The 288,358-nt window shown below is 35.0% G+C and overlaps 15 protein-coding genes and 1 non-coding gene across 35 annotated transcripts; 11 read left to right on the top strand and 5 right to left on the bottom strand.

Moving 5' to 3' along the window:
• Nucleotides 1-1,407: 1,407 nt before the first annotated feature.
• Nucleotides 1,408-6,069, bottom strand: LOC128214395 (rRNA-processing protein UTP23 homolog). 2 transcript variants are annotated; one of them, XM_052920837.1, is made up of 4 exons: nucleotides 5,899-6,069; nucleotides 4,774-5,006; nucleotides 3,889-4,028; nucleotides 1,408-2,361 (listed from the first exon to the last, which is right to left on the bottom strand). In XM_052920837.1, the coding sequence occupies exons 2-4, from the start codon at nucleotides 4,988-4,990 to the stop codon at nucleotides 1,993-1,995; spliced, it is 726 nt and encodes a 241-aa protein (XP_052776797.1). In that variant the 5' UTR covers nucleotides 4,991-5,006; nucleotides 5,899-6,069; the 3' UTR covers nucleotides 1,408-1,992. The 2 variants fall into 2 exon arrangements, with proteins under 2 accessions (XP_052776797.1, XP_052776798.1); XM_052920838.1 differs by lacking the exon at nucleotides 5,899-6,069 and adding an exon at nucleotides 5,678-5,854.
• Nucleotides 6,070-9,592: 3,523 nt separating this feature from the next.
• On the top strand, nucleotides 9,593-18,589 carry LOC128214393 (eukaryotic translation initiation factor 3 subunit H-like). Its single transcript, XM_052920835.1, has 8 exons — nucleotides 9,593-9,677; nucleotides 10,430-10,586; nucleotides 10,939-11,106; nucleotides 13,636-13,748; nucleotides 14,459-14,601; nucleotides 16,514-16,649; nucleotides 17,586-17,660; nucleotides 18,342-18,589. The coding sequence occupies exons 1-8, from the start codon at nucleotides 9,621-9,623 to the stop codon at nucleotides 18,492-18,494; spliced, it is 1,002 nt and encodes a 333-aa protein (XP_052776795.1). The 5' UTR covers nucleotides 9,593-9,620; the 3' UTR covers nucleotides 18,495-18,589.
• A 10,753-nt stretch (nucleotides 18,590-29,342) lies between these two features.
• LOC128214397 (SPRY domain-containing SOCS box protein 3-like) lies at nucleotides 29,343-33,557 on the top strand. Its single transcript, XM_052920839.1, has one exon. It carries the CDS (start codon nucleotides 29,701-29,703, stop codon nucleotides 30,394-30,396), a length of 696 nt encoding a protein of 231 aa, XP_052776799.1. The 5' UTR covers nucleotides 29,343-29,700; the 3' UTR covers nucleotides 30,397-33,557.
• Nucleotides 33,558-47,821: 14,264 nt separating this feature from the next.
• LOC128214384 (microtubule-associated protein RP/EB family member 1-like) lies at nucleotides 47,822-90,533 on the bottom strand. Of its 15 annotated transcripts, none has more exons than XM_052920820.1 (8): nucleotides 90,457-90,533; nucleotides 61,683-61,816; nucleotides 60,765-60,803; nucleotides 59,862-59,968; nucleotides 54,466-54,688; nucleotides 52,944-53,104; nucleotides 52,284-52,439; nucleotides 47,822-50,827 (listed from the first exon to the last, which is right to left on the bottom strand). In XM_052920820.1, the coding sequence occupies exons 2-8, from the start codon at nucleotides 61,801-61,803 to the stop codon at nucleotides 50,777-50,779; spliced, it is 858 nt and encodes a 285-aa protein (XP_052776780.1). In that variant the 5' UTR covers nucleotides 61,804-61,816; nucleotides 90,457-90,533; the 3' UTR covers nucleotides 47,822-50,776. The 15 variants fall into 15 exon arrangements, with proteins under 15 accessions (XP_052776780.1, XP_052776782.1, XP_052776771.1 ...); XM_052920822.1 differs by having other exon boundaries at nucleotides 61,683-61,813; nucleotides 90,457-90,520; XM_052920811.1 differs by lacking the exon at nucleotides 90,457-90,533 and adding an exon at nucleotides 77,311-77,515.
• LOC128214382 (uncharacterized) lies at nucleotides 69,397-72,623 on the top strand. The gene is made up of 3 exons (XM_052920809.1): nucleotides 69,397-69,849; nucleotides 70,691-70,854; nucleotides 71,227-72,623. The coding sequence occupies exons 1-3, from the start codon at nucleotides 69,439-69,441 to the stop codon at nucleotides 72,374-72,376; spliced, it is 1,725 nt and encodes a 574-aa protein (XP_052776769.1). The 5' UTR covers nucleotides 69,397-69,438; the 3' UTR covers nucleotides 72,377-72,623.
• Nucleotides 90,534-92,073: 1,540 nt separating the features above from the next.
• On the top strand, nucleotides 92,074-100,705 carry LOC128214398 (proteasome subunit beta type-2-like). The gene is made up of 6 exons (XM_052920840.1): nucleotides 92,074-92,243; nucleotides 94,726-94,848; nucleotides 96,024-96,094; nucleotides 96,657-96,819; nucleotides 97,602-97,651; nucleotides 100,355-100,705. Exons 1-6 carry the CDS (start codon nucleotides 92,153-92,155, stop codon nucleotides 100,448-100,450), a joined length of 594 nt encoding a protein of 197 aa, XP_052776800.1. The 5' UTR covers nucleotides 92,074-92,152; the 3' UTR covers nucleotides 100,451-100,705.
• Nucleotides 100,706-100,708: 3 nt separating this feature from the next.
• Nucleotides 100,709-127,402, bottom strand: LOC128214380 (protein zyg-11 homolog B-like). Its single transcript, XM_052920807.1, has 13 exons — nucleotides 127,300-127,402; nucleotides 121,482-122,413; nucleotides 119,341-119,452; nucleotides 117,298-117,438; nucleotides 116,849-117,025; nucleotides 114,237-114,401; nucleotides 113,316-113,457; nucleotides 110,489-110,622; nucleotides 109,862-109,929; nucleotides 109,373-109,502; nucleotides 108,530-108,582; nucleotides 106,747-106,844; nucleotides 100,709-106,125 (listed from the first exon to the last, which is right to left on the bottom strand). The coding sequence occupies exons 2-13, from the start codon at nucleotides 122,390-122,392 to the stop codon at nucleotides 105,965-105,967; spliced, it is 2,292 nt and encodes a 763-aa protein (XP_052776767.1). The 5' UTR covers nucleotides 122,393-122,413; nucleotides 127,300-127,402; the 3' UTR covers nucleotides 100,709-105,964.
• A 2,596-nt stretch (nucleotides 127,403-129,998) lies between these two features.
• LOC128215272 (E3 ubiquitin-protein ligase TRIM56-like) lies at nucleotides 129,999-133,094 on the top strand. The gene is made up of 2 exons (XM_052921978.1): nucleotides 129,999-130,029; nucleotides 131,137-133,094. The coding sequence occupies exon 2, from the start codon at nucleotides 131,142-131,144 to the stop codon at nucleotides 133,092-133,094; it is 1,953 nt and encodes a 650-aa protein (XP_052777938.1). The 5' UTR covers nucleotides 129,999-130,029; nucleotides 131,137-131,141.
• Nucleotides 133,095-141,980: 8,886 nt separating this feature from the next.
• On the top strand, nucleotides 141,981-144,708 carry LOC128215271 (uncharacterized). The gene is made up of 3 exons (XM_052921977.1): nucleotides 141,981-142,110; nucleotides 142,893-143,023; nucleotides 143,599-144,708. The coding sequence occupies exons 1-3, from the start codon at nucleotides 141,981-141,983 to the stop codon at nucleotides 144,706-144,708; spliced, it is 1,371 nt and encodes a 456-aa protein (XP_052777937.1).
• A 12,464-nt stretch (nucleotides 144,709-157,172) lies between these two features.
• On the top strand, nucleotides 157,173-166,252 carry LOC128213507 (uncharacterized). 2 transcript variants are annotated; one of them, XM_052919268.1, is made up of 9 exons: nucleotides 157,175-157,389; nucleotides 160,065-160,121; nucleotides 161,475-161,667; nucleotides 162,029-162,130; nucleotides 162,755-162,859; nucleotides 163,222-163,364; nucleotides 164,430-164,583; nucleotides 165,039-165,194; nucleotides 165,469-166,252. In XM_052919268.1, exons 1-9 carry the CDS (start codon nucleotides 157,285-157,287, stop codon nucleotides 165,546-165,548), a joined length of 1,095 nt encoding a protein of 364 aa, XP_052775228.1. In that variant the 5' UTR covers nucleotides 157,175-157,284; the 3' UTR covers nucleotides 165,549-166,252. The 2 variants fall into 2 exon arrangements, with proteins under 2 accessions (XP_052775229.1, XP_052775228.1); XM_052919269.1 differs by lacking the exon at nucleotides 160,065-160,121 and having other exon boundaries at nucleotides 157,173-157,389.
• Nucleotides 166,253-173,231: 6,979 nt separating this feature from the next.
• On the top strand, nucleotides 173,232-188,200 carry LOC128213509 (uncharacterized). 4 transcript variants are annotated; one of them, XM_052919272.1, is made up of 8 exons: nucleotides 173,232-173,470; nucleotides 181,570-181,718; nucleotides 182,131-182,232; nucleotides 182,475-182,594; nucleotides 182,788-182,957; nucleotides 183,292-183,436; nucleotides 184,257-184,403; nucleotides 184,869-188,200. In XM_052919272.1, the coding sequence occupies exons 1-8, from the start codon at nucleotides 173,421-173,423 to the stop codon at nucleotides 184,949-184,951; spliced, it is 966 nt and encodes a 321-aa protein (XP_052775232.1). In that variant the 5' UTR covers nucleotides 173,232-173,420; the 3' UTR covers nucleotides 184,952-188,200. The 4 variants fall into 4 exon arrangements, with proteins under 4 accessions (XP_052775232.1, XP_052775234.1, XP_052775235.1 ...); XM_052919274.1 differs by having other exon boundaries at nucleotides 173,233-173,433; XM_052919275.1 differs by lacking the exon at nucleotides 173,232-173,470 and adding an exon at nucleotides 177,583-177,888 and having other exon boundaries at nucleotides 181,517-181,718.
• Nucleotides 188,201-197,458: 9,258 nt separating this feature from the next.
• Nucleotides 197,459-205,162, top strand: LOC128213508 (uncharacterized). The gene is made up of 9 exons (XM_052919271.1): nucleotides 197,459-197,685; nucleotides 198,800-198,850; nucleotides 200,464-200,662; nucleotides 200,853-200,954; nucleotides 201,252-201,356; nucleotides 201,791-201,933; nucleotides 203,026-203,179; nucleotides 203,593-203,742; nucleotides 204,023-205,162. The coding sequence occupies exons 1-9, from the start codon at nucleotides 197,581-197,583 to the stop codon at nucleotides 204,100-204,102; spliced, it is 1,089 nt and encodes a 362-aa protein (XP_052775231.1). The 5' UTR covers nucleotides 197,459-197,580; the 3' UTR covers nucleotides 204,103-205,162.
• Nucleotides 205,163-221,528: 16,366 nt separating this feature from the next.
• Nucleotides 221,529-221,605, bottom strand: Trnan-guu (transfer RNA asparagine (anticodon GUU)). The gene has a single exon. It is a non-coding gene; the product is annotated as a tRNA-Asn (tRNA).
• A 21,696-nt stretch (nucleotides 221,606-243,301) lies between these two features.
• LOC128215270 (uncharacterized protein K02A2.6-like) lies at nucleotides 243,302-246,826 on the bottom strand. Its single transcript, XM_052921976.1, has one exon. It carries the CDS (start codon nucleotides 246,824-246,826, stop codon nucleotides 243,302-243,304), a length of 3,525 nt encoding a protein of 1,174 aa, XP_052777936.1.
• Nucleotides 246,827-247,206: 380 nt separating this feature from the next.
• On the top strand, nucleotides 247,207-287,125 carry LOC128214031 (neurogenic locus notch homolog protein 1-like). Its single transcript, XM_052920246.1, has 18 exons — nucleotides 247,207-247,341; nucleotides 269,816-270,014; nucleotides 270,577-270,675; nucleotides 271,048-271,143; nucleotides 272,409-272,548; nucleotides 273,756-273,909; nucleotides 274,714-274,782; nucleotides 275,514-275,612; nucleotides 275,982-276,077; nucleotides 277,523-277,662; nucleotides 278,861-279,014; nucleotides 279,828-279,896; nucleotides 280,629-280,727; nucleotides 281,100-281,195; nucleotides 282,643-282,788; nucleotides 283,994-284,147; nucleotides 284,957-285,028; nucleotides 286,323-287,125. The coding sequence occupies exons 1-18, from the start codon at nucleotides 247,237-247,239 to the stop codon at nucleotides 286,424-286,426; spliced, it is 2,091 nt and encodes a 696-aa protein (XP_052776206.1). The 5' UTR covers nucleotides 247,207-247,236; the 3' UTR covers nucleotides 286,427-287,125.
• LOC128214030 (uncharacterized) lies at nucleotides 253,078-262,467 on the top strand. The gene is made up of 3 exons (XM_052920245.1): nucleotides 253,078-253,228; nucleotides 257,754-257,824; nucleotides 258,050-262,467. The coding sequence occupies exon 3, from the start codon at nucleotides 258,060-258,062 to the stop codon at nucleotides 262,224-262,226; it is 4,167 nt and encodes a 1,388-aa protein (XP_052776205.1). The 5' UTR covers nucleotides 253,078-253,228; nucleotides 257,754-257,824; nucleotides 258,050-258,059; the 3' UTR covers nucleotides 262,227-262,467.
• Nucleotides 287,126-288,358: the final 1,233 nt, after the last annotated feature.

Below are 288,358 nucleotides of genomic sequence, written 5' to 3'. Positions count from 1 at the left end.
TGAGAATATGGCTAACTAATTGATAAAACTGGCTGCTTTTGCTGTTTATGCTCATTACGCAACATGTTTGGCATTAAACTGCACGCCCCATGTTGATGCCCATTTCTCCAGTGCTTTCAAGTCCTCCTGGAAGTTGTATGATATGGATGCTCCTATAGAGAACGCAGTCTTCAGCGAACAGGCAGAGAGTTGCCTTGACACAATCAGGAAGGTTACTAAAATGACAGAGGACGGCTAGAGGTCCGATAACTGTGCCTTGTGGAACTCCAGAGTCAACAGTGACTGGTTCAAATAATTTTCTATCAACAACAATCCTCATTGTTCTGTTGGTCAGAAAGTTTCGTAGCCATCGATACTGTAGAGCTTCATCTTATATAGTAAGCTGTCATGCGATACTGTATCGAAGGCCTGTGATAAGACTAGTATAATCATATCCAGAAAAAAATATCAAAAATAGTAGCAGAGTAATAACTCAATAACACTACAGCCAAAGTCATGGTTTTTGTGCACTGCACTATTACACAATAAGATCTATCTATATACGACATTTGAAGTCAATACTTTAAAGACTTTTCTGTGCACTGCACTTCTCCTCAATGAGATCTTTTTGTATACAAGTTTGAAGTCAATACCTCAAAGCATATGCAAAACGTCCTCTACCAACAGGAAAAGTCATAACAACACAAACTAATGATCCAGCGCCTAGCTATGCTAGATTAGGAGAAGTTGGCCCATATAAGTATATGCTAGTATTTAGATGCTTTATAGTATGAACACTTTTTTATATTTAAGACAATGTATCATATTTTTAGACTTTTGCTGTATATCAATACACGTCATGTTACCATAGGCCAAAGAAGTTATCCTTATCTTCGGTAGTGTTTTAATGTATAACACATATTGGACAACTCCAAGGTATGTTAAGATTACATAGTGGTGCAACTTCTCTTGAAATCCTGATGATTCAAACCAAATGACTTGACTTTTGAGCTACCAATCAATATAAATTAAAATATATATATACTTAAAGGTATCGTTCACAGATTTTGTCAGTAAAGATTTTTCAAACTTTTTTTAAATAACGTTGATATACAAATTTACCAGCAACTGACAGTATCTGATACTCATTGTCATTAGAACAGAATTTTGTAAATCAAAACCTAAAATCATTCTTTTTTTTCAATAGCAGAACTATTGCTTTATAGGCAAACAGACCATTTCCTGTCATATTTTTAAATAATTATTAACAATAGATCTCTCACATTTCACGTAATCTTATTTTGTTCTACATCTGAACCTATAAACTGTAAACAAGTTCCTTAAAGGCAAGGTTCAAATCATGATGATGATGTAAAGCAGACAGCGGGCCATCATAATACCTTGCACTGAGCGGAAATATAACCACTGTTAAGATATAAAGCTTGTTATTTTACACTTATACATTCATACATGTACAATTCCTCCATATGCTTAACATTATTTTATCATTTTTAATAACAACGATATGGTGATAACATAAAAAAAGTTTCATCTATTTCAACATTTTATAATAGTCATCATCAACATACAAAATGAAAGTCAATTGGAAAGAATGTAGTGATATGAGCAACCGCATTCGGAACACCTCGGCCATTTTCCATCAAAAACAACCTAAGATGTATATGGACAGTTTACTATGTCAAGAATCTTTCCATTTAACTATGCTGCAAATATATCGCGTAGTTATTTTAATTTAGCAGTTAAACTTAATGCCTTCACTCTTCAAGTCTTGGGAATCTTAATTATTTATGCAATAAACACCTCACGGGCAATCAGTTTAAACTCAGTAATACAATATACATTACAATTAATACTATTAATTAAAATTTTACATCTTCAACTGATGTACCAGCATACATCTGAGGTTGTTTTCGATGGAAAATGGCCAAGGGGTTCTGATTAGAGCAACAGATCACAAAAACATGACAAAACGGAAACTAAATTTATCTTTCACTAGACAGAATCTAAACTTTCTAGAGTCACTTTTGTTTTTTTAACTTTCTTTTTCTGTTTTTTCTTCTTTTTTAATTCATTCATTTCTTCAGCAGTTCTTTTCTTTTTCTTTTTACAAGCCAACGGATTTATTCCTTTTGTTTTCTTTTTCTTCTTTACAACACTTTCCTCCACTTCTCCAAATGTTTCCCGTTTCAACTCCTTTATTCTCTCCATAGCGTATTCGGAAGGAGCTAGGTTTTTGTCAAGTTTATCATGAGCAACAGTTTTAGACATTTCTGCTGGGGACTGCAGCAATATGGTGTTAAAGGCAATAAACAACAATGGAACACCGGATTTTGCTCGGATCTTTTCTGTGAATTCTGAATCCTGAAATTTATAAATGTATGTTAAAACATTACCATGATGTTGGTTGTCATTTAACCATTCAATTACCCAATAAAGATAGTACAATTTGTCAAAGAATAATAACACTTGGCTGTACAATCCAGTGATAACTTTAACCACCTCTTTCAAACAGTCTCCAATGAGTGAGGAGGCGGATCAAGGTTCCCATTTTCGTAATGTTAATTGTTATTTAAATCTTTTCAAATGATATGCAATTAAAATCAAACATTTCAATGATGACCTTTGTTCAGTACACTGAGAATGACAGATTAGCAAATCATATAATATAAGTATCTATCATGTGTTTCCGGTACAGATAGAAAAATCCGACCTCAGGGTACGCGCGTACCGAGTTACCTGTCATGCAACGTGCCTGAGGGTCGGATTTTTCAATCCGGACCGAAAAAAATATGATTGATGTTTTTTCTTGCATATATATCTTAATTGATCAATTTGTAGAAAAAATGACAATGAAAACGAACGTTTGTACAACTACTCCAAAAAGCGTGTGCGACGTTGTTTACTGACGTCATAGAGGCAGTAATTTTAAATAACTAAAAATAGCATGTTTTTTTCTATTATTTGTTTTCAATTTTAATTAAAAGTCTTGCAAACATATATATTTGATTGGGCTTTATTGAAATGGCATAATATATTTTTCATAAATCATACAATATATGAAATAAGAAATGGCGCCTTGTTGCGCGTAACTCATCTTACATGGGGTATGTAAGATGGGTTTTTCCTGCACTGGTCACATGACCGGAAACACACGTCCGGTATGCAAGAAAAACCAAAGAATTTTACCACAGGAAAATACAGAAATTCACTACAATCAACAAGCTAACTCTTAGCACAGGGGCTGTTATCTTAAAGCATCCTAAGTACTTTCTTAACTTTGAAAAAAAAAATTATCATCATAATGGTTTTCAGTAATTATTAAGCTTTTATATCATATGAACAATGAGATATTCAAATTAGGACAGTGACTCTAATAAGTTAGGAATTACTTGGGCTGCTTTATGAAATATAAACTACAGTAAAAGTACAAGATAACCTCTCAGCATTTGTAAATCAAAGCCCAAAATCATTCAATTTTCAATAGTGTTATGAACACTTCCGTTAAAAAAAGCATTTTTGAAATTGGACCAGAAGTTTCAAGTTTGAGCAGAAATATGTGTGCCATTTTGAACACCATAAATGCCCTGATCTGGCCTTGTCGGCTCAAATGACCTTTAAGTGTCACCTTGAACTTTAAGTTCAAAGCAGGAATACAAGCTGCTGTATATTTCTTTGAAATTTGATAAAAAAATTAATATAGTTGAATATTAAACTTAAATCAGATATAAATTCACACAATAGTCAAGTACCAACAGAGAGTACAATTAATATCGTATGCTGAGCATTGAGGGCATAAAAAATACTTTATTTCAATAGCCAATGGCAATTATGGCTTATGGTAGTCTTACCATAAAAAGTAGCAACAAAACTAAACCATTGAACATTTACCTGGGTAGCAATGAAGAACTTGTGTTTGTTTCTTCTCATCACGGCTGCTATACAGTGGGTGGCAGGACGGGGTGGATCATGACAACACCGAAATACCTCAAACTGCTGTAGAACCTTCAGAGGCCCATATAGGAGCGTACCTGAAAAACAGGTAGATATGTGCAATCATAACAAATTAATGAGTATTACGACATCGAAATACATCAAGACTGCTATAATACCTATAGTGGGCCCATACAGGAACGTTCATGTACCTAAAAAAAGAGTTTTGCAGGGTTCTCAATAGGTTTCAGTTGAACCGTGTTAAATAGTAAAGAAACCGAAACAGCTACTACTTATTCTACTTAAAATTCCTTTATTTTTCCATATTTCTGTGGACTGTGTTTGTTCTCATTTGTGTCTCTAAGACACTTGTCTTTAAGGCTTTGACCTTTGACCCTTGTTGCATTTAAGAAAACCACCTCTATTTTCTGGCTGCCTTACTTGTTTTATTTGTTTTATTATTTATTCATCAAAGTTAAAAAAAAAAATCATCAATAAGTTACTGAGTTAATTGTATCTCTCTTTATCAGAATGGTCAACTTATTTAAATAAAATAATGTTAAAACAAATTGAATACTCCTAATAAAAAATACATTATATATATTTACTGCAGTTTGTACATTTGTTGTTTACTTCAACTGCTAACAGATATAAAATGACCCATTTTTCAATCTTTTAACACAGAAAAAATAGTTATAATATTTGTTTTGGTATATTTTTGTCTCTCTACACAATAAATACTTCCAAAAATGGTATAAGGTCACCAGGCTTCCAAGGCAGACATATTTGTTCATCGTATACCTCAAAATGACACATTTGATCTCAAAACCCTTTACACTGTACCTAACGCTTCACACTCAGCAAGCACACATCCTGTGGTGTAGTATTTCACTTCAGCATCCAAGTACTTTGGTAACTGGTCTCTGATGTTGATTTTAAACGATAGTGCCGCCTTGCAAAATGTTCCATCAATCAGAACACTGTATGGGGGGTGGTAGTTGAAAAAGTTCTTGTAAAAAAGTAAACTTTTCTTCCTATTCTTCTGTCGTTTTCCTTTCATGGTTAACTAGATATATCTGAAAACATAAAAGGTAAATGTTAGTCAGGTCACATCTTGTTCTTTTAAATAATATTTACCACTCTTATTGTGAATTAAAACCAACATATAAAAAATAAGCCGGTCTTAATTTACATAAAGAATCTCTAATAAAATTATTTATCTGACCATCAAGTGTGACAGTGACACTTTGGACAACACCCCGTTGTCCAGTTAGAGCAGTGGTTAGCGCATTCGCTTCTCTCCAAAGCAGGTTTGATTCCCAGCCTGAGCACTATGAGTTTGGTTTGTGGTCACCAAGCTGGATAAGTTCCGGGGGATGTTGGACACTTCATACCACTTTAATATCATTCCACTTCAATACCGTACCATTCTTGGAGACATCCTTCCACATATATGCACTATATAAGGGTTTTCAAAGGCAATATGTAGGTGCTAACATGGTCGTTAAAGGAGACAATTAGGATACTTGTGGAAAAGAATGGTGTAAAAAACAGTTCTAATGAATATGGTTCATATTGTCCATCTATTATTTGAAGTAACAAATAAAATAATATTTCATGTCATTCCAAGTTTTTGTTTTACACTAAAAAAAACATTAAAACAATTACTGAAAAAACAAACATTGTTCAGAATCAAAGGAACATGATACAACTTGAACTTTTCTAGTGTTCAAAACTAGAATCATACCAGTATATCTTGTATTTATATCTACTGCTGTATGGTTTTGTATATGTCACAGGCAGCAGTTACGTTGACAGGACCCGACCTATGGCCACCCCCCTCTAAAAAAAATTTACTAAAAAAAAAAATTTAAGACAAAAAATGATTGGATTATGATCATTTATCATAAAAACATAATTATCAACCAAAAACTCCACTAGAAAGGAGTGTATGTATGTAACACTCACTTTCAACAATAAAATCAGACGAATTTGGTTAACACTTCTTTCTCTTGATTTTTAATTAAAGACTCCAAATTCAAATAATTCAGCAAATATCACTTGTCAAGTAATCTAGTGTTACGTGAACGTGAAAAAAATAATAATCAAAAAGCAACTTCTTTCATGGGCGCTGCCATATTGTTGACTGGTTTAAAAGGATAAATACAACTATTAGTTAGATTAATAATGGCTCGGTATCATATTGATAATGGCTTGGAATAAATTTTCCTCTAGTCTCCCGATTTTAAACATTGCCATTAACAATGTATTGCGGGTTTTTTTTAGTTTTCGTTTATTTTATAAGAAAAGACTAGAAGTATGTTTATAATATTAATTTGCAGTAATAGATATCAGACTTGTGGGGTGTTTTTTTTTTAATTCTGCTTCAATATGTACAGTGTAGTGCCAGTTTACGCGTAATGACACCTAGTGTGCGCGCTAGTGTCTCTTCTGTAAACTTGATGTGCTCAAGCTTTTGGGTGCGGACCACAATTAATAGTTTTCATAAGGTTCCAATATTCCACTGTTTTCTCCAAAAAAATAAAAAGATTTGTACAGTGATTAATCTTGCACGAGGCTCTATCATAAGTGATAGTTTATTTTACTTTCTGGTACACCTGTGATGACGATCTAATGGAATGTTGGGGACACAATGTTTTGTAGGAGATTGCATCCACTTGTGTCTGTGAAAAAGAAAAAAAAATGCAGACAGGCCGACACCAGAGAACAAAATCAGCGCAGGGTGAGAAATCTGTTTTTCGCCAAAGTCGGGGCTACGAATGGATTTCTCCTCCACAGACGGAAATCCATAAGTTTAAGTATTTCGTTTAATTTAAATTGCAATGTCAACTAATTCGGTGTCTATGTTATAGGCGTATTGCAATATATGTTTACCAAAATATAAAGTCGGTGTTGTCAATGTGTTGGATGCATTGTCAATGTTGTTGTTTTTAAACTATGGTGCTCTTTACGGGTTTCTGAAATAACGACATTTTATTGTTACATGTAGATGAAGGCCTTGTCGAGGGAACTATAAAAAGGGTGCTGCATACGTTTAATTAATACTCCGTTTATGTGAGGAATATAGCATACATACAAAAAGAAAACTCTGTATATGTTCTCCTTAAAGACGCACGGGATACGCATTAAAAGAGACCAATCAGTTCGAGAAAAACTTCCTGTCTTATTTTTAATTAAGTCAATTAAGCCAGTTTTTCGTTTATGAAAGTGTAAATTTTTCATTTTCAGTTGGCGCAATTGTTCCTGCAAGAAGGCTTCCTGCAGAAGGACCTGATGGTCAACGGTGCCAGACTTCTGATCTTCGCCAACCATAACCAGCTGAAACTCCTGGGACTTGCCAAGACCTGGTATGTGGATGCCACCTTCAAGGATACCTTCGAACAGCATTCGGCATACACGCGTTCCTGAAGAAAGATGGCGATACGAAGCAGGTGCCACTGGTGTTCCTCTTCATGTCACGCCGCCGGAAGAAGGACTACAAGAAGATCCTTAAGGTATGTAAAATCATTTATAGTCAGTCAATACTAGTCTCGTTAAGCATTTGTATACTGCTATAACTATATCAGTATATTTTCAATACCTAAAGTTAAATACATTTTATTTCCAGAAAGTTAACATATGCTAGCCTCTACTCCCGCCGTAAAATCCCTCGTCCTTGACTTCGAGGCTGCATGCAGTCTGGAAGGCTATTCGTAGCGTTTTTCCAGATGCGAAGGTGGCGGGATGCGCCTTCCTTTGCACACAGGTTGTGTTGGAAAGAGTACAAATAATTTATTTCATGTCCACATAGTATGAGCAAAATACATTCTTAAAGAATTTTGCTTTTACAAAACTATTTAATTCAGACATGTTTTTGAGGGACACACTAGATAGTTTGAGGTCTCCTCGCCCTACCTCTCCTACCAGCACGACACATTCCAGAGGCTTTCCAGGCATTGAACAAGGGTGCAGGTGAAAACACAATACTAGAGAGCCTTTTCAACTGCGTTCGTTCCACGTGGATAACAGGTACAATGTGGGTGCCTGCATGATGACTTGTATGTCTATGGACAGCCAGTCAGAACAAACAACGACTGCGAATGTATGTATGCTTATAATCATTATAATGTGAACTTTTGTTAAGTCAGTGCTTCATAATAACATGTATACACTTCTTTACTAGTATCTATATCTGTATCATATCTTTCTAGGTTGGAATAGGCGCTTAAAGGGTTAGGGCAGCCTCCTGTCTACCTTTCTACGTGCTAGTGGAACTACTACAGAAGGAGGCACGCTATGTTGTAACCTATTCACCGCTGGTTAGCGACAAGAAACTGAAGATGACACAGAGGAAACGTACAAAATACATGAGCGGAAAGATATTTGAGAAGTGGGCGCTTTATAGCGAAGGTGGGTGGTCAACTGATAAGCTGTTGAAGGAGCTTGCGGGAGTGTACGGAAAATAGTGTGACTTTGTGATTTGGTGTTGAACATTTGTTGTTGCTGTTGTTGTTGTTGTTTTCATTTTCGTGCTTACGTTAAGTTATGTAAATATTTGTGTTATTTTGAATACGAGTATATATTTATTTCTCATTGATATATATGTTTGTTGTAATTGTAAATTCAATAAAATCGTCATGTCAAACGTATCAAAGAAAATTAAACATGTGACACCACAAACAACTTCACACGTCATGATTATTTAAACCCGCCCGACTATTCAAATTAAAGTTGCACCCGTGATTAGCACCTCACTAAAAATCTACTAATGAGATCAAAACTGAGAAGCCTTAAGACTCGTATTAGATTCATTTATTTCCATATATATGTAAACTAATTCAGTCTTTCTTCATTCCATTACTGTTTTTCATATGAACAAATAACTTCAAATACAAATCAAATATAGGGTCCGAAATGACTGTATGTAGAGTACGAAATGACCAAAAATCGGAGGGTAAGAAATTGTCAGTGTATCAAATGACTATAAACCAGACGTACTTGCCCGGAAGCACCCCATAGTGAAAGACGCACTATTCCTAGGGGACTCCTTAGCGAAAGACCAATTTATTTTGGTACGCCTTACATCACATGTTTTCCAACAAGTGGACCAATCCTTCTGCATATTTATCTTAATCAGGAATATCGATCATAAAAGGTAATTATTGTTCTGTATGTACGGGATTTTTCTGTTGAAGCTGCACAGTATATGTTTCATCCATATAACAAGTCATATTGGGATCTATATATTACAGTCATTCGTTGTTTTTTTTTTTGGGGGGGGGGCATTTGGAGCGAACATTAATATTTGGGCTGCTTAATGAAACGTCGGGGCTTATTGAAAGGTGCCCCCTCGAATATTTGAATATTTTTTTCAACTTTTCTAATAATTTAATATATAAATCCAGTCCATTTTGCAATATTGGTATCATGTATTGAAATTAATATTAAAATAATTGGATTAAAATCCACACTAATAAGATACCTTGCCAATACCTGATCAAATATTTTGCAGACATATCATTTCAATCGTTCTGTGATGGTGTGTTTTGTATTTAAAATTTACACGATAACATGGTTTTTTGGTTCAATCAAAAATCATTGTCAACATCTAGATTGACAAAAAATAATTTCTATAGTGGTTTGTAACCGACTAATTGCAAGTGCATACCAGTCTTGTTATTTCCGGCAAAATGGCGTCAAAACGCACGTTCGACTCACCGGTGAAATATGTTCAAATTGATGGTCTTGTATGTTTCTTTTGTTTATGTTTTGCAGTTGTCATGTTAAAATGTTCGTATTTGAAAATTATGCTTCATTTCGTCTCGCACAGTTTTATCTCCCGAACAAGTTTACTTTTGCCATCTGTCATCCGATTTGGGTGTCCGAAACATTGGTATATTTATGATCACCTTTTATTGATCTTTCGTCTAAACTTAACATGTCTAGGCCTAAATTTATTACATAAACCATTTTTTTTATCGACAGCAATTTTATCGAGGGTTATTAAAGACCAGGATTGAGAACTTTTTAACTGAATTTATACTGTTGTAATGTTTGTATTTACATTTTCATTAAACCCCCTGAAGGAATGGAATATAAATAAAGTTAGAAACAAGTTTAAAAGGTCACTAAGCCACTTTACCATGCTTTTGGCCTTTATCTGTCATACTCAAACAGACCCCCAGCTTAGGCTTAATAAATAGTACAGGTTAACCAACAATACAGGTCTGTCAAAAAGAAGCTGACCCTACTGTATTTAAAGTTTGTTAGTTATTTTTTTCTTTGTGAATGATGTGTGTGTTTGATTTCATGTGTTGTTTTAAAAGCTTTATACTAATAAATACTGATATACTGGCTTAAATGCCATTACCCAAAATGATGACATTAAAATGAATGAAATATAATTAAAAGACACAATATATTTTAAGCCTTATTAAGAATATGTACAATAGCACATGATATGACATGGACTCATAGCCTTGTTACCCTGTGTTGGCAGGTTGTGTTGAAGATCATCAAGCACTGTCAAGAGGAGGGCACAGCAGGACAGGAGCTAGTCCAGGGGGTTCTATTGGGCCTTGTGGTTGACAACAGGCTCGAGATCACAAACTGCTTCCCCTTCCCTAGACACAACGATGATGAGGACTTTGATGAAGGTATGTAGAATGAATTTAACCTGATTGATTTATTGGAATGACCCAAAATGCTTTTTAATTAGGTTAATAAACTTCAGAAAATCACATGTTGTTTCAAAGCATGATGTAACTTGTATCAATCTTGTGTTATGGAAGCTGGAGTGCCTAAATAAAACAAAAGTTTATTCATGCAATTCATTATTGGGAGAAGCTTGTGCATCTACCTAAGGGAAGCTAGCTTTACTTGATCAATATCCATGTCTAAATTCCTGTCTTACTAAATGCAATCGCAAGAACTTTATGACATCGGTGATATTTCATTCATGCTATTTGTGTTACATGATCTTGATACGCTCCTTTCCTTTTCTTACAGTTCAGTACCAGATGGAGATGATGCGTAATCTCAGGAAGGTGAACATCGACCATCTGCATGTGGGATGGTATCAGAGCACATACTTTGGAGGTTTCATCAACCGAGCTCTCCTCGACTCACAGTACAACTATCAGCACTCCATAGAGGAATCTGTGGTTCTCATATACGGTGAGTACCAGATGACTTTTCATTTGAATTTCATATGAATATTAATCAGTCATTGAAATTGGACTTTTCAGTTTTGATTTAATAAGCTAGAATTTTTATACTCAGTTTGGCACCTTTTTGTGTCGCCTGAAAAGACAACATCTAGGGGTTACTTTTGTCGGCGGCGGCGGCGTCCGCGTCCCATTTTCGCTTGTCCGGTGTATATCTCCTAAACTATTAGTGGTATCAACTTGAAACTTCATATGTACATAGATCTAATTGAGGGCAGGTGCAGGGCTTGACGCTTATTCTAATACTTGGTTGCCCTTCGGGCAACCACCTAGCCATTTTCACTTGCCCGAATGGATTTTTTACTTGCCCAATTTTTGGGGGCTCATTTTGTTGTTATACTTCACATCAAAACCCATTTCCAGATTCAACCTGCACATCAGGGCTTGCTGTATTTGAAATAAATCAGTTGTCATGAAATTTGTAACTAATAGCACATACATCCAAATTATTAAGGATGAAATAAATCTGAATTATAAGAACCAACAGTCAACCTCTTATTATCTTAGCCTTGTAATCTTACATTTATTTTGAAGTAAATTACAATTTATCGCAATGTAAAGTGAAATCGTAAAGTTCCAAAAACCGAGCATCCGAAAATTGGAGCAGTCCGAAAAATAGCCAAAATGACCATTCTCGCTGTGTCTGAGTCCAGGAAAATTGTTTCGCCAAGACTCAACCCAGCGTCGTTTTCGTTTCTTTTCATAGCTGGTCTTTTTCTCGGATGACTTAGCCTTTTTTCGTTTGAAACATTAAAAAAACTTGACAGCGTCGACTGTCAAAACATCATTTGACGATTTGTGTACGTTGTGAGGGCATTAACTGGAATGCTAGCTATATGGATTTGGTGCAGCTCACGCGATTGGCCAACGGATCTAGACGGAATTACTCGAGCTCTATCGGAAAATATTCGGCAGTCTTCGCCATCGTAGTTTGAATGAAAATGTCAGAGGAGCTCCGTTTGACCCGATTTTTCGAGTCAACAACCAATGAGTGCATTAGTTTCGGTTTGATAAATACTCTCCAAGAAGGAGATTACGGACTACTATTTTTTACCAGAAAAGTCGCCACTATGACGAGTTTTTTTTTGTTACTGCCCGATCGGGCAGGTAGATTCTAAAAACTACTGCCCGCCTGCAAAAATTACTTGCCCCGGGCAATCGGGCAGTGGTTAATGTCGAGCCCTGAAGTGCAGTGCACAAGAACTGTTGCTCTTGCTTCCATAATTTTTAGAGTTGTTGCCCTTTGTTATTTTTCATGCTTAAAGTTTTGTCCGGGGCATATCTTGTACAATATAAGAGTTATCAACTTGAAACTTCATATGTAGATAGATCTCATGGAGGGCAAGTGCAGTGCACAATAACAGTAACTCTTGCTTTCTTAGTTTTAAAGTTATTGCCCTTTGTTAATTTTCATGCTTAAAGTTTTGTCCGGGGCATATCTTGAAGAATATAAGAGGTATCAACTTGAAACTTCATAGCTAGATAGATCTCATTGAGGGCAAGTGCAGTGCACAATAACAGTAACTCTTGCTTTCTTAGTTTTAAAGTTATTGCCCTTTGTTAATTTTCATGCTTAAAGTTTTGTCCGGGGCATATCTTGAAGAATATAAGAGGTATTAACTTGAAACTTCATAGCTAGATAGATCTCATTGAGGGCAAGTGCAGTGCACAATAACAGTAACTCTTGCTTTCTTAGTTTTAAAGTTATTGCCCTTTGTTAATTTTCATGCTTAAAGTTTTGTCCGTGGCATATCTTGAAGAATATAAGAGGTATCAACTTGAAACTTCATAGCTAGATAGATCTCATTGAGGGCAAGTGCAGTGCACAAGAACCGTTACTCTTGCTGCCATATTTTTAGAGTTATTGCCCTTTGTTAATTTTCTTGCTTAAGTTTTGTCCGTGACATATCTCGTAAACTATAGGAGGTTCCAACCTGAAACTTATTCTGTAGGTATATCTGATTGAGGGTTCAAATGCCACCTACACTTGAAAGTTAAATGGCAACATCATTGTCTATAAATGAATAAAATGCCAATCTAACAGCTATAATGTCGACAGTAAATAATTCGTCAGGCGACACATCCGACTCGCGGAGTTCTAGTTTTCAACAAGCGCTGCTAAAAAAATCAGAACTTTGAGCAAGGCCAGAAATCATTGTAGCAGTACAGGGCTTGGAGCTTCAGCTTTTGCTTAATTTGTACACTGTTTATACACTTGATTTTGTTGCTTGTTCTTATTGTTGGTTCTAAAACATCAAATAATTTATAGAACATGCAGATGTGTTATACACAGAAACAATGTGATCATATTCGAAATATGTTGATTTGCAGGATAGAGGTCTTTAAAGGTTTCAGTTTAAAAGCAGATTAAAAAGTTATATGTATAATATTTTAGAAATTGCACAATTTATTTAAACTGTATACCATACTTTTACTACATTGTACAACCATATATTGAGCGTTGTATTTCTCCACGCAGATCCCTTAAAGACCACCCAGGGTTACCTGTCATTGAAGGCGTACAGACTGACTCCGGAGATGATGAAGTTCTATGGCAGTCGGGACCAAGATTTCTCCCCGGAAGCCATTAAGGTGAGTCAGCCGTCAGGGCTATACTTCCAAAACCATGACATATATATTTTTCACAGTTTTGATATTCCTAATGTCAGAATCTTTCAGAAACAAATTAGCTAATCTGACCAGACATTTGCAGAAAGTTTGAGTAAACGATAATGAAGAAATATGCAATGAGCATATTTGTTATCTTTCCAGAACATTTTAAATGTGCAGTAACTATTGAGGCATAAATAACCCATATAATTTAGTATTTACTGATAGTTTCATTGATAACAGTTTGAAGATATGTTTATTTCTGTTTGTCTTCTATTTTCCTGCAATACCTTTGTAATGGCTGCGACAAGATACTGGTTTACTGATATTTACTTGTAAAAGATATTGAGCTGTAGAATATCAATGTTATTATACTGATACATTGCAGTAAGCTTTTTGAGGGTTAAAAGTTTGTAAGTGAAAAAGTTGATCGAAAAGTTACTAGGAATTATATGTAAAGTTGGGACATGAAGAAGCCCAGCTCATTCTGTATTTATTTAATGATTCATGTCTGAAAAATATATATTTTATGATGATCGGGCATGAATAATTTGTCCTCAATGAAGTTATAACAATATATTATAATTTTGATAATACAGGCTCTGGTCTGCATATTGCATTATATAACAATGTTGCATACTGTTTCAGCCATAATTTCGATGGCATGTTTTTAATTTATCTTTCTCCAACAGGCCGCAGGTATGAGCTATGAGAAAATGTTCATGGAGATCCCTGTCCACATCAAAAACTCTCACCTCGTAAACAGCCTTCTGTGTGAGATTGATGACAAACTCGTCGACGAAGAGTCCTCAGACTTCCTAGACCTCGGAACCAGGTATTCATACTTGTAGAAACATTCAGTGTTGATTATTTGTGCCTTAAATTTATAGCTCTTAAAAAGCTGATGAAAATAGTGAGAGGCATCAAGGATGTCTGCCTCTCAGCTAAGATGTTGTTTGTTCAACCCCTGACACAGGTACATTTTCTTTGCCATTTTAAATTGACACTAGAACTGGTTTCTACCCACAAAACAGATTTGAGAGTAGTTCATATCAACATAATATGAGCTTGAAGCTGTCTTCACACAATCAAGTTAAAATAAACTAGTATAACTTCAATGGTGCCTTATTTGGAAGCCATTTAAGTTATAAATATGAAACTTGGTACACATTTCACCTATACTTATAAGTACACGTGTTACAAGTCTCATAACTCAGGCTTAAATATTTTTCAATTGAGATTATTTTTTTCCAATTTCTTTTGTATCCATGATCATTGAGACAATTTCATCAATTTATAAGACACAAATAAAAGGAAATCTGAATCGCATATGTTCAAAATACCATCAGCAGTTTGCAAGTGCTTTACGTCGTACAAAACCCAAAAACACTTCGCAGGATCACATGAAACTTTGTACATATCCAGTGACAATATCCTCATGAGCAACATGGCCTATTCTGTCCTTGTTCCGATGAAATAAACAGACGAGTGTTAGTATCTGCTTGCCATGTTCTTGTTATGAATATTAATTATCATATTGTTTGGTTAATGACAGCTCACTGTTTGAAAAAAAATGCGGCCATTGATGGAAATTCGGTTAATACTTTCCATATTTTTAGCTCGACTATTCGAAGAATAGGTGGGCTATACTACTCGCGTCGGCGTCTGGTTAATGTTTTAGGGCAAGTTGGGATTTTCGCAAGTCCAATACCCTACATTCAATTGACTTAATACTTCACACAGTTGTTCAGGGCCATCACATGATGAGGTTAGATAACTCCATATTATTCTTAACACAGATAATGGCCCCTGATTGACTATGGAACTTAGGTTAAAGTTTTAGGGCAGGTTAAAGTTTTAGGGCAAGTTGGGATTTAACTTAAAACTCCAATACCATTCATTCAATTGACTTAATACTTCACACAGATGTTCAGAGCCATCACATAATGTGGTTAGTAACTCCATATTATCTTTTATACAAATTATGGCCCCTGATTGACTATTGAACTTAGGTGAAAGTTTTAGGGCAGGTTGGGATATTGTTTAATAACTTCTATACCCTTCATTCAATTGATTAATACTTCACACAATTGTTCAGGACCATCAGCCAATGAGGTTACATAACTCCATATCCTTAATACAAGTTATGGCCACTGATTGACTTAGGTAAAAGTTTTAGGCAAGTAAAAGTTAAGGGCAAGTTGGGATTTTAATAAAAAAAACTTCTATACCATTCATTAAATGCACTTAATAAAATTCAAAATTATTTACAACCATCTTACAACAAGAAACATAACTCTGTTTTAAGCCTAAATACAAATTATGGCCCTTGAATTTATTATTATTTTTTATTATTTCCTTTGAAAGGCATATTTGTATATTCTTAACCACATTTTCATAATGGAAAATCAAGTTATTTGAATGACTTGCGTCATTGTTTGGGCGGGCTGGTGGGAGGGCAGCATCAAAGTCACCTTATGTATCGAATAATTTTAGTTAGGTTTGACATAAAGAGACCAAACTTGGTATTATTACATCGTTATTGTATTCTAAGTCAAAGCGGCGTAGTCGAGTGCGCTGTCTTACGACGGCTCTTGTATGATCGGCTTGTGACCAAAAATTACAATTTCTGCAGCTAGGTTGTGGAGAAAAATCTGTGCTTGATGATGGAAAGCATCAATGGTGTTATGCTCCATTTTCTGTATTTTATGATCAGTTTGTGATGAATATTTGTCATTTTTTTACAGCTCCATGCTGGAGAAGAATCTTAAGCTGTTGATGGAAAGCGTAGATGAGGTCGCCATGGACGCCAACAAATATGTCAACTTCCAGAGGCAGCTCCAGAAACAGAAAGTCATGATACAGCAGTATCAAGCCAAGAGGGTCAGTTTGAGTTTTACGGGTTTTTGTGTCGCTTACAAAGCCTGGCAGAGACATAGGGTTGCCTTTGAGCGGCATTGTACGGGTCCTTGTCACACTTTTGTTTTATATAAATAACTTTTAAAGGCCATGATCTACATTGGTCAATCCTGTTTTGCACATAAGTCTGACGTGGCTAATAGATGACTGCTATTGATTTTGGGATCTAAAGTCAAGTCATAATGACCTTTACTAGGCGGCTCCCAAAAAAGTGACACATCCAATACGCGGAATTTTAGTTTTAAATGTAGCTTGCATTTCTTCATGCGATTTATGGACATAGAAGGGCACATACAGGAATTGGTTCATATAAGATCAACTTCATTTATGCGTGATGACTGTAAATCTTTTAGGATTGCTTCGATTTTTTGTGTGCCCATGCTGTTTGAACGCAGGCAGGTGTGTTAGCAAATGAAGCTCTCACTGTTCATACAATATTTATATCAAATTTTCTCTATACACTAGATTAGGTGAAAAAAGATATATATAAATGTGAACCCCCGCCTCAATGATTTTATTAGGTTTTTTTTGTGGTTAAGGGATTGTTGCAGGTGCCTTTTGATTGAGTAAAGCCTGTAGCCAGTTACAGTCTATTTCTCTGGCTTAGAGGAAGGAGTGTTAGCCCTTTTAAGGGGACAGGGATTTGCTTTTTAAATTGTATTAAGGCTTCAGAGTGAAAATTCAAAAGTTTATTCAAAATTGCAAACCAATTTTATTTCAAAAGTGGAAAGCTATCTGTTAAGGAAACAAGCCTTGTTTGTCCAGGGTTATCATGTGACTAGTAAATATCTCGATTGTTTCCTAAACTTTATAGTTCCATCGCCATCAAATCAATTAGTCAAAAATGATTGTTTTGCTGATATGATCTTTAGATTGCAATGTTTTATTTATTTATTCCAGACATCAGAAAATCAATTGCGCATTGCCAGGGGAGAGAAACCATTACCTGATGAGGACATCAACAAGATATTCAAGGTAGAGTTACTGTTCTTGTCTTAAAAGTTTATGCAGATTTTTTAGGATTAAGGCTTTCCGGTTGGTTATAAAGATGTTTTCATAATGAAGACTTTGTGAATAAGGGATTATTAAATTCTTCAGAGAAAGTTTTTGAGGCCAGCTTCTTGCTTTAAGCTATCTAATACGCCGATAAAAGTGGCAGTTTATTGAGCCTTTGGCCATGGCAGATATGCTAAATTTGGATGCCTGCAGCCAATTGTATAAAACTATAAGTTGTCCACAGGTTATCTTCTGCTAGTAGACTCATTAAAAGGATTTGATTGGTGAGGAGTAATTATTGGTGAATCAATCAATGAACATTTTTGGATAATTGGCCAAACAGAAAACTCGAAGGATAGTGCTTGTTGATAACTATGTCAATTTACAAACAGAAAATGATTTTGTTCTTAATTCAACTATAATTGGACTGATAAACAATTTTCAATTTATATTTATATTAATGTGCGATGATTCGCAATTTGAACATATTCAAAGATGTTGCGTTCATCAGAATATATTCGTAATTCAGTAAAGGCAGTTCATTTATGGATTGTAAGTGTAGGTGGAAGTATTTGTTAGTTTGGTGATTTGCACGTCATCACTTAACCTCAGCAGCCTATGTTATGACTTATTGTTATGATCTATATTATCGCTATTCAGCCTCTGCAAACACCTGCTCGTCTTGACAATCTCCTCATTACGGGCCAGATAGACAACTACAGTCAACAGATCGGGGAATTCGCCGCTCAGAGTTTCGGCAAACTGTTTCTGGCTGAGAGTTTACAAGAACAGAACCCAGGACCATCTACTTGATTCGGTGTTTCGGGATAGGGGGTGTGACTTTAGTGCTGGCGTATAACTATAATTAAATCATGTGAAAAAGTGAAAATAAAACATCTTTAAAAATGTGTAAATGTTTTTATTCCCTTGTAGATATTTGTATTTTAATATGATGATCATAAGGCCCCTATTTCTTGTAATATCTTTAAGTGCTACAGGCGTCCACTTGTATTATACTTTGTTTAATCAAATTGTTGCCTTGAATTTGATTTTTAATAACCATTACATGGTTTATTATGATTATCTTAAAAACAACTACCTTTAAAAGTCTTAGGACTGTTTTTAACAGGAAAAATTACTAAATTCATACTAAACGAAAGATACTTAGCTTAGCTTGATCTTGTTAAGGGATTGAGATTTTTTGAGAAATTGTGTCCTGATTATGTTAAGCTGTTCATAATTTAAATTCTGTGAGACTCATTTAAATGGACATGGTCAGTAGCCATGGTATGCAAATCTGCATATCGTCGACACTACACAAGTATGTAATGAAATAGTGCTATTGTGTATTGGGGTAGTCCTACCGGTGCTCGTGATAATGACTACCGGTTCTTGGGGTAGTCCGATGGTAATGGCTTGACTGTTAGTCTGTTGAATACAAATGATTTAAAGCAGTTGTTTTCATTGTCAGCCTTCAAACCACATAGGTTTGTATTCCAGCTGTAACCAAATACAGTGATGTCTGTAATACAATTATTTTTATACCCCCGACAAATGAAGTTTGAAGGGGGTATATTGGAGTCACTCTGAGCAGGGATGTGATTTGTCCGTCGGCGGATTCGCGGAATTCCGCGGATCTAATGGCCCCAGGGACCCCCCCCCCCCCCCCCCCCCCTCAAAAAAAAAAATGTACATAACCATAACTTTATTTTTGCTTATTACTGAGTTATTGCCCTTTGTTGCTTTTTTTTCCGGATAATAACTTGAAAAGTACTGGATGGAATTCATTGGAACTTCATACAATGGTAAAGCACAATGAGAGGAAGTGCAGTGTTCATGAACTTTAACTCTACTTTAGCTTATTACTGAGTTATTGCCCTTTATTTGTTTTTTTTGCTGTCAATTTTTCCAGACATTAACTTGCAAACTACTTGATGGAATTTATTAAAACTAAATACAAAGGTAAAGCACAATGAAAGGAAGTGCAGTGTACAAGAACCATAACTCTATTTCAGCTAATTACAGAGTTACTGCCCTTTTGTTACTTTATTCTCGTCCGGGGCATATCTTGAAAATTATTGGATGGAATTTAATAAAACTTCATAAAGTGATAGATCATAATGAGAGGGAGTGCAGTGTACAGGCACTGCAATTCTATTTCAGCTAATTACAGAGTTACTGCCCTTTGTTACTTTTTCTTGTCCGGAGCATAACTTGAAAACTATTGAATGGAATTTAATAAAACTTCATACAGTGATAGATCATAATGAGAGGTACTGCAGTGTACAGGAACCGCAATTCTATTTCAGCTAATTACAGAGTTACTGCCCTTTGTTAATTTTCATGTCCGGAGCATAACTTGAAAACTATTCGATGGAATTTAATAAATCTTCATACAGTGATAGATCATAATGAGAGGAAGTGTAGTGTACAGGAACTGCAATTCTATTTCTGCCAATTACAGAGTTATTGCCTTGGTTACTTTTTTCTTGTCCGGAGCATAACTTGAAAACTACAGGATGGAATGTAATAAAACTTTATACAATGGTACAGCACAATGAGAATGAGTTCAGTGTACATGAATCACTACACTATTTTAGCAAATTACAGATTTATTGCCTTTTTCTGTGTTTTTTTTTTGTCAAACTTTTGTCCGGACAGTAACTTGAAAACTACTTGATGGAATAGCATAAAACTTCATACAATGATAAATCATAATGAGAGGCGGCGTTCTTGGGTATTAATCACCTTCAGTGATAGCTCTAGTTGTATCAGACATCACAAGGAAAATAATACCTGAAATCTCTAATATTTCTAAAAAGTTTTCGAAGCAGAAAATAAAATATTTTTAAGAACTGAAAATACTGTAGTAACACTAATAGTCATTTAATAGGGTTTGACACTTTTGGGACAGATTTGGGACCATGAGAGTTGGTTGGACTCCTTGTTCAGGAAAAAGAAGAAAGGAATCAATGCTATTTAGGATTTCTGTCGAGACGGTTGCAGTGAGGGTGAGCGAGACGTAATTGTCACAATGGCGGTTTCGTGTATATGCGTGCGTCCCGACTGACCTATATCTTGGTTGTATCTGATGCCATGCATTTAAGGATTTTCAAAAAACTTTCCATTAAGGTTCACCATGATGAGGCCAAGGTCTGTACCTCAAAGGTTGAAATGATGCTTGTTCAGGCTGTATCTTGACCATCCATAATAGGGTTTTCAAACTTGCAACCATGATGAGGTGGCATGTCGCGCATAAGACCAATGTCTGTACCCCAAAGATCAAGGTCACACTTCGAGGTTAGATGTCTAATTGAGTACTGTTGATAGGACTATTCTGGACTGAGCCTTATCTGGCCTGTTTCTTTACCATGCATTATAAGACTTTCGAAAATCTTTACATGGAGGTTCACCATTAGGTACATGCATTAATAAACACCCTGTAATTCTGTGTTGCAATTGCATCAAAGAGTGTTATGTCTGTGTCAAAGCTCTTTCAACAGGCTCGACATGTCACAATTTGGCGTCTAGTTAAGTATTCTTGTGAGTTACTGATAAGGAAAAAACTGTTTTGAAGCTAATCACCCTTAAATACTTCTCTTTTTCCCTTCACAATGAAAATTTAGTTCACTCGCTTGACTCCTTCATTTTGTCTCCAACTCTGGGCAAAAAAGAGTCTTGCATTGTTTTATTAGCGTGTATGCTTTTCATAGAAAGAAATCAAGGTATTGAAATAGCCCTGGTCCCAATTTCACAAAAAGACTGAAGTCAAATCTCAGTCTCCACTCATTTTACTAATAAAGGCAAAGTATGATTCAAAATCTTGCATGTTTTTGCTCTTTTTTTAAATAACATATTTTTTCATAGAATGTGTTGATAAAAACATTTGTCAATATTTCGAAGAAAACTAATTCTATAGCGAAAAAATATTTTAGAAATTTGTAAAAAAGGGAACGTTTGAACTCAAATGACAATATTTGCTGTAAAAATAATTGTTCTTTAGAAAATTGACCAAGGATTTTAATCAAAATATTTTATGAGAGAATGGGCTTTAAAAAGTGCAAAATCAAACATTTTAATAACTTATGTTGTAATGTGGTAAAAATGAGTTGAGATTGTGATTTGACTAAAGTATTTTTGTGATATTGAGGCCATGTGTGTGTATATTGTGCTGATAATTGAACCTTTATTAACCATACTAACAACTTGGGTTACATGAATATTGGAACAAACAGTTACACATGCATTGAAAATAAACAAATTAGGAGTTTCATTACACTGGTTAAATAATTGTTGAGATGTCACTGTGTCTTTTGATTAAATGAAAAAAAAAAATCCGAGAATTTTCATCGTCCTGCAATACTGTTTTAGCAACATATGAAATGTATTGTGCTTAAACTTTGAATAGATGTCAATGTACAGTTTGAGAAGGACCACATGATGTATGCCCTTTATTGAAAATAATTCAATTGTGTCAACTTATTATTTATAAATGTGAATTATGTGGAATCTTTGCTCGTCTGTTTTTCAAAGAGAAAAGGCATTTACGTAGTCTCGATACGTCCTTGTCGGCGGTGTTGTTCTCATGCAAAAACTTATCATGGCCAAAACTGGATAACTGATCTTAAAGATATTCAGGGGCGGCTGGGGCGGATCCAGAATTTTACATTAGAGGGGGCGAAATTTAGGGGCGTAACCTTTTTACTTGCGCCTCTTCCACAGGCCGAATTTTATTTGGTGTTCGGAGCGGGGACTTGTGAGTACTCACCAAAGACACTTTCAATAATTTATAGTCTGAAATGCAGCATTTTGGGCGTATGTTATTACTTTTTTCTCCTGTATAGAAATAAAAAGGAATCTTGGGCGATTAGGAGAAGGGGGGGGGGGGGGCGGGTGCCCCATCCTGGATCCGCTAGTGATATTCAATTGGTTCTAATATTGTGAGAGACAGTATGCACTGCCCATAAGCCATTTTTTTGACTGAAAAACAAAAGTGCTGGCGTTCGTTCGCTCAGCAGCTTTTCTAATTCATCTGCTTTTGTTAGCTAATATTTTAACGCGACCATTTGATATTTGTTGACCACACTGGCACCGGATTTGCAAACACTTTGTGTTGTCTGTAATAATCTCTGAGAATAGTACAAAAGACAGTACTTAAAGCAGATTTATGAAAAAAAAATCCATAATTTTTCACATTTTTGGCATCGTAATTTTTAATTTGGAATTATAAGATTTTTTAATTTAAAAAAAAAAAATATGAGTGAAAATCCGGTGTCAGTGGCCCACAACTGGTATACTTGGTTAACCTATGTTTCTGATATCATCTGATATCATGCTCAAGATAATACGTTTTAAATGAACCACCTTTTTATTGATTTAAGCATATCAATTTGCAGTTTCATTCCTGTTAGTTTAATAGTGTTGACAAAGACACCCTCATCTATAAATGAATCCTTGTTGTGGGTACTGCGGTTTATTTTAACATTTAAAGCTGCACTCTCACAGATTTACCGTTTTTACAACTTTTTTATTTTTGTCTCGGAAAGAGCAAATTTTTGCGTAAATATCTGCAAACCAATGATAAAAGATTGTTGACCAAAGATCAGAGCGCAGATTTGCATATTTCGGTTCGAAAATCAATGTTGTATGGCTTAAACCGTTACTAACGGTTTAAGAAAAATAATAAAACATGAATTTTTGAACTTAAATATAAAATTCTGCGATCTAATTTTTTGTTAGCAGTCTTATATCACTGGTTTCCATGGATTTTCGCAAAAAATGGCTCATTCCAAGACATAAAAATAAAAAAGTTGTTAAAACGTTCAATCTGTGAGAGTGCAGCTTTTAGAATATGGACAAAGACACCCTCATCTATAAATGAATCCTTTTTTGTGGGTACTGCGGTTTATTTTAACCATTATTGTCTGATGCTAGTATCATTCAGCTACTGTGAATTTCGTCAAATCTGCCATTAAATACCCTTGTTAGACACTGTGACAGCGATAACAAATGTACTTATAGTTTTTAACTTTTAAGTATTAAAATTCGAATAACATAAATAGGCGTTATCCGTGGCTTAGGTACAAAATTATATCCTTGTTTTAAAATGTCTTATGCTTTCAAGAACCCGGTTGTTGACAATGCAATTACAAATCCAGGAACTATCAATTCAGTTTTTGTTTTGTTTAAAATATTAAGACAAGATAAAGAAACTCGGGTGAGTCACAACTCCTGTTCCCGAGTGTGTATTGAAGAAACAATGGCATCTGGCTTCTATCTGATAACCGATGTGACAGCCAATTCTGCCATGTTTGAACATCGAGGATTACGGGCCGATTTGTTTGGGCTGTAGATACGGAAGCTGTCGCCATGTATAACAGCCTTGCCAAGGCCAAGTAAAAGTAGTATTTGGTTTATTAGACGCTTTGTGCGTCATCCTCAAAGCATGGCAGACACATCGGGATGGCCTTGTCCGGCTTCGTCGGCGATGTCACACTTCCGTTTCCGGTCGATACATTTTTGAAATTATATCTTGAAGTGTTTAAATTGTGTATGAAAATTGGTCACGGTCATAGTAGATGACCCCCTGTTGGTTTTGGTGTCAGCTATCCTATTCATAAATCATCTGAAGTCATTTCATAACTTAAGTCATTTTCTTAAGTTTTCTATCTCTATAATGATATTAGATAATAGCCTAATAATTTCTGAATTCCTTTTCTGCCATTGCCTTCATTGAAATTCAAACATTTTATGTTAAAAACACTTATATTTTTCTGTAAATTTGATTTGGAATAGTTTAAGAAATTGGCTAAGACAAGACAAGATGTTTCATGAATATCGGCCCAGGTGTGTGTATATATTAAGTTTGTTCAATCTCATACTCGGGCGATTATGAATAATGAGTAGTACACCTCGTCACGTAATAGGTATATGTTGAACTATTATGTAATGACTTGAGAGTAAGTCTTATTCAAAGTGCATGTACTTGTCTGTAGTGTATTTTCTGCGACAAACGACTCCCTTCAGGAACATTGTCATCTTCTTTTGACAGCGGTAAGGAAAGTAGCCCTATGGACAGGACAGGGTCCGTCCCAGCAAATCACAAGTGCTTGATGCGGCACCGTTCTCTCTTGTATACATATTGTGGGGTCAGTATGTCAAACGCCAATGTCATGGTGACCTTTGCGCTCCTGGTGCCAAACGGTACATCGGAGTCGCGGAATTCTTCTTTTAAATAGAGATGCGCGTGTGTGTTTTATTCAGCTCCAAATAATTATTATTTTCAGACTGACGCCATTTAAGTATTTTTAAAATACATGCAAAAATGACGCATTTAAAGATATTGATCTAGTCAATACTTAGTACTTAGTATATATGCAACAATAAGTACTGCGAAAATTGATGTGATTTGTCACCAAAAAGAAATAAAAAAGTTTCCAAAAACCTTGAAAAAGTTTCCAAAATCCTTATGGCTCCCCAAAAGTAAAAAAAAAAAAAACTTTGAAGTAGAGAAAAAGATTGCAGCGATGACTGAGAAGCTAAAGATATTTGTTTTGGCCTTAGGAGATTTGCTGATAACCACATGTGCTAGGATTTAATTTTCGATTCCAAGAATGAGTTTTAACTGAAGCTGACACAAAATCAATACATATGCACATCAGATGGTAGGCGGACCACAAGTACTGAACAATTTTGAGAAAAAATTAATTGCAGTTATATTAATAATCTTTGATTGCCGAGGGAAAAGTTTTCCAGCAAACGGATAGTAATTTTCTCTGACATTTGATCAATAGCTGAGGATCCAACGATATTAAAAAGAGTCTTTTCGATAAATTAAATGAATGTGGCGTTTGTTGTGACATTATCGATATCCATATCATTTAAGGTTATTGATGAATTCATAAAAATGTCTTAAATTGCATCGCTTGTGTGTCAACCTTTTTAGCATCCAAAATTGCCAAAGCGTATTTTTTTAGTCGGTAAAATTTTACAGACAATTTCCTTCAGAAATCATTTGATAATTATTTGGTCTTTTTCAAAGATATTTTTACAGTCATGATTTTGAAAAGTTTATAATAGGAATGGTTTGCCATTGCCAAAGTATTTTTTCAAAAGCGCAGTTTCTATGGAATTTAGAGGAAAATCAGCTGTCAAGCGATATTTTCCAAATTTATGAACCCGAAAATTTTCACTTAAATAAATTCGATTAATTTCTGCAAATTAAACATTGAATCGTCTCAAAGGTTTATGTATGATTTACTAACATGAAAAATAAATAAGCCGAATACACTATCCGCGGACAAAAGATCGTCAGGATCCTTTATACCAAACAAAGGTTCTCCGATAATACTCGGCACGCGACAACGCGTGAACCAGAGAGGGGGTTTGAATAAAGACAGATGTCCCGTTATAATATAGCCCAATGTAAATAGATTGGAGGCCACACGTCTACTTAACAAATACGAATAACCGTATAATAAAGGTGTTACGATTTCGGCGATTGTAAAGAAAGTGTTTACAAGTCACCTGCTTCAATTGTGAAATTATATTGGTCCATGTATAAACTTTCACATAATCATTGAACGCGTTTGTGTATTGTCCGCAAACATTGTGAAACGCTGATAATGTTATTTAACAACAAAGATGATTGACAGTGATGAAGTTTGAGCGATGGACAAAGCAAAAGTATCCCCTGTTTTGACAAGTTTTCCACACTGAGTTCGCCTGCCAACGGCCTATGGTGTCCGTGTTACACGCGACCTTGTGATACGGCACACGTTTTGCGTACGTCCATTGGAAGTGACATCGCTTCATATATTGCGCTGGATGTCTCGATTTCAGTGATACTACGAACCATCAGAACAAAGCTTAGCTGTGGACAAAGGCATCATGAGAAGTCTGTCAAAAAAGAGATGGCAGGCCGGGCGTTTTAAAAATGATTTTAATCTTCAAAATAGTCCGGTTATGTTAAGCATACGGACGGTTTTAATAAAAAAAAAATAAGATTTTAAAAATAAATAATAATGCACGGCTACATAGCTTTTCGAATGAAAAAAAATAGTCCCCCGCTCTGCCATGCTATTATTTATTTTTTCAAGAGATACACGAAAATATGTTCCTGTATTACAGATGTAGAACAGAGCGGTATCATTTATTCATCATTTTCAACATTAAAAAATATTAATGAAAGGACAATGGTTTGAACATGCGCTACTGTCGGCGACATTTGTTGACTTCAAAGGCCGGAGGGTATAACTTACTAAATTCAATTTCGGCTCATTATGACAACCGCTGCAGTAATTTTTAGTGCAGTGTGACCATATTTGTACGCTTCTTGCCCGCGCCAGCTGTCGCTATAACAACATTTTGGCTGCAGTAATATAAATTATCGCTTTCATCTGATACCGTAAATAACATGAAAGTAACGGTAAAAATGACCGAAACTTGATCCTTTTGATGATTTTTGAATTGCGTGTAAATGAACTAGATCGGCCCCTTTCTTGGGCAGCAAAAATTACATAAATGTGACGAAATCATAACGGAACCTGCAAATTGCATTTTAGGCACGCGATACTTTAATTATACCAATAAGCACCGACTATATACGACAGATGGTACGCTTATGTGTATTGAAACCCTAATGTCGTTATAATAAAAATGATAATAATACATTGATGACCTGTTGAAAATGTGTATTCTAATCAATGATGACTTTTAATATTTTAAACGTCTTTTTGAACTATGAATGAGCAAATTTATGTTCTTTGTAAAAAGTGAGCACAATTATTCTATTAGGGCGTTCTGCAAATCGTAGTATCATTTATAACATGCGATCAGAATAATGGTTCATCGATAACAAGCATGTTATCGACAGATGGAAAATAATCAATCAGTGAATAATCTACTGATAATCTGCAAATTCGTACATTATTATCATCTGCAGGCGCTATAATCGCACCGATTATCCGCTCATCAAACATGCAGAGTCCGAAAATCAAATAGGTTTTGTTTATTCTACGGAAAATGACATCACCATGGCCCTTCAATATGCAGGACCTTCCGTTAACTTGTATCCCGTGTCACATCTATGACAGGCAAACATGTATATCCGCTTCTCTCACCCCTTGTGCCAAATGTATGCCCCTAAAACAAAACTGGTCCCGGATTAACTGACATTAGGGCTTCATATCCTTAATTGGCTCCTCTGTTTCACAGTTTCAAGGTCCGCTTCCGCATAATGTGATGACACGGGTTATTTTGTTAAATTCAGTAACCACCCATTTCGTTTTAAGGTTCTTTGTCTTGCCTTATCTGTTTGTAAATAAAGTCTTTATCAAAATGAAGTACAGGACAAAAAATAACTATCTCTACTTTGCTCAAAGTTCTTTACATGCACACTGTTAACGTGTGCTTCAGTATGTTAAAAACTTGGGGAGACGGAAAAAATCAACCCGCCATTTTTGGCGTATATAACTATTACAGACCACCCCCACTTGACGATAGTTGTTTAACATAATTATTTACTAACATAAGTTGTAATCTATTTAATTGTATTACATATTAAATCATTACATTTATCTTATAATGTTTGACTGCTTTAATATCACTACAATGAAACAATTAATACAGCATATCGTATATAATTAAAAAAAATGAATACTAATACTTCATGTACAACATCTTGAATACATATCAGAAAAAAACGCCGCAAAAGATAAATAAAAACATGCTGATTTTACTCACCTGCGCACGCTAAAATGTTGTGCTGTGTGTGTTCGAGTCCGAGCGGTAATTTCGTTCTACAGTCCAGTGTTGTGCTTTATTGCTTTTCTCAATGAAAATGTCCAGAACCCTTAGGAATTTTACTTCATGAAAAGATATGGGTCTGTTGTGTCTGAGAGCTTTTTTTCAGATTCAGTTCACGATATTTGAACATTTGCATTTCGGAAGATGATTTCCTCTAGAAGAGCTATCTAGATACATCATTAACATTTGGAAGCGATCTATGCAAGATCAGTTAATTAGTTCAGGGTGGTTTGTTTTAATTGCTTCCATGCATTCGCAGAGTTTAGTTCTACCCTTCTGTCTTTATTTTTCCAGAATCAATATGCCAATACAATTTATTTCTGGCATCTTATGCCGAAGCTCTCATATATATTTTGACGTTTCCAAGTTAAAGCATTATTGAAACATGTTTAAATATACTGATAATTTGTAAATGCTGTTTTCTTATGTTATGATTTTGTTGTGGTTCCATTTTTGTTTTGTTCTTGAAACTGTTATGGAAATGCTAATTTACATTAAAAATAAATCCATAAACCTCGGCTCTGTTTTATGAGAAATGATGATAAAATATTTGATTCAAAAACTTTCGGTACCAGCTGTTCCCCTTAAGCCACGCCTACCGTCAAACAAATACACCCCTACTATCGATGATTGGCAGGTGAACGCGCAGGGCACGCGACCGGCTCGCGACTGCGATTATTGGTTGTTAGTTCATTACGGTTCATTTGGTTCCCGTCATCAGCAATGTATTTAGCGAAGAGATTTACTGCGCATAGAACATCTGTGACATTGGGAACCAGCGAACCATTGTGCGAGAACCGTTATAAACCCGTTGGAAATCCGTTTCATATGTCACATTTAGAAAACCGCTGCAGAGGCTGTTTAACTCTATCATAAAAGTTATAATAATTTTGGCTTAACCATATCAGCTTTTGTATACAAACTCTTACAGACAATTAGCTGAGAAATATTTGCACTAGCATTAGCATATATGGATTTTCGCAGTAATTATTAATGAGCTCTGAAGCTTTCGAGCTGATATGAATCATTCATATCAGTAGCCGGTATACCAGAGTGGTAGAGCGTGCGGGAAATATTGACTTGGAATCAGTGTGTGTTTGAACAGGGAAGCAGAATGAGATTGGAGTTGCTCTGAAAATCTGCGAATCGATACATTGACGTTTTTTCGGAAGTGTCATCCTTTGTGGGCAGAAAGCATTGAGCGTTCGTCGCCATGGTGCAGTGTCATTCGGAGTTGGCAGCCCTTATGCTGCAAGGATGCGAAGACTACTGGGCTTGGAGCCGAAAGGAGAAATCCCACGAGGTAAAACTGGTCGGGAAGCGACGTGAGACGGCTCATTTCCATCCGAAGTGGTCTAATGGAACGGCCGGAGTGCGAGGAACGCGGTGTCTGAATTATGGAACCCATTACTGGGAAATCCGTGTTTCGCAGAGGTTGTTCGGTACCAGCATGATGTTCGGCGTCGGGACCAAGGATGCTTGTCTTCATATGGATTCGTTTGTGAACATGATCGGCGAAAATGATCAGAGTTGGGGCATTTCACATAAAGGCATAGCCTGGCATAACGGAAAAGGGCGGAATTTCACGAAGCCGTTTCGTGAAAACGAATCTACGACATTGGGGGTCCTCTTCGATTGGCAGAAAGGAACATTGTCGTATTTCAAGGATGGGGAATCGTTAGGGGTCGCGTTTACGGGCCTCAACTTGGTGAACCAAGAACTGTATCCTATAGTGTGTTCCACGGCAGCAAAAACGGAAATGACATTGTGCCGCCGACGGCGGATGTACCACAGCCTCCAAGACCGCTGCCGGGCCGCCATCGTCGCCAAACTAAAGGAAGAGAGACACGTAGACGCCCTTCCCATTCCGAACCGGATGAGATGTTTTCTGAAGGAAACTATGGCGTAGTTAAAAATTGTGTGAATGTGAATTAGTCATTGTTTCAAAATGGTGCAATTTATTTAACTGACTGACGATGGTGTGTCAGAGATCTAGTCTTTCATGATTGTAACATTTATTTTGTATTATTTGATTGTATTTGTCTTTGCTTATTTGTCTACTTTGGTTTTTCATACTAATGTGCTATATTATTTCAAATGGTTGGTTACGTAGAATTTTATAAGTTTTTGTCACAATATAAGTTTCATAAGCTTTTTTTCGATAGAGGTCGTTTTTTGTGTGTGTTTTCAAATTAATCATCAAAATAGTAAAATAAATAGTAATGTCATATATATTTATTATTATAGTATTCAACTTCAAAGGAAATGACGTTAATGAAAAACTTTTCTGAAAGGAACGTTTGACGTCAATTTTAAATTTTCAAAAAGCTAATTATCAAAATAAACCGTGAGAACAGCAGTTTTAACGGCTCGCGTTTGAAATTCCACACATCAGCTGTTTTCTTTGTTTCTTTATGTGAAAATTCTCTAAAACCGTTGCCTAGTAATTCAGATCAATACCCTGCTTCTGGGGTTTCAGCTGTCGTCTGCGGCTACTGATCAATACAAAATGTCGTCTGCCCATTAAAGGCGATCGTCTGCTACTGGGTGCGATATTGATTAAGCCGTGCCATCTGGCATGAAATATCATCTTTTATTCTTTTTTTCGAAACAATGAATTTTCCCTATCATTTTTATTCAACTTTTCATAATCATTATAATTATTTAAATAAGACATATTTTGAAATGTTTTGTACTGATTTCATTCTTGTTAAAATACGGTTTTCATGATAAAATTATTACACAGCTCATACGAAAGCTATAAATACCTTGGTGGTATAAATTCTTCTTTGAGAACTCTTTGAATGCATTCTTATGTTTATTTCTGTTAGTTTTACCTGTAAATGTTTAAACCCCTCTCACATACATGTATATAGTTCTAACTTGTAAACGCGTATGATGATACGGATAGAGCGAAGTCTGTTCATCAGAACAACATCTTCCGTCCGTAGGATGAGAATTCTAGTCAATCTGTAAATATTTCTGTATATATTGCCATGGAAACGCATGTAGTTTAGTAGTGTATAAATGTAATATAAGACAGACGAGGTGCTATTTTTGATTCGATTTCATGTAAATAACTTAACAAATTTCTTTGAATTGACGTGGATGTATATAACACACACCCTAATCAGTCTTATCTTCGGAATTTCAGGTTTTCGTGCAAGAGTTTAAACTATTTTTAGAGTAACTTATAACTTACTGCACACAACGTTGAATTTTTACTTATTTTCTGTTAAAAAAACTCACGAAAAGTAAAATCATGTACATTTTTCAAACAAAACGTTAAATTTTGAAATTACCTGCTTAAAAAGGCCAAGAAAAAATATATATTAATGAAATCAAAATTTTAGTATGAATTCATAATTTTCAGCACATACAATGTGCTTAACCGAATGTTTTTTATGTAAATAGCTTTAACTGCATACATGTATATATTTGAATCATGTTATTTATTAATGTATTTATTCTGTAGCGTAGTAGTATAGTCAGAATCTCGGTCGGAACCGTGCAATATTAGAACCAACTGAATTACCATGGTTACCATGTATGTAATTTCAGCCAGCGTTCTTGTACATAGTATGTTTTTTTCCTCAAATTATTGAATATTATATGTGTATTACCTTTTTGAAAATATAGATGCTCAATTTGTTCGTGTTTTTCTCCTTGGTCGTTTTATTACGTTATGTTTATAAATGTACTTACATTTAAATCTTAAAATGTTCTTAAACCATGTATATTCATCTTTATACAATGTCATCCATGTACTTTCTTAGATATTATATAGATATCTAATAAGTATTGGTACAAATTAATTAGCATCTTTACTTATTTTCATAATTATTTGAATACATTTTTTTTCTCAGTCATATCTTTCTGTATTTCATCTTATTTTCAATCTTTCTATATGTTTTAATTGTTCTTTTATTGAAATATTGGTGTTGTTAAATATAAGAAAATGTTCGTAACATGACGTTTGTCATGACAGTGAGGAGGAAATGAGTCTCAGAAATGTAGTATAAATCAATAAATGTTGTTTGTAGTAGAATTTAGATAATATTTTTCTTTGATAATAACTGAAAACATATTTGTATCTTTGCTTAACAACTTGAGAGAACGAACATCGATATTTCAGGATTGATTTTTTTTCTTCTTTTTTTCTATTTTTTCATTCTTATTCATCAGAAGTTTGGCAATGATAAATCTAAATTTATATTTATCATAGCATCATCGCATTAGTGTACGAAAAAGATTTTGGAAAAACAACAATTTTTATGATAGTATTTTGGCTGGTAAATGACGGCATTATGAAATCGAAATTTCACAGAACCCAAAACTTTGATTATGTCTTAAAACAATTATAGCGTTCAGACAGTGTTCATACATGTTATATCTGAAAGATTTTTTTTATACATTTTAATACACTTAAAATAATCATAGACCAGTATATTGGAACATGTATGTCAATTCACGGACAGGAATCCAGGAGCTTTATATATTATAGTTAAATCGTGCAATGTAATATTATATAATAAAAAAATATATTCCCTAACTAGATTAGCAATTTTCACGGACACTGAAATCCAATCTGTACATAAAACATAACTATCGATTTATTTTATCACTTGTATTCATTATTATTTAAACAAACTTTATAATATATTAACATATGAAATATGTACACTTTCAACATATATTTAGATATATTTTGTTTAGTCGTCTATAACAGGAAAAGGGCCTTCATTGAAAAATGTCTTACTTTGAATACTTACTGTATACCCCCATAATTGTCAATTTTAATTTTGATAACCCAAAATCAAAATGTCTCTTGGGAGCAATGGTCAGTCAAAACTTGTTGTCTTCACAGCTTTTAAATATATGGCTTAAATCATTGTGGTTTATGTCATTTTCAGTCAATGTTGTTAACTATTCGTGTATATGCTATTTATAATATTTATTATAATTTATTGTTGGAAATGAAACTGAAAGTTTGATAGCGAGCAATTTGAACAAAATGTATTTTTAAACTATTGTGTTCTCTGTATACATGACTTGCCAAACAAAGCGGTAATAAAAATCTACATGAAATACTGTTTTCTTGTGTTTTATTGTCCGCCATAGCATTAAAGCTGCACTTTCACAGATTGACACTTATGACATTTTTTTTACTCATAATCACCTGATTTTTGCATCTACGCCTTTAATTTAGTCATATAAGATGACTCACAATTTATCAGATCTCAATTGTTTGGGAAACTGCTGAAAAATTAGTTTTTCGTAAGTGCGTTAGTAATGCTTTATCCATTATGATAAAATATCAATTTTCGAACGTAAAAGTGTAAATCTGCGATCTGATCTTCTGTCAGAAGTCTTATATCACTGGTTTCCAGACATTTACGACAAAATTGGCTCCATTTAAGATAAAAATAAAAAAAGTTGCCAAATGGCCAATCTGTGAGAGTGCAGCTTTAAATACCAATCATAATTGCCTTGTGGAACATGGTAAACATCACTCTGTAAGGCTCAGTTTTACAAACGCTTTGGTTCAGACTAAAAAAGGCAAAAAATTGCGAAAAACAACACATTAAACGTCATTCGTTTTACAAAGTATATGCATGTGTGTTGATGAAACATATTATGGTGAAATATACAGCAATTTTCACCATCCATTCACTGCACTCAAGACTTGAAACCGCCCGGCACGGGTTGAATTCACAAATGTCATTAATTCACTGCACTCAAGACTTGAAACCGCCCGGCACGGGTTGAATTCACAAATGTCTTGAGTCGGTATTTGAAACTTAAAAAGCGAATTTTAAAAAGTTTCGAAGCATCTTTAATATACTTCTATTGGTCAAAACTGTGTAAATTACTGTAAAAGGTGCACTCTCACAGATGGGCAGTTTTTACTAAATTGTATTAGTTTTTGTCTCGGAATCAGCTGATTTCGGTATCAATGCCTTCAATTCAGTCATAAAAGATGATTCACAATAGAACAAGTCTTAATTGTTTTGAAAAATGCCGAAAAACTCTTTTTTTCTGAAAGCGTAAGTAACGCCTTTAGCGACAAATATCAATTTTCGAATGTTAATATGAAAAATTGCGATATGATCTTTTGTTAGCAGTCTGATATCATTGGTTTCAGATATTTACGCAAAAATAGCCCATTCCAAGACAAAGAATAAAAAAAGATGTCCAAACGGTCAATCTGTGAGAGTGCAGCTTTAAATGTATGCAGCAATGTTACCCATTATTATCTAACAACCAAATAGCAATTTTACGATGAAATATTAAAAGATGTGTAATTTAGAGTGTTTAGTAGTAAACTCAGATCCAAGACGTTCGTGAATTCGGGCCCTAGAACCTAGTCTCGAAATCAGCTGATTTTGGTATCAATGCCTTCAATTCAGTCATAAAAGATGATTCACAATAGAACAAGTCTCAATTGTTTTGAAAAATGCCGAAAAACTCTTTTTTTTCTGAAAGCGTAAGTAACGCCTTAATATCAATTTTCGAATGTTAACATGAAAAATTGCGATATGATCTTTAGTTAGCAGTCTGATATCATTGGTTTCAGATATTTACGCCAAAATAGCCCATTCCAAGACAAAGAATAAAAAAAGATGTCAAAACGGTCAATCTGTGAGAGTGCAGCTTTAAATTTATGCAGCAATGTTACCCATTATTATCTTAATAACCAAATAGCAATTTAACGATGAAATATTAAAAGATGTGTAATTTAGAGTGTTTAGTAGTAAACTCAGATCCAAGACGTTCGTGAATTCGGGCCCTAGAACTATTGTCTAATTTGAGAGGCCCTGAAAACATGCCCTAGATGGAACTCGATAACTATTAACTAACTATTGTAATTTCTTGTCAAAATGATAATTTAGAAACATCGCTCCGTCTGTTGCCAGAATGAGCTTGGAAAATGGTTTTCATAATTACCACATGTTGCAAAACAAATACAGCAAAATAATGCAAACGACGTTTAAAAACGCTTTATTAAGTCATTTGTAGCAAAATATATGTATGTATGTATGTGCACAATAGTTATGATATATTTGATATAATATAGAGAAAATTCAGGAACACTAGCTAATAAATTGCTTGAAAATACTTCTTGACAATCTTGACGAGTCCGAAATAAGTATATATGTATAGATATAAAATGAGTCCATACATATCAGGACCGGCATATAAAGTTATACATGTATGGATAAAAACATCCGGACGGTTTTAGAAGCGAGTATAATCATCCGTGGACGAATTTGTACCACATTTTGCACATATTTCCACCCTGAATCTGCGTATATTTATATTAGGTTGTATCGTCTTAAATTACAAACAATCAAACCGTTACTCGAGTTTTTAGTTCGGTCCCGTGCGTTTTCGAGTTATCGCCGGTCGACTACAATGACATACACTGACGTCAGTTTGAGGGGATACGGGAATTAGGCCGGGAACATAGGATGTACAATGCCTGGTCCATAATGAAGTCCTCCCATCGGATATCTCTAAAATATAAGTAAAATGCTATCAACCTAAGGAGCGGGAGGTCAATTGTTTGAGCTCCTGACGGTGTTGATTCTGATATTGTCGATTGCTGACCTTAAAGTTTGTTAATTGAATGGCGCCGATTAGCTCACTGCCAGGCGCCGCTCGGCATATCAGATAACACCCGGGAGAAAAAACTGTTAATTGAGGTGTCTCATAAGTACAGCGAGCTTGCTCTTAATTGAGAAAAAAAATAACTAGAAAAATGTCATTTCAGAGTTAAAACACTCATTCAATCTAATTAAAATCCAACCCTAATACAAATTGAAATTCGGGTCGTTCGAAACATCGGTTCCCTCGAGGTTTTGGTTCGGTCACCCCCGCGTCCTCGAGCGTTCGCAGTTTTTACTGTACATGCTTTGGAAAGTATGATCGTTAGCTTAAGTCAGATATTGTACACTCATTAAGACACTATTATATACCATAGTGATATTATTATAGATTTCAGTACTGTCGACGACTTTGCAAGATTTCAAACACTCTTTCGTCATAAACTGAAATACTGAATATATGGCAATTGAATGTAAGCATTCGTCCCTCGAATTAAAAAAAAAAACACACAGCAACATGCAAGTGGGAGTCAAAACGGAAACCTGTTTGTAACATCGCGGTCTCGTCATTTGCCACCTAAAATCTCCACTTTTTTGTATATGGATTTTGAGGGTTACTAAATAAATTGAACAAAAACCAAAATTCTAGTATTTTCAATGATTAAGAAATCTCGCATAACCAAGACGGCAGTGTCCCTTTAAAGCTGCACTCCAACGTTCAATCTGTGAGAGTCCAGCTTTCATTTAGCATTTCGTATGTCAACGCTGGCCTTATGATTTTTGTCGAACAAGGGACATAACTGTACAATCATTAGACATGTTTAACACGTTTCTAATCCCCTTAAACGTTCGTTTAAAAACCTCAAACTGGGAATTCTGTTATCACTCATGGCTGGTATTCAATATTGGTCTTAATTGGTTCTAGAACGATGTAACTAATCGGATTACTTGTTCTAAATAACTGACCAATAGGGTGAATGAAGTCAATGATGTATGACTATAAAATTTTCTTCAATTGAATATTGAATACCACCCCTGGCTTCAATTTCTCGAAAGTTCTTAAACTTTACAAGCTTAAGCTTATTTCAGTAAATTGATTATTTAAACATGAGTTTGTCATGCTTATGATAAAGTTAGTTTTCTTTTTAAATCCCAAAATCCAAATCCAAATTATACCAAACCAAAAATAGTGAGTTAATGCAACAGTCAATTGTAAATACGCCCCCCCCCCCCCCCAAGTCCGGGTGTATACCGGGATAGCCGGGGAAATGGGCCGTGTTTTTACCTTTCAGGTGGCCCCGCAGTGCTGAGTGAATGCGGTCCCTGGGTGCGGGGGCGCTTGGCGGGGATTTTACCATCTGTTCGTTTACCCGGGGTTGGCTGGTCCCCGCTATTCCCCGGACCTGGGGTGGGGCGTGGTTACAATTGACTGGTGCATAAGCTTAATACTGTTCAAATGAATTTAAGATGTGTCTTGAGATATCCCGGATGTTGTCTACCTACCCTTGTTTCTGCGTGTCCGCATCCATTATAAATTTTGTAAACACATGGGCATGCATCTCCAGGGAGTCCGATTCCATTTCAACGCCCACAACACTGAAATCAAGCATATCGTTCATATACTTAGGAAAATACTTTAATTAACAAACTGTTTTGAACACATATACTAGTAGTTGAACTGAAAAGCTCGTTTCCAGAGCATTGCAAAGTCAACGCTATATTTGAACGTGCTACCGCTTAAACATACATTCATTTATTGATGCAACACATTTGAAAATTTCTTATGCGAGCGGCTTTAAACGCTTTCAAGTAATTATTGCATACGTACTTCACCATGAAATTGCAAAAAGACCTCTCACCATGACCTTGCAATGCGACCTTTCACAATAACCCTGCAATACGACCTTTCCCGACGACCTTGAAATACGACCTCTCACCATGACTTTGCGAAACGATCTCTCACCATGACCTTGCAATACGACTAATCACAATGACCTTGCAATACGACCTCTCACCATGACCTTGCAATACGACTAATCGCAATGACCTTGAAATACGACCTCTCACAATACGACCTCGAAATACGACATCTCACCATGACCCTGCAGTATGACCTCTCACAATACGACCTCTCACCGTGACCTTGCAATACGACCTCTCACCATGACCGTACAATACGACCTCTCACCATGACCTTGCAATACGACCTCGCACCAAAACCTTACAATACGACCTCTCAACATGATCTCGCAATACGACCTTTCACCATGACTTTGCAATACGACTAATCACAATGACCTTGCAATACGACCTCTCACCATGACCTTGCAATACGACCTTTCACCATGACCTTGCAAGGTTTATGATATACCACAAGGGCATAGTGTTGCTTTAAATGTTCAGCCGGCTGATTTCTATGTGGGGTCGGGGCATATCCATTTCAACTACATCGATGGAGGTGCATGTTGGCGTATATTTCCCACAGGTAAATACATTAAAATGTTCGCCGATTTTTTAACATTCTAATTTTTAAGATAGAACATTTATAGGTGTGGGTTTTTATGCTTTCGATTTTTCGAAAAGAAAGTGTAGGCTGTTGCCTGCATGGGCTATAGCAAGCTACGCCCCTGCAGTCCTAACACACATCGTTTAACTGGCAAACGATATAGACCTTATTTACAATATGCCATTAAATACATAAACTAATGTAAGCGGCATTGATCTGTATCAACGGTATGTCTAAAACCCAAAGAGCTTTCGAAATCATACCTGTTTTACGGGCTTCTTCGAAATGATCCAGGCGTATTGACACTGTACAGGGTATTCCCAAAACATGCGTACAAACTGTTTCATTATTTGTAGTTGAACGACGCTTTATTAATTTATACATGTAACTAAAATGCTAGCCTTGCTGTCATACAAGATCCGATCAGGCAAGTAATAATTCCTTACTTTGCTTGCTTGAACGGACTTCGTCTTATTGTTTAAACATGGTTTCATAGGAGGCTTTGGCCATTTTTAGGACTCGCACAAAATAAGAACAACTTACAATAAGAATAATATGTAATCATACCTTCTTCTGCGGGCCCCTTCGAACTGTTTAAACCAGCTTTTATATGCAGCCTTGACCTCGTATTCCTTGATTCGTCCGTCCCCGTCGATATCCATGAGGTTAAACGTGGCCTTCGCCGCGTATAGCTCCTTCTGCGAGAGCATGGCGACTAACACTGACTGAAAGGGTTTAAGAACATTAAGAGATGTGTGTATAGTGTATACACAATAAGAATTCTCTGGGTATAAGCCCCTCCCCAACCCCGTATTGAATTATTTTTCATTTTCAAAATTGAGTCGGGTGTAAAAAATAACATTGGAATTTTTTAGAGACTGTGCAACGAGTAACAGAAATTTGAGTTTCTACATACCGCTTACAACCTGTTTGAATACCGAGTACCTAATGTCTGAAGTATTGCTAGTATACATTTACGATACCGAGTACCTAATGTCTGAAGTATTGCTAGTATACATTTACGATACCGAGTACCTAATATCTGAAGTATTGCTAGTATACATTTACGATACCGAGTACCTAATGTCTGAAACATTGCTGGTATACATTTACAATACCGAGTACCTAATGTCTGAAGTATTGCTAGTATACATTTACGATACCGAGTACCTAATGTCTGAAGTATTGCTAGTATACATTTGCGATACCGAGTACCTAATGTCTGAAGTATTGCTAGTATACATTTGCGATACCGAGTACCTACTGTCTGAAGTATTGCTAGTATACATTTGCGATACCGAGTACCTAATGTCTGAAGTATTGCTAGTATACATTTACGATACCGAGTACCTAATGTCTGAAGTATTGCTAGTATACATTTACGATACCGAGTACCTAATGTCTGAAGTATTGCTAGAATACATTTACGATACAGAGTACCTAATGTCTGAAGTATTGCTAGAATACATTTACGATACCGAGTACCTAATGTCTGAAGTATTGCTAGTATACATTTACGATACCGAGTACCTAATGTCTGAAGTATTGCTAGTATACATTTACGATACCGAGTACCTAATGTCTGAAGTATTGCTAGTATACATCTACGATACCGAGTACCTAATGTCTGAAGTATTGCTAGTATACATCTACGAAAGGTTTAAACAATGTACCCGCCGTACTTCAATCCGTCAAAGGACAATCGTCATTTCTGCAATAATTTCACTTTATCGAGCTACTTTAAACGAACAACATTGCCATAAAATATAGTAAACTAGTTTTTTTTCGTTTATTGACAGAATCGTAGTTGATTGAAAAAAAAGAGTATTGTTGGCCATGTTTATAAATCAGTCGAAGCTCTTCCCCCGCCCCCAACTCCACCCAAATTCCCCTCCTCCCCAATTCCCTGTTTACTAGTATGGTTACCTTATCTTTCTGTGCTAGGTAAAACTTGGTTTCGTTATTGACGAACTCCCACCAGTCAAGTTTCCCGTCGCCATCTTGGTCCATTAGCGAAAGCTCCCGAGTGAGTCGTGCCTTCTCTGCCGGAAGTAAATCTCCACGCCGATTGGTCAACGAGTGTCGCCGTGCACTGTGTCGTAAAAATTCAGCCAATGATATTTGCGCATCTGAAAAAGACAGCACTTTCTTCACTTCTTTCTTAAATAAATCAACAACTTTAGCTTACACATTTGTGATATCCCTTTTAACCTGTCATGTTTTATTTTTAAGGCAAATTAAAAAGTTCTTTGTTTCCACTGTTTCTCACATTTTTTTGAAATTTTGTTTGTTTCTCACAAAAATGAGGTAGGTAGGCATGACTTTTATTTGAGAACCGGGATTCTGTACAAAACCGACCTATGTCAGGGTATATCACTGTAGTAAAACAGATTTAAAAAATGGTCAAATTTTAACACTGTAGTAAAAAAGATTTTAAAAATGGTCACATTTTAACATGTTCAAACAAAAATGGCCAATTTTTAGGAAACAAAAACACACTATGGCAAAAAAACAACAGTGTAGGAGCGGGAGGAAAAAAGGGTCAGTCGGGTAAGTTGAAACTATGTTTTGTTTACGCCCGTTAGTACTCAAATTTGCACTGCAACGGCCCAAATTTCTCACAGATTCTTCAGCGTAACGCACTTAAGTATCTAAATTAAATATAAGTTTGTAAACAAAAAGTTTATCTTCTTTATCTCAAATATCACTTCCCTTAAAAGCATCTAAACTCTTAAAAATAGATTATTACACAATTTATACCTAAGAAAAAATGTAATGAGCTTGGTCCTGTTATAAGGGACATATGATATTTCGAGAAATTGGGGCCCGTTTGCGTTCGCAGGTACCAACCACAAACTTTGATATGATGAAAACTTAAGCCTAGTTTCTCTGCAGCAAGAACGTTTGCAGATCATGTTGCAGGTTACTTATACCCACACACAAACGTGAAGATTTAATAGCTTTTAAATAATGAAAGTGATGATAACCATGATTGAAGTCGATCCTTTCAAAGTCATCCGTCATCATCTTGACTTCGTCCGTCGTCAACAGAAGAGAAATATTGGCCTAAAAGAGGTAACATATTCTTGCAAACAATATATTTATATGTATATTCATAAATAGCGCTTTGTACTATCTATATAATATATAATAATTTTTTGATTATTAAAAAAAGATTTGAGTTGAAAAATCCGGTGTCAGTGTAATACCAATATTAAAGATTGTGCACACAGAGGTACAATGAAGTTGATACATTATACATAGAACAAAAGTAGTCTTACACAGTAAGGACAACTCCAGCCGATGTTCGAGTGGGCTCTGTCGATGTTATATTTGTCCGTCCGTGTGAGGTCTCCGCAAGCCTCCAGACACTCTCTGTGAAACACGCGGTCACAGACGCGGCACGGGTAAGCCTCGTGCTCGTGGAACACCGCGAATGTGGACAGGCAAATGGCGCACTTGCAGCCTGCTGGTACCTCGTACTGGCAGAAAAATGTTTTAATATATATATATATATATATTTATAATTATATATATAAGCTAAGTTCATACGTGTTATCTTGCCCATGTGTAGGGACTTACCAGTTTTACATTCTAAAATAAAACGGTACACATATGAATTGGATTGAGACCGTTTTAAATTATTCTTTCTTAAAAATATACCCCAAGAAAATGCACTTTCACAAGACCCATGGGTTGGGACATAGGGCGGGTGGTATAAAGGTTGGACGAACGCTTGGCGTGCCGGTCCATAGTAGAGAGTGCCTTGGTTGTCTATATAGGACGCTTCGATAAGGGCACAAACTGAAATTGTCGATTGCGTTCCGGTACTCATTAGTAGGTACGAGCTTGATATATGTAAGGAGTTCCCGGAAGCGCGGTAGGAAGGGATGTAGGGAGGCCGGTAAACAGGGGTTTTGACTCACGCTCAGCGTGTCGGTACTCGGGAAATACCTAATACTAGTACCTTTTTGTATGTATGGAGTTTCGGAAAGGCTACTATGACAGGGCCGGATGTTGGCACAAAGGGCTGCCGATCTCGGCAATCGTTCATTTACATTGTATATGCATGGAACTCAGGAAAGGGGCACTTTAGCAGAGTCAAGGGCGGGGAAGGTTGGGCGGCCGATGATGAAGTTCGACGGACGATCGGCGCTCATGTTTACAGTAATACGTACCTTGGTATATGTAGGGAGCTCTGGAAAGGGTACTATGACAGGGCCGGCAGATGGGGATTGAGGGCGGCCGGTGTAAAGGTTTGCAGGCCGCTCGTTGCTCCGGTACTCTTCCAAGGCGCAGTTTAACTCCTCAGCATCCTCCTTCCGTTGTTGCTTCATTCGTGTCATGAATCTAAAAATTGTTCAATTAAATGAAGAATAGCTTATTTATGGAGCCTTTAATCAACTATCTATGTGATTATTTTTCTTATAAACTATATATGTTGTGTCTGCCATATGATTCATTTTGTCATAATTCTCTTTCTCTGCCCCCGGCCATCGCGACCCCAGAATTTGCCTTATAAATTGCAGCTTATTTCTGTTATCACATATTTTTCTTTCAAATACTTTGCATAGGAAACTGACTGTTGTCCTTTTATTTGAAATTCGATAAAGATAACATGAGCTTTGACATTTACTTGTGCATATTTCTTTAATAAATCTGTCTGGAGAAAATAAACACGATATGTATTGTTGCATCAGCACATCCGTTTCCGTTGACTTTCCCTAGAGGTTTTACTATATTAAGTTTTGTACAAATTGAACACGAAAGGACATTTTAGCAAAGTAATATCAGTGTTTCTTTCTTGGATATTTTCAAAATGCGAAGGGCGGGATCGCGATGGCACTTACAGGATTCCATTTAAATTCACCATGTTCTCTGCATCTGACAGCACCAGTGCCGAATGACTTTACAATAAAGAGCACCCTTATTCATTAAGCATCTAAGTAAAAGTTTAAAATTAGTGGAACATATATTTTTAAGTGGAATTTAAAGTAAAATAGTAACTTGAATGTTTTTACATACAAAATATTAAGAAAACAATCAAAAATAATAAAGGCATATGAATAAATTTGGTAAAAAATGGACGGTATTTTTTATGAAGCATTCGAGATTTTCTGACTTTTCATTTCTAAACCCTAAAGACAAAAGCGCATTATTCTAGGACACATATCTCTTATTTGTTTACATCATGATACACTTATAATGTTATATCAGGAGTTCATTCACTTTCGCCAGGAACTTACTCGATTAGGACATCTCTTTGATCCGATTTTCCATGCAGACAGTGGTTGAAGAAGCCCATCACTTTCACTTTTGTCTTTGTGCCGTGCCATCTGGACCTCGCACTCTCCTGACGTCTCATCGCACTGTCTGCTGACGTCAATCTTCGATTTCCGATGCCTATATTCCGTGACGTCATAGTCTTGGACATTTTGATATTGTTTCCGGTTTCCGGTTTCGATTCCGGATATTGTTTAGTATTGTCGGATGTTTTAGCGCAGCAATCCAGTCAATATTCTGACTTGTGATTTTTAAAATAATTCCGCCAGTCTTACTTAAAATCCGAATAAAAAAATGCACAAATATTGCACGGTTTTGCGATATAAACACTTTCCAACTATGAATTGCAATGATGTTTCTTAAAAAAGATCTTTAATAAATATACTTTAACGATTTTACAAATACGATTCAAGCTTGTTTTCTTTTAACTCCGTTGTTTTCTTTTAACTCCGTTGTTTTCAGAAAACATTGATTTAACTTCAAACATAATGGATAATGTTGTTTCTTACATTCTAGTATATTAGGCTAATCCCACCCAAAGTATCGTAATGACCTTATGCGGACAATATGAGATTATCTCAATATTTAAGTAGGCTTACAGGATTTGATTAATACGTGTCGTGTTGACCCATTAAATATTTCTTTAATTCTCATTAGTTCTTATTATTGAATACTTATTATTGAAATACTTTTAATTTTGATATGATGAGGTAGTATTACATAAAGAGTAAGACGTCCCGTTGAATAGAGATATTTTTAACTAGGATTCTTAATTAATACAGCAGTCGTCAATGATATTGAGTAGCTAAGTAAAATAAGTGTACATTTCATGAGAGTCGAATTATATTTAAAGAAGAGGTATCGGGGGAGTAAAGATCCCCTTCCACCCACCCCAACCGTACAGCGTATACTATCTTTATTTAAAACATTGAAAAATGTGTTGAATCAAAGTACTGAGAGTACGGCAGGGGAGAGTTGGCAATTTGACACTGTACTTTGTCATGTAGCCAGATTTACATGTGTCCATGGTATAGAGAATAAAATAAGCGCTAATGAAATGCCAATGGATTTATATGGTGCTGATTTTCTATCGATTAAATAACAGATTTAGTCTAGTTTTTAAAACGAGAATTATAATATCACAGATCAATTTTCGTCCTTTTTAAATATGGTGATGGGGAAAAACGAATATATATAGTGAACAGTATGTGTTAAAGTATTATAGATATACAGAGAGTGTATTAAAAGGTGAACAAATACACCATTCAAAGGTCATGAAACAGACAATTACAACTTTATTAAATTTAACAAAGGCCAAATTCCCAAGAATAGTTCATAAAACCCGCACATCGGATGCACGGTTTACAATGTAAGAATTATTTGCATTTAACTACGCTGCAAGTTAATCGCGTAGTGATTTATATAAAGGAGTTAAACCTAAGGACTTAACTATTGTGAATCTAAATTAATAATGCAATAATACACTTCACTGGCAATCAATTTGGAGTTAGTTATACAAAGCACACGTTAAAAACTACAATGAATTATAACTAAGTTGAAAGATACGAACTATTTCTACTGATATACCGGCATACATCCGAGGTGGGTTTCGATGGAAAATGACCAAGATGTTCCGAATGTGACTGTTCCAGGCAGGGAGCCCGACATTTCTTAATCAAAATAGTTTATGTGTGCTCTGTTGTACGTTGTGTGTACATAGTATTTCGCTCGTCCAGCGTCTGTGTCCAAGTCTTCTCAGCTGCAGTCAGACTGTTGTCAACAATTGAGTACCCTATAGCATTCACTTGGGAGACTCTGGTACTATTACAGTCAAACTGCCCCCATAAACGCCCCACCATCTAACAATGAATGAAATCATATGGTTAGAAAGTTTGAAAAATCACGTGCATGATTCGGGATCATGGGTGAACGTTTGTTAAGGAATATGGTGACGTTTTTACTTTTATGTTTATTTAAATCATTCCAGACAACACATTTTTTAATTTTATTCATTTTTGTTAGCTACGATTGGTTTAGTCTGGGAGTATGATGAATTATTGGTCCCAAGTACATGTATAGTACAGTACCACACTGACCGTTTGAACTGCTACACGATTTCTGAAAACACACAAACACTGATGACTACCGTCCCAAAAATATTCCTGGATCAAACTGCACTCTTCCACGATAACAAGAGAATTCGTTCCAAATCGAACTCGTACCACTACGAAGTCAAACCACATTCGTAGAAGTCGACCCATATATGTGTCATAATAGTAAAATTTCTTAATGATTATGAAATGCTTGCAATCTGTTACCTTTGCAAGATGTTGTCTTTGTTCTATTTGCAATGCTCCACAAACAAATCTTTTTGTACACTGTCTGGTATCCTTCCCTACCAAGGGCCGTTTAAACCTTCCTTACTGTAGCCGATACCTGGCTCCTATCCCAAAGCCAAGACCATCAGTGATATATTTACTGATTTATTGATATTTTACTCCATTTGTAAAACTTAATTGTCAAAAAAAATTCAAAACGTTCTCGGAGAATTTTACCCCCAAAACTTCATTGAGTTGATATCCTCTGTCAGATATGGCAACGTAGGTGACATAAAAATCATGTGACATAGTTTCAAACTAATCGAGGCAAATACTGATAAAGTTTCTTTAAAGATGTAAGATAACAGATTTACCTTTTGGACATCTTTATTTTTGTCTTGGAATGAGCCAATTTTTGCGTAAATATCTGCAAATCAGTGAATAAAGACTGCTGACAAAAGATCAGATCAGATCGCAGATTTTCCTAGTTCAGTTCGAAAATTAATGTTTAATGGCTAAAAGCGTCACTAACAGTTTAAGATAAATGCATAAAACATCAATTTTGAACTTGAATATAAAAATCTGCGATCTTATTTTTTGTCAGCAGTCTTATATCCTTGGTTTCCATTCATTTTCGCATAAATTGGCTCGTTTCAAGAAAAAAAAGGTTGACAAAATGCTCAATCGGTGAGAGTGCAGCTTTAAAAATGTAGGAGATATATTGCCCTTTTTTCGCAAATTTTCTTTAACAGTTGACCTATTGACCCACTTTTTAAGTCTAGCTAGATAACATAAAAAAGGAAATTCTGACCAATCAATACCAATGATCAAAGTTTAACAAATAAATATCGATGCTTGGTTTCTGACAAGATTGTTTTTTAAATTTGACCTAGTTTCTGACCTTAAGCAACCAAGGTGCAACTAGTTATTGATGTTATCAAAGAAAACATTCTAACCAAGTTTGATAAATTGACTGGACATATTGCCCTTAGTATGCTCCCAACACGTTTCCCCAATATTTAACCTACTGACCTTGTTTTGACACCAGATGACCGAGTTTCATATTAATCCTAGAGTTTAGCGAGGAAAACAGTCTGATCTAGTTTCATGAATATTGGACCAGAAATAATGTTTGTAGAGTATCCCAAACAAATATAACTACAAAGATTTGACCTAGTTTTTACACCACATGACAGTTTCAAATTAATCAATGAGTTGATCATGTAAACGTTCAGATAAGGTTGGACCAAATATAATGTCTCTAGTTTGTTGAAAAAATATTCTCAAGATTTGACCTAGTGACCTATTTTTTATCCTATGTGATCCACATTTACAAGCAGTCAAGATTTAATGAAGGGGGACATTCTGGCACAAGTAAAATATTATATGACTAATCCGTAGCACGATATGGCTCCAGACATAAAAAAATGTGATGGATGGACTGACCTATCGACAGAAAACCAAATCAATATCCCCTCCCGAAACATTAAATTTGTCGGGAGATACGCCCCCCCCACACACACACACAATAAGGGCTAGGGTGTCTTTCCCTTAACTGCTTAAAAGGCCCTGTGATATGAAAACAGTTCAGTTGTCGAAGGGGAAAATAAGACAAAGATCAAAGATTTCTGCCAATGTATTATAATCACAATAACATGAAACTTTCTGGTAACAAATAAATATAAACTGATGGTTTCTTCATATGGAAGTGCAAGGTATGACAGACATTAGAACTTAGGGTTGAGAATTAAGCAAGAACTTGCCCAAGAACACAATTATATAATGACAATAATGACTAAGGCTGAATGGCTATTAAGACATATTGAAATTAATGGCATTTATTGCTGTGTGCACTACCATTTCTTGTGTGCACAATTTCTTGTGTAATCTAGGATTAAATTTGAATAGGCAACAGTAAAAAAATCAAATCAATCATGGTTTCATTCCATAAATTCATTTATTAGTTCAGCACACAGCCATAAGTGTTAGAAAATTGAACAAAAAAATCACTATTGAGTTAGTAACACAGATTATAAATAATCTGTAAATACCATGTTCAAAACAAACAAAATGGTCGCCCAAAATGAATCTCTAAGAATTCATTGGACATTTTCATTGAAATTCAAAATTACATTGCTGAGATCACAGAAGATAATCCTGAAACTCACTTGCACCAAAAATATCATCATCAATATTAACAAAAAAGATCCAATTTTTATAATATTATACACAAAATTAATTTGTCTGAACGGTATTTGTGTAATAACATGGATAAGCGTATTATTATTATGAACTATTTAAAACTTGTCTCAATAAACGTGTCTTTTTGCGAAGTTTATGATGGCATGTGGATACAGATATTACAAAACACAAAGTACAAGAAAAAAATCAGAAATATTGACTTAAAGATACGACGTTTATTCCATTTAAACATTAACGCACCCGAAAAAGGCGCTTTCATATTGAACCGTGCCCCTTCTGAAGTTTTTTAAAACTTGTTGCTGGGGTGGGTTGTATGTTTTAAATGAAACATCCATGAGAAAGAAAAAAACGTTGCAATAGTGAAATTCAACAGAAAAACTATCTCATAGTCTATTATGTACAATACGACACTACTCGACACATTAGCACTATTGAGCTTACAAGTTCGATATAAACCAAAGAGACATCGCTAAGATAACTCTACCAGTACACAAGTGGTGGGCAAGGGTGCCCAAATGACACATATTTACATCTAAAGATTTGCTAACCTTTGTTTAATTCTTCACATGAATGTTTACACCCAGAGACCATCGGCAGCATTTCAAAGGATACAAATAAAATTGCTATCATGGTATCATAGTTTCAAGAAACGCTTCTGACGTCAAGTTTTAATGCGATGAAAGTTGCATTTCACTGACTTCGGCATCCAATGTGCATATCAAATAACCCTTCTTGGATATTGGTAGAATTTGTTTGACATGTAAGAATTTACCAGTTTTGTTTGTATGACATAAAATATTATATTGTTAGGAATACTTATCCAAAGAAAACACCATTCTTACTAAAGGTTTACAAATCATGTAACATTAATTTTAATATTGAAACAAAAGATTTGTCTGTTACCCACTGTTATAACTATTTAGCCATAACTTGTTTGGTGATAATATTATTTCAACAAAACAAGTAAAAGACACAAGTAAACATTTTAATCATACCCTTGAAACGCTATGTACAAAAGTCAGTGTATGATATGATACAATGGTAACATGGTAGCCTATATAGCAAACAATGAATGGTTTGTGTACAAAATTGCATGCAGAAACAAAAAAATATCTGTCAAAATCTACGACATCAGGCATAAGAAGGCATCTATGTAATAGGCCTATAAAGATAGCTAATTTCTTTTTTTCTCTCTAGAAAACAAAAACAGACTAAAAATAATCTTTTTAATTGACAATTTTGAATTTTTGCAAATCGTGAAATCTGCTACATTTTTTTTCTCTTATGAATCTCCTAATGCATGTTGTTTTTTTTCTTTTCTTTTTTTAAATACCTTAGGCCGAAATTCTACACAAATAATCTAAACAGAAAATGTCAAGTAATCAGGTTTGAAATTATGCAGTGTACAAGTACCTAACATAATTAAGTTACCGCTAAAAATCAGATTTTCTTGCAAGAATTCATAGCTAGATATTCCTAAAATCAGAAACTAGGGCCCTTGCCCAAAATTGAGCGTAGAATACCCCATTGTAAAGCAAAATAAAGTTATTTTCAGAGATAAATGTAACTCTAATATAAACGGTTTTAAACTTGTGCCTTTTTGCGCAAGGTTATGCAAGCTTTACTTTCTGCATAACAAGAATAATTGTTATCAGATCATATCCTCCAAAACTGATTACTGATTATGCAAAAACGAAAAATAGCACAAAATTCAATTATAAAATCTTTAAATATCCCTACCATTTTACATCAAACATAATTATATGTGATGGTTACATGTATATTTATAATCATTTGCAATACTTTCAACATTGCGGTAGCAAAATAATAATATAATTTAGCATTATGGTTGTCACAAACATTAAACAATGAGACAAAATTTATTATAACTAAACGTGTTTTGAACGAGTTCGTTAAAGTTGAAACAACAGTCCGACATTTATAATCTGTTACATACCAATGAATATACATGTATGTTGCAATTTTGTAGTACAGAACGATAGAAAATATGATCTTGCACTTCATATAATTTGTTCCTAAAAGCACTTACATCAAAGTCATCCGCTTTCAGCTCATTAATAACTCATTTGATCTCCTTTGACCCAATTTTGAGGTAGGCATATCTACCAGTATGTTACATCTTTATACACATTGAAATTTTGGTTAATTTATTCTTACAAAAGTAAAATCTTTATTTAGAATGTATTCTTCTATCATTGAAAGCACACACTGTGACTGTTGTAGGTGAAAAGATTGAAATGCCGCAAAATGGTGACGAAACTATCCAGGTCTGCTGACGTGTGAACTATACATGTAGATTAAAAAGATATCAGATTGGCGGACAGACAGTTTCTAGGAAGAGAAGGGGGCGGGCTAATACTCTTCGTCTTCGTTCCCATCTTCTTCGGGTGGGGCAAATCCATCCTGAAATAACAGGAAAACCAATGTTTGTTCAGAAATAAATACTTTGAAATAGTTTGAGCACATTTCTTTGGAAGGATTTTTCTTTTTATTTAATACCCCATCTGAGGGTAACTTCCTCAATAACCTTAGACACATTATGATTATCAATTTCATGTACAGTCAAACTTGGTTGAACAGTCACCTGCTCACTTACTCAATGAGTACCGGTTATCATGTTTATAACACATTGGCAAGTGTTTTGATCAGAATTGACTCGATTAATGAAGATGCTTGAATAAACATTATTAATTACAAAGTTAACAATAAATACCGACAAAGAACGCCGGTTATTATGAATTCACAGTTTGCATTGTCACTAGAAGGTATGATATGAGTTACGCTTTGTATTAATTTCCATATTAATTTTCAAAATGCAAGGATTTATATTTCTATGAACTGAATATTTACAATGCATTGTGCATGATATTGTTTTTAGTTGTGATTATGGCTGACAGTAGAACGAATTGTGTGTTTGACTCTAAAAGAATGTGAAATCATTAGAAAACGGTCCAAGTGCAAGAAATGTTGCCAAGGAATTTAACTGTGGATGGACACATGCTTGATATTATAATGTCGGCACAAGATTTGTTCATGCACTTAGATTACAGTCTGGAGTTAAGCAAACGAAAATGATGGATTAAGCGAATGTGTTAATGTACCGTAGTTGTGTGGATTGATTTTTGGTGTTGTTTTTTTTATGCTATGTATGAACATTATTGACTGCATTATATTGATACTTTTTGGAAGTTATTTATCTACATTTGAATTTCAACTTCACTATTGCTAATGGTACAAACAAAGTTTAAGTGGCAGAAATTTCCAACCTGGATTAAGTGGCAACCTGTCTTAAGCAGCCACTTGGACCTTTTCCCAAAGGTGGCCACTTAATACAGGTTTGACTGTACAATGTAATCTAATAAAATATCATAAAGCCAGAGAACTACTTTTTAAGATCTCATTGCCGCCTTAATCTGCACTAGCATTTAACAAGCCAGAGAACTACTTTTTCAGATCCTAATTGCCATATTAATCTGCCCTAGCATTTGACAAGCCAGAGAACTACTTTTTCAGATCCTCGTCAGCGCCTTAATCTGCACTAGCATTTAACAAGCCAGAGAACTACTTTTTCAGATCCTCGTCGGCGCCTTAATCTGCACTAGCATTTAACAAGCCAGAGAACTACTTTTTCAGATCCTCGTCGGCGCCTTAATCTGCCCTAGCATTTGACAAGCCAGAGAACTACTTTTTCAGATCCTCGTCAGCGCCTTAATCTGCACTAACATTTAACAAGCCAGAGAACTACCTTTACAGATTCTCATCAGCGCTTTAATCTGCCCTAGCATTTGACAAGGACTCAGCCTTGATAACCGAATGGTTGAGGATTGCAAAATCTGCAGCACCAAAATTTCAAACTTACTGTCCCTACCTCAGTCTGATAGAGTATCTCCATTATGCGTTTATTGGAGGAGGAGCCCTCATCCTCCTGGCAGATGATCTCAATGTCTCGGAGCTTGCCAAAGTAGAAATCTCGCTCCTTCTCCAAACCCTCCACAGTGAACCGCAGGTCACTTAACTGAAGAAAAATATATAAGTCACTGCATAAACTTTTCTGTTTTGAAATGATTGTGAAACATTTACCTAAGAACACATGTAAATAAACTACGGTCTTGTTCAGTGGGGAAAACAAGAGTGCTGAGGAAACCCAACTGATCACCTTAGTGAACACAATATTGATGATAAATCATGGCAGTTCCGAGAAGTTTGCTGAATTTTATTATTGAAATTAACAAAGATCAATGCAATGTACATTGACTGTAGAAAATTGGTGTATTTCATCAAACGTTACATCAAGTTTTCTGGTATACATGACAACACACATATGTGTAAAGATAAACACTGGATAAGTAATACTTAAATTAGAGAGCGGACATAAAGGTGTGCTGCCTCGGGATAACATTATACCTAAATGCTTCGAAGGCGACATAAAAACAATTTCATTAGGCTGCAATATATACATATATGCTGATCACTACGAATAAAAATTCCCTATCAATATCTGCTTAAAGTAAGTTTTTACCTGAGCCTCTAAAGCCAGTACTTTGGCACTATCGCCCGCCGCTCCCGTGTGGTGACTGGCTCCTGCTGCATGGTGATTGGCTGCTGGGGCCGCACGAGGGGCAGTCGTCTTCGCGGGGGCTGCTCTTCGCTCGGTGGTTGTTGTTTTACTGCTTGCCGTCACTTGGGGAAAAAAATGTAAAGTTGCTGTCAGCTTGCTAGTATAAAGGGAATGATGAAGTGAATAATGAACTATGATTGATGAAAATTAATAATTCAATTGACATCTTAAAACAGCAACATCTTCAAATTAAAACCATTTTTGATTGTTTTGGGTTAATATTATAGTCATCCAAGGGCATACAAGTTCTTTTAATAGAATAATTTTCCGATACAAAAACCTTAGAGAGTATAGAAGTCAAAACTCATTGCGTGAAAGTGAAACACGATTTAAAAAGGTTAAAACAATTTGCATTCCTTTCTTGTACCTCAAGGCTTTTTTTTTTCAAATGGACTTTCAGTCCTGTCTAACTTCATAAGGCTAAGACTTAAGTATTACAAATAATTTATCAAAAATCACAAACATTTCTGTTGATCTGACTTAAACTCTTTCAACTATAGGCTGAAGTATTCCTCTTTTAGCCATATTGGTGAAAGCACACATTTATTATTCTTCTTGCTCATACTTGACGTTGTAAGGGTATTTATGTACAAAAGAAAGCAGAAAAATGAACTTCAGAATGTTTACAACAGCACCGTAAAAAATTTGGCGATTTCCAAAGTGGGGTGAAATATTTTGTGCTCATTCTGCTGCTGTAAAGATGGTTGAACCATTTGAACTCAAAACGTTAAAAATATTCATAAAGTAGGTGTTTTTATTGACTTTATGCTGAAATTAAATAATTTTTTAAAAAAATATGATTTTTCTACACACAACACAAAACCTTGCCCTATCTAATTCACTTCTATTCTTCTAAAAAACAATTGAGCCCCCTCAACCCAACCCTACACCCACAACACAACAACAACAACATGATTTCACAGTATATCACACACAATTTTTAAACTTTATCCTATAATTTCAAATTCACTAGTATGGTTGAAAAATGGACCAACCCCACCAACTGAGTGCCATCTGTCACAAAATAAGCCCATCTATTTTTAGGACATCTAGTTAGGTGAAAATTGGTTGTACATAATCCAGATTTACAGAGCTGACACTGTAACTAAAGAAAATTTCAATAATTAAAGGGCGATATCTCGAGAGGGAGACTCAAAAGATATGGCTGGTTTTCAAACTTGTCCGAGATATTATGCCCATATACATTCAGACCATATTTGATGATAATTGGACAAAAAGTTAGTGAACAGACAATTTAAGGGATGCTGCAGAATAAATTTTATACATCCCGTTCAATGATTTCATAGTATACAATACCTAAACTTCATAATATCCAATTCACTTGAATGGTCAAAAATTAAGACCATACCCCTCATAAATCACAGTTTACAATATAAACTTCTGCCCTATACACCAAATTTACTTGTATGGCCGCTACCTCTAGCAGGGGACTGTTTTGGTGCCGATATCTGTGTACGGGGCTTCGCGCCTGGTTTTCCTGCTCCCCCGAGTGGCTGTCCATCCCGAGCTGAAACTGCGTCGTATTCTTGACCTTGGTAATTCGCGTCAAAAAACTTTTTAAACCACTGAACAAATTCAAAATTGTCCTGAAACTTTCCTTTCACCAATCTTTCTACTGGTATAACCTGAAATGGATGTTTATTGTGTCGTTAGTTAGACATGATGTACAATTTATAACAACACAGTTTTGGTATATAATGGAATAGCAATGCCAGCCAAAGACAACGCTTGTTTGTTGTTTTGTTTTTATTCTAAACACGGCATGTTTGTTGTTTTGTTTTTATTCTAAACACGGCATGTTTGTTGTTTTGTTTTTATTCTAAACACAGCATTACTGGCCACTTATTGAAGTCAGAGTTAGGAGTATTGCTGTACATGTGCGTATATTCTTTGGCAACTGTGTACCAAGTTTCATTTGAATATCTTGACCGCTTTTCACGTAATCATCTATGTATGTCAATTTGATAGTTTTCGCACAATGACATGGATAACCAAGCTACTTGCTCAAGATGAGTAGAATACACTTTCGATCCCCGCATATGGAGGCCAATACTTGGTAATTTCTCAGGTAATCAGGAGGCACATTAACGAAAAGGCATTATGGGCCTTTCTACACACTAGTGTAACGACACTGTAAACAATGTGTACTAAATATCATGCAAATAGATTAAGTTATTTTTTAATTATTGCCCAGGTTAAAGTTTTTGCATGACAATGAAGCCAAAGACACAAAGGCTATGATGATGGCAGATTATTTTTTTAATAACAGAACCATAAATGTACTTTGCTTAACCAAAATTAAAAGAGTAACACTGCGAAATAATAATTGAATTTGAAAATGAACAAACATTACAATACACAATCATTCAGTTTAAATAGTAAACGTTTGTTGACTTTTTTAAAGGCAGCTATTAAAGGGACACAATAAGGATGATGCAAATATTTTTCTACAGTTTTGTACAGATAAAAAAATATTAGCCATTATAAATATTTTTTTTCATTTAATTAATAACTACATTGCCAATATTTCCCAATTAAAAAAGCAACAAAATATCGCTAATATTTTTTATATCTGTATACAGAAATCAAATACTTCTGTTTTGTTTTGATCATCGAAGCCAAAACAGTTAAACCCGATAATAGTGCATTATATCTTCTTTTGTTTGCATCAACCTATTTTATGGGCCTTTACAGCCAGTGCTGTGAACAATGGCACACATGTGAATATAAATGTGCAGTAGGTTTCAGGGTGAATATGTAAACTGTTTCTTTACTTTCTGTCAAGATTTTTTGCATTATAACACCAAGACTAGGACAGTACCTTGACTTTTTTTAGAAAACATAAGTGAACACCATTTTCTCCATAGTGTAACAGATTTTCTACAGGAAGCAAGCCATCAAGCAAAACCAGAATAACTTTTGAATTAGATATCCAATGTTTAAATAAGATTTTTGTTCTATCAGTGCCATTGGCCGTAATGCTAAATTTGATGCCTGCTCACCCCAAATAATTATGGTATCATTTTAAAGGTTTTTTTTTTTACTGATTACATATATGTAAAATGACATTATTGATTCAGTTAATGCAGTATGCGTTCCTCGTTTCAACTGAAATTAATATGAAATTACCATTTTGGCAAAAAAACTTTGTGATATTTTTTTTGTGGTATATTATTTAGAGAAATATTCTACCATTCATGACACCAATAAAAGATGTGGGGTCAACAAGCATCAACAGTTCACAACTGTACATATGATACAAGTACCTGAAATTAAACCTTTCAAAATTAAAATTTAAATGTATAAAAATGATTCATATCATTCAACTGACCCTTGTGAATTCACTATGTCATACTTGATAACGAGCTACTGTAACACCAATACCATGCATACACATATAAATAGAGAAATACATGTCTTGGACCATCATCGAATACCTCTCTATGCAATTAGGCTGATTCTTCATTAATAGTAAGATATTCCACATTTCAAAATATCTTTTGATGCATAGAAAAAAGGCTGTGGAGACTGCCTTAGAAATTTAAACAACTTAATCATCAATTGATGTATTATGAAAGATAGCACCGCTGCAGCATACTGTTCGATGACAAATTTGGATTTTAAGATTTATGGATTTGAACAATTTAAAGCCAGCCCTGTGGGCTCTGCTATTATATATGCCGGTGTCGTTGTTACCGATGATGGTCTTGAAAATAGCATAACTTAAGGTTGGGCGTCTGTTTCGGGGCCCCATTTCCAATCAAATTTCGAAATCCCCCCCCCCCCCTTAAATAGAAAACAACATGCATGCAAGCCCCCCTCTTAAGGACACAGGCACCCATTCCCTAAGACCCCAAACATGCCAGAAGATGAAACAGACATTCACATAGGATGTTAAATTTCTGATCATTATTTACTAAATTCGGTATAAATCAGACGTAGCAAGTTTTCATCAATTTTAGAACACAACGTCACTATGTAGCGTGCACATTTTCAATGCTTCTTATTTTTGATCTCACATCAAAAAATATATAATCACGTAATTAACCTTAACGCCGTCATTTATGATAAAAAAAAATAAAACGAGTTTAAGAAGACCTAAATAGAAAGCCTTTGGCGAGCTGTATAATGTTTCTGTAACAAGTTCTGTAAATGGCAACTAATGTAAGGTTCATTTATCACATGACAAAATTCATTGCCAAAAATGAAGATTTTATTTATATTTTTTTAAAGAAAATATGAAAACAGTTGCATTTCAACGAACGGCATGTTATAAACCATTACGTCTACATGCATTGATGACATCAAAATAAGATGGGGTGGGGAGTTAATTGTCATTCCAATGAGGTTAAACCCATCAAGAACACGAAACACCAAAATTGACACACATAAGCCTGAACTGATCGACACTTAATTCAAAGGCAGATATCCCTGTTGTAAGAGGTAGTTACATTCAATACATGTAGAACAGTCTCATGAATTAGCTGTATTTCATCCATCATTGATATCAATAATTGAGGCCCTTGAAGTTGATTTGTCCATGGGGTCGTATTCAATATTCAACTTAGATTGAACTTAAAATTATGATTAGAAACAAAGTGTTTTGATTGGCCTGTATATTTAGCTGAATGGAATCACTAAGATTAAGGTTTAGATCAATACTGAATACTGGCCCAGATACCCTTTTATTTTTCAATGGACACAGCTTGGAGTGCAAGTTTATTTAATTTAGTCTAGATATTATCATTGCTTAAAGTGTGCTGCAATAAGAATCATGGAACTTGTGCATCTTACAGCAAAAAAAATGTATATAAAGTTTTCATGAGACATAGAAGAAAAAACAACCTCAGGGATACTTCCCTTTAAAGCAGCATCCCCCCCCCCCCTTCAAAACAAAAAAATGCACCAATGAAGCAAAACCCTAAATCAATAAAGCAGCATAGTAACATGTATTTCAATATCAACAAAAGAAGCGACAACACATGAAAACCCTAACAAAACTGCAACACAAAATATATATCAAGGCATGAGTGGCACGCTCGGACGAAAGGTCTCGACGTCTCCACTTACCCTGTCGACACTCAATTTCCCGAACGAGGACTGCAGGAACTTGAAATTCTGTATGTATTCATGTTCTAAATTTGTGTTGTATTTCACTTTTTTAAGTAGGATGGCGCCTGAAGAGACCAATATGAAAGAAAAGGGAACAATGTTAAAACGATAACTCAGAATTATTTCGAAAGTATCACAGGAAACTTCTATTAACTCTAAACAAGGAACTGCTATTGCGGTGACTGTAAATAAAAGGTTCTGGGTTAGTATGCATGCGTTTGGAGGAAGGAATACTATTGTAATTATGTAGTTGAAAATGTATTTAACATACATGTGCAAGAGTAAAAAATCCAGAAAAATAAATATAGCTGTTAATACTAACTGAGTGATTTAAGTTTGTACCAGCCCCAAAGAAAATCCCTTGAGAAATGGTTTTTAGCCAAGTAGAAGATTAAATAAATGATTAAATTATACCAGACAGGAATGCTATATTCATTGAATTATTTTTTTAAATAAAATAGAGAAAATTGGGCAAGTGTGTGAAATCTGCATTTCCAGGAAATAAAAAAAAGAAAGATTTTTCTAAGTAAGATTTTTCTATTCCTTCTTCCAAAGTCTGGTTAGTAAGCAAGGAAATTGCACTTGAATGTTGTAACTATGCCCTACAGCGACGCTTTCTAAACTACAACATTCACAGCTAAAAACAGTGAGCATGTGTATACAGCAATAGAAATAGTTTAGCAGTGATTGAAATTAGCCAAAGCCCGCATGCCCTGAAGAGCTGAAACTTTTCGGGCTTGTTCAGAATCAGAATTTCACAAAGCAGGGCTCGTTATAATATTGCGTATTGATCAAAACTTATTCATTTCGATGACTGGTCGAGTGTAGGTTTGTATTATATTTGAGGATTTGTATAAGATTAAGATTATACTTAAGTATATACTGTAAAATCACATGCTGTATTTCACATGCAGGATGCTAGCAAGATGAGATTTCCTGTAAGATATTTATAATTTATAGATCCTAACAAGAGCTACACAAATTAGTATAGATTTTAAATTGAAAATCAATTTTCATATTTTTTTCTTTCAAATCATGCCATTTTAAGTCCATTATATGGACATTTCTTTCCCGAAATAGAATTTCAAATGTTAATATTTCACCAAAATACCTTACGATCCCCTACCCATATTGAGAGACAACAACTGAATTTCCGAACTTGTTCTTAAAATGTATACCCATGGATGGTATCCCATGGACATTTCAAATCTGAAAACCATTCTTTTAAATGAGTTCACTGTGGCTTTCAAATTAATCAAGCACTGTGAAAAGCTTGGTAATTATTCTTATCCTACTAGCATCCAGTGGCCCATTTCATTCAAGAATCTTAGTTGTATTAAACTTAAAAAATCTTAAATCTTTAAGTACATCACAGACTGTAACATGTTGTTTTTTCATTTCCAAGACTTTGTTTTTCAGTTTTGATAAAGGCAAATACCATTCAAATAAATACATAATTAATACTACTAAGAAAATTCCACTTGACATAGATCATTGAAGAAATGGGCCAAATATTAATATATTTGCTGTAAGGAATGTGAATATTGTGATTAGTGGGCAAATACATTAAATAACAAGTTGTCTCCCTTGGTTCAGCAAAACTCATAGGATTGCTCTCCCTTTGGATGACCACTTCAGACCTCCCAGACTGGAGAGTATTCACACAGGAGTTGTCTCCCTTCTCACCTTGTCTACCCCCATTTTGTTGAAGGCCCCCTGCAGCACCTTGAAATTCTGAATGGACTCATGCTCGAGTTTTGTCGTGATTTTTACTCTTTTAAGAACAAGACACCCTGGAAATCAAACTCTGTATTAGCATACAAAGCAGTTATTTCGGCTAAATGCAATAGTGTCATAATAATTCACGTTCTGAATATGATGTTATGTAACAAGTATTGTTCATTTTTGCTTTTTTTTTTTTTAATTCATTAAATCTTTGTTTTTAATTGTTAAGGAAAAGCAAAAATAAACAATAACTTTCTAAGTGTTGGTGCAAATGTCTCTAAACTAGTCAGCGTGCATGCGTGAAATGACTGAAAAACCCACTTTATAAAAAAAAAAAAAGACTCAATGGAAATGTGGCCTTTAATAAGATATATTTAGAATCTCTCCGCATCCCACTGGCAGAGACATCAGCGCAAACACTAAGTACACACAGAGAATTTCTACACTACAACAGTATTGCATTGAACCACACAATTTGCAAAAAGAAATAGTAAACAGATGTGATACTTTCTATATAATAATATATAATTTTAAGCAATTACAGTTATCAAGCATATAATCTCTTTTACAACAAATGCATCATAATATCAACAACATTTTATTCAAAAATACAACATTTTGTCATTGGAATAGTTATGATTATCATTATTACATAAGAAACAAATAATTATTCCAATTTTTATAAAAATACCTAATATGGAGGAAAATTTATTATTATACTAGAAATACATAATTTGAAATAAAAACAATGTTTTAGTTCTATTTGTTTTTTGTTTTTTTCATTATTTAGAACAAAAAGTCAAGGTGGATAGAAATCAAACTGTTTCTCATTGCCACCAATTTTTCTTGTATGGTTCTACTTACCTGGAAATAACATGTCCATAAACTGACAATAGGCTGCTCCTGCAAAGTAAATTGACATCGATTGATTTCTAACACAATAAAACTTGAGATGAAGCTCAGACAGGGAAAGGTGACTAATGTGCAGGAACATTTTACCCTGTGATCATTCTTAGATCGTATTAAAACAACATGACTGTTAATTTCTGGATAAAATCTTAAATCATTTCATAGGGCAAAACTTAGTCCTTCGATTCTAGTTTGTCCAGTTAGCGCACTCGCTTAACACCAATGTGACCCAGGTTCGATTCTCGGCCTGGGAGCATGTGAGTTTGGTTGGTATTCACAAAGCCAGACAAGTGGGTTTTCTCCCGGTCCTCCATTTTCCCCCACAACACAAGACCACACTCTCGCTCAACATCATGCCAAATAGAGTGACTCAGCATAAGTTAACAAAACTTTCTTCACAATTGTTGTAAAATAAATAAAGTTTAAACTTAGCAGTAATACACATTCTAATAATTTTACATTTTGTTTTGTGGTTTACTTTTCTTCGGTTTTGTAATTGTTGATTCACTACTTGCATGGACTTTGCTATAATCCGCATGTATATATTTCTAATGCACAGTTTCATGCATTATGTGCAGTGTGAGTATCCATTTAACCTGTGCAAAACTTGATTTTTTTATAGAAATATTTCCCAAAAAAGTTAACTGATGTTAGGGGAGAGTCGTCTAATTTTATAGGTGTCCACCACCTGCCCCAGAGAACATCAGTATTCCCACCTTATGAGGGCAAAAAGACACATTACTAGTTTCCCTCACAGAAACGGACACCACAATTGAGCTTAAAATTAATTAGTTGTTTCAAACCAACTTTCTTATCACCTCTTGTACAATAAAAGATATGAATATACCCAAACATAACAGTAAGTCTGCAAACCTGTGCATAATTCTTCTATCTTGCTATACGAGGTCTGTAGGGAGTCGTTGACCCATGTGAGAATATCGTGTCGACTAAGGTTGTCTTGTGTACAACTCGTACTGTACACGTTCACCGCCATACCGTTAACTCTACTGAAACATATACAAATAAGTTATAACACATTAAACACTCTATGAATTATAAACATTTAGGAATTTGAAGAACCTGATTAAGAACATGTACAAAATACATCAGGAAAGGCTTGTTAACATGAACCATGTGATCATTCTTAGATCGTAATGTAAAACAACATGATCAAAATTTCTGTCCAAGATTTTAATCATTTCACATGGTTATAACAAAATTGTGACAATATCAAGCAGGGATAATTCTAGTAAGCCATTTCCGCGATATCTCGCATAAAAACAGGGTTCGAATTTAGACTCGCATACTCGCAAAATGCGAGCGGCATTTGCAAATTGCGAGTGACTTTTATTCAAGCTCGCAAAATTTGTGAGTGTTTTTTTTCTAGACCACAAAATGTTAAAAGGAAAGTAGAATAAACATTAACTTTGCTACAAAGTCGAGTGTAAACAATCTATAAATGGCATCACTACCAGTTAAGAGACAACAATATGGAGTCACGCTCTAGTAAGTTTTCAAAAATAGAACAAATACGGAAAAGGCCGAGTTTTATCTCGAATCTTTCCGGGGATGCTCCGAGGTGTGCATAATACAAAGTGAAAACAATTGAGTTGACATGACGTAATCACCAAGCTCAATCATTGGCTAAATTTAGCGCTTTCGCGAACTCTCGTAAAACCCTATCAACCTTTGAATATATCCGCTCAACTGTCAAAGTGAATAAACTTCCGATATATTTTATAGTCCAAAGCATCCATGCTACATTTACTGTTGCTTTTATTTATTCTAAATTTATACTGTTATTGTTTTTAATACTTACAAACTTAATCAGTTAATGAAATCTGTAGCGTTCTCGCCGAATGGGAATTACCCGATGGCGAGGGTAAATATAACCCCCTCAAAGTGAACAATGTCAAATTATTGGACAGCTTTGTTATCAAAAAGCGGCCAGCATCCGATGAGTCATCTGTACCCCCTCCCCACCCCCCCACCCCCCCAAAAAAGAAAAGAATAAGCCAACTACAATTTATAGTAGTTGAGTCACTCAAGATGGATCCTTTTAATATTCATAATATGTCTTAGTTGTAAATATCTACTTTAATTAGACAATATTATAAGGGAATAAAGAAAATAATAAAATTGCAAGTTGATTTTTCATTTTGCGAGTTGCCTCAAAAAGCACTCGCAAAATTTTGCGAGTGCTCCTCAAAGTTAAATTCGAACCCTGAAAAATCGCTCAAATCGCATCAAAATCACTTAAATGCGAGACATTCTCGCGCTTGATCGCAGTTTGTGTATTTTGTGCCTTTTCCATTTTGTTGTTTTACAAAATAAAGCATCGTAGTCGCAGATAGCTTCGTGTTTATATTTATTGAATTACTCACGAATTGCCTTCCCTACATTGAATGCATTTGTCTTATTGAATGTTTTGATCGATATCGTCCACGCACTAAGTCTTGTTTTCAAGCGTTTTTGTGACCCGGAATAATTTTGTTTACGCGGGTTACAAGTTCTGCATTTTAAATGCGTCTACAATATCGGAAGCGTCAAAATGTCTAATCAGATAACGTTGTTTGCATTCCTTGAAAAAAGCCTCTGGACCAAAATAAAATACCAGGTTCAGATGAAAACAACAATGGAAAGCCTTTATCTCCCAAAAAAGTCAATGCACCTTTCAGCAAAAATTGCTTAATCCTATTTTTTGCTCAAATATAAGGAGTATGAATGTTCATGCTGTCTGAACTGTTAACAAGTGTTTCCTTCTAGTCAAACAAGTGTATATATTATATCTATATACCTATATCTTGTAAATTTGTAAATATATTGATATTCATGAAACAAGTTACTGTTATGCATTGTTTTATAACTGCGTTATCCATGTATTATAAAAAATCTCACTGAAATTAAAATTCTCTCACCAATTTTGGATAAATGGGAGCAATTCTCTCATTGAAAATCTGACATAGATTTATCCCTGATCAAGTAAATAATAGAAAGAAATTCCTCTTTTCATTTACATCATAGTGATTAAAACAATCACAACACAGCAAGCCAAAGAATGGTAAAAATACTTTCAAGCTTGTTTAGAATTGCGATTATAAAAAATCTGGCTTGTTAAAATTTCTTGGCCAAGTACACCCAGTACCAAGGCCAATATCTGGTGGTGTTTAAAAAAGGTCTAATTTCTGGAACTAAGTCAATACAAATCAGCAAATGCTATTCCAATTTCATGCATTGTTTGATGCCAGTTTGATACAAATTTATTCCCCCCCCCCCCCCACCCCCTCCTCCTCTAAACATCAGATACAGGATGGCACCCACCTGCAGATATTTCATGGTAGTTTATAAACAAACCATCATTTCCAGACTATAAAGAGGCCTCACTTGATCTCTATCATACATGACATTACATTCTGTATTGCTCACAAGTTAACATCCATACATTACTCTAAGAATTAACTGCTTAATCAATTGAAAGCTAATCCAACATAAACATATCCCATATGCAAATGATTAATCCCAACAATGACCGAGAATATTGAACCACCATTAACACAGTTGCCACTGGCCTCTAAAACAGCTCTCTAAGGGATCGAAAACCACCCAAAACATGACATTTCACAGAAATATTCACATATGTTTTGGATATACAATGTTTTTTATTTTTATTTATATCTTTCAGAAGAAAAACTAACACGAACCATGAGATCATTCTTAGATCGTATTGTAAAACAACATGATAAAAATTTCTGTTCAAGATTTTAATCACTTCACATGGTTATAACGAAATTGTGATGATATCAAATAAATAATAGAAAGAGATTACTCTTTTAATTGAAATAAGTGATTGAAGAAATCACAAGCCATCAAGCCAAAGAATCAGGCTTGTTTACATTTCTAAAGCCAAGTACACCCAGTAATAAGGTCAACATTTGGTTGTGTTCATTAAAAAGTCTAATTTCTGGAACTAAGTCAATACAAATATCTAATTGCTAATCAAATTCAATGCCATTGTTCAATGTCAGTTTGATACAAATTTATCCACCATCTTTCTAAACACCAGATACAGGATGGCACCCACCTGCAGATATTTCATGGTAGTTTATAAACAAACCATCATTTCCAGACTATAAAGAGGCCTCACTTAATCTCTATCATACATGACATAACATTCTGTATTGTCCACAAGTTTACATCCATACATAACTCTAAGAATTAACTGCTTAATCAATTGAAAGGTAATCCAACTTAAATATATCCAATATGCAAATGAATAATCCAAACAATGACCGAGAATATTGAACCACCATTAACACAGTTGCCACTGGCCTCTAAAACAGCTCTCTAGGGATCGAAATCCACCCAAAAACATAACATTTCACTATACACATTTATAACCAAACATTGCTATGACAAAAATCTTATAATTATGTCTGAATTGAACTTTTTGTGGACATTTATCCCCCCACCCCTCCATAATATAATACTTATTCATGAACAATTCAGTGGTCAAAATTTTCACAAGCCCTGCACTGGTAAAATGCCTTCCGGGCTTGCTCAAATTCTGAATTTTATATAGCGGGGCTTGTTAAAAATATGCTAAACAATAGTATATAATAAGAATTCGGGCTTGTACATCCAAAAGTCTAATTTGGATGACTGAAACATGCATTAATATACGTTCAATAAAACACAAATACATTTGATATCTTTATCAATCATAAACATACCTTATTTCTTAATTAGCTAATTCCACTCAAATGAATTCTTACACAGATTTTTCATCACAGTTAACTTATTTCAGAACAACACCTCTTGTCTGGTATACATGCTAAAAACAAAACTTCCTGAATATATACACACATTCATTGAAAAGCTGGGAGTAATTATTAATCTTACATAGCTGCACGAACGATATCATCTAACTGCTCTTCTCTTTTCTGAGATATATTCGGCCAGAACATATTTTTTTTTAAAGAATTCAAGAACTTGGAATCTACATAACTTCAAGCTATTAAGATAAAAATAATACTACAAACACTGAAAACAAGAATTTCCAGATCACAAAAAAACAATGTATAAAAACTAGAATTATTTACAAGTATGTCAAACCAGTAATTGCTTGATTTAGAGTGCCAAATTACAACTCCAGCATTTCTGCAATTATCCTTTCAAGTAGCCAGATATCCAGATTTCAAACAGTTATAAAAACATCCAGAAGCTAATTATTACATCCAAAACATTAATGAGGAACTTCACCAATATTCTGAGCAACTTAATCACAACATAGAATAAATCCCATCCTGAAATCCAGTGATTAATTTCATTCCTTGGTTAAAACAGGAGTTCCAGTGATCATTCTTAGATAGTAAATGAGCAACATTGTGTTACTTCTGCCAAAGTTTTTAATCTTTTCAAAGGAACTCATTGGTAAGAATAATAATGACAATCTTACTCAACTCATGAATATACAAGTTTTGACATTCAAAGAGCTCTGCACTAGATAGCAAGCATAAAAGTGTGCATTTCATTTTGTCTGAAAAATAAATCTTCTTTCATTACAACTCAATCTTACTTACTGCTGTTACTGGTGAATATAAGTGTTTTAACATTCAAAACTGCACTAGGAAGCAGGCACAAAATAGTGCATTTCATTTTGTCGGAAAAATAAGTCTATTTTCATTACAACTCACATAATCTTACTCACTCATAAATATGAGTGTTTAACATTCAAAATTGCACTAGAAAGCAGGCGTAAAAGTGTGCATATCGTTTGTTTTCAGAAAAATAAATCTCTTGTTCATTACAATTCAGAGTTGCACTGAGAAGCAAGCATGAAAGAGTGCATTTCAATTAGTCAGAAAAATGAATCAGTGTTTATTACAACTCACACAAATTTCATATCATTAATATTCAATAATTATAAACATAACTGCTTTCTCAACAGCTGAACAAAATCCACTTAAATGAACACTTATGAGATGATAACAACATAGAATTCCTCATAACAACACCTTTTGCATGAGGATCTAATCTTTATGATAATGAAACTTTTCCTGAAGAAATTCTAGGTATAAATCCATTCATTGAAAAGCTGAGAGTCATTATAAATCCAGCATAGCTGTGGTGAATGATGTCTCATACTGCTCTATTATTTCCTGTAAAAACAAGAAATATAAAAAGAAATCAAGAACCATGATCCTACATGTATGTAAAGACTTAAACATTATATACATTAAATATTACAAACAATATACTAAAAACAAAACAACACTCTGTGTCACACAAGTCACTTCAGAAAAACTTGAATCATAAGTACAGTCTCTAACACAACTTACCAATATTGTCTTGTTTAAGTATTATTAAACTAATAAAAACACATGAATTCAATCTCCAGCATTTCTGCAATAAATCTTTCAAGTAGCCAGATATCCAGATTTTTAACAGTTATAAAAACATCCAGAAGCTAATAATTCCATCCAAAACATTAATGATGAACTTCACCAATATTCTGAGCAACTTAATCACAACATAGAACAAATCCCATCCTAAAATCCAGTGATTAATTTCATTCCTTGGTTAAAACAGGAGTTCCAGTGATCATTCTTAGATCGTAAATGAGCAACATTGTGTTACTTCTGCCAAAGTTTTAAATCATTTCAAAGGAACTCATTGGTAAGAATGATAATGACAATCTTACTCAACTCATGAAAACAAGGTATTTTTTACATTCAAAGAGCTTCACACACCACAGAAGCAAGCATAAAAGGGTGCATTTCATTTTGTCTGAAAAATAAATCTATTTTCATTACAACTCACATAATCTTACTCATTCATGAATGTAAGTGTTTTAACATTCAAAGCTGCACTAGAAAGCAGGCATAAAAGAGTGCACATTTCATTTTGTCGGAAAAATAAATCTATTTTTAAAACAACTCACATAATCTTACTCACTTGTGAATATAAGTGTTTTCATATACAAAGCTGCACTAGAAAGCAAGTATAAAAGTGCAAATTTTGTAGAAAAAATAAATCTATACTCATTACAACTTAAATAATTTCGTAATGAGATGATACCAACATAAAATTACTCACATCAACACCTCTTCCATAAGAGTCTAATCTTTGCAAATTGCTATAAAAAAAACCTCTTCCTGAAGAAATTCTAGGTATGTTTAAACCATTTCATTGAAAAGCTGAGAGTCATTGTTAATCCAACAAAGCTGTGGTAAATGATGTTATCTAACTTCTCTTCTATCTTCAGAAACAACAGGAAATATTAAAAGAAATCAAGAACCTTGAACCTACATGTTTGTACAGACTAAACATATACATAAATTATTACAAACAACACCAGAAACAAAACAACACTCTGTGTCACACAAATCACTTCAGAAAAACTTGAATCTATGTCTGTAACACAACTTACCAATAATGATCTTTTTTAATTTAACTAATTAAAACACAAACTCAAACTCCAGCATTTCTGCAATAAAACTTAAACCAGCTATCCAGGTTTCCAATAGATTTGAAAACATGATGAACTTCACCAATATTCTGAGCAACTTAATCACAACATAGAATAAATCCCATCCTAAAATCCAGTGATTAATTTCATTCCTTGGTTAAAACAGGAGTTCCAGTGATCATTCTTAGATCGTAAATGAGCAACATTGAGTTCTTCTGCCAAAGTTTTAAATCATTTCACAGTAACTCACTGATAATAATGATAATGACAATCCTACTCACTCCGAAGGATAAGTGTTTTAACATCCAAAGCTGCACCAGGAAGCAAGCATAAAAGATCACATTTCATATTGTCAGAAATATAAATCTACACAGTGAAATTACCAAGCACTTATCTGCATTGAAATTTTCAAACTTTGTAATAATGTAAAGCATGCAGGATCTCATTCAATTTGTCAGAAAAAGAATCTCAACAAAATACCAAGTACCTGTGTGTGTTCTAATTTAAATTTAACTATGTTACAATGTAATGCATTTAAGAGCACATTTATTTTGTCAGAAAATAAGCATATATCAAATACTTCTCTGCCTTCAATTTAAGGCATGTTTAAGTGAAAATACCACAACAGGTGAAAAATGTCCAAGTCAATATCAAAATTAAATATTTACCTTTTACATTTCATTTCTACTGAATGCTAACAATATTAGCTACGAAGACCTATTGAGTACCATTTGAGTAGTAAAACTTGTATTGAAAAAATGCTCATATCAGGTGTTTGAACTATAAATTTGATTTATTGTATTGTAAAATTGTAGTATAATGCAATTTCAATTGTTACTTACACCAATGGGCATTATTCCAATTAAATGTAGAAAACATTCTATATTATAAATATGGGACAAAAGGGTGAATTTATAACACAAAATAAAGTAAACCAGACCTAAAGAGCGAAATGCTCTATAGGGAATTAAGCATGGCATCAAAATGAGTATTTAAATTATACTATCATCAATTATTCAAAATGTGCTGCCTTTTTTCTTATGCTGATCTAGAGCTAATGCCAATAGGCCTAATCCAAAACTAGGTTGTCTCCCTTGGCAAATCATCGGTAACGTCCCCTGATTATGACTAATTCTACTTCCGGGGACTCATAAAACGAAAATGGCGGACGACGACAGGATAGCAAATGCGTGTAGAAATGACACATTAGACCGTTGTAAAGTTGATGAATTGAAAAAGTATTTGCGCAGTGTTGGACAGTATGTATCGGGAAATAAATCTGAATTAATCGATCGAGTGAAGGGAGCATATAAACTGGGACTTGGGAATGTTTATGATTTACAAGAATCGGATCGATCTGCATTCCTGAGGAGAGAAAATGAACGGTTGCAGACTCCAATAGGGGGGAAGATGACTCATCCATCGTGTATCGACAGTTGGAGTGATGATGTGTCATTGATTCCGGATATGACTGAGAAGGACATTTATAATTATTTCGTGTACAAGCTGAACACAAAACGTCAGTTGAAGTCAAAGGTCATGTACGAGGATGGGCACATACACCGCGTCCAGGTAAATATTCAGAAGACATGAAGAAACTTAGTTAGTTAAATAAATAAATTACATCATATTGAATGGAAATCTAAAAAAACCCTGTACCTCTTATATATAGTTATGCTAGCTTTGGTAATACTGGCAAATGTCACACAAGTGAATATTAGGGTAAAAATAGAAAAGTAATGCAAGTAATATGAGTTTACGGTCTTCGTGGTTAAATAAACTCAGATAACAGTGTCTGCCAATGGTTTTCATGTCCAACAATAAATTTATTAATATTCTTACTTCAGTAAATTTTCCCATGAAAGTATTGGTATTTTAAATTGGTAAATTTGCCGTTAAAATACAGTGTGTTGAAGATGTTTAAAGAATTTGATAATAAATTAAACCTAATTGCGAAAAATGTATGTGTTCTTATTTTTTAAAGCTGCACTCTCACAGATGTTCTGTTTTTACAACTTTTTTATTTTTTGTCTTGGAAAGAGCAAATTGTTGCATGAATATCTGTAAACCAATGATAAAAGATTGTTGACAAAAGAACAGATCGCAGGGTTTCATATTTCCATTTGAAAATGCATGTTTTATGGCTTAAACCGTACTAACGGTTTCAGAAAAATGCATAAAACATCAATTTTTTAACTGAAATATAAAAATCTGTGACCTAATTTTTGTCAGCAGTCTTATGTAACTGGTTTCCATGCTTTTTCGCAAAAATTGGCTTGTTCCAAGACAAAAATTAAAACAGCTGCCTAAATGTTCAATCTGTGGGAGTGCAACTTTAAAAAAATTGTGGCATTAATAATAACAGTGTTTTTATATTCTAGCTTTGATTATTGTTTTAATAATTGTTCTTCAGGTTAACAACCCAGATGAAAACGAGAGTCACTGCTTCGTTAGATGCAAGGCGATTCCTTCAATGCCTTCAACAAACCAGAAACAGTGTCCTGACTATGATGTATGGGTGATGCTTTCAAAGATGACTGGTTGCATAAATTCTGCTGAATGCAGTTGCACTGCAGGGTATGTTCAATTTTCTACTTGTAAAACATAACATGATATTCATATTTTGGTTAGATATATTATAATTAAAACTGAGAAAATATAATAGTTTTCCAAAATCTGCAGGCTGGGAAATGGAAGAAGTTTACACCCCGCATTCCGGGAACATCCTAGGTAAAGCCTTTTCCAGCTATTTTCAGCCCAAAAACAAATCCACCGCCTTCACTCGGCTCTGTGTTGCAACCTAGAAGGTAAAAACACCACCCATTTTCCCCACTGTCCCAGGTTTTCCCCTGGAGCTTGGTGGCTGTGATTACAAATGGCTGGTGCATTACCTAACAGTGATTTATTTCCAAGTAAATTTTCTATCAGACTACATTTTCTATGTTTCAGGGAAGGCGAAGGCTGCAACCACATAGCTGCCCTCCTGTATGGCATTGCAGACATAACAGAGAAGAAGAAAGATGGTAAACTTGCACCAACATCAGTGAAATGTAAATGGAACAATCCTAGGAAACGGAAATTAACCCCCAAAAAGTCTCAGGACCTTACATTTCAAAAGGTGATTCATGGGAAGCAAAGTGTAAATAAAAAGCTGTCCGTGCCAGTTTTCAATATACAGAAGCCAGTTGATGTGGACAAGTTTAAGGACAAACTTCTTGGCATGGGTGCAAATGCTGGGTGGCTGAAGAACTTCGAAGTGAAAACTGACTCCATCTTTATTCCCAAACTGAACGAAATTAATTTCAACTTTAGTGATAGTGTAAACCTTAAAGACCCAAAACAAACTGATTTCTTTAATTCATACTTTAAATCAATGCAGATCACAGAAGTTGATTGCATGACAATTGAGTGTCTAACGAGAAGCCAAGGCCAGTCCGATTTGTGGGCACTAGCAAGGGAGGAGAGATTGACGGCATCAAACTTTGGGCGCATATGCAAACAAAAAAACACAACGGAACCAGATTCTGTTCTAAAAGACCTGCTAAAGTACAGGACATTTGATACCATATACACAAAGTATGGACGTAACCATGAGAGTGTGGCGAGGAGAACATATGAAAAAACTATGAGAAAATCCCATCCAGGATTAAGTGTCAAGAAATGCGGCCTGCTTGTGACACCAGAGTTTCCTCATCTTGGTGCCAGTCCAGATGGATTTGTAAACTGTACGCATTGCGAGAACCATAATGGCCTGTTAGAAATTAAGTGTCCAGCATCAAACAACTGGAAAATGAAAGTTCCGGAAGAATGTGCCATTGACCCAAAATTCTTTTGCCGTTTAGGTGCCGATGGAAAATTATTACTGAAAAGGACCCATAATTACTACTACCAGGTTCAGGGACAACTTGGGATTAGTGGCCGAAAGTGGTGTGATTTTGTCGTTTGGACATGCATGGGTATATCAGTGGAAAGGATCTATGCGGATAGTGACTTTTTCAAGGACAACATGTTGCCATTCTTGAATGACTTTTATGTGAAAGCTTTGCTTCCAGAAATGTTCACTTGCCGTGTAAAACGAGGGTTAAAATTGTTCACTTAAAAATGAGGCCACATTCTCCGACTTATTCATAATGTTCATCTGCAGAAAAAAATGTATTTTACTAGTTAGTAATTAGTTTATCTGCAAAAAATATGTTTTTCAATAAGATTAATTTAACTATTTAGTAAAAATGGCATTTTTATAATCAGTTATGTGAAATTGAATCTATTGGTACATTCTCTAGACGCACTTTTTGTTATTATTTCATTGGTACATGTATGTTTGCCTACACATTAAATATTTCTGAAGGAAACTGTATTTTATTTTTTGAATGATATGCTGACAGAAGAGCAGTAATAGCAAGTAAATACTAGGAAAGCTATTTGTGTTGACAGCTTAACTCATTCGATCACAAGCTAGAACACATAACTTTCACAGAAACAAATCCTGAATTTTACTTCATAGGTATGTCAACTGCTCACAAACAATCCTTTTAAAGTGACTCGCTCATGGTTTATAAAATGCACTTTTTTTAATTACAAAAAATTGTGGAAAATCATAAGGAGTGTTAAAACAAAAATACCAAAAGCTGGAACCCTTCAGCAAATGTTGATATTTGCTCAAATATCATCTTTGAAGACCACAATTTTCATAAGCGTTTTTATAATGTGATTGAAAATTAATTTCGACTGTGGTGTTGCATGATTGGTTAATTGACATTATCACGTGATGTTATCAATGTATCCATAACAGGTCAACATACCCAACACTTGTTAAAGTCCCGGTGGCCATGTGGACTAGCCGGCTGTTTTCTATATTTTTTCTTGACTTGACCAGCTTTACCAAAATACTTTTTTCGATTTCATAGAGTAAAATAATGATAAAATAAGTGTTTTCAGATGCATTACCGGGAAACTAATTTTTGGTCCAAAGACATGAGCGTGTCACTTTAATGCTCACATAATGAACACATATGACCTTTTGTGTGAAATAGCTCAACTATTTACCACCATGTGCACTGCTCTACAACAGCAATGATTGGATAATTGCGAAAATGAAATGACACAGACTGGAAGTCGACATTTTATTACTTAGAACAACTTCAATCGTTACAAACAAAAGCAATTATACAATGATGAATAAATGCATACATGGTTTAGTTCATATAACTTAAAATGTTCAAAAACTCTTTTGCTACTATACTTAATTATACTAAACTATAATTGCTGTCAATCAACAGCAGTATTAGTAGTTTTTAATATATACTACTCAAACTCTTCAAACTGTCATATACTTTGTATTTATTTGAAAATTAAACCCCCCAACTTAAGAAAATAGGTGGGGATAAGTCATTTCATGTTTTTTTTGCTAAATCCCCCCTCCTGGAGTAGACACTGATTCTGAGGCAAAAGTTCAGGTTATGATGCACAATAAGAATTACACATGTATTACAGAACGGTCAATGGGGTACAAGAGGGGGCTGTAGGTTTGTCAACTTCGCACACAATTTCCACACTTTCGAAGCACGAGATGACATTGTGATAGGCATCACACCTTGGACAATTCTGAAGTTTTTTATGCGCTCCATTTGTCTTTCAACGTGGATCCTAGCATTAGCAATATCCCTTGTTTGCTGAACTTCACGTTTTGAGAATTTAGAGTGTCCACGTTTAAAGGGTGGTATGACCAGCTTTATTCCTTTTGGTGTGGTGAGGTCAGAAATGATAAATCCTTTATCTGCCATTATAGAATCACCTTCTTCACACAAGTCAATTATCCCACTGTTGTTGGTTATCTTTTTGTCACTTATCGATCCAACCCACAAATCTGATACAAATGTTACATGCCCTGAAGGACTGATCCCTACTAAAGATTTCCAAGTAATATGGGATTTATAGTCGCTGTACATCAAAGATTTTAACTGCAGCGAACTCGGTGTTTCAGTTTTGATTTCGGTGCAGTCAATAATAACCCTAGTGTCTGGAAACTTGTCTCGGAAAAGTTTTGGCATGTTAAATTTTACAGCTGACTTCGATGGCCACATAATCAAAAAATCTAATTTCATATCTAGATAGTCAATCCACTTATTCAACAATCTGCTGCAGGCTGCCTGTGAAATGCAAAATCTAGCTGCTAAATCAGCCACTAATAGACCTAACCTTAATCTCATTAGTACCATGAAAAATTCATCAATAAGTCGTAGAGCCCTAGGTCGACCACCACTTGACTTCCTACATCGAGTTTGAGGTTTTTCCTGCATATCGCCCATTTCGTCAAATAAAGCATTAAACAATCCTTTGTTTGGTATTCCAGTGTAGAAGTTCAGTTTGGACGGATTGTCCATGACATCCTCATACACTAGAGTAGGAAGCATTGCCTGCACTCCAATACCTCTCTGCTCACATGTATCAGTTTGGGTACTAATACTTCGAAATGTTTGAACCGATTCTGTCTGTGTACCAATCGTCATCGTCGGTATACAGGTCTGTGTTTCAATCATCCTGAAACGAAATTAGTTTTAATTTATTCAATTTTCAAAACTATTTATTTTTTTGGGTGGGGGTTTGCAAGTTTTCAACATCAACAACTTTGGTATTTAAAAAGCGTTTGCAGACATTACAATAATCATGCAGATGTTTAACATCCAGTTTAAATATCAACAAGTCAAATGACGAACAAATGTATGCTATATTAACGTATACATTTTTTAATACACTTCATTTCCTCTTTAAATTATGTATTTCACCATTGAAAGTTGAAATTACAACTATCAAGCACAGCAATCCTTGTGTTTGATACAATTTACCCTTAATCATGTCTACCCATTTATAATCAATTGGCTGTACCTGATTGCACTTGGTGCTGGAACCGGTTCACATGTGTAGTCATGGAAATTTAGGGAAACATCAAGGTTGGATTTGTGGGATTCTTGTATGAAAGACGTCTCAGCATCATCACCGTTCTGATGATCCCCTACTTCTGTTGCTGGCATTTGAAGATCTTCAGGAGTCTCTGATTCTGATTCCAAACGTGTAGCAATGAAAGGCTTGCCTTGAAAGTTTACGTCACCATCGTATGTGTCTGGTTCTTGTTCATTCTCATCAAGCGCCTGAATAACATAATGCACTCAATTCAAAGACAAATTTATGAAACATATCAGATGAAATTTTGATCAATAATTATACCCATATAGAACAGAAACAAGTTTATTCAACACATATGAGGACGAAATGTTCAGTCTGAACATGTATGGGCTCCAAATTTTATCAAAATTATCTGTTATAATATATGAGTTAAAAGATGGGGTGGGGAACTATTATAATTTTATGTAACAAAGATAAGTTGTTCTCCATCTGTCACTCCATATTTAACATAAAAGTACTGCTCTTATTGAACATACACAGTTTCATATAATGTCAACAAGACACTTTAACAATAGTTACTTACTGAGCTTAGAAATATTTTGTCAGTCCCTGACGCAGTCGGAAATCTAGATGGAAGGGTATGGAGCATGGACGGACCCGCACGATCAACAAAATGTTCACTGCATAACAGTTTGTTTTCATTCCACTGAAAACTTTTCATCACAGTCTTACATCGTTGTATCCAGACTCGTTTAACACGTTTATTCTTTGGGAAACGATGAAGGGAGACCGTTCTACCATCGATAACTTTGCCACGAAAAGTTCCCTTACAAACACAGCAATATTTCAAAGATTTCCTCTTCGTTTCCATCGTTCATCGGTTTATTTAACTAGCTATTACTGTAAACACGGAAGTAAATATGAGATTTTAGTCCTCGGAAGTGAAATTACTTTTCGCGCATGCGCATAACGACCAATAACGATAACTCATCAAGGGAGACTACCTAGTTTTGGATAAGGCCTATTGAGCGTGTAAAACGTCAAAAACATAAAAAATTAAACATCAACTTTGATCAATGGAAGACTATATTTCTTTACCATTATTACTACATGTTAATTGTTCACACTTCTCTCAACATATTTCTTTACCCTTCCATTTTTCACCCCCCCCCCTTCACCTCAAAACCCTTTAAGTTCATACACTAATAATTCAGACAAACATGTTTAATTTCAAAATTAATTTATTTGCGTATTTGGGCCATTTTTTGAAGGTACTCAGACGATGATCATTGATTGTTTTCAGATCATATGGTATTTTCTAAGCAGCCTAGTAGCAAACATGGTAACACGCTGCTTCTAAGTACATATTTTTTTACCCTTCTTACTACATGTTTCTTCATCCTTCTCACCACATATTTCTTTATCACAGAAAACACTTCCAACAAGTCACTGCTTTATTTAAATTTTAAATGGTAGAATTGAGGTTTTGACAATTTGGTAAACGCTGTATTTCTACTCTTGCACACTGTGGTCACAAATTGGCTCAGAGAGAGCACATAGAGAGCTGATTTTTTACCTTCTGTACCCTTTGCATAGGAGTGTTTCTAGGATAAAGAATGACATGATGGCTCAAAAGCTTGAGCAAAACACTCTTTGGTTTGTATAATTATTGTTTCTTTTCATAAACTATCCGTCAAGTCAGGGACAAACACACAGACTGTTTCAGTAAAAGCAAAATATTTCACAGAGTCAGTACCAAAAGCTTTATTTCACAAGTGGCTGCACCATGAGTAAACTGTTAACTCCTCATATTCACAAAATATATTTCAATCTTACACAGAAAGTTTTCATTCCTGCATACATTCCGTTAAAAATGATATTTATGTGACATTTATTTGGAAAAATGCATAAAATCTGAGCTTAATGACGTCATAGGATTTTTTCTTCCCGGCACGGTGCTCATTTACATTCATTTCTCTCATTGAAATAGCTAAAATGTTATAAATCATATAATATATTGATAATTTCACTGTTTTAAAGAATGAGTTCATCAGATATAATCCACCATCATTTTTCAATCAACCACTAGAAAGTATGAAATAATGTAAAGAATCTCCACAAACGACTTACGCTGGCAGACAAAGATGAACATTTCTGTATGAATGATACGGACACATGTACGATCTTGTCACCAATGAGTTACGAGCTACACTCCATAACTCCATCGCTCTCTGTCGCTGACGAACTCGTTGTTTTTCAGTGGAACCCGCTTTCCACATTGCAAAACACACAGACTTATGTTAACACACAAAAACGGAAATCAATGTTATCTTATTTATATTTCTTATATAAGTATTTTATCCCAGGAATGCGTCTTATTGGATATGGTGGTGTCGACCATGTAAAATTGTACATTTAATGACACATTCCAAGTCACAATGCAACATCTGGTAAGTTAAAACATCAATACCAAACGGGCGCTAAGTCTAATATGCTGGATGATATAATTACAAACGGTACATCAGCATGTTTGAAGCATAATTATATCAATAAAGTTTTACAGTACATCATGAATATTATAATTTGGCCTTCAGTTTCATTATACTTGATATATAACTATCTGATTGGCTGTCAGTTTCATTATCCTTGATATGACTATCTGATAATTTCCATTATGTTACAAATACAAAAAATATAATGTATAATATACCATATAATGTAACAAATTCTTTCTAAAAATTGTCCCCTGATTTTTTTTTTATTTCTTTGAAAGTTGGGGACATTAATCACAATACCAATTTTTCATTGATCTCAATAGTATATATATTACAAAGATTACTTTTAAAATAAATTAGAAACAAGTAAGAGATTGGACAATTAAGCTGCAGCAACATAGCCATTCATTGACTGAAGATATTGCCATGCCAGTTTATCACTCTTTTTTTTTTTAAAGTTGGGCACCAAAATCTATAGGGTTCTATACTGACCATGACCAATGTTTTTACCAAGTTTGAAAACTCTATACCAAGTCATTCAAAAGTTATTGATCGGAAATAAAAGTATGACACAGACATCGTAGGACAATGCAATTCCCTTTTGTCTACAAAGCTCTGCAGGCAACACAATAAAAATCACGTCCACGGTTGATAGGCGGGATTGAAAAATTAATATAGGTAAACTTTTCCACAGCATGAAAACTTGCCCCGAGGGAAGACTGACACCTTGGAAGAAACTAATGGCAAAATATTGAGCTCAAAATCTTTTTTGGCGAGATGGTAAAATGTATACATTTATGTGCAAGTAAAAATCCAGGTCTTTTAAAGCAATTCCCATGAGTCAGAGATTTTAACCCCTTCCAAATCGGAATGTTTTTAAATTCTCAATTCTGAAATTTTCATTCCCAATTTAATAATTTAGCCATAAACTTTATTTATGATGGTGAATATATATATATATATCCCTAAATGTCTAGAAAAAAACATGAAATCAGTATTTACGTCATGCCAATTTGGTGTGCTGGTGTCAACATCCTATCAAAAGTTGAGCAATCTTCAATGGCTAGAGACCTGCCAAATCGAGGGAGCAGGGTTTTACAGAGAAAATTGGAACAGGCTTGGCCTTTTATTATTGGAATTTAACACGTAATTTAACGCTTTTTTAATGAGAAATTTAACATGTCAGCTTTAAGCTCAATTATTCAAATACTGGAAAACTGGCATACATTTAGACAGAAAAACAACAATAACTGTGTATTAAATCAGCTCATACAAACATACTATTTATTCATTACCTGCTACAGCAGGTGAAAAAACTCTGTTGATGTTAAACGATTGGACCATGACAAAAGTAATAGAGACTGGATTTTTTTGTTCATCAGCACAATCAAAAGCCTTTTCTTTTGCTGTCTTGATTTATCCTTCATTTTTTTGGCCAACATGTTTGTCCAAAATAAGATACACAGAAACAATCTACATCGACAATCATATCAGAAATGAAACTTTTTGTACCGGCACGACCAGAAAACATTTATTTCAATAACATTATCCGAAGCTCTGCTAACACGGTTATAAATCTTTATTCCAATTGCTTAAATTCACCAAGGATCATCATTTTTAATGCGTCATTTGTATGTTCCTACAGGGATCCCCCTTCCCATTGTTAAAGGGGGAAACATACTCCAGCACCCACCTCTGAATGCACCCTTTTAGGATTTCCTGATATATGCTTCGGACTACTTGATCCTAAAGAGACACTCTCATGTTTTTTAACTAAATTTTTTTTTCCATGGGTATGCATCTGAAAACACAAACATTAAAATTATTTTACTCTTGAATACTAAAATTGCAGAAAAAGCTGCATTAAATTTATTAAACAAGAGCTGTCACAGTATGTGACGAATGCCCCCGAATGTGACATTGACCTACGAACAAAGTCAGTACATGAAAAGTTGATCTTGCCTTTACGTGTCAAATACATATGGCAAGTTATTTTAAATTGCCTCTGAACATAAAAAAATACCACCCATACTTGACAACCTACACTGTTATGTCCTTATATTCAGAATTCCCTTGTGAATAAACACTTAGTGTATCTTTCACCTTAGAGATAGGGACATGGGTCTTGCACACGACACGTCGTCTTCATATGTGGAACACATGTAGCAAGTTATTTTAAAATCTGTACATACAAGAGAAAGTTACAGCCCGGACACGACAATCTATACCCTATGTCCTTGTATGCAGCACTCCATTGTGAATAAACACTAAGTGTGACCTTGACCTTTGAGGTAGGGACACAGGCCTTGCACGCGACACGTCGTCTTGGTATGTGGAACACATTTGGCAATTTATTTTAAAATCTGTCCATACAAGGGAAAGTTACAGCCTGGACACGACAACCTATACTCTATGTCCTTATATGCAGCACTCCATTGTGAATAAACACTAAGTGTGACCTTGACCTTTGAGGTAGGGACACGGGTCTTGCACGCCACACGTCGTCTTGGTATGTGGAACACATGTGGCAAGTTATTTTAAAATCTGTCCATACAAGAGAAAGTTACAGCCCGGACACGACAACCTATACTCTATGTCCTAATATGCAGCACTCCATTGTGAACAAACACCAAGTGTGACCTTGACCTTAGAGGTAGGAACATGGGTCTTGCACGTGACACGTCGTCTTGGTATGTGGAACACATGTGGCAAGTTATTTTAAAATCTGTCCATACAAGAGAAAGTTACAGCCCGGACACGACAACCTATACTCTATGTCCTAATATGCAGCACTCCATTGTGAACAAACACAAAGTGTGACCTTGACCTTTGAGGTAGGAACACGGGTCTTGCACGCGACACGTCGTCTTGGTATGTGGAACAAATGTGGCAAGTTATTTTAAAATCTGTTAATACAAGAGAAAGTTACAGCCCGGACACGACAACCTATACTCTATGTCCTTATATGCAGCACTCCATTGTGAACAAACACTAAGTGTGACCTTGACCTTTGAGGTAGGGACACGGGTCTTGCACACGACACGTCGTCTTGGTATGTGGAACACATGTGGCAAGTTATTTTAAAATCTGTCCAAACAAGGGAAAGTTACAGCCCGGACACGACAACCTATACTCTATGTCCTTATATGCAGCACTCCATTGTGAATAAACACTAAGTGTGACCTTGACCTTTGAGGTAGGGACACGGGTCTTGCACGCGACATGTTGTCTTGGTATGTGGAACACATGTGGCAAGTTATTTTAAAATCTGTCCATACAAGGGAAAGTTATAGCCCGGACACGACCACCTATACTCTATGTCCTTATATGCAGCACTCCATTGTGAATAAAAAAAAACTAAGTGTGACATTGACCTTTGAGGTAGGGACACAGTCTTGCACGCCACACGTCGTCTTGGTATGTGGAACACATGTGGCAAGTTATTTTAAAATCCGTCCATACAAGGGAAAGTTACAGAGCCGGCCGGCCGGACGGACGGACAGATGGACGGACGGTGCGATTTTAATATGCCCACCTTCGGGGGCATAAAAATATTTTGTTTTTTGGGGGTTGCGAAACCAGTCAAGAAAAAATTAGATAACAGATGTCTTAACCACTAGGTCACAAGAACTTATACTGCAGCTGATGAATATTCTGACCTTTTAAGAATACATTAACATAACATCACATTCTGATCAGTGTGCGAAATTAACGGTATCCCGATCGCCTGAGGCAATAAAAAAATTAAAATGTATTTTCACCTACCCTTTGTGCATTCAGGTGAATCCTGTTATGACTTATCACAGACCTATAAACCATGGATTGGAAACTGCCCAATATCAGTGAAACGATAAGAAATAATAATTTACTCACAATCCTTATTGCGCTAGGCAATACCGGGAAATTCCTCCAGTTCTTCGATCAGCGATAATCAGTGATCTCCATTTATTTTGGTCAGCATTGCTGATTATGAGGACCAACAAGTTGCACATATAATTATCAATTAATATGTTTGTAATTATTTTTTATTATTGATTAGATTAATTTAAACCAATTTATGAATTAAGAAATTTTTAATAGGTCCAATTATTGATCAATTAACTTCTTTAATCATTGTACAGTGCTGAAATAGTGGGTTCGTCTTCAAACGGAGATTTCGATTATCATTTTTGCACTTAGGCCTTACTAAGCTCATTGAATTGAATCAATAACTTTGCTTATTAATCAATTTTAGTTGGATTATTATCGACTCAGATGAACGTCACTCGAATATTTTAATTGTAACAAATAATATTATTTGTGCTTTTCATGTAAGTATATATTCGGTCGTTGTCTAGCATGAGGCCAAACAAAAAAAAAATTGTTTGTTTAGGGTAACCTTCCCAAAATTTCTAGGTAAGGTAGGTAGGGATTTTTTTTTTCAAAATCTGTCATAAGTTCAGAGTGTTTTCTTGCATAGGCAGTCTTTCCTACATTACTGTCATTGCCCGACTTTGTTTTATCATATAAACAATAATTCTGATTAAAATTAGCATTTATCCGCCCTTCGTAACTCTCTATTCGCTAACGAATATTTTTTTTGATCAGAAACGGAAAAAAATAGTTAGGGTCGGCGCATTTTTATAGGTAAGGTCGGGTTACCCGAAACGGACATTTTTTTTTTTAGGCCTGAGTGAATATTTTACAGATGGTTGGTTGCAATCTATTACTTTTAGAAAACTTTAAATTATCAAGGGTCAAACACTTTCGAAGAAACCACAAACAAGAATCATGAAACCTGACCATGATATATCTCTTCTGGCCATGTAATAATGATTTAATCAAATACCGTTTACGGTGCTTTTAGCATAAAAATTGTCACAAAGACATTAAATTGCTGGAGAATGGATAAATATTTAAGACTTATGAACAAAATGATATACATAGATGTATTTATTACAGTGCATTAAAAATCACATAATCACCCAAGCTCTAGAGTCCAGTTAACAAACACAACATTTCATATACAATATGCATACAGTGCATCATGTTACAATATGACAGACATTCATCATTAGTTAGATTACTCAATTGGTTGATTTTAAACATTTGTTAAATTAACAAATGTAACAAGAGGGCCAAATGGCCCTGAATCGCTCACCTGTCATATATTGCACATTGGTTTGATAAGAAATCTGGATGGTTCAAAGTAGTTAAGGTTTTTTTAGAAGTCTGGGTCATTTTTTTACCCCAATGCCAAAGTTTGGACAATAAAGGTCCACTTAATGATGTATTATGCCAAATAGCTCTAGTCCTTCTGAATTTGGAGAGAATTTTTTTTAATGCTTCTATTATATACAAATATTGAAAACCTAAGCCTATGAACACGGGGCGTGGCCAATTTTGACCCCAGGGCTAAAGTTTGAACAATCTTAATAGTGGTCCAACAGTCTGTACGAAAGTTCGTCGGACCTCGGCTCCCGCCGGTAATAAATGACGAGGTCCGACAATCGCAGCTATTTTGCAGGCCCGCGTGTCCGGCAATAATTTGTGGGGCAAAATGATTAAATAAATATGTGTTAATCGTGTATCATGTGAATATTATTAACTAACCTATGTTTACTTGATAAAACCAACTTAATCGGGGCGTTTATCGACCCGAGCTCCACGGGTTTTGACGCACAGAAATCGTAAATGACCCGAAAATGATATCATAAATGTGTATTAATAATCATTTAAAAGGAGCCACAAGGCATGATCTAAATGCCTTTTAAATCAATTAAAGTCAAGAGCAATTAACACCCGAAGTGACAACTGATTATCGATCTGGAATCTGAAGGTTTCCATGTCAATTAGCAGCACTCAAACTCAATGACGTGTTAACTCCGCCCATTATGCAAATTAACGGATACCTTTCCGGAAAAAAAAAAATGCTGGCGAGTTTCTTTGGTAATAAATGTTCCTTACCGCTAAAAACGGCCCTTTTCGCCTATAACATCTCTTTTCGAAATTTAGAGCAGCGCCTTGACTGGTTTGAAATTTTCCGATAATCGGAATCATTATCTTACGATTCGGCGTATTTGTTTATTCAACATTGCCGACATATTGACACGATTCTGAACCATGACCTGTGACGTCAGGCTCGTGATCAATTAAATATAGTTGTATTATTGGTAGTTAATTATAACTTGCAGAATTGTTTCCACGAGGAAAACGAGACAGGAATGCCCACAAACCTGCGCAGTCAACGTTTTTTTTACATCTTTGATACCAATGACCTTATTTCGCGATTTTCCAAAATTCTTAAAATAGTAACATAGTGTTGTTTTTTCAGTGCATTGTATTTAGCGATGTTAATACTTCATGGAAATAAATTTTTAGGAAATAAACAAGCAACAGATATGAAAATAAATGACCCTACATTACAAGTACTTAAAATTGCGTATCTATGAAGCTATCGATCGTGGATCTCGGTATGTATGAAGCTATGGATAGATAAGTAAAATTGCGTATCTAGGAAGTGAAGGGTTAATTAATTAAATACTCCCAAAATGCCCCAGAATGCAGGAAATGAAGCGCTGAATTTCAAAATATTCCGGGTGGGGGGGGGGGGGGGTGGGGGGGGGGATGCCCACGGATCCCCCTAGCTGGCCGCCTACTTTTCTGTTTCAGTCGCTTCAACAAAAACTTGTTGACAACCCTGCACGTGGTCTAAAAAGCACGGGAAACAGGTGCACGCTTACCTTCTGTCAATTTTAATTAAAGTGAAAGAAGAACGCGTAAAACGTTTTCAGTGTACAATAAAGTTCTGTAATATTATAGATTTATTATTGTTTTATTGTTATGCCATTTATTAAAAAATAAAAACGATGTTGCAATATTGACAATAGGAACATTGAATGTTTTGTTTGCTTCCGGACAAAATGAAAAACATGAAAGTGAAACTGAAAATAGAAATGAGAAATGTCGGTGCAACTCAACAATCGCTGTTGCATGTAGGATTCTGATGCATAGGGTTTACCGGTTACATGCATAATTCCTGTTTTCACTGAACATGCATTTAATAAATAATATGTTCACAAGTGTCAGAACATAATTTTCCATCTTTTGACCCTTGGAATTTTTTAACCACCTAAGAGCAGGAAATAAAACAACAAGGTATAGTCCAGTGCTCCAGCTAGGCCTATATAGCAGGGTGTGGCACCCTGCTGTACTTTTCCACCCTTCTGTGCCCTTTTGTTTGACAGAGCAAAATTTCAGAAATTAAAGTATACAAAATATACATAATTTTGACACTAATTAAAGTAAAAATAACAGCTTAAGTGTTCATAGCAAACTTATGATTACTGTAGTATTGAAAGTAGTTACTACACATATACACATTATGAATTGAGCAATGGCCCTTGCAGTTATGTCCCATTAGGGCTCATTCAATGCGCATCAAAAGTGCCCTTTAATAGCCTAGCACCCTACCCTTTTCAAATACTGACTGGAGCACGGATATACTATTAAGTAAAATTGATAATATTTTTTTCTCATACTTGAGATTTTTCTAGAATGAAAAGTGGATTAATACAGCTGATCCTAATAAAACACTGGATTTGTTTGTTTTTATTATTTCAGTTTTGGACGTATGGATAATCGTGTACCTTGCAATGCCATCTTATCACAGATGAGAACTATAATTTATGAAGAAAGACCAAGTATTAAGAAAAAAAGAACAATGACACTTGGAGATCTGATATTGAATCTTGAAAATCAGATCTCAAGAGTCATTGACTTGGATTTTAGACCCTGTTGGAAGCTCTGACTTTCACTAAGATGTACATAATTTTTTTGGTCCTGCAAAAACTAGTCCGGTCCTGCAATGTAGACTGTATTGCAGGACCTCGTGTCCTGCAATGTGATAATGACTTTCGTACAGACTGGTCCAATAAACGATGCTTCATACCAAATATCTAAGGCCTTCGCCTTTTGGTTTCGGAGAAGAAGATTTTTTAAGTTTTCATCATAAGGAAACCCATGACCGCCCCGGTGGGGCCATTTTTTGACCCCAGGGCCAAAGATTGAACAATATTGGTACAAGTCAACTAGATGATATATCATGCCAAATATCTAAGCTCTTGTCACTACTTGATTTTACGTGTGTATCTATATATGTATATTTGTTATTAATTGTTGTATGTGGCCCATATTGAAAATTGGTATGTGTACTAAATATGTTATCCAGTTTAAATTAAGACGTTACTTGTCTTTGTGAGTTTGGAGAAGATTTTTTAAGTTTTCACTATAACACATATAGAGAAAACCCATCAGCCCCACGGTGTGGCCAATTTTGACCCCAGGGCCATAATATGAACAAATTTTGTAGAGGTCCACTAGACGATGAATCATGCCAAATATCTAAGCTCTAAGCCACGTAAGTTCAGAGGAGATGATTTTTGAAGTTTTCACTATAAACATATAGAGAAAACCCATGACCACCCAAGGAGGCGGGGCCAATTTTGACCCCAAGGCCATAATTTGAACAATCTTTGTAGAGGTCCACTAGCAATGAATCATGCCAAATATCTATGCTCTAAGCAATGTAAGTTCAGAGGTGATTTTTGATTTTTTTTTTACTATAAACATATAGAGAAAACCCATGACCCCCCGGGGGCGCGGCCAATTTTGACCCAAGGGCCATAATTTGAACAATCTTTGTAGAGGTCCACTAGACGATGAATCATGCCAAATATCTAAGCTCTAGTCCAAGTAAGTTAAGAGGAGAAGATTTTTGAAGTTTTAACCATAAACATATCAAGTATACCCATGACCCCCCGGGGCGGGGCCAATTTTGACCCCAAGGCCATAATTTGAACAATCTTTGTAGAGGTCCACTAGACGATGAATCATGCCAAATATCTAAGCTCTAGTCCAAGTAAGTTCAAAGGAGAAGATTTTTGAAGTTTTCACTATAAACATATAGAGAAAACCCATGACCCCCCGGGGCGGGGCCAATTTTGACCCAAGGGCCATAATTTGAACAATCTTGGTAGAGGACCATTTGGTGATCCTACCTACCATATATCAACGGCCTAAGCCTTGTGGTTTGGCAGTCTGTACGAAAGTTCGTCGGACCTCGGCTCCCGCCGGTAATAAATGACGAGGTCCGACAATCGCAGCTATTTTGCAGGCCCGCTTGTCCGGCAATAATTTGTGGGGCAAAATGATTAAATAAATACTGTGTTAATCGTGTATCATGTGAATTTTATTAACTAACCTATGTTTACTTGATCAAACCAACTTAATCAGGGCGTTTATCGACCCGAGCTCCCCGGGTTTTGACGCACAGAAATCGTAAATGACCCGAAAATGATGCATCATAAATGTGTATTATTAATCATTTAATAGGAGCCGCAAGGCATGATCTAAATGCCTTTTAAATCAATTAAAGTCAAGAGCAATTAACACCCGAAGTGACAACTGATTATCGATCTGGAATCTGAACGGTTTCCATGTCAATTAGCAGCACTCAAACTCAATGACGTGTTAACTCCGCCCATTATGCAAATTAACGGATACCTTTCCGGAAGAAAAAAAAATGCTGGCGAGTTTCTTTGGTAATAAATGTTCCTTACCGCTACAGACGGCCCTTTTCGCTTATAACATCTCTTTTCGAAATTTAGAGCAGCGCCTTGACTGGTTTTAAATTTTCCGATAATCGGAATCAATATCTTACGATTCGGCATATTTGTTTATTCAACATTTACACGATTCTGAACCATGACCTGTGACGTCAGGCTCGTGATCAATTAAATATAGTTGTATTATTGGTAGTTAATTATAACTTGCAGAATTGTTTCCACGAGGAAAACGAGACAGGAATGCCCACAAACCTGCGCAGTCAACGTTTTTTTTACATCTTTGATACCAATGACCTTATTTCGCGATTTTCCAAAATTCTTAAAATAGTAAAATAGTGTTGTTTTTTTAGTGCATTGTATTTATCGACGTTAATACTTCATGGAAATAAATTTATAGCAAATAAACAAGCAACAGATATGAAAATAAATGACCCTACATTACAAGTACTTAAAATTAAGTATCTATGAAGCTATCGATCGTGGATCTCGGTATGTATGAAGCTATGGATAGATAAGTAAAATTGCGTATCTATGAAGTGAAGGGTTAATTAATTAAATACTCCCAAAATGCCCCAGAATGCAGGAAATGAAGCGCTGAATTTCAAAATTTTCCGGGTGGGGGGGGGGGGGGGGGGATGCCCACGGATCCCCTAGCTGGCCACCTACTTTTCTGTTTCAGTCGCTTCAACAAAAACTTATTGACAACCCTGCACATGGTCTAAAAAGCACGGGAAACAGGTGCACGCTTACCTTCTGTCAATCTTAATTAAAGTGAAAGAAGAACGCGTAAAACGTTTTCAGTGTACAATAAAGTTCTGTAATATTATAGATTTATTATTGTTTTATTGTTATGCCATTTATTAAAATGGCACCCTGCTGTACTTTTCCACCCTTCTGTGCCCTTTTGTTTGACAGAGCAAAATTTCAGAAATTAAAGTATACAAAATATACATAATTTTGACACTAATTAAAGTAAAAATAACAGCTTAAGTGTTCATAGCAAACTTATGATTACTGTAGTATTGAAAGTAGTTACTACACATGCACATTAAGAATTGAGCAATGACCCTTGCAGTTATACCCCATTAGGGCTCATTCAATGCGCATCAAAAGTGCCCTTTAATAGCCTAGCACCCTACCCTTTTCAAATACTGACTGGAGCACGGATATACTATTGTAAGTAATATTGATAATATTTTTTTTTCTCTTACTTGAGATTTTTCTAGAATGAAAAGTGGATTAATACAGCTGATCCTAATAAAACACTGGATTTGTTTGTTGTTTTTTATTTCAGTTTTGGACGTATGGATAATCATGTACCTTGCAATGCCATCTTCTGACAGATGAGAACTATAATTTATGAAGAAAGACCAAATATTTGTAAAAACAGTGAAGAACAATGACACTTGAAGATCTGATATTGACTCTTGAAAATCAGATCTCAAGAGTCATTGACTTGGATTTTAGACCCTGTTGGAAGCTCTGATTTTCACTAAGATATACATAAAATTTTTGGTCCTGCAAAAACTGGTCCGGTCCTGCAATGTAGACTGTATTGCAGGACCTCGTGTCCTGCAATGTGATAATGACTTTCGTACAGACTGGTTTGGGAGAAGAAGATTTTTCCTTTTGGTTGCCATGGCAACCAGAGTTCTGCATGGAATTGAATTCTTTGAACAACTTTGATAGAAGACCACCCAAGGAACATCCCTATGAAGTTTTATTAATATTGGCCCAGCGGTTAAGGAGGAGATGTCTTTTAAGTAAATTGTTGACGGACGACGCACTACGCACGCCGGACAAAAGGTGATCACAAAAGCTCACCTTGTCACAAAGTGACAGGTGAGCTAAAAAAGTGACAACTTCATTACACAAAATGAACAAAGATCTTCTAGACTTAATGCAAATCAACAGTTTCATCTGCAATAAACAATTAAGATCTCTAGTGTATGTTCTTTCTTCTTGGCAACCTTGCATTATCCGAGTGCAAACCAATATATGCCCTTTTCAGGCATCTCACCTGAAAAAAAACAAGGGAAAAGTAAGGTTAGGAAACAAGTTGTGGAAGTGAAAAAAAACATTATTATTGTTTTAAATGACATGCTTAATATTGGAGATAAAACCCGTGTTGTAGCTATATGATTTGATATACTTAGGCTATAAGATGTATGGTCTATAAATATAGAAATTGCAGAACCAATAGCGATTACGTTTAAAAGTAATGCATTCAATAAAAAATATCCAAAAAATTATATCCAAAATTTATATCTGAATTTCTACGCAACAGTAGCAAAGACTTAAAGACCAAATTAACCTGTCCAAACATCATTATTTGAATATTAATCCAACATAAAACAACACAAACATGAAAAATTGAAGGACATCGAGTAAATGTTTAGGAACTATTTGACTTAAACCGATCTGCATTAGGTAATGGTAGTAAAATGTCAAAACTTACCCATTTGAAGAACACTTGTGTATACTGTATTAATACCAAATGACCAAACTATCACCGTCACGCAATTTATTTTTTATAATAAACAATATTATAAATGTTGGCAACACAATTCCTCGACCCGAAACTAGATGGCAGATGTCTTGAAAGACGGTAAGATCTCGGAATCAAATAGTGCTGTACATCTTAGTTTGAGCTAATTGTAAAGGCACAGTAGAGTTTCCATTCCATGGTTTATAGGTCTGTGCTGTTATGAACGAATATTAGTTTAGACAAAGATAAAAGCATATTCTCTTTTTATAGTACTTGTAGTCTGTCCAACTATTAACATTATGTAACTTTTCTTGTAGTCCGACTAAAACATTGCGTCAAACTCTGCAAATCATCCCCACAGTTTCTGGGAGTGTTTCAAGACTCCACAAAATAAGACAACACATAAAAAATGTCATTAATCAAAAGTAAGATATTTAAATCTTGCCTCTTAAGACATAGAAAAAACGAATCCATTGGTGAATGGCAATCAATATGTTGATAAGCAGGTAATTTAGTTACATGACTCAGATTGTTATTCTAGAATGTCAATGCAGGTGGGTGGGGTTTGGACCACTCTTCAATTTCACACTAAAAATCGGCAAAATCAAACAAACTACGTCACTGACAATGTTATTATTCAAAGTGAAATAATTTAAATATGATAAATCAAGACAATCGGGCTAGATACCTGTAATAATAACTTTGAAATAAGACTTTTTTCGGCAGCAAGACCGACTTGAGTTTCGAACAAATGTCACGTGATGATAAGACTGCACCAAATATTAAAAATATTTCAGAAGTACATATAAACAAGTCACGTGAAGAAAAGCTACAGCTGTTCCATATGCGATTATGACAAAATATGCATCTTTTTTGGGAAACGTTCATACCATTTAAAAAAATATGTCAAATATAATTAAATAAGCTGCCCTATCGTATTACTCGTACTTAAGTTCGTAATGGCGCTAAATTTAAATAAAGACACTCTGTTGTGCACTCTCTTTAAAATAATCTATGGTCACTGTTCTGGATGAGGTTGGGATATTGGCCGAGAAATTATTAAAGGTTAGCCGACAAATGGCCTAAACTCTGTCATATGTTTTGTGTAGTATGTTTTTTTTTTTTCCAAACGGATACTATTTATGACACGGGCTGACCAGGCCCGGTATATAGGTCGTGTCAATGAGGAACAAACACATTTTTGTTCCGGTAACGTTTTACAAAACAAGACTATAACACAAGGATGTATTTCCACTTGGAGAACTTTATTAGTCCCACATTTCCATTATAACCGGATTATTTACTACCTTTAGAAACTATTTATAGACCACATAAGGACAACTAATCTCCAATTGCGAGTGCACGTCGCGAAGAGACGTGACTCCCTTTGATGAATACAGAATCACATTGTTATGTGTGCAGCCGCCGATGGAACCTCGACTAAGACCAGCGGAGTGGCTTGGCAGACTTCCCTTCTTTACAAAATCTCGTCATTGTTGGGCCATCCAGAATGATTTTTCTGGGACACGAGCAGGAACATTCAACAACAATAATTAAGCGGTCCAACGGAGGGCGGCCAGATTTGTCATGGGGTATTACAATACCACAAACAGCACGAGCCAGATAATAAGAAATATTGCCTGAGATGGGCTCACAGCAGACTGGTGAAGGTGTATAGTATCGTGCACAATCCCATATACCTATCATGTAACATGTTCCTGCGTCTAGCTAAGGTAGGATTGGTTACGCGCGGCCAAAGCATGCTGCTATTCTGTCGGGCGTGAACCGCCACTCCTTCTCAGCTAGTATGCGTCTATGAGACGAGCTGCCCGCGCGCATCGTCCAGATGATTGCCCAGACTTTGTATGCCTGCAAGGATGGGTTAGCAGGCCACCACTACTGAGTTGTATACATGATTTGATCGGCTTTTATCCTATATTATCTGCTCACGCTGCACGCGTCACAATGATTTGGCACGTAGTTTTCAAACGCGACGATGCTCAGGAGTTGGCCCTACATATTATTTGGAAGAAGAAGAATCAGAAAAGCTCGGTGTATTTTGAGCCAAGAAGCTTTTCTATATAAGAAATCTAAAACAATAGCATTGTAGTCCCAATAAAAACGAATGGTATAATTATTAAAATAAATATATATTAATAAATGTGTAGGCACAGACTGGGACAAATTACAAAACAGTGGATTTTTGCTCACTGTTTTTGCTTAACTGCGACCAAAATAAATTTGGCGGAGTATTGTACTGCCGATATACCCTTTGGGCATAGGTTTTAAAAATATTCAGCTCGGGATTGCATACCGGAACCGGTGTTTTGTCTTTTTCGCTGTTTCATGTTTACTTTCAGTTTTTGATATTTTAAACAATTATCATGGAGTGTTTAATTGGAATTCAGGGAAAAGACTTCGTTCTTGTTGCTTGTGACACAGTCTCAGCGAGGAGCATCGTTTCTATGAAACAGGGTTAGTAAATATGTAACACAATAGAAGTGGCAACGACAGTCTTGGACTGTGTCGGTGTGGACTGTGTTTGTCAGTCAAGGTTTCTGTGACCTGATAGGGCATTTTTTATTAAGTTAAATAAATGGTTAAAGAGCATTCAAACTCCTTAATACGTCTTCACTGACAATGAAGAGGCTAGAGACTATACTCTATAAACCCACCTGAGAGGAAAGTGTGCAAGATGCTTGGATCGAACCTAGTCTAAAATAATAGACGTGTTATACGGGATTCTTCCAATCCCTAACGTCTAAACGGGAATGTGCAAAAAACGGGGGTGTTTTAAAAATATTGAAATTGTTTTAAGTGAAGTATTTTATGGTTGAAATTGATCATAAAGAGTTATATTCATATTTTACCATGTAAGTGAAATGTTATTTTGCACTAAACAAGCATTTAATGCATTAAAACAAGTTGTTTACCTTTCCAATAAAACGAAAGTTGACTGACACAAAAACATTTATGCGAAGGGGAACAACTCGATACAATCGTAATAACTCGGCCTCCTCCGACAAAGCTTCGAGATAGACCTCGTTATACAATCGTAACAACTCGGCCATGGCCGAAATGTTCCGAGCGATTTAAAACTGTGCCCTGAAGCCTTGCAGGTGCCCTTCATGTATATATCGTTATGTTTTGACAGAATGAAATGAAAAAAAGCCGTCAAACTCATAATTATAAGTTGGATATTTATTTTTTTGTGTACGGAACTAATATAAAATAACATTATCTGGTAATATTTCTTGTTTTTATGATATTTTATAGACTCTATATGCTTTAACCCGGAATCCTGATCAGAACAACTACCCACTTTTGATACTAAACAATTTGTACGTGAAGGATTTGCCATATCAAAAATCTAAAAAAAAATCCGCCAACGTACAATTATTTGGACTAGGATCGAACCCACCACCTGCGATGGCATCGCTGCTGGAACACCAGCATCGGTAGCTGTGTGCACATGGTTTAACTTTTGATTAATATCCACAAATGCTTAGAGTCGCAAGGGCTTTCATCACGCAAAAGTTTTCTAAAAGACAATTAGTCAAAGTAAGGTAAAAATTTAGACGAGTACAACCTCATTACAAATGTTTGTATCAGTGTTCGACACTAACGGGGTCCCGGGATCCCGAGGACACCAATTTTTCAGGAGGGACACCTGAACATCGAAGTCCGGTATTCCGTCGGGACACTTAAATTTTTGACTGATGAAGGCTAAATATCAATAAATAAGTAGCATTTAATTAATTTATTACCTAAATTCGGGCTCCCCTAAATTTCTTGACAGCACATGTCAAAACGATATTATTAATTATCAAAGCGAAAGAATAGCTGACTATTTGACTAAAGTTACGTCATGAATCTATAAATAAACAGGTCATTTCACAAGGCGCATGCAGTTTAACGCTTCCGTTTTGTTGTTTACATTTTAAACAAGGTCAGAGCTGACAGAGATTTATTATCGGTAAAATACTTATGTGGAATTGTTTTGCTTATGTGTCAGAACCGCCCAAAAAGATTCCAACTCTGGTGATACCTTTTATATAATATGATACGACCTTCGAGTATTTACAGTAACATTTACGACACAAAAGAACAGCTTCATACATTCAGCATTCTTCGTTAATTGGCATTCTACTTATCAATATTCTTTGTTAATTTTAAAGACATATATTTTATACTTTGATAAAAAAATAATAGAAATAAAATATGCAGGGTTTTATTCATTAATTCAATCAATTTATAAAATCTTATGACTTTTTGTTGCGAAAATTAACATGTATACACAATTTTTGGTCGTCTGCTCTTCCAGTATGCACTACGACTGTTGGGCAGTCTGATTGATTTATCAACAGCTCTACTAAATTTTGATTGGAGTTTTCACAAGCCAGATGTAATATTCCTACTGTTTCTTAATGAAAAGCACCGACATTTGACAAGACCCTGAACCATGATGTATTTTATGCGTATTTTCCAAAAATCTAAAAATAGTAACAACATCAAGTTTTTGTTTACATTGTATCCATCTCTGTTTTTGACTGAAAACAAAAGGGACTTAGAGATTCTCCCGCTTTTGAACCCAATCTACCAACTTAGAGACCAAAATATACCTCACTGCCATTCAGTGCTACTAACCTGTCATTACATGCTGCTGAAAACCTGTATAATATGGTGGTGTATACTTGCATTACAAATTGAAAAGTAAAAAGATGTTGAATTTAATATTAAAACAGGCTCAACAATGAAAAAAATGTAAAAAGTGGAAGGGACTCCTAATTTCAGGAAGGGACACCTGATTTCAAATGTTGGTGTCCCTTAGGAATCCCTTGGAAAAATGGTTAGTGTCGACCCCTGTGTATTGAGGTGATTTTCCCTTATTTATTGTTTTCAATTGTTGTATCATTTAAGTATGATTGATCGATTGCAATTATATATTTATTTATAGATCTGGATAAGATGCACAAACTGAATGACAATCTGCTGATGCTGGTGGTTGGAGAATCTGGGGACACTGTGCAGTTTGCAGAGTACATGAGCAAGAACATCCAGCTCTACAAAATGAGAAATGGTACTTTTTAACATTTGACAATTGATTATTTATGAGTAATAGTCTAAAGAATTTTTATTATGTTTTTTTCCTACCAATTATATTGAGAGAAACAGCTCCACAAAACAAGATTAGGAACTTTTACTTCTTTATTCTTGTCAGATGTTCAAAATAGTTCAAAAGTGCTTTAATTTTAAGATTAAGTTTGTAATGTACTAGTTAAGCATTGTTCATGTTGGATTAAAAAATACATTTTATATTATAATACAGTGGTCGCACAAGCCTGCAAGGCCTGCACTGGTAAAATGTCTTCTGGGCCTGCTCAAATTCTGAATTTTATATAGCAGGGTTTGTTTTAAAAATTTGATGCCATCTAATAGTATAAGAATTCAGGCTTGTTCATCCTAAAGTCGAATTTTGATGACTTATAGTGATAACATTGCTAGCTGGTTCATGTTTTTGACTCACTAACTTAAACTGAAAGTAAATTTGCAGCATAGAGTTAATTGAATGTGTTACTGAAAACTTACATTGTATGATCAATATGATGTTGTTTGTATCACGTATCAGAAATATGATACCCAGGGCTTCCATTAATGGTAGTTTTGTAGTTTATTACTCCCTAAAAATCTGCTTCAACTTCCAAAACTGATGCCTAGGAAGTACAAAAACTTCCATCTATTTTTAGAAAACTTCCAAAGTTGAATGCTTGGAGGTTCAAAATATCAAAACCTGGTATCAATGTTATTTTTATGGTGACATTTCCAATTAGTTTTGAAAAAGCATGAATTATTATAATATATAATAGTGAAGTTGGCAAGATGTAGTTGATATATTATTAATTTTTAACATAATACCGTAGTTGAAAAATAGTAGAACAAAATTAATTGCTGTGTTTGAGAGACTTCAACTTCCAAATTTTAGTGAAAACTCCCATTTATTAATTGAAGCTTATACTTCCAGTTTCAAATTCTTAATGGAAGCCCTGATACCTACGGTATTCAATAACTCCTTATAGTTGTTATACGTGTTAACTGAATGTCAGATCATTCATTTTCTAACCCTGTCTTAAATTTAAAGCTGAGTTTTCAGCATCACATCCAATTTCAACTGACTCTTATGAAACAAATACAATTTTAAATTCATAAATGTGAACTATAAACCCATCATAAAATGTTTTTTTGTTTGGTTTTTAGGATATGAGTTGTCACCACATGCAGCAGCGAACTTCACACGGAAAAACCTCGCAGATTATCTCAGGAGTTCTGTAAGTCTTGGGTTCAAGGAGAATGTTCTTTCAGTCTATAAAAGGATACCATGGGTATTGGGTTCTGCCCAATCTAACTAAAGATTTATTCATATCAGCTTATAACTGTCTTCACAATCAACCTAAAATAAGTTTGTTTAAACTAATGTTTATTGCAGACACTATATATGGTAAACTTGGTTACTGGTTGGGTACGATAAAGGTGGAGGTCCGACGCTGTATTTCATGGATAATATGGCATAGCTCAATGTTTTTTCAGACACCATCCATGGTGAACTTGTTACTGGCTGGTTTCGTCAAAGACAGGGGTGTGGCGCTCCATTTCAGGGATTAAAAGGCATTACTCAATGTTTGTTTTAGACACCATCCATGGTGAACTTGCAACTGTCTTGTTGCGTCAAAGACAGAGGTGTGGCGCTGTATTTCAGGGATTAAAAGGCATTACTCAATGTTTGTTTTAGACACCATACATGGTGAACTTGCAACTGTCTGGTTATGATTAAGGCAGAGGTCTTGGGCTGTATTTCATGGATTATATGGCATAGCTCAATGTTTTTTTCAGACACCATACATGGTAAACTTGTTACTGGCTGGGTATGACAAAGACGGAGGTCCGGAACTGTATTTCATGGATTACATGGCATCACTGAACAAAGTGCCGTTCGCCGCACATGGTTATGGTTCCTTCTTTTCTGTCAGTATCATGGACAGGCACTATCATGAAGGTATGGTACAGGGCAGTCTTTTTAAATTTGGGATCGGGGGCCGGGGCCCAGAGAGAGGAGAACTATTATAATTATTTTTTGCTTAAAATGAGAATTTTGCATGTTGACAGAAACAAAACATCTACATGTGTACTGAAAGGGAATCTCAATATGTCAGATCATTACATGTATGTAAATCAATGTCCGATATAAACAGTGTGAATTATGTACAATGTACAATGAACTCCAACAAGAAGAAACAGTCTCATTACATGCTTACTGGTAGTTTAATAGATTTACCAGTGAGATAAAAATGAGAACTCACTGTTTCAAACAGTGAAATAACATTTTAATATTTTTTACTGTTTTGAAATTTTAGCCCACTCAATTCCAAATTAATTATCAGCGTGCACAGGGCTTGGACACAAATTCAACGATGTCCTTACCGAAATAACATTTCTTTCACAAACAATTTAACCCGCTTGTCTGAAAAATAGCAATTAACTGTCACTTGATATCCTTTTAAGGCATAGAATAAAAAGAAATCTGTTTGTTTCAGTGTATGATCACAATACTTTTAAATTTAGTATGTGAACAGTGATATATATTGTGACCTTACACTGGAACAAACAAATATCAACTATGTAATCAATATACCAATATTTTTTTAAAAATTTTGATAACGGGAAATTTCTGTGGCTATTTAGAGGCTTAAACCCGATAAGTGACAGTAAGACGCATTTTTACTCGACATTATTTTATTTAGAAAACGGAATTAAAACAATTTATTTTTTTGCTTTCAGACATAACTCTAGTGGAAGCTCAGGCCTTGTTAAAGAAGTGTGTGAATGAAGTAAGTATTAATGTAACTTGAATTGTATGAACTTAGTCCGAAAGAATAATTTTTATGCCCCCGAAGGTGGGCATATTAAAATCGCACCGTCCGTCCGGCCGGCCGGCCGGCTCTGTAACTTTCCCTTGTATGGACAGATTTTAAAATAACTTGCCACATGTGTTCCACATACCAAGACGACGTGTCACCTGCAAGACCCGTGTCCCTACCTCAAAGGTCAAGGTCACACTTAGTGTTTATTCACAATGGAGTGCTGCATATAAGGACATAGAGTATAGGTTGTCGTGTCCGGGCTGTAACTTTCTCTTGTATGGATTGATTTTAAAATAACTTGCCACATGTGTACCGCATACCAAGACCACGTGTCGCGTGCAAGACCCGTGTCCCTACCTCAAAGGTCAAGGTCACACTTAGTGTTTATTCACAATGGAGTGCTGCATATAAGGACATAGAGTACAGGTTGTCGTGTCCGGGCTGTTACTTTCCCTTGTATGGACAGATTTTAAAATAACTTGCCACATGTGTTCCACATACCAAGACAACGTGTCGCGTGCAAGACCCGTGTCCCTACCTCAAAGGTCAAGGTCACACTTAGTGTTTATTTACAATGGAGTGCTGCATATAAGGACATAGAGTATAGGTTGTCGTGTCCGGGCTGTAACTTTCCCTTGTATGGACAGATTTTAAAATAACTTGTTACATGTGTTCCACATACCAAGACGACGTGTGGCGTGCAAGACACGTGTCCCTACCTCAAAGGTCAAGGTCACACTTAGTGTTTATTCACAATGGAGTGCTGCATATAGGGACATAGAGTATAGGTTGTCGTGTCCGGGCTGTAACTTTCTCTTGTATGGATTGATTTTAAAATAACTTGCCACATGTGTACCGCATACCAAGACGACGTGTCGCGTGCAAGACCCGTGTCCCTACCTCAAAGGTCAAGGTCACACTTAGTGTTTATTCACAATGGAGTGCTGCATATAAGGACATAGAGTACAGGTTGTCGTGTCCGGGCTGTAACTTTCCCTTGTATGGACAGATTTTAAAATAACTTGCCACATGTGTTCCACATACCAAGACAACGTGTCGCGTGCAAGACCCGTGTCCCTACCTCAAAGGTCAAGGTCACACTTAGTGTTTATTTACAATGGAGTGCTGCATATAAGGACATAGAGTATAGGTTGTCGTGTCCGGGCTGTAACTTTCCCTTGTATGGACAGATTTTAAAATAACTTGCCAAATGTGTTCCACATACCAAGACGACGTGTCGCTTGCGAAACCCGTGTCCCTACCTCAAAGGTCAAGGTCACACTTAGAGTTTATTTACAATGGAGTGCTGCATATAACGACATAGAGTATAGGTTGTCGTGTCCGGGCTGTAACTTTCCCTTGTATGGACAGATTTTAAAATAACTTGCCACATGTGTTCCACATACCAAGACGACGTGTCGCGTGCAAGACCCGTGTCCCTACCTCAAAGGTCAAGGTCACACTTAGTGTTTATTCACAATGGAGTGTTGCATATAAGGACATAGAGTATAGGTTGTCGTGTCCTGCCTGTAACTTTCTCTTGTATGGACAGATTTTAAAATAACTTGCCACATGTGACCCACATACCAAGACGACGTGTCGTGTGCAAGACCCGTGTCCCTGCCTCAAAGGTCAAGGTCACACATAGTGTTTATTCACAATGGAGTGCTGCATATAAGGACATAGAGTATAGGTTGCCGTGTCCGGTCTGTAACTTTCCCTTGTATGGACAGATTTTAAAAAAACTTGACACATGTGTTCCACATACCAAGACGACGTGTCGCGTGCAAGACCCGTGTCCCTACCTCAAAGGTCAAGGTCACACTTAGTGTTAATTCACAATTGAGTGCTGCATATAAGGACATAGAGTATAGGTTGTCGTGTCAGGGCTGTTACTTTCCCTTGTATGGACAGATTTTAAAATAACTTGCTACATGTGTTCCACATACGAAGACAACGTGTCGTGTGCAAGACCCATGTCCCTACCTCTAAGGTGAAAGATACACTTAGTGTTTATTCACAAGGGAATTCTGAATATAAGGACATAACAGTGTAGGTTGTGAAGTATGGGTGGTATTTTTTTATGTTCAGAGGCAATTTAAAATAACTTGCCATATGTATTTGACACGTAAAGGCAAGATAAACTTTTCATGTACTGACCTTGTTCGTAGGTCAATGTCACATTCGGGGGCATTCGTCACATACTGTGACAGCTCTTGTGTGATTGTAAAGTTTGTAATGTGTGTGACTGCTTTTATAGTATTGTTTATCGTTTGATTTTGCACATCTCCTCTGTAGTTATAAAAAGGTTTTATTTAATTACTGTTTTTAAGAGCGACAGAAATGCCAATGCTCGTGATGTTTTTCCATTGAAAAAAAATGGGCATAGCTCAACAGTTATTGAAGCCAAAGTTATGGGCCTCTTGTTGAACATGTGCAAATTGTGTCTGGCAACATGTGTACCAAGATTCATTTGAACAGATTTTGAATTATTGACGAGATTAAAGTGATATCACGACACACCAACCAGAACTTGATCAATTTATTACGTGCAAGTTTTTCTTACTAAAACAGACAAGCTTACAACTCTGAAAAACAAGTTTCAAATATTACAACTAACTAGAGATGACACTTATGATTTTTTCTAATCTCTTACTATTCTATTTGCAGATAAAGCAGAGGTTCATTGTGAATATGCCCACCTTCAAGGTCCGCTGTGTAACAAAAGAAGGCATTAAAGACTTACCCAATATACAGGCAGAATAGAGCATGTAATCTCTCCCGAGTGTTTGATCATTATTTGGGATATCTCTCTTGGACCATTGTAAATGACAGCCATCTTTGATTGCATAAACGTGTATGTGTATGGCATGTTTTAAGTGTGTAACTTGGTGTGTCATTTCAACATGTTGAATTCTTGAATGATGCCTCTGTGTTAAGTATGCATCCACATTAAGTGCTATGTCATTGATTTCATTATTTGACTTTCTTGTTCATGTGAAAATAAATTTACAAAGTAAATAGCTTGTGATATTCCTTTGGCACATCCCCTTGTGTTGCAAATCAGTTATAAATGAGCCAATATCTGGGAAAACCTGTTATAATGATATTAACATTGTAATAGAATTAAAAATGACCTGAAAACATTATTTTTAGCATGATCAAGACAGTTCCATGTCAATTTACATGTACCAGTATATTTAAAAATTGATATCACTTAAAAAAATCCGGTAGCTCTCGACAGGAGACAGATCCAAATGCAGATATCTAGTAAAAATGTTTTTAATTTTCTTTGTTAAACTGGGTTTTCCCCAAGAAACTGGCTTAACCAATTTCAGAATGTTACTGATTTTGAAATAATCTTAACAAAATTTGAAATGTTGGTGTCATGAACATCTAATGTTTAAAGGTTGCGCTTTGATGTCAAGCACTATAGTCTCTATTGTAACCTTGACCAGTTTTCTGGAGGGATGTTAAATGAGGTACCGTGTGACAGTGACAGCTATACACTAGTGCACATTAATAGAACTAGGGTTGCATTCTGTCTGTGCACTGTGCTCCAAAAACCTAAAATGACTTGCAATCTTATCAGAGCACTCACCTAATGGGCAAGGCCCGAGTACAATTATTTAAGCTTCTACACGACCACAAAGCATAGGTCCCTAACTAAAGCTCAAACATTGAAACTGACTTCCAGGTCAAACCTTGGATTGTCTGTGATATATGTTAATAGTTCCAAAACAAGGACACAATTGCAAAGTCTTAGTACACTTTTCACTTCTCTTTTATCTTAATTGAAGCTCGACAGGTGGAGAATGCGCTCTGCACATTGTTCCAAGTTGTATTAAAATTCTTTTATCTATTTATGAAGTAGGGAGGAGACATTGAAGTGATCTTTGATTGCTATATGTTTCCTAGACCTTGAAATTATATGTCAGAGAAATCATCATACAGCTCATTGTGACCTTAGTGTTTACGCTCATGTGTCAACCAATGAGATCGCTTGCCAGATTCTGATTTAATAATTTAAAATCACTGAAGAGAACAACCTATAAATTTCCATTAAGACTATGAATTTATTTTATCAGTTGGGTTATTCAGTCACTCGAGCCAGTACCCTGGCTATAATAGTGGCATTCTCATCAACATTAAGGAAGGTATTATTTATTTTTGTTATGCTAAACATTTAATTCAGCAGATGGCTGTGCAAAGCTCATGCTGATTTAAAGATTAAGAAATGCAAAAATTAATAACTACAATTTCTGGTCAATGAATATACAAAGTTAAAAAAGAAAAGAAAAGCGTTATCTGAAAAACAACATTCTTTAATGACAGATTTTAAAACATGATATTATGCACATGTGTATTGACATTATGATAACAATTGACTAACAAACATCTAAACAATGATAAACAATCCTAGCATAGAAAACGAAATGTAAAGAAATGGCTACTAATTATATTTAAGAATTACATATGTAACATCATGACACTAGATAATATCGGAGACATCTTATCAAAGAGGGTATAGCAAAATATTGTAGGTTTTAGAAATTCAATGAAAACCTTTCCTTCATAGATAGGCCAATTTACTCCATTATCCATATCCTCAAAGATACGCATTTTTACTCAAAAGTTATTAGTTTAATTTACTTAGTTTTTTTGCAATGATTGTGGAACAACATTAATATATTAATCACTGCTGGCAGGATGTTACGTAAGAGTGTGATATTGTAATGTGGGGGAAACCCACATGTCTGGGTTGGTGACCACAGACAGAACTCACTTGAGCCCAGGCCAGTAACAGAACCCTGGTCTCATAGGTGAGAAGCGAATGCGCAGACCAGTCAACTAAGTTATAAAGTTATATAACAAAGGAATGAACAATTGGTGGCTGAAGTGGCCACTTCTTTGTGAAGGAAAATGCTTATCAAGTGTCAGATTTACAAGTTTTAATTTCCATGTTTTAATAAACCTTGTGTAACGTTTTCATCGAACCTACTTATTAATAAATATATCGCATCCCAACTTAAAATGAAAGTTTCCAAAAACTTATGATCAATTATCGTTTAGAAGATTGTCCCAATATTTTTTGAAACTAATTCTTTTCCAATCTACCCATGAAAACTTAGACAGGAGGTTGTCATTAATAAGTGATATATCAATATTATCTGAAGCTCTACAATCAGTCTCCCAAACCATCAGCAGACTAAAAAAGTATTTTGGTATTATAGAGGTAGAATAGTTAGCGTTCCTCTCATAGTTCCTTAGATTAGAATCTCTTAAGAAAATACTTAATGTAAACTCAAATGTTTTAATAAGATATAATAGTAAATATCATAAAATGAGGATTAAATGTTTGAAAGCAATAAAAATAATATGAAAATAGAGAAATATACAAAAGGATCACATCGCAAGACAACTAAATGAAGATGTGGTAACAAATAATAATATGGATAATAATATGGGTCAATTTGAACCAGTTATCATTTCGGCCTAAACCAATTCAGCCTACTATTGTTTTTTTCGTATAAATAGTGTTCATCGTTATGTTTATGGTATAACATTGTTTACAACAATATGCTCTTAAATATGCAAATGCCTGAATATAATTAAAGTGATACTCGTATTTATAATCATTATAACAAACATAAATTTTGAGTGAAAAACCTTTTACTGCTTACTTAATAATGTATTTGTAGAAAATATTAATTACTGATAACAAGATTGTAACTGTGTATTAAATAGCTGAAACCGCTCAAATATTAAATGATTGGTGAGTGCTAAAAAGATTTATCGAGATCAACCATCGTCTCATAGCACCTTTCCTTCATGTTAAACACAGAACCCTTCATAAGAACCATTGTTTTCAATATTTATTCATCCTTTTTGGAAAATTAAGACAATTGTATTAATAGTGATACTGCTTATTAAGGAGTCAATGTCCATCTTTAAAAGCAACTATAAACAAAACAATGTCTTCGTCAGTGAACATTACAGACATTACAGAAAAGTTAATCAATTGTTATTTATTCTGATTATTTTGAGAACATAGATGCTAATAAAAGGAAGGCGGAAGTGTACGAGACCGAGTTTGTCAAGGGGTCGATTTGGACCAGGCAGGAATGGTAACTGTGCGGAAATGACCCTAAATCACAATGATAACTAGCACAGCATAATAACCATATACACAATCAAAACATACATAGAATTTACAATGATGAATTCAAGCCACTGCTCATTTCATTACACAATGTAAACTGTTGATGATAATCGTACAAGCACACAGTCTTTCAATGCAAAAAATATATTGACATGTTTACACATTCATAATGCAAGGTGTAAATCATATAAAACCAGGAGTACCACAATTTTGCACATCAAGCCAAAATTCTTACGGTATTTCAGTGTTTGGCCTTGAACATTGTAACATCACTATGAATGAAGACAAAGAATTGTTTGAATTTTTTTTTTCCAGAAAAATCTTTTTCACTAATATAAGTCATATCAAAGAGTTTTTTCACTTCACCTAATAGCAAGAGCCATAAACAAGAGTGCTGCCTGATGAACATCAATGCTTGTCTGTTTTTCAGTCTCAAAAGGGGCATAACTCAAAAGTTATTTATGCAAGAGTTATAGGCCTTGCTGTACATGTGCATATTGTCTTTGACTACATGTGTACCTACTTTCGTTTAAATATGTTCAGTAATGACCAAGGTTAAAGGTTTTGTATGCCAACCACACCAAGGCTATGACAATGCATAACAAATCTTCAAAAAAACAGATATCAGAGCAGAAAATAGAAAATAAATCTTGCTCTTAATCTTATTACCAACCATTCATTCAGATGATTATTTAAATGATTTTTTACACCTGTGATACAATATTTCATAATACGAGTATTACAGTGAATTTAAAATCAACGCATAATAAAATATCCATGATTATTACCCACAAAGTCAATACTCTGTGCTTATCATATCAACGTAATGTTATTGCAATCAACAATAGAGCTATATATCTTAATGACCGGCATAACCAAAATTTGTAACAATTAATTTATTTTTTTAGCGTAATTAAATCTTAACAATCACTTTTAATTGGCAAAATAAAACACACAAAATTGTAACAACTTTTCAACAAGAAATAATTATATTAATAGCATAGTGAACATAATGACTTAAGTTCATGTAAATAATTATTGTGAATTCCATGACAAAAAATACAACTTTTGAAACATTGTCTGTTACCCATTTCTTCTTTTCTTTCAACCATAAACAAGTCCTTATTAAAGACTGTCAACAACTATAATTTCTCCCATAATTGTCAAACCAACTATATCAATTGAAACATAAACTGAAATCATAAAAAAACTGTCCGACTGTTGTACCCAAACTTGTTTAACACTGTTGAATAGGCATAACTTTGGTGTTCCTATGGCAATTCATCTGAAAATCAAACTTTATCTGGACCTTCGACCAACATTGTGATAACAAACACTCTAACCAAGTTTTAGTATAATTGGGTTATTGTGTGAATATACAAATGTAGAATAAACCAACCAAATTTTAATGTAAAAGGGCATAGCTTGATGTTGATCTGGACATTGGACATTGCGAAGATGATCACTGTCACCAAGTTGTATCATGATTGGATAAACAATACTTATGTTATTGTCTGCACTGGATATTAACCTACTATTTCTTAATGTACAGGTGGCATAAACAGAGTTAATGACACAATTTATCCCATATTCAAACTAAGTTTCATCATAATTGGATGATTAAATACTCCAGTTGTTGTCTTCCAAAGGTTAAGCTGATGTCGCCATTAACGCCAAAAGTAATACTCAGTGTCGCAAAAACTACATTAGTATCACAGTCGCATTTCCCAGATATCATGAAAGATATTTGTCAAAGAATGAATAACAGAAGACCAGGTTTTATCTACAGTAACAAACCAGTGGCTTTTCTGAAATGGTCTATGATACTCATCATACTGGTATTTCAACTTGAACTCTTGCCACTGAAAACTTATTCATCTGAACTAACCTATCATCTTTAGTTGTCATTAGAATTTATTTATTAAAAAACATGATCACATCATTTCATTACATAGCATAACACTGTTTATATCTTCACTTAAAATAATGACGACGAGGAGCACCATGATAACAACAACAACAATGGCAACAATCATGACAGCAATAATAATGATGCTGATGGCCAACAATCATAATACTATTTGCATGATGAAGCCAGAGATGAAAAAAACGCCTTCTCAACAGATGGTGGGGGAGGCTTTCTTCCCGCTTGTCTGAACGAGGGTGACAACCTGGGAGCCAAAGTTACGAACGTTCGTGTCGAGACTCGGCTCACAAATCACCAGCTCCAATATCTGACATACCTTCTCTTCTTGTAGCATTGCACAATATTTATGGGCTGAAATATGACATTGACGATGAATAAAAAATATTGAAGTTCTTTTAACACATTCATGTTTTAAAATAATATCAAACTTATTGGGATTTTTGACATTCATGTTACACATGAATATGACTATGGAAACAGCTTTAAAGTTTTACTTATATAACTTGTTGCACAACAAAAGTTTGTAAAAAACAAGAAAATATGCAATTAGTCCAGACCAAGACGCTTATAACAGTGTGTGTATACCACGTGATAAATTACGTAATAAATGCTATGGCGGAATGAAATATTTTGCCTCAAATTAAGACTTCAAACAAAGAACCACCTATTCACATGGTATACACACAATGCATATAGTCAACTGAGCTAACAGGCTGATTAAACAGTCATATTAAATAACCATGAAGTGAACAGGAGCCTCCCTTTGTTCAGTCACTTATCAGAGGTTGTTTATGGTGAAAATTAATCCATCAGATTATACAACCATTTATTTAATTATTTATTAACAAAATATAACCCCGTTATCGGTCAACTGAATGGGTATGACCACCGGGGTAGTGATGTTACAGTATTGTGCACATGTTAAGTATCATGCATTTCAGTGGGTTTCTTTGATTTTATTCTAACCCGTACCATTCTTGGTGCAGACATGAAGAATGGCCCACACTGCCCACAGCTGTACAGCAGGCATCTCCGAGGACTTTAACAGTGGGATGAATGGGTTGAAAGACCTGAAACATATACACATTGTTTTAAGGTATCCGATACACATTGTTTTACTTTTGGATGCCTTGTGACCCCATTTTATTTTGGTATTATTTAAAAAATGTATAATGTGTAGAGAAATAATATGTATAAAATTGAGAAAAAATAATATTACCAACATTTTTTTGGCCTTAAACAATTGCAAAATAAGTCATTTTACTTCCGTTTTCAGTTTAAGCAAAACAAGAAAAACTAGCCTTTCATGAGTTATCGTCCGGAAACCGTTTTTCTATTTTTAGTAACAGTGACCTTGACCTTGGCCCCACCAGCCCCAATATCGAACTTGACCTGTATCTTCTGATGTTACACCTGTGTACCAAAAATTGTTCAAATCTGTCTAACCTTTCATGAGTTATCGTCTGGAAACCGTTTTCTAGTTTTAGTAACAATGACCTTGACCTTGGCCCCACCAGCCCCAATATCGAACTTGACCTATATCTTCTGATGTTACACCTGTGTACCAAAATTTTTCCAAATCTGTCTAGCCTTTCATGAGTTATCGTCCGGAAACCGTTTTTCTATTTTTAGTAACAGTGACCTTGACTATGGCCCCACCAGCCCCAATATCGAACTTGACCTGTATCTTCTGATATTACACCTGTGTACCAAAAATTTTTCAAATCTGTCTAGCCTTTCATGAGTTATCGTCCGGAAACCGTTTTTCTATTTTGAGTAACAGTGACCTTGACCTTGGCCCCACCAGCCCCAATATCGAACTTGACCTGTATCTTCTGATGTTACACCTGTGTACCAACAATTGTTCAAATCTGTCAAGCCTTTCATGAGTTATCGTCCGGAAACCGTTTTTCTATTTTTAGTAACAGTGACCTTGACCTTGGCCCCACCAGCCCCAATATCGAACTTGACCTGTATCTTCTGATGTTACACCTGTGTACCAAAATTTTTCCAAATCTGTCTAGCCTTTCATGAGTTATCGTCCGGAAACCGTCTTTCTATTTTTAGTAACAGTGACCTTGGCCCCACCAGCCCCAATATCGAACTTGACCTGTATCTTCTGATGTTACACCTGTGTACCAAAAAAATTTCAAATCTGTCTAGCCTTTCATGAGTTATCGTCCGGAAAACATGAAAACCGACAGACCGACCGACCGACAAGCTCACTCCTATATACCCCCTCAAACTTCGTTTGTGGGGGTATAAATATATACTTTGATAGTTGTTATGTATAATATAGTTTTGGTCTTTCTTCAAGATATTAGTAATCATAAAGCACATGATACCAAAATTACATGTGGTCACAAGGTCTACAATTAACATTTTGATTACTAATATGGTTATAAGAGAACTAGCTTTTATATGAGTGTTGGATTACTTTACTCAATATAGCCGGGGGCTATAAATAATCTCTGATTTTTAAATATTTTTTATTATGCATTTTTCGCGAAAGTGAAAAATACAAACTGGAAATTTCAGTCCCCTATTAAGATTCCAAGCATTAATTAACGATTAAAGGGCATTTCACCATTGCGTTTAGCACCTGGGAACAGTTTCATTGCAGAAGCTTAGTGTTGTTTTGTTTTTTTAAATTCTAAAGGAAAATATGACAGATCTCTTATGTCACAATGTGCATTTAACTTTGTATTCATTGCTTTAAAAGCTCGAAGATCTGACTTATCAAGATGTCTTATACCTGTAGGCCACCATTTCTCCGTTAGGCTGCTCCCATTTCAAGACAACATTGTACTGAAAAGTTGAAATGAAAACACTTAATAGATGTTGCAGTAAAACTGGTACCAGCTCTCACTACCATACAAATAACATAAAAAAATATATTAACTGAACGCATACTTATGTATACACCACAACTCAGTCAATCAAGGAGCATACCTCTACAATAATAGTTATGGGCCTTGCTATACACATGAATATTGTCACCAGTTAAAAGTGTACAATGTTTCATGCATACACATTATGGCCACGTTAGAAGTGTATGCATTAGGCCCAAAAAAATAAAATTGTTTAGGGTAACCTTCCCAAAATTTCTAGGTAGGGTAGGTAGGGATTTTTTTTTTTTTTTTAAATCTGTCGTAAGTTCAGAGTGATTTCTTGCACATGGCAGTCTTTCCTACATTACTGTCATTGCCTGACTTTGTTTTATCATATCAACAATAATTCTGATTAAAATATGCATTTATCCGCCCTTCTTAACTCTCTATTCGCTAACGAATATTTTTTTTGCTCAGAAACGGAAAAAAATAGCTAGGGTCGGCACATTTTTATAGGTAGGTTACCCGAAACAGACATTTTTTTTTTTTAGGCCTTACTGCAAAACTGACAACACCAAATTGCAAAATGATAAAACTTCTACTTAAGAACAAAGGTGTCATGAAGCAAACCCCATGGCACAAACGCTAGTGTGTGTCTGTTATTTATTTTTACACTAAAAGAACAAACTAAGAACAAACCCCAAAATAAAATCGACATCCTCACAAAACAAACTCAGACAATTTGAAAAAATAACAAATTTTTTTACCAGTTCAGTGAGTATATCTGCCCTGTCAGTGCCAGCTATCAGCCAAGACTGTTCCCCGTCACTGGCTAGGTGGGCAACGATTCCCGCTGCAAAGTAGCTCACATCTATCTGCTCAGCTTTCAACAGGCGTCTGAAAATAAATGTTTCCAATTAATTATTACTATTTTTTTGGCTTGATTTGGAAGACAGCTATGAGCTGATATAAATCCCAATGTTTTCTTTTTTCTGAGTCTGTTTTCTGGGAAGAAACCAGTCATAGTATCCATTTTAAAACTACAAGACAACATGCCCTTGATGGGGCTCGAATTTACAATCCCTTGAATGCAAAGTCGGAAAAAACTTACAACAACACAACTGTCAATGATGAATTGATAACTCTGATATGTGATATCAGAAACAAATCCTCGGGGTGGTCACATGTATTCACCTATTAAGCAGTCTTCCCTCATCAGATAGTTTCTGTAGATGGATTCTTATTGTTCAACTTACTTTGCAATCATCAAGAAGTCTTCTCTCATCAGATAGTTTCTGAAGATGGATACCTCTGCTATGTTGTTCTGAAATGTTATAAGCATATTTTCAACAAAATTCCTTACTACCCATTTTCATCAAATTTTGCTCTGTATTCTCTGATCAGAAACTGCGGCCTAAAATCACATGCCAGGAATCTAAAGCTGAGTTTGTCTAAAGACTCTAATGGGGTCAGTGTTTTTTCTTTACTGAACATAGGCCCAATTCACAATCCCAAAAAGTTTACTCTTTTTTTACAAAAATTTGACTCAAAATTCACAAATCTCAAAAACTCTTAATTTGTCAGCTATTACAGAATCTGATTTGTCTAAAAGCAGTCTTAATCTCTTAAAGTTCTTCAAACCCATGATCTAAAAGGGGGCTTTTTTTCTTTCTATGAAATTCACTATGGTAAATTCACAAGTTTTGTCATTTTTTTGCTATTTTCACCATCGATTATAAACAGTAAAAAAAAAACACTGCCTCTATCAGCAGGCATACTATTGGTAAGTGTGTTTCCGTGATACCATTTTTTTATGTTTGAAAAAAATAATAGACACAGGTTTTCAATTCATTTAAATCCATACTTTAATATGTAAAACCTACCAGCAGTCCCAGTATTTTTGTTTCCACCTGCACTCTTGTGTCCATGTCCATACTGGAAACAACCTGTAAGGTCATCATAAACAGCTCCAGACCTCCTTCGTTCAGAAACACCTTACATGTGGCGGGTGACTCGTCTGAAACATTTACTCTTATTAAGTACACTATGATTAAAATCTTGTGTCTATGTCTATACTTGCAACCACCGTAAGGTCATCATGAACAGTTCCAGACCTCCTTTGTTCAGAAACACCTTAAATGTGGCGGGTGACTCGTCTGAAACATTTCAACATATTAGTACACTATCTTTACAATCTTGTGTCCAAGTCCATACTTGCAACAACCTGTAAGGTCGTCAACAGCTCCAAATCTCCCTTACTTAAGTGTATCTATGAGGCTAAAGATATGGAGGAGTAAAAAGTGGTGCCTAGGACTGAGTTAAACCCATGCCACTGCATGGGATACATGCAGTTGCTAACACACATACCCATGCTTCTGCACATAGGAATACTTGTACAAAAACAGATGCTTATTTGCATACAGATACATACTGGCATACAGATTCTTACACGCATACAGATACTTACTGGCATACAGATGCTTACTCACATGCAGATGCTTACATCCATGCAGATGCTTATACACTTGCAGATGCTTACACACATGCAGATGCTTATACGCATGCAGACCCTTACACACATGCAGATGCTTACACCCATACAAATGCTTACGAGCATACAGATGCTTACACATGAACGGATTCTTACACACATATGGATTCTTAGACACATATAGATACTTAAGACACATTTTAACATACCATATGGATGCTGACATGCATACAGATGCTTAAATGCATACAGATGCTTACACGCATACAGATGCTTACACACATACAGATGTTTACAAGCATACAGATGCAAGTTTACACACAAACGGATTCTTTCACACATACAGATTTTTACGCACATATGGATTCTTACACACATACAGATGCTTACATGCACACAGATGCTTACACACATACAGATGCTAACATGCATACAGATGCTTACACACATACAGATGCTTACTCACATACAGATACTTACAAGCATACAGATGCTTATGAGCATACAGATGCTTATGAGCATACATATACTTAGACACAAATGGATTCTTATGCACATAAGGATGCATACACGCTTACAGATGCAAACATGCATACGTTTGCTTACACGCATATAGATGCTACACGCATACTGATTTTTACACACATGGATGCTTTTGCATACAAAGGCTTACATGCATATGGATGCTTTTCTTAGTCGATAGTTATGTTTTAACCAAGAGTACGTGACTTGCTCCACATACGCTTTATCATACTGAACACGAACCAGTGGTATGAAAAAAGGCAACATGTCAACACCAAGGCTATTTAAAAAACATCATCATTTATTCTATGCAAATCAGACAGGCATTAAATGCAATTCTAGTATATTTTTGCATTTATTGTCAGTAAATGGATGTTTAAATCTCCATTATAAACAAGTGCTACAATTACTGAATGACAACACCATATCGGATTAAATGTGACACACCACCTTAATTGGTTGTCCAAGAATTGGATCAATTTGATACTCTGAGAACTCATTTAATTTTCCACCCATTTTCCCCTGAAGATTTAAGAATGCTTCAACAGAATAATATCCCGCAAGTCATACAATATAATATTTGACCTCGTGATTAAACCTCTTCACGTCTGCAATCAATGTCTGTTCTGGTCTTAAAGATGGAACAAATATCAGGAATTGTAATTATACGGATTCCACAAGAGAAAATTCTCTGTTGTATTAACTTAACATAGAATGCAGAATGCATGTACAATCCTCAAAAAAATAATAATGTTTGTGGTTGCATGTCATGAAATAATGACTTTGTAAGCCTTGTTGCTATGAGATAATTAATGATTGCAAAATATTGGATATTGCATTTTCATCCCATCTTTGACATGTCAACTCTCAGTATGTGTACTGTGGTAATGTTGTTGTGTTATTTTGCAACCTAAATGTTTAATAAATGTGTTTTGAGTTGAGTTGAGTTGTAAGGTCTAACAACTATATGTAAGTCAGAGCACTTGACTACAAAAGAATGCCAATGTTTATTCAACTTGTTAACATGTGTAAGTTTCATTTGAATATATTTATGATAAATGGATTTTGAACTGATTTATTGGAAAGGGGTTTTGCACCAATTTCAATGCTAAGTTGACACCAAGAATATGATATATACTCACTTTTTTGCTTCCTTAAATAAAGGGAAATAATGCAACAAAAATATAAGTCAGAGTTATGCGACTTATCACACAAGTAGGTAAACATGTGACTGTGTACCAATTTTCATGTTCATTATTTCAATAATTGAGGCAAAGACCAACAATATGACATAACTTAGATGACACAAAGGCTATGACAATAGGATGACTATCTATTCCAAAAAAGTAGAGTATAACAAGAGTGCCAGCTTTTGAACGCCAATGCTTGTTGTTCTTGTTGTTGTTTTCTCAGTCAACAAGGGGCATAACTCAATAACAATTAAAGCCAGAGTAATTTAATTGTACATGAGCTTATTGTCTCTGGCAACATGTGTGCCAAGTTTCATTTGAAGAACTTGAAATCGTTTTTGAATAATGGCCAAGGTTAAAGTTTTTGACGATGCAAAGACAAGACACCAAGCCAAGAAGACAAAAGCTTAACTTTTTTTTTCAGAAATCCAGATGAGCTTAAAATGTAAATTTAATTCAGATATGAGATGTTCTTGAAAATTGTGCAATTAAATGGTTTCCCATTACCTGTTAAGTTCCACAGTGCACTTAGCGTAAATTTCAGCGTGATGTCCACACTGTTGTTCTCAATTTTCTGTCGAACCAGTTGCAGCATTTTCTTCATGTAACGAGTCTTAGCACCAAGTTGTGAAGTTTTCTGGGTGGATATCTGTAATAAATTGTATAGCTTTTGTTATGAGTCTTAGCACCAGGTTGTGACATATTCTTTACTTATTTTTAAATTCTCATTGGTTGCTTATCAATGGGCAGCATGGCATATTACTGGCAGTCAAGAGGCAGCTATGTGCGATGCCATGGTCTAAAGGCCTAGAAGAAACACTAGTAAACTTGATCTTCAAGGTAGGGATGAGGGTCTTGCAAGCAACACATCATCTTTATATGCCAAACATCTGTGCCACTTTATTTCAAAGTCTCCATGTGCATGACAAAGTTACAGGCCGGGCATTCTATATTGATAAAATTCTTAATGTAGCCTTCACATTCCAGGTTTGTGCCAGGTCATTTCAAAATCATGCATGACAAGGCAACAGTCTCGACATAAAAAAAAACCCAGATGGCAGGACTGACGTACGTACAATGCGATTATAATAGGCTATCCTCTTTGGGCATAAAAAGCTATAAACATTGGTATTTAGTAACATTTTCTTGTATCAGAATTTTTTGTGTATTCATGAAGGGAATTTTACTGCTGATGTTATGATGTTTCAACAATTCCCGATTTTCTTTGAAGTTGACACAAAAAAAAGAGCAAAATTTTCAAAATTTAACTAATTGTTTTATCATTTAGGTAGTCTTGGCACCCATTTGAGAAGATATCTTAGTAGACACATGGAACAAAATTATTCTGTTATTGTGAACTCTTAAGTATTTTTTTTATATTTGTATGGGAACTTATGATCTATTTGTACATGTAAAACTAAAGCAAACCTTTGCAGCGAGTATTGAACAGATGGCGACGGACATTCTATTCATGCTTGGATCGTCAAACAGACAGAGGCACTCCATGACGAGTCGCGCGCATCGGAATCGGTCAAACTGGACGTCTTGAAGCATCCGGTCACTACACAGAGTTAGCAGGGCATTCTTCTGAAGCTAGTAAAGAAGATAACTCATGAAGTCAAAGAACCTTTGTTAAGCAGTTCCCACATCTAATCACCTTCATTCAAAACTTTTTGCCACTACACTACAAATATGTTATCTAGGAGTGGTAAAAAATCTGGGAAACAGTGCCAAAATTCAGAGGTATAAAAGGCTTCTGTATGAAAAATCTGCCCACATGCACTTGTAACAGTATGGTGGCTGATTCCAGCCTTTGGTTTATTTCAAATGAGTATTTAAGAATACGCAAAGTTATAGCATAATCAATGATAAATGGTTTTCTTAGGTAATAATACATGAAAGGTAAACAATTGATATATGTATGCACACAACAAAATAATTTTGAAAGAATTGAGAAGAAAGCTTGTAAGCTTATTCTATGCCTTGCTTCTGTAATTCCCGCCATTTCATGTTCCACCTTTTCAGAAAAAAATATGTTTGGCAGGGCAAAAACATGAGGGTAAGAAATATCGTAAAGTCATCCATTTTTATTTTATTTTCGTATTTTTGCCATGTAAAAGTGAAAACATTTGACGAATAAGCCCCATATCTTCTCACTCTCAAAATCCTGATGATGAATTAACAACAACATAACTTCAGCCATATATAGATATAAGGCAAAATATCAGTGTTTTTCTTATTCTGCAGTTGAAAATAAAGCAAATTTCATCAATTATTTAAGCTAGAGTTATGGTCCATTTGACGCATATGAATATATGGCTATTACAACATGTCTTACAGTACAATAATTCATGTATATTTTTTAGTTTTTGAGTTCTGGCCAAGGATTTACTCATGGTTAACCCTTTCCCTCAGAGAAAGTTTTTGCTAGCTGCCAGTGAATATGATGATGAAACCAAGGCTACTACAATACCTTGACCTTTTTCTTTGTAAAAACAGACATTGAGACATGGTAAAAACTATAAAGCTACTAAATAACATCTAAGAGTCTAGTAATCTTTTCAATCAAATCAAAATGTAAAAATTGATATTCTTTAACTAAAATTCTGCAAATTGGATGTAACATCTATCAGTAGCACAAATTTTTAAGTAAAGATACCTATGACCTTGACCTTTAACCTATACACCCTAAAATTGTTAGGGGTCATCTATTGATCATGATTAATGTGCAGGGCTTCTAAAAACCAACAAGTTGCTGGTCTGGACAGATTTTGACTTTGCCAGACCGATTGCAGATACAGAAAATGGCTTAAAAATTGGTCCAAAAATTGTCAATGTGGCTGGGTCTGGACCGATTGAGGTTCCAAACTTTAAGAAGCCCTATTAATGTGCATTCCTTTTTTCTTTCAAAAAAACCAACACCAAACAGACAAGGAAAACATTATAAACCTATTCAATCCTCTCAAACTGTATAGAAATCTATTCCAAGAAATCAAAATACATACATGCCATATTTTCTGGAGGCCATTCAGGGGGATTTGTTTAAAAGGCTGAAAATTCAGGGGGATTTTGGTTGTATTCAGGGGGATTTTTTAAGCAGGTCTAAGTTGGCGAAATTTTAAGGTATTTTTAGACGCAAGTACGAAAAAATGTATTCACATAGTTTGCTTTGAAAACCTCTTAACTTTTTCATTAAACAGAATTATTTTATGTCAGTATGTTTTTATCATATTTTTATGATACACTGTCATGTCATACTGTAATGCACTTGCAGAACAAAATATGTCATTGAAAAAATATGTTTTCGAGACAATTAAATTAAATTAACCTTCCTCCAAAGTCTTTTAAAAAATTGTGCTTAATTCTATCAGCTTTGATGACTTTCAGACAATAAGAAAATTATTCTCTTATTCAATAGAATAAATATTATTAATTTCTTCCTTCCAAAATAGCAATATTTCTTTGCCTTTGTTAATTACTACAAATTAATTGATCACTTTTTGTAAAAGTTTCCTTTTGGCATTTCACCCTTGTGGAGTTGTTTCTTTACATTCAATTTCACTCAAATACTGTGGTTTCACTTTGTCATTATTGCCTGATGTAAAATTTCTAAAAAAAAAAAAAAAAAAAAAAAAAAAAAAACAATTTTAAATTCCGGGGGATTTTTATCTCCCGCCGGGAGACCGGGGGATGGATCGAAATTCCGGGGGATTTTTCCCCCGCCGGGGGATATGGCATGTATGATAATATAAAGCTTATATTTTAAAACTAATATTCAGCAAATCAGATACATGTGTCATATGTGTCTAAAGCACCAATTTAAAGCAAAGGTCAACATGACCTTGACCTTTAACCTACTGATCCCCAAAAATGGGTCATAAACTGATTATTATCAATGTGTGTACCAAGTTTGAAAACTACACCATGTCATTCAAATGTTATTAATCGTAAATGAAACTGTGACACTGACAAAGACGCAGCAGAAGGACAAAGAAACCCTTATGCGTAAGCCAATGTTTCACATGCAACACAACAAATACCTGTTGGTGGTTAGGGAAATTCTCCATGGCCCTCAGCGTTAGGGTAATGATCTGCTTTAGACAACGTGGGTGGATTTTCTGACCGAGTTCTGCCTTCGACAAGTTATAAAGACATGCTGTGGCAGCCATCTGAACACCGAGTTGTCGAGGATGCTGTTTCATGGCTGGTAACACAATCTGGGAGAAAATGAGAGTGGGAGGGTTATTCAAATTCAGATATTCTTAGTTCGACCTTGGACAAGTTTTAGAGGTAGGTCATCACTGCCATCTTTATAAAGACATGCCGTTGCAGCCATCTGAACAAGAAGTTGCTGTATCATGTCTGGTTAAAAAATCTGGGGAAAAATGAGATTGTGGGTTATTAAAATTCTCTTTAACACTTTGCATTGATTCATCAATATAGCAGATCATTTGCCAAATAAAATCGCTGTTAGAAAGGCAAATCTTACCTTAATTATATCCTCCCTTGGCACGAACATTTCCTGAGTGAGGCTAAACAGCGTATAGAGCGACTTCTGCATGTAAAGGGCGCGGTTCGTGTAGCGACGTAACGATTCCACCACCTGCTTCTCTGTTGCTTCTCCCGTCACCTGAAATGTGTACACGCGGGATTGTAAGAAATAAATGTCTCCCGTCACTTGAAATGAGAACACGCGGGATTCTTAGAAATATATGTCTCCATTCACCTGAAATGTGTTCATGCCGGATTCTTAGAAATAAATGTCTCCCGTCACCTGAACTGCGTACACGCGGGATTTTTAGAAATAAATGTTTGTAATGTTTAGGATAGTATAATATTAAAATAAAAATATATATAAAAATCTTTATGATACAACTCTTTAATTAAAACTTAGTCTGTCAGGAATGTTAGTTAAAGATTACATAGCACTTCACTTGTTTAAGCTCAAAAGTGGCAAATGTAATTGACTGCAAAAGGCTGAGTGTCAAAATATGACATCAATTTTACTATTTGAACGAATAAGCACTTGATGAATGCTAATTATTGGCTATTTTAATACAAAAGACATAAAAAAAGATAATCCTGGCACTTAGCATTAAGAGGGTAGTATTGCGATCGTGAACTTATAACCTAGTTTAAAGCCACTTTTATCCCTCCCCCCCCCCCCCAAAAAAAAATAATAATTGTGCATTTCTTGATTGAACATGTTAAAATTAGACCATTTTATATCTTAATTTTTCTAAAATAGTAATATAACTGATTTAGGTCGGTTTGGTACAGAATCCTTGTTCTCAAATAAAAAATATATATATATATATAAAAAATGATGCCTACCTACAAACGGCTATTCTTTTTTTTTGAGATGTTTAAGTGAAAACAAAGGTTGTTTTAGGCCTGAATAGGGTTTTTGCCTAATTTTTTTACTTCGGCTTTCCATCAGTAGTTTTTATTGTACCTCATGTCTAACAATGGACAACATCAATTTCCAGAAATTTGTGGAGTCACATGGGGCACGTAAAGTACTAAACTTCATTACTTAAATTGTGAACTTACATGTAGTACAATCATGAAGATTTGACACCCTAATTAGGGAAATTATGCTTGATGGTATTTCCATTCTTCATTATTTATGTCACATATATTAACCCTACCTACGAGATGGGCTTCAACCCTACTGTTTTTATTGTTGTCAGTAAAATAAAAACGTTTTATTTATTTATTATTTTTTAAGTGTGTGTTTTAATATGTAGTTTAAAAAAGCTTTATACATGTACAAAGTATAAATTTGATGCCATTCCCCATATCAAATGTATAAATAACATAAAGCCAAATAAAAAATCAAAACACAAAAAAACACTACCTATCCTATCTGTTTTTAGAAAAGATGTAACCCTAACCAAACCATTTATTTTGGCCTAATGGTAAACATGACAACATGACACTGATTATAGTGATACCATATGTATATTTGATATTTTCCATATAAGTGACCTAAACACAAACTTAACCAAAGCCTCCGATGACGAAGACAACCATGACGACAATCAAGTGACGACAATAGCTCATCATTTTTTTCAGAAATCAGACAGCTAAAAAATTGATTTGGATATTGTTTCTGTAATTTTATAAATTAAATTCTCTAATTTTAAAGCTGCACTCTCACAGATTGAACATTTTGACAACATTTTTATTTTTTGTCTTGGAACGAGCTAATTTTTGCGATAATCCATGGAAACCAGTTAAATAAGACTGCTGACAAAAAATTGATCCCAGATTTTTATATTTAAGTTCAAAAAATGATGTTTTATGCATTTTCCTTAAACTGTTAGTAACGGTTTAAGACATAAAACAAAAATTTTCGAATGGAAATATGAAAATCTACGATCTGATTTTTTGTCAGCAATCTTCAATCATTGGCTTGCAGAAATTTATGCAAAAAAATGCCCTTTCCAAGACAAAAAATAAAAAAAGTTGTAAAAATGGTATATCTGTGAGAGTGCAGCTTTAAGTATGGTATAAAACTTTCACATACCACAAGTTCAGGTTCATATTCTGGACAGCTGGTATCTTTGAAGCGGTCAAACTTGCAGGCCGGAGTCAGAGAAAGTCCTAGGAATCGGAGCCTGTGTTGGCTCATAAACTCACTGAAATAATTGCAAGATAAAATCAATTTCAGGCAAAAATGTTTTCTTAGACAAATAGGCCTTTTTGTGGAAACTGTTCTTAGGCCTAAAAAAAAATTGTTTGGTTAGGGTTACATCCTTTTCAAACTAGAAATGTGTCCATAGGACACGGATGCCCCCACTTCGATTTTTTGTCACAGAAAATAAGCCATAATGATTATTCAGGATAATCTGAGGGCCCTAACTCCTAAATGATTAAAGCGATTTCCATGGCTATTGAACTTGATCAAGATATTATGGTCACAAACATGTGTTAAAAGTTTGGTGAGGATTGGACAAACAGTTTTCAAGAATTAGATCGGAAACAATCTTCGGGACGTATTTTTCAAGTCTTTTTTTGCAAATAAAGGGCCGTAACTCCTAAATGACAAAAGCGATTTCCATGGCTATCGAACTTGATCAAGATATTATGGTCACAATCATGTATGTAAAGTTTGGTGAGGATTGGACACATACTTTTCAAGAATTAGATTGGAAACATATATTTTTGAAGTATTTTTGGCAAAAAAGGGCCGTAACTCCTAAATGACTAAAGCGATTTCCATGACTATCGAACTTGATCAAGATATTATGGTCACAAACATGTGTTTAAAGTTTGGTGAGGATTGGACAAACGGTTTTCAAGAATTAGATCGGAAACAATCTTCGGGAATTTTTGGCAAAAAAGGGCCGTAACTCCTAAATGACTATAGCGATTTCCATGACTATCGAACTTGATCAAGATATTATGGTCACAAACATGTGTTTAAAGTTTGGTGAGGATTGGACAAACGGTTTTCAAGAATTAGATCGGAAACAATCTTCGGGACGTACGTACGTACGTACGTACGTACGGACAAGGGCAACCCTATATGCCGCCACTTTGTGGGGGCATAAAAATAGGTAGGGTAGGTAGGCTTTTTTTTATTTATTTTTTATTAGGCTTTATATGAGAATGTCCTTTTCATAATTGGAGAATGGTGTTAAAGTTATCTTCTGTATAAGCATTTAAGGTTTTAAACTACATATTGAAAAGCAATTTAAAAAAAATAAAAATAAAAATATTTTTTTCATTTTTTTTTTTTCTTTTTCAAACTGACTATAAAAACGGTAGGGTCGGCGCCTATTCCGTAGGTAGGGTCGGGTAACCCGAACCAATTTTTTTTTTTTTTTAGGACTTAGCCAGATTTAGCACTAAAATCGCCACCAAGACTCTTCATTTCTGGATAGTTTGAAACATGATTGCTATGTTTTGACTGAGGTGGATTAAACTACAAAAACTGGTGGTACATGTATCAGTTAAAAGGCCTTTACATTATAAATTAAATGTTAAGAGCATTTCAAACATACATCTAGTATGACATTTTACACAGAATTTTTTTTTTAAGACTAAAACTATAACTGTTTAGTTTGGAAAATTTAACAGATAACAACAGAATCCTCACATATAAATTATATGAAGATACATCAAATAACATGATAATTAGAATACAGATAAAATATTTCTCAAATGCAAATTGTTCATGTACTTTTTCCTATGTTTAAATAATCTAAAAGTAAACAATTAAACATTTAATGTAAGCTAATTATATATTATTATGCACCGAAAACTTATTATCTTTTCCTTAAAGCATTTATGTTACAATTTATATGACTTGACCCAATTACCTAAGTGATCAATGTTCCTATTGGTAATTATGATAAATTACTAAAAACAAATATATAAATGTACCAATTCATTGCATCAGATACATGTTAGAACAGAAAACTGATGATAATGGTTGATATTAAGATATTTCTGAAGTTATTTCTAATATTCACATAATTTATATATCAAATATTTATTATTTCTAAATTTAATTTTCTTTCAATAATTTTGTAAAAAATTTCTAACATTTTCAATCCTATAGAATGTTTACAAACATTCATGTTATAATAATTATTATTCATACAAGAACTTATATTTATATGAGAAAAAACAACAACAACAGGAGAACTGTTTCCTACTTACCCAAGCAATTCTTCAGTGACTCCGTCTTTTCCCGATATATCGAGAGAAGAAAGACGAGGTAGGCAGGACGTTTTCGACAGCAAATTGGCGACCTTAAACTTCTGGGGCGGTGTTGTAGAAAGGATAGAATGCACAGTTTGAAATGAATCGTCAGATACATCCAGATGTACTAACTTTGTCAATTCTGAAAGCACTGGTACCATGTCAGATGTTTGCGCTGCACGCAGGGAATACATCGATAAGAATTTTAACCTTTCTTTGCATTTCCGTAATGCTGAAATATCATCTATTGGAGTGACCGAGATGTCCAGATTTTCTAATTTTGGCAAGTCCTCGGCAATAATCTCAAGTCCGTGTTTATTAAATTCTGTCCGACTTACGTTCAAACTTACTAAATTTCGTAGTTTCGAAAGGGAAACCACTACACAAAACTTTGTGCTGTTCAGGAAAGTACTATTGCTAACATTGAGAGAACGAAGATTCGTTAGGCTCCATTCCCCTAAACATCCAATCACATCATTAATCGTAACACTTTTTAGCCCAGTGATTTCTAAGTCCAAAATCTTGTGTTGCTTTAATGTCCGTAGGCCTTTAGTAGATAACTGTGCATCTTGTATGCAAACCTGACGTAAATTCATCAATTTTGGATCGAACAACGTAAGGGACTCATCGGTAAGCTTTCCCTTCTCGCATAACGCTTCGAGTAAACTCTCGGACAGATGGTGTTGGAAGTATATATCTTGGTCCTTGAACACAAGCCTTGGATGACCAAGAGGCGTTAGCTCCTCATCGCACAGTGCGCTCAAGTTGTCGCAAATGAAGTCGATACAACATTCGTGTAAACTGACCGGAGTATCGTACATCGCGTCACACTCCGGCACAGAGTCTGCACGATTGGCTAAGTCAAGCATTCATAATATTTTCTGGAAGCTCTAAAACAAAGAAATAAAAACAATGTCTGAAATATTTCGAGCAATATTGAATGAGAATTAAGTGTGTCAGGAATGCTAGTTAATGATAACATAGAACTTCACATCATGACAAGTCGTGCCTGTCAAATAACTGTTTGTTAATGTTTGGTATTGCAAGCATATTTATAAAGCCTTAAACAATAGCAGAAAAGATTGGTTGGCGGTTCATAAATTACCCCAAGTACTTAAAATATGTATTCATAAGGGCCAAAAATTGGTGCCATTCCCAAAGCAATCATCCTGTATTTTTTGCAGTCACCATACTAAAATGTGGGAATGTACATGGTGACAGGTATATTTTAGCAATACTACCATAACACAAACTCATTTTTTCTAAATTTTCATTCATTTTTTCATGAAAGTTATTTGGCATGGAAAAAATTAATGCCATTTTCCACAAATTTTAAAAAGTCCTTTTCTCTCGAAAAAACATGAAATATCCCTGGGTGATCTCTCTGTTACCTGAGAACAACACCATAACAATTATTCCATGCAAGTTTTTAATTTATAGCCAATTCAGTTTATAACTTCTAGGAATTTAATGGAATATTCCAAACTGTTAACATGTTTAATGACCTTCAATTATTTTTACAGAAAATTAAAACATTAATACTGCTTCGTCATCTGCTTCCACTAGTTCTTGACTTAAATACCCAGTTATTATGGGATTAAAAGTTAACTTGTAATGTATTGCATTTGTCAAAAAAATCACAAAAGTCCAAATATCCAAAATTTCACTATGTTTCCATGAGTTCTCTGAGAAAAAGAATCCATATGTATGATGCAGATAAATAAAGAAAAGCAAAAATGCTCCATTACAGATTCCAATCAAAAATAATACCGGTACCGGTTATTTACTTGTCAGGTGTCATGCCACTTCCAGAAAATCATGACAAAACATTTTCTATGACCTTTCCTGGAGTATTCCTAGCAAAACATATGCTGAATTAAATACATTAAGGGAATGGAAATTAGACTTTTGGATGAACATTTCGGAATTCTCACACTGGACATTAGTGATAATGGCATCAGAAATTTTTAACCAAAACAAACCAGCTATATAAAATCTGAAATTTGAGCACCCCAGAAAGCATTTTACTAGTGCAAGGTTTGCAGGCCTGTGCTAATTTTGACGGCTTGGATTATAAACTGCGTAATTGTCCTAATTATTCTGTATATCTTTATATTAAAGGGTTTTAGGGTGCTGCAGATGAAGGGCAGTGTGCTAAGGGAGAAAGGGGCACAACTTGTGTCTGGCTGTGAAAAACTTGAACATCATGAATTATGTAAGAGATACATGTTTAATTGAATTAATTAAAGGTCTAAACTGCTATATAGGTAAAGATTGCTACTAATACAAATTGATATTAAAGGTTTTTATCAAAACCATTGAAGGATTATTTGATTATTACCGTAAGCATTCAATTTTACAAAGGCAGGAGAGTGCACATGCTGCTGTTCATGAAGGCAGAATCAAAATGCTACCAAAAATAAGAGCAGCACCTATTTTCGAGTATATGTCTGTGATACCAGTGATACAAGACTGCTGACAAAAGATCAGATCACAGCATTTCATAAATTTGACGTTTAAAAATTAAATTCTCACAGTTTTCCTATCCATTGATATCTGTTCTATTGTGAGTTTTTTTATATGACTGAATTGAAGGCATTGATACCAAAATCCAAAGACAAAACTAAAAAAAATGTCAAAACTGACAATCTGTGAGTACCAAACAGTGACCAAAAAACTAACATTTTTTACAATAGTTAATATTGTATTTTCAATAAAAAGTAATTAAATACATTTTTACACATAAATATTAGCTTTTGTGAAGATTCTATAACTTGCAGGCACGACTGAAATAGGTGGTCGGATATTACAAGCTTTATTTTTTTTTAAATGAGACAGTAAAACATGTTGATTTTTTGGCATAATGTTCCCAAAGATTAAAGATAACTTATAACATTGCAGCATGGTAAGGGTTAATAAAGAACAGGTCATGAGTATTTTTAGAACTTGTTATTTTTGCTTTTAAACATCGATGTTCCAATTTTACGCGGTCATAACAGTATGTTAAAATTGAAATACCATATGGCTATTTCAGTACAGTATGATTATATTTGTTGATGATGTGATCAATAATGTATTATTTCTGAAAGCAAATATATTTCTTGTTACTCTGATACCAAATTATTACCAAAATGTTGAAAAATAAATGAAATAAAGGATTGTTCTTGTCTCTCGGCTGATGTCGTTTTTATCGACAATTCTGAAATGGGGGTAGGGTAATTCAAATTTAAATAAAATTGTTATTTGACAGTAAATTTCTTTTAAATTTTGTTTTTGAATCCAGGAAATGATACACATTAAGAAATTATCAAGCTAATCATACAAATGTAGTTTGAAATGGTGCCCATTAGGGATGTAATACCGTAAACCAGTATCCAAGAAGTCACGAAAGACAAAAATCCACCAAGATAAACTCAGAGTTACCTTAACTTCAATGCATGTGAAGGCCTTTTTATATAAGACATATTTTCACAAGCAGGTAAATTAATTTCCGGCATCTAGAGAAGCTCTTCCATTAATTGTGAGCAAAACTACATATATTTTTGAATGGTATTTTTTTTAAGGTTTTTTAATTCATGGTTGCAAGTCTTTTTTTTACTTCATTACAGTTTGCAAACACAATTTAAAATAAAAAACACATTTTTTGGTGATAACTAATAATATCTTCCAGTAATTATTATAACTAACACTGCATGTACATGTATATCCGATGGCCCAAACTAATCCAATCTGGTCACAAATCAAGTACAGAAACTTTCATATAACAAGGGCACCACAAGAGATAGCCAATGCACATTAAAAAACGCCTGCAAAAGGTGCTCTTCAAATCTGTGAAGTTTGATTGAGTTCACATTATCAGGTTAATGGGTGCAAGACGCACGACCCTACCTCAGAGTCCATGGGATGTTGCATATAGAGTATCTGTGTCTAGGCTGTAACTTTATCATAAACGGGGGGATTTTAAAATAAACTGGCACATGTTGCTTATTGGGATTATTGATATGGCGATGCTTAAGTTGTGGCGTTATGACATTTGGCAGGCTATACATAGTCAGGGTTATGGCCCTTCGGTAACTTACATGATAACTCGATGAAAAAGGTTTGTCAGATTATGATACCTACTAGTTGAAACTAATGAAAACTATGAGGTAAAGATTGTTTTTAACAGTTTTTAAAACTCATCATTTAAGAAAAGTGTTGGTCTAACCCAATAAAGGTTTTAAGACAGAACTTTACATTTTCCTTTTCCAAAACAAGCATGGCTGAATTTCAGCCATAAGCCTCCGTAGGCGGACGCTTATCCACTAGGCCACGGAGACGGAGACCGTGGGTTTCTCTTAGACTCTTAATGGGAGCATTATAAGCAAACGGAGTTTTAGAAAATTAGACGACGATGTGTAACAATAGGTCCATTGGGGTACATGGAACAGCATTGTGTTTTTACAGTTTTATTGTGCACAATTAGTAAATATCATGTGACTGTTTTAGTATCCACTGTCAATGATGGCCATCTGACTGACGTCGCCTTAGAAAACGCTCCTTCAGACTCGTTCAAACTCTTTCTCAGTGAGCTGGTTACTCTCTAACTGGTGATTGCTACTATAAGATATTTTACCGTATCATATGACAACTTGTCTCTAGTATGGACCACCGGATTCTGAAGTACCATTACTGTTTAAATGCTTCTTTACTGTCTATAAATACAACATACTGTACAAGTACAGTGACTACAGGATACACGTATCCTTAAAATAAACGACCTGTTACAGATGCATCCTCTGTGAGTGTTCTTAGTATAGCTTTAACTGATTGATAATTGCAGTGGTATGAAAGGTTGAGCAATTGTGTATACTTTTCAATCATATGCAATCAATTAATCAAAGGTGTCCAAGAGCCATCAATAGAGTGTAGCATACTTCTTCATTGTATGTGGGTGACAAGATGCTCGCAAAAAATGATCTGAAGGTCTACTTCTCGGATTTAACGCAGAGGCAGACCAAAATGTCTTATCTCACGGCCTGATTCAGCTCATTTTAAACCTTCTGTTGGTAATGCTGAGCAGATACACCTGTATTGCATCTCAGATGCTTATAGCAACTGATTTACAGCAATGTTTGCAGTTGGTTACGGAGGCAAAGATTGGTTATAAGACATGATCAAACATTAATTTTTAGCAATCTCACTTTTGACATCCATCACTTCCATAGGCAACTGAGAGAAATGTACAAACACACGCCAATGTCTCATTATCATTGTTGTATTAACGCCAAAACGCACGCTGTCATGTGCAGTTAATTGGATCATTAATTGCTCAAGCTTATTGGTTTACAGTCATCGAAATTAGACTTTTGGATGAAGCCCGAATTCTTATACTATTGCTTAGCATAAAAAATTTTTTAACAAGCCCTGCTATATAAAATTTAGAATTTGCGGGCTTGTGCTAATTTCGACCAATGGGTTTAGCATTACCCATTAAATGTATGAAACAGTTTTATAGAATTATGTTGACGAAACTGCTTATATAAATATGTGTGATGAAACAACATGGCAATTTACTATATCACATAAGTGTGCCCAAACTAGGGAGTCGACGAAACCTCCATAAATCAATAAATTCAAGGGACAATTTGACCCTTCAACATCGTTTTGGCCTTAGTGTGAGTGTCGCAAGTCTCGAGGTTTGGAAAGTCTACGAAATTATATCGCTTAATTGAAGTTTCCTTTAAAGTCATGCCTTGTAATACTATCTAACAAATTCCAAAATGTGCAAAAATACCTGGAGAAAACTGTGTTGTTACTTTACTTCAATCTACGACAAGACGCCAGGGAAATGATTGCATAAAATTTTCACTTGTTGTTGACAGCCATTTTTACATCACGAATATCACTGATCGTTATCGGCTTAGATTTCTAAAACCAGGTAGCGGTTAACTCCCTTAATCGTGAAAAAAGTACTGACGATGAGTGAAGTAGCGGTTACCTTATGTTTATTAGAATAATGTATTAATATATAAATACCTTTTCAACAAACATACACAAGTGTGTGGGCAATGTATCCATTTACATGTTTTATGAATTATTGTTAACCTGGCAGATTTTATCAAAACCGTGGCATTGCCATTGGGCCTGGTGATTGTACCAAGTTAATTACACAGAAGCGTGTTCGGCCCTCACCTAACAGGGACTAACCCTTCTTCTCTCTATTTGGCTTTGTTAAGTTTAAGATTTTTGAATCCTTTTTTATATTGAGCCATAGATAGATAGATAGATAGATAGATTTATTCGTGCATATATATATATATATATATATATATATATATATATATATATATATATATATATATATATATATATATATATATATATATATATATATATATATATATATATATATATATATATGTCATAGTAACAAACCAAATATCTCATAAAGTTATAACTAAGACTAATTAACAAAGTATTAGTGATTATATATACTAAAGCACAACATCAATAGAATGCTTTGGATACATACGTGCGTGAATAAAGATTTAATTTAATGTGACAAATATATAACACAGGATAACCCACTAAAGTTATTTAATTTATTTTCAATGGGGTCCTTATGACAAATGTAATTATTTGCCCAGATCTCAGTTGTAAGCTTTTTAAATTAGGGTTTCTTATACAAAAATGACATGCATGTACTCTTGACCACTTAAAGAATGATTAAATGTTTGAGATCGAACTTTTACAGTTATAATGCAACCGATTGTTAAAACCATATGACACTTTAGCATAATATGACAAAAATCTTAGAACTGATATGCAAAATTAAATGAATAACAATTAATAAAATAGGAAATCTTCCATTTCTGCACATTTCATACCAACAATGAGATGTGATTTCACTTCTTTTTTAAAAGTATCCTTTAACTTTTTTCAATTCTTTTAACTTTATTGGAAGACTGTTCCAGTCCTGGATTGCTTGATAAAAGAAAGTATTTAATATAAAACTGTCAGCCTGTGGCACTTTAAAATTTCAAGCACTATGTCTACTGTTGTAAGAATGTGTGGCTGAGACTTAAGTAAAATGTTCATGTAAGTATGATGGGCATTTGCTATTAAAGATTTCATGTACATGGTTTAGTCGTAGTTGCTTTATCCTATTTTCTATATTAAGCCATCCAATATCATTGAAAGCTGAGACTTTCAGGGAAGTTCTACAATCATAGCCATAAATAAATCTGACAACTTTGTTCTGAGTGACCTGTAATCTGTTCTTGAATTGTTTAGATATACCACTGTACCAAGATGTCGATGCATAGTCAACATGACATTGTATTAAGGAGTTACATAACAATCTTCTTAGTTTCATATCTAAAAAACGATTTTGTCTATATAAAAAAATTAACCTAGAATTAACTTTACTGACAATATTGTTAACAATAGATGCAGCACTGAGATCATTGTCCAGTATACTTCCAAGATATTTAACGGATTGTTTAGGTTTTATGATATGGCCATTGCAGTTTACATTAAAGCTATCAACTTTTGTTAGTTTCCTTTTAGACCCAAATAAAAAACATTCTGTTGTTTTTTTCCAAGATGCAAAGACAGTTTGTTGTCAACTAACCACTTACTACAGTTTTCAAGTTCCTTGCCGAGTACATTACTAATAACGGAAGATCTTTGTGTGAGAAAAGGATAGCACTATCATCTGCATATAATATTAATTTACATTTTTCACTTAAGCTTATACTCATTTCATTGACATAGCATAAAAACAGCAACGGACCAAGTATGCTTCCTTGAGGAACGCCACAAGAGATGTTCATGAATTAAGACGTTGTATTATTTACATTGACAACTTGTTTACGTCCAGATAAATACGATTGAAACAACTCAATTGAATCCACACCAATTTCTTTTAACTTCTGACATAGAATTTTGTGATCTACGGTATTAAACGCCTTTTGAAGTTCCAGCTTATAAACTATTAAACTACAACATATTTCATACATTCACTTAGAAGGTTACCAAACAGATCAAAGTGATCACCAGTTATCAGAAAATAACAGGACTACTTTTTACATAAATTGCTAACAAAACGGACTCCTTACTTGCTATTAATTGCATCATTAGTAAAACAGTTGTCATTTTAGCAATCGGTTTTATTTCTAAAATATTAAATGTTAAAGTCAACGCATAAAGATACCCTTTGGTATTGCAACTACTCCTTCGACCTTTATTTGGAATATGTATTCAATGGTTATCGCCAGTCAATTTAATATCATTATTTATAATGGTCTTATTATCTTATATGTACATGATTAGGAGTTATTAAATAGTCTTATCATGTACATACAGAATGCTTTCAATTTCAAACACATTTATCTTGTTTCTATGTACATACAGTGCTAACGTACAGTAAGCCATTTGTAAAGAACCGAATTTTCTTAAACAATTTAGACACACATCCCAAAGAGCTGGAAACATCGCATTGAAAACTGGAAATAGAAAAAAGGTAAGCATATTATTAATATTTCTGTATACTCACACCGTTTATATTTTACCAAACTGAGTTAAAAATGATTTAAAATGCCTTTGAGATTAGTTTTTAAATCTTTAAGTATAATCCGCTTAAACTGCGATACTTGTTGCAAGCTAATTGAATAATTTATTTTTAACAATTTAGAATATTAGCAAACTATATCATACACTTAATACGTATAATTGTACTGCACTATGAACTTGTATAAATGCTATAGATGAACCTTTTGAAAGGATATATTGTTTCATAAAATGTCTTATGTTTACACAAAGAGGTACAGAAATTATAATGGAGGCAAAATATTTTTGTCTGACCTTTCATCGGGTGAGTTTTATGTTGATAAATCTGTTTAGACTATTATCAAATAAGTCTGACTTACTTTTGATGTTATTATATTTAAAATGACAGTTGTTTAATGCATACTTTGATCAGATTTACCTTTTGCGTTTTATCTTTATTCAGGATTGTTGGGATAAGAGTGAAGTTTGTGCACTTAAACTGGTTGAAACCCCCAGTAAATTTACATTTTACTGACCGTTCCAAGGCGGTACCTAACAATCCTTGATAAACATACCTAGTATATATATATATATATATATAAAGTATGTATACACTGTGCTGCTTGTGGAGTTTATTGCTGTTCTTCCATGTTTCTTGTTTGTGATTTTATGTTATATGTCTTTGGCGTTTACCCACTGCCATTAAGCTGGGTTTATGTTTAAACTTTTTACTACTAGACTTGTTTCTGTAGCTTTTTGCATAAATATTCTGTTACATATGCATCACATTAAATGACTTATATTCCTCATTTCCTGTATTAGAACGAATCATATTCAAACAGCAACCGTTTAACTGAACAAGGTGTCTTCATAAACTTTCAGCAAAGTTTATGTCGGTGTGTTGATCACAACTCCCTTGTCCTACCACATGTTGCTGAGTAATGAACACAATTAGTATCCGATATTGTGGATATTTTGTCTAACTTTAACAACCACTGCTGAACAAATGGAAATACATATAAAATGAACACTGTATTCACATGAACATTTTCGTGTGTGTACATTTTATTTCTACTTCCAGTGCGCATGTCGGAGCGAGTCGAGGATGAGGCCTTGGCGCGCCTGGGACCACAGAGCTTGAAGTGTCCAGAGTGTGAGAACGTTTACAGGGACCCCACACTCCTACCGTGTCTCCATTCCCTCTGTCGACCATGCGTCACCACCCTGTATAACCAGCATGCATCAGATGGTGTGATCACGTGTACTCAGTGTCAGGAAGAAGTTGACAAGCCTTCGAATGGCATTGACGGATTCCAGCCGAACTACTTTCTAAATGGACTGGTTTCTGTGTTTCAGGCAAAAACTGCGAAAGATATTCGATGTAAGATTTGTGAGTTGCAGAAGAAAGATAACTTCGCAACCCTTAAATGTCTAACATGCGGGGATTTCCTCTGTGAAGATTGCGGAAAAGCCCATACGCTTACTCGTATGACGTTTGCACACGAAATTCAGCCTCTTTCTGAACTTTCAGATGGAAAACGAGACCGTGAAATTCGCAACAAACAAATCATCACGTGCGAGCAGCACGAAGGAGAACCGATAAAGTATTACTGTGAGACATGTAGCGTTCCAATATGTCGAGAATGCCAGCTGGAACATCATGTTGGTCATACGTGCGCAAACGCAAAAGATTCGCAAGTATCAAGGCGCAAGGCAGTCGCTAACATGATTGGTAATGTTGAAAAGAAAATCGAAGCGTTGAAAAAGATAGCCGAAAATGTTGACTCTACTACGACGGATATTGATAAGCGCGAGAAAGATTTAATTGAAGGCGTTGAGAAAACCGTTAAAAAGTTGATGGATCAGATTGAACGTGAAAAAGCAGATATTTTGAAGTCTCTAAAAAAGACAATGGACGAACAGCGGGATGCCTGCATTAAGAGAAAAGAACAAATAAACACCATTGCGGACATCATGAAAGGCAACATTACGTTTGCAAACGACGTTGTTACAAACGGGAAAGACGTCGAAGTATTGTTTCTGGAGAAGACCATCAGACACCGCATGATGGCTCTACAGGTTAAGAAACTAGATACACTCGCTATGAAATGGCAGGCTCCGGATATACGTTTCAGGAATGTATTTCTTACCGTCGATCGAATTGGTCTGTTTGAGCTTACGCTATCCAGAGAATACAACAGAAAACCCGAAACACCTCTCAAATTTGGAGCCCGGCATGTTGCAGGCTTTCAACTCGTAAGACGAATAAGCACAACCATACCAAGAGAGGACAATTTCGAATGTCGCGTTACGGGTCTAGCCTCGTTGTTTGGAGACCACTTTGTAGTTGGAGATCAGGAAAACAGGAAGGTAAAAATATTCACCAGATTGGGACATTATGTTGAAACTATCGCCAACATCAAGCCGTCAGGTATCGCAGTATGCAACGATGTCATCGGCGTTACCGATCAGATGTCTCTGAATCTCTACACGAACGATCGAACTATCAAAAAGAAGATATCTTTGGAGAGCACCGGTTCTTCTTACCCAATCACGGCGCTCTCGAACCGCTATTTCGTCGTTGCGAATAACAAAACAACCACCTTTCAGATATACGATCTCCGAGGAGAACTTTGTAACGACATTATGCCTGCTCGCGGGGCAAAGGTCCGTAACCCGACCTTCATCACATCAAATAGCAAGGGGAACATTATCGTGTCGGACTGGCTGACCAACAGCGTCATAATGATGGACGATAGTGGACACTTAGTGAAAGAATTTAAACTGAAATCGAAGCTTGGCAAAAATGAGTGGTTACCAGGAAGCATATGCTGCGATCATTTTGATAACATTTACGTGTCTGATTTTAGTCGCAGTCGGATTATCGTCCTTGATCCGCAGGGCGAGTTCATGCTCGAATATCCGACGCGACTGGACGGGCTTGACCGCCCTAGGTGTATGGCTGTCGACGGAAATGGTTACCTCGTCGTCTCAGGGAAAGGAGGCTATCTAAACATGTACGCTTGTCAATATATCTGAGGTTATCTTATATCTTGTGTTACTATTTTCATTATTATGTATGTTGGTAAATGTATGTGTTACATGGTAGATGTATGTGTACATGGTATATGTATGTGTTTGAATTGATAATGCAACCTGTTCTAATGTATATAATCTATAGTAATTTGAGTTTTTGATTTACATTGTGCCGAAATTAGTCGTGGTCAAACTATTGATGTATTTGGTTTGATAATAATTATAGTAATAAATATCGTTATCAATCTAATAGTACGTACTCTAGTTGATTTTGTATAGAATTAGAAAAGAGCAAATGTATGCAAATCTTCTTAAGCTGGGAGCAAAAATAATTCAAACTTCAATTTAAAATATGAAGATTATTTATTTTTCAATTTCTATTAATTATTAGCACCGAAAACAATATTTGAAAAACTTCTGTATCCATCTTATTGTTCGTTTAAACGAAGCATCAGCTATAAAACATATTCTGGAGAGAATTCGTCGGAATATGAAAATAACTGTTTCGCCCTTTTACTCCCTTCTTTACAGACGAATACAAAACTTACTGCATCTTTGTTAAGTTTAATTTTAACATTTTTTTAAAATTACAATTGGTTAGAATTACCTATGTTTTTTTTTTCAATTTAACATCTTATCTGGTTCCCTGCTTACTGATATTCCATAAAAAGTACCGATAACGATAGTGTAAGGGGAAGGAACTCCAGACCATTTAACATCTCGCAGCCTACACTAAAATCATTGTTCGTAAAGACTTTGAAACTCAGATTTCATGCAAATACGCGAGTAATTCCAAAAACGTGACTGCTTAAAATAATAAAGTAATGCTATCATACAGAGATTTTTTTTCGCGGGAAATGATTTAGAAGTAAAATTTATCGCCTGTTTGTGATGTCAATTTCGTTAAAGACACCAAACACGGAGCTTTCTTTCCTGTTGTACATCGTTGTTTTCATTCAGTTCACCTACTGTTTGTGTTGTCGTTTTCGCTAAAGACACCAATTACGGAGCTTTCATTCCGGTTGTATTTTGTTGTTTTCGTTAAGTGCGCCTACTGTTTGTGTTGTCGTTTTCGCTAAAGTCACCAATTACGGAGCTTTCATTCCGGTTGTATTTTGTTGTTTTCGTTAAGTGCGCCTACTGTTTGTGTTGTCGTTTTCGCTAAAGTCACCAATTACGGAGCTCGTCCCCGCAGGGCGGGGATTTTACCCGGGCTTAGCTGGACCGAAAGTCTTAATCCCCGCTATTCCCCGGACCTGGGGGGGGGGGGGCGTGGTTACAATTGACTGGTGCATAAGTCCGCTGCAAGAAGATCGCGTAGTAATTTAATTTGGCAGTTAAACTTAATGACTTAACTCTTGGAAATCTTAATTATGCTTGTAATAAAACACTAAACTGACAATTTAAACTTAGATCAATAAATACAAGATAAATAATAAAATTCAAAACATTACGAACTACTGATGTACCGGCATACATCCGAGGTTGTTTTCGATAAAAATGACCGAGAAGCTCCGAATGTCGATTTAAACAATTTAAAGCTGCACTCTCACAGATACACCATTTTTACAACTTTTTTAATTTTTATCTTGGAAAGAGCAATTTTTACGTAAATATCTGCAAACCAATGATAAAAGATTGCTGACAAAAGATCAGATCGCAGATTTTCATATTTTCTAACCGGTTACTAACGGTTTAAGAAAAATGCATAAAACATCAATTTTTGAAATCTCGGAAGCACTGGTTTCCATGCATTTTCGCAAAAATTGGCTCGTTTAAAATATATATATATATATATATATATATATATATATATATATATATATATATATATATATATATATATAAAAGAAAAAAAGAAATCAAAACGTTTAATCTGTGAGATTGCAGCTTTAACAGGTGTTTAAAACTAATATGCGCGTTTGAATGCTTGTTGAACCCATATTATTTAAGCAAACTTTGTCATGTGTGTCCGACTTCGGTTGAAACAACCTAAAGATCAAGTCATGGTTCACATCGCATGAGTGCACGAGTGAACAAATTGGCAATTATGATTTCTTTTTCTGTTATTGGCTTTCAAAATCGTCCAAATATTTAGAAAATAGTCGGTAGGGCCTCGAAACAAAATAATTTGTTTTATTCTAAGTGTGCATAATAAGAATGTCATGACTGTGCATTTGTCAAAATTGTATGACAGAAATGTTTATTAATATATTATGTTATAAGCTTTCCGGTTTTATTGAAATTTATCAGTGAAAAATCACTGTTTTTTTATATATATTTCACTGTTTCAAACAGTAAAATAACAATATGATATTTTTGACTGTTTAGAAATTTTAGCCCGTCCTCAATTCATAATTCATAATCAAACGTCAGCGAGCATAGGGCTGGGACACAAATTCAATCACGTCTTTTACGAAATGACGTTATGTTCGCATACAATTTGGCGAGCTTTTCTTAAAACAAACAAACAATTTACTATCGTTTTATACCCATTGTAGGCATATAATAAAACGATAAATGGTCTGCTCAGTGTAAGATTGCAACATATTTCACCTATTGAACAAACAAAGTAAATATTTCACTCGTTGCTTCGTCCCTCGTCGAATATAGGTTTTGGTGGTCACTCAGTGGAATATACCACAATCTTACACAAAAACAAACAATTATTTCTCTATATATTTATTTTAAGCGGTCCTGAAATACTTCAGTGTTTCAAAGTTTATTTGCAATCAACATAATTTGCCTTTAGCCATTTACAAAATATAACCACTATATGGCAAAGACATTACATACATACTGTTTATCAAATGAGTATATAACATCAAGCTTACGGCACTCGATATGTGATATGTGACCTACGTTTATTTAGTATTTCATTAAGGAAAATTAGGACAAAATCAAGTCGTTGAGTAGAAAAAATCCATAGCGATGAGGGGAAGAAGATTAAAAAGGAGTTTAATATGCTTTACTATTTTGATTTCACTTCTTTTAGTTGTTTTTCTACTTATGGATCGCCATAGCATACCCGCTAGAACTGGAGGTAAATCATTTTTTTCAGTTATTGTTTTTTTTTTAAATATTATGTTTTATTCACAAATACCCAAGTTTAAAAAGCGCCAAAATATTGCTAATATTATTCTATCTGTATAAAAATCATATGCTTTTTGTTTTTATTATTTAAAGCAAATGAGTTTTACATGATAATGCATTAAAACGAAAACTAATGATTTTGATATCGACCTGTATTGTGCGTGAAAAGCGTTACAGTTACTTGGTCGTTGGACTGCATTTTTGGCCAAGTGAGGTACCTGATTCGAGCGATTGGTCCCTAGGGTAATCTCTTGGACTGAGAATCATAAAAAAATGTGTTTTAGTACTCTATGATAAACACAATAAACAAATAATCCACTTTTAGTCGTATATTTTTACATATTAAATATTTCAAAATTTCATACAATCTTTTCTTCTCATTCCAAGAGATCACCCTTAGGACCAAATCGCTCGAATCAGGTAGCTCAACTGGCCAAAAATGCTTTCCAAATACCAAGTAACTGTGTGATAACGTGTCATTTCAAAGACAAATGGTCACAGAATGAGGTAAAGGTGAAAAGGTTTGTTTCTCAAATAAAAATAAAAAATTACATGCGTGTATATATTTAGCAATTAAAGCTGCCATCTCACAGATATACCGTTTTTACAACTTTTTTTATTTTTTGTCTTGGAAAGAACAATTTTTGCGTAAATATCTGCAAACCAATGATAAAAGATCAGATCGCAGATTTTCATATTTCCGTTCGAAATTTAAGGCTTTACGCCTTAAACCGTTACTAACGGTTTAAGAAAAGTGCATAAAAGTCAATAAAAAGCTCTAATGTGAATGAAGAGCTCTATTGTTAATGAAGAGCTCTATTGTAGGTGAAGAGCTCTATTGTAGGTGAAGAGCTATATTGTTAATGAAGAGCTCTATTGTAGGTGAAGAGCTATATTGTTAAGGAAGAGCTCTGTTGTTAATGAGAAGCTCTATTGTTAATGAAAAAGCTTTATTGTCAATAAAAAGCTCTAATGCGAATGAAGAGCTCTATTGTTAACAATTATTTAAAATATAACAGAATTTAAAAACATTACAAAGCATTCTTTGTTTCGCTGAAAAGCGTTAGTGACGCTTTTGAAAATTGAATGACATTTGGCTTGGATTTACAAAATTATGTTTCAACCAATTGCTGTTCGGGTTTTGTTTATAAAAGAAAGTACCAACATAAAACCTGTAAACGAGCCCATTTAACATAAAATTATTACATCATTTTGTTGAATATTACCCGTTCTTCGAAGTAACTTGAAATTAATGTATTGTATTAGTAGCTCATAAAACATTCTACACAACATAATTTCTGAAAGATCTACAGATGAAAAGTTTTTTAATGTCACATTATTTTCATCCATGTTCCAAAAGGTTGTTTTGTTCATAAAAGAAAGTGAAATAACCCATTAAAGAAATAATATTTGGCAGACTGACAAAGAGGCAGACAAACCGACATGGTGCCGTATTTTAAGTTCGTTCAATAAAATATTATTTAGGGCAAAGTTGTCAAATCTTTTATTCATACATCTAGCTTAACAGCTTTCCTATTAAAAGTGGTCCCAAACTATATGATATTATATTTTTCAGGTCAAAATAATGATATTTATGGAAAACAGACAAAATCAATCGACTATTTATGATAAAAGTAGCTTGTAACATTGTAGTTTTCAATAATTTCCTTATTGACCTGTAAGTTGATAACGCTCAATAATATAAGTATCTATCATGTGTTTCCGGTACGGATGGAAAAATCCTACCCAATGGCACGCGCGTAAGACGGTAACGAGGCTTGCCAAGGGTTTGATTTTTCTAGAAACATGATTGATATTTTTTCTTGGATATCTTAAATGATCATTTTGTGGAAAAAATGACGTAGAAAACGCACTTTTGTCCATTTCACCAAAAGCGCGTGCGACGTTGTTTACTGACGGCATAGAGCGCAGTAATTTTAAATCACTATTGACGTCAAATAGTTCCTCTAAAATCGCGTTTATACGATGATCAATTCAAAGTCTTGCATACTTATATATTTGATTGCGCTTTATTGAAATGGCATAATATACTTTTCATAAACCATACAATAAAAGAAATAAGAAGTGGCGCGTTGTTGCGCCTGACTCTTCTTACATGGGGGGTGTAAGACGCGTTTTTAGCTCGACTATTCTAAGAATAAGGAGGGCTATACTACTCGCCCCGGCGTCGGCATCCGGTTAAAGTTCGAGGGCAAGTTGGGATTTTCACTTATAAGTCCAATACCCTTCCTTCAATTGACTTAATACTTCACACCGTTGTTCAGTTGGGCCATAACATAATGAGGTTAGATAACTCCATATTATCCTTTATACAAATTATGGCTCCTGATTGACTATGGAACTTAGGTTAAAGTTTTAGGGCAGGTTGGGATATATTTTAATAACTTCTATACCCCTTTGTTCAATTGACTTAATACTTTACACAATTGTTCAGGACCATCACACAATGAGGTTACATAACTCCATATTATCCTTAATACAAGGTATGGCACCTGATTAGGTTAAAGTTTAAGGGCAGGTTAAAGTTTTAGGGCAAGTTGGGATTTTAATAAAAAAACAACCTTTTATACCCTTCATTCAATGCACTTAATACTACGCAGACTTATTGACGACCATCTTACAACAAGGAACATAACTCCATTTTAACCCTTCATACAAATTATGGCCCTTGAATGATTTTATTTTTAATTTTTCTTTTAAATTCTTTTGAAAGGCACATTTTTATATTCTTAACCGCATTTTCATATTGAATGACTTGTGTCATTGTTCGAGCGGGCTGGTGGGAGGGCAGCGTCAAAGTCACCTCATGTATCGAATGATTTTAGCTTTTTAGCTCGGTTTGACATAAAGAGACCAAACTTGGTGAATACGAAGAGTTTATGGAGACTTTTTATTGGAATGCGTTTGAGGCCCCTAGGATCAAGGTCAAGATTACTATTTATAGAAAGAGGGTTGGTATTGAATAACTTAAGTAAGGGTCTACATATTGGGACAAAACTTGGTATATAGGAAGAGTTTATAGAGACTTTTCCTGAGATTGTGTTTTGGGCCCCGAGAGTTATGGTCTAGGTCAAGGTCACTGTTGCTAAAAATAGAAATATGGTTAGAACTAAATAACTCAAGTAAGGGTTGACATATTGTGACCAAACTTGGTATATAGGTCAAGTTTATGCAGAGCTTTCATGGATTGCCTTTGGCCCCCTAGGGTCAAGGTCACTGTTTCTAAAAATATTAATGTTTCAGTTATGGTTGACATACTGTGACTAAACTTGATATGTCCGAAGAGTTTATGGATGACTTCCATGGGATTGTGTTTGGGGCCTTCGGATCAAGGTCACTGTTACAAAAAATAGAAGAAAGCAGTTGAAACTGAATCTCTTTTGCCAATCATTAAAAACCTGGTTTTGTCACATCGCGATTCTTGTTCACTTTTTAATTTGATTGTTTTATTGCCTTTGACAGGAACATAATACATCGTTATTGTATTCACTTCTAAGTCAAAGCGGCGTAATCGAGCGCGCTGTCTTACGACAGCTCTTGTTACAGCACTAGTCACTTGACCAGAAACACACGTTTGGGTATGCAAGAACAACTTATTTTACCTCTAGTATAAAATTCATTTTATTGTTAGGGCACAGAATATATATATATTATTGCTCGGATTTTAGCCCCAAAAAATGGAGCGAGCGAGTTTCTTTTTACAATTTGGTCAATTTTCATAAAATCCGTTGCACGCGAAGGGTGATTAGGTTTCAAAACCTAAATTTCAAAAAGAAAGATTGTTCAATATAATAATAATAATAATAATAATAATAATAATAATAATAATAATAATAATAATAATAATAAAAATAACCCATTTGAATACAATTTTGAACTTAATCTTGTGATATAATGCCATCTTGTATTTTTTGGTCCTCATTATTCATAGTTACATAAAATTAAGTTAAAAAAATGTTATCAATACTGTTACACATCCAATGGATGCTAATTTTCAAACATTCCGTTGTAATAAGCATCAATTTATTAACATAAAAGGTTATTTGCCCATAAAATTGGTAAATTAATCCTTTTCAATGAAATTATGGTTGCCAAGACATCACAAAATCTTGTTCTTTTATGAATATAGTATGAAATTAGATGTAGTTCACGTTCAACATATTAATATTCAATAAACATTCGTATTTAAGGCATTTAATTAGGCCAAAGGAAGCACCACAACTATTTATTAACAAAATTAAGATAAATGGCGGCCATCTTGAATATTGGCAGCCATATTGGATGAACCCAGAGGGGTTTCTGACCCTTTTTTAATCATATTAAGGTATTAGCCATATAATAGAATATATTTTATAAAAGCTTTAACCAACAACATAGTTATAATCATGGTACACTATGGGACTTTTATCCAAATTCTAAAGATTTTTAACGTGAATTAAAAATGTTATTTGTGTTTTTGATTACGCCCACCCCCGAACTTCAACGGCTACAAAGAGCGACAAGTAACTATTTCGTCGAAATTATCGCATTATCAGAGATTAAGTTATTAACACAAAAGTTTCTAGTTAAATAAACTTCAGTAAACAGAAAACTAAAAATCAAACGAAAACAATATTGAAAGATATGGAAAAAAACATATTGTTTTTTTTCTTGTGCCTTTTCAAAACAGAGCACTTTTTCGATGATTTTTTGTTTGATGTTTGGAAATATATAGCAGCTTTATTAAAATAAAAAAAATAGTTAACTATAAGGCAAGCTGGTGAAATCATTTAAGTATTTTCTATAATGTCTATTGGACATCTTTGTAGTAAATTTATGGTAGTTTGCCGTCCAGTTTTAAAGAATATATATATAATGTCATGTAACCATACATTTTTATACCTAATAAAATGCTTAAAAATCAACCTTATTCTTGAAAAAAAAAATGATGAAGCTTAATTCGACTTTTTAATTAAATGTTCTCTTTCAAATAAATGCAATTTACTTATGATATTAGCTCAGAATGCAGTGTTTAAAACATAAGTGTAATTTTAAACTAAAATATGTGAAGAAACAAGAACACTAAAGCGGGTGGAAATGTCCCTCCAAAAATGACAGAGCGAAAGTTCTCGACTGTGTTTTTATTACGTGTAAAATATATTTGACCATCTGTTTTAATATGACATTGGTATTCTAACATTTATATTTTTTAGAAATAATTCTTCACTCTTCAACATTTGAAGTTTGGTCTTTTCCCATGCGGTTGTACTTGTAAGGTGTGCACAGATGATAACTAATCAATTTTGAGTTAATGCTGATTTGGTTTTCATGCCCCTTTAGGCACTTTACCTATCAAGAATGTTTTGCTGTAAAGGAAAACAATTTGTATCTCAAAACATTTCTTACCAATTAGTATAGATAATTATACAGTCATACATATACAAAATAAAATAAAGTCGAATATATTTCAGTACACTCAGGAAGTAATAGTTATTTATGATGAAACTGCTTAAGGGCAAAGGAAAAGATAAACAGTTTAATATTTCTCCACTTTATTTTGAAAAAACAAGCTGATACATATAAATATTTAATGTTATTCAAAGCGGTGGTGAAATTTATTGATACACAAATTATAATGTTTTCAAAGCTGTGCGACTGATGAAATTTATCTATAAAATCGATCGATCGATCATCATCATCATCATCACCACCACCACCACCACTGCCACCACCGCTTGATTATTGAATGCAATGTGTTTATAAAAACAAAAGCCAGTCCATATATGTTTATATGAAATGCTCCTCATCCCCAGAAGCGGCTGTCTTGTGGACAGATATGGCGGTCAAATCCGCTCTAATGGACCCAAGATAGTTTCCAATGCAGGCTGGAATTATTCAAAACCTGCTGTTGACTTTGTAATATTCAGTAATTTTCCTGCCTGAAAGAAATTAGACTTCTAATTGTCAACCAGCAGAAACTACCACCGTACAAATCCAAATGCAAAAGTATTATACATTTTGCACTCATATCCGTTTTGGCGAAGGGCAAAGGGCGAGGCACAAATATGTAGTTGTTGAGCATACGGTTGATAATGATTCCAGACACAGCGGGGCTTTGACAGAATAGGCGAGATCTACACCAAGCAAATGAGATTTGTAAATAATTAGTGTCCGAGCATTCATGGGTTCGAGCCCCAAACCACGCACAGTTCCACACAGTTAACTTTGAACATATGCATTTTGTAAGCAAATAACGGATATATACATGTATGATGGTATGTTAGAAATAAGTCGCGTACCAAAACACATAAAATGATTATATATTTTTTTAATTCATTTTTTTTCTTAGATAAAATAATCAAGATAAAGGGTACATACTCATTTACATGCATCAAACACATAAGTACATGTAAAAATATGAACATGCTGTCTAAACATTTAGCTAATAACATCATTCAAGAATTCCAAAGATAAATTAAAACACACACTTTTTGAATCATATAAACGTACAAAACTGCTCACGGTCTACTTACATTTACAACCCTTTCACACGAATATTCCAGTTTCATGTTCTTTCGTCACAAAATCTTTTCTGACGCGTATATTTCACCATAGTAATCCGTGTTTTACTGTAATAGATCAATTTGTTAGATGTATTTGTACTACATTTCTTATGATGTCCGACTCATGTTTTTTCTGTATTTTTAGTTATCACAATTAAAGACAGAATCGGTCTCGAGTATGACGCGGAAGAAAAACCAAAACTTTCAAACGGTTCGAGTGGCGGAATATCAAAAGCTTCAAGGGATGAAATGCAACAAACTCTTCATAATTCTACGGTTAGTTGCTGAAATCAAATATGTCTTTATTCAGTTTCAATGTTTTAAAAATATTGAGCTGAACTGTTTTGATTAGTTAAAAGCTGCAGTCTCACAGATTTACCACTTTTACCAACTTTTTTATTTTTTATTTTGGAAAGTTCTGCAAACCAATGATATAAGATTGCTGACAAAGGATCAGATCGCAGATTTTTATACTTCCGTTCAAAAATTAATGCTTTATGGCTTAAACCTTATAAAACTTTATAACGGTTTAAGAAAAATGCATAAAACATCAATTTTTGAACTTAAATATAAAAATCTGCGATCTAAATTTTTGTCAGCAGTCTTATATAACTGGTTTCCATTGATTTTCGCAAAAAAAATGGCTCGTTCCAAGACATACAAAATAAAAAGTTGTCAAAACGTCCAATCTGTGAGAGTGCAGCTTTAAGCTAAGTAACTGGACTGTCCCTGTTGTTTGCTTTTTGTTCTAAGCGTATCTTTAATTGTTTTTGTTTTTTACATTATTCCATTTCTTTATCTCATCATCTTTATTGTACTTGCTGTATTTAAAAAAAATGTTCTTATTGTAGTCCACTGTATCAAGACGATTTACAGACAGAAGTAACCAACTTCAAAAGTACTGCGAGGAAAAGAAACTCACGAGTAATTGCAAGACCAGTTTTAAAAACATGTTTTATGTCCCTTCAAGAAATATTGTTTTCTGTGGTATTGAAAAGACAGGAAGTTCTTTTTGGAGAAGAATTCTTAGAATAGTTGGAGGAGCGGGAGACGGGCAATCAAATCCCTCTCTTTTGAAAATCGGCTATGCCTACCAGGAAGAAGGATATCGTTCGTTGACGAAAGCGTCTCTGAGCGAAGTCCGGGAAATATTTCGAAATTCTACAAGTATAATGTTTGTTCGAAATCCTTTTGGACGATTGTTCTCTGGTTGGCTGGATAAACTGTACAACCCTAATTGGGTTTTTTGGCAATCGTATGGACCTTCAATGGGCAGTCCTGCAGTTCAGTCAAATGTATCTAAATGTGGGTATGACGTTCCATTTGAAAACTTTGTAAAGTACGTAACTAAATTAATCATGGACGGCTACTGTCTGGATGGCCATTTCTCTCCAAACTATGATCACTGCAAACCATGCTTATTTCAGTTCAACTTTATCGGCCATTATGAAACGTTAAAAGAAGATACGGAACATATTATTAATTCTCTTAACCTAAGCAAAGTTGTGACCTTGAACGATTTCGAAAGTAATGCGGGCAAGGATGCTATAGAAGACGCAGTCGACTGGGTTTTTAAACATAAAACTGTTCTTCGAAAGTGTAACGTAACGTTCCATTGTGCTTTGTTTAAAGTGTGGAATCGACTACAAAGTCGAGGATTTATAAGTACAAAAAGTGCATTTCCGTATTCCTCCGTCTCAAAAGCAAACCAGACGACCTCAGAAGACTTTAAAAAGCTGTTGTATGAATCAAGTTCGCAGAATTCTATAGCAGATATGAAAGCAAGTCGAGCACGATCGTTTCACCAAGCAATAACAAACCTCTCGAAAGATTTAGTATCACAAATTGAAAAAGCGTTTCGAATTGACTTTGAAATATTTGGATATGGCAAAGAAGGTTTCGAAGAAGTGTTGGAATCGAAATACCCAAAACACGTCTTTTTCAAAGACTGTCATATATAGTATAACTTGATTATTCCCACATTTTAAAAAGACTAAAGAGGATATAAAAAAACATATGAAAACTTGACTGAAATGTTAAACGATATAATTAAGCCGGGATGGAAAGAGGGCAGTGCATTTGACAGAGCTACGATTCGGGCAAAAGTTAAACATGAATTGTTGTAATGTGCACGTCTGAGGGTTATAACTTGGAATTGTCGTTCAGAAAGAATAGGATTCGATCAACACAAATATATTCATTATACAAACCAGCATTTAGTGTGAAAGCCTTATAAGTGTATGTAGATGTTGTGAATCCCAAGAAACTGTGTCATTTTGATAACACAGTATATCCTGAAAATATCTTCTATTTAGCTCGCTATTCTATGCATCTTTAAACAATCTTCATTGATTTGAACTGTGACAAGTAAAGAAGTAAAGACTGTTGACAAAAACACCACTTTCAGCGTGAAAGACCAGGATTACGGAAGTGATAAAGCTACACTTGTATAGCAAAAGAATAAATTAAAATAAAAGCGGCTTCTTAATCAAATGTAAGAAACAGAAAGGGCGACGACAACTACTTTTTTCATTTGTGTAGCCAGTGAATGGTGACCTCCCGTATGTTTAGTAAAGGCAAACGCAACTCAGGATATAAGGCATACATACACAACAAGCACACATTTGGACTGTGCCTTATGTTTATTTAAAACAACAATAGTTTTTAAGTTTCTTAGGTACATAATTTTAAACAGGGTTTTCGCAGAGTTTACAATAAAACTCAAGGATATGAATTTAACTTAGTATTACCATTATAAACACAGAACCATTTCGGCAAGGCATAACTTTAATAACTGCACGAAATTTTCCGTGTTTGGCGGAGACTGCCGAGTTGTTACAATTGTTCTGAAAGCCTGCAATACACATATCGAAGAGATGTTTCAATTCCATTTATAAAGGTCACGTTATTGACTATAAACAACATTATTATAACCAAGGAAAAGAAAACGATGTGCTAATTTCGTCTCAACCTTCAAGGGGATGAACTACGTCGATTTAATTGATTGCATTATGCACCAGTCAATTGTACTCCCCCCCCCCCCGGGAAATTGGCCGTGTTTTTACCTTTCAGGTGGCCCTGCAGTGCCGGGTGAATGCGGTGGTTTTGTCTTCGCTTTAAATATAGCGGGGAATGGGCCTTACCTAGGGTCACTGGGGTGCGGGGGCATTTGGCGGGGATTGTACCATTTGTTCGTGCCCGTAACGGTGGATTGTAGCGGGGATTTTAGCTGGGCTGGCTGGACCGAAAGTCAAAGTCCCCGCTATTCCCCGGACCTGGGGGGGGGGGCGTGGTTACACATTACTGGTGCATTACGTCATATGATGGCATTGTCATACACAACCAACATTCTCACAAGCATAATGAAATACTTCAATGATTGAGCCTAAAAACATACGACGGTATTAATTGTAAATTGAATGTATACGCCATAATTGCAAATGTATGCAAATGTATGTGTCATGTTTGTATCATCATCGATATCAGTAATATGTTAAATACATTCTGCGTCTTTAATATTTTATCTATTTTATGTTGAATGATTATGTTGTAGGTTATGTTATGTCTTTTTATAGATATGAGCTTTCCTAAAGCAGAATAAAATAGTCCATAGAGTAGACGTGACTTGTGGCCATGAACCATTTTACAACTATACCAATTCCTTTGCAACTGTTAATTTCAGACGTTCGCAAACGTTTAAAAAACGTTCGACCGAAAGTTATGATGGGGTAAATATTGACCAAAACACATGGCGACTGCCAGACAATTTTTCAAAAGCAAGGTTGGATTCTACTAGTAGAAAGAATGGTGTTACTGTGTAGTAAATACAACATATATTGCATCGAAGAAATGTATGATAGTGATAGTGTGAATGTATGTTTTGTATGTTGCTTAATATGTATAGTACATGTGTTTTTGTAATACTTTTTGTGTGAAGGCCATGCTGGAAATAAGTAGTATGTCTGTAATGATTGTACACTTAGTATGTAACCTTCGTTAAATAAAGTTGTTATTATTATTATTATTATTATTATTATTATTATTATCCGAAGACCTGTGTAAATAGCACCCAGACGTTGTAGATCTAACTTCATACGTCAAAGATCAAAAGTCATTACCATTAAACAAATATATACTGAGAGAACAATTAATTAGATAAAAGTGACACTTTTATTCAAAATCAATACATACACACGATTAACAAACATAAATTTTGAATGATAGACCTTCAACGTCTTACTAAATAATGCATTAATGGACAATATTTGTAACTGTTTATTTATTAGCTGAAAACGCAAAAATATTAAATGATTGGTGAAACTAAAAAAAAACGTGTCTTCTGCACCTTTCTTTCAAATTAGACTCGGTATCCTTTATAAGAGCCATCGATTTCAACAGTTATTAATTTTTTTGGGTGAATTTAAACAATTGTATTAAACATGGTACTTTACGTAAATTTGAATTGAATTCTAATGACTGGATGGAAATGATTTCGTTAAATAATGAACCTTTTAAAAAAGTAAAAAGTATGGACTGCTGAAATTCGGACGGGTACTTTAAGTTACCAAACTGCATTTCTTCAAACTCGCGCGTTATAACAAAGGGGTACAAAGCGGTGTTTGTTTTCGTAAAGTTACACGTGCGTAACAAAAAAAAAGTATTTTATAAATGTTTAACGTTTCGTGAATGTACTTTGAATAAGTATATTTCTTTGGGAGAGGGGTGGCTTTGATTCTAGAAATAACTCTTAATTGAAGAGAGCAAGACCCAAACTTACGCAAACGATCAGCTAACTTCATTCAATGGCAGAATCTTTTCACCCACGTAAACATGTACCGTGTATAAACGTTGAATTTATGAGGAAATTGACTTAAAATTCACGCTTTGTGAAACTTTGTTAACCACATTGCATCTTTAATGTACGGAATGCCGTTAGGGCCATCGCCTATAAATGTGTTGATTTGAAACGCGATAGTACGATGTTGAAAACGCGACAATACGATGATGAAAACGCGATAGTACGTTGATGAAAATGCGATAGTACGATGATTCAAATGCGACAGAACGATAATGAAAACGCGAAATCACGATATTACGATGGTGAAAAAGCGAAAGAACGATGTTGAAAACACCATAGTTTATCGCATTATCATCATCGTACTGTCGTATTTTCGCGTTTTCATTATCGTACTATCGCGTTTCCACCACCGTAGTTTCGTGATTTCGCATTTTAATCATCGTACTATCGCGTTTCAGATCACCACATTCATAGGCGATGGCCCTAACGGCATTCCGTAATAATATAGGGATACTTTTTCAGTTTATCCATTTTAATTGTCGATCTGTTGAGTAAAGAATACCGAAGAGTAAAACAGATGAATGTTTAATAATTAATAAGCTTTAAGAAGACGTGAGGATATAATGTTTTTTTACGATAATATTCATTTTATTTTTAGCATGTTAAACCAATATTGCAATACGTGGTACATTTTACACTTATGTATAGTGTAAGGAAGCGTTAGAATTTTAAGTGCTTAAATTTGTATCTTATGAGTTCAATGCATTTTTAATTTGATTGTAAGTGTCGACAACACATTTTATACAAAATCGGGTTCCCGGCTTATGGCATACAAAGTACTAATTTTAAGAAGATAGTTGGGTAAAAACTTTTAAGTCGTATATTGATTTGAGCACTTAGAAAAAAACAAACAAATAACGTAAAAATACTACAGTGGGAGTGTGAATTACAATTTAATGATTGTTTACGTAGAATAAAGTAAGGATCAGCAGTTCAGAACGCACTTTTGTAAACCTAGATGATGAATACAAATCGTGATCGATTATCGTGTCATATAAAATGGGATTTTAAGCGAATTTCAGAAAGAACAAGTTTTATCAACCGAAGAAAGAGGTCCTGCAAAATATTTTTCAAAGTCACATTTATGTCTTCCAATATGATAAAAATCATGCATGTGTGGAGTTAAAAATACATACACGAATGCAATGTACATATCTTAAATGCTACCTAAATGGGAAGATAGATTTTTTAGAACTATTAGAATGGATGCAACTACCCGGAAGTATTTCATTGTTGGCCGACACCATAAGTCATAACTTAATTCAGCTCGTCACATTTACCTATATATTGAAACCAATACATATAATCAGAATGGTGGTCGGAGAAGTTCAAGAGCAAGTATATATTATTTTACAAACCGTATTTCGGAAAAAACAACAAAAAAACTTACAAACAAAGCACGGTTACAATGTAAATTATGTATTTCGGGAGGTCGAAGAACCTCTGTACAAGAAAATTATTGTATTTAACAACTTTAAGCCTTGCCATTGTCATGTGCCTCTCAACAGACTTTGTATTAGAATGTTTTACTACAGGACGTGTCCCTGTAGTTTTCATGGTACATAACCTTGCCTTGCACCCTTAAACAGGGTTTATATTTTACTACAGGACGTGTCCCTGTAGTTTTCATGGTACATAACCTTACCTTGCACCCTTAAACAGGGTTTATATTTTACTACAGGACGTGTCCCTGTAGTTTTCATGGTACATAACCTTACCTTGCACCCTTAAACAGGGTTTATATTTTACTGCAGGACGTGTCCCTGTAGTTTTCATGGTACATAACCTTGCCTTGCACCCTTAAACAGGGTTTATATTTTACTACAGGACAATCCCTGTCGTTTTCATGGTACAGAACCTTACCTTGCACCCTTAAACAGGGTTTATATTTTACTACAGGACGTGTCCCTGTAGTTTTCATGGTACATAACCTTGCCTTGCACCTTAAACAGGGTTTATATTTTACTACAGGACGTGTCCCTGTAGTTTTCATGGTACATAACATTGCCTTCACCCTTAAACAGGATTTATATTTTACTACAGGACGTGTCCCTGTAGTTTTCATGGTACATAACCTTGCCTTGCACCCTAAACAGGGTTTATATTTTATTACAGGACAATTCCCTGTAGTTTTCATGGTACATAACCTTACCTTGCACCCTTAAACAGGGTTAATATTTTGCTACAGGACAAGTCCCTGTAGTTTTCATGGTACATTACCTTGCCTTGCACCCTAAAAAGGGTTTATATTTTACTACAGGACAAGTCCCTGTAGTTTTCATGGTACATAACCTTACCTTGCACCCTTAAACAGGGTTTATATTTTACTACAGGACAAGTCCTTGTAGTTTTCATGGTACATAACCTTGCCTTGCACCCTTAAACAGGGTTTATATTTTACTACAGGACAAGTCCCTGTAGTTTTCATGGTACATAACCTTACCTTGCACCCTTAAACAGGGTTTATATTTTACTAAAGGACAAGTCCCTGTAGTTTTCATGGTACATAACCTTGCCATGCACCCTAAACAGGGTTTATATTTTACTACAATACAAGTCTCTGTAGTTTTCATGGTACATAACCTTGCCTTGCACCCTAAACAGGGTTAATATTTTACTACAGGACAAGTCCCTGTAGTTTTCATGGTACATTACCTTGCCTTGCACCCTTAAACAGGGTTTATATTTTACTACAGGACAAGTCCCTGTAGTTTTCATGGTACATAGCCTTGCCTTGCACCCTTAAACAGGGTTTATATTTTACTACAGGACAGGTCCCTGTCGTTTTCATGGTACATAACCTAGCCTTGCACCCTTAATCAGGGTTTATATTTTACTACAGGTCATGTCCCTGTAGTTTTCATGGTACATAACCTTGCCTTGCACCATTAAGCAGTGTTTATATTTTACTACAGGACAAGTCTCTGTAGTTTTCATGGTACATAACCTTGCCTTGCACCCTTAAACAGTGTTTATATTTTACTACAGGACAAGTCCCTGTAGTTTTCATGGTACATAACCTTGCCTTGCACCCTTAAACAGGGTTTATATTTTACTACAGGACATGTCCCTGTCGTTTTCATGGTACATAACCTTGCCTTGCACCCTTAATCAGGGTTTATATTTTACTACAGGTCATGTCCCTGTAGTTTTCATGGTACATAACCTTACATTGCACCCTTAAACAGGGTTTATATTTTACTACAGGAGGTGTCCCTGTAGTTTTCATGGTACATAACCATGCCTTGCACCCTTAAACAGGGTTTATATTTTACTACAGGACAATCCCTGTAGTTTTCATGGTACATAACCTTACCTTGCACCCTTAAACAGGGTTTATATTTTACTACAGGACATGTCCCTGTCGTTTTCATGGTACATAACCTTGCCATGCACCCTTAATCAGGGGTTATATTTTACTACAGGTCATGTCCCTGTAGTTTCCATGGTACATAACCTTACCTTGCACCCTTAAACAGGGTTTATATTTTACTACAGGACATGTCCCTGTAGTTTTCATGGTACATTACCATGCCTTGCACCCTTAAACAGGGTTTATATTTTACTACAGGACAATCCCTGTAGTTTTCATGGTACATAACCTTGCCATGCACCCTTAAACAGGGTTTATATTTTACTACAGGACAAGTCCCTGTAGTTTTCATGGTACATAACCTTGCCATGCACCCTAAACAGGGTTTATATTTTACTACAATACAAGTCTCTGTAGTTTTCATGGTACATAACCTTGCCTTGCACCCTAAAAAGGGTTTATATTTTACAACAGGACAAGTCCCTGTAGTTTTCATGGTACATTACCTTGCCTTGCACCCTTAAACAGGGTTTATATTTTACTACAGGACAAGTCCCTGTATATTTCATGGTACATAACCTTGCCTTGCACCCTTAAACAGGGTTTATATTTTACTACAGGACAGGTCCCTGTCGTTTTCATGGTACATAACCTTGCCTTGCACCCTTAATCAGGGGTTATATTTTACTACAGGTCATGTCCCTGTAGTTTTCATGGTACATAACCTTGCCTTGCACCCTTAAACAGTGTTTATATTTTACTACAGGACAAGTCTCTGTAGTTTTCATGGTACATGACCTTGCCTTGCACCCTTAAACAGTGTTTATATTTTACTACAGGACATGTCCCTGTTGTTTTCATGGTACATAACCTTGCCTTGCACCCTTAAACAGGGTTTATATTTTACTACAGGACATGTCCCTGTCGTTTTCATGGTACATAACCTTGCCTTGCACCCTTAATCAGGGTTTATATTTTACTACAGGACAATCCCTGTAGTTTTCATGGTACATAACCTTACCTTGCACCCTTAAACAGGGTTTATATTTTACTACATGACATGTCCCTGTCGTTTTCATGGTACATAACCTTGCCTTGCACCCTTAATCAGGGGTTATATTTTACTACAGGTCATGTCCCTGTAGTTTTCATGGTACATTACCATGCCTTGCACCCTTAAACAGGGTTTATATTTTACTACAGGACAATCCCTATAGTTTTCATGGTACATAACCTTGCCATGCACCCTTAAACAGGGTTTATATTTTACTACAGGACAAGTCCCGGTAGTTTTCATGGTACATAACCTTGCCATGCACCCTAAACAGGGTTTATATTTTACTACAGAACAAGTCCCTGTAGTTTTCATGGTACATAACCTTGCCTTGCACCCTTAAACAGGGTTTATATTTTACTACAGGACAATCCCTGTAGTTTTCATGGTACATAACCTTGCCTTGCACCCTTAAACAGGGTTTATATTTTAATACAGGACAAGTCCCTGTAGTTTTCATGGTACATAACCTTGCCATGCACCCTAAAAAGGGTTTATATTTTACTACAGGACAAGTCCCTGTAGTTTTCATGGTACATAACCTTGCCTTGCACCCTTAAACATGGTTTATATTTTAATACAGGACAAGTCCCTGTAGTTTTCATGGTACATAACCTTGCCTTGCACCCTTAAACAGGGTTTATATTTTACTACAGGACATGTCCCTGTCGTTTTCATGGTACATAACCTTGCCTTGCACCCTTAATCAGGGGTTATATTTTACTACAGGTCATGTCCCTGTAGTTTTCATGGTACATAACCTTGCCTTGCACCCTTAAACAGGGTTTATATTTTACTACAGGACGTGTCCCTGTAGTTTTCATGGTACATAACCTTGCCATGCACCTGAAACAGTGTTTATATTTTACTACAGTACGTGTCCCTGTAGTTTTCATGGTACATAACCTTGCCTTGCACCCTTAAACAGGATTTATATTTTACTACAGGACGTGTCCCTGTAGTTTTCATGGTACATAACCTTGCCATGCACCCTAAACAGGGTTTATATTTTATTACAGGACAAGTCCCTGTAGTTTTCATGGTACATAACCTTACCTTGCACCCTTAAACAGGGTTTATATTTTACTACAGGACAAGTCCCTGTAGTTTTCATGGTACATAACCTTGCCTTGCACCCTTTAACAGGGGTTCTATTTTACTACAGGAAATGTCCCTGTCGTTTTCATGGTACATAACCTTGCCTTGCACCCTTAATCAGGGGTTATATTTTACTACAGGACAAGTCCCTGTAGTTTTCATGGTACATAACCTTGCCTTGCACCCTTAAAACAGGGTTTATATTTTACTACAGGACAAGTCCCTGTAGTTTTCATGGTACATAACCTTGCCTTGGACCTAAAACAGGGTTTATATTTTATTACAGGACAAGTCCCTGTAGTTTTCATGGTACATAACCTTACCTTGCACCCTTAAACAGGGTTTATATTTTACTACAGGACAAGTCCCTGTCGTTTTCATGGTACATAACCTTAACTTGCACCCTTAAACAGGGTTTATATTTTACTACAGGACATGTCCCTGTCGTTTTCATGGTACATAACCTTAACTTGCACCCTTAAACAGGGTTTATATTTGACTATAGGATATATCCCTGTAGTTTTCATGGTACATAACCTTGCCTTGCACCCTTAAACAGGGGTTATATTTTACTACAGGTCATGTCCCTGTAGTTTTCTTGGTACATAACCTTGCCTTGCACCCTAAACAGGGTTTATATTTTACTACAGGACAAGTCCCTGTAGTTTTCATGGTACATAACCGTACCATGCACCCTTAAACAGAGTTTATATTTTACTACAGGACGTGTCCCTGTAGTTTTCATTGTACATAACCTTGCCTTGCACCCTTAAACAGGGTTTATATTTTACTACAGGACAAGTCCCTGTAGTTTTCATGGTACTTTACCTTGCCTTGCACCTTAAGCATGGTTTATATTTTACTACTGGACAATTCCCTGTAGTTTCCATGGTACATAACCTTGCCATGCACCCTTAAACAGGGTTTATATTTTACTACAGGACAAGTCCCTGTAGTTTTCATGGTACATAACCGTACCATGCACCCTTAAACAGAGTTTATATTTTACTACAGGACGTGTCCCTGTAGTTTTCATTGTACATAACCTTGCCTTGCACCCTTAAACAGGGTTTATATTTTACTACAGGACAAGTCCCTGTAGTTTTCATGGTACTTTACCTTGCCTTGCACCTTAAGCATGGTTTATATTTTACTACTGGACAATTCCCTGTAGTTTCCATGGTACATAACCTTGCCATGCACCCTTAAACAGGGTTTATATTTTACTTCAGGACGTGTCCCTGTAGTTTTCATGGTATTTAACCTGAGCTTTTGCCTCTAAGCAAGGTTAATATTTGAATGGTTGACTACTGGTCTTGTACCTGTAGTTTCCATCGTACATAACTTGCCTTGTACCTCCTAAAAGCCTAATTTTTGTTGTCCTTTTCTGTAATGAAACCTACGTACTTAGCTTGCTTGAACCTACTAAAAGCCTAGTTTGTGTTGTCCATTTCTATATTGAAACCTTCAGAACTGCATGGCACGCAGATCTGGGATCTGATAGACAGCACAGGGCATCCGATAGACAGCACAGGGCAATTAAAATTAAAATCAAAACACAGAATTTGTGTACTGTAGGGTGGGGTTTAAGCTAGGCCTTGAACATGAATCTTATTGTTATGATATTTAAACAAATGCTTATCAAAAGGTTTATCAGTTTAGATTAAAATGGTTAATATATGCAAAACATTGCAAACTTTGGAGAAATCCGCTGAAGCGAAAGTGCGTATAGAGTTATATAGGGAAAATATGGTTAAACAGTTCTCACGACTTAGTCTTTCAACAGATCAACTTAATTCCTACATATATGTTAGGATAATTCTTGCCCTTTAAGATGATGGTTTTGTATTAATTGTATGATTTTTACATTTTGGTCCTTTTTAAGGGTTTTGTTGGTCATTAAAAGTTACATTGAAATAAGAAGGAGCTAAAAATTGTTTTGCTATTTAAAGTTATTATAGACATCCGATCGCTTAGCTTCCAACGGATTACGATGCATAATTTTTTTATCTTTCAAATGACTTTTCGAAATAATGGATTTTTAAATATCTTTTGGTTCTTTTTAAACATTTATGTAAAATTTGTAGAATTTCGATGCCCAAAAATTCTGTATTCAACTGTACGGTAATGTTTTTTATGGCCCACCCCGCGGCGTATTCACAGCAGGATAGAAATAATCCATCGGCAAGGTTATGACACTGGGTATGACATGTGCAACGAAGTTTGTCATTTATAGCAATAAAATTATTCCATAACTATTTAGGATTTTTTTCTTTTATCATTATCATATTATTTAAATAATATATGACACTCGCGTATTCATCTATATGCAGTAAAGAAATGTCATATTTTGTGTAAAAATAGAAAGTAATATATTTAGCAAAAAAAGATTCCCATTTTTTACCGCATTCACTATTACAGACAGTTAAAACGTAACTCTTTTCTTATAAATATTAATGTTTCAAGTTTCATTGGCAATTTTGGAAATACATATGGGCCATGAAACATAATAAATAAGGGTATTCAAAGATAATAATTTACATATCTACATCGAGTCAACATGTTCATAATAATTGCACTCAACCAAACATGTTTATAAATTAAGGATAAATATAATTATTTTGATTAAGCAAAAAATGTGTAACATGGATTTTTGTCAGCATATTTTTAGTAACGAGTGCACTAGGGTTTCATAACGTGTCATAATGCCAATAAATCAACGTGTTGTTATGGTATAAAAGGGGTATGCCTGTCTTTTTGTCAATACAACATTAATGACATTTTAACTTGTATCGTTACTGGTATTAAATGATAGCAACTGCAGTTAAAATTTCATTTTAGCTGTTCCTTTTCGATATTTCACACCCAATTTTGTGTTACACTGTTAGAAAAATTACCAAACTGTAAAAATATAGGTGTGGAAATGGCCTCAATTAAATGTCTTGATAAACGATCAATTATAGACTTCAACAAAAAGAAACGTAATAAAATATGTAAAAGAACTAAGTTTATCAGAGATGATTTGATATTTCAGTACTTATAATCAACTAACGTTTCCCCTATAGAACAACCCCATTTATAAAGGCTAAATCTAAAATCCTCCAAAACTGAAATTTTCTATCGCAACTTATAACAAAAGGACGGGCCCAGAAGGGCGCCGACTATATTTGATATTACTTAAGAAAATATTCAAACTTAGGGACTAGTTCATAAATTGCAGAACAATGCTTTCAATGGTTTCCACGTTGCATAATAAAATATAAAGTTTAGTTTGTTTTATAAAACTTTACACTTTAATTGACAATGAAACCTTGAATTATAATAGCCCTGCTTATCGTTTTGATTTTAAATACCAACTCAATCATAACAACTCGACCATCTCCGAGATAGATACAGGCCGAGGTGTTCCGATTGATATAGATGAAGGTTATACGGTACTATTAAAATATCCTTTATGTCTGTAAACCTCCTACGCAGTAATCTCCCTTGGTGACAGCAAAAACGCCGAGTTTTGAAAAATTAACCTTGAGCTTATTTGTTTGTTTTGAAAATGTCATTCGAAAGAATGAACTCCAGATAATTTCCCTTTGATATATAGTATTTTTATCCCAATTCTATATACTCATATGAGTGAAATGTGTTACATAAACTTGTACAAAATATAAAGCAAGGAATTCACAGAACATGCCGGTACAAATAAAATGTGAATTTCATGCTATTGAAATCTATGTATAGGACCATTGACTCTATTTCATCCGAAGAAACGTATGTATATTTTTGTTATTATTCAGTTTTAACCGGAGGATTTGCTTGGGGAAAAAATAACCATAATGTCCTTCGAGCATATGTACACCCAACATAAAACAAAATATTATCATTGAAATAACAACCATTTTTGGTTATCTGCGTGCACGTTTCTCTTCTAATTTCATTGCGCCGACTTGATGCTATGCATCAACTTTTTTCTTGTCTGCCTTAATCTTACACTGTCAGTTGATAAACAGCGAATCTTAACGCTACTATTGCACTGAGAGACAGTCTTTACCCTAATAAGCTCCAAAGTTGGCCGGATTTTCCATCCGGGTTTGAAAAAGAAACTAGCGAGAGAGAAAAAACCAACCCGTGAGATATATAAAGCCTTGATCCACGAAATAGTGTACGTTTACAAGTCAGAAGCGCATGGTTTTATCATTTGTAATTGAATTAAATACAGTATGTTAGACATGGAATATAAAAATCAGAGCGTTCATATAGACAGCTGTGTTGATACTGTTGTTACTGTGAACCAAATGGATGAAACATGCGTGCAAATAATACAGGTATATTTTATTTCTTATAAAATAATCATCACATGTTATGATAAAGGTAAACCTAATCTCTTCTCACTTAAAGTATTTGTTTCACATTATCTATATGCTATATTTCAATAAATCATACCATTTAATAACGGCGAGTATACATAATCAATGTTCCATTGATTAGCCATGCTGCGTCTAAAGCTGTGATTGCATTTATGTCGATAGTTCATATCTTTTGCGCAACAGTTTCTACAATTATGTTTACTCGCCTTATGTTGCCCTCGTTTTAACTTATTTATTACGAACAAATAGGTTAAAGGCACTAAATAAAGGTTGATGCATGTTTCTCATTTCTTACTCGTTTCACTTCACTCGTATGATTTAGCTACAGATTAAAAAGATTAGCGATCTTTTGGCACTTTTTTTCACTGGGAATTTGTGGCTATGTAGCTATTAGAAGGGTAATACTTTTTTATCTGTACCTAAACCATATGATTGTGTTTTATTGTTTTAATCATTAAAACTCAACTGAGTAAAATATGATAATGCATTGAATTAAAATAAATCAACTTTATGCGAATAATGAAATGCACATGGCCAATCTGTTTTGGTCTTGATGACACGAGTACCTAACTGACAAACACGAACTACCAGAAAATAAAGACTTAAAGTTTTGGCATTTCAATAATGCAATCGAATGTTTAAGATAACCCCGAAAAATCGGATATGTCACAGACAAGAACTACAAAATGTTCGTTGTCCCTTGATTATTGCTCTGGGTACCGCTATGTCAATAAAACAATAAGAAATTCATCAGGGCACTGTGTCAATAAAGATTGAAAGGCTTGTAATCGAAAACTTCAAGGCGGCGTCAAACTGACTTTCAATAAAATATCGTGAGGTCATTGATCACATAGGTTTTGCCCGTTATTTAACAAGGCTACTTTCAAAGGCCTAGTTTTTGGAATGTTTGGCATAAAACTTGAACTGCACAGCAGGATACCCAGATCAGAGATCTGACAGACAGCACAAGGCACATACATCAATACACATAAGTTGTATACTATACACAGTTTGTTTGTTGTTTTTCGCTGTTGTTTTTTGTGTTTGTTTGTTGTTGTTTTATTTTTGTTTTTTGTTGTTGTTTTTTTTTTTTGTTGTTGTTTTTTTGGGGGGGGGGGGGGCGGGGGTCACTTATAGAAGGCTTAAACTAGGCCTTTAAGCAAGTTTGACGACTAAGATATCTTATCAAATCAGGGCCCAATATGAGTAGTTTTGAAGTAACTTAATATTTTATAAAATAATATATTGTTCGTGGTTCGCCCTATATTTTGCACTGGCATGCCATTGGAATTGAACAGTTTTCCTCAATAATTGGTTATTGTTAATGTCATGTCCCAGTATCTTCTTGAATTGATATCCCGTTTAAGGCTTTGTCTTTTTTGCCCTTTCGTCCTATCACAATTTATGCCGGATTAGATATGCCTGTTTGTTTTGCCTGCTTGTTTCACCGCTTTTACTATTAAATTAAGAAAATACTGCAAAGAAATATATCCCAGTGGATGTTTGTCCTTAATTCTGATAAAACAATCTTACATTAAACTTCATTATTAAAGTGACACTCTTATTTAAAATCAATATAAAATACACATGTATAAGAAACATCAATTTTGATTTATAACCCTTTAACCACTCACCAAATAATGCATTGATAGAAAAAATTAATTACTCATGACAAGATTGTAACCGTGTACTCAATAGCAAAAATCGCAAAATATTAAATGATTGGTGAATGCTAAAATATTTACTGTAGTTTACTTAAGTCTCATAAGGTAGAAATACCGTTTTTTATGATCATTCCTTTCGAATTCAACTCGGTATCCTTCATAAGAACCATTGTTTTCGACATTTATTCATCCTTTTTTGGAATATTAAAACAATATTATTAACTTTGGTAAATCTTACTTGGGGTAAGAGTGCATCTTTAAAGGCCTAGATTAAGGAATGTTTGGCATGATAATCTCCTGCTGTGCATCTCCTATTTCATACACTGGTGTCACGGTAGGGGCCACCTATATGATATCATAAAGGTTATGATACGCTGGGGTGCCGAGGATGGGTAGGGGCCATTTCCTATGTATTTGTTCATTGGCTCAGGGACATTCAGGGGTGATACTTTTCGAGTAAATTATCTCATTGTCTCACTAATACATATAAACAATATGCATAGCAAATGTATTTATTAATTAAACCGATTGGAAATAAATAATAAACAAATAAGAGTGATATAACATATATATTTAAATCCATTTTAAATGCATTGTCATTATTGTTCTATCCAAATTGTGAAGCATCCTGCTTAAATCATAGTAATGGGCTATCATATAATATAAAACTCTTATTCTTATTCAAAAACATTGTTTAAATAATTTTATTATCATTTGAAAACAACAACAAAAACAACTATAAGACAAGATGTATTTTTCATTTCTAGAATAAAACCTCTATAACTGCACAGCTTGACACTCAGATCGGAGATCTGATAAGCAGCACAATAAATTAAGATCAATACACAGAAGTTGTTGATTATCCCCGGATTTGTTGGGTAGGGGGTCACTTGTAAAATGCTTAAACTAGGCCTTTAATATCTAGACATTCGGTATGCTGTACATCAACAACTGATTATTCTTCTTCAGACAGGTTCCCCGTCTATTTCTGAGAATGAAGTCCCTCCAAGGTCGCGGATTTCACGAGTGAGTTATACTATCTCTATAAAAATGTTTATCAAAACAATATGTAAGAACATTTTGCCGAGTACATTTTTTGAAGAGCCGATTATAAGAGTAAGAAATATCTAAACCGTCTAGCCTTGAATATACAAAGCAGACCGAAAAGATGTCTGATGCAATTAAATAATCAGATTAAATGTGTGTTTTTTCTGTCTCTATTTAGAAAAAGTACGCTGTCTGTCTGTTGAACATTTCTATACTGCTAGTATGTATTTTTTAAATAAATCTTGTTAAAAGGAATCCAGTTTAATCCCGTTCGATATGAATTGTTACTCAAATAATATCAATACATGCGGATACTCTTAGTGACTTTATACATAAACATAGTCTATGATCAAGAATCACATATCAAGAGTATATACAAAATGCCATATTTAAATACGGTTATTTTGTTGTGCAAGTTCTAGATTTTACATAGAAACTGACAAAGAATTAAATTTTGTTTTAGCTTATTTTAAAAAAAACAACACTTTGGTACAATGCAAACAGATATAAAAAAACACAAATAGAAACCGGAATTACAGGTACACGAGAGTGGTTAAGTATCATATTACCATTACCTCAACACGGCAAGAATGTTTAGGGCAAACAGTACTGTCTGTAATACATTCAGAATAAAAATAAAAACCTCATTGTAAACATAAAAATATTTCAATCTACCTGTTTCTGAAAGAAGGGAAAATATGATGTTCAACGTAAACATAATATGCCAATCTAACTTGTTTAGAGACAAAAAGAAAGTCAGGTGTACTTAACTGTTAGCCTAGTTCACTCATGCATGCTATTTAACGATTTTCTACGTAGCCTTGATATAATAATTATAAAAAGAAGTAGCTGCAGTTAGCTCAAATAGGACAAACGGTGTTTTATGAACCATATTCAGAACTTGCATTTAAGATAAATATTGTGCAGACGACAAGCAATTGATCAGAAGCCTTTTAAATAAATACAAGGAGTGCTGTATGATTAATGAGGCTAGCAACTTGAATATTCGTTTCAGTTTGTGATAAACCAAAAGGCCCATTCAATGCGTGTTCCTTATGCAAGATTTTCTTTATGAATCTAACAAACCTTAATATAGCTCCTATAATGGCAAATTGAAAACAATTTGCTTTTATTTCCGTGGTACACTCAAAGTCATTAAACCATTTACTAGTGGGCTCTAAAAGACCAATACAGCTTAGTAAGTCATTTGAGTAACAAACAATACTTGTATTTATTTATATTATAGAAAATTCAAGCTCCGATAAAAATAACTATTTAAATGTAGCTATTATAATAGGGCCAGTTGCAAATAAATCCTACCTTTCTTTGCAGCTTTCTGGATGCTGTATTATTGGTGTGGTATTTTTAATGGTTGCTGTTGGTGCTTTTGCCTTCGTTGTACACAAAAATGGACAACACAAGAGCCGAGATGATTCACAAAGCATTCAGCAACCGCTTGAGCAACACCAATATTTGGTGCCGAACATCTTGAAAAACACCGAGGCACCTGCAAACAGTCCAATAAGTAAGTGTTTTGCATCCTAAGCAATTCAGGAATTATGTTGCAAGACGAAACAATTCAACCTTTTACGTAATTATTGTTAAAATGTAAATGAGCACGTTTGGCATAAGTATTATAAAACGATTAATCGCTTTGCTATATTAATATTGTATTGTTACGTCAAATACATGTAGACTAGTAGAAGTATGTACAAATCATGAACTATCATGGTGAATGGCATTTCTAATATCATACGGAAATAGTTTGGTCATTTAACTTTCTTTTTTGTAGATGCCAGATTACACCTGTAATTCTTCAGGCTTATGTGTATATATATGTAAATGTAACATGTGCCTTATCTTGCTAACATTTATTAATTGTTAAGTATACGTGGTGGACCATGACGCCAGCGGTTGTCCCGAACAGTTTTGTCAGCGATGTTCCGCTAGCGTTCCTGATCAGGAGACAACGGATGAGAACATTAGAGGTAATTATATTTTTATAGCATTAAATACAATAGTGAGTAATTAAAAATAGTAAAACATATTTATAATAATGCACTAGTCAATTAAAACCACGGCCCCCAGGTCCGGGGGTATACCGGGGATAGCCGGGGAAATGGGTCGTGTTCTTACCTTTCAGGTGGCCCTGCAGTGCCGAGTGAATGCGGTGGTTTTATCTTCGCGCAAAGTATAGCGGGGAATGGGTCTTACCTAGGGTCCCTTGGGTGCGGGCGCATTTAGCGGGGATATTACCATCAGTTCGTCCCCGCAGGGCGGGAATTTTACCCGGGGTTGGCTGAACCGAAAGTCAAAGTCCCCGCTATTCCCCGGACCTTGGGGCGGGGCGTGGTTACAATTGACTGGTGCATAATTACTACATAAATTGCCCTTTTCCTAGAACAACGAGATTTTCAAACAAGTTCTGCTTTAATAATAAAGAACGTAGGTCAAATTCTAATTTGCCGATTGACTTTTAAGAATAAACAGATATAAAGACTGAATCATACACATCAAGAGAAAAACCTGCATCAGCCACTGAAAAGGAGAGAACTTGTTTAAGCTTACTTGGTTTATAGCTTTTAAGTGAATCTAACGTATTGTTCTTACAGGTAGGGCCTGCAAAAACATTTGTTTGGAATTCCTTCGATATGATTATTTGATTGAGAAAATCGGACACCGAGTTCCATGTGGCGGCCACACTGTCATAGTGGAATGTAAGTTTATGTGATAAAAAGCTCGTATCGTTGAATGCATGTATATGAGTACATATTGGTAAATCTTAAAAACAATAATAGTTGACACGTATTCTTTCCAAAGGCCACATAACTATACATGCTTATTTCTATTCACTGGAAACTGTTATAGACACTAATACTACTAAATAATAATAATTTATATATTTCAATTACGTAAAAAGAATATTTGATATGTCTGAATAGCCGCAAAGTTCCTACGCATTATAGTTAAAGCGACATTTTTTCCTCTACCATGTTCTTTACGACTTTTATATCTTTAAAAACTGTGTGTATCAGCCCTATAAACTTCATAGACGATAGTTTTACCTTTCCTTTTCCAGGCTGCCTGTTAAAATCGTCGCAAAACGCAAGCTACTGTAAAAACGGTGGTAGACTCGAGTGCTTCCGAGTTCGAGAGGAACCAAGATGCGTATGTCCACCCGGCTGGACAGGCGACACTTGTGCCACGCCAAGAAAGACACAGGTAAAGATATTATTGAAAGTAATGACTGGTATGGTCCATTATTATTGAGGCTAGTTTCGAACAATAAGAGTAGCATAACCCGCTATGTAATGTATATGCGGCTATCTGAAAAGTGTCTGGTTTGATCATAGAGTATCAGGTGGGATTTTATTTCCTCCACTAAGATTCATCCTAAAAACAGCCTCTGATTGTATAATGCGAAAATAAATCTTAATGCATAGATCTAGAGATCTGAAAAACAACTAATTCGTGTATGCTGCCTTATATGTTTTTGCCATTTTGTCTTATGGTCATCTGTTGGGTGCCATTAAAGAATATTAAAACTAGCGAGCGTTCTATTTTCAGTGTATTCAAAAGCGATATTAATCAAAATAATGATGCGAACTATTTACTGAGCGCACTGGCGTGCTTTGGCTTGTAGTTTGATCGGCTGATGTGCCTACTTAGGACGGGCCCTGAGGGGAACCGTCCAAAAATCTCAAGGTTCAGTGGTCAAATTATAACACTTAGCCATTGCTGTCAACCCTTTAACAACGGCATACGTCAGCATATTATTGACATATGAAATTTTGTTGTAAGTTAAATTTGGGGTAAACACCTTGCGACAGTTTGTAGAAAATCATTGGGGGCTTAAAGTGTTGCCGAGTGCTCCACATCATTCTTGCTTTAATGTTTAAGTTGAAGTTAAATCTATGCATATGTCACTACAGTAGCGGATATAAAGGGGCGCTGGTAACGCCACCCGTCTCCCCTTAATTGTTAAAACAAACTTTTCTGTCAATATCGGAGCGAAATAGAAAAGTATACCAAAATGCACAATTTCATACTTTAACTAACTAGAACTCTAATGGCATGATACCCAAGACCGACAATCACCCATTTCAACTATATCTAGTTTGGTTCAGGAGTACGGGGAAGTATGCCCACAGTTGCTACCACAAGTTAACCCCCCCCCCCCCCCCCACACACACACACATACACACCCTCTAACATCTTATCATGGATCCGCCTCTGTCATATTCTATAATAATTCGGTGAAACACACTTCGTTTTTTTAATTTTCAGGTTCAGTGTAGCTGTTACTTCAACGAGTTAATTGGTTATAGAGAACTCATTGGGCAACGGTTTGTGCCGGAGTGTGCGAGTTCCGACAAACCAAGCCGATGGAAAATGTGTCATATGGACAGTGATAAATTTAACTGCATCTGTAATAAAACAGGTACCTTCTCTTCAAAATGCATCTACTCCTACTTAAATACGCAATTTCGACATGAGATTGTGTTTTAACCTTTATGAGCAATTATGTTTTAATATTGCGTCAATATGATATCAAAATCCGGGTATGCAATGTTTAAATATTTTGTATGAAAGTTAAATATATCGGGCAATTCACGTACTTTTGAGTGAGTTGAAAAGCAAATAAAGAATTTTATCCTTGATGTTCCCAAAGCGTTATCAGTTTTTTTTAAGTAAAACACACACAATATCGCAACGATAACTTCTTTCATGGGTATCAAATACCACAATCTCCATTGAAAATAAAATATAGATTACATTTTAAATTAACACACCGTCGTTATATAACAAAGTGCCGTTTTTTTGCACGAGATGGATCAGTTTGGCGATTTGTTAAGCAATGTTAATCAAAAAGATAATTCTATTTAACAAATTCAGATACAAAAACATATGAGGATTCCACCACTGCTAGCTCTGAGCTACCAACTTGTAGTAGTGTTGACAACAGTCACACTCGCCGGCACCGGTCAACAGAATCAACCGGTCAAACACTAGATACCGGTGGTGACGTCATAGCCTCTCTCTATGGCAGTTGTAAGTTACACGATACCCCATTGATTATAGTTTTTCGCATTATCAATATTATTATGTATGTTTGAATTTGTAATGGAAAATAAGATGCATTAAATCTGATATAAGTATGGTAACCGGTCTCTTAGGAATTTGGCTTTTACTGATTTATTGATGGATTTTACTTCAACAATTGTGACTGTAATGTTTAATTTTGTCAAATAAATATATCATTTGATAGGTGTTTGTTATATGCTGCAATCATTTTTACTACATTTCTGTTTGTTTTTACTTTTAGCTGCAACTCACATTTTGTCTGGACATTTAACAACAGTACTTGTGTTTGTTTTGACGGCTTGCATCCGAAACACAGGTTGAGAGCGTTCACTAGAGATATATTGACATTCCAATGACAAGTAAAGTGCAATAAAATATGCTCTGTTCCTGGAGAATGGAAACGTACGGAGGCTGGAAAATGGCTGGGTTTTCCAAATGCCAATAAGTGGGGAATTATAAGCCATGATGTGATCATGCGCCGCCAGTAGACGGTTTTTCAGATGAAACTGTAATATGTCAAACGTACATTAATTACTGATATGCGACCACAAGAATACATACATGTTTCAACTGATACTGAAAGAACACTGAAATATTGGCAAATAAGCAGAGTCGAATCGTTCCTTCTTTACATTTGTACCATACTGTCATACATAATGTATATAATATGTTGCGCTTACAATCAGTAAGCAATATTATATTTTACATTGTTAATGCTTATTGTGTGGAACCATGTTTTTCGCTGATTTCAGCCAATGTATAATTAAGTGCTCAATCGGGGTTTGTAGTTTTTGGACGGTGCCCGCTCAGCGTTCATAGTAGGGGCAATCGGCTGAAAAGTTACAAACCGATTTACCGCCTGTCTCGGTCGAAGAAAGAGTGCGGTTTTTCTATGCTTAAAACACCAGTAATATTCAATAGCTTACAAGAACATTGATAATTATGCAATAAACCTATAATTCTAAAGCACAAAGGATATGTTTAAAATACATTACTTAAGAATGCATGATTTATTTTATCTTGATTTTTTCCTGCGCGAGCTGACCGTTATATTTAATAACATTGGACTTTTTCCTTTTTTTTGACACCAACCAAATTACTTGCTAGATTGAATCCGGACTCCAAGCTTTACTAGAATAAGGGCCAGTTTTATTAAACTTCGTACGAGTGACAGTGACCTTGAATGCGAAAATGTTTCGAGTGATAACTTGACAATGCCTGTACCCATGGCCCTCAAATCTGATTTGGAGTTGTGTCTGGCCTGTAGATGAGTCCCTTTCATTTTAGGGGTCATCGGGTCAAACGTCAAGGTCACAGTGACATTGATTGAAAAAAGCTTGTCTGTGTGATAACATGTCAATGCCTGAACCAATGTCCCTCAAACTTGACATTTAGATTTTTGTAGACCAGCTGATGACTCGTATGGATTTTGAGGTCAAAGGTCATGGTCATAACACACTCTATCCTCACACTTTGAATGGTCATAATCTTAAAACTGCCTCAAAGGCATCCAATGTCAGTGACTAATCAGCTGTCATTTCGGTCCATGCTTATTTCATTCAATTGTTTATATTATCCTGACAACATGGCGCTCAGGAGGGGGCATAATGTTTGACAAACATCTCTTGTTGATACTTGGCTCATTTCTTACATGAAGCTGTAACATTTTGGGCAACTTCTCAATTATTTTGTTTAAGACATTTTTTCATCCAGCTCATCTAAGCCTAAGTTAGTGTTCATGTTAACTTTTGTGACTGCCTGTTTATTGTACTTTTCATAAATTATTTTTAATGACTTTTTCTCAAGAACTATTTGGCTAAGTATGTCTCCTCCTGAAATAGTCTAATTCTTTTAGCTCCAGTTGTCTGTCTGTCCGTCTGTAACAAATTGTGTCTGCTCCATGTCTCTTAAACCTTTTGAAAGATTTGATATAACTTCCCACAAATGTACACCATATTAAGAGGAAGGGTTTGTTATTATAACTGTTCAGCAGTTTCTGAACTTGACTGTATTATATCTTGCATTTACATGTGTACCTCAAGCTGTTAAGTGAACAATATAACATTGACCAATACAAGGAACTAAACCTTCTAGGTCACCATTTTGGAATAAAGTAATACTTAAAGCTCATATTTCCATAAGAATCTGCTCATATACAGTTTAAATAGCTTATACAAATATATCATTTCAACATAACATCAGATCCTCCACTGTTTTATGTTTGCAACATTTTTTTTAAACTTTGATTTATATATCATGACTTTTATGAACAAATACCAAACAGCAACTCACAGATCTATACTCATTTGGGCAGAATTTTGTATCCTGATTGCAGGCAAAGAGAAACACTCTTTGATGGGCACCTGTAAAATAGAAGATACATAATCTTTACTATTATCCATAAAACGTGAAAGTTGTTAGTAAAATAAAAAAAGAAATGGTCTAACATTTTTTTCAAATACAATTATTGATAATATTTCATGTAAAAGTACACATTTACCTTAAGAGATAAAAAAACACTACAGTACAAATTTGTATTGTAAAAGCCATTCCTCAAATTCAAATGAAATGCCTGCCTTGACAGTGATATTTTGTATTAAGATTACATATATTGGTAAAAAATCGGTAGTTTGCAAGAAGCAGTAGCAAGTATTTTCTTATTTCATACTATGTTATAATGGCAATTGCATCTGTTTTTGAAAGACTGGGTCTAATAACACTAAAAATTGTAATAATAATCCTACTCCCCGATTACTGTTTGCATAGTTTTTGCAATAGTTGGTTTAATCATACGCTGAGATATACAGTCATACCCAATGCTTTTCAGTGCTGCAACACTGCATCTCAGATGACTGAGATTTTCTTTCAAAAGATTGCCTGCAATGAAAAACTTAATAAATCATATCAATAACAAACAAAGAGGATACTGTAATTGACAATAGGTCTACCTATTTGTAATGACAAATGTCATTTGTATACTGGTTAGTATATAGAATTCTATATTAAAACATATTTGAGTGTGTAAACTTACATACCTTAAGGAAACAGTTCAAATAATATTCGCTAACTAAACTCTTTCTTAAATTTGTACTTCCGGGGTTTTCAATCGAATAGAACAAAGAATTAACGAACGTTTATTATTCAATTCAATTCAATTCAATTTATTTGCATTATATGGCCTCCGGCCCAAATACACAATATACAACATGGATTAAACATAATGCATGAAGTTATGACATAAACAGACACATAACACCGTCAATTTAAACAATGTTGACGTTTTATATGTAACAGTGCATAACTTATATAACAGAATATCTATCTAAACATTTCTAGGTATTTATCCCTCTCTTTAAGAGAGTAGTAAAGGTACATGGCAACTTTTCGAATTAGATTCACATTGTCATTTGACATCAGAGCATAAAACTTATCAAGAGTTGGATATTGACAATAATACATAGGTAGGTAGCTCGTTCGAATATCAGAATATAAAGGACATGATAGCACGAAGTGATATTCATCTTCCAGTACAAGTTCACAATACATACACAAACGATATTCTCTTGATATGTTATAATGTCTACCTTTCTCTATCATTAAGCAATGTGAAGAACTACGGAATCTTGCCATACAATTTCTAAATTTCTCAACATCTATAGCAGCAATAAATTTTTCAGTTTCAAAACAATATTTATAGTTACAATAATATTGCAATTTAATATTGTCTCTACACCTTGACTGCCAGTTTTGTATGAACTGGTCCTTTAGAGTTTGAACATATTGAATTAAAAATAACCTTTGGTTTGCAACATTTTGCGATTCCCACACATATCCAAACCCATTACTGAATAAGTTACGCTTAACATCAGTAACCCAGTTTTCATACCCTATATTGTCATAATATATAAGCATCTCATAACACAATCTTGTATATCTATCTTTGGGCAAGTTGAGTAACCTTAACCAATATTTAATACATCGTTTTGAAGCATAAATGTGCATAGGATATCTCCCTGTATCTCCAAGTACGGCACCATTACATGCAGTGTTATTGACATTCAAAAATCTTTTGCAAGCATACACCTGCACTGTTTCAATGCACTGTGGGTGTTTTAAGCCCCAAATTTCAGAACCATATAACATAATAGATGCAATTTTCGAATCAAATACTTTAAAAAACGTTTTATATGGCAAGCAAGATAAATGTTGTAGAGAACTAAAAATGTACATAAGTACCTTCTTTGCTTTCACCGACATAGCCTCTGCCATTTTATACATTGATAATCTATTTGAAAAAAACATCCCAACATATGTAAAACCATTGACAATTTCTATCTGTCTGCCATTATATGACCAATTTTCTCTTCTCGCCACCATTCCACCTCGTTTAAAAACAAGTACTTTTGATTTGGTGGTATTTACAATTAGTCTGCTCCTTAAACAAAACTGATATAGAACATTTAATTGTTTTTGTAAGCCAACAACAGTATCTGATATCAAAGCAATATCATCAGCGAACATAAGCAAAAATATTTCAACATTATCCGGAAATAATTGAATCCCTCTGATATTATTTTCACATAACATTGAATATAAGTCATTTATGAACATTGCAAATAGAACGGGGCTTAGGCTGCAGCCCTGACGTAAACCAACCGGACATGTAAATATGTCTGATACACCCTCGTTGGTTCTTATACATGCTTTGACAGATGAATAAATACTTTGTATTGACTTGTATAAGTGACCCCTTACACAATTTCGTTTTAATACTTCATACAAAATTGGCCGATCAACTGAATCAAAAGCTTTTTGAAAGTCTATAAAAGCTACATATACAGGTTTCCCTTTCTTACATAAATATTTATTTACAATGGAGTATAAAAACAAAAGCATTATCAGCTGTAGTATATCCCGGCCTAAATCCTGTTTGGGATTCTGAGAGTTTGTTGTAAGCCTCAACATAAAAGGTAAGTCTCTTAGTTATTATTGATATATAGACTTTACTAAAAACATCCAGTAATGCTATACCCCTGTAATTATCAGGATTACTATAACTACCCTTTTTGTGTAGAGGTATAATGACTGATTTTGCCCAGTTATCTGGAAATTCACCTCTAGAAAACAATCGATTAAAAAGTTTACGTATAAATGGTAACAATACATGTTTGCCATATACTAACTGCTGGGGTATAAGACTACCTCCAGAAGCTTTATTTATATTCAATGCTTTTATGCTGTGTAGTATTTCTTCATCAGTAATCTCCGAGTTAAAAATCAACTGTTCAATATCATCAAAATGTGTGTCTATATCAACAGTGACACATATATTATTACATACATGGTTATTTCCTTCAGTATTCGAAAATAGATTACTGAAATGATCATACCATTTGTCCAATGATATAACATTCTCTGATTTAGGTTTATCTAATACCCGTTTAATTTCACTCCAGAATTTTCGGGAGTTGTTTACAGAGGACTCGACTTTATTTAAGTATTTTCTGTTGAACAACATTCGTTTATGTCTACATACATTTTTATATTTATAATTACTTTGTACATAAGCATTCAAATTTTCATCACACCTGCGTTTTCTAAACCTTTTCAAAAGCTGTCTAGTAGTGCGTTTGGCCTGTGTACATTCTTTATCAAACCACACATTGCATTTGTTTGGTTTACATTTTCTTCTAATCTTTTGGAAGCTTATGCTACTGTTACAAATCACAGTTTCAAATTCCTGAATAACTGAATTTATATTGGTTTCAGGATCTGACAACATAGTATCTAGATTTGTAAAACACCCGTTTAGGATATTTTCAGATATGCAATTTAAGTATTCCACACAACTATCTTGATTAAGGTCATAAAACATATCAGTACGTTTACAATTATTTACGGGTATATCACCTTGATCTATCTTCAAAGTCAAAGATAAGGGAACATGACTACTTTCAGTGCACGAATTGATCTGAAACAATGTAATTATATCAAACAAATCTTTTGTCACAATATAATAATCTATGACACTACATCCGTTTTGATTAATAAAAGTGAAGCCATCACCTCCATCATATCTACCAAAGCGACCATTCACAATATAACATGAGAGCACTTTACAAAACTCTAACAACTCACGCCCAAATTTAGATATGGTGTCACATGATATCCTTTCAATACCAATATCACTGTCAATTATATCACTGAACTCTTTTAACTCCGGAATATTGTCCGGACATACTGTGTAATCAGGAAGACTAGCAGTTCTGGCATTAAAGTCACCACATAAAATAAGAGCAGTGTCTAAAAGGTTATTACTTATTATATGGTCTTCCAGTTGTTGCAACACAGACATGACGGAATCATTATAAACTGGTGAATTTTCTGGTGGTATATATACTGCTATATAAAGTACATCTCGATCTAAAGACAATAACTTTTTATCTATTATTAACATCACTCCAAAACTAAAATTGTCACATACACGTTTAAAATAACTAGCAATATTGTATTTTACCAACACTGTTACACCACCCATAGCTCTACCTCCAGCAGAAGACTTTTTAGCATTACAAGAAAAACATGTATATTCATTGAAATATTTGTTACAATAGTCTGAGTCACAATCCCAAGTTTCTTGTATACCGATTACATCATATGTTTTTTATAATTTCAATTATATTAGTAGAAAACAATTTCGATTTGAAACCTTCAATGTTCCAAGTTAAAAAATGTAGCAATGTGTTCGTCTGTGCAGGGCTTTGGCCATCATCCTATCTGGCATTTCCGTCGACTCGAGCTGGCCTATTATAGTACATTTACCTTTTGGGATGTGATTATTTAACATGTTAACGCCATAACAATTATTATACACAATACAAGCGATAAGAAATGAATATAGTTGGTATCGAAATGTGTCATAACCTGAAAACATTGCAATGTGACACAGGAAACAGCTGTTTAAACGGGTCAAACCATGCCGTAGCAACCGTAGTCGACAAAACGTTACCACCCACTATATTTATTAAAATAAATAGTAAATGTCTATTTTGATTATTCGAAAAGCGAAGCAGATCAAATCACTCTTTGCGATTTTTTTAGTATACTCACATCTACGGTTTGTTTACATCTTCGTTCGATCCTTCCCCATTTTGAAGAGTAATTACGTACGAAAGCGTTAATAAAACGGTCGCAGAAATCTTCGTATGCAACTTCGTACGAAGTGATCGCTTGCTTAACATGCATTGATAAAAAATAGTCATGCATGACGAAAGTTGGCTCTTGAAATAGCCAAACTGTCAATAGTTGATAACAACGACACGATTTTGAAACCAGGCAGCTCTCCCTGTATATTTTTCTGCACATACACCAGAGGCACCGTCCCTCAGCACTTTCAGTGCTTTGATATTGTTTTATTGTAGCTAAACAACTGTATTTTGTAGTGGCCAAGCTATTTAATGGGACTAGACACCAAATGATACCATTGCAAGAAAAAAAAAGATTGTCAAAAATTACAAAAAAATATATAATATTATCGTTATGTACAACGCATATAACCTTACTTACTGGTGTATCACATCGCATACGACACATGTATCTTTCGCAGTTTTTGCACTTGTTTTTTTTTTCAATACTAAACTTACTGGGTTTGTCCACCACGTAAATCCTAAAAAAATTCTAAATAGGGTCGGTGAATGTACTGATCACGGGACCAGCACTATACACACTATAATTTGGAAAACCAGTTTGCGCTATGTTTTAATCATGTATAATTATGTATTATCGGCCTCATGCTAGCTCGTATTGATACTTCTGGGCTTGTTCAGAGGAAATACTGTATTTGCCGATTTGAGGACCATCTGGTGGCTAGTTCCTTTAAACCTTTAAACCTAACTTAATATCATTATGTCCTTGTTCAAAAGGTCAGTGTCTGCTTGTCATTTGTTTTTTTGGTAAATGGATCACGAGCAAACTGCGTAGATTGCGCAATACTGGAAAACCAATGGTTTTGATTTCACAATCAGTATAAAATAATCAAAGATATGACTTTATTTGATTGATATTTGAATCAACCATGCGTTTAATGGCATATCTATTTCCAATAAGAAGCTCTAAAGATTATTCCTACGGATATTTTAAATACAACGTGATGATATAAATTTATAGCTTCATAAATTTCAAGTGGAAAGTGAAATGTGCCGACCAGGTGAGGATTTTTCTGCAAGGTGGATACATACGGCTTAGTAAGTTACTTATAGAGAAAACATGAAAAACATTTGGCCTCGAGAATTGGGACTTAGTAAATATCAAAACCCAGCAAATTCAAGGAATTGTTGAGGAATGGTCCTATTTTCATTAACGCTGGACCCTTTACTGAAAATCCGTCCGTTTCCCGCGTTCGTTATAACGTCATTGTTTGTGGTCGTTTAATGCTTTCTTTCTTGTTGCTTACCGCTATAAGTGGAATGTTAACGTAGCAAGCGCTTCCCAGAAGGATGCGGCTTTGTATGACCGATCTTCCCATCCGAATTAATTGAATTTAATTAATAAAACAGGGAAATTTCCATAGGCCTTAAATTTAACTATGATTATCAAACGGCATAAGGATCAAGGACTTAATAAATCCAATCTTATCCTATGCTTTGGTGATCTAATAATAAATAACGAGAGAACCATGTAGGTTGTAAATATCCCTTATCTGCATACAAATTCTGCTTACGAGAATGTTAAGTCTAAAACCACTTAATTACGTTTGAAAACAGCCGTCTGGCCAGAAAAAAACACACTGTCCGTACAGACAGTTTCCAACTTTGAAAAAGTGAACCAGTGATCTGACATCATCCGATTATGATCCAGTCTTTCAAAGAGGCTCAATTACAGTTTTTATGTAGGCAACAATGTTTTTCTAACTTTTGTTTAAATTGAGTTATATTACCTATTCTTATCTACAAACACGAACAAAAAACGAGCAAGTATTCATTTGAACTCAATTTTGTAAGTCCAAGCCAGACGTTAACCATTATGCACTTAAATATCCAAAGTCTTAAACCTAAAATTGACATTCTTGAGGTAGAAGCCCAACCATATGATGTATTGATTTTCACGGAAACATGGTTATCTGATCGAGTTTCTGACTACGATTTAATAATTCCAAATTTCTCCCTACCATTTCGTTGCGATCATGTCGGGAGAATTGGGGGCGGTGTAGCCATATACATAAGACAAGGAATCCATGCTTTGATTTGACAAGACCTGAGCATAAATGATCTAGAAGCTCTATGGCTTGAACTCAAAGTCAATAATCGTAAATTACTTGTTGGTGGTTTGGTGCTATCATTAATTATTGGCTTCTGCTCGAGCAGAGTATATAAATTGTGCAAACATCGTAGCAACCGCTGACTTTAATATAGATGTACAATTGTATGTCTCAAACAAAATATCTCGGCTTATAACGTGATATAACGCTCACCAACTGACCCATTTCAAGATATCATTGTCGTGTTGTTTGTGTTTTAAAATTCGACAAGCCTAAAGTGACCTGTTATAAACAACGTGTTTGGTTATATGATAATGGTAATTATGATGACTACAGAGACAAATTGGCGATGAAGGACTTGAGTTTTATACACTATGATGATTTTGACTATGTTGCCGATGAAATTGCTAAAACCATTTTATCGTGTGCTTCAGATACTGTCCCAAATAAAACAGCAATAATTAGGACACACGATATTCCATGGATTAACAATGATATCAGAAAGCTTATAAGAAAACGTACCAAACTACACAAACATGCAAAACGCCTCAATACCAATGAAGCCTGGGGTAATTTCAAAAAAGCAAGAAATGATGTGACCAAAACTATTCGAAAATCAAAAGCAGACCACAATACAAAATTCGTTAAAAAACTGTTTTGTTCACAATCCTCTCTTGACGATTCACAGAATCCACTTCCTGATATTATTACTGTGACTGGAAGCTCTCTTGAGAACAGTATTATTTCTGAACAGGATGTGATGGATGCTATTAGTTGTATGGATCCTTCAAAGGGTAGTGGCTTAGATCACATAAATCCAAGACTCATTTGTGAGGGAGCATGTGTTCTGGCGGCTCCATTGTCTACTTTTTTCTCCAAACTCATTGATTCCTCCACATTTCCAGCGCCTTGGAAACTTGCAAATGTACTCCTATATTCAAAACTCTGATCCTTCCAAAAGTTTCTCTCCTTACTCCTTAGCTGTCTAGGCAAGCTTATGGAACGCTGTATTCACAAAAAGCTTAACAATTACGTTGTCAGCAACAATCTCATTACTCCATCAGTGGAGGGGATTCTACAGTAAATCAACTTACTTTCCTTTATAAAGAAATATGTCAAGCTCTTGATGAGGGAAAGGAGGTGAGGGTGTGTTTTGTGATATATCTAAGGTTTTTGATCGAGTCTGGTATAGAGGCCTAATTCACAAACTGTCTTCTTTTGGCATCAAAGGGAATCTTCTAAACTGGTTTACATCATATCTTTCCGGTAGTAAACAAAGAGTCGTTGTTTCAAATTCTTCCTCATCTTGGTCAGACGTGCTTGCTTCAGTGCCTCAATGCTCTATTCTCGGTCCTCTTCTTTTTCTCATTTATATGAACCACATCGTTGATGATATTGAAGCTAACGTTCGTTTATTTGCAGATGATACTAGCCTGTACATTGTGTTCGAAACACCTGAAATGGCTCGCACTTTTAACCCTTCCACAACAGAATCAATTATTTTCTCTAGGAAACGTGATATAGGGATTCATCCCGCTTTGTTTATGCAAAATACTCCAAATTCAAAATGTGTTCGTTCTCACAAACATCGTTGTCTCTGACTTTCTGATGATGCTAAATGGAAAGATCATATCACTTCCGTTCTCGACAAAACTTGGAAGAGATTGGGTATCATGCGTTCCCTTAAATTCATGCTTTCTCGTACCTGCCTTGAAAAAAATGTATATCAGCTTAATAAGGCACCTTTTGGAGTATGGGGACGTTGTCTGGGACACATGTAGTGCTAACTTACAGAGTGAACTCGAGGCAATTCAGACCGAAACAGCGAGGATAGTTACCGGTGCCACTAAACTGTGTAACATACAGGGTCTATGGCTGATTTGTAGTGGGACCCCCTTGAAATAAGAAGAAATACACATAGGCTTGTTCTTTTTTATAAGATAAGTAAAGGTATGACACCCGAATACCTATCGTCGTTGATTCCCATCCGTCTCAGGTCAGATATCCACTTAGAAACTCTGAAAACGTTCCCCTACCATTTGTCGCACCCAGTCATATGCATCATTTCTTCCTGCTACAGTCCGAGATTGGAAGTCCCTTCCAGTAGCAACAAGACACTCGGAAACAGTCCAACCTTTTAAAAACAAACTTCAAACACACTCCACAAAACCATCTCATCTTTACCATGTCGGTTCGCGCCGCAACTAAATTATGCATTGTCATCTAAGACTTGGGTGTAGTTCGCTTGACCATGATCTTCACAGAAAAAAATATCATTAACTCCCCTTTATGTACGTGCACCGCAATTGAAGATGCGTCCCATTTCCTCATGATATGCCCTTTATACTCCACCCAGAGACAGCGATGTTTCAATGACCTTCCTTGTGCACCAACTATTCATAATTTACTTTTTGATGACGATCGCTTAACTTTTGAACAAAACAAGGACATATTTCTGTGTGTGCAGAGGTTTATATCAAGTTCAAGGAACTTCGATGTTTGATCGAGTCTGTTCGGATAGTGTTCGGTGTCGGGGGCAGTGTGCATGAGATGATCAACCTACTATATAGCTACATGTGTTAGAAATGATAACAGTATATAAGCAAATATGTATCACACATCTTATTTTAAGCATCTTGATCGGATTTGAATAGTTTACGTTTATTGAACTAAATAACTATAAGGAGAAGAAATTACATAAGTTTTCAGTAACTTGTTTTCAAATCCTTATTATTTGTATTGTTGTTAAAATACATTGTTTATGTAAATTTGAAATTAATACTGATTAAACTAAGCCAGACGTCTGTCGATTTCAATAATGTTACTAACACTTTTCCGCAAACACATCATTTTCTGTAATACTTTTAATAATTGGGCATTTCAACTTGTTTGATCTATGTTCACATTTCATATAAAAATGATGCAATGCTATGACTGCAAGACAAACGTGAAACTGTTCCCAGATTCCCTGGGAATGCGGCTACGGTTTTTTTATTTCTAATTACAAACACTCACCCACGTGTTCCATGTAAAAAAGCAGAAAATATAACCAACATCAGAAATTTCCTTAAATCTAAAAATCAAAGTTTGATTTAGCCGAGAAGCTGGGTATAGAGACAAGACATTATTCTATGAAACCGGTTAATATGGTGCCTTTAAGATAAAAACTACGTTGTGTAAATTGACGTTGTGCGCTTATCTCTAACTATAGCTCAAGATATGCTAGATCAACACAAATGAGAAGTGTGTATGCATGCTCATAATGTATGAAGTATAGCGCTGGTGTTTTGAGGTTGCAATTTATTGTCATTACAAGAACAGTATGGAATACAAATACCACCTTGAAGAATATTTGGAAGCATTTATTTAGATTAAGGAATGGATAACTAAGTTCTTATTAAAGAGGTATGTCTTAATTACCTTATATTCGAGTGTAGTTATGTGAGCTAGACACATTTTGAACATAACTTTCATACAAATATGACAGTTATAAGTAAATGAAGAAATGCATTTCTCACCTGTTAAAAGCACGTTTCGTCTGATTTGCATTAAAAATGCAGCAAAAATAAATATATAACAATCAACGTGGATAGATGATCTAAAAATATTCTTTGCTAAATAGCATGCATAACAGCATGATCATGATAATAACAAGTAATTTGCACCCACATGATGTGTAATATGATCTGAATTACGATACTACATTTAAACCTTGAGTTGTGCATTTGCACTTGCAGCATTCTAAATAGCAAATGTGAAATCCAGATATTTTTTTCAAGAATAAGGTTAATTAGATTGTGACGTTGTGGTGTTGTTCAGTTCAAAGTCAAGGACAACTTCGATTCAGGTGAATAACTGATGTTCTATTGAAATTGGCAATAGTATGGCTGCTGGTGAAATAAGTAATTCTCAACAGCGAGATATTCAACAAGAACTATAATATTATCAATATTAATAAAAACAATATGCTCTTTAATCAATCAGGCTAAGATGACCATCATTCTAATCTAGGAATTAGTCGGATGCATTTTCCATTAAAGTATCAAGTATATCAAAAGAGCGATTTATTTTTTTAACAAGACATGGTAATCATCTTGCGCATACGTTAACCACTCAATGTATTGGTTTTCCTTTTAATTGCAATGTCCCTACAATAAGTAGAAGTCAAGTGGTCTGACAAGACTATTTTTGATGCAAAGCATCACAGATGCCGGGAATGTTTTTGAAACATGACTGAAAGGAAGCAGAAGCAGCTCATTAGCACACCAAGCTATAGGTACATGGATACAAACATTCTTCAGTTATTGAACAAAATCGGATTTCCAGCTCAAGGTCACTACGATCTTGACTTTTGATCAACCGACGGGAAAATAGTAAGGGTGTTGCTCATGTTTTAGGGAACTCTACCAAGCCCGAGGTCTCAAGGCCTAAACGTTTTTTTAGTTATTGACGGGAAAGTTTTTTTTGCTGACATGTCAGAACGACCTTAACCTTTGACTGACCACTGACCTTAAAATTAATTGGGCTTTTCCACTGGTGTTGAACAACCTGCCTACAAAGTTTGAGGTCTTTTTTAACCGATTTTCAGCTTTTATCCACTGACCTCAAAATTAGTGTGGTACATCTACATCATGACCAATCATACTACCAAGTTTGAGGTCTCTGAGTAAAAGCGTTCCTCAGATATTGAATGTGGATCGATTTTGAACTAAAGGTCACCACGACCTTGATCTTGACCCACTGACAGCGAAATAATATCATGGTCACGACCTAATTACCTAGAAAGTTTCAGATCCCTGAGCCTAAGTGTTCTTTATATATTGATCTGAAATCGATTTCAGCTGAAGCTAATTTAAAGGTCACACGACATTCACCTTTTACCAACTGGCATCAAATTGAAAGGCATTATCTACTGGTCATGACCGACCTGCCTACAAATTTTAAAAACCCTGGGCTTAAGCATCCTTCAGATATTGATTTGAAACTTTGGGGACGGACAGACGATCAGATAACTATATGCCACTCTTTAGGGCTGAAACCTCCCAGGTGATAAAATACTTACAATTATAAACTGACGGTTTAATGTTAAAGTTATTTCAGGAGCATATATGAGGAAATAAATTTAAAAAGTTATTATAACAAGTTTAATGGTCATTTATGATTTTAATAAACTTCACATAATTGAATACGCAAAAACCTATAAAAAATACAATGGTCTGAATAAACAAATTGTACTGTATTGAGAAGAATGTAAGAAGTACAACAGAGGCCGCATTGCAGAAGCATCTTAAGTAAACTTAAAATATTTTTGAATGCTTTAAAATATGTATATTTTTTTTCAAAATCATATAAGAACTTATATCTGAATGTAACCACACATATATATATCCAAAAATAACCTTTTCTGACATTAGTCATATCACAGTTTAATCAAAAACGCATATTCGCAAAAACAATCATGCAATACATCCGATAGCATAGTCTAAATTAAGCGCGCATGATGACAAAATACGAAAAATGATTATCACGTGACTTTCTTAATGGATGCAATACAATATTGCTTTATATACTAATAGTGTTCATATTTTGACTAGGAAATAAATCGTTTAAATATTTTAAACAAAGTAATCATAGTAACTTACACTCTTATTTTCATAAATTATTTCAATTGAAAGCTATATGGTATTTATTTAGAGAAAGGGAGATAGTAACTCAATGGCGATGTTAATTGCATAGTTGGGTTAAGAACAATTCCTGCTTTATTTAATTCATACTGTTATATGTCATGAATTGTCATTGAATTTTCAAGTTAACCCATTTTTTTTTAAAAAAATCAGATTATTTTAAATAAGAAAACTATCCTCTGAAACTTTTTTTCTGAGCTTTGATAAATCGGTTCCTTAGGTTCGTAAGTTTCAAAAAACGTAGCCTACGAGTTTGGGTACAAGTTATCAAATACTACTTACCTGTGTCTGAAGGTTTGTGAAAACAGATATAAGATGTAAATTTGTATCATGGTGTTTTTTGTTTCTTTAATCAATCTATACATTTTTTTATCAAATATGTTTAAAGCTTTATTTTACAGTGAACTTGTGAACTTCCTTGTCAAATTCGATGGAAAACCTGGCATGCTTGTCTTTTTTGCCATTTAAAAATGTATATTTTGTGATTTGTGCTTAAGCTAATGAATTTATTCCTAAAATTATTTTGTCATACGAAGCGGATGCGGACACATATATCACTAGACAACAATCACCTGACCTCGTAGGGCTCGGACCCACGATATGTTGGTTGAGAGGTGGACACATGTATCACTTGAACACTATCACTTGACCTCGTAGGGCTCAGAACCACGATGTCTTGGTAGGCCACCTGGCACTTGACCACTATCGTTCTTAAGTGTTTAGTATATTCCAAGAACGCTATATTACAAAGATATAATTCGGCAACATAATTTACAGATTAAAGATTAAATAGGAAATAAAGCTGATTAAGTCCATATCATGCCGTAATAAAACAGTGCTCAAAAGTAGTTGTCTGCTCTAAACATTATCTGCTTGAACTGCAGTTGGAAGAGGATCAAAAACAAGCTATTTTTTATTTTTATTAAGAAAGACCTTATAGTAAGGCTTCTGTTCATCTTTTATTCAGAGGGAGAACCAGTTATCAATCTATTCCATTTATACCGTTTTAGAAAAAGATCTTGTAGTAGGTTTTCTGTTTAAAGGAAAAAACTATTTCTCATTCACTTCGATCATACTGTTATAAAGATATCCCTGTACGTATCCCACTCCGCAAGTTCACACCTACTCTGACCTTAACAATACTTGTGAACGATAATTGTAAACTGATCTTACCAATTAAGTATATTGGATATTAAGGTGTTTTTTTATAATGTATCACTAACAGTTTGTTAATAGTTTTTCAAATTGAATTACTTATATCTTGTCAAATATGTAATAAGTGTTTGCATGACAGAAAAAAGTATCTGCATGACAGTGAAATGTTTAACAACTGTTCTTCTAGTATTCAGATAATGAAGATGAAACATAAATAAAACTAAAATAATAGTTTTTCGTGTTGCAGCATAATGCCTGGGTTGTTACACAGACTTCTTGGCATAGTCGTTGTTGCAATGTATAATGAAACAGGAACTGGCTTGTACGGGGAAGGAAACTTATTGGCGGTCCCTCGGGAGACACGTGCTGTAGATATGTCATTGAACGACGAGATAAGTCAGTGTTTTAACTTGAAATATTTTAGTAGCTAGATGTGTGAATTATTAAATAACATTGGAAACTATATATTTTCAACAAGTGGAAACTATATATTTTCAACAAGAGGAAACTATATATTTTCAACAATATATCTCAATTGCACATATAAGTGTTTACATGTCAAATAAAACAATTATCATGTAAAAACTTATTAAGAACGTCAGATCAAAAGCGTTTCGTTAAATCATTTAGAAGAAAAAGAGAAGCTAAACAATAATAATAATAATAATAATAATAATAATAATAATAATAATAATAATAATAATTAAATGACTAACAACTCAATGCAGTATAAACCTTTATTTTGTATGATTATTTATCAATTGATTTTAAAGTTTTAACGGTGAATAAAATCTTTCATTTTTTTCAGAGTATGTGATCGACCACAAAATGAGTGCCTGTCACGCCCCGAAATGTCAGAAATGTTTTACCATTGCCCCTGATCCAGTTAATCCGACCTCGAATGATAAACGTATTATTTTCGTATTTCTATTAATTAAAATATACTTATTACTGTTAAATCGTAAGTGAGTGTTTAAAACTATGTTTAAAATTTAAGCATTAAACAGCAATGAATGTACTATGAGTCTCTTGTTGTTGTTCTTTTACTTTGGTGATTTGTATTAATTGATCAGTTTTGACGGCTTGCTTGTAGAAAGAAAGTTCAAAGCAAACATTTGAAAATATTCCTATTCTGTTTGTATTCGTTTTCAGCGATGCGGTGTCCGAAAAATAAATCTTGCGTTGAATCTTACTCCTATCGTGATTTGGAATCAAACTATACAAGAGGGCAGAAAATAGAATGCAACGGAATAGTTGGAGTAACTGTTGATTGTAAGTTTTTTTTGTTATTTGATATTGAAGCATTTGATTTTCAAACAATATTTTTTCTTGATATTTAGATTCTTCCTTTTATATCCTACTTATGGAAATAGTTGATATACGCAAACACATGCAATGAAGTATATTCCCATTAGATAATGTATTATGAACCGTGAATCAAAAACTGTGTCTTTAATCTTGCAAGGTTGTCTGTTGAGGGCTGCAATACCAAACGGTTATTGCAAGAACGGTGGTAAACCGGTTTGTGAGGTAAAGGCGGCAACAGCAGAGGGTGGACAAAGATGGAAGAAACCAAAATGTGCTTGCAAGCCTCTCTGGACGGGAACCACGTGTACAACAAGCAGAGAGACAAAGGTAATTTTTCACTGACTATGCCAAGGCGATAGCACATTTTTTATTGCATGTACTATTTGACTTTTTCACATCATGGCTGTTTTATGTGTTTTCCCTGGCTCTTTATGGGTGTTGTCTTTGATGTTTTTTGCCATATGATTACATAGTCAAGTAATGTGGTAATAGGTGTTAAGCTTGGTGGTATAACTAGTATGGCTGACTTAACACACATTTGAAAAATACATAGACTATGTATATAAATATGATATTCATAAATTACTGTAATGAAAGAGGTAGTAGAGTAGATATTAACTCTTATAATAAGTATTTAAAACAATATGTTCTGTTTCTTTAGATACTTTGTAGTTGCTACAGCGGCTACCACGAGTTTAATGGGCAAAGGTCGCTGCCACATTGTCAAGATTTACAAAAGCAAGAGAACTGGACAGTATGTCATATGACGTTAAATGACATGTTTAGCTGCATATGCAATAAAACAGGTATCATTTAATTCGATTTGGCATTGTGGGTCCTAATCTGTATAAATCAATAAAATATAAACAAAACAGGTTGTTTAATGCACTACAGTGCTGCCAATGCGTTATTTTTAACAAAGCTATCAATTTAATACATAAATTACTTAATTGAGTTAGGATATTATGCCATAACAAACATTACATAATCTATATCATTATTTTAACGTATTCAATAGGTAAGCATCATGTTGATGTATGGGACAATACACATACAATAATTTCTGTTTGTGGCTTTGAATAGTAATTAATGTACAGTGCACGCAAGAACTAAATTCTTAATGTCCGGTTTCGTAAAACATAACTACGGATGTTTACAAGCGTAATAGATAAGAATACACCATGTTGGTAAATTTATTTGCATGCACACCCTCTTTCGTCTTAAGTACATTAACGACTGATAACCTTCAAATTTGCTCGAATGGCATCACCAGATGTATTCTGATTTAATCATTTAATAGCCTTCTGACCGCAACGAACGCTATCGTTTCATTTAGACAGTTTTAAGTGATTTAGTGGTTCCCGCATGCCCGCATGTTACTACACAGACATTCGAGCAAGCACATTGAAAATAGTTACTAAATTTGCAAACTATAGAAAATCCCGCAATATGAACTTAATCTAAATTAAAATCAGGTCCTTAACCATAATGAAAATGAATACGATTGCTTATTGATAATTTTGTCATGGTCTTATTTTACCTGCTGGGCTTGTCCTTATAGTTTCCATTGTATTATAATGTATGTATATTCATTTTGCTGCTTTACTGATGCTGTTTTTCCTTCAGAATCAACCAACAGAAATAGTAAAGAAGATGCTTCAAATGCTACTTTAGGTTGTAACGAAGTATATCACGGCATGGTTATGTCTACGGAAGCAAACTTTTCAACTTTGGTACCGGAAGCGGAAATCATGTCATCTCCAATCAATAGTCGTAAGTTGAATTAAGCAATAATTTACTTCAGCAGCCAAGTGCATAATGCTTATTCAATCCTTTGTTTGCCCAAATAAAATGATGATTTCTTGTTAGTCTAAGGTTATCATTTTAAGCATGCGAACTAGTGGTTTCATAAAAATGACAGGCGTTTGATGATTTGCATGTGTTTGGCGTGTATAAACAAATACTTTTTATGTAAATATTCTAATCGATCTGGACAACCCTGCACTAACGTCAGAAGAGTATAAAAACTGTTTCTTGTTTACGCAGTAGCACCCACACAAAATTTATGTCCAAAAGCAAAATGTTTGCATAAATGCTTTAGGACAAGTCCTTCAAATTTAAGTTTCTACGTATTTAATTTTAATATCCCGGTTTACAGGTAATCCATACAACTTAAAAGCTATCGTTAATCGTAAAGGAAGTAAATCTGCATTCATTAAATAGTAGTTTTTATTTCAGTGTCATCTATAATATTGCCAAGCAACCGTATTATGTACTTTTCGACAATTGCTATGGCGACAGTGTATATAAACACAGGATGAATTTAAGTGCTTATAATGATACACAATGAGAGGAATATTTAGTGCATCAGACTGGATCCCAAGAATGGTGCTGATGGATCCTACCGCCAAGGAATAACTTGGGTGTTGTCATTGCAAACAGTGGAATTCTGTATGATCATGCATTTATTCAGCATACGAGAATTCAAGAGAAGTATTGTGAAAAATGGATGCAAATATTCGTGTACAGCATCCAAGGCTTGTGACAAAAGTTAAGAAACATTGTAAATAGTGTAGAGACCATAGTTTCTACAAACGTTCGATGAAACTTAGTCAAAACGTTTGTCTTTTTAACTTGTATGTCAGTAAGAGCATAGACTATGTCAGGTGAAAAACAGACCACAAGATCAAGTATTAGAAAATCAATGTTAACAATCTAGATCCAGCCTTCCTGGAACGTATGCATGATGTGTGTCTTTATGAATTATAGGTCAACCTCAGTAAGGGTCATGTCAGATAGAACAATAGGTACAACTTTTAAAAGAAATGTATCACTAAAGATGAAGATAAACCTTTGGTGAAAGAGGTTCAGTTTTAAAACAGTATTTGACCATTTATTTGAATATATTCATATCGTGTCGATTTGTCGGTCGTGAGTTTAGGACAGTAGTACACACAAGGCGCCGTACAGTTGCATAGCTAATGGACCCTAGAACACAGAACCGCTAGATGTTTTTCAATACAAAACAACTGATTTTACGTACTTTCAACTTCTTCATGAACATACATATGTGATACAGCACTGAAGAGAGTATTGCAGACTATTACGGCCATATTCTCCAGGCAAGGACGTAGAATTCAGCCCAGGAAGACTGCTTAAGGATGTAAAAATATATGATATGGTTTTGTTAAGGAATGTGTTATTGGAATACAGCCACATATAGAGTACTTTGATATAATGCTGATTTAGATATAGCTATGCATGTATAATCATAAAGATGGGTTTCCTGTGTTTCTGCTATTGTTGATGACAAAAATGTTGTATCAATTTCGTTCGTAATTTTGTCATTTCACCTTGCAGGCGAAATACAATTGTAAATACAAAAAAATGTGAGAGATTTAGAAACTTTTTTGTTTATCTTGACTTTTTCACGACCAAGGAAATAAATATTTTATATAGAAACCATAAACACATATATTCATATAAAAGAAAATGATTAAAAGTTTGTTTTTTCTTATTAATCCAGTTGTCATGAACAGTTCAACATTTGCATCTTTTACCAAACACATTAGTTTTCTTTTCAAAGAAGTATTACTGAATATAATTTATGAAATTCGCATTGCAACAATGCATCATACATTATTATTTAGCATGACATTATGCGAATACAACGGCTTTTCATCGTCCTTTTAAAAAGTTAAAACATTCTGACTGGATTGTTGAGAGGAAATAATGGCCATTATAAATGTCACACAGGAATAAGCATGATGACAAACAATTTGTACTCAACAAGGAAGAGAAAATAAACAGGAAGTGCACTTTGTAACACTCAACCTTTGGCATTATGTACGGTTATCATCACGATTAAAGAGATCGGAATAGTTAGACCTCAGCATTTAAGAAGTGTCCTATACGGAGGGCAAATGATTAAACCTTATTGAAGCAGTATTTGTTAAAATATACATATATATATTATATATAGTTATATATATATATATAAAGTTTTGTATTAACCTTCTATATGTTCAATGGTATTTTTTCAAAATTACAACCATCAAAACAATACAAAATGGTGAAGACTATGATGCCTTCATCTGCGCAAGACCTTTTGTCTCTCTGGGTCTGAAACTACACATAAACATATTCTGATATTCATCATAGGCAATACTATTGAAGCAGACCAGAATGAATACATAGCATATTTGTAATTTCAATCTTTGATTTCATACGAGGGTGTAGTAGTTTATAATCTAAATGGGTAAATACAGTAATTGTCTATACATATGGACGTGTTGTGTGATAATGAATTAATTACTTAAGTAAAAGGTAAAAGAAGGAAGATATGAGTGAAGATTTATCCCAGACTAGTTATTAGGCACAAATGGAAGATATCAAAATTAATTAACAGCTTTTTAATTTGATATGTAATTACAATAAAAACGCTTCAAACATTAAAATGATGTCGACCCGACAGGCGTGACTTTACTTTTTATACAAATCTGTTCACAGGCAATAACAATCGAACCAAGAAAGGCAGGGTGTTTAGACAACACATTTCCATTTTTCTGCTTAATGTTCTATATTCATCTATTCATATCTGTTCAACGCGAAAATTATTTAAGATTCTTCGGTTTCTTTTTAAATTCACTTTAATGTTGATTATTATGAACAGATTTATATAAAGTGGTCTTCTAATTTGCAATATTTTTAACCACATAACAGCATACGTCCCATTTTCAAACCCCGTCGCATTAATTATTTTAATATGTCATGTCAAAATATTGATGTCGAGATACCTGATTTCGATTTGCGGTTCTTAAGTAAAATTACTTGGTATTAGTTGTCCGTACACATGCTGACATTTTGAGCAACTGCACCTTCTTGTATGTGTGTGTTTATAGGAAAAATTTGTGAAGACATCAGTTAGCTTATATGAACCTCTATCGAGTCCGGTTCATGGTCAGAAACCGGCATTGGTATTCTTTTGAGAAACATTGAGAACATCCCTTAGTGTGGCTCGAACCCAAGACCTGGCAGTTACTTGAGTGTTACATACAAATAATTAAAAGCTGGTTAAAATTGTTCTTTTAAATGTAATGATTTATAACATTTACATATGTTCTTTGAATTTCTCCTGTCTCATATCTGAGTTCAAAAGAAGAATATGGTCGATACTCTTATACTCATCGAGATCAAAGGTTTAAATTAGGTAAATTATGTAAAGACTTTCTTAAAGTTTAAATGTCCCTTTAATTTCAATATAAGGCAAATAACTTATCAAAGAAGAAATATGCAAAACTACATATTGCTATGTTAATAAACTTTGCTATGTAACATAAAAATATTATACTTATAATGAGTGTTAATACCTTTTTAAATGATTTTTGTATTTTTGTGCGGTAATGATTGCCGTGGTGTAACATCTGTAATTGCTTGTGGTGTCTGGGGTCGTTTGGAATGTTGCCGGACGTTGGTTTAGCCAATATAACTATTGTTTCTCTTGCTCATTTGTAATATACATATCTGTTGTCTTGGGCCGGTGGCCTTAAACAAATAAATATTGAAATTGACTTGAGTTCCCAGTTGGGAAATTCGACCTTTTCCTCTCCTTCAGCAGCTACAACAGACGTCGATTTCAAATGATAAATTCCCAAAGAAATGAATAATAATATATAATAACTGAGTTTTTTTTCCTGGTTTCCCCCCAAAAATGATCTTAAATTACTTTGAAACTCCAGCTAGTGCAAAAATATAATTAATTAAATGGGCACATCTACTGGCCCCAATTTGTCTTAACATATAAAGCATTAAAAGCTAGAGTATCGTTATTCATTTAGCAGTATTTACTTACTTGTTTTTGGACATTCAAGGTCCTTGGTTCTTGTACATTTCTTACATCTGATTAGAACTTTCAAATTGTCAACACACATTTGTTAAACGTTATCCTGTTTAACACGTTTACGTAAAATCATTATAAAGGAAATGGTGGCTTTTTATATTATATGACATTTTTATGTGAAATCCGTTAGCAATATGTGTACACATCAATATTTAAAATGACTTTGATCTTCTCTCTTAAAACAAATTCAGTGTGACCATGATTAATCATCCTTATCGTATATGCATAGCTTTAAAATGGTTGCATGCACATAATAAGATAGAATTATTCATGAATTGATGCCCTTTGGTACCAAGAATTTTAATATTTAAAACACGCGCAAAAATTCTGATATTAAATACATAAATCATAACTATCATTCAACATATGTATTCCATTTATACAACAGTCCTAGTAATCGAGAAATATACAAGAACACAAGGATTGAGAAGGAGCTTTGGCATCATTTACTTTGTCTCGCTAAAGGAAAGATTGGGTTTGCGCAAACATAATTGCCTCACTGATTTATTAGTCAATGGTGAGAGTCTGATCCGAAATTATAAGCTAAATTGAGACGACATATGTAAGTGCAATTACAATTGTCTAAATTACATTTTTTTACTGAAAACTTATGACCAATCTTACAAAAAGTGTTTTATTGCCAACACTCAGAATGCAATCAAAATATAGAAAGAGTCTTTCCAAGTAGCAATGAGTTCCAAATGCCAGGTCGCATCAGTAGTTTTGTAACGGAAACCGGATTAAACTTTCGGTATTTGTCATCTTATGTTGAAACTAGGTTTAATTGGTACTAGTAAATCATCAATTTGGTGTAACCTTATGTAATTTACACTAAAAAGCACCATTTCAAAGTACACTTAAGGAAAGTGGCGCACGACTCAAAGTGCGCCCATAATGCGCAACAACTCTTTCGTCAAACCCTTGATCCACCACTATATAGAATACAAAGCAGAGGCTACAATCATATGCAATATTAAGAAAATATTGCATCAGTTGAAAACACATTAACATTCAGGTCAGACTGGGCTTGTTTCTAACAACCGCCGTAGTTAAGGCTTGGAAATGTTCTAGTGTTATATCAGTCGACAGACTTTAAGCCTACTTGAAATTGATAGAGGCGATTTATCAGATGTGAAACATTACTCAGATCGTCTGCTTGTTCTCACTGTTGAGTTTTATGTATGATTCATACAGCACCAACACTGTAAATTCGTCTCAGCCAATCCAGTGCCAGACTGTTATTTCATCTAAGCTTATCTAGTGCCTGCCAATCAAAAGAAGTTCATTTCAACCTTAGCAGCAGACCATTTTTTGTTTAATTTGTTCAAAATAGTTGTGTTGCTTTATAGTTTTAATCGATAGGTTTATTTTGTATTACTATTACAGCATTTAGTTGGTCCATCAATAAAGGTCTTTACATTTTTTCAATCCGTAGGTTAATTCTGCACTAAAGCATTGATTTAGGCTCTTAGTTGGTTTAGTCTTCACTAAAGAATTAGTTTGGGCCATCAAAAAGGTCTCTTATGTCTTTAATACGTAGGCTAATTCTGCACTCAACAATTGATTTGAGCCTTCAGAAAAGGTCTACAATATACTAGTATAGGTTTACTCACTAAATCACTGACTTTGGCCATTAAAATGTATTGTATCTATACGTTTACTCTGCATAAGAACATTGAATTGGGCCATCAGGAAGGGTCTTTAATCTATATTTTAACATGCACTTAGGCACTGACATTGGTCATCAACAAAGGTATATTATCTGTAGAATTATTCTGCAAAATAACATACATTTGTCCCTTCAGAAAAGTTATTTGTATATAGATATATATATTCTGTATTAAAGCAGTTGTGTTCAATCAATAGGTTTATTCTGCATTTGCACATACAGCAATGAATTAACATCTGTACAAAATATAACAAAAATACAAATATCACATTGTCACACCATATTTTGCATTTTCAATATGTTAAAATCACCGCTCTTGAGATGTTTATGTAGCTGCCTAATACAAAAAACATTGTTAAGAGCAAGCCACAATACCCATTTTCACAATTAGAATTTCTACAATGGTAAGTATTTACTTAGAATCTAGTCCAGTCAGGAAAATTTCCATAACATTTCGTAAACAAAAGAGCAAAAATATAAGGCTTTTCCAATGAATAATTCATCTTATTTAACTTATGCTGACCACATGTATTGAATAAAAGGTTTACACTGAAAACAATCAAAGCTGATTTAGACGTTTTTTAAGAATCAAACAGAGTATCAAAACTATCAATTAAATCTTTCACGATGCGGAATACATGGGAAAATGACGTCCTCTACGTGAACACGAAATAGTGAGGTTTTATCTGCATCTAAACACTCGAAGTTGTCTATGAAATATTTCCAGTACTATCCCATACACTAGAAGAGACCAGTTAGGAGCAATTTTACCAAACATTGGGGAAAAGAAGGACTCTGCACCAGATTTACGTTTCAGGAATGTAGTACTTACCTATGTTCAGATTGTTCTATTTGAGGTTACGATATCCAACGAATACAACAGAATACTCGAGCAACCATGCATGTTGGTGCTTTTCAACTGGTCAGACTCATGAGTACAGCCTTACCAAGAGATGGTATTTTCAAATATAGCGTCAACGGTATAGTCTCTTTGTTTGGAGATCACTTTGGGGATCACCAAAACTTGAAGGTCAAAAGATTCACTAGACTGGGACATTATGTTAAAACTATCTCTTGAGAGCAATGACTCTTCCTTCCAACTAACGGGGCTCTCGAATCGCTATTTCGCCGTTGCAAATAACAAAACAACCACTTTTTAGTTTTTTAATAACCACCGAGCAAACGTCATTTTAGATTCACAGTTTAACAATATAATATCATTGAAGTCAAGCAAGATATAACTACTTTTTCCATGATATTTTTGGAATGTTTTAATCCGTATTTAAAAGGTTCTATATGTAAAATATTTCATGGAAAAAATGCTAAAAATAATAGAAATCAAAATTACTTAGTTGTACCTAAATGGAACCATTTTGTACGAACTAGTTAAAAATACGATTTATCGTTAAAACATTTTGCAAATGTAAGGATTATTATGAAATGGCTGCAAATCCATGGCTCAATTTAATGTTAAACTATAGGGAAAAAGCGAAATGACTCTTAAAATGTTAATTAAAGATAAAACAATAGTAAGCGATCAATCCAGTTAAATGGATTAGGCAATTACCAATATGCCTACAATCAGAAAGAGTTATCGTACACTTTTAGCATATGTCGGTCCCTATGACGGTTGCTGTCCAGTGTGGAGGAGTGATTTGGTAAGAAGTAGAGATGTAAGTCTCGCACGGATTCGTTTTCTTTATGTACGGCACATATATGCTGAGTATTTTTAAAATATATATGTGCGTGGGCAAAGTAAAACTATTTTAGATCCCTCCATGCATGGCAAAGATACAAGATGTACACAGTTACTTTACCTATGTCCATATAAGCACCATTTTCTAATGATTACACTCTAAGTTTGACCTTAACTTTGAAGAAGGGTTGTGGGTGTTGCACGCGACACATTGCCTTAATGCATCAGTCATGACAAAATTAGAGCAGTGACACGGATGCTCGATCTGTGTGCATATTTACAGCATTCTTTCATGATTAAGCTCTTACTTTTTGAAAGTGTTCTGGGTCTTGCACGCGGCACATCGCCTTTATATATCGAGCACCTGTGCTCATTCATATTAAAGTCATTCCTACAGTTGACAGGTCAGAAAAGTTTCCGTCAGTCAGCTTCGGAAGATTATTTTTTCTGTCCAATGTAAAAGTGTGAGTCATGCTGGCACCGACTATTATCTCATCAAGTCTGTCATTGGTTACAAAGTGTCTATGGTTGAATATCGAACAAATATTTATATCAAGGTGGATAAAGCATTTAATAAAGTGTATAAAAATATAGGGGACTGACTTTGAATGGCAAAGCTGAACCATGCTTAATAATGATAAGTCGATACATTATAGATGCACTCCCCAGAAATTATTTCAAGCAAGTTCCCAATGTCTTTACAGAAATTGCAATAGAGAACCACTGATACAAACATTAGCATTTTAGATTGAAAGTGAAAAAATTAAATGAATATGAGGAATCGTTACTAAAATAATTCATAGAATTATTTGGCAAACATTATTTTTTCAAAAGTTTAGGAGCCAGGTTAGGGGTTTTGTCTGGCGGACGAACACCTGGTAAATTTTAAAGCTTGGGCACAGCTTATGCATTCCGTAGTCCAAATAATTGTACGTTGACGGATTTTTTTTAGATTTTTGATATGGCAAATCCTTCACGTGCAAATTATTTAGTATCAAAAGTGGGTAGTTGTTCCGATCAGGATTCCGGGTTAAAGCATATAGCGTCTATAAAATATCATAAAAATAAGAAATACTACCAGATAATGTTATTTTATATAAGTTCCGTACACAAAAAAATAAATATCCAACTTATAATTATGAGTTTGACGGCTTTTCTTCTTTTCATTCTGTCAAAACATAACGATATATACATGAAGGGCAAGGCTTCAGGGCACAGTTTTAAATCGCTCGGAACATTTCGGCCATGGCTGAGTTGTTACGATTGTATAACGAGGTCTATCTCGAAGCTTTGTCGGAGGAGGCCGAGTTATTACGATTGTATGGAGTTGTTCCCCTTCGCATAATTGTTGTCTGTGCCAGTCAACTTTCGTTTTATTGGAAAGGTAAACAACTTGTTTAAATGCATTAAATGCTTGTTTAGTGCAAAATAACATTTCACTTACATGGTAAAATATGAATATAACTCTTTATGATCAATTTCAACCATAAAATACTTCACTTAAAACAATTTCAATATTTTTAAAACACCCCCGTTTTTTTGCACATTCCCGTTTAGACGTTAGGGATTGGAAGAATCCCGTATAACACGTCTATTATTTTAGACTAATGCATTCCGCTGATTAGCGCTAGATGAGTGAACGTAATATAAAGAGTGTACGCATGTTCTCATGAACATCTTGCTAAAACATGAACGAAGCGTGAATCACAAGTGGTCCCCCCGGATGCAAGTGAATACAGGAAATGTGCATGGCACGCCTTCTTTTTTACTCCAAACAACGTTTCAGAAAGCTGGTGCGAATTCAAATACAAGATTCATATTTGTTTCAGTTTGTCTTGAAAGCTGAGTTGAGACAACTGTGTAATGACGACAGCGTACATGATAAAGAACGCAGTATTCAGGTGTTCTGTGCAATCGTTCACGGCATACAGGCTACTAAAAGATATCCGACTTTGTGTTTTAAATACTTAAGCAAAGTGATACACATGCCTTTATGACTTTTTATTTAGCCTCGTAATTGAATTGTTCTTAGAAAATATGTCCATACATCCGGACTATGACAAATCAACTAGTAAAGATATTGGACGAATAAATAATAATACTCACTATGTGCAAAAAAAACAGCATTATAAGTTATAGAAACCTATCAAGCTATACATGAACATGTATAAGGCATTGAACAAAAAGTTCAAAACAGAAAGGGCGATGATAACTACTTATCTTATTGCAAGGCCTGTGAATGGTGACTTCCCGTATGTTAAGTGACAGCGATATATGCATTATTTGCGAAAAATACTGTATGCATACGATAAAATGTTATTTGGACCTCGATTTTATTCAATGGCAGATTCTTTATACCTGAGCAAAACATAAACAGGGTATACCATATTTAACGGGAAGTAAATTAGACTAAGTTAATTTCCTTTTAAGCCAATCCCTTTTATGTCCATGGTTATTTATTTAAGGAACCGTGAGGAAATAACAATTGTTATGATTAGGCCAAAAAAATAAATTGTTTGTTTCGGGTAACCTTCCCAAATATTCTAGGTAGGGTAGGAAGGGATTTTTTTTATTTAAAAAAAAAAATCAAAATCTGTCATAAGTTCAGAGTGTTTTCTTGCACATGGCAGTCTTTTCTACATTACTGTCATTGCCTGACTTTGTTTTATCATATAAACAATAATTCTGATTAAAATCTGCATTTATCCGCCCTTCGTTACTCTCTATTCGCTAACGAATATTTTTTTTGCTCAGAAACGTAAAAAAATAGTTAGGATCGACGCATTTTTATAGGTAGGGTCGGGTTACCCGAAACAGACATATTTTTTTAGGCCTTATAATATATCTTTCAATATTTCAATGCTTCCATAAGTGGCATATTTTACAATTTAAGACAGGTTTCCATATTTGTTTACATAATACTTTTAAAGTGCTTTAATGATTACTGTTCTCTATTCCGTTTCGTGATATTTCATACTAATGGTACACAGTTATAAAAATTTAAGAAGAAAGTTTGATTAAAAAACAAAACAAAAATCTTTTAATGAGAAATAACACAAATAATGTTTCACACACATCACTTTTTATTTTGTCGCGGTAACATATCGTTACAACACACACGTTACAACATATACATGCAATATGACGAAAAATAGGCAATTTTACTACCGGGTTACTGTGACAAATTGTTATAACATATACATGCAATATGACGAAACATACAAATAAAGGCAATTTTACTACCGGGTACTGTGATAAATTGTTATAACATATACATGCAATATGACGAAACATACAAATAAAGGCAATTTTACTACCGGGTACTGTGACAAATTGTTATAACATATACATGCAATATGACGAAACATACAAATAAAGGCAATTTTACTACCGGGTACTGTGACAAATTTCAGGCTAGCTTAATGATAAAGAGAATAAGAAGCTTTAGAAGTTTCCATGAATAACACTCGTAGTAAAATAAGTCCCTTAAAGATGCCTCGGGGTATTTCACAAATGGATTTTTTTCGCGTTTTATTGGCTAGCAGTCGAAAAAGCTCGTGAAGGACTTAATGAACGGTATAGATTATCTTGGACATGTAACAAATTTAATCCTACTCCCGGAGATTAAGTAGTATTTGCTAGTTATGAATAACGGACAATGTATTGTGGAGATAATGGTCGCCACCTGCATGATTAGGAATATTAGCGGTGAGGCAAGAATAAAAAAGTACATTTTTAGAACTTCACCTGGTTCATCAAATGTCTGGAAAACTTTGACAAATGTACAAGCGTTTTCTTATTACGTGTGTATAGGAGCTCACTAAACTGTATCATATTTGATTGCTGACTATAATAACGGGAAATGAAGGTGTGTTTTTTTCCTTTGATCTTGGAAATATTTGCATGAGAGTATGAAATGATAGGTGTCGCCAATGTCTGACTCATAGAGCGAACACCGTCTGTGTGCGTATACCTTTTCTTGCAATGCTAATAACTACAGCGAGAGTATGTGTAATATTGTTTTACTGGTTAATTACATAGACAAATGTCAGGAACAGCAGAGGAGACCACCTACATTTCAATACCTAGATGATTATACAAAGCGTGATCGATAAATGGGGATTTTTAGCGAACTTCAGCGGGAGGGCCAAGTAAATAAATTTATGACAAAGAGGCAGGTCGACCGTGGTATCTGACAGTAATTTATCAATTGATGAATAAGGGTTACTGTTTATGATCAGTCCACTGGTCCACTGTAGGCGATCAAGGCTTGATTTTTTCACGACCTCTTAAGACTTAGTCGATCCCCGTTGAAAATACACCATAGAGTGTTGTCACGAAATGTAAGTGGAAAACAACCGCAACAAGTATATTTGAAGTACTGTTTATCGCTTAAGTCATCCGGTTAATTACACCTTTAAGTTTTAGTAAAAACAAATAACCAGACCATTGTGTTCGCAGAAATACAAAGAATTATTATCTAAGTTCATACAATACCTTTTCCCCCAAATTAAATTCATACAAACATATTACGGCTTCAATGCTATTTTCCTACTTTGGAAGTATTCTGCGTATGCGAATGCATGACTTTGATAATATACAATTTCTTAAAATAGACTTATCCAAACTCATTTTAAACTAGAAATGTGTCCATAGGACACGGATGCCCCCACTTCGGTTTTTTGTCACAGAAAATAAGCCATAATGATTTTTGAAGTATTTTTGGCAAAAAAGGGCCGTAACTCCTAAATGACTAAAGCGATTTCCATGACTATCGAACTTGATCAAGATATTATGGTCACAAACATGTGTTTAAAGTTTGGTGAGGATTGGACAAACAGTTTTCAAGAATTAGATCGGAAACAATCTTCGGGACGTATTTTTCAAGTCTTTTTTTGCAAATAAAGGGCCGTAACTCCTAAATGACAAAAGCGATTTCCATGGCTAAGGAACTTGATCAAGATATTATGGTCACAAACATGTGTTTAAAGTTTGGTGAGGATTGGACAAACGGTTTTCAAGAATTAGATCGGAAACAATCTTCGGGACGTACGTACGTACAGACAGACAGACGTACGTACGGACAAGGGCAACCCTATATGCCGCCACTTTGTGGGGGCATAAAAATATTATACACAAAATGATGACAGATAAACATAAACAGAAAGGCAAATGCTATGAATAATAGTTAGGCCTAAATAACATTTGGTTCGGGTTACCTGACCCTACCTACGAAATAGGTGCAGATCCTACCCTTTTATAGTCAGTTGGGCAAAAAACACAAAAATAAATAAATATGTGTTTTAAATGTGTTTTATATGTAGTTAAATAACCTTTGACGCTTGATAAATAAGATAACTTTTAAACCATTCTCCATTGGTGAAAATAACCTTCCTATATAAAGCCTAATAAAAAATATGATAAAAAGCCTACCTACACTACCTGTTTTTGAAAAGGATGTAACCCTAACCAAACCATTTTTTTTTTGGCCTGTTATGCTATGTAATTCATTTATTGTGATGCGGTTACCATATTGGTTTAAAATAGATATTGGGAAACAGCTCTTCATATAAAGCCTGGATCCACTGTTATCATATCCTATTGATATACTAGCGACAAGCGTGTAGTTGGATCTAATATAACTGTCTTGATTAACTATTACATTTGAAGTTGTATTATATAAAGTATGGTAGACATGGACTTTAGAAGTCAAAGCTTTGCTAAAGCGAATTGTGGTGATAGTGGTGTTATTGTTAATCAAATGGATCAAAGATACGTCCAAATAAAAGAGGTAAGGTTTAAACATTTTAGATTTAAACAAACCATGATTGTCACAAATATTTTTCAAGGGTTGAGGGCAAACTTTAACTTCATAAAATTGTTTTGCATAACATGCATAATATTTTTTAACAAAACATTACAGTTAAAGGTGCACTCTTACTCCAAAATAAGATATAACACAATTAATAAAAAATAGTCTAAAAAGATGAATAAAAGTCGAAAACAATTGTTCTTAATGTGAAGGATACCGAGTTTAATTTGAAAGAAATGAGCATAAAACATGGTATTTCTTCCTTATGAGACCATAGTAGACCGCAGTAAATATTTTAGCATTCACAAATCATTCAATATGTTTGCGCTTTCTGCTATCAAATACACGAGCACAATCTTGTTATCAGCGATTAATAGTTTCCATAAATGCATTATTTAGTAAGTAGATAAAGATTTATCTGTCAGAGTCAAAATGTATGTGTGTTATACATGTGTATGTATTGATTTTGAATAAGAGTGTCACTTTAATGAACGACGAGCATACAGAATGAATGTTCAGTTGATCAGCCATTCTGTATCTGATGCTGTGATTGCAATGTTCATTTTCTGTACCATTGATCCGACGTTCTGTTATCTTTTGCGCAGTATGTGCTGCAATTACGTAAACATGTTTGTATACTTTATTATCATGTTTGTCTCACCTTATGTCCTTGTTTAAACGATTTCTTTCTATTGAATTAATTAAATATAACAACACATGGTTACATATGTTTTGTCTTGTCTTGTCACATAAATAAAGAAACATACAAAAAAGACATACCAGTCAGCGACACATGTGTCCACTGTGTTGTTTAACCATTATTTGAGTAAAAAAAGTTAAATTTTAGTCCACTGGTCATGTGTATCTTTTTATATCTTCCGTATATAAAGGCCTTTTTACCGACGATAATTTTACTATGCCTTTTCCTCCAACACTATGTTTACATTTGCCTCGCTTCAGATCACAATTCATTGTTGTTTCAGTGCTTTGCAACAAAACATGGTAAATTTTAGTAATATGCCCTAAATTCTTTATCGTTATGTTCTACGCTTTCGGGTTGCTGTACAACAACAACTGTGTATTCTTTTTTCAGACGGGTTCTACTTCTGAGAATGGGCGTTGGCTATGGTCTTGGATTGCACAGGTGAGGAACACCAACTCTGAAAATGTTATTTATCAAAACAATATTATCAGAAAATTATGAAGAAATTATTTACGAGATTGTACATTTGACCCAATGATAAAAAGAGGATGTTAAATACGACCCGAGAAATAATATGCAAACCGCAATCAATAAAACAATGAAAATAACAGGGACTAGCCAAGTGCCCTGATTAAGGGCACAAGCAAGGGCCATAACGACAATGAACTATAGACACATACTTACTAACATCACATACAAACGACAATGAACTATAGACACATACTTACTAACATCACATACAAACGACAATGAACTATATACACATACTTACTAACATCACATACAAACGACAATGAACTATAGACACATACTTACTAACATCACATACACAAATACAACTACCAAAAACAAATTAACACAAAATACACAAATTCCAACACCACAAACAAACCATACCCTCATCAATCAGGGATAAGAAAACTTTGAGTGAACGGACATGTGGTACAACTACATAGTCAGCTAAAGTGTGTTTTGGGGTATAATTGTCTTGCAAATAAAAATGTAAAAAAAGTAAAAAAAATGTAGCTGTTACTGTTGAGTTGTTGAATCATTTTTAAATGAACCTTGAAAAAATCCATTTATATCCTCTACGATGTTATTTATTAATTAATCAAATGATACTTATATAATTATGCAGATACTCTTAAAGACTGATGTGAAAAACTACAGAAACAAGCTTAATAGCAAAACGTTTAAACATAAACTCGGTTTAATGGCACAGGGTAAACGCCAAAGATAAAGAACACAAAAACAAACATAAATCACAAACGAGAAACATGGAACAACAGCCCAAAACTCCACATACAGTCTAGTGCATATTTGCTATATTAAAAACTAGGTATGTCTATCAAGGTTTGTAAGGTGGCGCCTTGGAACAAAACAAAGACATTCTCCAGAAGCACAGATATAGAGGAGGACCAGCATTGGCTCTTTTATTTCATAAACAATCATCAAAATTCGTAAAAAGTACTACTTTCGAATATGATTCGTTCTTGTTCAAGTACTAGAATTCATATAAAGAACAGGTGCTAATGTATTTTATCCTAAACCTAGTGCACCAATGCATGCTAATATCGAATGCAAGTTTAATAGTTATAGATAGAAGCAATTTTATCGAAATCAGTTAAACAAACGATGTGATATCAAGTTGAGCCCATGCGTTTCAAATCAATATCATGCAGACGACGAGAAATAAATGAGAAGCAGGTTAAGTAAATACAGCATATGCACTCAAGACAAAAAGGATCATTTATTGCGTGCTCTTTATGGAAGAATTGTTTTCTGAAAATAAGAAAGCTTTATATGATTCCTTTAATCGGAAATTCGAAAACATTTTGCTCTTATTTCCAGTGGTACACTCGAGAGTCCTATGACGTTTAAAAAGTCAATACGGCTAATGAAACTTACAATACTAGTGTGAATTTATAATAAATAAAAAAAACATATCTCGAGAAAAGAATTGGTCTAGTGTAAGTGTACTTATTAGGATAAGCCCAGGTGCCAAAAATATCAATTTCACATGCAATATTTCTTACTTCTATCTTTCTTTGCAGCATTCCAGATGCCTTATCTTTGTTGTGATCCTTACAGTGCTTGGTTTTGTCGCTTTTGCCAATGTGTCACACAAAAAGGGCATTGAGAAACAAAACGGCCGAGATGCAGTACAAATCATTCAGCAACCTCTTGCACAACACCAGTATATGGTTAGGCACATCTTGCAAAACACCGAGTCACCAGAAAACAGCCCAATAAGTAAGTATTTGGATAACGTTTCCCATTTTTATTAAAATACGATTAATCATTTTACCATAGTAAAATATTAGTTCAAGTATGTACAGTTCATGCAATATGAATACAGTTTGGTTGTTCAACTTTCATTGTTGCAGAATCTAGATACATATGCATGATATTACTTATATTTATTCATTTATTCAATGTTCAGTTTACGTGGTGGACCACGAAGCCAGTGGTTGTCCAGAACCGTATTGTCAGCGATGTTCCGCTAACGTTCCTGATCCGCTGCAAAGGGATGACAACATTAGAGGTTCGAATATGTGAATTTATCATAATATACAGTATTGAGCAATTAAAAATAGTATGATATTTGTATGAAACTATTTTTACTCAATGTTTGACCTTCCCTTCTAGAACAATGAAATCTTTAAACAAAGTATGATATACTTATACAGAAATATCGCCAAATTCTCCTTTGCTACTGACTTTGCTGAATTAATTGTTTGATTTAATTGTTTAAAAACAACCTACGTCACATGATAAAAATGAAAAAGCAAAAGCATGTTTTGTTTTAACCTTAAGATAATCCTCCGTATTTCTCTTTCAGGCAGGCGATGCAGAAATTCTTGTTCAGAAGTATTTCAGTATGATTACTTGACGGAGAATTTTGGACGACACATACCATGCGGACACCTCATAGTCTCAGTGGACTGTACGTTTATGTAAATTAAAACACGTGTCATTTATAAAGTTAAATTCATGTATATGAGTATGCACATATCAGTAAAAATTAAAAGAACAACAGTTCTCTGCAAAATTAAGATATTACACATACGTTTGACACCTTATACGTATTATTTCCAATCTGCGCATAACGACTTACGTATTTCTTTTCACTAAAAGCTAAAAAATGATACAATTAAATCATGATAATCGATTCTGATACACTTCAAAATAGTAATTTAGATATTTCAATAACGAAGACAGAATATTGACTGTCTAAAGTTGGGCGAGCATATTTTAAATACTTACGCATTATAATCAAGGGTTATGTTTTATTTACCAAGTGCTTCACTTACAACCATATTACAGTGTGTTCCACTCTTGTTAACATTCTAGATGATAGTTTTACCTTTCCTTTTCCAGGCTGCTTGTTAAAATCGTCACAAAACGCAAGCTACTGTGAAAACGGTGGTAGTCTCGAGTGCTTCAATATTCGAGAGGAACCAAGATGCGTATGTCCACCCGGCTGGACAGGCGACACTTGTGCCACGCCAAGAGAGACACAGGTTAGAACAATACTCAATGTTTAGACTAGTATGGTCCAAAATAACTAGGCCTAGTTGGCAAAACAGACGCAGCAGTGATTGTTTGGCTACCTGATAGAATTCCTAAATAAAGATACTAGTAAGATTATAAAGTTGTAAGTTAAATACTATTTTATTCACTTCGATTTTTCCTGAAATCATTCCCTGATCTTCTTATGCGGAACTATATCCTAATGCATAGATCTAGAAAAAAACATTTTATGTTAACAAACATTGTATGTTGCCTTGTTTTATTTTTAACCAATGTGGTAATTTTGTCTAATAGATATCCGTTAGGTGTCATGAAGGAGTTTAAAGAATATTTTTAAATTATTGAGCGTTACCTTTTATTTGAAAAAAATGTATGTAATTCGGAAGTAAAAGCCAAAATGGACGAATAGAATCTTTCTCAGTCATCATTGGGGAAAGCTTAACATTAAGCTATTGTTATTTTTACAAATATTGAAAATATTTATCACTAAATTATTATATTTCTTTGCTCTGAACTCAACTGTACGAACCAGAATGCGATTTAACACCGTGAACGAATTATTGGTGTGTCAAAAATAACAATGTTATCCATGTATACTTAATTAAAAAAGACCATGTTGAAAGGCACTATGATGAGGCAAAACGGAGATACAGCGTCACAAGTCAACACTTTATACAATATCGTTTTTAGTAAATGTTGGTGTATACGCCTTTCGACTGTGTGAAAAAAGCAGAGGGCTTTAAACGTTAACGAATGATCAACACCACTCCTGTTGCACTGTTTGTTTTTACGTTTAATCAATTAAAATGTCACTACACCAGCGGATATAAGGGGAACATTGGAGAATAATAGAAAACTACACCAATTTGCACAAATTAAAATTAAAACGAGATATAATTGTCTTGTTAGGGACCCCAAACCTCCCTTCTCCGATTTCGACTATATATGGTTCGGTTTTTAGGGAGGGTGAGAGGTGCATGGCCAACGTCGCAACCGGACGTCACTCTCCCTCTTATACCTTATACTTGATCCGAACATGCTTTTATACTTCGATAAATCACTCTGTGTTTTTAATCTTACAGGTTCAGTGTAAATGTTACGCCAACGAGTTAATTAATAATAGAGAACTCATTGGACAACGGTCAGTGTCGACATGTTTGAGTTCCGACAAACCAAGCCAATGGAATGTTTGTCATATGGACAGAGATAATTACAACTGCATCTGCAATAAAACAGGTACTTTTTCCTCATTACGCATTTAATTTAAAGTGCATCAGTATAATTCTAAAACCGGGCATACTCCGTTTAAATAGTTTGTTAGGAAATCGGATATAACATACAATTCACATACTTTTAGGTCTGTTTAAATGCAAATAAAGAATTTCGTCCTTGTGGCTTGCGAATCAATATCAGTACTTAACAAAGAAATGTTTCATTTTTCATTGATAGCATAATTCAAGCAATCCACAAAATATATCGTGTTGATTAAAGATAAAATAAAAATGTTTTTTTTCGAAATAGCACACAGTCGCTTTTTTTTAATAACAACACCGTACCGATTTTTTCGGACGGAAAAGATTAAGTTGACAAGCAATGTAAAGCAATGTTACTAAAACGATAAATATAAATTCAATTATTTTTCATTTCAGATACAGAAAGTTATGAGGACTCCAACACTCTTAGCTCTGAGCTACCAAGCTGTAGCAGTTTAGACAACAGCCACAGTCGCCGGCACCGGTCAACAGATTCAACCGGTCAAATATCTGGTAGTGACTCCTTCGCTTCTCATCATACCAATGGTAAGTCACACGTTATTACATGCTCATAGTTTTATTATGTTTGTTTGAACAAGTAATGGAAAATGAAAGATATATATCATAACTGGTGGTCCTAGAGATTAGACTTTTACTTCAGTTTTTGGTGGATGTAACTTATTTTCTATGTTGTTGGTAAATGCGCTGAATATGTGCGCCACGAGAAGCCGAATTCAAAATATAATGATAAAATTTGTTATGCACTGTGTTGAATATCATCCTTTTTATAATATGTGTTTTATTTTTGTTTTGTTTTTGCTTTTAGCCGCAGATCACATTTTGTCTGGACATTTATCAACACTACTGGTGCTTGTTTTGGCGGCAAGCATCCGAAACACAGGTTGAGAGCGTTCACTAGAGATATATTGACATTCCAATGGCATGTAAAGTGCAATAATATAATCTCTGTTCCTGGAGAATGGAAATGTACGGAGGCTGGAAAGTGGCGGGCTTTTACAGAGTTCATTAAGCTGGGAATTCCCTGTGATTAACGGTTCTGCGAATATGCGCCGCGAGGATGAAACTGCAACATGGCAAACGTATTTTATTTACTCATATTGGAAATTTCATTATGGAAGAATACAAAACAAATTGTGATGAATTATAACATTATACATTTTAAACAGAAAGAACACTGTAAACTTATATTGGCAAATAAGCAGATTCGTACCGCTGCTTCCTTACATTTGGAACATAATTGTATAAATATACTTTGCGCTTACAATCAGTTAGCAATATTAAATCTTATATAGTTCTCTGTTTATGTTAAATTTGTCAAACAATGTTTTTCGCTCATTTCGCTTATATAATTAGCGAAATTGTAATGCTGCATTTTTTGTCCAAGCTTTTGACAATCATTGTTAGTTTACAAAGACGTAGCACTATCTATTTTTAAGAAAAACTAACGAAGGTCATGTTTATTCCTAATGGACACTAAACGAGATACACTAAACAACTTCATTTTATAAATTAATGTTAGTGTTGCCATATCGTTGCCACATTGAAACTTGACAGCGAAACATGAACTAACTGGGTGGGGTGGGGGTTAAACCTGTTTTGAATACTCAACCTTAAATTCCTGTGTTTTCTTATTGCTCTTTCGATTGTTTTATTGTAGTCTCATACAACAGTGTTTTCTGTGCCTTGCATACGTTCATTATGTTCTTATTTAAAGGGTCAGTATTCTAGACAGTTTTGTCTTAAGTTGGTTGACCCAACATTAAGTATAATTACATGCACAAATTGCTTCTTTATACACGGCTGTATGATTTATTGTTTGTTTGTTGATGTTTTTAACATAGTATATGTATTTATACTAGTTTGAGTCTACGGTTCAATGAGTATAAGGCATAGTACAAATTGTACACATTCCGAAAATAAAAAAAAATAAAGTTACATTAAATTATTTTTTGCCTTTTTCAATAAACAAATATGTGCAAATTGTATCTTGGTTTATTGATAATGGTACCGCAATCACAATGAGAAGATTGCGCAATTATAGGTAACCAATTGTGTTGTTTTCACAATGTGTATGCACTCATCCGTGGTGATTCTTTTTGATTGATGCTCTTATAAACTTTGCTTTAAAAAGCAAAGTAATTCGAATAAGGACTTTGACTGGAAAGCGATTCATATCACCCACTTGTTGTCTTCACGATCGAACCAAGCTATATCAGAATTAACTTCTATTTGCTTTACAAACTGTAGAACCACGCATGATTTTATTAGCTTAAACATATATATATATTTTATTAGACAAATCGAGTTTCTTCGAACATTTGACTTCTAGTTATTGCCTCTGATCGATGTGTGATGCACAATTACTATACGTACTTACTTTGAAACACCAAGGCCTTTATTGGCCAACATTACCGCAAGAGGACGTGCCTGTCTGTTGATTATCTCGCTGTCTTTGATAACTTTTGATACCAGCAGTTTTTCTATTTAATATCAATTTCAATTAAACAACATTCATGCAGCTGAATCGTACGCTTGTCAATGGCTTTAAACTGCACAAAATCACAATCTAATTAACCGTATCATTGAAACATTATCAAGAGTTCTATAAAGCAGCAAATACAGATAATTGTTATCTTAATTCTGGTCAGACATATTAAACATCATGTGGGTGCAAATAACTTGTGGTTATCATGCTTTATTTATTTGATAATTAGTTAAGGTTAAGTTGATATCTTCCATCCATGTTGGTATTTATATAATTATTTGAGCAGCTCCTGTAATGCAGGTTATGCAAAAACGCGTTGTTACCTACATAAAACCGTAAAAGAGTATCTTTGATAGTCTAGAGCTAATATCAAGTTTAAAATTGGATGAAGTCAGATCAATGGTTCACGATTTCAAAATAGGAAACTGTTGTTACACAATAGGCCAACGTTTTCCTTCTGGTCTGACGGCTGTTCACAATTTAAAAAGTGAGTTTTAAATTACACATTTCCGTTTAAAGTATTGATATTCATGTAAAAGGGATATTTACGACCAACGCGGTTCTGTTGTTTTTATTGGGTCTCCCAACATAGATAAGGTAGAATTCATTAAATCTTGATTCGTTTGCCCATAAAGATTATCTCTGTTCAGTTTTACGCCATTCAAAAATTATTTACGCCATTCAAAAACTATTATAGTTTTTTTTTAAAGTAAGGAGCACTTAATCGAACCAGATCCCGTATTATCTTTTATGTCAATACTACGATAGGATATGGTTTGCCACACACTTGCCAACTCAATCTGAGATGACATAACAAATGATTTTTTTCCTTTAAAGTCATCTAGCTGCATCATACTAGTATCGAAAGTACAAGAAAACAGTAAACGATGAAAACCGCAGCCACTTATCCCCTTATAGCATTTAAGTAGACCGCAATAAGGACAAATCACACAGTTCAAAACATACCCACGTCATAGCAAATGCATCACAGGGCAATGCATTGGCTGTTGTTTTGTGCTGTTTAACCTTTTACAAACATTTCGATCACAAGTGCCTCCGAATGCATTCGAACTTTCTACTATACGCTCTTTGGCTAATACTCTAAACAGTAACTGTGCAACGAATAAGTTAAAATTGTACGTTTCTCTATTCATAATGGTTAGAAATCATGATATGCCATTTAATATGATGCACGTATCTCTAAAAATATCAAAGCAAGATTTTGACAAAGTGTTATGAGTGGCGTACATTCCACGACAAGTAGCCTTAAAAACTGAAAACACCGATAGACAATCGGCAAACAATCAATTCAACGTACGGATTCCTTTAGATTTTATTGTTAAATAATCTTTATTTTTCGTACACTTCAATATCTGCTTGAAATGCTCAATTCACACTGTTATAAATCAAGATTCGTCATTTAATACGATGCACGCATCTCTTAAAATAGCAAGCCAAGTTTTGACAAAGAGTTATGAGTGGCGTACATGCCACGACAAATAGCCTCAAAAACTAAAATACCGATAGACAATCGGCAAACAATCATTTTAAGGTACAGCTTCCTTTAGACTTAATTGCTAAATAATCTTTATTTTTCGTACACATCAAATATCTGCTTGAAATCGGAGTAAATTGGCAGTCGATTAAGGGCAATTGGTTACGGACAGGTTTAATGATGAATACTCCAACCCCCCCCAACAAAAAATAAAATAAAATTATATTTTATAAAAATATTAAATAATAATATAGAATAATAATTACATAAATAATAATAATAATAATAATAATAATAATAATAATAATAATAATAATAATAATAATAATAAATGTCAGAGATGAGTGCCTGTCCCGCCCCGATATGTCTTCAATGTATTTGATATTGCCCCTAGTGTATCGTCAACCCTCTGTCCCGCCCGAAATGTCAGAGATGAGTGCCTGTCCCGCCCCGAAATGTCAGAGATGAGTGCCTGTCCCGCTCCAAAATTAAAGCGAAATATATGCTTGCCCCGCCCCGAAAATTCTGCGATGTATGTATAGGATAGACAATGAGTGGATGTATCTATGACATATATACCCAAGCATAGTGAGGGTATTTTTGTCATAGATATGTTCACGAGGTGTCTATCCGACCACGTGAACTAAAGCGAGAAGGTTTGCTTCTTGGTTTTCAATCTGAAGACTCACAAAATCCAAATACCATTTAACTTTGCATACCGCAGGCAATACGTATTTCGGTTGGGCTCAATCACGAATTTACCAAGGTTAGAGTATTAGTGTTTACCGTGCACATTGCAAGGCAAGGATTTTAACCTATTTGCCATATATGGAAATGCCATATCGGACTTCCGTTAAGAGTTCAAGGACGGAAAGTTTTTTAAACGGGTGATCGAAAAACTAGATTGAATATAATTTTCTGCATTAATGTAATTGCTATTGAGATCGACATGAAAAGTATCTGTATTTTTTCTTTTACATCAAATGGGTTCATGATTTGACGTTTTTATCTCAGTAACGCTCTCAAAAATTATCAGATGTTTGAATAAGGCAAACCAAAAAAGTGATATGGTATGGCTTTACAAAAAAGGCACTTTAAGTTTGATTTGTTACTTGTGGGAAAAGTTTTATTTATTTTTAGTATTATTAGCTGTTGTTTGATGTATAATATTCGCCATTGAACTACTTACCAACGCTTCCGTCTGCTAATAGAGATAAGTCAAAATATCTTAAATGAGAACAGCATCATGCACAAGTCAGTGTTTTTGTGTATCCGTTTTTCAGCGCTAAAGTGTTCGGAAAAAGTGTTCTGAATTTTACTCCTATGGTGGTTTGAAATCAAAATATAAACGGAGTCAGAAAATAAAATGCAACGGATATGTTGGAGTAAGTGTTGAATGTAAGCCATTTTTGATATCTGATATTTTAGTAATTGATTAAAATAAATGGCATTTAGATTATATTCCCTTTATCCTACTGATGGAAAAAGGTGTTTTATCTAAGTACGCAGGCACAAGCAATATGTGTCCTTAGGACGAATTATTAAGAACCGAGAAGTAAATCTGTACCTTGAACTTCACAAGGTTGTTTGTTGCGTGCTGCAATACCAAACGGTTATTGCAGCACGGTGGTAAATCGGTTTGTGTGGACACGGTTGCAACAGTAGGGGGTGAACAACGGTCAAAGAAACCTAATGGTGCTTGCAAAGCCTCTTTACTCTTTGAATATATAATGAAACTACTTTTGTCTATGTCTTTAGATACAATGTAATTGCTACAACGGCTTCCACGAGTTTTATGGGCAAAGGACGCAGACACATTGGCAAATTTTACAAAAGCCAAGCAACAAGGCAGTTGCTGCATATATGCAATAAAACAGGTCCTGTTTATCATTACTGATATTACTCGATGCTTCAGTGTAGGTCATTATTGTATAACCAATTATAATTTAACAAAAAGATTGTTTAATGCACTGCAGTGCTGTCAATGAATGAATAAAGAATAAATTATAGCATAACTAATGTTTGAAGCATTAATCGGTGAATTCAATTTATTTTATTTATCATTCCATAACAAGTATGATTTCGAATTATTCGATATTTAAGCATCATGTTGATGTTTGGTAATATACACCTACAATGATTTCTTGTCATGTTTGTGAATACCATTTAATGTACAGTTCGTGAAATAACTGAATTTTCCATATCCGGTTTCGTAAATATAATTAAGGATGTCAAGGTAATTCGTAGCTAATTAAAAATGCACCATGGTGGTAATTCTATTTGAATGTACATCCTCATTCGTCTTAAGTGCACGACTGATTATGCCATCCAATAAGTGCTTGTTTTTACGCATTTGAACGATTTTGACGAAAACGGCCGCAAAGTTTCCATTTGTTTATAAAGGGGTTATTGAGTGCTTCAAGCATACGCACTGACTAGTATAGAGACATGCGCGCCAAACTTAGATAATAATTGTATGTTTTTGCTTTATTCAATAATAAAATCAGCAACAGGCCTGCGCCCGACCAGTGCCTATATAAAGGGCTAAAAAAGCAAAAACAGTAACTATCGCATATAGAACATTTTGAAATATTGATCCCGTTAAATGTATTTAATGTGACAGAATTAAAATTTAGTCCGTAACAGTTATGAAACAATAACACTAATACATATGATGCACTCAGGTGATAATTGTGCCTTTAAATAAGTTACATTGTCAATTTTTTGGCGTCTTGGGTAATATCTGTAGTTTCCATAGCTGGTTCTGCTCGCTTATTTTGCACGAACCAATGTTTCGGTCGACCTTGGTACGGATGTCAAATATAAGGAACGTTGATATCGACATGCGGGATTTCGACACGCACGATGAGATCGCCGCACGGGAAATTGACTTGGTTGGATATTTTTTTCAAAATGATTTTGGTGCCTGGAAACTCGTCAACTCCATGGATTTTTTTAAGATTGACTTGCTCCAGGTGAATGATAAAGACAAAAAAGTGTGCAGTTTGTTTATCCATAGCTATGCCCGTCTATCCCATGCCGGTTGTCCAAAACATTAATTAGGTGCATTTTCTATTAAAATCAACCACTCTGGATAGTCAAGAAGATGCATCAAATGCAATTCGGAATCCCCTAGTTTAATTATAATAAAATCATAGCTTGGCTTTGTCTGCGGCCTCAAGCTGTTCACCATTGGTACCGGAAGAGGAAATCATGTCATTTCGGATCAATAGTCGAAAGTTATACAGCAACTGTTTACTGTCGTTGGCATGCACAACTCGATAAGATCAAAGAGAAGGCATGGAAACGTATCAATGTGAAGTTCACTAAAATACACACTTGATAGACGTTCTCTTGAAATAATGTACACGACCTTTGTTCGTCCTATTCTCGAATACGCAAGCTGAAGAACACGGTTTGGAACAAATCCAACTAGAGGCACTGCGAATTATCTCGGGTAACACACGTCTGGTCTCTCTAACAAAACTCTACGCAGAAACAGGATTTCCTACGCTTAGCTCACGAAGATTCATGCATAATTTAACTCTTTTCTACAAAATGAAACACAACTTAACTCCTGCACACATAGCATCTTTAATACCAGAAGTAGAAGCGGCACGCTATCACACAAGAAACCCACTGGATATTCGTGTTCCACGATGCCGTACATAGTTTTATTCAAAGTCTTTTCTACCCTCTAATATTGCGTCCTGGAACGACCTCCCTCCTGAGATTCGCGACTCAAAAAGCGCGTCAGTATTTAAATCAAAAGTCAGCGTTCTCTTTGGTAAAACTTCATTTCCACCCCATTTCTACAGTGGTGATCGCTTTTTCAATATTCAGCATGCCAGGTTAAGGACTCACTGTAGCAACTTGAAATAGCATCTCTTCTCAAAAAACATTATCGATGACCCACTCTGCACATGTGGCCAAATTGAGACAACTGCACATTTCCATATGTATTGTTCTTACTACGCTGAACAAAGATCTGAATGGTTAAGAACCTTCAAGCTTTTATTCCTAGTTCTACTGACCGTCTCATGTACGGTGACTCCAATCTTGACGAGCAGTCAAACGTGGCTATTTGCAAAGAAGTGCATCGCTTTATTAAAGCAACTGATCGTTTCACCCCATATGTCACTTAATTACTACTGCGACTTGAATTTCCATCAAGGCCTACACCGATTCTTTGGGCTGGGCGACCTTACTACCTTACTTTCTACCTTCTTCTCACTTTCCCTTTTTACCTATTGTCTCAATATTTGACTACAATAACAAACAGAGCCCCATCATGTTACTTCAACTCGAAATACTTCAGCAGTTCACTACAGTACATTTGCAACGCGATCACATACATTTTGTATAATAAATATGTAATTTTGTAACATGATAATCTGACTTCAATTGCACTAGTAAGCTTCTATATCCGCAACTATCTTTGTCAATGGATTAGCTTCTTAAATTTTACTTATTATCTCTCCAACCAGATTTATACTGACATATATAGTTTCTCATATGTTAAACATATTTAATAATTCATTATTTCATTTTCTCTAACAATCGATATACCAATTTACACAGTATATACATACGTGTTTTGCTGGAATCAATTCATTTATTTATAGTATTGTTTACAGAAAAGAGGTTTCATACAAGCCTATGGCTTTCTCCTCAATTCTATATATTATATGTGTATGTTGTAATTGTTTATTTGTTATAATAATAAATACTGTTTAAACCAACTGTTTACAATTATAGTTCCAACTATGTACAACTAGATACTCTAAGGTTCGGCCAAAGTTTGCCTGAATAATATTGTGTCAATGATTATTTTCAACCAGTCAAACATTTAAAACTGTGAAAACGAGAACTTTTCTGCCGTTTTATTGTTCGAGTAAGGTAATGCCGCAATTTGTTTTGGCGCTAGGGCCCACACATTCAAATATGTTCACAATCAATATGTTTTGCAGAATTGCTTTAATAAAACTCGGTTTAAAATAAGAACATCTCAACTTGTTTTATTTTAATAGCCCGTCATACAAGTTCAATGTTGTGAATATTACTGAAAAGCTATCTTTACTTGTCAATAACGCTTAATTAGTTGTTTTTATTTCATTGACATCTAAAAGAATTGCCAAGCAACCGTGCATATAAAATGTTCGTCAATTGCAATGGCGACGATGAAGTCCGCCCGGTTAGCTCAGTCGGTAGAGACATGCCCTCGAAAATTCGTGGAAATGTTATTCAATTGTTAAATGAGTCATTATTGCACAGCTGCAGCGGCAAAGCGTTCTATGGGGGTTTTAACCCATGCAATTATAAACACTTCCGCATTTGCACTTAGGCAAGCAGTTGAATGGGTGCTTGATACGTATTATGTTTATGCAACCTCTTATTGTGGTGAAAAAAATGAAAACCACATAAAAATATTTCCGATTCTATGAAAGCAGAAGTTTCGTTTCGCAAAATTTAGAAATTTCCATTGCTTTCCAGCGTTCCCTGAATTCCCTGAAAAAACAACACATGATAAATGAGTAACAAGTGACTGCTTGTGTTTTGTTCTCGACAATGATCGGGGGCAAACTATATCGCACCTAACAAGGAAATGAAAATAAGGTGGGAATGCACACTTATCAGCATAATTAAGATACCTGGCCCTCATATCACGCAAATACTCAAGTCAAATCATTCTCAAATCTTTTTTCCACATAATAGTGTTACATTATTAAAAAAAAGCCTAAAGTGAGAAAAATGTTTCATGGCAAACATAATGGCGGATTTAGAATGCAAAGTGCCGATTCAGGTAACATCTTTTGCCTGGTTTGTGGACCTTTTCCTTAAATTTTGAAAAATGTATGCGCCCAGTATGTGGCGTTAAACATATTCTTCGATCGACATCTAAGTTTGGTATCATAACTTTAAAGATAAAAAAGATATTGAACATATTGTGGCTTAGAAATACAAATAAACTTGTTGATTTTATCCAATTTTTCGGCAAATATAACATATCTGTGCATGTTGTAACTGTGCTTACATGTATATATTTCTATTTTTCAAACTTCATGGTTATTACTCGACTGTATACGTTTCTTGTCCGATTCTTTTTGTTCCTTTCCCCCCCCCCCCTCCCCATTTTGTTTATTGCAAGCACATTAACCACAATTTGGTGAAATGCAAACAAACAAGCTCTGAGAATCTCTAATGATCACAAATCTTTCAGTTTGGTATGTGATGTGTATCATAATTTGAAGTCAACGACTTTTTCACTTCAGGAACGGTCTTGAACTTCACCATGGCCCGATTTAATAGGCGAACGAGTCTAATACAGAACATCACACAATACCGCTGTGACAAAGAAATCCATCAATACAAGAACGGAAAAAAGTTAGCCTGTCGTCGATGAAAAAACACGCTTGTGTGATGACAACTCCAAAAATAGTTAGATTCCCAGTGTACAAAAAAAGATGGTTAACATCTTTAACAGAATATCCAAAAATCTAGCTGCATGTTCAATAAAACAGGAATTGATTCTGCAGTGTTGGACCATAATATATAGAGGTAGAATCCGGGAGGTGGCACAAACCAGTTGCAATTCCACATTGTGAAAGAAAATGTATTGCGTGTAATATCTTAGAGGATGAATTTCAGTTTATTCAAAAATGTCTATTGTATAAAGATTTAAGAAAGCAAACTTAAGAAAAACTATTATACAGGACCAAATGTACCCAACTTTATTGAATAATGAAGTTACAAAATGTTAATAATAGAAATCTTGCAGTATACGTGTAAAATGCTATGCAAATAAGTGAAACATATAAAATGTATTATTGGTAAACGGTCTCCATTAAAAGAATCGTCACGCTATGTACACAATGTCCTATGCCTTTTTTTTGTTTATATAATTGTGATGTTCATATGCAAGTAATAAAATTTCATATACATATATATTTGTCATTGTCAAAACGCTGTTTACTCATGGGCATTTCTGTCTCGATGTATTTGTGAATTAACGCTATTAAAACTCTATAAACTATTATACTTTTAACGAAAAAGGATTGTTAAATGTACTGCGGTCTTGTCAAATTATGTATGCAGAGTAATTTATAACATAATTACGGTTTGAATACATACACCACTGAGTTAAATTGAATTGAGCTAAGTTATCATTCAATAACTTCTATGATTTCAAAGTATTCAATTGTTAGCATCCTGTTGATGTATGGTAATTTACACCTACAATAAATTCTCTTCGTGTATGTGCATAGAAATTAATGTACTAAGTTTGTGGGAACTAAATTCTTAATATCTTGTTTCGCAAGTTTAACTTCGGGTGTAAACGTCATTAGTAGATTATTTAAATGCATCAGTGTGGTATTCTTATTTGCATCCTCCTTCGTCTTATGTATATTCACGACTGAAAATGACTTCCGTGTATTTCTACTGAGATCATCGGGTGGATTCTGATTTAATTATTTAATAGGCCTTTGGCGAAAACGAACGCTTACGTTTCATTAGTCAATTATGGGTTATTCAGTGGTTCACGCATGCGCGCTGGTTACTTTTCAGACATTCGAGCCAACACTTTGAATGCATATTTGGTACAATAAAATGGATCCCAGAGATGGTGCTAATTGCCCCTGAGCACAGGAAAAAAAACAGGGACTGACATTGCAAAATTCTGTTCGAACATGAAAATGCATTTATACGACACATGATAAACCAAGAGTAGTACTGTAAAAAATGAGAGCGTTCGAGTACAGCACCCAATGAAAGTGACTAATGTTCAAAGACATGGTAAATAATATAGAGGCACTTTCTACAGACTTTTGATAATGCTTAGTCAAAATGTTTTTCCTTTTTACGTTCTGCGTATTTTTTTTAACATTAACAAGTCAAAATAGATAAATTATGAGAGAGTCAACGTTAACAATCTAGAGCCAGCCTTCCTGGAACAATTTGAGAACGCTAGCTAGTCCTTATGAATTATATGTCAAGCCTGATAATGTAGATGAACCTTGGTGAAAATAAATTTTAATACACTATGTGACAGTGTATTTGAATGTATTCATATCATGACGAGTTGTCGGTCATTAATTTAAGTAGGGGCAGCAGTGCACTCCATTAATCGTCGTGAAGTTGCATGGCTACTCAAGAATTTCTTATACAAAACAGCTGTTCCGTACATGCTAATTCTACATGAGCATACATATGTGATAAAGTAATAAAGAAATATAATGCTTAACTAAAATGGCCATACCCTCCAGGCTAGGACGTAATATTCCGCTCAGGAAGTCTGCATTAAAATGTAAAAATAAAAAACAAAAAATAAAACTATTTTGATTCGAATTGTGGTACTGTCCTCAGCTACATAAAAACTTGGTACATGGAAAAAATTAAGCTGTGCTCACTGTGTTTCGACTCTTTTTAATTGCAACATGTTATTATCACCGACAATTGTAATTTTTATGGACACATGTGTGGAAGATCACCACTTTATTTTACAACTGTAATTAAGTTTTTTTTCTTTGCTTTTCATTATCAACCGAGATATGCATGGACCCTTCACTATTTGCACCCAGGCTATCAGATGACACTGTTCAGATTGCTTCGTATATTCTATATACAAGCAGACCTTCAAGCATTAAGACAATGACACACTCGTTTTCTTTTCAAAGCAGCATTATCAAACTCCAGCTATAAAAATTGCATTGACGTATTGAATATTACTTCATTATAAAGCCCCCAACTTTGGCTAATAAGCTTGTTTCCGTCGTTGTTCACATACGTATTGACTATTTAAGCTACTAGGAGGCTCTGAGGCAGGGTTTTATGGTATTTTTTTAACATGATTCACATCTTATGCACCAGTCAATTGTAACCACGCCTCCCCCCCCCCGAAGTCCGGGGAATAGCGGAGACTTTCGGTCCAGCCAACCCCGGCTAAAATCCCCGCCCTGCGGACACGAACAGATGGTAAGATCCACGCCAAACACCCCAGGGACACTAGGTAAGGCCCATTCCCCGCTATATTTAAAGCGAAGACAAAACCACCGCATTCACCCGGCACTGCGGGGCCACCTGAAAGGTAAAAACACGGCCCATTTCCCCGGCTATCCCCGGTATACCCCCGGACCTGGGGTGGCCGTGGTTACAATTGACTGGTGCATTAGACCCCTAGCTTTTTTCAAATAGTGAAATAACAAAGAAGTATTTTGCCTAAAACGTTTTATATAGCTTTTGTGCAACATTTCAAAATTGCAGAATTTCATGAAAAATGCATTTTATAGTACTTGGTGAGGAAAATAATGGTAACTGTTAAAGATTTGAAAATCCCGGGAAGGAGACTTTGGGGTCATAATCTACAGATGTAGACAAATACACATGGAAGTGTTTACCTGCCTGTATTGGATTGAAAGGTTGTACAATGCAAAATATGGTGAGTAAATTGTATCGTCTGCTCTGATGCGTGTTTTGTTCAGCTATATTAAGCACTGGTTCAGCATCCCACTGCATGACTGATAATTTGTTTATCTGATAAATACGCCTACAATGGCAGGCATTTTTGCGGCTTTAAATTAAGCATGACATATTATGCGACGCAGTGAGCGTAGAGTAAGGTCACAAACGACTTCCACGAAGCTTGAGGACAAACAGTTCGTAGACAACCAGGAAGAGAAAAAAAGCAAGAAATGCACCTTGTAACACTCTGACATTATGTACGGTTACTAACATTATTAAAGCTGCACTCTCACAGATTGATCGTTTTGACAACTTTTATTTTTTATTTTTTGTCTTGGAACGAGCTAATTCATGTGAAAATGCATGGAAACCAGTGAAATTAGACTGCTGACTAAAAAACAGATCGCAGATTTTCATATTTAAGTTCAAAAATTGATGTTTTATGCATTTTTCTGAAACCGTTAGTAACGCTTTTAACCATAAAATATTAATTTTCGAAAGGAAACATGAACATTTGCCATCTGATCTTTTGGCAGCAGTCTTATATTACTTGTTTGCAGTTATTTTCGCAAAAATTGGTTCATTCCAAGACAAAAAATAAAACATCTGTGAGAGTGCAGCTTTAAAGGTACCGGTAAAGTTGAATTTCAGCAAAACAGGAGGGTAAATGATTAAACCTAATTGCTTGCAACATATGTTGATAACAGCATTGGTTGAAATTTAAACATTATTTTACATTAACCTTCTATATGTCCAATGGTCTTTTTCTTTTTTTAAAAATTGCAAACATCAAAACAATACAACGTATTGAACAAGGGTGTTTTATTTATTCATGTGCGCAAAACCCCCTTGTCTCTCTGGGACTGAAATTATGCGTAATGATACCGATTCAGAAATACTATTTAGCTGGCAATGACGACATGATTATATCAACAACCTTCGATGGGAAATGGCGGTATAGTTTTTATATTGACACGAAATGGGTAAAAGTAGTAATTTAGTATATAAATGCACGTATAGTGTGATCCTGAATAAATTACCTAAAAGGTAGAGAGATGAGGAGATAAACATAGCCCACACGGTTGTTCACATGCACGAAGTGAAGATACTAGAAATAATTAAAGATGCACGCTTACTCCCAAATAAGATATACTACAATTAATACAATTGTTTTAATAACATGATATATACTTATAGTTATATGGTAAAATTAACAGCACCTAGCCATTTGTTTTCGAAATAGTTTTCAGTAAGGTTAAGGTAGTTCGCGTAGAGTTTTGTTTCAGCAAGAAGTATGCATAACCAGCAAAATGTTCAATGAATGATAAACATAGCAACTTTTGTATTCATTCCAAAAGCGTTTACTTTTTATATTACTTCAAGCGCAAAACATACTCGATAGCGCCACCACTAGGGCAACAGCGCCACCACTTTTATAAATTTGTGCGTTTTTCCATTTTAAGAAGTGCTTATCAGTTTTGTTGTGTTCCGGCATAGGTACTATACTTAACAGTTATTTTGCATGCGTGAGAATGTTCTTACGGGGTGTGTAAGCATCGAAATGTACTTGCTATGCAATCAGATCTCAAAATATGCACAAGTCCGATTCGGGAGAAAAGCTCCTGACACCACAGTTTGCACAATATCGAAACGAAATAGTAACCAGCCTAGAAGTAAAGGTGTTCTTACACGGTACCATATTCTCCGATTTTCGAAATATGTCCGTTAAATGAAATTATCAAATCAAATATAAATCATACTCACGTTTGTTCATGTAAACATAGGGCACAGCACCACCACGGAAGTGTCGACAGCTCTTTTTCTTTGCACCACCGTAAAGTGGTGGAGCTGGCGTTTAGAGGCCGTGTATTAAGGATACCTAGTTTAAATGGCAAAAAATCACGGTATCTCTACATTTTGACGCGATAGTTGATCACTGCATATCTTTAAGTACTCACCAATCATTGAATATGTTTGCGTTTTTAGCTATTAAAAACATGGTTACAATCTTGTTATCAGTAATCAAAATTGTACATAAATACATTATTTATGTAAGTAGTTAGAGGTTTATCACTCTAAATTTATGTTTGTAATACATGTGTATGTAATGTTATTGAATATGACTGCCACTTTAACTTTTTTCAATTTGACATGCAATAACCAATTATAAAATTACTTTGTATCAAATTGTCCTTACACATGCTGACATTTTGATCTACTGCACCTAATGAAAAAACCTATAGTGTTAATTAGAGCGAAATTTGAATAAAAATACATAAAAACCTTAACATCAGATTGGGTTAAATTTTTAAAATATTTTTAACTGTCTAACATTTGGTTGAAAGTATTTTAGGTCGGTTTTCACGATCTCTTATATAAGATAATATTAATCACTCTCGAGCCCCCTTCATGGTCAGAAGCCATTATCGTACACCATGCAGAGGGATGGTACTATCTGTACCACATATTCATCATAGATTTATCTTTATCATAAAACTTCTGGCCCCAATTTCTCGAAACTTCTTAAGTCCCTTATAACAGGATTAAGCACTTTTTTGTTTTTTCAATATTTTGGACAATATTAATTTCTTTAAGGTCTTTTATACTTTAGATAGGAGTAAAATTCATGATTATCACAATAAAGCATTTTCCTTTCGTTTAAGTTTTATTTAAGTATGTATTTTAGTTAATTGAATAAGCTACTTAAGCCTGTTAAGCTTAAGAAGTTTCGAGAAATCGGGGCCTGAAGATTAAAAATGGGTCAGAAACCGGCACTGGTGTCTGTTCGAGACGACTAGAGAACGCCCCTTTGGTGGTGCCCGAACCCACGCCCAGTTAGTTGAGTTGGAGTTTGAAAGTCTTGCATAAAAATGGTTAAAATTTGGTAAACAAAATAAACCTTATGTTTAATAAAAAAAAAAATACGTATGACATGTTCTAACAAAAGAATTATACATTTATTTCCTTTCTTTGAATATCCCCAATGTCTCATATCTGGTTTCCCATTTATTCGAGGAAACGACAATTTTCCGCCTATTCAGCAGCTGCAGCAGACGGTAATCAAATGCATATGATGAATTCCTGGAAAATTAAATGAGATCATATTTCCATGGGTTTTTTCTTTTTGGTTTTCCGGAATTAATGATCTAGAATAATGATTAAACTGCAGTTTGTGCAAAAAACGATAAGTTCAATGGGCGCATAGCATTTGTCTAAGCATCTTAAGTATTACAAGCTTGAATATCTTATTTGATTATGCCGAATTACTTACTTAAGCTTAATTTGCAAAATAAAGAATAGTTTATCGTGATTATCACAATGAACATTTCCTTTAAAAGTCTCAGAACTCAAAATGAAAATATATCACAAGTTATACTAACTTAAAACTATGATCTGGGTTGGATCTTTTTATAAGGGACTTGAATTGTTTCGAGAAACTGGAACCTGAGCCCTAATTTTTGCACTGACTGGAACGATTGTACGAAGAAGTGTATATTGAAGCGTTCGTTGTAATTAAGAAATATAACAACCACTGAGGGTTATATGACATTATAAGGACCGGACAGTTACATTTTTGGCGAGGTCCGGACCGGCCAAAAATATAATATGGACCGCTGACGTCATTAAACTGGATTTTCATCAAAATACAGTGATATACGGACCGATCGAGTTTAAATATACAAAGAAGGGACACATTTATGTGAGGTATGATATTGAAATATATCTGATGATAAACGGTATGCAGGGTTAATTCATTCATAATAATTTACGGTTACAACAAATGATATCAACTAAAATGATAGTGTTCATTTGAAAGAATGAACACAATTTTAGAAGTTCCTTGTATAGTGTTTTCGCGCACATAAATGAGTACGAGGCTAAATCATTAAGAACATCAACTTTCGCGGGTGTTTAAAGGTCCGCCTACTGACATTCATTCGATACACAATCCCTGCGTCCGAGTTGACAATGTGTAAGCCAATGAGGTAGCATTCTAAGACAAACAGTTAGATGACCTGAAGTCACATTTTCATGATAAAGAAAGACTCGATCGATTCGCTCACTCCGCCATGTCATCTAACTTTTACTTAATAGTATGTCTTACTTAAGAGTAGGTCAAATTTGTGCAAACATTATTACCTCACTGATTTTCGTAAAGGTAATCTAAAAGTTGGAATCAAAACTATTAACTAAATTGTTACGACATTTGTAAGGGTAATAACAATTATCCAAATAATCATTGATGCAAAATTAAACAATTTTATGGCCAGTCAAATAATGCATTTGATGGCACACACTTAGAAACCAATTAAGATTAAGACTTCTTGGGTGAAATGAGTTCCAAATGTAAGGTCGTGAGTAGTTTTGAATGGAAATCGGATTTAATTTACAGTTCTTGCCATCTTGTAATGAAGATCCGTTGATACTTGTAAAGAATCCCTCTATCGAAAATATTTAGACCTGTATATATGTCTTTTTTAATAAGTAAATTTGAGCACGTTGTGTTTTTTTTTTTTATTTATCTGTGCAGGAGCCAAATGAAATTATGTTATACTGTTACTGTTTAATCACCTACTCCCGGAGAGACTGAAATTACACATCAATGGTGCATGCGCGAACCACTACAAAGCTCTCTTAATAAAACCAATTAATGTGGTGGTGTTAGTAGTTTATACTCCGGGTCCCGGCGTGAGCACATTGAAGGGTCCCAGAGTGACAGTTCAACCACCGCACACCTATCCTGGGCGGTTAACCAGTACTAGGTGCCTTCACTTCTGCAAGGAACTGACAACTTCTGTACATGCCAGGGGCAGTGGTACAGTGCGAATGGTCGTAGAAAGGATTTCATAACCAATCACAACAGAAGTGACCTGGTCCGCCCGGGAATCGAACCCGGGTTGTCCGATTAACAGTCCAACGCTCTACCGACTGAGCTAACCGGGCGGACCAACCAATTAATGAAAACTTGCGGTTGTTTTTATAAGAGGCCCGTCTAATGTATAAATCAGTATGCGTCCGGTGGTCCAATTCAAAAGTGGGTTCAAGGATGCATACTTCATGCCGGTCGTCTGAAACTTTCAACAATTGTATAAAATAAAAAAGACAGTCTGTACGTTATCTTAATAGATTAATAACCTACTTAAGGTTTGACAAAAACCATATTTTCTTCGGTTTTCTTTTATCAATGAAGATAACAACCAAAAGCAAATAGGAAGTTTTATGTGATTCTGGTAAAAATATAAACACAAACTTAGATGTTTTCCTTATCCACATATTTCGTAAAAAATTGGCAAGTCGCAAAAACCTGATTGCTGGTGTACGTCTGCTGCAAACTATTAGCCCTCACTAATGGGGCACATAGGATATATAAATAGGGTCGAAATCACCTTCCCCGCCTAAGAATTATGACTTTCAAACTGTATGTCAAGTGTAAATTGAAAAGTATAATGTACATGTATGATGTACATAAAAGTGACCCGAGAAGCGACTTCTGTAATTCGACCACAATATAAATATATGTGTGCGTTCGCCTCTCGTGCTATTCCCGTCCGTCGGTGGCACTTCCCGGCGATGCTGCCACGCTCGATAAATCTATTTTAACAAAAGGTTCTAGAATTAATTAATTGTTGTTTTTTCTGTACACTATTCCGTTACCCCCTCCCCTTGAAAAATATCAAATTCAGACGACCTTGATAACAAAATCAGCTTTTTAAAAAATACTGCAGAGCAGACTACGGCAAACTTTATCGACCAAAAAACAAACAAAAACGGTTGAATATCAAAATGGCTTTGCATTTTGGGGCTTTTTATCGCGTCATGGAACTACACAAATTTCAACAAGTTATAATTCCATATTTAATTAACCAAGACAACACATCTTTCTAAGAAATGACAAAAACCGTATTAACCTTAACATACTTGGAAAGAGTAAACTGTGACAGACTCATGGTTTAAGTTAGGTCAGATTAACTCATGTTGGTAAAAATAGCCTTTAGAACGAAGAAAAATACATACAGTCCTTGTGTTAAATTTGAGACTTGATGCGGGAAAATAATCGGCCATCTTCGGTATAAATCTCGGCATATAGTTCTTTGTACAAAAGCTAAGCGTGCCCGAATGTCGAACAACGCTCGGCTATGTTTGTAAAAAAAATAGAACAAATACGGATTTTATCGAGGTAACATTCGGCCATTTTCGGCAATCTCAGGATATACTTCAATATAAGACACTTACGTCCGTGCTTGTACAAAATAGTCTCTTTTCAACATGGCCGACATCATTGGTCAAATAAAAATTACAGGGTTACCCAAAACAATGTTTCAAATAACTACCGGTGTTATTTTTAGTTTTGCAGACTCTTTGCACTGAAAATGACTCGCATGATTGTTCTAAAGATTTTTTCGCCCGGATGAATACATTATCGTATTGATGACCATGTTTATGTTAAATTGAAACACATGTACTTGCATACATATATACTAAATTACTATAATTACCCATATAATAAAATAGTTAACGCTTTAGATGTGGCCAGATGGTTCTTTGAATTCACTGCCGATGCTGACCGTGATCTTCAGACGCTCTGTACGCTGTCACGTCACATAACGATTGAACAGTTTCGCGAAACCGACAAGATGCGCCAATCATAAATCCTTGATTTTGCGAAACTTAAATCTGACTAATGCCACAATATGTACTGTCATTCAAATGTTGCTTGTTACGAAAATGTGCTTTTTTGTTAAATAAACATTTCTATTTATTCATTTATTGTTTTTTTTTTTCTTTTGCGTTTTACCTTTAGTTTACTTCAACCTTTGAACATATTATCGATTTCCACAACGCAACACATAATTGGTGTCTTAGTAAACAGTCTGTTTGACGACTTCAAACTTAAAATACACTGAAAGATATTTCATATCAAACTGGAAAAATGAAAATCGGGTCGTTCGAAACATCGGTTCCCTCGAGGTTTTGGCTCGGTCCCTGGCGACCTCGAGCGATCGCAGTTTTACTGTAAATTAATACTGGTCTGCTTAAATAATATTGCCCACGATGAATATCAGTATATGGGTAGTTTCAGACCTAGTGAGACAAAGGCCTGATGAATGACGCACTTTCTTCACCATTTTGTATTGTTTTTGGTGAGGCTATTGAACAAATAGAAAGGTTATATTTCATTCACTGCTGATATAAACATATGTTGCAAGCAATAAGGTTTAATCATTTACTCTCCTTAAATAGGACAAATCTTAATTGCTGAGATCTAACTAATCCGGTCCCTTTAATTACGATGATAACCTTACATAAATGCCACAGGTTGAGAGTGTTACAAGGTGCACTTCCTGCTTATTTTCTCTTCCTCATTGTGTACGAAATGTTTGTCCCCAAGTTCATTCGACCATTATAAAGGACATTATTTTCTCCAAGCTGCTTTGAAACAAATCCAGTACCTTTTTAAAGGACAAGGAAGAGCCGTTGTATTCATTTTTCAGCGCTCCTTGCAACGCATGATGTCGTGCTAAATAAGATGCAAAATAGCAATGCCAATTTCATAACTTATTCTTTAAAAAGGAAACTAGTGTGTTTGGTAAAAGATGCAAATGTTGAAATCTCCATGGTTTTTTTTGGTAAATAAGAAAAAAAAACTAACTTTTTGACATCTTCTGAAAAGTTTAATCCTTGCCTTCATGTACGAATAAATATGTTTATGGTTTCTATAATTGTTTGTTTTTCTTTGGTAAACGTTATTTCAAGATAATCAAAATGACACATTCCTTAACAAAATCCTATTGTATTGGTATATCCTTAAGCTGTCTTTATGAGCGAAATTATACATCCCTGCCTGGAGAATATGGCCACAATAATCTGCAATACTCTCTTCAGTGCTGTATCACATATTTATGTTCATCAAGAACTAGTTAGTACGTAAAATCAGTTGTAAACCGAGCTGTTCTGTGTTCTAGCGTCCATTACCCATGCAACTGCACGACGTCTAGGGTGTAATACTGTCCTAAACTAACGACCGACAAATCGACACGATATGAATACATTCAAATAGATGGTCAAATACTGCTTTAAAACTGAACCGCTTTCACCAAATGTTTATCTTTGTCTTTATTGATACATTTCTTTTGAAAGTTTTACCTATTGTTCTATCTGACATGACCCATACTGAGGTTGACCTATAATTCATAAAGACAAACATTCTGAATACGTTCCATGAAGGCTGGATCTACATTGTTAGCATTGATATTTTTTTCTAATACTCGATCTTGTGATCTATTTTTCACCTGACATAGCCTATGTTCAAACTGACGTACAACTTAAAAAGACAAACGTTTTGACCAAGTTTCATCGAACGCTTTGACTAAGTTTCATCGAACGTCTTGACCAAGTTTCATCGAACGTTTTGACGAAACGTTTTGACCAAGTTTCATCGAACGTTTTGACTAAGTTTCATCGAACGTTTTGACCAAGTTTCATCGAACGGAGGCCTTTATACTATTTACAATCTTTCTTAACATTTGACACTAGCGTTGAGTGCTGTACAGGAACATTTGCATCCTTTCTTCACAACACTTCTCTCGAATTATTGTATGTTGAATAATTGCATGTTCATACAGAATTCAAATTATGTTTGTAATGACAATACCGATAAATTATTCCTTGGCGCTAGAATCGGTTTTCTCAAAGTATAAAATACGGTTGCTTGTCAATATTGTAGATGACGCTAAAAACCATTAATAAATGAACGCAAATTTGCTCTTGGAAATAATTTGTATGTGGGTGTTACTGGCTAAACAAGAAACAGTTTTATTTAAATATACCAAAACATGTTTATACTCTTCTGACGTTAGTGCAGGGTCGATTAAATATATGTTTTATTACGCACATGTACACATCAAACGTTCAACCACACCAACACGAGAAAAACATCAAACGGCTATCGTCGATGGTATAAAACAACTATTGCGCATGCTTAAATGTTTGAAATTGGTTAATGATAAACCTTGGCTAACAATCAATCATCATTTTTGTTTGGCCAAACCAAGGATTGAATATTCTTGCATACCGGAAGTGTGTTTCCGGTCATGTGACCAGTGCTGGAAAAAAACATCTTACATACCCCATGTAAGATGAGTCACGCGCAACAACGCGCCACTTCTTATTTCATTTATTGTATGGTTTATGAAAAATATATTATGCCATTTGAATACAGCACAATCAAATATATATGTTTGCAAGACTTTAAATTAAAATTGAAAATAAATAATCGTTAAAAACGCTATTTTTATTTCAAAATTACTGCGCTCTATGACGTCAGTAAACAACGGCGCACGCGCTTTTTGGTGTAATTGTACAAAAGTTCGTTTTCAACGTCATTTTTTCCACAAATTGGTAAATTTAGATATGCAAGAAAAAATATCAATCATGTGTTTCCAGTACGGATCGAAAAATTCGACCCTCGGGCACGCTGCGTGACCGAAAACTCGGCACCTCGTTACCGGCTTACGCACGTGCCCTTGGGTCGGATTTTTCTATCCGTACCGGAAACACATGATAGATACTTATAAGAATCATTCCAATTCATGATATAATCAAGAACATTCCATTTGTGTTAGATTATCTTAAATCAAATTGAAATGTATGTCAAATTCACAACCCTTATAGCGGAGAGAAAGTTGCCATTGTATAATAAAATTTGCGTATTTACTGTTTGTTGATTTGTTGAATGATTTTCTTTAGACAGCACTCAAGATATGCGTTATTCTGATGATGTGAAGCGATTTTGGCGGATAGCGCTTAGACTTTTAAGAGGAAATTTCTCAGGTTCATGTCTGGATGGAAAAAACAGAGTCAAGACAGAAAGGGTGCGTTTAAACCTTAAGATTCTAACGTTAACTTTGCAGTGCCATCCAGACAGTGTCTTGAAGAATCATATCTTGCTAAACAAATAAAAGAGAGTCGTCCCGGTGTGTTTGAACATATAATAAAGTTAAATCCATGAAGAAGATACTGGCCAATTGAAGATATTTAAATTGTGTGTAGATGGTAAGAGGATTAACATAGGAAGACAAAGCAAACAGTATGGCGATGTTGATTTATTGGATAACGAAGGACCACCAACAAACACTGACACTGTCATTATTATTGAGTTTAGCTAATATAAAACCAATTGACAACGCAACCTGATTGTTTTAATATTCGAAATCACGCAGAAAAATTCGCAATAGAGGGTACATAAAGTTCATTATAATCATACAAATGATTTGTTGTGTTCTTGCATTATATGATACAGTACGATATTCATGTGTGTGCAATTAACATGAATTTTCATGTTGCAAAACTAATTCATGACTAAAAAAAATTTGACAGTGTGAAAGTGCAAATTCATAACCTAATGTTAAACGCATAAAAAGTAACCATAAATGATTTTAACTACATTTCTTTGCAAGTTTTAAAATGAGGTCGCGAAAAATGTGCCCTCTCGTCGGTGAGAAAATGCTTATTTATTATTTCGTTTAACGATTACAATGCAAAATAACTTACACAACATGCTTCATTTACTGTTGAATATTATCTACTGGATGAGTAGCATGTTATTGTTATGAAAAGAGTAATACAGTAATACAATTTTCGAAAGTCGTGTAAAGCGTAAATATATCGGCCATTGAAATCACCTCGCAATATCCGGATGCATACAGTCTCCTTTATACCCTGTGTTTTTGATTTATACATATGGGCCCACAATGCAAAATCGAGTCAAACGATACCTGTATTATGGCATATGCAGCTAAGCATGTCATTTATATTGTCAATAGTTTGACCAGAAATTATTGAGAATTTTATTACCAATTTTGATGTGGCAACATATTTGTTATGTGCTTAGCATTAATTAACTTCTTTTAATATTAGGGGAAGTTACTCTTTCCTTAAATTCTACCCAAATGGTATGAAAATGCGGAGTAAAGACGACAAATCTCCACTTTACCAGCGACCAAAACACAGTCCCAAGTTCCATGTGTGGGGTGGGGTATATTTATTTGGAGTTAAGCCACTATGTGTCTTCGAGGGTAATCTTACCAGTGAGCGTTATGCAGACATTCTTCATGGACATTTGCTTCCAACAGCCCAGGTTTTGTATGAAGATGAATGGATTTTGCAACAAGATAATGATCCAAAACATACTGCCAAACATTCAAAATCCTGGTATTTAGCGGAAAACTGTCATTTTGGAGTTGCCAAGCTACAGTCCTGATCTGAATCCTGTTGAGAACATTTGGGGGTTAATGAAGAACAATTATCAACCAGAAAAACCTAACTACCAAAGGTGCTATGAAGCAGGAGGTAGTCAGTTGCTGGGACACTATCGACCCTGATTTGTTAACTTCTTTGATAGGGAGTATGCCCAGGAGGATTGAAGCATGCATTACTCAGGAAGGCGGACTTACAAAATATTGAAAGCTGGTAAGTTTATATGTTCAATATCATGATATAAACAAATAATTGATACTATGTTTTCTTTCTTTTCAGGCACCCTAAATTAAATAGTACTGTAACATTTGGAGTGCCAAGAATTTGTTGGATTCCTAGGCAACAGGTATCAGGTGTTGCAGTACATTTGGCAAATACTAATACTAATAAGCAAACAGTTCTTGCGTTGGAAAGTACAATGTATTAATATGCATTTTTCTTGCCCTGACTCCATCCAAGCCTTAAATCTTAGATCAACATGTACTTGGGGCTATGTGTAATATCAATGAGAACGATAAATTATATTCAATTTAGTGTCACTTATGATATTTCATTCCACATACAAAAACACTAGTTAACATGTTCATTAAAACCAATATCCTATGTTATGATAAAACCATTGCCAAGTTGGTACTTTGAAAAGACAAGAAATTATATCTGGACAGGGTTTAACATAGTCTTTCTAGACAGCGTGCTGGACTTGTTTTGCATTTACTTTAAAAATCTTCAAAAGCTAAACTGAACAAGACTGGAGCAAAAAACTCACAATACCAAAAGGGGTTTTAAAGACTTACGAGATCATTCTCACATCACCTATACCATTAGTTCTTATCTACAAACTTAAGTCAACATAATAATTAATGTTTTACGTAAATATTGCAATGAATAAAACATATTGCAATAAGTGCCAATAACATAGCAATCAAGTATGATCACTATAGGCCTAAACATGAGATTTCAACATTTCCTGATAAACAATAAAAAAAAATACTTAACAATTTTCTCATTATTTACACAAGCTGAAAAAATGGTCTCTATTTGAATACTTTACATATTTCATGGCTTTCATCATTCAAACTAACATTTCGCTTGTTATTTCAATATTCAATGATTTTGTAAACATTCATAAATGATGGTTAAAATTTACATTCAGGCTAATCATGCCTACCAAAAGCACCTGACTGACCAATCACTATCCAATTTTGGCAGGGCTTATTGGTGGTTCATTGAAATCAATCATGACCTCCCACAATCTGCACTGACCAACAGTAGTTAATTAGTTGTTTCAATTGTTCTTATTTTCATAAACTTAGAAAACAACTGCAGTGAATAAAATTTATTCCTCATCACTGAGAGAAAGTTTAGAAAAATGAACGAAGCCGAGTTACATCTAGTAGGATATCAAATCCTACAAATGTATTCATCATTTTATATAACCGTATATAGTAAATGTTAAATTTTTGAAAGTCTAAAAAGTTTCATTTTTTTTGTATATCAAAAAACCATTGTGTGTATAATTTTGATGATATTTTGTGATTCATTTAATTTCATTCTTGTTTCATTTAGTGTTCAATCCCAAGCTTTCTTGTTCACATTTAAGTGCAAGAAAAGTTACTTAATAATGATCTGAATAAATTCATTATAATGTAAGGTCACATAAAGGATATATTTTGTGTTTTTTCATCTGTTTAAAATTATGTCAAATGTAGTGCATTGAAATTGTATTATGAGTTTAAAGCTGCACTCTCATTTTGACAACTTTTTTATATTTTGTCTTGGAACGAGCCATTTTTTGCGAAAATCCATGGAAACCAGTTATATAAGACTGCTATAAAAATTTAGATGGCAGATTTTTATATTTAAGTTAAAGAATTGATGTTTTAAGCATTATTCTTAAACTGTTAGTAACGGTTTAAGCCATAAAACATTAATTTTCGAACGGAAATATGACAAACTACGAGCTGATTGTTTGTCAGCAATCTGATATCATTGGTTTGAATATGTTTACGAAAACATTTGCTCTTTCCAAGACAAACAAAAGTTGTAAAAACGGTAAATCTGTGAGAGTGCAGCTTTAAACTATGACAGGAATAATTCAAAGGAAGGTTTTTTTCTGAATTCTAGCATTAAAATTGTCTGAATCGCATGAAAATTTATAAATTATGTAAGGTATTCTCACATTGGTCACACTTTTTAAACTTTGTGCTGTCTTCTCTTTTTTTGTCTCAAATTAATACAGCATTGGCTTCACTTGTTGTTTATGAAAGGGACTGTACACCAGATTGGCACCAAAAAAGTTTATTTTCCTGTAACGAATCTAAGGACATTTTTTTAAATAAAATACTTTACTCTTTGATATCGTTATTGTAAATAAAATACCAAAATAAAAAAAAATGCAGTGAAGTGTCGTATCCACTATGCTATGAAGACTTACTTTTACTGGGTGGAATTTTCCGGATGTATACCTAACTCGCTAATATCATGTAATAACATCAACAGCAGATCACGCATAATGAATGAATTTTACTGGGTAGACATACCTAGTAATCTTTTTTTAATGGAAAAACACGAAATAACTGCTATTAATAAATCATTTGTAAACTATGGGGATCATCAGTTAGTAAGTTTCAATGCATTAATTGTACACATCGATACCAAGTTTATGTCAATTTTCTACAATTTTCTTTAAATTTTTGCTTTTTCATCATTAACTGAGTACAGCCCCTTTAAACTGTACCTTATAATGTCTGTGACTAATCAAATATTTAATAGTAATGGTCTACAACGAAGATTTGTTTTAATTATCCAGGTTTCAAACTGCATTGTGTATGCGATTGGAAAGGTAATCTTGAAAGCTCACTTAGTATATTTTTTTCAAATAACATTCACCCTGCAAGGTACTCATATTTGGATGAAGATAAAGATTTGCACAGTCATTTATGTATACTTGCATTTATTGATAAAGGATACCTTTTTCAAATCTTTGATTTCGATTGCAAAGTATAACTTATATAAATAAATATATATTCTTAACTTTATCTGAATACACAAGCTAATGCATCAGTCAATTGTAACCATGCCCTCCCCCGGTCCCGGAATAGCGAGGACTTTTACTTTCGGTCCAGCCAACCCCAGCTAAAATACCCGCCCTGCAGAGATAATCTGATGGTAAAGTCCCCACCAAATGCCCCGCACCCAAGGGACATTATGTTAAGCCCCATCCACACTGTATTTTCCGGGAAGACCTGGCACTGCGGGGCCACCTGAAAGGTAAAAACATGGCCCATTTCGCCGGCTATCCCCGGTATACCCCCGGATGTGGGAGCCGTGGTTACAATTGACTGGTGCATAATGATCCATAGTGATCCAATCTCATGCCAAGATGATTTCTGGTCTGACATCGCGAGGTTAGTTATTCTTAAGCATAAAAAGCCTGGACAGCATTTGAGAAAGACTGTTGTGAGGTTAAATCTTCATTACTTTACTATTCCTCAACAATGGGTGATAAGGGAACTTTATTGAATATTTTGATTTTAATTTTGTTTCCTAAACGCCACAAGTCAACTGATTAATTAATACAAATTCAATTCTATCTCCACAATATTCGGCACTACATTGTTAAATAAAGCTCAAAAGTTACACTTGTAAATTATTTAACCAAGTACCTTTCCCTCAAATATTTCACAAATTTATATTGATCTATCAACAACAATGCATCACAATACAGTATCTTTCACTGATTTTTGATATTCATTCTTGGCTAGAAAACAAAAAGTGAGCACAAAGAGTCTTCAGAAAAAGAACTTGTAAAGTATGCACCAGTCAATTGTAACCACGTCCCCCCCCCCCGGGAATAGCAGGTACTTTGACTTTCGGTCCGGCCAATCCCCAGTAAAATCCCTGCCCTGCGAGAACGAACTGGTGGTAAAATCCCGCGAATACCCCCCCCCCCGCACCCAAGGGATCTAAGATAAGAGCAATTCCCTGATATATTTTGAGGGAAGACAAAACCACCGCAATCACCCGGCATTGCGAGGCCACTAGTTCTAGCTTCCATAACTTTAATGTTGATATTTATTTTTGACTGGTGCATTTCACAGGGGCAGGTTGTGTTGTTTTGACACACCACGCCCCTGTCCGTTTTGTTGTTGTTGTTTTTTATCCTGAATTTCTATATATTTGCTGACATGACCCTGTTTAAGAAGCCATAACTTTATCAAAACTTTTATGTCAAAACAACGCAACCTGCCCCTGTGGTAAAGAGGAAATCAAAATTGAGCATGCAAAATTGTTTTATCAATGGCGATGGTTTATCACAATGTCATGTACTTACACTGAGAGTGGCTCCAAGACATTCTATGCACATAGGTAAACAATCATCTTATTCACAGATGCTGTGCACATATTCATATATTTGGCTTTATTTAGAAAGAAACTTCATAAATAAGTATGCGCATGTTTGATATTTTTTTATCTCCATTTTGCAAAATTGAAATCACATGATTTTTTCAAACGAACTAGTATTGCTTGAAATTTTACGTGTCAAATTAAAAGTACTACCCACGGTAAGATGAAAATAAATCCGTTTGATGGTGGTAATCATTCAATGGCGGCTTTATTGATAAATTTCCTCAATAAAACACTATGAAATTCATATCATCAGCATCCGGAAGTAGCATAACATACATGTTTGTCTGAATCATTCGGCCGCTCTGATCAGAGTAAATTTTGAGGTCAATAAGTAGACTGATACCCTGATGTACATTTCCTAAAAAATTAAACAGGTACGGGGCATATGGTTTTTAGTAAACATTAATAGTATTTGATCAATAAATACAAAAAATCGTGTTGTATTTAAAAATGCGCTAAGTGCCATGCGATGATAAGTTAAAAAAACTTTGTATCGAAAAAAAATTATCACGGAAACATGCAAATTATGTCGAAAAAAAGAACAGGGACCGACTTCGGAATACCAACATTGTATGGAAAGGATAACAATACTTTTTTTAAACCAAATTTCCTGGTTGTTTTCTTCTTAGACCGCACGCTTTATTCGCTTTACGTATGAATTCACAAGACATTTCGCTGCGTACTTTTCCAATATGTTCATATTCTTATTGCATATAATCTGACCGTATGCAAGAATATTCATGTAGTTAACCCGATTAACTCACTCGCTACGTATGAATTTCTTGTGCTTCATTAAAAGAATATACAGTTAGCTTGAATTGTTAGGAGAACTATTTTTATTGGATGTTTTCATTGTAATCAGTTCCGGTACTACTTTGATTATTCAAATTCGCTAACGGCAATCCAATCAAAATACAGTGTATGAATACATTACGTCAGTGAACCCCCAGATGCGGCTTGAAAATGCAGACATCGCGGTTATGGCTATGAACTAGGCCACAAGTGCCCTAGTCCAAAAATGGCTTTACAATCAACTCTTACTCCAACATATCCGTTACATTTTATTTTCTTGCTCCGTTTATATTTTGATTCCAAAATATCATAGGAGTAAGATTCAGAGCAAGAATAATTTACCGTACACTTCAGTGCTGAAAATCGGATACACAAAGAATGGTAATATTTTCAAATGTTTAGGTTGAAACCTACAACCAAGCCGTGACTGAAGTCAAAACCTCCTGCGATCTTGTTCAATGACAATTTAATACAAAATCCCCAAAGTCAACAGACATTCAACTAGAAACACACAGTGCATTCATTGTTTTTATTACTAACGTTTTGAAAATACGTTTGTATGTATTTTAACGGGATTTGTTCACAGATTGTATGATTGTGACATAGAATTTCAAACTTTGTTAAATTCGATAAACATTTTAATTTCTTTTATAGAAAAACACCAAAAAGGAATCGCAAGTTTAATCATAATAAAGGAAAATATTTACCTAAAACCTCTTAGAGCTACTAATGCTTTTCTGCAGAATAGAGCATTATAACACATTTTCATGTATAGAGCTCTTCTTTGAACTTGCGATGAGTTTGACAAATATACACAGACAGAAAACTTTTATATATAAAATAATATTACTAGTTTACCAACGTCATTGCGATTCAAAGTTCTAATATAAATTATTTGATTCAATTAATTGGCAGGATGGGATGATCCAAAATAAACCGGACTGTTCTCATATAAGAACATATGGATTTATAATATACATCAAAATATATACAAATGTACTAACAAGACGCGGATAGTATCCGCTACAAACAATGACAATATTATGGCAATATATTATACGATGCAAGAGTTACATATAGTTCTAATCAAGGGCACTAACGCAGACCCGGCGCATGTCCAATCAGAACGACGTTCACAGCGTCAATTCCGTCTAACTAGTGTTTATCAAAATACACGCCGCCACACAGAATACGACGTTGACCACACTGGCTTGATGACAAAGGCTCATTAAAGTCACAATAAATAATTTCAACCAGCCAAAATTATATTTTATACATACTTGAACATGTATATCACAAAAACAATACATTGCCATAAACATAAAACGAGATTTGACAAAATTCAAAAATATTACAGTATAGGGTATTTTTGAATTTTGTCAAATCTCGTTTTATGTTTATGGCAATGTATCATTTTGATGATAAACATGTATAATTTTTTGCTAGTCCAATCTTACACGTGTGGCCTCCGGGTAGACGTAATATGTTGCGTAAAAAGTGACAAAACTTACTTACCAGGTGAAAATATTCTCCCAAAACACCAAAATCCCTTCGAACACCGCCATTTTATTCCGCATCACACATTTGTCTCACTTAAAATTCGGAAAACACAAAACACATTGAACCCCCTGCAAATCTGGAGAAAATGGTGGGTTGGAAATTGCCTCGAATCCGAGAACCCCAAACATTGTCCATATATAAGATAAATTATCGGTGAGTGTGTGTATGGGGGGTGGGGTCCCGGCCTCTTCTTTTTCAGCGTGTGAACTAGATCCCGGTAAAATACACAGTTAAGACCCGCTCAATAGATAATATGTGTGACAACAAACTATTCTTTATAGGCTACTTACAAAAACACGCGATACATAAAGTGCTAAACACATGGTAATGTAAAGCGACACTCTTATTCAAAATTAATACATACACATGTATAACAAACATCATTTTTGACTGATAAACCTTCTTGTTCTTACTAAATAATGCATTTATGGAAATTATTTATTACTGATAACAAGTTTGTAACCCTGTATTTGATAACGCTAAAAAATATTAAATGATTGGTGAATGCTTAAAGATTTACTATCATCTACTAAAGTCTCATAAGGTATAAATACCGTGTTTGATGCACATTTCTTTCAAATTAAACTCGGTACCCTTATAAAAACCATTGTGTTTGACATTTATTCATCCTTTTTGGAATATTAAAACAATAGAATTATCTTATTTGGGAGTAAGAGTGCATCTTTAATATTTTCTAATATACGTTCTAAAATGTTTGTTAGTAGGTAGTTAAAGATTTATCAGTCAAAATGTATGTTTATTATACATGTGAATGTATTGATTTTGAATAAGAGTGCCACTATAAGCATGTAAGCCGGGTGGTATTAAAACATTACGACAGACAGACAGACGGAAATGATTATTGTCGTAAACATGTTATTTAACAGTTTCTTGACAAAATATAAAACATATAAACACATATATACATATTCAGTATTGTCACAACGATTCATGGCCTAAAACAAAGGAAAGAATGAGTGTATAAGTTAGTGATGTTCCGATGATCGATTATAATCGAAAATCGATTGGTTGAACCTGACATCGGCGACAATCGATAGTATTTGGTTATAATCGATTATCGAAAAAAAACAACAATAAAATCAATAAAATAAATAAATAATAAAAAAATAAAAATAGTAAGTGTTCAGATGTTATCTTTAACAAAATGGCTGATGAAAGCCACAATGAGCAAGTAAATGAACTATTTTTTATACAACAACACTTAATAACTTCAATCATAGACATAAGGTATATGCATATAATGATTAAGAGTTTAATACTGTACATGAATACAACTACAACTCAGGTACTATCTAGTATTTTAAAAACCGATTGTACTATCGATAATCGGTTACTTGAGTGGAACCGATCATCGATAGTAAAAATGCAACCAATTCCAAACACTAGTATAAATATAAGTGACTTAAATTAAAGAACAAAAAATACGTTTCGTGAATAGACATGATTTAAAATATATATAGGTCGCAGATAATTGTCGAACTACTGTTGAAGCAAATCATGTGATTAAAATATTATTCGATATGAAATAGATTACGTAGTTTGTCAGACATGGTCTTTGCCAGTGCAGATAGCGTGGTTATTTTAAACATGAGAGGTAACTTTTTTATCTTTATAACCAAAATATGATTTTGACAACTTTTTTCAAGAAATATGGGTAAACTTTGTATGTACTAAAATAAAAATGTCGTACTTTTGGTATTTCAATAAGGCAAATGAGAGTCACATAACAGCGACAGACTGAACAAACATATGATTATTAGAACGTTTCGGTTTGCGAAACAGCATACCTCTGGGGTGTTAAACCAGTTTCCGAGTATTAAACTTCACACTAGTTTGTAAACACAACGAAAACGTCAAAGACAAATTCTACGAAAAAAGACGTTGTTTTTCTTTAATAATTATTCGGGGGTACCGCCTCGTCAAAGAAAACACTATGTATAGAAAATAACTAGCTTAAAGAAGGTCTGCATTGTACAATATGAGGATTTATCGGTGTTTATATGTCATTTTTCGATGAAACATTAATCACTTGCCAAAATATACATTTTAGTGTCGCGGGTATTGCTGCTTAATTTGAATAAAGACGATAGGAGCACACAAGATGCTTTAGAGTTTATGTTTTATTTGTTAAATACTAGTTTAAAACATTTACGAAACAAACTCGTCTTAAAAAGTCTGTAAATGCAGACCAGTGTTGTGGATGTGATTCAGAAAAAAAGTGGATGAAATTTATTTCCGGGTTGCAAAAATGCATTATAAATCTTTGTTTAAATAGTTGAAATCAACACAAAACCCCAGACATTGTTGACTGGGCAGTTCCGATAAAGTCGGACTCATAAAATATTATTTGTGTAGTAAGGCATTTCCGGGAAAACGTTAATGCTTTTTGATTGGAAATCTAATAAAATATTATTTCGTAAAAAAATGCTCAACTCCTAATTACAGGTTTTCATGTTGCAAAGGATATATGAATCATGCTTGTTAAATATTGAGCCTCAAAACTAAATAGAAAGTTAAAGTTAGGTTCTTCAATCGACTTTTTCATCGCTGCCGTCCCTTAACTAGGGAATTTGTTGGAACGTAGCTTATAACTGATAACCCCATTTATTAAGGCTAGTAGTTGTTATTTTACCCATTCTCTTTGGACCATATTGTTGCTGTTTAAGCCATGTGAAATTTGATAATAAGCTTGTACCTCTATTCCATTTTTTCTCGTTTTATTAAGAGTTCATTTTGTACTGCAACGAAAAAAAACATAATTGATGTACGCCCTAAATTCTACATAAACACTATCATACGAATCCACAGTGATTTGGTTGGAATGAGCTCCATCTTTTGTGTCATTTGACCTGTACACAATTTAGTGATATTTAACCTAAAATATTTTGTTTTCTATAGATTTATCAAAGGGGTGACTCCTACTAACTATCTTGCATAAAGTAACTATGAATTACTGCACTTTATTGAAGTCAGATATATATATACATTAGGTTAAATGTCACTAAATTTTGTACAGGTCAAATGACACCAACGACTGAGGAGCTCATTCCAACCAAATCACTGTGTACAAAATCATGCTGTGCATAAACAACTGTGTATTATTCTTCAAACGTGTACCCCGGCGAAAAAGGTTCATGAAGTTCATGAATAGTTCATGAACTTTAAATGAAAAGTTCATGAAGGAAAAATAGCCGATTTATTCATGAAGTTCATGAACTAAAGGTTCATGAAGTTCATGAATTATTCATGAAATAGTTCATGAACTTTTTAATGAAAAGTTCATGAAGGAAAAATGGCCGATTTATTTATGAAGTTCATGAACTAAAGGTTCATGAAGTTCATGAAATAGTTCATGAACTTTTTAATGAAAAGTTCATTGAGGAAAAATGGCCAATTTATTCATGAAGTTCATGAACTAAAGGGTCATGAAGTTCATGAATTATTCATGAAATAGTTCATGAACTTTTTAATTAAAAGTTCATGAAGGAAAAATGGCCGATTTATTCATGAAGTTCATGAACTAAAGGTTCATGAAGTTCATGAAATAGTTCATGAACTTTTTAATGAAAAGTTCAAGAAGGAAAAATGGCCAATTTATTCATGAAGTTCATGAACTAAAGGTTCGTGAACTTCATGAATTATTCATGAAATAGTTCATGAACTTTTTAATTAAAAGTTTATGAAGGAAAAATGGCCAATTTATTCATGAAGTTCATGAACTAAAAGTCATTCAACTTAGAGTTCTTGAACCAAAAGTAACTGAACTAAGTGTTCATCATATTAAGTGGTCAATTTTCTTTCATGAACTTTTTGCAGCAAATTAATATTATGAATTTCATGAATATTCATTAACAAAATTTCCCTTTGATCACAACAATTTACTCAATAATGAAAACTATGAATGTTAACTTATGCAATAAACATGTAGAAATGTGATGATCACAACTGTAATAAACTATTAGTGGATTGTCAGCAAATTGAACTTGACCTTCACATAAATATTCTAATGAAAGAACTTTCAATAGCTATGCAATTGAACACACATTAATTTATAATACTTATTCATTGTTTTTCATAATGGTTTAAGAAGTTATAATGAAACAAGACTAATCATTATAAAATATGACAGTTCTATGGTTTTGTCAAGAAGTCTTCCATTTATAACACTTCCACTTTTTATAACACATAACAGTGGGTATATACACCTAAAGACCTTGCCAAATGATGTAATCATTGTAGATGATGGTGGTTCTTCTTCTTTAGGGTAGAATGTGTGTAAGTTTCAAATTTATTTAATCACTGCGACTTGCCAAACTTTTTCTGACAGGATCTAGTTTTTGTTAAGCAGTCCCTTACTATACAGGAACAGTTTTTCACTTCTTCTTTAGTTAAGATAGTGTAAGTCATATTTTTTAACAGTTTCCAAAATTACATCTGTATCAATGTTGATGCCCACAGCAACTAACATGGATATCGAGTTGGTAGATGATTTGATTCTATACTGCAGTGCAGTAATATATATCGCCCATGTCCTCCTTTTCTTTCTCAACCGGCAGATCTCTATCATCTCTATTTTAAGTCTGTTTTCCCTGAAAAATATATGAAATTGAATTTAGCTTTTGATGACAATAAGCAAGTTTAAAATACATAATTAAAGTCTACTTTCTTTTAATAAGGCCAATTTTAAATTATTTTAACTCTAGAAGATTAAAGAATTGATGAGATTTTAAGCTGTTCACATTGAAGTTTCACTATGCAGTTGAAACAAAATTAGCTAGTATTAATTGTAGGTACAGGACGATTCACATTTAAGCCTCAAAGTAAAAAGTGATACCAATTGCGATCTACTGACATATGACATATTCTCGTAGTAGAATTGCTATGTTTGAGAGAAATGGCTCCTCCCGAGAAAAACAATAAATGTATGATTTTGTATTAACACTCACTTCTGTCAAATATATATTTGGTTCCATTGAAATCCACTTTGACGCATTTATGACAAGAAAAAAACTTCATAACCTTTACATTATCTTAGCTAAAACCCTTACCAGTTACTCTAGTCAGTAGTGTCATGAACACGTGAGCACCTGCAGAAATTGTACAGGACATGTTGGTGGGTTGGGGCTCTGTATGGTGGCAACATGATTAGGGTTCAGGGGTACTGGTAACAGGAAAAGTTGACATCCTCACTTTCGCTACATCTATAGCTGAGTAACTGGTTGTGTATTACTCGTCTCCGTTGAGTCTGAAATGGACAATTTACTTTAGTTAATATCATAAACTATTATGTGTATGACATGTTTTCTTCACCCAATCACTCAAGAACATTTAATGAATGCAGTCACATATCAAAATTCTAAACTGTCACATATTTTCGCGACTTCTTTTAATCGTCTCTTTTCCGATCAAATGAAAGTATTACACAAGTAAACACATTTCAAAGTGATGAAGAGAAATGGCAATAAGTTCTGATGATTTTTTGGTATTAAAAACATATAATTCATAATAAGAAAAATCAAATTGACGATTGACATGCTCTTTCCAGAAATTACAATTTACAGTCTGACAATGACAATATCTAGTCATTGAATAACGTTGTACATTTAGTAAGGGGTCAAAACCAATTTAGTTCAACAATAATTTACAAGAGATAGGTAAAAACTCACCAGTTAGCCATCGTGGTCATTTTAATGACCTTCACAGTGAAAGCTTCATCCATTATCGTCTGCAGAACTGGGGTCTCTAGACTTACCGAAATACGATTATTTACCGAAAGACGGATAAAATTACCGAAATACGCATGAAAGAACTGTACTTCCGGTTCTGTTTAAAATGGCGGCTTATTGTTGTCATTCAGCTGTGTTTGCAATTTTTTCACTGAAGACAATTAATGGACTTTGAATTACTCTAGACGATAGAAATCGTAGCTATTAATTATCTTACCAGCTATCAGCCAATGTGTTACATTTTCACACTGTCTAATAATGGAGATTAAAAACTACTGTTTGACACATTGACGTCATCGCAAACCGAAGACTTCAGACATTTACTTAAACAAAACGTAAGTCAATTTTGAAGTTTAAAAATCATATAAACGACTATGAATGACTTTCAAACATACCACATTCCCCTCTTAATCCGTCCATGTGGGTGGGGGATGTGGGGGGGGGGGGTAGGTCTGGGAGGGGGGCGTTGTTACAATTTTCTGACTGGTGAATTAATGCACCAGTCAATTGTAACCACAGCCCGGCCACAGGTACGGGGAAAAGCAAAACATTTGACTTTCTGTCCAGCCCACACCGGCTAAAATCCCCGTCCTGCGGGGACAAACAGATGGTAAAATCCCCGCCAAATGCCCCCACACCCCAGGGTACCTAGGTTAGTCCATTCCCCGCTATATTTAAATCGAAGATAAAACCACCGCATTCACCTGGCACTGTGGGGCCACCTGAAAGGTAAAAACACGGCCCATTTTCCCGGCTATCCCCGGTATACCCCCGGACCTTGGTTGGGGGGGGGGGCTGTGGTTACAATTGACTGGTGTATAACAACTAGAAAAGATATGTTTAAATGCAAACTTGAATCTTATGTTGCAGTTCTGCTAAACTTTAATGAAATGTTCAGGAACTTGACAAAAAATATTTAAAAGTTCATGAACTTATTTAAAAGTTCATCAACTTAAAATGTGGTTCATGAACTTTCAGTTAACTGGTCACAAGTTCATGAACTAATAAATTATCACAATAATAGTTCATGAACTTCAATACTTGGTTCATGAACTTCACCAAAAAGTTCATGAACTTATTTGGCCGTTCATGAACTTTTGGAATAGTTCATGAACTTTTGGAATAGTTCATGAACTTCATGAACCTTTTTCGCAGGGGACTGGTTCCCAGTTTCCTTGTGAGAATGGAGTCCGGTCTTGGATTTCACAGGTGACTGGGGCCAATAAAAAATTCTAATCCCAGCAGGTGAGTAACACAATCTCTAAAAATGCTATTTATCGAAACAACCTTATCATGAAATTATCAGATACATGGGATAGGTTCGTCTAAACGGACAGTGGAGCATAGATCACGAGTCTACTGGTGTCCTAAAACTTGTTCGTATTGCCATAACCGGAAAATTGTCCCATTTGGGAATATCAAAAACAACTAATGTTGTCATAAATCAAGTATATCTTAACAATTTAAGACAAGTATTCATAATTTATCGTACGGTAGCATTGTTCGATTACATACACAAAAGTCAGGATCAGCGGAACAGAACCTACATTTCAAAAAATGCGTAGATGATTAATAAAAGGCGTTATTGATTGGCGTGCTTTCAATAGAGGGTATTTTCAGCTTACTAAAGCGCTTGCAAGCCTTAATCTTTAATACAATTTAATGACGAATAGAAAACCTGAAAAAAATCGTGTCAAGGTGTTTTATTTAAAAATCCTATCGAGTACATGATGTAATAATTTACGACCTCTCGTACTGAGTCAGTCCGCTTTGAACAATACAGTACATCGATGATTGATAGTGTTTGAATTACGGAACACAACCGCGCTCAAGTACATAGTACTGTATCTCGCATATAAGTCACGAGCTATTTCATCCACTTAGATATACCTTTACATTTCATAGAATACAAGAAGGCAGACTATGTTATTCACAGAAATACAAAAACTTAGTATCTAAGTTTATAAAGATATGGCATTCCAAAATAAAAATGAACATCCAAACATATTACAACGCTATGTTCGTACTAAAGACGTATTCTGTGTTTAAGCCTTTCAAACTAAACAAGTATGATGCCTGCATCATTTAGGGGAATGCGTGCAGCTTTAATACTACTAGCATAGACTATCATTTACACGAGAAGAATAAGAAATAGAACATGTCGGCACCTTCGTGCAATAACTCAAAAACTGCATATAGAAATAGAAGCAGATATTGAGTTCTTGCACTAATAATATTACATACTAGTTGTTATGTTATGAAGAACGACTGCATGTGTTCTAACTATTTATTATTGATACATATGATATTGGTGAGGATGGTACAGCTCTGACTGCTAGAGATAAACTGACCGCCTGTGTTGGCTGGCTGGCCTTATCATACAAGGTGAACTATAAATAGCGGGAGGAATTAATTCATTGCCGTATAATGTTACATCTCCCTTCTTTACAAACAAAAGATATTATCAATAAATATATATGTGATTTGATATCAAAATATTTATATTTATTTGTAGAGGAAAAGAGAAGGAGTTATTCAATGTTAGGGTTATAATAGCAGGATTTGAATTTCATCGGAAATTTATTAAAGGTTGTCAGACTAATTTAAACATCAAACAACTAATTTAGATAAGTGATTCAATCAGCTTACAAGCGAAATGAACATCACATGGATTCAATTACTTTTGGTTTTACGGCCCTTCCTGACCTGGTCACGTACAGATTGTGATTGATACATGGAGAGGAAGTACTGCCAATTAGAGGGCTTTCCGAATCTTTGATGTCAGACTGGGTAGGTGTTTGACCTAAAGGCATTTCCTGTATTTCTGGCTCTGCAAATTGACCATGGCAGGGCTCATTGGTCTTTAATAGATCCCGCCTATTACGTGTGTACATAGACCCATCTGGGCACTGAACAGCGCAATTGTCTGCCCATGTTTAACTGCGCAGGGGAATACCCTGACTCAAGAGGGGTGGTCCGGTATTCTAATATGCCAATAAAAGGATCACGCCCAGCGTCTTTAGCCTTTGTAAGGAGTTTCTTACAAACTGACACATATTTCTCAGCTAGACCGTTTGATTGACTGTGGTAGGGACTAATTGTCTGGTGATTGAAATCCCATTCTTTTGCAAAATCAGCGAACTCCTGAGAAATATAACAGGGACCACCATCAGATATAACCTTCTCACTAATTCCCCATCTGGCCATTATGCCTTTCATTCTGTTTATGACCGTGGTGCTTTTCATATTGGGCAATTCCTTGACCTCAAAATACCTGCTATAGTAATCCACTATCAGAAGATAGTTCCTGTTTTCCCAGGTGAATAGATCAGTGCCTATAATTTGCCATGGATAATCAGGAATCTCAAGGGGAATTAATGGCTCTTTTGGGTTTGAGTTTCTGTGTTTTAAACAGGTGTTGCATTTTAACACGAGATTGGTAATATCAGCCGATATTCCTGGCCAAAACATAACATCCCGGGCCCTTCTGAGACATTTCTCAACTCCCATGTGACCTGTGTGAATGAGTTCAAGCATCTGAGACTGCATTGATTTGGGGATGATTATTTTATTTCCTTTCATGACTAACCCATCAATAGAAGTTAACTCATCACGGAAATTCCAGAAGGGCAATATCTGGGACGGACACATTTTTCTAGAGGTTGGCCAACCTTGAAGTATAGTCTGTTTCAACAATACTAAAGTCTCATCTTGACTTGTTTTGTCCTTCAATTCATTCAATTTTCTGTCAGATACAGGTAAATGAGACATAACCATGTGTACCTGCATGTCCATGCCTTGTGACAATTCAGGGAACGTTTCATTTAGAAAGTTCCTGCTTAGTGTGTCTGCAACTGGTACTTGTTTGGATGGATAATGTTTGATGTCAAGATCATATTTCTGTAGCTGTAGTAGCATACGCTGCAATCGTGCAGGAGCTGTGTTTATTGATTTTTTGAAAATAGAAACTAACGGCAAATGATCAGTTTGCACGTTGACTTTGTGACCATAAACAAAATGGTGGAACCGCTTGCAGCCGAACAAAATAGCAAACATTTCCTTCTCAATTTGTGCGTAATTGACCTCAGTTTGTGTGAGTGATTTTGATGCATATGCAAGTGGCTTCCCGTCTTGCATTATTGTTGCTCCGAGACCAAACTTGGAGGCATCAACTTGCAATGTTAATGGCTTGCTTTTGTCATAATAGGATAAAACCTGATTCGGGTCTGTGATGATTTGTTTCATTTTGTCAAATGCATCACTTTGTGCAGTTTCCCAACAGAATTCAACTTCTTTAGACAATAACTGTCTCAGAGGGGCTGTTACATCTGCCAAGTTTGGGGCAAATCTAGACAGATAGTTTACCATACCTAATATGGTTTCAAGTTCTGATTTATTTTTGGGTGGCTTCATTTTCTGTATAGCCTCTGTCTTTGAGGTTGATTTTTTCAAACCTTCTGATGTGAGAAGGTGACCAAAGTAGTCTACTTCTGATACCCCGACCTCGAGTTTGGTTTCGTTAAAACGAATTCCTTCATCATGAGACCTCTTTAGGACTGCTCTAAGATTGGAGTCATGTTCCTCTCTAGATGACCCATACACTAGTTTGTCATCCACGATGACAGCTACGCCACTTAGACCTTCAAGACAAGCATCAATCTTTTGCACAAAAAGATCACCGCTTGACTTCAGACCAAAGGGAACTCGGACATATCGGTACCTTCCATATAAGGTGTTAAAACATGTAAGGAACGATGACTCTCTCTCAAGTTTCAATGCCCAATAACCACTCCTAGCATCAAGCTTTGTGAAGTACTTTGCGCCTGAAAGCTGAGGCAATATATCATCCAGAGTTCTTAAAGGGTAATGTGGACGTTGAATGGCCTTATTCAAGTCACGCGGATCCAGACATATACGAATTTTGCCATTGGCTTTTTCGGCAACGACCATTGAACTAACCCAGTCAGTGGGTTCATTGACCTTTTCGATGACACCTAATGCCTCCATGCGGAGTAACTCATCCTTGACTTTTTCTTGTAACGCTATAGGGACCTTTCTTGGGGGATGCACCACAGGCTGGACAGTGGGATCAATGTGAATCTTACATTCACCGGCTAGCAGACCAATGCCATCAAACACTTCCTTGTATTCCTTTAATACCATGTCCTTAGTGAGGGGGTTGACCTGGGAATCTGACATAACTGTGTATGTGAGATTTATGAGTTCAAAGTCAAGGGATGATTGGAGACTTAGCAAAGGACTTGAATGTGTGTCAACTACATGAAAGTAAACATCCTTTGTTTGGCCAGTTCCAGGATGATTACACCTTAAAGTAATGCATCCCTTTACATTTAACGTGCTTCCGTCATAGGCTGAAAGCTTTGAATGTGAAGCTTCTAGAACTGACTTTATGCCTATGTCTCTAAAGGTTTTGTATGGCAATATATTCACTTGGCTACCAGTATCAATCTTGAACTGTACGGACAAATTGGAAGGACCTACCTTGAACTCTGCAAACACCTGCCCATTCCTAACAGTGGACTCCACATTGTCAATCACTAAATCCTTGAAATCATGAGTACAAGAATTGTCATTGTCAATAACTTCATTTACACTTCTACACACTGATGCAAAATGGTTCCATTTTTGACATTTGTGACATTGTTTTCCCTTTGCGGGACACTGGTGTTGTTGTTGGTGTTTCCGCCCACAATTTTGGCAAGTCCGGGTATCGTCTTCTCCCAAAGTGACGCGCTGTTGTCTTCTCTGCTCCCACTGGCCTGAGGAATTGTGACCAGGCTGGCCTGAGGTGTTATGACCAGTAACCCTTCTTGAACGAACCACATTAACGGCTGCTCCTTGCGATGGTGCCTGCATTTCGCGCAGTTGTGCTTGAGCATATTCAAAGCTTTGACATATTTGAATAGCCTTGCTCAAGGTCAAATTTTCTCCCATATTAATGAGTTTTTCTCGGATTTTTTGTGATACTATTCCAAACACAATCCTATCCCTGATCATGTCTTCGCTGTCCTTATAATTGCAATCCTTCACCATTACTCTCAATTTGGTCAAGAATTCTTCGAAAGAAAGTTCTCCCTGTGTCATATTGTTGAAACGATACCGTGCAAAAACGGGGTTGATCGTCGGCTGTAGGTGTTTTGTAATCGCTTCACAAATTGCTGACAAATGTTCTCTGTCGGACGCTGACAGTTCTAGTGTTTTGTACAGGTCCCGACCCTTTTCACCCATCCAAACTTGCAAATAGGTGATGTGTACATCCTCATCCTTCCCTTTAAGTGGACCCTTAAAAATAAGCTCACAGTGCTCTGTGAACTTCTTCCAAGCTTCCGGAAGATTTGAGCTATTCCAATCCATGCACGGTGTTGGAACACCACTTAACTCCATTCTCACCGTGAACAGTTTATTAGATGCTTAATCTATTAATTAACGATCCAATGTTAAAATAATCCACATTTAATACTATATGAGCGATGAGTTCTTTTCTGACACCATGTTATGTTATGAAGAACGACTGCATGTGTTCTAACTATTTATTATTGATACATATGATATTGGTGAGGATGGTACAGCTCTGACTGCTAGAGATAAACTGACCGCCTGTGTTGGCTGGCTGGCCTTATCATACAAGGTGAACTATAAATAGCGGGAGGAATTAATTCATTGCCGTATAATGTTACACTAGTAAATGGGATTTCCATTCTAGCTTAAAATAGAATTATTGGAAACCCAATGAGACACGTGATCGTATTAAATATATTATTGGCATAATTGGATTTGAAATAGTCTTATTCAGTATGTCAGATATGGAATATAACAATCATAGCTTAGATAAAGCCACTTGTTTTGATTATGTTGTTACCGTGAAGCAAATGGATGAAACATTCGTGCAATTAAACAAGGTAAATTTTAATCTTTATAGCAAAATATGATTTTGACAATTATTTTTGAAGGAATTAGATTAAGCCTTATCTGTAATAAATAAAATTGTTTCGCATAGCATGCATGGCATATTTGAACAAAATATTACAATTATTTAATGGCGAGAATACAGTCTAAATGTTCAATTGATCAGCTATTCCGCATCTGGTGCTGTATGTGATTGCTTTTTTTTGCGACATTGATCGTTTCGTTATATTTTACGCAGTATTTTATGCATTTATGCATCAAGTTCGTTATGTTTTAATATCTTGTTTTTTCTCCTTGTTCTGTCCTTGTTTGAACTTTTTTTATGATTCAATTGATTAGGGCCAAGAAAAACTGCACATGGTGAAATCTGTTTGGATCTTGTCTGATCATCCCAAAAATGAACGGACAAACCCAATCCAATTTCACTTGTGTCATTTTGAAAAGACTGGCAGGCAATCTTAACAATATGTTTTATTTAACCTCGTTATTTCATTTTAAACTAATTTTCATTTATCGGGACTATGTCAACTCAAGTAGTAAAGACATTTAAAGAAAAAATAACTACCACTTGTAAAGCATTATAAATTACGGAAATGTATTACAAAAGAACAATTTGAACATAAATACTATCGGTGTCTAGCAAGCGCTGAAGACAGAAAGGGCGGCGACATCCACTTATTCAATCGCAAGGCCAGTGAATTGTAATTTCCCGCTACCTTATTTGTATTTCGATCTCAAGGTTTGAAGTAATCATGCACGGTTCATTTACCAATTGTACACACAACGACGTAAAGAGACTCGTGTTCAGATTTTATGATAGAGACAAAAACTGTTTTTGTTTAAATTGATGTATTTTACTTTCTTTTTATATGAAAGAAAACAACAAACAGTTACTGACAGATTAAATCATAATAAAGGAAAATATGATCCCAAGTCCTGTCAATTTTCACTAGCGTTACAAATGAATTTTGACAGAATCGAGCATTTGTTGTCGCATTTGTAAATATATGTTAACATTAGAGCTCTTGTTTGAACTTACGAGGATGTTGGCAACCATTATTCTGAGAGAACAATAGATATATATTAATATTTTACTCAATTCTTGACGTATTGAATTTCGAATTCGATTGGTTTGAATCTTGTTTAAAAAGGTACACGGGTGTATTTTGTTTGTTTCGAAGACATTGCGCGTACACTAAATATTTATATAAAGGGACTAGACACCAGATGGTCTAGAAATCGGCAAATACACTATTTCCAAAAGATAAGCATAAAATTTTCACTACGAGCTATACTTCCAACCTCGTGTTTGTTTTTTCCACATTTCGCACGACGCCTCGATTTTTCCTTACCGCGGACGTTAACTTTTTAATCAAATTTTCACAATACGCCGCGATTGAAGCATAATGCCCACCGCGTTCATATTTATAATTTCCCCCGCGTTCCACCGCGTCGAGTCACCGCGAAACACGGCGTTGTAAAGCTGCTTTTTTATTATTTCCGTCCTATACATTTTATTTTAGTCAGTTCTATAAAACATATACAATCTCGACCCGTAATCTACAAATCTTAGTTCGTACTCAAAATGTAGTTTGATCCCTGAAAAGTATGATTTGCAACTGTGAAAGTATTCAAACGCTATCGTCCCCTTATTTCGAATGCCCTCGTTAAACTTGTGTGATTGTGTTTAAATACTTTATTGAGTTAATATACTTATGAAATTACTTATGAACAAACACCTAATATTCCAGCGACATAATTATCAAGTTTGGGGGATGAGATTGTTTTTACTTGCAATCGAGTAAAATCCATTCGGCGAGCACGATTCAATTTACATGTACAGTCTTCTCAGGATTTGTACCACCTTTACCTGTTAAAAGACCTGCATATCTCAGTAAGCCGCATCGCCGCGCACATATTTTCGGAAGTCGTACGCGGCAGCAGCAGATGAACGCGTTGACGCAAGCTCTCCCGCCGTGGCAACGCGTTTTCTTTCCAAAACACGCGTGGTAAGTAATGTAGTACGCGTTTTCTTTCCAAAACACGCGTGGTAAGTAATGTAGTATGAGGCCGATAAAACATCATTTATAATGATTGGAAGAATATTTTGCCACTGTCTCAGCTGAAATTAGCGCACAATGGTTTCCTAGTTTGTAATGGTTTCAAGCATGTGACTGATTGATTGCATGGACAAAAAAACAGGAGATTTCTTACCAAGATGATTATACAAAGCGTGATAAAAATACCATCAAAAATGGGGAACTTTAGCCCACATCAGCGCGAGATACAAATCTGAATTAGTTCAATGTTTTTGCTGGATGGAATCAAATGATTTCTGAACCATAATTAAGAATTGACCCAATGAGACTGTCAAAAAGATTAGTTTTTTCTTTGATGTTAATGTCTAGTTGATTATAAACGATAAATAAATTATGTAAGGCATAAAGGGAATGTTGTGCAATGTGTTTCTGTGTAAACACTTGGCCTTAATCTTTATGCGAAAGCATGGTTTTAAAGCTGCTCTCTCACAGATTGACAATTTTGACCTTTCTTTTATTTTTTGTCTCAGACTCAGCTGATTTGGCATCAATGCCTTCAATTCAGTCATGAGATAACTCATAAACAAAATATATAAATCGTTAGGAAAACTTTTAGCCATATAACATCCATTTTCGAGCCTAAAATTAATATGTAAAACTGTGATCTGAGCTTTTGTCAGCAGTCTTAAATCACTGGTTTCTAGAGATTAACGCAAAAATTTGCTGATTTCAAGATAAAAAGTATAAAAACAGTTGTCAAAATATGTGACAGTGCAGCATTAATACAATAGTATTCATATGGATAGCCTAATTTCCTAATACATGTCAAAAACATTTTTATAAACAACACGCCTTAAATTATTCGTCACAGATAAAAATAGAAAAATGGGAAATATTGCCGTATGAATATTATAGTTTAAGTATAGCGACTGGTTTTCCTCCATCATGGATGGTTAAACGCCGCTAGTGTGATTTATAACAGCGATGAGCATGGTTGTGACTGCTTATCAAAATTAAGTGTTATATATTAATGGCAGATATGGAATGTAATTACGAGAGCTTGGATAAATCAAGCTGTGTTGACAGTGTTGTTTCTGGAAATAAAAAATATTTACTGGATGAAACATGTGCCTTAAACTTTAACTTGCCCTAAAACTTTAACCTAAGTCAATCAGGGGCCATAACTTGTATTAAGGATAATATGAATGAAGGGTATAGAAGTTATCAATAAATATATCAACCTGCCCTAAAATTTTAACCTAAGTTCCATAGTCAATCAGGAGCCATTATGTGTATAAAATATGATATGGAGTTATCTTACCTAATTATGTGATGGCACTGAACAACTGTGTAAAGTATTAAGTCAATTGAATGAAGGGTATTGGACTTATTAGTGAAAATCCCAACTTGTTCTAAAACTTTAACCTGCCCTAAACCTTTAATCTAAGTCAATCAGGGGCTATAACTTGTATTAAGGATAATACAGAGTTATGTAACCTCATTGTGTGATGGTCCTGAACAAATGTGTCAAGTATTAAGTTAAATGAACGAATGGTAGAGAAGTTATTAATAAATATCCCAACCTGCCCTAAAACTTTAACCTAAGTTTGATAGTCAATCAGGGGCCATAACTTGTATAAAGGAGTTATCTATTCCCATTATATGATGGCCCTGAACAACTGTGTGAGGTATTAAGTCAATTGAATGAAGAGTATTGGACTTATAAGTGAAAATCCCAACTTGCCCTAAAACTTGAACTGGACACCGACACCAGAGCGAATAGTATAGCCCACCTTATTCTTAGTCGAGCTAAAAAAACACAAATGTGATAATATATTTATAACATGTGTTTTCTCTTCAAAAACAGTGAAACAAGGTTATGACATCACCACAAAATATATGTATCACTTTATCGAAAATACTTAAGGCTTGCTATTTCATCGATGTTATGAATCAAGACTCATTTTCCTTTTTTTAGCCAAAATAACCTTGACATTGATCTTACCTACACTACACACAATATGTATAACTTTAACAAATACTCTTTTATTATGTTCAAATATTCAAGAATATTTTAGGTTACTGATCATACAACTTGTATTTCTATATTCTTGACCAGTGTTTGTGTACAATTTTGATCAGATTCAACATACCGGTCAGGTTGCGAGAAAAACAAATTGCCTTGTGTTGACTTGATGTAGTGTCAGCTAAAGCATTGAGGCAGGTTGTTTCGTTAAGAATCAATTGGTCCTTTCACACTTGCAATGACAAGTTTTTCATTTTCAAACTTTCTTCTAGCGTTTATAGGCACTGTGAGGTAGAAGTGAAGTGCTGGATCGTCACCGATTGTTTTCAGTTCAGGTATTGTGATGAGGAGTAACTCAACTGTTGAAGATCAAGTTGGAACAGTTTCCGCATTTCATACCTACTGCTGCGTTTGATAACAACCTCAGCTGTGCAAAAGTAGACCACTTGTGTAAGGGACTGGCTCTAACATAGGACATTTGTCAAGGTCCATTTACTTGTTGCCACACTCTAAAAAGATATGAAAGGAGTTTGTTATGATATCATGATAAGTGAATGTAGCAGTGAAGACCTAATAACATGAAACATGAGAAATAAAATAACTCTAAACATTAAACTGAGGTGAAGTTGCTAGGTTTCAAGGTTGATTTCATAAGCTTTATTCGAAATGTGAATTGACAGGTAATTTGCAATTTGATGTCAATTCTGAATCAGGTTATAAAAATCAAAGATTGATGCATGAATTGCAGAATAATAATTAAGATTAAGTATTTATATACAAGTAATGATTTCATTCATTTATTCAGCTATTGAGTTAAGCAATTTTGTTAGAAAAAGTGAAAAAATGTTATTAATTTTTAGGAAGGCTTGTTTATAGGTCATGTATTTTGTGCGAAATAAATATCAAAATGATGTCTAAAAAAAGATTATATTGTGAAATAATGTAAGCTTGTAGAGTTAATATTTTTTAAACATTATATGAAATTGTGAATAATTGTAAATACATTCAATTATTTATTGAAATGCATTGAAACATCCATATGTTTTTGTTTTATTAAAGGTTGAATGTTAATACCAAAAGCAATGCTATTTAAAGTTGCAGTTAAAAACTTAGCAAAAGATTTGCCTAGCTTTAGTTGGTTTACATAACAACACAAAATGCAGAAGTATTGGGATTTCATTTTCAATATGAATGCTGGCTATTGTTCTGAAACCATAAAGTTAACAGGAAACTAAGAGAGAGAACAAACCTCGTTTTGGGCAGCGGGGCAGCACTGATATTTGTGGGCTGAAGAATACTCATTTCTTGGAACTCCTCAGTCCTGGCCCATTATTGTTGGCCATTTTTTTGCAGTTTTCATCTTGAAGATGAAGCCCTATCTGTTCAATATTTACAACTCTTGTGGTAGAAACTGGAATGTAGGATGATAAATATAAATATACATTTTATTGAGACATGTTTATTATTTTAAACTAATGCACCAGTCAATTGTAACCACGACCCCCAAGGTCCGGGGGTATACCGGGGATAGCCGGAGTAGTCAATCATGCCTATTGAGATCACAAAGCACCCGATGACCCCTTCTTATTCTATATAAATGATGCAATCGCGTTCGAAGTCAATTTTCAAGCTCAGTGAGGTGTGACGGGATTCCACAGCTTTTAGATAGATCCCAAATCTGTATTGATATTGCGATGACGTAAGGCTTGTGTAATACATAAGCCTAATACTAGCGTCAAATAATTCATTTCAAACACAGACATCATGCAGGTCGTTTGTATATTGCTGTTTCGGATCGGATCGGATTGATCGAAGGTAAGTTGTTTTCAAATGTCATTTTTTAAGAAATTGACATACAATAGTGTTTGTGTAATATGGCTAGGTTAACATACTAAACGAACATTTGAATTTCCTACTCGCTGGTAGCGAACGCCATATGTAGCGAACGCCATTGGTTGATCTGTGGTATGCGTTTACTATAAGGAGAAATCTAAAGAAAGCTTGTTTGCAAACAATATTATCATGCCATTTATGTTTAAGCGTAGTGTTTACTTAAAAAAAACATAATATCTATTAAACACAATAAGCCCAATTCATAAAACGAGTACATGACTCAAACTTACCGATAAATGAGTTAAATTCAATGACCTATATTTGTATTTATAATAATGTACACAATTTAACAGAGGGAAACGTACTGCATAGAGACCATAGTAAAATTTCAGTATTAAATCAGTATTTTTGTACATATGGATGATATATACACATACCCTATAAGTAAATATGCGTAAATCCTACCACGATCTTTCTCAGGTCATCAGAATTGTATTTACCTTGGCAATTAATGAAACACATTCCATTAATTACTGGTTATTTTCATACTCCTTATACCACAGTATCCCCTTTCTTTCCAGCAAATTAATATTGTTTGTATAATATTAGTGTAGTTCTAATCACTATCCACAACACAAAAAAACCCAATATTTAATATTCCTTAAATCCACAACTAAACATTATGTCTGTAAACACATACCTTTTACAGGTAAAATTATCGTCGTAATGTTAACCTATTTTATGAATGAATCCGCATTCACTGAGTCATACGAAAGGTTTATATTCACTAGGCCAATGAATTATGTACATTGTAATGGGCGCAATATTTAAACGCTTATTTTATGTATTTATTATACTTGATAATTCGATCATTAAACTGGATTTAATACACTCTATTGTTCCATTTCACAATGATTCTATATCAATCGGTACCAAACTATAGTGGTATTTTGACAAATATATTTTCAGTTGTTTCTTAAACGCACACTTTCAAATCATTTATGTGTAATCGATGAAAAAACAAATTGCCCGACCGGTTGTGTTCCTTGATCTAGGGTTTAATAGCAATAATGATAGGACATTTGCTTTACATCATTTATTTACAAATATAATTTACAAAACGTCATACAATAATAAAACGTTGTTATGCCTAAGCATTTTAACAATGTTTCAATATATCCAAGAAATAATACGCTTTCTGATAAATGAACAGATACATCATTCACACCTCTCACACAATGAACCAATTTATGACAAACGTATACAATAGTTATACATGTATTAACGCATTGGATTGCATCACACGTAAAGTCTGTTATTCCATGTCGCTGGCAGGTATCCAGGAATTGAATTTTTTTGGAAAATATTTCCATTTAACAAAGTATTGCAAATTACGTCTTTTGCCCCTCCGTTTCAATACTTTCTCTACTTTCCACGTTTGTTCAGTATCCACATGCACTTTCTGCAACTCGCTTTCATAAAATGTTCCCTTGATAGATTCATCCTGCAAATCTTTGAGTCTGTAGATCGGGAGGAATCCTCTGTGATACCGGGTTTGGACGCGAAATACCTCGCCGGAGTATGTCTCATCGTAAGCTCGTGTAAATGCTGATTTCAGATGACTAATCCGAACGTAGTCACCGATTTTAAATTTAAAAGGCTTCAATTTCAACAGATTCTTCCCTTTAGGGCTTTGTGCAAAGTATGTAGCCAATCTCACTTCTTCTTGGTTATTGTCTTTGACATCATCGGGTCGCATATCAATGGTTCTATGAAAGGTATGGTTATAACTCTTTGCAATATCTTGCAGTATGGACATATAATTGTAACTATCATGATGAGTAAAGTAGCGGTACAGTTTTTGTTTGATGGTTAAAATGGCCCGCTCTGAGGTAGAAGCCTTGGTTTCGTTTTGTGTTGGAAAGTAATGCACGTCAAACTTTCGCATGAGGTCCTCAACCCGTTTTGCTTTAAACTCTTGTCCTGAAAATGCATACAGCAAAGTATAAGTTTTAGAATAGACCTTTTTAATGGATAAAATTTGCACGATGTTAGAACGTAGATGTTAACTTCATAAACATTCGGTTGAAAACATACCTTTATCCGTTATCAATTTTGCTGGATCTCGACCAGACTTTTGAAATATGTCTGCAAACGCATCTGCCACTTCCTCACCCGTTTTCCGTTGCAAAGGTCGAAGCCATACGAACTTGGAGAACGTGTCTATGACCAGCAGAATATACTTGTAATCGTCGTTCCATTTTTCAAACTTCACCATATCGATTAGGTCAGCCATCCATACATCGTCTTTTCCCGCGCTTATAATATGGTTTCGTTGAAAGCGCCGTCGCACGGGTTTGTGAAGACTGTACGATTCTTGGTCATGCAAAAATTGCCGTATTCTGTGCATGCCTAGTTTGTATTTACCCTCTCTTTGTACAACTTTGTACAATTTCTGGGGTCCCGCAAAACTAGCAGGGTGTGATGGATCGTAATAAATGGTCTTTAAATATTCCTTCCAAGAAGTCATGTCCGCACTGATCGAGTTAATATGTATAAATGAAGTTATATTCTTTTAAACTTCATATTTATTGCTCTTCGGAATCACTACTTTCATCGTCACTTTCATCTCCGCTGTCGTCCGAAAGTTCGAATAGGTCTTGAAACTGGTGCTGATGTTTTTTAATGACTCTTTTTATTGCAGAAGGTAAACTAATGCCTTTTTGTCGTAGTTTATCTATCTGCTCAACTATAATCCTATGAGACGAATTGGTCAACAACGGCAGCCAGTACATTTCCAAGAGGCGCTGATAATTTCCAAAGAAAAGCTTTTCTTTATGCGGTTGTGTACGCTCTGTGGCCATTTCATACGAATCGTCCTCATTATAGCCATCTTCAATGTACTGGTCGTATAATTTGTTGAATTTATCTCTATTTTCTTTGTGGGCGATTTCCCAGAGATGACGAAAACCATCATTTTCCTCTATATCTACGTCCATTGCATCGTCACTTTCTTCTTCAGTCTTGCGACGTTTTTCAGGCGGTTCGCCTATGGTTTCTCTTGTTTCCGGGCACCAACCACTTTTTACGTGCCTTTGCACATCGTGTATTGAATCAAATAATAGTCCGCAATCATCACACGGCTTTGCCTTTTCTGCCATTGTTTCTTCTTGATCGTCGATGTGTACAGTTTGAACTCCGACCGTAGAATGATGTAATTTAGACATATCATTCTCTTTTATAACTGTCTCCCGACTTCCTTGCTCGCGATTGGTCCATTCTGGCAATACGTTTTCCCCATAGAAGTGTTTTTGTTTTAAATCGTATTTCAATCTATCATTTTCCGCAGTAAATGGTTTTAAGTCCACCAGTAAATACCCGTAGGGGTATTTTGTTGCTTTTGCGAACGCATTCATGAATTTATCCGTGTGCCCCGGGTACATTTGGCGCGCCAAAGTCATTACCGATTGGCGGTCTACTGGATTATTAAATAAAACCAGATAATGGCAGTTGCGTCTTTGAGTCGGATCTTTCGTGCCAAACAGGTTCTGATTGATAGCAACAACCGACAACGATCTATGATGGGAACCCTCCGTAAATAGATCATTTATACGTTTGTCTTTGCCAGCTTCAGAAAACAAATCATCTAAAATAAGTAAATTGTTGATTCTCGGATCGAAATATTCGTCGTCGGCCAAATCGGTAGGAATGCCTTGCACAAATTCCACTCTCGGTAACACAGTCTCCTTGATAATTGAGTACAATGGTTGCCATCTCTTATAAAGCCATATGATTCTTTGCACGCTAGGTTGAATCCTAGACGTATGATGTTGTAGCACATTCTTTACAAATGTCGTCTTTCCACACGCTGAAATTAAAAAGGAATGATATATTTTAAGTAAACATACCAATTTTAAAGTAATATTTTCATATGATTAAAAACAACACATGTTAAATTTACAAGATATATTTGGACAAACAAGTACCTGTCGGTCCCGATATCATCATAGTAAAGGGGTGTTTAAATGTCATAATTTCCTCCGGTGGTGTTGACTCTTTCTGTGGTAGTGGTGGTGGTGATAAGCCCTGTGGTGGTGGTGGTGGTGGTGGTGGTGGTGATAAGCCCTGTGGTGGTGGTGGTGGTGGTGGTGGTGTCGCTCCCTGTGGTGGTGGTGGTGGTGGTGTCGCTTTATGTGGTGGTGGTGGTGGTGGAAACGCTTCATTGAACGTCATCTTCCTTTCATAATTATCCGCCTTATGTTTGTGTTTTTGATGTCTTAGCATAGCATCCTTTCTTGAAAAACGCTGACCACAATTTGGGCACTTGGCAGGATCCATGTTATTCCTCCGATGGTTTTTGTCAGAATGATTGCTTGTTACCTTTTCTCTGCTATTTTAATTTATATTGAATGGTGATTTCAGCCAATCAAAATAATAGCAACTAGGTACGCATGCGCAAGTTTATCATATAAGTTCATATATCCTCATACTGTATTTCATTTTGCAGATAGAAGTTGAACCTCGCGGATTAAGAGCAGTGCAAACACAGAAATTGGATTTAGCACAGAGAAAAAAAAAGTAAGCAAAAGTTTAATATCGCCTTTGTAGTCTCGCCTGGCTTTTTTGTAGTCTTGCCTGGCGTTTCTGTAGTCTCGCCTGGCTTTTTTTTCAAACCATATTTCAATAGTTTAATGTATAACATAAATAAATATATTTATATGTAAAAAGAACGAAATTGTATTTTTATTTTAACCTCATTCATCGTAGTGAGAAGTCTTAACTACTAGTTCGATATAATTTCAGAACGACAGCCATGACGTACCAATGTGAGGTGTGTAATGTCACTTTCTCCAAACTGAGTCAGCTACTACAACACAGACGGACCGAGAATCACTGGCCAAAATTTACATGCCCAAGCTGCAAGAAAAGTTTCACCAGAAAAAATAACTTGAAACAACACATGAAGAAACATGAAGACGAAAATAATCATCACTGTCCAGAGTGTCTTCGTGTATTTACAAGAAGAGATGCCCTCGATGAGCATTTTAAACAACACGAAAACCAAAGCGGCGGAGGAAGAAAGAGAAGTAGTGGTGATGACGCAGATTCCAATGCCACCAATAAAAAACAAAAGTTATCAGCAAAGGACGATGTGAAGGATTACTATCGTGTGGATAAAATCAGTGAAAGAAGAATAGAAAAATTCAACTCGACGGCATCATATTACAAAATATCAGTGAAAGATATGGAAATCAGAGAACTACCAAATATTATCAAGACTTTAAAACAAATTTTCCAATCAATTATTGACACTATTGCAGGCAACATACCATCGTCCGACAGAGTGAGAGTTACAATGGATAACCCCCAATTGGACTTTCCCATTGTCCTTCGATTTATGAAAAGGTCTGAACTTACAGTGGATCGACTTTTGTCAGAAATAGAAAGGGTGCTTCAGTCGTATGAACAGTTTGTGCTTGATGAAACATTTGGGTTGGAGTTTGTGCATGTGCATTTACCCAATGGAAGTGGAACTCGTGGGAAACCATTTGTGGACATATCAAAGTTGTTAAACAATAAAGCAAGTGTCCTTCAAATTAGAAATACAGACGAGCTTTGCTGTGCACGCGCCATAGTTACAGCGATTGCACGTATAGAAAAACACCCGCAATGGAATAATATACGTCTAGGCCATCATGCGCAAAAACAACTGGCACTGAACTTACACGACAAAGCCGGTGTACCTCTACAACGCTGTGGTATTGATGAAGTAAAATTGTTTCAATCAGCTCTTCCGGATTATAAAATCGTCGTTTTATCAAAGGACCATTTCAATGCTATAATCTATGAAGGGCAGGAAGACGGCATACCTATATACCTGTACTCACACAATGAACACTTTGATGTCATTACATCAGTCGCAGGGTTTTTGAATAGAAGTTACTTCTGCCTGAAATGTAAAAAGGGATACAGTAACAAAGAGCAACATGCCTGCAACAATCCTTGCGTTCACTGCCATCGTATACACGATGACGACTCTTTTAATTGGGAACATTGTATTGACTGCAATCGAAATTTTATGAATGAAACATGTTTTGCAATGCACAAACAAAACCACGATGTTGGAACTTCTACCTGCAGTATGTATTACAAATGTAAGGACTGCGGACAAGCCATAAATGTGCGAAAACATAAAAAGGCTCATGTGTGCAATGAAAAATATTGTAAAACATGTAAGGAATTCGTAGAAGAGGATCACCAGTGTTTTATGCAGCCAACCGAGGAAAGTGAATCTGAGAGGGAAACTGTTAAAAAGAAAACAAACGATACAAAATATATATTTTTCGACTTCGAGTGCACACAAGATCAGCAGCTTCAATGCGAAAATGGATATCTATCTGGGGTGCATGGGAAGTGTGTAAACTGTAATAAAGCCACTTGTGGTTCCTATAAACATCAACCGAACCTATGTGTCGCGCAAAGAGTATGTCGTCATTGCCTGAAGAACGACTTGTCAAGCGAATCGGAGTGTGAATATTGCGGAAGAAATGAATTGATTTTCAAAGGCGAACAGACCACTCAGCAGTTTTGCAAATGGCTATTTTCTGAAGAAAATGTTGGGGCCACCGTTATTTGTCATAATTTCAAAGGCTATGACAGTTATCCAATTCTACAATATCTGCATGAAAATGCCATATTACCAGAGGTCATAACAAACGGAACGAAATTTATGTCAATAAAAGTTCCCGTGTGCAAGATGCGCTTCATTGACTCCATAAACTTTATACCAATGGCGTTGGCTGATATGCCCAAAGCGTTTGGTATTGCAGAATTATCAAAGGGCTATTTTCCACATCTATACAATCGACAGGAAAATCAAACCCAGACACTTACAAGTTTACCAGATAGTAAGTACTACTACCCAGATGGTATGAAAATAGACAAAAGATTGGAGTTCATAGCATGGTATGACATTCACAAAAACGATGCGTTTGATTTTCAGTATGAATTGTTAAAATACTGCCGATCAGATGTAGACATATTGAGAAAATGCTGCCTAAAGTTTCGCGAGTTGTTTCAGGACATTACACATAAGAATGATATTCCTGGCATAGATCCGTTTGAAAAATGTTTGACCATCGCCTCGGCATGTAATTTGGTATTCAGGCGAAATTTTCTAGAGCACGAAAGTATTGGTATTATTCCATCTCACGGGTACAGACCAGAGGAAAAACAATCGGTTATGGCATATCAATGGATGGCGTACCTAGCGCACGAAAAGCAGATTAACATCCAACATGGGAGAAACAACGGAGAGAAACACATTGGACCATACAAAGTAGATGGATATTACGAACGCGACGGCGAAAAAGTGGTATTAGAATTCCACGGCTGTTTTTGGCACGGTTGTTCTAAATGTTTTTCATCAAAAACAGTAAATCCTGTTAATGACATGAGTATGGGCGATTTGAATGCAAGAACCATTGAGAAAAAAGAGTTTATAGAATCTGAGGGCTATTCATACAACGCTAAATGGGAATGTGACTTCAAAAATGATATGGAGGTCAACCTGGACATGAAACAATACATACAAAAACTTGAATTTGTTGGCCCGCTTGAACCACGAGATGCCTTCTTTGGGGGCCGCACAGAAGGGTTCAAATTGTATGAAGAAGCTTCAAGTGAACAAGAAATAAACTATTATGACGTGACATCATTGTATCCGTATGTTAACAAAACTGGGAAAATACCCTTGGGACATCCCGAAATAGTCACAGAAAATTTCCAAGACATAACCCATTACGAAGGACTGATCAAGTGTAAAATCTTACCTCCTCGCGGACTCTACTTACCTGTTTTGCCCGTGAAATCGAATGGAAAACTGCTTTTCAGTTTATGCAGATCATGCGCAGACCAATATCAGCAGTCGCCGTGTCAGCATACTGATAGTGAAAGAGCTTTCCTGGGGACTTGGGTAACAGACGAGGTAAAACTGGCCATGTCGCAGGGTTACAAAATTGTGGAAATATACGAAGTTTGGCATTTTAAAGATATTTCACAATATGACCCAGACTCCAAATGTGGCGGTATATTTACTGAATACGTTAATACCTTCCTGAAACTCAAACAGGAAGCAAGTGGGTGGCCGGAATGGTGCCAAGCAGAAGAAGACGAGCAAAGATATATAAAACAATATTTTGAAAGGGAAGGGATCTGGCTTGATTATGACAAAATACAACGAAACCCCGGGTTAAGGTCACTGGCAAAACTCATGTTGAATTCATTCTGGGGGAAATTCGGTCAAAGGTCAAATTTAACCCGAACGACGTATACTGACGACCCTTCCGTCTTTATGGATATGATGACATCGGATCAACAAGAAGTGAAAAACATCCGATTCGTCAATGAAGAGGCAGTACAATTAGATTGGGTTCACGGGAATGATTTTGTAGACGATTCCTCTCGGACAAACGTAGTGATAGCTGCATATACAACAGCACAGGCCCGTCTAAAACTTTACAGCTACCTACAGCGCCTGGGTCAACGCTGTCTTTATTGTGACACGGATTCAATAATTTTTATTTCAAGACCTGGACAGTGGAGGCCATCCCTTGGGGATCATCTCGGGGATATGACTGACGAGGTTTCGGGGAATAAAATTACGAATTTTGTCACCGGCGGTCCCAAAAATTATGCTTACAAAACAGAAAGCTGTGATAAAAACGGTTACTTTTCAATTTGCAAAGTGAAAGGGATCACGCTTAATTTCAAAAACACCCTCAAAATCAATTACGATATGGTAGTAGATATGGTTAGGGGATCATCCGCAAGTTCATCTGTTCAAGTTCAAGACATGAAAATATGCAGGGACATCACACAAACTAATATTATTACAAGACAAGAAACCAAAGACTATAGAATTGTGTTTGACAAAAGGGTTATCCATGAGAATTACCTCACCTACCCTTATGGTTACTAATGCGCTGTTTTAGAATGTCATTTGTTTGTTGTATACAACTTTGATGTAAAATATAGTATGACTTTTGTTTCACATGTTCTTGTATGTGACATGTAAATGGCCCTCTAATGCTACCACTTCGTTTTGTTTAACCAATGCACTGTTTTGAATGATATTTATTTGTTGTATATAACTTTGCTGTAAGACAGTTTATGTATTTTATTTCTCATGTACATGTATTGGAATGTGACATAAATTATTAATGCTACCAATGCGTTCTTTTTTCGTGTGTCTACTGATTAACTGTGTTGCCAGAGATAATATTGCTCTGTATGAACATTTTTTACTGAGATTGAAATGAACGGAACTATTACGTCACGACTATTCAATAACAACTTTGGGATCCCGCATATTGCACCGTACTATACCTCTTGTCAATCGGTTAACGTCTGAAGTTGTTTACACTTTAATGGCATTTAATACATGTAGTATAGCTTACGTGATATAATACTGCTGATAGGGTGATTTCTTTAACCCCGGAATCACAAACATAGTTGACTATTTTGGGAAAAACGCTAATAGAACAACTATTCACATATCGATCAATTTCATGCAGTTTCCCATCTCTATAACAACATCATCTATCTAAAAGCGGTGGAATCCCGTCACACCTCACTGAGCTTGAAAATTGACTTCGAACGCGATTGCATCATTTATATAGAATAAGAAGGGGTCATCGGGTGCTTTGTGATCTCAATTTCAGGTGGCCCTGCATTGCCGGGTGAATGGGATGGTTATGTCTTCGCTTTAAATATAGCAGGGAATGGGCCTTACCTAGGGCCCCTGTGGTGCGGGGGCCCGGGGCATTTGGCGAGATTAAATCTGTTCATCCCCGCAGGACGGGATTTTAGCCAAGGTTGGCTGGACCTATGGTCAGGGTCCTCGCTATTCCCCTGACCGGGGGGGGGGCGTGGTTTCAATTGACTGATGCATTAGTCTAAAATAATTTATATAACTGGTGCATAATCAAAACGATGCAAAAATTTAATGACTACGAACAAATCACCTTAAACTCGTTACATACAGACTGACATGCAAACTTTGCGCATGCATTACAAAGAAGGGCTTGAAATATCATCCCTACCATTGTGACTCATTGAGTTAGACGCGTTAATGTCCAAATCGAACGTTTTTGTTGCGGTATTTCACTTCGAATCACCCTCTCGCAATTTTGACCTTGACCGCACACTCGCCTATGTCTGAAATGCAAGAAGCGTTTTCATTGGACGGCTATCATTCCTGGTTTTAATGACGCAATTTGGAAAAGCCTTCAAATGTTGTCCAAAATAAAAGTAGGAATACCGCAAAAAAAACGTGCTACTGTTTAAATCGAAAGACACGAAACCTGCTTTTAAAATGATAAATATAAAATAACAATAGTTTTTCAGTTCACTATGTAAAAAGAAAATGAAAATACCTTTCCCCCAACCGCCAGCGTGTTGACCTCGATATCCCTAGTCTACTGGACGCTTGCATCTGACCCGTACGTGTCATAACCGGGTAATCAGATAATAGACTAGTTCACCGATTTTCTAAGATTATTGTAAGATACATTCTGCGCATTCGTGGTTTATTCTTTTATGTAAAAATATTTAAATAAAAAAGAGGAGTTTTCTCAACAACTGTGCATTTATGATATTTTTTCTCTAAAAGAGTTATTTAAAAAAATCTCTGGTTTTAATTTGCCTTATATTTTCAAAGCTTCACATTTTAGAAGATTACCAATCTTCTATTGCAAAATCGAACAGGAACCAGTCTAATGGCGAACTGCTTCGGAATTATCCGAGAGCGGACGGTAAGAAACGGCGCATGCGCGATCAAAAAAATGAAAACGCCGCATGCGCAAGCCCATTGCACCAGGGACACTCCAAAAACCATCAATATATGCGCCGGGCGCCGATGCGCCCGCGCAATAATTGTGAATACATACAGTGGTTTAAGATAGAATGCTCTGCACTTAATACTGATGAAGATGTTTACTTTGGCATAGTCTATGTACCTCCAGATAATTCAAAATATTTCTCTAGAGAAATATATGAAGATTTTTATCAAGAAATTGAAACTTACAGTACCACATATAATAATGTTGTATTACTTGGAGATTTCAATGCACGAACAGGGTTACAATCTGATATTACTACTGTTGATAATTTCATTTTTGAGCAAGTTGACATTAATCCTAATGAAGTATTTGATGATAATATTTCACAGTTACTAATTGCTTCCAATATGTCTGTAAGCCGCTCTTCGAAAGACTTGGTTGTTAATAGATTAGGGTCTAACCTAGTGGAATTTTGCAAAAATAATGATTTTCTAATATTGAATGGAAGAGCTTTTTCTGACAAAGATGTCGGTAGATATACCTGCAAAAATGCATCTGTAGTAGATTACGTAGTTGTCTCAAAGCACTGTTTAAAACTGTTTGATTCATTTGAAATTTCTGAATTCTGTCCGTTGCTTTCAGATGTTCACTGTGCTGTTGTTTTTCAATGTAAATCAGCTAATGTTGAAGTAGTAATTGAGGAAAATGATACTGAGAGAGTAAGACGTTGGCAAAATGAAAAATGTAATGATTTTATAGCTAATTTAGATATCCAGGAATTAGATGAAATTAGAAATATATTGAACTCAACTGACACTACATTTGACAAAGAAAAGATAAACAATATTGTTTCAAAAATTGGTTCTGTTCTTACTGTATCTGCCAAAACTACTTTTGGTGTTAAAAAGATGACCTCTAAAAAGACACCCAAGAAGTACACAAAGAAGAAATGGTTTGATAATAATTGCTGTAATGCTCGTAGAGAATTCCATAGATGTAAAAGGATGTTTAAGTCTTGTAAAACAGATGCTAATAAGCAAAGTCTATTGAATTCAAGTAAATTATATAAGAAAACTATTAGAACTGCTGTTGTTAATTATAAACGTAAATTCAAAAAAGACATTAGAAATATGTATAGTAAATCACCTAAAGATTATTGGAAATATGTGAATAGTTTGAATGATAAGTCTAAAAGCTCATGTGTTAATGAAGAAATATTTCTTAACTTTTTTGAAAATTTGAACTCTGCAAACGATGATGTTATGGAAGACCCTATTGCAGATTTCCCAGATGTTACTGTTTTACATAGTCTTGATAATGACATTACTAGAGCTGAAGTTGCAAAAGCTGTCAAGAACCTTAAAAATGATAAAGCTTGTGGTTTAGACCAGATAGCTAATGAATATATTAAATCATCATGTGACATTTTTCTTGATATCTATGTTAATTTGTTCAATGTTGTTTTACAAACTGGTATCTTACCAGAATCCTGGCTTGTTGGTGTTATATTACCAATCTATAAAAATAAAGGGGACATGCAGTCTCCGGAAAATTATAGACCGATTACAATTTTGAGTTGTCTTGGCAAAGTGTTTACTGCTATACTGAATAATAGACTGACAAATTTCCTGGAAGAAAATGAATTACTGTTAAAAAACCAAGCTGGATTTCGAAAAAATCATAGCACTATTGATAATATATTTATATTGCACTTGTTATCAGAATATTGTAAACATAAGAAATCAAAATTGTTTTGTGCCTTTGTCGATTTTAGAAAAGCTTTCGACTCTGTATGGAGAGCTGGCCTCTGGGCAAAGTTGTTAAAGTATAATATTAATGGGAAAATGTTTAATGTAATAAAAAATATGTATATCAACATAAAAACATGCTTGTTATTAAAAAATACTACCACAAAATATTTCCAATGCTGTAACGGTGTTAGACAGGGTGAGAATCTATCACCGATACTATTTTCCTTGTTTTTAAATGACCTAGAAAACTATATGTTGAACAAAAGCACACCATGTATTGACATTACTGATGTTGACTTAGATATATACCTGAAATTAATAGTTCTATTGTATGCTGATGATCCTGTAATATTTGCAAAATCTGAGCAAGAGTTGATATGTACATTAAAGAATTTTGATGACTATTGTAATATATGGAAACTAGATATTAATGTTAAAAAAACAAAAGTAATGGTGTTTGGAGATAAACCAAGACGAAATAGAAATATTATTGTAAATAATAAGCAGTTTGAGGTCGTAGATACATTTAAATACCTGGGTGTTACATTCTCTAAAAATAGACATTTAGTTAATTGTAAAAAGCATGTTGTAGAACAAGCTAGAAAAGCCTTATACTGTTTGTATGTTAAGATAAGAAATTTATGTTTGCCTATAGACTGTCAACTTAAACTATTTGACAATACTGTTGTACCAATATTACTTTATTCATGTGAAGTGTGGGGCTACGGTGATCTTAACCTTATAGAAAAAGTCCATACAGACTTTTTGAAGCATATTTTGAATGTTCAAAAAGTACACCACACATTATGTTATATGGTGATCTTGGTCGATACCCATTAAGCATTATGTTAAAAAAACGCATAATAGGTTTTTGGTATAAACTAACTCATTACAATAACAATTTGTCATCTGTTTTGTATAAATACTTGTACAAAGATTTCTCTGTTAATGGCCATCAGTATGGATGGTTTAGCAATGTTAAATCGATACTTGATGCTTGTGGTCTGAGTTATATATGGCAAAGTCAATACTTTCCAGGATCTAAATATGCTTTGTTAAACTTAGTTGAAACTTCATTAAAAGACCAGTACAAACAGAACTGGAACAGTGATATTGTTAGTTCATCCAAATGTATTAATTATAGAATATATAAGTCTGAATTTAGGCTTGAAAATTGTTATATTAATGTACATGATAACCTCATGCAACCTCTTGTAGATTTCAGACTATGTAACAACCACCTGCCAATTGAAAAGGGTAGATGGCTTGGCATTGATAGAAATGATAGAAAATGTAATTTATGCACTTGTAATGAAATTGGCGATGAATTCCATTATCTTCTTCGTTGTCCTTATTTTATGAATGCTAGAAAAATGTACTTGCCTACTATAAATATGCAAAATGTGAATATACTTACATTCAAGAATATTATGTGTGAAAATGATCCTCATAAGATAGATAACCTTAGCAAATACCTAAAAATTGTTTGTAAAACTTTCAAAAACCCACCTGGCAATAATATCTAATATTTAATAGCTTACTAGTCGTAATGATTAACACTGTACTTATGCTGTTTTGTTGTCTATACATGTAGTCTATATTTATTTGTCACCCAAAACACATACTTGTAATATGTGATGAGAGTAAAATAAAACTGTAAAACTGTAAAACAGCCAACCGGTTATTTTTCCTATAGAAATTGTAGGTGGGGTTGGGGGATGTTTTGTTTGTGATAACAATAGAGTTGATAAGTGCTAATTGGTGGAAATGCTAGACTGGCCCCATTGTTTATTAGCAGTTTTCCTACCATATACAGTATCAGAATGCATAATAAATATGTTTAAATCACAATGTCACAACGAGTGTTCATTCTTTATTTTTGAATAAACAATACTCAATACAATGGACATTTTACATTGGTATCTTATTTTATTGGTATCAATATATAAGCACATATTGAATATTTCATTCATTAAACATTTTAATTTTGACTCTATTTTAAACATTCTGAAAAACATCACGACATAATAAAACGACAGTATTTACATATGTACATGTCAGTAAGGAAAATATTGTCCAAGGTATTATTACTAATAATTATACAGTTTTATACATAAAGCACATTCAATGTAATTTAACTAAGTGTGAGACAGCATCAACATAGGACATAGTGTCCATTTCACCAATACTCAGTTGGTCCTTAAGGCGGGCCAATAGCATTCCTAGTGTTTATCTTAGCGTTACAGACTTTGTCTACACAGCGCCAATAGCTACTCTCATTTTTCCTGGTTTTCAGGCTGCACATGAAACCATTTAAAACCAGTGTTCGACCTCCTCTGTCTTAGTTTTCATCTGTAAATTATCAGGAATGTATTTATTAATTTTAACATTTGAAAACAGTGCCACGTTTGTATATGACTATCTCGTTCGCAGGCACCTTACAGTGCATACTTTAAAACCTGCTTCGAATGGAACTTGGTTCATTTAATAATCAAGTGGTACCGTGCAATACACAAAATAAATCATGGCAAGTCGTGAATTAAAGTCTACCGGTTTGGAAAGTAGCCTACCACTCGCAGATGCAGGCGTGGGCAGCCGGCGTGTTAAAATTTTATTCAGGGGGGGGGGCAAATCCCCCTTCTAAAATTTTTAACCAAATAAATTTCGTTTTGTGAGGGATGGGCGCAAGTAAAAAGGGTACGCCCCCTAAGTTAAGTCCCCTCTAACGTCGAATCCTGGCCCCGCCACTGCCTATTACCTTCAACTTTAAATGGCAATGCAAACAATAACTTCTATTATATATTCAGAGTTAAAACAAAACCTCTCAAAGTTAACACATGTCCGAGAGGTAAATAAGATGCCTGGTAAGCCTGGTGCACCAATGCATGTTATCAAAGCTTTTATACGTAAACAAGTAGAATAATTATAAATAGTAGCAATTACATCGAAATGGAATTAGGCAAACGATGTGATATTGTATCATGCGTTTCCGATCAATAGCAAGCAGACGACACGCATTAGGTTAAGTAAAAACAACAGGTGCAAATAAATTAAGCAAATAAAAAAAATATTCGCTTTTATTTTCGTGGTACAGAATAAGTAACTAAACAATTCACTGATGGCCTCCAAATATTCAATACAGTTTAAGAATCGTGTTCGTAACTAACAGTACCAGTGTGTACCAGTGTGTATTCATACAGGGGCGGCTCCAAGATTCGACGTTGGAGGGGACGTTACATAGGGGCGTAGCCTTTTGACTTTTGCCCTCCCCTAAGAAACGAAATTTATTTCGTTTAAAGTTTTGGCAGGGGTGTTTGGGGGTACGCCCCCAAGGAAATTTCTTGTCCGAAATGGTGCTTTTTGGGCGCATTTTATTACTTTTCTTCTCCTATATTGAAATAAAAAGTAAACTTGGACTTGTACCCGCCCCCCCCCCCCGAATTAGCAAGTTTCATATTATAGAAAAATCATGTCTCGACAATAAAACTTGTCTCTTGTAGATGTAAGTATTAGGATAAGCCCTGGTCCCAATATCACGAAAAAACTTGAGTCAAATCTCAATCTCAGTCTCAACTCATTTTACCACATAGCATGATTTTACACCTTTGTAAAGGCATTCTATCATATAATATGTTGATTTATGCCTATGATTAAGATTCCAAGGGAATAATATTCTACAGCCATAAATGTATTGGAGTACAATTTCTTGTTTTTTAACAATGACTCATTAATATTTCGCTCTGGAATTAAGTTTCTTTGAAATATTGACAAAATCTTACAATCAACAAATTCTATGAGAAAGTACGTTTTCAAAAAGTATAAACACATGCAAGGTTTTGAATCAATTCTATTCGTTTATGTGGTAATTTGAGTTGAGTTTGAGATTAGATTTGACTTGAGTATTTTTTTGTGATATTGGGGTCAGGTTTCCAAAAATACAATTAAATGCATACAATACTTTTAACCTTTCTTTTCAGCATTCAAGGTGCCTTATCATTAGTGGGGTCTTTATACTAATTGGTGTTATAATATTTGCCGTCGTCGTTGTGCCCAAATTTGGACATGGACAACAAAATGACCGAGATGATTCACCAAGGACTCTGCCTCCTGCGCAACACGAGTATATGGTGTGGAAGATCAAACGAAGCCTCGAGGCGCCTGCAAACAGTCCAATAAGTAAGTGTTTTACGTAGAAGGCAATTCAGAAACTATGTTGCAAGATGAAGCGATTGAACAGTTTACGTTATAAACCTTAAATTTTACATAGACAAATTTCACACAATATTAAAAGCTGCACTTTCACAGATTGAACGTTTCGATAACTTTTTTTTGTCTTCAAACGAGCCAATTTTTGCAAAAATCCATGGCAACCAGTTATACAAGACTGCTGACAAAAACTTGGATCGCAGATTTAAATATTTTAGTTCAAAAATTGATGTTGCATGCATTTTTCTTAAACCGTCTGCGATCTGATTTTTTTTTCACCAATCTTTTGTCATTGGTTTGCAGATATTTGCTCTTTCCAAGACAAACAATAAAAAAGTTGTAAAAAATAGTATATCTGTGAGAGTGCAGCTTTAAATACGATTAATAATTTTGGTTTAGTAACATATCAGTTCAAGTATGTATTTTGTGTGCAAAATATCAATATTGTTTGGTTCTTTAACATTACACACTACATCGGGTATAATGAATATGAGGTACACGTTATCTTACTTATATTTTTTTCAATGTTTAGCTAACGTGGACCACGAGGCCAGCGGTTGTCCAGAATCGTATTGTAAGCGATGTTCCGCTAACGTTCCTGATTCTCTGGAAGGGGATGAGAATAATTATGGTATTAATGTTATTAGGAGTCACCAATTAGAAAAGTATTATCAGGGGCGTAGCTTAGCCGAGAATGATGTGTAGGCCGACATCTAAAAAGCTGCTTTTTGGTCTTTGTATCGATTTTGCAAACATGTTTTACAAGAGCAACCATATCCTAACCTTTCACCTGAGATGTTTATGTCTTACAACTTGTTACTTTAGTTGCAATTATTCATTTGATGTTAAGATTATTTATTTTTTAAATTATGTGTACATAGCCTATAGCAGAAATAGTCACTGAATTATACACACCAGAATACAACTGATTAAAATTGAAAAGAAAAACACGTTTTTATGCATGCTATGTTTATATAGTTAAAACCGATCCTCTGCATTTCAGCAATGACATGCCCAAACATCGACTGTCACGACTCCCTTCTGTACGATGAATTGCTTGAGAAATTCGGAAAAACGACAAGCTGTGGCCGAGTGAATTGTAGGTTTATGTAACTTTAAAACGCGAATCGCTTATTAAGGCCTAAAATACATTTGGTTCGGGTTACCCGACGCTACCTACGAAATAGGCACCGACCATACCGTTTGTATAGTCAGTTTAAAAAAGAAATATATATATTTTTTTAATTTGTTTGCTTTTTAATATGTAGTTTAAAACCTTGAATGCTATACAGAAAATTACTTTAACACCATTCTCCAATAATGAAAATGACATTCGTATATATAGCCCAATAAAAAAAATTAAAAAACCTACCTACCCTACCTATTTTTGAAAAGGATGTAACCCTAACCAAACCTGTGTTAGGCCTAAGTCGACAATTGTATAGGGGTATGCACATCTATGTTACATTTAAAAAAAAGTTAATTTATTACAAAGTATTATTATACCTTATATGCATTCCCTTCACTCTGCACACAAATACTTTTGCATTTCTGTTCACTTAAAACTAAGAAAAGAAACGATGCAATCATTATAATACAATATTCCAATTACGAATACTTTTGGAAAAAGGTTAGAGATTGAATAAGTCTTTATTACTGAACGATAATTTCGTTATTACTTTCGCATCGTAATTTAAGCGGTAGTTTAAGGAATGTTTTGGCATGATTAACCCCTGCTGTGCATCTTCTGCTAATTGCATTGGTGTCACAGTAGGGGCCAATTTCCGGTATATTGGTTTATTGGCTTAGGGCCATTTAGGGTTCAATATTAAAAAACCTACAAAACTGCTCAGGAGGAAACTCAGATTGAAGATCTGATAAGAAGGCACCAGGCAATTGGATTAAGATCAAATCACAGAGGTTCTGTACTATACACCGATTCGGGGCTGGGGGGGAGGGGTAGTGGGGTTCGAACCTACGCCGGTTAAGTCTAAAAAAAAGTAGAAAACAGCCGGTTAGTCCACGCGGCCACAGGGACTCAAAAACAAAAAGAGGTGGATATGTTGACCTATTAAGGATCACGTGATCAAGTCAATTAACCAATCACGCAATACCACAGCCGTATTTAATTTTCAATCGCGTTTCTATCGCTATTAAATGAACATTGTGGTATTCAAAGACAATATTTGAGCAAATATCAACATTTGCTAAAGGGTTCCAGCTTTTGGTATCTTTGTTTTTAACACTCCTAATGATTTGTCATACTTTATTTCGTAATTAAAACAGAGCATTTTACAAACCATGAGCGAGTTTTATCACTCTTGTTAAGTTCATGGACGACATCGTTTCCTTCACCTTTTCCAGGCTGCATGTTAAAATGGTCCCGACCCAAAGACTACTGTAAAAACGGTGGTAGTCTCAAGTGCTTCAACGGTAAAGAACCCATATGCGTGTGTCTAAAAGGCTGGACAGGTGACACTTGTGAAACGCCGAGAGAGACACAGGTAAGGACAGTTCTAACAGGAATCAATAAAAATGACGAGTAATACTGGGCTTACACAAGGCAAAGACCTTTCCGCCACCTGATTGAACTGCTAATTAAAATTAATACAATTGTTTAGTCGGAATAAAGGATTCAGGCGGGATAATATTTCTATCTATTTATAACTCTTATATTGAAGACCAACATCTAATGCCTAACACAGTCGTGTCAAAATCATTGTTTTCTTTGATGTACTCTTTTATCATCGTTCTTTAATCTGTTGTAATTCTGTAAAAAGAAGATTAAGATTTTTTTTAAATATTAAGCGTTCCCTTTTCTTTTTATTAGAAATAGATATGTAAAGCGGAAATGAAAGTCCAAATGCACGGATCAAATTCATCGCAATAACAAATGGCCAAATAATTAGCAAATGCGGTAAACTTTTCTCAAAAGATTTTATTAATCAATAATAAGAGCGGTATATTCGTACGTTCCAACCAGAATGCGGTTGGCCAATACACTAGCGGATACAGGCGTCGGGTGCACCCCCCTCCCCTAAAATCGTTCAAGTTTACTTTTCAATTCAATTTAGGTGAAAAAAGGTAATGAATACGCCCAAAATGCACCATTTCGGACCAATAATTGATATCTTTCTGGAGGAAGAACCCAAAACCCCCTTCCAACACTTTAAACCAAACAAAATTCGGTTCTAAGACTGGATGGCATGTCAAAAGGTTTCGCCCCTTAGTCACCCCCCCCCCCCCTCCACCCTTCTAACGTCAACTCTTAGATTCGCCCCTGTAATGTCTATTTATTTATATATCTTTCCATGATGATTTTGAATTCATTCAATGAAAATGACGATATACAGTCGAAACTCGTTATGTCGACTTTGTAGAGGCCTAGGGAAAAGGTCGAGATAACGAACATTCGACTCATCCGAATTACAAAATATCACCAGTCCCAACACATTTGAGTTTGATTTATGGCTAACACTGACTTCTGCCATTGAACGGTCTTGTTACCGCCGTGAAAACAATATGTATTACTGAAAAATAAAGTGAAATAAACATGAATTATTTGTGTTAAATTTACTGTTTAAAACAAGTATGTTGCGCCGGTTTGTTTTCTACGTGCAGTGTAAAAAAGTTTATCGTCACGTAACTTTCAATGTTGTCGAATTTTCCGAGGATAGATTATTCACTAACCTGTACACATCTAATTTACAGGTTAACTGTAGCTGCTACAACAAAGAGTTGATTCATGATCAAACACTCAGTGGGCAACGGTTTATGCCGAAGTGTTTGAGTTCCAACAAAACAAGCACATGGGAAAAGTGTCATATGAATAAAGATAAATTCAACTGCATCTGTGAAAGAACAGGTACAATTTGTCATTAAACTATTGCCTGCTTAAATACGCAATCTCTAGATAGTTTGACATTATATAAAGTTGGTGTCTGCATTGACAATTGTGTATTTAAATTGCTTAAATGAAAATCGGTCTATGCTCCGTTTAAATATTCTGTTTTGAAATCGGATATCACAGGCAATTCGTATGCTTTTAATTGGATTGAAATGCAAATGAAGGATCTCGTCCTCGAGACTTGAAAATTTATATATTAGTTAAAAACTGTCTCCTCATACATAAGTTACCTAATTTAGGTAATTCTGACAATAAAGTGTGACGATATCTTCTTTCACGGGTATAACACGATCATTGGCAATAAAATATAGTTGACACACCTTCGCTTATTGTAAGATAACGTGCTGCATTTTATGCACCAGCCAATTATAACCACGGCCCCCAGGTCCGGAGGTATACCGGGGATAGCGGGGAGGGGGGAAATGGGCCGTGTTTTTACCTTCCAGGTGGCCCGACCCCGCAGTGTGTGCGAGTGAATGCGGTGGTTTTGTTTTCGTGCCGACAATAGCGGGGAATGGGCCTTACCAAGGATGTCCCTGAGGTGCGGGGAATTTGGCGGGGATAATACCAGCAGTTTGTCCCCGCAGGGTGGAGATTTTAACTGCGATTGACCGAAAGTCAAAGTCCACGCTATTCACCCGACCTTGGGAGGGGGGCGTGCTTACAATTCACTGGTGCATTCCTGAAAGTAAATATATAGTGTAAATTGAAAAGCAATATAACTTAATAAAGATAAATATATTGAATTATTTTAAATTGTAGAAAATAATGAGGAAGCACGCAACCTTACACTACCAAGTTGTGACGTCACAGCTGATCCTCCTACCAGTGGTACGTACGTTACACGATCATTCGGAACTCCTAGGCCATTTTTTTTAAAGCAAACTCGAATGTTTATGGACTGTTTACATACTCAGAAATCGGTATGGTTAAGTCCGCTGCAAGTAGATCGCGTAGTAATTTAATTTAGCAGTTTAACATAATGACTTAACTCTTGGGATTCTTAATTATGTTTGTAATAATACACTTCACTGGCAATCAATTTAAACGTAGATCAATAAATACAAGCTAAAACACCACATTTAATTAATTATGTAATTCAAAATTTTACAAACTACTTCTACAGATGTACCGGCATACCGAGGTTGTTTTTGTTGCAAGATGAAGCGATTGAACAGTTTACGTTATAAACCAGTTATACAAGACTGCTGACAAAAACTTGGATCGCAGATTTAAATATTTAAGTTCAAAAATTGATGTTGCATGCATTTTCCTTAAACCGTCTGCGATCTGATTTTTGTCACCAATCTTTTGTCATTGGTTTGCAGATATTTGCTCTTTCCAAGACAAACAATAAAAAAGTTGTAAAAAATAGTATATCTGTAAGAGTGCAGCTTTAAGTACGATTAATAATTTTGGTTTAGTAACATATCAGTTCAAGTATGTATTTTGTGTGCAAAATATCAATATTGTTTGGTTCTTCAACATTACACACTACGTCGGGTATAATGAATATGAGGTACACGTTAATTATCTTACTTATATTTTTTTTCAATGTTTAGCTAACGTGGACCACGAGGCCAGCGGTTGTTCAGAATCGTATTGTAAGCGATGTTCCGCTAACGTTCCTGATCCTCTGGAAGGGGATGAGAATAATAATGGTATTAATGTTATTAGGAGTCACCAATTAGAAAAGTATAATCAGGGGCGTAGCTTAGCCGAGAATGATGTGTAGGCCGACATCTAAAAAGCTGCTTTTTGGTCTTTGTAGCGATTTTGCAAACATGTTTTACAAGAGCAACCATATCCTAACATTTCACCTGAGATGTTTATGTCTTACAACTTGTTACTTAAGTTGCAATTATTCATTTGATGTTAAGATTTTTTTTTTAAATTATGTGTACATAGCCTATAGCAGAAATAGTCACTGAATTATACACACCAGAATACAACTGATTAAAATTGAAAAGAAAAACACGTTTTTATGCATGCTATGTTTATATAGTTAAAACCGATCCTCTGCATTTCAGCAATGACATGCCCAAACATCTACTGTCACGACTCCCTTCTGTACGATGAATTGCTTGAGAAATTCGGAAAAACGACAAGCTGTGGCCGAGTGAATTGTAGGTTTATGTAACTTTAAAACGCGAATCGCTTATTAAGGCCTAAAATACATTTGGTTCGGGTTACCCGACGCTACCTACGAAAAAGGCACCGACCATACCGTTTGTATAGTCAGTTTAAAAAAGAAATATATATATTTTTTTTTAATTTGTTTGCTTTTTAATATGTAGTTTAAAACCTTGAATGCTATACAGAAAATTACTTTAACACCATTCTCCAATAATGAAAATGACATTCGTATATATAGCCCAATAAAAAAAATTAAAAAGCCTACCTACCCTACCTATTTTTGAAAAGGATGTAACCCTAACCAAACCTGTGTTAGGCCTAAGTCGACAATTGTATAGGGGTATGCACATCTATGTTACATTTAAAAAAAAGTTAATTTATTACAAAGTATTATTATACCTTATATGCATTCCCTTCACTCTGCACACAAATACTTTTGCATTTCTGTTCACTTAAAACTAAGAAAAGAAACGATGCAATCATTATAATACAATATTCCAATTACGAATACTTTTGGAAAAAGGTTAGAGATTGAATAAGTCTTTATTACTGAACGATAATTTCGTTATTACTTTCGCATCGTAATTTAAGCGGTAGTTTAAGGAATGTTTTGGCATGATTAACCCCTGCTGTGCATCTTCTGCTAATTGCATTGGTGTCACAGTAGGGGCCAATTTCCGGTATATTGGTTTATTGGCTTAGGGCCATTTAGGGTTCAATATTAAAAAACCTACAAAATTGCTCAGCAGGAAACTCAGATTGAAGATCTGATAAGAAGGCACCAGGCAATTGGATTAAGATCAAATCACAGAGGTTCTGTACTATACACCGATTCGGGGCTGGGGGGGGGGTATTAACTTATAGAAGGATTAACCTAGGCCTTTAACCAAGAACTTACGAACGACTCTTATTATGAGTGACGCGCTCATGTCTTGGACCAAAAACTTTCCCGGTAATGCATCTGAAAACATGCATCTATGATATCGAAATTGCAGAAAGAAATAAAGTTATAGCATACAAAGGTATTTTGGTTTTAGTGGGGTTCGAACCTACGCCGGTTAAGTCTAAAAAAGTAGAAAACAGCCGGTTAGTCCACGTGGCCACAGGGACTCAAAACAAAAAGAGGTGGATATGTTGACCTATTAAGGATCACGTGATCAAGTCAATTAACCAATCACGCAATACCACAGCCGTATTTAATTTTCAATCGCGTTTCTATCGCTATTAAATGAACATTGTGGTATTCAAAGACAATATTTGAGCAAATATCAACATTTGCTAAAGGGTTCCAGCTTTTGGTATCTTTGTTTTTAACACTCCTAATGATTTGTCATACTTTATTTCGTAATTAAAACAGAGCATTTTACAAACCATGAGCGAGTTTTATCACTCTTGTTAAGTTCATGGACGACATCGTTTCCTTCACCTTTTCCAGGCTGCATGTTAAAATGGTCCCGACCCAAAGACTACTGTAAAAACGGTGGTAGTCTCAAGTGCTTCAACGGTAAAGAACCCATATGCGCGTGTCTAAAAGGCTGGACAGGTGACACTTGTGAAACGCCGAGAGAGACACAGGTAAGGACAGTTCTAACAGGAATCAATAAAAATGACGAGTAATACTGGGCTTACACAAGGCAAAGACCTTTCCGCCACCTGATTGAACTGCTAATTAAAATTAATACAATTGTTTAGTCGGAATAAAGGATTCATTCGGGATAATATTTCTATCTATTTATAACTCTTATATTGAAGACCAACATCTAATGCCTAACACAGTCGTGTCAAAATCATTGTTTTCTTTGATGTACTCTTTTATCATCGTTCTTTAATCTGTTGTAATTCTGTAAAAAGAAGATTAAGATTTTTTTTAAATATTAAGCGTTCCCTTTTCTTTTTATTAGAAATAGATATGTAAAGCGGAAATGAAAGTCCAAATGCACGGATCAAATTCATCGCAATAACAAATGGCCAAATAATTAGCAAATGCGGTAAACTTTTCTCAAAAGATTTTATTAATCAATAATAAGAGCGGTATATTCGTACGTTCCAACCAGAATGCGGTTGGCCAATACACTAGCGGATCCAGGCGTCGGGTGCACCCCCCTCCCCTAAAATCGTTCAAGTTTACTTTTCAATTCAATTTAGGTGAAAAAAGGTAATGAATACGCCCAAAATGCACCATTTCGGACCAATAATTGATATCTTTCTGGAGGAAGAACCCAAAACCCCCTTCCAACACTTTAAACCAAACAAAATTCGGTTCTAAGACTGGATGGCATGTCAAAAGGTTTCGCCCCTTAGTCACCCCCCCCCCCTTCTAACGTCAACTCATAGATTCGCCCCTGTAATGTCTATTTATTTATATATCTTTCCATGATGATTTTGAATTCATTCAATGAAAATGACGATATACAGTCGAAACTCGTTATGTCGACTTTGTAGAGGCCTAGGGAAAAGGTCGAGATAACGAACATTCGACTCATCCGAATTACAAAATATCACCAGTCCCAACACATTTGAGTTTGATTTATGGCTAACACTGACTTCTGCCATTGAACGGTCTTGTTACCGCCGTGAAAACAATATGTATTACTGAAAAATAAAGTGAAATAAACATGAATTATTTGTGTCAAATTTACTGTTTAAAACAAGTATGTTGCGCCGGTTTGTTTTCTACATGCAGTGTAAAGAAGTTTATCGTCACGTAACTTTCAATGTTGTCGAATTTTCCGAGGATAGATTATTCACTAACCTGTACACATCTAATTTACAGGTTAACTGTAGCTGCTACAACAAAGAGTTGATTCATGATCAAACACTCAGTGGGCAACGGTCTTTGCCGGAGTGTTTGAGTTCCAACAAAACAAGCACATGGGAAAAGTGTCATATGAATAAAGATAAATTCAACTGCATCTGTGAAAGAACAGGTACAATTTGTCATTAAACTATTGCCTGCTTAAATACGCAATCTCTAGATAGTTTGACATTATATAAAGTTGGTGTCTGCATTGACAATTGTGTATTTAAATTGCTTAAATGAAAATCGGTCTATGCTCCGTTTAAATATTCTGTTTTGAAATCGGATACCACAGGCAATTCGTATGCTTTTAATTGGATTGAAATGCAAATGAAGGATCTCGTCCTCGAGACTTGAAAATTTATATATTAGTTAAAAACTGTCTCCTCATACATAAGTTACCTAATTTAGGTAATTCTGACAATAAAGTGTGACGATATCTTCTTTCACGGGTATAACACGATCATTGGCAATAAAATATAGTTGACACACCTTCGCTTATTGTAAGATAACGTGCTGCATTTTATGCACCAGCCAATTATAACCACGGCCCCCAGGTCCGGTGGTATACCGGGGATAGCGGGGAGGGGGGAAATGGGCCGTGTTTTTACCTTCCAGGTGGCCCGACCCCGCAGTGTGTGCGAGTGAATGCGGTGGTTTTGTTTTCGTGCCGACAATAGCGGGGAATGGGCCTTACCAAGGATGTCCCTGGGGTGCGGGGAATTTGGCGGGGATAATACCAGCAGTTTGTCCCCGCAGGGTGGAGATTTTAACTGCGATTGACCGAAAGTCAAAGTCCACGCTATTCACCCGACCTTGGGAGGGGGGGGGGGGGCGTGCTTACACAATTCACTGGTGCATTCCTGAAAGTAAATATATAGTGTAAATTGAAAAGCAATATAACTTAATAAAGATAAATATATTGAATTATTTTAAATTGTAGAAAATAATGAGGAAGCACGCAACCTTACACTACCAAGTTGTGACGTCACAGCTGATCCTCCTACCAGTGGTACGTACGTTACACGATCATTCGGAACTCCTAGGCCATTTTTTTTAAAGCAAACTCGAATGTTTATGGACTGTTTACATACTCAGAAATCGGTATGGTTAAGTCCGCTGCAAGTAGATCGCGTAGTAATTTAATTTAGCACTTTAACATAATGACTTAACTCTTGGGATTCTTAATTATGTTTGTAATAATACACTTCACTGGCAATCAATTTAAACGTAGATCAATAAATACAAGCTAAAACACCACATTTAATTAATTATGTAATTCAAAATTTTACGAACTACTTCTACAGATGTACCGGCATACCGAGGTTGTTTTTGTTGCAAGATGAAGCGATTGAACAGTTTACGTTATAAACCAGTTATACAAGACTGCTGACAAAAACTTGGATCGCAGATTTAAATATTTAAGTTCAAAAATTGATGTTGCATGCATTTTTCTTAAACCGTCTGCGATCTGATTTTTGTCACCAATCTTTTGTCATTGGTTTGCAGATATTTGCTCTTTCCAAGACAAACAATAAAAAAGTTGTAAAAAATAGTATATCTGTGAGAGTGCAGCTTTAAGTACGATTAATAATTTTGGTTTAGTAACATATCAGTTCAAGTATGTATTTTGTGTGCAAAATATCAATATTGTTTGGTTCTTCAACATTACACACTACGTCGGGTATAATGAATATGAGGTACACGTTAATTATCTTACTTATATTTTTTTTTCAATGTTTAGCTAACGTGGACCACGAGGCCAGCGGTTGTTCAGAATCGTATTGTAAGCGATGTTCCGCTAACGTTCCTGATCCTCTGGAAGGGGATGAGAATAATAATGGTATTAATGTTATTAGGAGTCACCAATTAGAAAAGTATAATCAGGGGCGTAGCTTGGCCGAGAATGATGTGTAGGCCGACATCTAAAAAGCTGCTTTTCGGTCTTTGTATCGATTTTGCAAACATGTTTTACAAGAGCAACCATATCCTAACATTTCACCTGAGATGTCTATGTCTTACAACTTGTTACTTAAGTTGCAATTATTCATTTGATGTTAAGATTAATTTTTTTTTAAATTATGTGTACATAGCCTATAGCAGAAATAGTCACTGAATTATACACACCAGAATACAACTGATTAAAATTGAAAAGAAAAACACGTTTTTATGCATGCTATGTTTATATAGTTAAAACCGATCCTCTGCATTTCAGCAATGACATGCCCAAACATCTACTGTCACGACTCCCTTCTGTACGATGAATTGCTTGAGAAATTCGGAAAAACGACAAGCTGTGGCCGAGTGAATTGTAGGTTTATGTAACTTTAAAACGCGAATCGCTTATTAAGGCCTAAAATACATTTGGTTCGGGTTACCCGACGCTACCTACGAAAAAGGCACCGACCATACCGTTTGTATAGTCAGTTTAAAAAAGAAATATATATATTTTTTTTAATTTGTTTGCTTTTTAATATGTAGTTTAAAACCTTGAATGCTATACAGAAAATTACTTTAACACCATTCGCCAATAATGAAAATGACATTCGTATATATAGCCCAATAAAAAAAAATAAAAAGCCTACCTACCCTACCTATTTTTGAAAAGGATGTAACCCTAACCAAACCTGTGTTAGGCCTAAGTCGACAATTGTATAGGTGTATGCACATCTATGTTACATTTAAAAAAAAGTTAATTTATTACAAAGTATTATTATACCTTATATGCATTCCCTTCACTCTGCACACAAATACTTTTGCATTTCTGTTCACTTAAAACTAAGAAAAGAAACGATGCAATCATTATAATACAATATTCCAATTACGAATACTTTTGGAAAAAGGTTAGAGATTGAATAAGTCTTTATTACTGGACGATAATTTCGTTATTACTTTCGCATCGTAATTTAAGCGGTAGTTTAAGGAATGTTTTGGCATGATTAACCCCTGCTGTGCATCTTCTGCTAATTGCATTGGTGTCACAGTAGGGGCCAATTTCCGGTATATTGGTTTATTGGCTTAGGGCCATTTAGGGTTCAATATTAAAAAACCTACAAAATTGCTCAGCAGGAAACTCAGATTGAAGATCTGATAAGAAGGCACCAGGCAATTGTATTAAGATCAAATCACAGAGGTTCTGTACTATACACCGATTCGGGGCTGGGGGGGGGGGTATTAACTTATAGAAGGATTAACCTAGGCCTTTAACCAAGAACTTACGAACGACTCTTATTATGAGTGACGCGCTCATGTTTTGGATCAAAAACTTTCCCGGTAATGCATCTGAAAACATGCATCTATGATATCGAAATTGCAGAAAGAAATAAAGTTATAGCATACAAAGGTATTTTGGTTTTAGTGGGGTTCGAACCTACGCCGGTTAAGTCTAAAAAAAAGTAGAAAACAGCCGGTTAGTCCACGTGGCCACAGGGACTCAAAACAAAAAGAGGTGGATATGTTGACCTATTAAGGATCACGTGATCAAGTCAATTAACCAATCACGCAATACCACAGCCGTATTTAATTTTCAATCGCGTTTCTATCGCTATTAAATGAACATTATGGTATTCAAAGACAATATTTGAGCAAATATCAGCATTTGCTAAAGGGTTCCAGCTTTTGGTATCTTTGTTTTTAACACTCCTAATGATTTGTCATACTTTATTTCGTAATTAAAACAGAGCATTTTACAAACCATGAGCGAGTTTTATCACTCTTGTTAAGTTCATGGACGACATCGTTTCCTTCACCTTTTCCAGGCTGCATGTTAAAATGGTCCCGACCCGAAGGCTACTGTAAAAACGGTGGTAGTCTCAAGTGCTTCAACGGTAAAGAACCCATATGCGTGTGTCTAAAAGGGACAAGCTGGACAGGTGACACTTGTGAAACGCCGAGAGAGACACAGGTAAGGACAGTTCTAACAGGAATCAATAATAATGACGAGTTATACTGGGCTTACACAAGACAAAGACCTTTCCGCCACCTGATTGAACTGCTAATTAAAATTAATACAATTGTTTAGTCGGAATAAAGGATTCAGGCGGGATAATATTTATATCTATTTATAACTCTTATATTGAAGACCAACATCTAATGCCTAACACAGTCGTGTCAAAATCATTGTTTTCTTTGATGTACTCTTTTATCATCGTTCTTTAATCTGTTGTAATTCTGTAAAAAGAAGATTAAGATTTTTTTTTAATATTAAGCGTTCCCTTTTCTTTTTATTAGAAATAGATATGTAAAGCGGAAATGAAAGTCCAAATGCACGGATCAAATTCATCGCAATAACAAATGGCCAAATCATTAGCAAATGCGGTAAACTTTTCTCAAAAGATTTTATTAATCAATAATAAGAGCGGTATATTCGTACGTTCCAACCAGAATGCGGTTGGCCAATACACTAGCGGATCCAGGCGTCGGGTGCACCCCCCTCCCCTAAAATCGTTCAAGTTTACTTTTCAATTCAATTTAGGTGAAAAAAGGTAATGAAATACGCCCAAAATGCACCATTTCGGACCAATAATTGATATCTGTCTGGAGGAAGAACCCAAAACCCCCTTCCAACACTTTAAACCAAACAAAATTCGGTTCTAAGACTGGATGGCATGTCAAAAGGTTTCGCCCCTTAGTCACCCCCCCCCCTCCACCCTTCTAACGTCAACTCTTAGATTCGCCCCTGTAATGTCTATTTATTTATATATCTTTCCATGATGATTTTGAATTCATTCAATGAAAATGACGATATACAGTCGAAACTCGTTATGTCGACTTTGTAGAGGCCTAGGGTAAAGGTCGAGATAACGAACATTCGACTCATCCGAATTACAAAATATCACCAGTCCCAACACATTTGAGTTTGATTTATGGCTAACACTGACTTCTGCCATTGAACGGTCTTGTTACCGCCGTGAAAACAATATGTATTACTGAAAAATAAAGTGAAATAAACATGAATTATTTGTGTTAAATTTACTGTTTAAAACAAGTATGTTGCGCCGGTTTGTTTTCTACATGCAGTGTAAAGAAGTTTATCGTCACGTAACTTTCAATGTTGTCGAATTTTCCGAGGATAGATTATTCACTAACCTGTACACATCTAATTTACAGGTTAACTGTAGCTGCTACAACAAAGAGTTGATTCATGATCAAACACTCAGTGGGCAACGGTCTTTGCCGGAGTGTTTGAGTTCCTCCAAATCAAGCCCATGGGAAAAGTGTCATATGAATAAAGATAAATTCAACTGCATCTGTGAAAGAACAGGTACAATTTGTCATTAAACTATTGCCTGCTTAAATACGCAATCTCTAGATAGTTTGACATTATATAAAGTTGGTGTCTGCATTGACAATTGTGTATTTAAATTGCTTAAATGAAAATCGGTCTATGCTCCGTTTAAATATTCTGTTTTGAAATCGGATACCACAGGCAATTCGTATGCTTTTAATTGGATTGAAATGCAAATGAAGGATCTCGTCCTCGAGACTTGAAAATTTATATATTAGTTAAAAACTGTCTCCTCATACATAAGTTACCTAATTTAGGTAATTCTGACAATAAAGTGTGACGATATCTTCTTTCACGGGTATAACACGATCATTGGCAATAAAATATAGTTGACACACCTTCGCTTATTGTAAGATAACGTGCTGCATTTTATGCACCAGCCAATTATAACCACGGCCCCCAGGTCCGGTGGTATACCGGGGATAGCGGGGAGGGGGGAAATGGGCCGTGTTTTTACCTTCCAGGTGGCCCGACCCCGCAGTGTGTGCGAGTGAATGCGGTGGTTTTGTTTTCGTGCCGACAATAGCGGGGAATGGGCCTTACCAAGGATGTCCCTGGGGTGCGGGGAATTTGGCGGGGATAATACCAGCAGTTTGTCCCCGCAGGGTGGAGATTTTAACTGCGATTGACCGAAAGTCAAAGTCCACGCTATTCACCGGACCTTGGGGGGGGGGGGGGGCGTGCTTACAATTGACTGGTGCATTCCTGAAAGTAAATATATAGTGTAAATTGAAAAGCAATATAACTTAATAAAGATAAATATATTAAATTATTTTAAATTGTAGAAAATAATGAGGAAGCACGCAACCTTACACTACCAAGTTGTGACGACGTCACAGCTGATCCTCGTACCAGTGGTACGTACGTTACACGATCATTCGGAACTCCTAGGCCATTTTTTTAAAGCAAACTCGAATGTTTATGGACTGTTTACATACTCAGAAATCGGTATGGTTAAGTCCGCTGCAAGTAGATCGCGTAGTAATTTAATTTAGCAGTTTAACATAATGACTTAACTCTTGGGATTCTTAATTATGTTTGTAATAATACACTTCACTGGCAATCAATTTAAACGTAGATCAATAAATACAAGCTAAAACACCACATTTAATTAATTATGTAATTCAAAATTTTACGAACTACTTCTACAGATGTACCGGCATACCGAGGTTGTTTTCGATAAAAATGGCCGAGGAGCTCCGAATGTTACACGATATTTCACATTCGGAACTCCTCGGCCATTTCTCCTCAAGACAACCTCGGATGTTTGCCGGTACACCAGTAGAAGTAGTTCGTAAATTTTCAAATCATAATAGTATTAATTAATAGTAGTGTTTGAACGAATATTTTGTATTACGTTTCAATTGATTGTCAATGAGGTGCATAATTGCATTACTCATTAAGCTTCCTTTGAGAAAAGTCATAAAGTTTAACTGCTAAATTGAAATTACTACGCAATCTACTTGCAGCGTAGTTAAACTGTATAGATTTCTGACATTGTAAACCGTCCGTATACATTCGAGGTTGTTTTGATGAAAATGGGAGGGAGTCCCGAGTGAATATTTCATTCAGGGTGAGGAATCACGTGACATGATGTACATTGTGCAATCCTTGGCCAGATTTTAAACTTAACGAAATTTTGTTGAAAGATGCAACGAAGAAATTTTGGCTAAAGATTGCATCATTAAAATACAAGCAACTCTAAAATATTTTACACGTGTAGCGGCAGAAATAGCATAGTATTTTATAGGCTATGAAATATTTTCGTATAATTTCTGTCAAAAAAACTTATTTAGAAACTTTAGTCACTTACTTGCGTGTTTACGTCGATTGTGACCCGTGAAGACCCATGTGAGAACCCCTTGAAGCCACGTGATTCCTCGCCCTGTCAATGAGCTTGATGTTATTATGTCTCTTTGAACAAGTCATGGAAAATGAAATGTACTTTAATAGTGTTATATAAAGTATGAAAACCGGTATTCTTTGAGATTGCACTTACTGATTGTTTGGTGGATTTTACCTCAATAACTGTAACAGTAATGTTTCATATCGTTAGTCAAAAGTTAAATACACAATATCATTCAGCGATATAATTTGTTATGTACTGCGTTGAATATCATTTTGGCAACATGTTATTTTGTTTACTTTTAGCGGCAGAGCACATTTTGTCTGGACATTTAACAACAGTACTTGTGTTTGTTTTGACGGTTTGCATCCGAAACACAGATTTAGAGCGTTCGCAAGAGATATATTGACATTCCAATGTCAAGTAAAGTACTCTTTGTCCCTGGAGAATGGAAATGTGTTCGGAGACTGAAAAATGGCTGTGCTTTACAAAGTTCAATAAGCGAGAAAATGACATGTGATTCGGATACAGTATGTCTCGGTACATTGAAATAATCCCAGTGATGAATAAACATAATGCGCTCTCTCTGGTCAATCATGCGTTTAATGGCGCAATAATTCGAAACAAAGGCTCAAAAGATTAAGGCTTCGAATTTATGTTTTAAAGGGATGTGATGCTGGAGAATGGACATGTGTTCGGAGACTGTAAATTAGCTTGGTTTTATAAAGTTCAATAAGCGAAGTAATACCTCAGATTAGGAGACAGTATGTGAGATAAAATTGTAACACTGCAATTCCAAACTAACTTCCTAGGAAAGTTGAATATGCAATTGTGGTGAATTATTAAATGTTCCAACTGGTGCAGAAAGAACAAGGTTAATTTTTTAAGAAAATAATCAAAGAGTCGTATCGTTTCCTTCTGACGTTTGGACCAAAACTATTTGAATAAATGTTGCGCTTTCAATCATTATTTAAGCAACATCCAATTGTACATAACTCTGTGTTAGATAGTGCCAAGCAATGTTGTTGTTTTTTGCTCATTTCGCGTATATACAAATTGAAATGGTGTATAGTTAGTATAAAATTGTACATATATTTATATAATAAGATTTTGATAATTATTGAAAATATGCATCGTTTTACAAGTATCTTTTTCAATTTAATGCGAAGGAACTTTGCAAGCTGAAACGTCCTGCTGCTTTAATTTGGCGCTTTTTTCGTACCAAGATCGATGTGTGTATTTATTCATTTAATGATTGAATGAAAACTACTGGGAAAAGCCAAGTAGCCAAAAATTAACAAAAACATGGTAGAGGCACAAGGCAAGGTCCTTCTGGACACAAAATGAGAGACATCCAACGTCGTTTAACATCAAGTTTCAAATAAATCTTAGTATTACCGCCTTAAAGCGGCTTGAATTCTATATTGGTCTTAACTGGATCTAAAACGATGTATCTAATCGGATTTTTTTGTTATTTAAAACTGACCAATAGAGTGAAAGAAGTCAATCATGTATGTTTGAACACTGACATGTCTTGATTGTGGTTCACTTGAATGTCAGATGTTTTACTTCCGGGAAGAATTAAGTGGCTGCTCTTTTCGTCGTATATTGTTTATTCCTACTTACACGATACTCGTGTGAACAAAATTTTCAATCCAAACGAGTTTTAAAAGCCTTCCAAATCCTTTTCGGCAGAATAGAGCATTTTCTGTCCTTTTTAAATATTTTTAACCTAGAACTCTTATTTCAACTGATGTTGATATTTTATCAGTTAACGGCGTCTAGTCACTTTCTTACCAAATTTATGTTTTCGTTGTATGATACGTGTACTATAAAACGCAAACGAGTTCATTTAAATCAAACATTCAGATCATGTTCATACACACTAGCATATCCGGGGGCGGAGGGAGATTTGCCCCCCCCCCCCAATTTTTTTTTTAAATCGCCCAAATTTACTTCTCATTTCAATATAGGAGAAGAAGAATAATGAAATGCGCCCAAAATGCACCATTTCGGACTAGAAAGTGTGTCATTAGGCCGCCCCTGGTACATGTTGCTGTCATTAGGCCGCACCTGGTACATGTTGCTGTCATTAGGCCGCACCTGGTACATGTTGCTGTCATTAGGCCGCCCCTGGTACATGTTGCTGTCATTAGGCCGCCCCTGGTACATGTTGCTGTCATTAGGCCGCCCCTGGTACATGTTGCTGTCATTAGGCCGCCCCTGGTACATGTTGCTGTCATTAGGCCGCCCCTGGTACATGTTGCTGTCATTAGGCCGCCCCTGGTACATGTTGCTGTCATTAGGCCGCACCTGGTACATGTTGCTGTCATTAGGCCGC

This window comes from Mya arenaria, chromosome 13, assembly GCF_026914265.1.
Source record: "Mya arenaria isolate MELC-2E11 chromosome 13, ASM2691426v1".
In the NCBI taxonomy this organism is placed as follows: domain Eukaryota; kingdom Metazoa; phylum Mollusca; class Bivalvia; order Myida; family Myidae; genus Mya; species Mya arenaria.
This window is presented reverse-complemented; position numbering and strand designations above follow the sequence as displayed.

Coding starts and splice junctions, on each gene's coding strand:
- LOC128214395 (XM_052920837.1), bottom strand. CDS start 4,990: ATGAAAGGAAAACGACAGAAGAATAGGAAGAAAAGTTTACTTTTTTAC. Junction 4,029..4,773: donor TGCTGAGTGTGAAGCGTTAG/GTACAGTGTAAA, acceptor CCTGTTTTTCAG/GTACGCTCCTATATGGGCCT. Junction 2,362..3,888: donor AGTTCTTCATTGCTACCCAG/GTAAATGTTCAA, acceptor TATAAATTTCAG/GATTCAGAATTCACAGAAAA.
- LOC128214393 (XM_052920835.1), top strand. CDS start 9,621: ATGGCGTCAAAACGCACGTTCGACTCACCGGTGAAATATGTTCAAATT. Junction 9,678..10,429: donor ATGTTCAAATTGATGGTCTT/GTATGTTTCTTT, acceptor CTGTGTTGGCAG/GTTGTGTTGAAGATCATCAA. Junction 14,602..16,513: donor TTCCTAGACCTCGGAACCAG/GTATTCATACTT, acceptor ATTTTTTTACAG/CTCCATGCTGGAGAAGAATC.
- LOC128214397 (XM_052920839.1), top strand. CDS start 29,701: ATGGTGCAGTGTCATTCGGAGTTGGCAGCCCTTATGCTGCAAGGATGC.
- LOC128214382 (XM_052920809.1), top strand. CDS start 69,439: ATGGCGGACGACGACAGGATAGCAAATGCGTGTAGAAATGACACATTA. Junction 69,850..70,690: donor GGCACATACACCGCGTCCAG/GTAAATATTCAG, acceptor ATTGTTCTTCAG/GTTAACAACCCAGATGAAAA. Junction 70,855..71,226: donor GAATGCAGTTGCACTGCAGG/GTATGTTCAATT, acceptor TCTATGTTTCAG/GGAAGGCGAAGGCTGCAACC.
- LOC128214384 (XM_052920810.1), bottom strand. CDS start 76,051: ATGGAAACGAAGAGGAAATCTTTGAAATATTGCTGTGTTTGTAAGGGA. Junction 75,426..75,763: donor ACAAAATATTTCTAAGCTCA/GTAAGTAACTAT, acceptor TATGTTATTCAG/GCGCTTGATGAGAATGAACA. Junction 74,818..75,162: donor CCAGCACCAAGTGCAATCAG/GTACAGCCAATT, acceptor ATTTCGTTTCAG/GATGATTGAAACACAGACCT.
- LOC128214398 (XM_052920840.1), top strand. CDS start 92,153: ATGGAGTGTTTAATTGGAATTCAGGGAAAAGACTTCGTTCTTGTTGCT. Junction 92,244..94,725: donor CATCGTTTCTATGAAACAGG/GTTAGTAAATAT, acceptor ATTTATTTATAG/ATCTGGATAAGATGCACAAA. Junction 94,849..96,023: donor GCTCTACAAAATGAGAAATG/GTACTTTTTAAC, acceptor TTTGGTTTTTAG/GATATGAGTTGTCACCACAT.
- LOC128214380 (XM_052920807.1), bottom strand. CDS start 122,392: ATGCTTGACTTAGCCAATCGTGCAGACTCTGTGCCGGAGTGTGACGCG. Junction 117,026..117,297: donor CAAGGGAGGATATAATTAAG/GTAAGATTTGCC, acceptor ATTTTCTCCCAG/ATTGTGTTACCAGCCATGAA. Junction 106,126..106,746: donor TCATGTCTGCACCAAGAATG/GTACGGGTTAGA, acceptor GTCATATTTCAG/CCCATAAATATTGTGCAATG.
- LOC128215272 (XM_052921978.1), top strand. CDS start 131,142: ATGTCGGAGCGAGTCGAGGATGAGGCCTTGGCGCGCCTGGGACCACAG.
- LOC128215271 (XM_052921977.1), top strand. CDS start 141,981: ATGCTCCTCATCCCCAGAAGCGGCTGTCTTGTGGACAGATATGGCGGT. Junction 142,111..142,892: donor TGTTGACTTTGTAATATTCA/GTAATTTTCCTG, acceptor CTGTATTTTTAG/TTATCACAATTAAAGACAGA. Junction 143,024..143,598: donor AAACTCTTCATAATTCTACG/GTTAGTTGCTGA, acceptor TTCTTATTGTAG/TCCACTGTATCAAGACGATT.
- LOC128213507 (XM_052919268.1), top strand. CDS start 157,285: ATGTTAGACATGGAATATAAAAATCAGAGCGTTCATATAGACAGCTGT. Junction 160,122..161,474: donor CAAGGTCGCGGATTTCACGA/GTGAGTTATACT, acceptor CTTTCTTTGCAG/CTTTCTGGATGCTGTATTAT. Junction 163,365..164,429: donor CCACGCCAAGAAAGACACAG/GTAAAGATATTA, acceptor TTTAATTTTCAG/GTTCAGTGTAGCTGTTACTT.
- LOC128213509 (XM_052919272.1), top strand. CDS start 173,421: ATGTGCCGACCAGGTGAGGATTTTTCTGCAAGGTGGATACATACGGCT. Junction 182,595..182,787: donor AGTTGGAGTAACTGTTGATT/GTAAGTTTTTTT, acceptor TAATCTTGCAAG/GTTGTCTGTTGAGGGCTGCA. Junction 182,958..183,291: donor CAACAAGCAGAGAGACAAAG/GTAATTTTTCAC, acceptor CTGTTTCTTTAG/ATACTTTGTAGTTGCTACAG.
- LOC128213508 (XM_052919271.1), top strand. CDS start 197,581: ATGGTAGACATGGACTTTAGAAGTCAAAGCTTTGCTAAAGCGAATTGT. Junction 203,180..203,592: donor CTGCATCTGCAATAAAACAG/GTACTTTTTCCT, acceptor TTTTCATTTCAG/ATACAGAAAGTTATGAGGAC. Junction 203,743..204,022: donor CGCTTCTCATCATACCAATG/GTAAGTCACACG, acceptor TTTTGCTTTTAG/CCGCAGATCACATTTTGTCT.
- LOC128215270 (XM_052921976.1), bottom strand. CDS start 246,826: ATGGAGTTAAGTGGTGTTCCAACACCGTGCATGGATTGGAATAGCTCA.
- LOC128214031 (XM_052920246.1), top strand. CDS start 247,237: ATGTCAGATATGGAATATAACAATCATAGCTTAGATAAAGCCACTTGT. Junction 272,549..273,755: donor AAACGCCGAGAGAGACACAG/GTAAGGACAGTT, acceptor TCTAATTTACAG/GTTAACTGTAGCTGCTACAA. Junction 275,613..275,981: donor AGGGGATGAGAATAATAATG/GTATTAATGTTA, acceptor TCTGCATTTCAG/CAATGACATGCCCAAACATC.
- LOC128214030 (XM_052920245.1), top strand. CDS start 258,060: ATGACGTACCAATGTGAGGTGTGTAATGTCACTTTCTCCAAACTGAGT.